At 46.9% G+C, this 281,584-nt stretch overlaps 10 protein-coding genes across 14 annotated transcripts; 6 read left to right on the top strand and 4 right to left on the bottom strand.

Annotated features, from left to right (window-relative positions):
- Positions 1-30,106: 30,106 nt before the first annotated feature.
- Positions 30,107-37,239, bottom strand: KIAA2013 (KIAA2013 ortholog). The gene is made up of 2 exons (XM_070956190.1): positions 36,101-37,239; positions 30,107-31,803 (listed from the first exon to the last, which is right to left on the bottom strand). Exons 1-2 carry the CDS (start codon positions 37,065-37,067, stop codon positions 30,944-30,946), a joined length of 1,827 nt encoding a protein of 608 aa, XP_070812291.1. The 5' UTR covers positions 37,068-37,239; the 3' UTR covers positions 30,107-30,943.
- Positions 37,240-41,723: 4,484 nt separating this feature from the next.
- Positions 41,724-72,653, top strand: PLOD1 (procollagen-lysine,2-oxoglutarate 5-dioxygenase 1). Its single transcript, XM_070955979.1, has 19 exons — positions 41,724-41,799; positions 43,190-43,281; positions 44,754-44,887; positions 47,771-47,934; positions 49,890-50,002; positions 53,030-53,093; positions 53,772-53,869; positions 54,819-54,920; positions 56,725-56,856; positions 58,056-58,177; positions 58,266-58,370; positions 60,492-60,617; positions 61,002-61,143; positions 64,298-64,411; positions 65,383-65,448; positions 66,395-66,499; positions 67,821-67,967; positions 68,628-68,753; positions 70,826-72,653. The coding sequence occupies exons 1-19, from the start codon at positions 41,724-41,726 to the stop codon at positions 70,979-70,981; spliced, it is 2,184 nt and encodes a 727-aa protein (XP_070812080.1). The 3' UTR covers positions 70,982-72,653.
- Positions 72,654-74,106: 1,453 nt separating this feature from the next.
- Positions 74,107-102,367, top strand: MFN2 (mitofusin 2). Of its 2 annotated transcripts, none has more exons than XM_070956291.1 (19): positions 74,107-74,158; positions 76,222-76,302; positions 77,175-77,353; positions 79,875-80,010; positions 80,999-81,161; positions 81,831-81,955; positions 84,204-84,312; positions 86,941-87,048; positions 87,188-87,326; positions 87,701-87,768; positions 88,585-88,706; positions 89,803-89,929; positions 90,275-90,379; positions 93,481-93,583; positions 95,007-95,227; positions 96,084-96,239; positions 96,982-97,178; positions 98,179-98,313; positions 100,497-102,367. In XM_070956291.1, the coding sequence occupies exons 3-19, from the start codon at positions 77,179-77,181 to the stop codon at positions 100,564-100,566; spliced, it is 2,259 nt and encodes a 752-aa protein (XP_070812392.1). In that variant the 5' UTR covers positions 74,107-74,158; positions 76,222-76,302; positions 77,175-77,178; the 3' UTR covers positions 100,567-102,367. The 2 variants fall into 2 exon arrangements, with proteins under 2 accessions (XP_070812392.1, XP_070812391.1); XM_070956290.1 differs by having other exon boundaries at positions 87,188-87,341.
- Positions 102,368-105,288: 2,921 nt separating this feature from the next.
- On the top strand, positions 105,289-118,280 carry MIIP (migration and invasion inhibitory protein). Of its 3 annotated transcripts, none has more exons than XM_070956133.1 (10): positions 105,289-105,350; positions 105,944-106,147; positions 107,340-107,735; positions 108,343-108,448; positions 109,998-110,109; positions 110,855-110,919; positions 112,243-112,372; positions 113,611-113,707; positions 115,613-115,711; positions 118,132-118,280. In XM_070956133.1, the coding sequence occupies exons 2-10, from the start codon at positions 106,004-106,006 to the stop codon at positions 118,270-118,272; spliced, it is 1,290 nt and encodes a 429-aa protein (XP_070812234.1). In that variant the 5' UTR covers positions 105,289-105,350; positions 105,944-106,003; the 3' UTR covers positions 118,273-118,280. The 3 variants fall into 3 exon arrangements, with proteins under 3 accessions (XP_070812234.1, XP_070812235.1, XP_070812236.1); XM_070956134.1 differs by having other exon boundaries at positions 117,889-118,208; XM_070956135.1 differs by lacking the exon at positions 105,289-105,350 and having other exon boundaries at positions 105,832-106,147.
- A 5,052-nt stretch (positions 118,281-123,332) lies between these two features.
- Positions 123,333-124,139, top strand: RNF186 (ring finger protein 186). The gene has a single exon (XM_070956302.1). It carries the CDS (start codon positions 123,333-123,335, stop codon positions 124,137-124,139), a length of 807 nt encoding a protein of 268 aa, XP_070812403.1.
- A 4,368-nt stretch (positions 124,140-128,507) lies between these two features.
- Positions 128,508-156,949, top strand: TMCO4 (transmembrane and coiled-coil domains 4). Its single transcript, XM_070956144.1, is given in 16 exon segments — positions 128,508-128,967; positions 129,528-129,613; positions 130,348-130,532; positions 132,549-132,723; positions 134,217-134,244; positions 135,520-135,652; positions 138,125-138,222; positions 138,689-138,832; positions 139,226-139,345; positions 141,520-141,684; positions 143,454-143,590; positions 145,433-145,517; positions 149,339-149,456; positions 150,123-150,240; positions 154,043-154,345; positions 154,347-156,949. Coding segments are annotated over 14 exon segments (1,836 nt in total). The 5' UTR covers positions 128,508-128,967; positions 129,528-129,613; positions 130,348-130,359; the 3' UTR covers positions 154,386-156,949.
- A 3,020-nt stretch (positions 156,950-159,969) lies between these two features.
- On the bottom strand, positions 159,970-173,523 carry HTR6 (5-hydroxytryptamine receptor 6). Its single transcript, XM_070956217.1, has 3 exons — positions 172,804-173,523; positions 163,090-163,248; positions 159,970-160,377 (listed from the first exon to the last, which is right to left on the bottom strand). Exons 1-3 carry the CDS (start codon positions 173,521-173,523, stop codon positions 159,970-159,972), a joined length of 1,287 nt encoding a protein of 428 aa, XP_070812318.1.
- A 6,608-nt stretch (positions 173,524-180,131) lies between these two features.
- NBL1 (NBL1, DAN family BMP antagonist) lies at positions 180,132-182,774 on the bottom strand. Its single transcript, XM_070956145.1, has 3 exons — positions 182,593-182,774; positions 181,008-181,119; positions 180,132-180,302 (listed from the first exon to the last, which is right to left on the bottom strand). The coding sequence occupies exons 1-3, from the start codon at positions 182,757-182,759 to the stop codon at positions 180,132-180,134; spliced, it is 450 nt and encodes a 149-aa protein (XP_070812246.1). The 5' UTR covers positions 182,760-182,774.
- Positions 182,775-199,929: 17,155 nt separating this feature from the next.
- On the bottom strand, positions 199,930-215,561 carry MICOS10 (mitochondrial contact site and cristae organizing system subunit 10). The gene is made up of 4 exons (XM_070956103.1): positions 215,456-215,561; positions 204,482-204,529; positions 201,674-201,783; positions 199,930-200,181 (listed from the first exon to the last, which is right to left on the bottom strand). Exons 1-4 carry the CDS (start codon positions 215,520-215,522, stop codon positions 200,173-200,175), a joined length of 234 nt encoding a protein of 77 aa, XP_070812204.1. The 5' UTR covers positions 215,523-215,561; the 3' UTR covers positions 199,930-200,172.
- Positions 215,562-223,465: 7,904 nt separating this feature from the next.
- On the top strand, positions 223,466-281,164 carry CAPZB (capping actin protein of muscle Z-line subunit beta). 2 transcript variants are annotated; one of them, XM_070956015.1, is made up of 10 exons: positions 223,466-223,629; positions 245,041-245,130; positions 259,398-259,519; positions 262,259-262,372; positions 271,338-271,479; positions 272,605-272,721; positions 274,216-274,281; positions 277,566-277,642; positions 278,772-278,884; positions 280,087-280,175. In XM_070956015.1, the coding sequence occupies exons 1-9, from the start codon at positions 223,627-223,629 to the stop codon at positions 278,872-278,874; spliced, it is 834 nt and encodes a 277-aa protein (XP_070812116.1). In that variant the 5' UTR covers positions 223,466-223,626; the 3' UTR covers positions 278,875-278,884; positions 280,087-280,175. The 2 variants fall into 2 exon arrangements, with proteins under 2 accessions (XP_070812116.1, XP_070812117.1); XM_070956016.1 differs by lacking the exon at positions 278,772-278,884 and having other exon boundaries at positions 280,087-281,164.
- Positions 281,165-281,584: the final 420 nt, after the last annotated feature.

Below are 281,584 nucleotides of genomic sequence, written 5' to 3'. Positions count from 1 at the left end.
TCGAGCAGGGAGCAGAAGAACACGGAGGCCAGACATCATCAAAACTACACCAGCCAGAGCATAGAACAACTCAGGAGCCTTGGTAGTACAGTGGTTTAATGCACCCTGTTATTAACACAGCTGCCTGCAATTTCTGCAGGTTCGAATCTTACCAGGCTCAAGGTTGACTCAGCCTTCCATCCTTTCTAAGGTAGGTGAAATGAGGACCCAGTTTGTGGGGGCAATAAGCTGATTTTGTATAAATATACAAAAAGTATGAAGGCTATTGCTTAACGCATTGTAAGCCGCCCTGAGTCTCCGGAGAAGGGCGGCATATAAATCAAATTAAAAAAAAAATTGCTTGGAGTTCCTTGCTAAACGCCTGTTTATCCTGGTTAAAAACATGTTAATGGCATCTTAGAACAAGGTCCCCTAGGAGAAGGGCGTAAAATGGGAATTAAAACTGCAGGATGGAGCCCTCAAATGTGCCACCTAACCCAGGATCCAAATCGAGGCACAAAATCCAACTATGGGAAGGCGAGCAGAGGTGGGAGGATTCGTTAGCTTTACCCGTTTGATCCACTTCTTCCTCTGGGATCAGTTGTCTGATCCTCTTTAAAGCCGGTTTTAATTTGAAGGCACAGCCGCAGATTTCCCCATCTCTCCTATTTTTTGTGGGATCTGAAATGCGGAGAAGGCCGGGCCTAGGAGAAGCTTCGGCCTGTGTGTAAGATAGTCCACAAACCGCCAAATTAGGAGAGCAGTCTCGGTTGGCAGATTCCCATCCTTATTTTGCAACCTCCCGCCGGCTATGCCTGGCCCAGGTTCAGGCGGACGTGCTGGGGCTCACACGAAGGCTGGACGGACGGACTCCTCAGCCAGGCCTTCCCCACAGAAGCCCCACCACGGGATCTGTCCCTGTGGCGGCATCACCTGACACGAAGATGGGACGAGACATTTCGGCTCTTCCCATGTTTGGCCCTCGTAAGGCTTGGAGACTTCTGCAGATTCCTGGGTTGTGGCTGATCTCAGGCGTCGAGTGCAATCCTCTAGCGCAGAGCCTTTGCAAGGGAGCTGAGCTGGCCACCGTCTACATTGTTCTGACTGTCATGATTTTCAACTTGGTTGGCCTAAAGGTGCTTTTTTTTCTAAGACGCAACCGAGTTTTCTTTGCTTTTCGTTGAAGACGTTTCGCGTCTCATCCCAGCAGCTTCTTCAGCTCTGACTGGATGGTGGGGAACGGAAGGAGTTATACCGTATTTTTCGGAGTACAAGATGCACCTTTTCCCCTCCTAAAAGTGGGTGAAAATTTAGGTGCATCTTATAGACCGAATATGGGCGTTTTTTGGCTTCCGGAACCCTCCGTGCGTTGCATTTCCGCCCTTCCCGGCACTCAGAAGCACTCTGCAGTGCTCCGCATGGTCCATTTTTGCCGAAAATGGGCCTGTTTTTGGGCTCCCAAGGCCTCCGTGCATCACATTTTCACCCTCCCTGGCCCCCAGAACAGTGGTGGGTTCCTCCTGGTTTGGCCCGGTTCTCCCGAGCCGGTAGCAGTGACAATATGATGTCACTGAACTGGTTCTGCCCCCAACGCCCACCCACCCCCCCGGGCCCACCCACCCACCCCCCGCGTTATTCTTGCCTTTTATTTGGCCCCACCCCCAATCTATTGCTGCCTCCTGAGTCCCAGCTGATGACTAGAGGGAAAAAAAACTGTTTAAACTCTTGCCTCGGGGCTTCAAAGGGCCGCCCTACAGCTGATCAGTGTTAAAAGAAAACAAATGAGTAGACCAGTGCCTGCAAAAATACATGAGTAGATCAGTGCCTGCAAAAATAAATGGGTAGACCAGTGCCTGCAAAAATACATGAGTAGATCAGTGTCTGCAAAAATACATGGGTAGATCAGTGCCTGCAAAAATACACGGGTAGATCAGTGCCTGCAAAAATACATGAGTAGATCAGTGCCTGCAAAAATACATGAGTAGACCAGTGGCTGCAAAAATACATGAGTAGATCAGTGCCTGCAAAAAATAAAATGTGTAGATCGGTACAGCTCTGCAAGCAGTTAAAAGCCTGGTAGACCAGTACCTCTGCTAAATCCTAAATAATTGTCACATGACCATCAAGCCACATCCACAAAATAAGCCACGCTCACAGAACCGGTAGTAAAAAATTTTTAGAACCCACCCCTGCCCCAGAAGCACTCTGCAGGCCAAAAATGGGCCTGGGGGCCTGGGAAGGAAAAAACGCAATGCGCTGAGGTGCAAATGGGCTGTACGGAGCACTGCAGAGTGCTTCTGGAGGGCGAAAATGCGACGTGCCAAGGCCAAAGACTATTTTTTTCTTGTTTCTCCTCCTGTAAATTTAGCTGCGTCTTACAGTCCCAAAAATACAGTACATTTATACATCCTTCCATCCCCCACCTTCATCCAGTCAGAGCTGAAGAAGCTTCTGGGATGAGAGGCGAAACGTCTTCAAAGAAAAAAAAAAAAAAGAAAGAAAGCCCAGTTGCCTCTTGGGGGGAAAAAAGCACCTTTGGGACAACCATGACCTGGAGGATGGAGAATCTCCCTAGATATTCAATTTTGTCGTCTTTTAAGATGTGTGGACGGCGACTCCTGGAATTCCCCAGCCAGTTAAAAACCATAAAGAAAGACAAAAGAAGGGAGCGGGGATGGCAGAGTTAGCTTTAGAAATAGAAATGAAGTGGAATGAAATTAGAATAGAGTAGAGTAGAGTAGAGTAGAGTAGAGTAGAGTAGAGTAGAGTAGAGTAGAGTAGAGTAGAGTAGAGTAGAACTAGGAACTAGGAACTAGGAACTAGGAACTAGGAACTAGGAACTAGGAATTAGGAATAGAATAGAATTAAGAATTGGGAATAAGAATTAGGAATGGAATAGAATAGAATAGAATAGAATAGAATAGAATAGAATAGAATAGAATAGAATAGAATAAGGAATTAGGAATAAGAATTAGGAATAGAATAAAATTAAGAATTAAGAATTAGGAACAAGAATTAGGAATGGAATGGAAGAGAAGAGGAGAGGAGAGAATAAGGAATTAGGAATATGAATTAGGAATAGAATAGAATTAAGAATTAGGAATAAGAATTTGGAATGGAATGGAATGGAATGGAATGGAAAGGAAAATATGAAGTACAATAGAATAAGAATAGAACAGAACAGAACAGAACAGAATAGAATAGAATAGAATAGAATAGAATAGAATAGAATAGAATAGAATAGAATAAGGAATTAGGAATAAGAATTAGGAATAGAATAGAATTAAGAATTAAGAATTAGGAACAAGAATTAGGAATGGAATGGAATGGAATGGAATGGAATAGAATAGAATAGAATAGAATAGAATAGAATAGAATAGAATAGAATAGAATAGAATAGAATGAAAAATAGAGTAGATTAGAGTAGAACAGAATAGACTAGAATAAGTACAGAATTAAAGCAGAATTAGAATAGAATAGGATAGAACACAATGAATAGAACAGAACAACAGATTAGACTCGTTTAGATTCGAGCAGAACAGAACAGAACAGAATAGAAATAAAATCCTAGGGCTGGAAGGGATCCTGGAGATCTTCTAGTCCAGCCCTCTGCCCAAGGCAGGAGAAACCAGGGAAAGTTTTTCGGTGTAATTTTGTGCTTGGAGGCACAAAAAAAAAAAAAACTTTGGCTTGCAATCCTCGCGGTTCCTCCCAACCTGGAGCCCTTCAGATTTCACCAAACCGCTGGGCCCGTCATCCCCAATTCCCAAATAAAGTTTTGCTTGCAAACGTCTCCCTGCCCAGCTCGGATGCAGCCTTCAAAACAAATCCAAGCAGAGGTTTAAAATAATCCTGGCGAGGCTGTGACAGCTGGGCCTTGGCTGACCCCTGGTGGTCGTCCCGTCTAAGCGCAGGCTGCCTTCTGATGGTGAGAGAGAGCCTAAAAATTTGGGGTGTCGTGGCAAAATTCCCCAGGCGTCCCCACTTCGTCTTCCTTCATCCACCCCGGCAGCGAAGGCTTCTCACAACCTGAATGGAATCGCGAGGGGTCGGCTGGGTGAAGCAGGAAGATCTTGAGCCTCTCTAGGGACCCCAGGGAGTCTTGCTCCCGTCTAGCGGGTGACCCCGGCTGCACCCCAGCTTGGATAGCAGGAGGATAAGGATAAGGATAATTTTATTTCTATACCGCCCCTCTCCCGAAGGACTCGGGGCGGTGTACAGCCAGGTAAAAACACAATACGAATATCACAATTGAAATTTAAAAATTATTAATGGTATTACATTTAAGGCCAATTAACTAAAAAAACCCCAACATTTAAGAATTCCAAATTTAAAACTCAATTTATGAAGCTAGCCCTGCCTGTCGGAAGAGCAGGGTCTTAAGAGCACAGCGGAAAACTCGGAGGTCAGAGATCTTACGTATGTCCGGGGGCACTTCATTCCAAAGGGCAGGGGCTCCCACAGAGAAGGCTCTCCCCCTGGGTGTCACCAGCCGACATAATTTGGCCGACGGCCAGAGGATGCAGCATTGGAGAAGCGATGATGAGTTTCTGGCTGCCCGGACTCCTCTGGGTACCGGCGCTGAGCTGTTGGGATGGAAGAGAAAAATGAACTATGCCTTAAGAATTTCAAACCATTTCCACCTTTCTCTCTTCTCCCGGGCCAAAGAAGAAGAAAAAATGGGGTGGAGTAAGCCCCTCATTTCTTGGGGGGGGGGGCGCGGATGGGGGGGATAGTTTATTTATTTATTTATTTATTTATTTATTTATTTATTTATTTATTTATTTATTTAAATTACTATACCGCCCTTCCCCTTTCGGACTCAGGGCGGTGAACAGCCAAAAATAAAACATTTGTACACAAAAGTTAAAATAGTTTTAAAATAATTAAATAAAGTTTGGCCCATAATTTAAAACATTTCAATTAAAATCAGTATCAATTTTAAAAACCGATATAAAATCAAGCCAGCCCGGCTAACTGAAAGAAATAGGTTTTAAGGGCCCGATGAAAAATCCGGAGGTCTGGGATCACTCGTATCTCTGGGGGTAGATTGTTCCAGAGGGTAGGCGGCCCTCTCTGTGAGAGCGAACAAATTTTATTATTTAAATTTTTATACCGTCCTTCTCCCGAGGGACTCAGGGCAGTGCACAGCCAACAATAAAACACACATATACATAAAATTTAAAAACAATTTAAAACATATTAAATACTTTGGCCCCAATATTATCAAAAAACTAAAACAACCATTAAAATTCATGTTTAGGCCAGCCCAGCTTGTTGGAACAATAACATCTTGAAGGCACGGCGAAAGGCGCGTAGGTCAGGGACCAGCCGTATCTCCAGGGGCAATTCATTCCAGAAGGCAAGTGCCCCCACAGAGAAAGCTCTCCCCCTGGGGGTCGCCAGTCGACATTGTTTGACCGAAGGCAACCTGAGGAGTCCCTCTCTGTGGGAGCGTACTGGCCAGTGGGAGGCTATCGGTACCAGAAGGCGATTCGTAAGTACCCAGGTCCTAAGCCATGGAGCGCTTTAGAGATGGTAACCAACACCTTGAATCGCACCCGGAAGACCACCAGGAGCCAGTGCAGCTCGCGCAGGAGAGGTGTTACATGGGTGCGCCGTGTTGCTCCCATAATCACCCGCGCGGCCGCATTCTGGACCAGTTGGAGCCTCCGAATGCTCTTCAAGGGGAGCCCCATATAGAGAGCATTACAGTAGTCCAGACGGGAAGTGACGAGGGCATGAGTGACCGTGCACAAGGAGTCCTGATCCAGAAAGGGACGCAACTGGTGAATCAGGCGAACCTGATAAAAAGCCCCCCTGGCCACAGCCGTCACATGATCTTCTAGAGACAGCCGTGCATCCAGGAGGACACCCAAGTTGCGAGCCCTCTCTGAGGGGGCCAAGATCTCACCCCCAATAGTCAGTGATGGCACCAGCTGGCTATATCGGGACGCCGGAAACCACAGCCACTCAGTCTTGGAGGGTTTGAGTCTGAGCCTGTTTCTCCCCATCCAGATCCGCACAGTCTCCAGGCACCGGGACATCACTTCAAGGGCATCATTGGGGTGATAGTTAGCCTGACTAGGTGGCTCAGTGGCTAAGACACTGAGCTTGTCGATCAGAACGGTCAGCAGTTCGAATCCCTAGAATAGGTCTCATTCGTGAGCAGGGGGTTGGACTAAATGACCTCCAAGATCCCCTCCAACTCTGTTACTCTTATAGATATTTCTGCAAAACCTGGACCGGCAATTTGGGACAGTGGGGTTAGAAGAGTCCTGGCTTCGTCGGGGTCAGGCTGGATGATCTCGAAGGTCCCATCCCTTTCCTTTTTGAGTTTTTTTTTCCAGCGGCCTACCTCCCGCCCGGAAGCCGAGCTCTGTCCTGCCTTCTTTCTTTGAGACATCCCCGGGTTCCAGTGGCAAACGAGGCTGTCATTTTGGACGCTGTAGTTCTTATTTCCCAGCAACCAGTAAGTTTTCATTTTCCCTTTGCCCTCCAAAGGGAAGGAGAGAAAGAGAGAGAGAGAGAGAGAAAGAGAGGTATTCAGCCAAACACACAGCAGAAAATTAAATGGGTTTAGTTTTGAAACACCCTGGGACGAAGCAGCGTTTAAAAATGTAAAAACTGAGAAGCCACGGGTTAGGAGATTTCGAGGGAACGAACAAAAATGCTACTCTGGTTTTTTTTGTTTTTTTTTTCCGAAGATGAGATATTTTATTCTTATATGCTGAGTTGTTTTAAGGATTAGGACTCCATTTCAGCTACAAACTGTTCCCCTGCTTTCCTTTTTCAATATGTTAAAAGGATTAACTTTCATTTCATTTTAAGCTGCCCAAAATGGTGGAAAGTCAGGCCCTGTGGTGGGATTCAGCCAGTTCGCACCTATTCGGGAGAACCGGTTGTTAAAAGAAATCTTATTTTGGTTTTTTCCCACTTTACAGGGCTAATCCTGTAAGGAAGGCAGGAAGGAAACATTCTGGTGGTGTTTCTAGCCTAATCTTTATTGCCCTGCTTACAGAAACTGCCTCTCGGGTTAACCCTTATCACATTGTAACAGCTAAGGCGCTTCGCCCATAGACGTGAGTGATGTTGAATTGGCCATGCCCACACAGTCACATGACCATTGAGCCACACCTAACCTAATGCCCTGGTCATTAGGACGGAGAACCGGTTGTTAAATTATTTGAATCCCACCACTGGTTAGGCCGCATGTAAGTTATTGTTATTAATTTGGAAGTGGTATTGGTATTGGGCAGGAAGGCCCAAAGGTGTTTTTTTCAAAAGGCAACTGGCCTTGTGTTGTTGTTTTTCTTGAAAATGTTTCGCTTCTTATCTAAGAAGCTGAAGATGTTTAAGTCTATTCTATTCTATTCTTCATTCCTCTATTCTATTCTATTCTGTTCTATTCTATTCTATTCTATTCTATTCTATTCCATTCTATTCCATTCCATTCCATTCCATTCCATTCCATTCCGTATTTTTTATTCTATTCTATTCGATTCGATTCCATTCCATTCCATTCTGTATTTTCTATTCTATTCTATTCTATTCTATTCTATTCCATTCCATTCCATTCCATTCCATTCCATTCCATTCCATTCCGTATTTTTTATTCTATTCGATTCGATTCGATTCGATTCCATTCCATTCTGTATTTTCTATTCTATTCTATTCTATTCTATTCTATTCTATTCTATTCTATTCTATTCTATTCTATTCTATTCCATTCCATTCTGCATTTTCTATTCTATTCTATTCTATTCTATTCTATTCTATTCTATTCTATTCTATTCTATTCTATTCTATTCCATTCCATTCCATTCTATATTTTCTATTCTATTCTATTCTATTCTATTCTATTCTATTCTATTCCATTCCATTCCATTCCATTCCATTCCATTCCGTATTTTCTATTCTATTCTATTCTATCCTATTGTATTGTATTCTTACGTGGTCGTACGTCGAGGAGTGCCTGCAGCCACCAAATCTCCTGTTTTGTTTCAGCCAGCAGAGAATCTAAATTGAGTTTAGGGGCCACACAACACATCTCGCTAAACTAAGCAGGACCCAAGCAATTTTAGGAGAGGCGACGGGTCAATCATTTCCTTCTTGGCTTTGAGCGGTTGGTTCTTTCTATAAATAACAGAAGAGCAGAGGGCCGGCTCGGTAGGGAACCGGTAGGGAAAATTATTTAATTTCACCACTGGTCCTAAGTCACTTTTTTTGACTGCCATTGAAACTTTCAACAGTCAGTAAACGAACTGTTGTTGTAAGCTGAGGACTAGCTGTAAGCTGTTTGGGGCAGGGAAGTTTCCTCTTGCTGTGCTTCTTCCCGTGAGCTGCTCAGAACAGAAAAGTTGTGGCCTGTGGGCCGCCGGCCCCTCCAGCAGCCGAATCAGAGGAGGAGGAGGAGGCATGGGAGTCAGGGTCAGCAACCTGAGAGCTCCGAGGGGGAAGAGGGAATGGAGCCGTCAGAGAGAGAGAGAGAGAGACAGAGGCGGAGCCTGGGTCGTCCGTCAGCCCTCAGATGGAGAGTCAACAGTCCCCAGGTCTGGAGGTGGCTGATGAGGAAGAGGAGGAACAGCTGGGTCCAGTGCCTGACGCACGGATGCGCAGAAGGCAGAGGAGAGGAGAGCAGTGGAAATCAATGGCCCGGTCCTTGGGAAGGAAGAACCACCGCTGCTAGCGAAGCCCCACCCTAGCTCTGGGGATAAAAGGCAGGGGGCGGAGATGAATAGATATGGCAAACAACTATTCATCTCCCTGCTGGACAGACTTGTTAGCCTGTGGTGAGAGAAAATATTTTTTTCTTAACGGAACCCCAAATAATAATAACCAAAATACAAACCTTCACCTCAATTTCTCCTCTGGGCTCAATTTCGTAGGTATCATCTTCAAGGAGAGCCTGGTAGGTGGCTGAGCTGATGTGTATTTTCTGGGCTGAGGAAGGATGATCAAAAATACTTTTTTGAAAAAATCTGCCTTTCTGCCTCCACGTCAACACAGAAGAATGCAAGCAGTTGCACGTAATCGGGGGTGAAATGCTCCCGGTTCGGCCGAATCGGTAGCGATGGTGGCCGGTGGTTCAGAGAACCGGTAGCGATGGCGGCGCGAGGCTCCGCCCACCCACTTGGTCGTCATTACGTCTTGGTTTTAATCAGGAAGTAACCTGTTTTTTACCGTCTGCTCACACGCAACATGTGCATTTCCGAACCGGTTGGGAAGGTAAGTAGATTTCACCCCTGCCCGTAATCCACTATAAATTTAAACCCCAAGTCTGAGACTTACATTAAAAAAAAAATCCACCAGGAATTTTGTCCATCAGTTGTTGTCTCTTCCTTTAAAATAAGTTAAACTTCTAGTCCTCGTGATTCTGAATACAGGTAGTCCTCGACTTACGACCACAATCTGCCCCCAACATTTCCGTTGCCAATGGAGACATTTGTCAAGTGAATTTTGCCCCATGTTGCAACCTTCCTTGCCACAGTCATTAAGTGAACCAGTGAATCAGTTAAGTCAGTAGACGGTTTTTAAGTGAATCCGCCTTCCCCATTGGTTTTGCTTGTCAGAAGGTCACAAAAGGGGATCACGTGACCTTGGGACAAAGCAGCCATCGTAAGTATGAATCGGTTGCCAAGCATCTGAATTTTGTTCAAGCGAGCATGAGGATGCTGTAACGGTCGTAAGTGTGTAAAACGACCACTTTGTTCAATGCCGTTGTCATTTCAAATGGTCACTAAATGAACTGTTGTAAGTCAAGGACCACCTATAAAGAGAAATCTAGCAGCTGCTGAGTTAGATCTCTGATTCCAGGTAGCCCAGCTCTATTGACGCTAAATAAGACAGATTTATAGGTTTGACTGAAGGTACCTTCAAGGTATAATCCAGGGGTGAAATGCTCCTGGTTCGGACCGGATCGCCCGATCCGGTAGCGATGGAGGCGGGTGGTTCGGAGAACCGGTAGCAAAAATCCCTGCTCCCCCCCCATGGCCAGCTGAGCTGCACAATCATCAGAGGCTTTTTTTCTTTTAAATGCCTCTGACGATCCAAGCTGAGTTGCCTGATCGGCAGAGGGTTTTTTAAAAACTCAGCTTGGATCGTCAGAGGCATTTAAAAGAAAAAAACCCTATTTTTCTTTTAAATGCCTCTGACGATCCCAGCTGAGTTTTTTAAAAAGCCTCTGCAGATCAGGCAACTTAGCTGGGATCGTCAGAGCCTTTTGAAAGCATTTTTTTACAACCTCTTCCCGAAGAGGTTGTAGAAAAAATGGTTTTAGAAGTAAAAAAAAAAAAAATGGCCACACCCATCCAGTCACATTACCCCCCCCAAGCCACGCCCACAGAACCGGTAGTAACAAATTTTAAATTTCACCACTGGTATAATCTACTCAATATTGAATTAGAGAAATGGCAAAACTTATGGGAAAGAAACTATAAATTAACAATGGCAACGAAAAGAAAAAAAAAGAAAACTTATATAAAACTTTTATATAAAGAAAACTTATATAAAATTTATTTATTTTATTTTTATTTATTTATTAGATTTTTATACCGCCCCCTCTCCCGAAGGACTCGGGGCGGTGAACAGCCAAAGTTAAAAACATACAATATAAACAATTAAAATACGTTTAAAACAGAATTAAATCTAAAATGGCTCCCCAATTTAAAACGCCTTACCCATACCCCTATAAATAAGACGAATTTAAAATTTAAAAATTTAAAATTTCCACATTTAAAAAGGGGGAAGATTTAGGCCAGGCCAGCTTGATAAAATAGAAAAGTCTTAAGCGCGCGGCGGAAGGTGCGCAGATCCGGGATCCTACGTATCTCCGGGGGGAGCTCGTTCCAAATCGTAGGTGCCCCCACAGAGAAGGCTCTCCCCCTAGGGGCCGACAGCCGACATTGTTTGGCCGACGGCACCCGGAGGAGCCCCTCTCTATGGGAGCGTACTGGCCGGTGGGAGGCTATTGGTGGTAGCAGGCGGTCCCGTAAATAACCAGGTCCTAAGCCATGGAGCGCTTTAAAGGTGATAACCAGAACCTTGAAGCGCACTCGGAAGACCACCGGGAGCCAGTGCAGCTCGCGCAGGAGAGGTGTCACATGGGAACTCCATGTCGCTCCCATCACCACCCGCACGGCCGCACTCTGCGCCAGTTGGAGCCTCCGAGTGCACCTCAAGGGAGCCCCATGTAGAGAGTGTTGCAGTAGTCCAGACGAGAAGTAACAAGGGCATGAGTGACTGTGTGTAGGGAGTCCCGATCTAGATAGGGACGCAACTGGCGGATCAGGCGAACCTGATGAAAAATCCTCCCGGACACGGCCGTCACATGCTCTTCTAACGACAGCCGTGAATCCAGGAGGACACCCAAGTTGCGAGCCCCATCCGTGGGGGCCAATGATTCGCCCCCAATAGTCAGCGATGGCAGTAGCTGACTATATCGGGACGTCGGAAACCACAGCCACTCGGTCTTGGATGGGTTGAGCCTGAGCCTGTTCCTCCCCATCCAGATCCGTACGGCCTCCAGGCACTGGGACATCACTTCAAGGGCATCGTTGGGGTGGTCCGGGGTGGAGATGTACAGCTGGGTGTCATCCGCGTACTGATGGTACTTCACCCCAAAACCACGGATGATCTCGCCCAGCGGCTTTACATAAATGTTGAACAAAAGGGGCGAGAGGACCGATCCCTGCGGCACCCCACATATGAGGGGCCTCAGGGTCGACCTCTGCCCCCCTGTCAACACAGACTGCGACCGGTCGGAGAGAAAGGAGGAGAACCACCTTAATACGGTGCCTCCCACCCCCAACTCTTCCAACCGGTGCAGCATGATACCATGGTCGATGGTATCAAAAGCCGCTGAGAGGTCTAACAGGACCAGGACAGAGGAGCAGCCCCTGTCCCGAGCCCTCCAGAGATCATCGACCAACGCGACCAATGCCGTTTCCGTGCTGTATCCAGGCCTGAAACCCGACTGGAACGGATCCAGATACGACGCTTCATCCAGGTACTGGGGAAGCTGTCCCGCAACCACACTCTCAACAACCTTCGCCACAAAACGAAGGTTGGAGACTGGACGATAATTAGCCAATATTGCTGGGTCCAGGGAAGGCTTCTTGAGGAGGGGCCTCACCACTGCCTCCTTAAGGGCGGCGGGGAAGACACCCTCACCCAATGAAGCATTTATAATCCCCTGGAGCCAGCCTCGCGTCACCTCCCGGGAAGCCAGCACTAACCAGGAGGGACACGGGTCCAACAAACATGTGGTCGCGTTCAATCTACCCAGAATCCTGTCCACGTCATCTGGGGTCACAGGATCAAACTCATCCCAGATAACAGTCTCAAGACCTGCCTCCGTCACTCTCGCTGGATCTACCCAGTCAGAGTCCAGACCTTCCCGAATCTGAGTGATTTTGTCATACAGATACTGAACAAAGTCCTCGGCTCTTCCCTCCAAGGGGTCCTCCCGCGCTTCCTGGTGGAGCAGGGAGCGGGTCACCCTAAACAGGGCGGCCGGGCGATTATCTGATGACGCAATAAGAGCAGCAAAATGCGTACATTTTGCTGCTTTTATCGCCACTAGGTAAGTCCTAATATGGGATCTAACTAGTGTCCGGTCCGATTCAGAAAGACTAGCTCTCCAACTACTCTCTAGGCGTCTTTTCTGGCGCTTCATCTCCCTCAGCTCCTCGGTAAACCAAGGAGCCAGGCGAGATCCGCGCCGGGTCAGAGGCCGCAAAGGCACGACTCGATCCAGGGCCCCAGTGGCCGCCCTATCCCAGGCGGCCACTAGGTCTCCAGTTGAGGCGTTAGCCAGAACCTCAGGAATTGGCCCAAGCTCCGTCTGGAACCTATCGGGTTCCATCAGGCGCCTGGGGCGGTACCATCTTATCGGTTCCGCCTCCCTGCAGCGGGGTGCCGCGGTACGAAGGTCAAGGCGAAGGAGAGAGTGATCCGACCATGACAAGGGCTCGATGACTACATCCCCTATCTCAAGATCACTCAACCACTGTCCAGAGACAAAAAGCAAGTCCAGTGTGTTTCCCCCAGTGTGCGTAGGGCCATGAATTAGTTGGGTCAGATCCATGGCCGTCATGGAAGCCATGAACTCCCGAGCCACCTCAGACGTCTCACCCACGGACGGCAGGTTGAAATCCCCCATGACCATAAGTCTGGGGGTATCAACCGCCACCGCAGCAATAACGTTGAGTAGCTCAGGCAGGGTTGCTGCCACGCGGCAGGGAGCCAGGTACGTGATCAGCAAGCCCATCTGAACCCCATGGCCCCACTTCACAAGGAGGGACTCACAACCAGCTGTCTGAGGTACAGTGGTCTCCCTGGGCCTAAGGCCTTCTCTAATAATAACCGCTACTCCCCTGCCCCTCCCTTGTGACCTCGGCTGACCTAAAATGTTTTTTAGACTTCACTTACCACCTGCTAGGTTAGCTAAAATGTTTAACAATATGTCTAGCAAATGTTGGAAATGGAATAAAAAAAAAACGGGCACATATACCCATATGTGGTGGACCTGCGTTAAAAGCAACAACAAAAAATTTTGGCAAAAATACATAAGTGGCTAGAAAAGACAGTAAGGAAAATATGTAGATTTCAAACCTGAACTTTTTCTATTAGGTATATAGCACCAGAAAAAAATTGATAAACAAAATATATATATTTAATATTGCATGTATTAACAGCAGCGAGGATTGTATTTGCACAATATTGGAAAAATTAAGAAATACCACGAGACGACGAGATCATTAGGAAGATTAGGAAGAAATGGACAGACTCGCATTGAAGATTATTTATTTATTTATTTATTTTATTTTATTGAATTTGTATACCGCCCTACTCCCGAAGGACTCAAGGCGGTGAACAGCCATAGAATAAAACATATATATACATATATATGTGTATATATATATATACATATACATATATAAACTAAAACGAATTAAATAATTTGGCTGAACAAATTTAAAACCCCAATAATTTAAAACCAAATTTAAAATTTCCATTTAAAAAGGGGAAAGACTTAGGTCAGGATTAAACAGAAAGAAGAGTCAGAATATTATCAAACATGGAATTTATTCTACCAGTGGTTGGAAAAAAAGGGTGGAGAATAAGAATGTAATCTGTACTGCTAAGCAAATAAAATAACCCAGGCGACACGATGTGTATTAAGCACTAACAAAATGTAAACAATAGAAAATCAATAAAACTCACGTAGACTGCTTGACTCCATGCGAGAGGCTGTGTTCACCGTGTCACCAAAGAGACAGTACCGGGGCATTTTATGCCCGACAATGCCAGCCACGCAGGGCCCTGCAGGAAAAGTGGAAAAGAGACAGGTTGAGAGACCCACACACAGCCGATGGACCCCACCCCGAGGTGTAAAACAGCGGTTGGCTCACCTGTGTGAATCCCGGCCCGTAACTGCAGCTTGCTAGTTGGCAGGTGGGGAATCGCAACCTGTCGGACCGCAGCTACCAGATCCAGGGCCATCTTGGCGATCTCGTGAGCGTGCCTGGTGCCGTTCCTCTCGGGCAGACCGCTCACGACCATGTAGGCGTCCCCGATGGTTTCCACCTTGTGGCCCCAAGGAAAATCGGGACCCATCATGGTTGATTCGCTATGCTCGCAACCAGACAACAGTAACGGGAAAGGGGGAGTGGGGCCCCCTTTGGGAGGGAAATTTGGAATGCCAGTTGGTCAACACAGACCCAACATCCCAAGGTCACCGGCTGTCCGAGGCAGACAGTGTCAAGCCTGAAGTTGGCCGAACTGTGGCTATTTTCTTTTGTAGTTTTTCTCTAGAGAAGTTCCCCTGCTCACAGCTGACACAGCCTGGAGCAAAGGGGAGCGGCATAGAGAAAGCTAGGGTGTGGTAGCCGAAACAAAATTCTTTCCCCTGAGAATCAAGGACATTGGTGCAGGTGTTCGAAAGGTGGAGACTGAGATCACCAAGCAACTGGGCTACATGCTGATTGGACTATGTGACGGGTGACTCTGGGGGGGAAATGACAAAGTTTTACTTTTAATTGGGTGTAAAACCGGCGGGAATCTAAGAGCCGGTTTTTCACCAAGAAAATGCCAATTTGATATGGTCCAATAAAATGTTCTTTGAGGAATACGGCTACCTCGGAGTTCTTATTGACTGGGACGTATTACTTGGAACCCAGGGGTGGGTTCTACTTACTTTTACTACCGGATCGCATCGTGCCAACGTGCGCATGCTTGTTTCGCTCGCACGCACGCTCTTCTGCGCATGCGCAGATCACTTATTATGACATCTGGGCCAGTGGGCGGAGCCTCCCGCTGGTTTTACTACCGGTTTTTGCAAACCGGTCCGAACCAGGGGCAACCCACCACAGTTTGAACCTTGACAGACAGACTGTTCCCAAAACAAAGCGAGTGCAAATGAACTGGTGGACATTGGACAATAGGAGATCCATGGGGAGAAAGGGAACATTTCCCTATGTATGCTGTTTGCGCGCGAAATTGTTAGAACTGGCTTTTCTACTTCTCTACCAGCACAGATTTTCCAGTAAAGTTATCATCTTTGGTAAGAAATAATATCTTTTGCTGTCTAACCAGTCGGACGGTTGACAGTACCCCTCGGGACGAAGTCCCTTCGGATTCAGGAAGGGTGAACAGCCTATTCCCCATAAACCTTCCCATGACCCGAGAAAAATGGGGCCAATTCTGACAACCTTGGGGATGGGTCTTCCAAACATAAATTACCGTATTTTTCGGAGTATAAAATGCACCCTTTTCCCCAAAAAAAGAGGGTGAAAATCTGGGTGCGTCTTATACTCCAAATGTAGCCCCGCCTGGCCTCACAAACGGAGATTTCAGAGGCTGAAAGAAGCCTCTGAAAGAAGCTTCAGAGAAAAAGCCTCTGAAAGGCTTTTATCTAAAATAATATGGCAAGTAACAAAAGAAGAATCGGTAAAGGTTCTAACCAAACTATGCTAACAAATCTGGAGAATGACACAATAACCAACAGATCGGAAGAGGTTAATCTACATACCAATGCCAAAGAAAGGAGATTGAACAGAGTACAGGTAGTCCTTCAGAATAAAAGGCTCTGAAAGAAGCTTGAGAAAAAAAAGCCTCCAAACAGAGCTTTAGAAAAAAAAGCCTTTTTTTCTGAAGCTGTTTCGGAGGCTTTCAGAGACAGAAAAAAAAGTTTTTTCTGAAACAGAGTTTCAGAAGTTTCAGAGGCAGAAAAAAAAGCAAGGCACAGAGCTCACAACCAAGGAAACTGTTGCTAAAATTCACCTCCGAGAACAGCTGATTGGAGGTATTCCGGGAAGCCGATCTATCCACCAATCAGCTCTATCCTTATTTTCTTCCCCAAAAACAAAGGTGCGTCTTATACTCCAAAAAATACGGTAGTTTTATTGATCCCGCCTCTTACGTTATCATCTTCAGTTACGGATTTCTAAATTTCGTTTTGGAAAGAATAGTTTCTTCCCGGTTAAGGAAGTTGGAAGTGCAGAGGGGAGATTTTCGTAACACAAATCCTCTTTTTAAGGATTTAATTGCAAGTGGTTCTCGATTTACAACATTTCAGTAAGTGGACTGTCCGTATTGGCACTGAAAAAAGTGACTTATGACTGTTTTTTCACATGACCGTTGCGCCCTCCCCAGGGTCACAGGATCAAAATTTGGATGCTTGGCAACTGACCCACACTTATGACGGTTGCAGTGTCCCGAAATCATGTGATCCCCTTTTGTGACTTCTGACAAACAGAGTCAATGAGGAAGCCAGATTCACCATGTCACCAACTTAATGACTGCAGTGATTCATTTAACGACTGTGCCAAGAGAGGCCGTAAAGTGGGGCAAAACTCACTTAACAACTGTCTCGCTTAGCAATGGAAATATGGGGCTCCATTGTGGTCGTAAGACAAGGACTATCTTGATATGATTTTGTTTTTTTCTTTTACGGGGACCATGGTTCTTGGGACCAGAATGAGCTGCCCTGCCAACGGGGAGCAAAACCTGTGCCCATTTCCTTGCTGTCCCCCAGGCAGAAGAAGTTGGGCTGACCTTGTAGACGTCGTACGAGTCGATCCTGGTGTCGAAACACACGTAGAGATTGTTGAGCATTTCCACCACCTGCAGCGGGGTGCACGAAGCAGAGATGGTGGTGAAACCCACAATGTCCGAAAAGAAGATGGTCACCTGGGAGGAGGAAGAGGAGGAGGAGGCAGAAGCCATGATGATGCAGTGGTTAGAATGCAGCATTGCAGGCTAACTCTGCCCACTGCCAGCAGTTCGATCCTGACTGGCGCAAAGTTGACTCAGCCTTCCATCCTTCCGAGGTCGGTAATATGAAGACCCAGATTGTTGGGGGGCAAGAAGCTGACTCTGTAAACCGCTTAGAGAGGGCTGTGAAGCACTGTGAAGCGGTATATAAGTCTAAGTGCTATTGCTTCCTTCCTTCCTTCCTGCCTTCCTTCCCAATAGTTAGAATGTGGTATTGCAGGCTAACTCTGCCCACAGCCAGGAGTTCAATCCTGACCGGCTCAAGGTTGACTCAGCCTTCCGTCCTTCCGAGGTGGGTATAATGAGGACCCAGATTGTTGGGGGGGGGGGGGGGCAAGAGGCTGACTCTGTAAACCGCTTAGAGGAGGCTGTGAAGCACAATGAAGCGGTATATAAGAGCCTTGGTGGCGCAGCAGACTAAAGCACTGTTAAGTAACATCAGCTGCCTGCAATTACTGCAAGTTCAAATCTCACCAGGCTCAAGGTTGACTCAGCCTTCCATCCTTTCGAGGTAGGTAACATGAGGACCCGGTTTGTGGGGGCAATAAGCTGACTTTGTATAAAAAAGAACACTGCTTGTGGGGGGGGGGGCGAAAGCCCTACTAAGCAGTATATACAAAAGTATGAAGGCTATTGCTTAACGCATTGTAAGCCGCCCTGAGTCTCCGGAAAAGGGCGGCATATAAATCGAACCAATAAATAAGAGCCTGTAGTACAGTGGACTAAAGCACTGCCATTAACATCTGCTGCTTGCAATTACTGCAAGTTCGAATCTCACCAGGCTCAAGGTTGACTCAGCCTTCCATCCTTTCAAAGGTAGGTAAAATGAGGACCCGGTTTGTGGGGGCAATAAGCTGACTTTGTATAAATATACAAAAGTATGAAGGCTATTGCTTAACGCATTGTAAGCCGCCCTGAGTCTCCGGAGAAGGGTGGCATATAAATTAAAGCAAAAAAATAAATAAATTAAAGCAAACAAATAAATAAATTAAAGCAAATAAATAAATAAATAAATAAATAAATAAATAAATAAATAAATAAATAAATGTTTGAGAGCTATTGCTATCTTCCTTCCTTCCTTCCTTCCTTCCTTCCTTCCTTCCTTCCTTCCTTCCTTCCTTCCCAATAGTTAGAATCCAGTATTGCAGGCTAACTCTGCCCACAGCCAGGAGTTCGATCCTGACCGGCTCAAGGTTGACTCAGCCTTCCATCCTTCCCAAGAGGTGGGTAAAATGAGGATCCAGATTGTTGGGGGGCAAGAGGCTGACTGTGTAAATATGCTTAAAGAGGGCTGTAAAGCACTTTGAAGCGGTATATAAGTCTAAGGGCTATTATTGCCATTGCTATTTTTTAGCCCCGCCAAACAGGAGTGCCTATTTAACAGAATAATAGAGCTGGGAGGGGCCTTAGAGGTCTTCTAGTCCAACCCCCTGCTCAAGCAACGAGACCCTAAAACATTTCAGACAAACGGCTGTCCAATCTCTTCTTAAAAACCTCCAGTGATGAAGGTTTCTGTTCCACTGGTTAATTGTTCTCACTGTCAGGGAATTTCTCCTTATTTCTAGGTTGCTTCTCTCCTTGATCAGTTTCCACCCGTTGCTTCTTGTCCTGCCTTCAGGTGCTTTGGAGAATAGCTTGACTCCCTCTTCTTTGGGGCAGCCCCTGAGAGATTGGAAGACTGCTATCATGTCTCCCGTAGTCCTTCTTTTCATTAAACTAGACATACCCAGTTCCTGCAGCCGTTCTTCATATGTTTTAGCCTCCAGTCCCCTAATCCTCTTTCTTGCTCTTCTCTGCACTCTTTCTAGAGTCTCCACATCCTTTTTACATCGTGGTGACCAAAACTGGATGCAGGATTCCACGTGTGGCCTTACCAAGGCCTTAAAAAGTGGCATTAACACTTCACGTGATCTTGATTCTATCCTTCTGTTTATGCAGCCTAGAACTGTGTTGGCTTTTTTGGCAGCTGCTGCACCCGGCTGGCTCAAATCACAGAAACCTTAATTTTTTTCTCATGCCTCTGCTTCTGCTCTGAGACCCTAGCCGGATTTTGCCCGTAGCTTGATGTTCTGTTTTTAATTTCCCCATTATTTCCAGATGGTTTCTGATACCGTATACCTCCTCTGGCTGTACATATACCGTAATTGGGCAATTAGGGTAATGATGAAAGAGCACTCAAGGAAATACAGATTTATGAGACTGGGGGGGGATTAATTAAGGGGGGGAATGTCCCTCTCAATGTGTGAGGGGAACAGCTTCCTTCCTTCCTTCCTTCCTCCCCCACTCCCTCCCTCTCATTCACCCACCCACCCATCTTTCTTACTTACTTCCTCCCTCTCATTCACCCACCTTCCTTCCTTCCTTCCTTCCTTCCTTCCTTCCTTCCTTCCTCTCATTCACCACCTTCCTTCCTTCCTTCCTCTCATTCACCCACCTTCCTTCCTTCTTTCCTTCCTTCCTCTCATTCACCCACCTTCCTTCCTTCCTTCCTTTCTTCCTTCCTCTCATTCACCCACCCACCCACCCATCTTCGTTCCTTCCTCCCTCCCTCCCTCTCATTCACCCACCCACCCATCTTCCTTCCTTCCTTCCTCCCTCTCATTCACCCACCTTCCTTCCTTCCTTCCGTCCTTCTTTCCTTCCTTCCTTCCTTCCTCCCTCCCTCTCATTCCCCTTCCTTCCTTCCTCTCATTCACCCACCCACCCACTCATCTTCATTCCTCCCTCCCTCCCTCTCATTCACCCACCCACCCATCTTCCTTCCTTCCTTCCTCCCTCTCATTCACCCACCTTCCTTCCTTCCTTCCTTCCTTCCTTCCTTCCTCCCTCTCATTCCCCTTCCTTCCTTCCTTCCTTCCTTCCTTCCTCTCATTCACCCACCCACCCACCCATCTTCCTTCCTTCCTTCCTCCCTCTCATTCACCTTCCTTCCTTCCTTCCTTCCTTCCTTCCTTCCTTCCTTCCTTCCTTCCTTCCTTCCTCCCTTCCCAATAGTTAGAATCCAGTATTGCAGGCTAACTCTTCCCACAGCCAAGAGTTCGATCCTGACCGGAGGATACCATATACCTCCTCTGGCTGTACATACCATAATTGACCAATTAGGGTAATGATGAAAGAGCACTCAAGGAAATGCAGACTTATTAGACTGGGGGGGATTAATTAAGGGGGGGAATGTCCCTCTCGATGTCTGAGGACCAACAACCAAATGCAAAAAAAAAAATCAAAGTGAGCAACAAAGAGTCAATAATTATGTCACAATTTGAATGTTCTTTGATTACGGGCCAATCGGATATGAAGAGCATCATTATTTTGTATGCTTTCCTAGGCAGAATTGGGGATGGAGGGGGCAAGCGGGGTTGAGGTATAACCCCCAGACCCACATCAGGGAAATATTAGTGGGGTTTTAGTTGGGCCTCACCGATCGTGCTTTTTTGTACCTCAGAATTGTGCAGCGATCAATCGGGAACCTTAAAGTCGTCTGATCCCTTCAGACAACTGTTATCTTACCTGGTCATAATTTTCTGCCTCTACATGCTTGTGTTTCCGTAGTTGTTTGACCACGGATTTGGGCAACATTTGATGCAGGAGGTCTTCAACCAGGTGCCTCTCCTCTTTCAGATCCTCAGTTCGTTCCTTGAGGGTCCTGGCGTAATTCTGGATCCATTCGGTCATCTCTTTGAAGGAAAAAAGGACGGCCGGGTAAATAAGCCCGGCGATCACCAAGAGGCTGATTTTGAGGCTAACCAGGGAGACGATATCTTTAGACTTCTTCTGAAGCTGCTCCCGCCTTTTCTGAAGCAAACATCTCTGGAGGACGTCAAGTTCGTCCATCCAAGGAGGGGGGCAACGACCGAAATCCCCAAGAAGGAGCGACCGTGTGGAGTCCTTCATGATGGGTGGCCAGGATGGAGAAGTTAGGATGCTCAGCCCAACATTCTTGGGTGTTTTCTGAGGTAAAAACAGAAGAAGTAAGAAGAGCAGACAGCCGGTGCCACAAAGCTTGGACTTCTTCAGGGTAGTGGGACATTTCTGGAGCTCGCAACACGGCCCGTTTGGTTCTCAGGAGAAGTCTGAGAAAGACCACATCTAACCAGTCTGGATTTGACCTCATCTTTGGGTCATCTCCCTCCTCAAGTGTCTGAAGGATCTCCAAGATTCCTGCAATCCTTTTGAGCTGCAGGAAAGCCATCCCAGCTGCCTCGGTACCATTTATCCTCTCCCTGATCGAGGCGACGTAAGTTGGACAGCTGAAACGATCGTTGTCCTTGCACCAGGATTCTTTGCAGAGAGCAACCAAGCTTTCCAGCGTGTCTCCCGGCCAAGAGATGTTCTCCACCGCCATGTCTCTTCCTCCTCCTCCTCCTCTTCCTCCTCCTTGCCAATGCGCTTCTTGGACAACAAGGAGATTGAACACTGAGAGCGCCAGGAAACTCCGGCACGAAGAGAGATTGCTGGCGGCCTTCTCAACATGCCTCCAGGACTCCAGAAGTTGGCTTAGATCCAGAGCAGTGTGTCCCAGCAAGGCGAATAAGGAGATGGAGCAGAGAGCCAAGACCCGTCTCACCGTCTTGCTGGTGTGGCAGTCCGACGGAGGGGAAGAACATCTGGAAGGAAGGCGGAAACCCGTTAAGTACCAGTAAGTAAGCTTCCCATCTTCTTCCTCCTGCGGTTAGCCTGGATCCTCCTCCTAATATTTTGACAGGGCTGCAGAATGAGGGTAGCAAAAGTGAATTGATCTGTTTCTTTCAGCCGTGTTTGATGCTCCATGCGAAGGCGGGTTAACGCTTGACATACTAATATATACCACGCACCCATATGAGTTATACGCAGGAAATTCTCCAATTGTGGGCATTTAAAGGAAAAAAAATACACGCCTAGGGTCATACTCATTCTTTTCTCGTAGTTCTTTTCTCTATTTTTTCCTACAATGCTCAAAAATTAGTCTTAGACTCATAAGCATATTCTGATTTACATATGGCTCATGAGGGCACCTTCCCTTCCTCTGGAGAATTATAGATAGCTTTAAATCATATGAAATTGGCGTTATTTTATTTTGTAAACTATGGTAAGAAGAGCCAGGAAATAGCTATTCTCTATCTCTATCTCTATCTCTATCTCTATCTCTATCTCTATCTCTATCTGTCTATCTGTCCATCCATCCATCCATCCATCTATCTATATCTATCTATCATCTCTCTCTCTCTCTCTATCCATCCACCCACCCATCCATCCATCATCTATCTATATCTATCATATCTATCTATCTATCTATCTATCTATCTATCTATCTATCTATCTATTATCTATCATCTCTCTCTATCCATCCATTATCTATCTATCCATCTATCTATCTATCTATTATCTATCATCTCTCTCTATACATCCATTATCTATCTATCTATCTATCTATCTATCTATCTCTATCTATCTATCTATCTATCTATCTATCTATCTATCTATCATATCTATATCCATCCATCCATCCATCTATATCATCTCTCTCTCTTTCTATCCATCCATCATCTATCTATCTATCTATCTATCTATCTATCTATCTATCTATCATTTATCTATCATCTCTCTCTCTCTCTCTCTTTATTTATCTATTTATCATCAATAGATAGATAGATAGATAGATAGATAGATAGATAGATAGATAGATAGATAGATAATTCTGAATTAGCAGCACTTCAGTTTGGCACTTGCCCCACGATGGAGGTTAGAAAACAGCTTGAATTTGGTAGCTTGAAAGAAAGATAGAAGCCAGGTTCCCGAAAGGTGGTGAAAACAAGATGGATTAGGGAAAGTAGCAGAGTAGCTAGGGGAAAAAATGCATTGAATGGTGAATTTAATGGCTGCAAAACCTCCAAACTTTTTTTAAAAAAATGTAGACAATTCTTTTTATATCGTTTGGGTTTCAGACCATCCCAAAATGCAGTTCTTACCAACAGCTTAAAAAAAATTATTATGAATGGTTAGAGGAGAGGTATAAAGGGCAAGGAAAGATTAAATGAGGAAGATACAGGAGTTGAAATGTAGCAACAAACAAATGGAAGTGGAAGTGACACTGAATGCACGATTGAAATTGAGTAAATGGTTGTTCTTGTATATATAAATCAATATTAGAATCCTATGTATAAACAGTAAATTGAAGTTAAGGGAGAAAAATGGAGATATAAGAAATGATTACCGATGTGAAAATGTTGCAAAGAAGAAAATTGTAAAAAAAAAATTTTTTTTTCGTTTTTAAAAAAACCTGTTTAATAAAAATTATTTTTTTAAAAAAAATTGTAATATTGTAATCGCTAGTTGCGATATCTTTATACGCTTCCCTTCTTAAAATCCCATCTGCTTCGTCAGAATCCATCGTTAATTTTTGCTGCCTTTTTTTTTTCCTTCTTCTTCCAGTTGATGGACAAATGACTTCTTCCATTAGGCTTGTTTGTTTGAATCTTTTTCCCAATTAAAGACCCCCATCCGAAGAGGGAAGCCCACCGCCTCTTAAGCAGACAGCAACATAAAAGCCATTTAAACCGAAGATGCTTTCTCGACCTTCAACTAGAGCAAAATTCCAGCCCGTCCCCCAAATCGTGATTTATTTATTTATTTATTTATTTATTATGATTAAAAATGCTTCGTTGGAGGCTACTCAAATGGGTGGAAATCTTATATAAGAAAATAAACTTTGCTTTAGGATTCTGCAAGCCGTTTTCCCCTTAAAAGCGTCGGACGAACTTTCTTCGGTTGAAAATGTAAAAGCAGCTTGGTTGCCAGCTTCTCCATCTTAAAAATAAAACAAAACACTCACCTGCAAGAAGAGAACCTGTTCCGGGAGCGAAGCGAATTTGGACTCCTGTTTTTGCTTTCCTTTTTGCCCGGGCCTAGTTTCGACTTGCAGGAAGACGAGGGAGTAAGGTAACGCAGGCTTTCTGTCCCTGACATGGTCTAGGGGTCTCCAACGGCCCAGACTTTGGGGCAAGGCGATGGGTTTGGGGCCCTTTGATCCGAGCTTCCGCTGGGAAGAGAGCAGCACGGTAAAAATTGGCACATCTGTTTGAACGGTTCTCTGCCTATTCGGGGAGCTGTTCTATCTCTCTCTCTCTCTCTCTCTCTCTCTCTTTTGGAATTACGTAGCGAAGAAACATGGATGCTCTCCCACTACAGGGCATTGGAAGTGGGAAGGAAATATAGATACAGATTAACCAGAGTTGGAAGGGATCTTAGAGGTCATCTAGTCCAACCTCCCCACCCCATCCAAGCAAGAGATCCTACATCGTTTCTGACAGATGGCAGTCCAATCTCTTCTTGAAAGCTTCCGGTGATGAAGCTCCCACCATTTCTGAAGGCAACTTCTGTTCCATTGGTCTATTGTTCTCGCTGTCAGAAAATTTCTCCTTATTTTTAGGTTTATTTATTTATTTATTATATTTCTATACCGCCTTTCTCCCATAGGACTCAAGGCGGTGTACAGTCAAGAAAAATATAGATACACAAACATCATAAAATTGCTAATTATTGAATCTCTTTAATAAAGGTTGAATCTCTCAGTTTCTAATCTTTTCTTGAAAGCTTCCAGGGATGAAGCTCCCACAACTTCTGAAGGCAACTTCCGTTCCATGGGTTGATTGCCCTCACTGTCAGAAAATTTCTCCTTATTTCTAGGTTGAAATTTTCCTTGATCAGTTTCCATCCATTGTTCCTTGTCTGGCCTTCATGGAAAATAGCTTGACCCCCTTCCTCCTCTCTGGGGCAGCCCCTCAAATATTGGAAGACTGCTATCATGTCTCCCCTGGTCCTTCTCTTCACTAAACCAGCCATGCCCAGTTCCTGCAACCGTTCGTCGTATGTTTTAGCCTCCAGTCCCCTCATCATCCTGGTTGCTCTTCTCTGCACTCTTTCTAGAGTCTCAGCATCTTTTTTATAGTGTGGTGACCAAAACTGGATGCAGTACTCTAGATGTAGTCTTACTAAGGCTTTATAGGGTGGTATTAGTACCTCTCTTGATCTTGATTGTATCCCTCGGTTAATGCAATTTAGGATTGCATTGGCTTTTTTCTCTGCCACCACACACTGGTTGTCCACTAAGACTCCAAGATCCCTCTCACAGTTACTGCTATTAAGCCTGGTTTCATCCAATCTATATGTGTAATTTTGGTTTTTTTTCTTGCCTAAGTGTAAGACTTTACTTTTCTCTACGTTGAATTTAATTTTTTTTAATTTTTTTTTTTAATTTTATTTATATGCCGCCCTTCTCCGGACTCAGGGTGGTTTACAATGCATTAAGCAATAGCCTTCATACTTTTGTATATTTATACAAAGTCAACTTATTGCCCCCACAAACTGGGTCCTCAGTTTACCTACCTTAGAAAAGATGGAAGGCTGAGTCAACCTTGAGCCTGGCGAGATTCGATCTTTAATTGCAGACAGCTGGTGTTCAATTACAGAGCTCTGTCTGTTGAGCTATCCAGGCTCCCTATTTTGTTAGATAGGGCCCAGTGTTCGAATCTAGGTAGCCCTATAACTGTTTAGTGAGTGTTCAAAAATACAACGGCACTGAAAAAGTGACTTATGATCATTTTTCACACCAACGTTGTGAAATGGTGTAGGGTCTCCTGTTTGGATAGGTGGGGTTGGACTAGATGACCTAGAAGGTCCCTTCCCACTCTGTTATGGTTAATCCCCTAACAAAATTCAGATGCTTGGCAACTGACTCGCATTTGCGACGGTTGCAAGGTCCTCTGGGGGTCACGCAACCTCCTGACAAGCGAAGTCAACCGTGGAAAGCCGGATTCACTTAGCAACCATCTCACTAATTTAATAACTTGCAACCGATTCACTTAACAACTGTGGCAAGAAAGGTCGTAAAAATGGGGTTAAAACCAGTGGTGAAATCCTAATTTTTTTTACTGCTGGCTCTGTGGGCGTGGCTTGGTAGGCATGGCAAGGGAAGGATAGTGCAAAATCTCCATTCCCACCCCACTCCAGGGGAATGATACTGCAAAATCCCCATTCCCTCCCCACTTCTGGGGGAAGGATACTGCGAAATCTCCATTCCCACTCCACTCCAGGGGAAGGATACTGCAAAATCCCCATTCCCTCCCCACTTCTGGGGGAAGGATACTGCAAAATCTCCATTCCCATCCCACTCCAGGGGAAGGATACTGCAAAATCCCCATTCCCTCCCCACTTCTGGGGGAAGGATACTGCAAAATCTCCATTCCCACCCCACTCCGGGGAAGGCTACTGCAAAATCCCCATTCCCTCCCCACTCCTGGGTGAAGGATATTGCAAAATCTCCATTCCCACTCCACTCTGGGGCCAGCCAGAGGTGGTATTTGCCGATTCTCTGAACTGCTCAAAACCTCTGCTACCAGTTCGTCAGAATCTGTCAGAACCTGTTGGATTTCACCCCTGGTTAAAACCCACTTAACAAATGTTTCCCTTAGCAAAGTTTTTTTGTTTTGTTTTGTTTTGTTGTTTGGGCTGAGTTTTGGGTTCAATTGTGCTCGCAAATAGAGGACTCCCTGTCCGTTAAAAAGGGTAAGCGGGTAAGTCTGTCTTGAGATAGTGAAAGGGGAGGTTAGCTGGACCGCTTTTTTTATTTTTTTCACGAGAGAGCAATCTTGTTCCGAAAATATTACATCTTTTCTCTAGGAAGATTTACCTGCAAGGACAGAGCACCTGAAGTCCCCAGGGACCTGTTTTTTTTTTTTACAGGTAAAAGATTTCGCTGTGTGAATTTCTCTCCCTCTTTTTCCTTTTTCGCCACACATCCTTTCCTGTCGATAGCATTTCTTAGGAAATGATTTTACCTAACTTGTTGGATTGGCAATATATAAACCATAGGTATAGCTTTAAAACTACTATATTGCTGTATTGCATCATACTGTGTCCTGATTGGTTAGCTCTGTAGCCAATGTCCTTAAAAGGGAGCTAGAAACCTGGTTTGTTTCTCTTTGCTTCTTTTTGCTGATATCTTTGCTGGTTTTGCTCTCTGATATCTCTGTTTGCTACTGTTTGCAAATACAGAAGAACTGTTTATCGTGTATGACGACGACTGGTAAGAAGACTTTGTTATTGGATTACCCCTGGACTATTGTTTAACCATCTACTGCTTTATATATGAATGACCTGGACTGTTTATTGGACTGGGCCTTATTACTATTTCCTGAAAGTAAAACACAACTCAGTGTATCTGTGTGTTGGCTGTGTTATTTTCCTAACTACTCTCAATCGCTTTTCATGAGCACACCCTTGCTACTCAAGGGTTGCTCTGCGAATTCCTCAACATCGGGTCGAAGCTCGGGATAAAAAGGTGAAGGGAATTAGGAGACATCAAACAGGCTCTCTGCCCCCCCCCCAGTGAATGCAGTTCAAGATCCTTTCTCGTTTTACAGAAAAAAATCGGTTCCAGAGCAAAAGCGGGACTTAAAAAAAGAACAAAAGCCAGCGAGAGACATCGAGATTTGAAAGATTTTTATTTCTTACAAAACAAAACAAAACAAAAAAAACCCAAAACCCACCACCTTTGGTATCTTAAAATAATCACAATTGTTTTCAAATCACCAGAAAAAAAAAAATAATCTGTTAAGTCTCTCTAGAATTTAAAACAAACAAACAAACAAACAAAAAAAAAAATCAGGTCACTGCAACAAACCTGGTGAAAGACTAAATCAACCCCAATAAAAATCGTGAAAGGTGTCGTATTTTGTACGCTGCCTTCCAAGGGAAAAGACTGAGAACTCCTGTTGATCAGTGTTAAAAGATGAAAAGTCAAAATGATTAAAGCTACAGGTACATTCTACGTTTGGCTCCCCTTCGGCCTGAAAAGCTGGAACAAAATGGGACGCCTCTCAAACCCACCACCAACAATAAGTTAAGAAACCAGAGCAACGCTCAAATTTAGGGGTTTCGGGAGGAGGGGAGGGGGAGAGAAATCCCCGCCGTCACCACTTTTTCAACCCGAGTTAAGCAAGAACATTCAAAGCCAAGGTGCCTCCTTATCACTTCCCATCGACGTTAAAAAAATCCTTAATGCACGGGGTTTTTTTTTTTTCAAGTATTTTTTTTTCCCCAACGAAGAACAAAATCGGTAATGAAAGCCAACGGAATTAAGAAGCGGTGGGGGGGGGGGGTCTTTGGGGTCGGGGGGGATGTAGAGCAGGGGTCTCCCACCTTGGCAACTTTCAGACTTGTGGACTTCAACTCCCAGAATTCCTCGGCCAGCTTTGCTTGTGCACAAGTCTGAAAGTTGCCAAGGTGAGAGACCCCCTGATGTAGAGACAAAGCTAGGACACTCAGGGGCCACCGCAAATGTGCAGAGACACACACACACAAAAATGGGGCTTTTCCCCCTCTCTAGGGAAGGCTCGTCTTAGATAGAAAGACCCGAGATTGGAGGCGAGAGTCATTTTATTTGCTCAAAACAGCAACTGATTCTGGAGTGTTTTTCTTGACCGGTCTTCGTCTTCCTTTTGCTTTTTGCTAGGCCGTCTTTGAAAAAGGCACCTGCAAACGCCCCCAAACAAACACACACACACACACACACCCATTCCGCAGGCAGGGATCTCTTGAATTGCTTTAACGATGAGAGCAAATTGCTCTCCAATTCCACAGAAAGTTTAGGAATACAAAGGGGGGGGGAGGAATGAGTATCTTTAAGAGTTATCTGTGGTGCTTATTTCTAATAATTCCCTGACATTGGCAATGTTTTCTGAGGTTTTCGCAGGTGTTTGTATGTAGGTCTTTGGTTATTCGGGTTTTCTCCCGCGTAAAATTGGAGGTGTCTTGGCAACGTTTCGACAAAGTCTCATTCGTCATCTTCAGGCTGGTGTTCTCGGCTTCGTGCTTCTAGGAGCAATGTGAGCAACTAGGAGCTTCTTCGTGCTTCTAGGAGCAACATTGCTCCTAGAAGCACGAAGCCAAAAACACCAGCCTGAAGATGACGAATGAGACTTCGTCGAAACGTTGCCAAGACACCTCCAATTTTACACGGGAGAAAACCCGAATAACCAGACACACACACACACACACACACACACACACATATGTAAAGTGATTTTCTATCCAGGCACCTGGTCTACCCCAGCATGTGGGAGGGAGCATACTGCATCCCTTTTGCCTTTCAGCTCCAATCCAGGAGCCTGCAAGATTTATATATATATATTCTGAATAACTGAATAGGCAGCAGCCAAATTTAAGGGAGGGGAAAAGCCAAAAGGAACCAGGGAAAAAAAAACGGATTCCAGTAAATATGCACGCATTATATAGACCAGGGGGTCTCTTTCCCACAAAATGTCCACGCTGCTCTCATTTGCCAAAGTTTTAGCGTAAAGCAGCTCCGACGGACTCCCTGCCCTGTTTTTAAAACTTTTTTTTTTTTTCAGGTCAGAGGGGAGGCCGTTCCCCCACCTGTGACCAAAGGCCCAGAATTCTGTCCCTGCGTCCATTCCAGTTGGGCTGGGTAATCTTTGCGCTTCCCCCATCTCTGCTCTTCAGCTGAATAGCTAAGCCTAGATATACTGGAGGGAGAGAGGGAGGGAGGGAGGGGGAGAGAGAGGGAGCGGGAAAGAGAGGAAGGAGGGGGACAGAGAGGGAGGCAGAGGGAGGGAGGGAAGAGAGAGGGAGGGGGATAGAGGGAGGGGAAGAGAGAGAGGGAGGGAGAGAGGGAGGGGGAGAGGGGGAGCAAGAGAGGGAGGGGAAGCGAGAGGGAGGGAGGGGGAGAAAGAGGGAGGGGGAGGGAGGGGAGAGAGAGGGAAGGGGAGGGAGGGGGAAAGAGAGGAGGAAGAGGGAGAGAGAGGGAGGGAGAGGGAGGGAAGAGAGAGGGAGGGAGGTAGAGAGAGAGGGAGGGGAAGAGAGGAGGGGGAGAAAGAGAGAGGGAGGGGGAAAGAGGAAGAAGGGGAGAGAGAGGGAGGGAGAGGGAGGGAAGAGAGGGAGGTAGAGAAAGAGAGGGCGGGGAAGAGAGAGGGAGGGAGAGAAAGAGGGAGGGAGGGAGAGGGAGGGAGGGAAGAGAGAGGGAGGGGAGGGAGGGGGAAAGAGAGGAGGAAGGGGGAGAGAGAGGGAGGGAGAGGGAGGGAAGAGAGAGGGAGAGAGAGGGAGATAGATGCCAGCTAAGGTTTGATTTTTACTCCGCATAAAACTGCATTTTGGGGTACAACCGATCGCTCGTGACAAGCTTCCCAACTCCCCCTCCCAGGAGCATTCTCCCACCTCCTCCTTCATCCTGGTTCATTTCGGGGGTACTCGTCCAAGTGAGGGAACACACTGCTTAACCCTTGGGGTGCGCCAGCCCCGGCACCCCCTAAACCAGGCTTTCCCATCAACCCTTTTGGGGAGCAAGCACCCCGACAGACCCGAGATGACTACAATTTACAGAACCCCGAATCATTTGGGAGAAGAACCTTTATTTTTAAACCCACCTTTTCGTCAGCCTCTACCCCGTACCCCACAACACTCCCTCCCTCGAGAGCTCAATCTTCCATAAAGGCAAACATGTTAGGTAGAGACGGGGGCCCACAGGTGTGCAAACACACACACACACATACACACAATGCAGAAAGGCTGCCTTCTTCCGAAGATGCTCTCGGCTCCTACAGGTCTCCCCGGTGTCCAGGGCTGATGTCAGGGAGAAGAAGCCGAGCCCCCGACTCCTCCATCCCAGGAAGCCAGGGCCCTGCTTCCGACGTCCCTAGACCTTGCTCCGGAAGAGAGGTTTGGCCCCGGGCCCGCAGTACTCGTTGTAAATGAGCTTGAAGAGGAAGAGATGGAAGAGGGTGATGAGAGAGGCCACGCTGAACCAGAAGAGGAAGGGGAGGCCCGGGTACCGCTTGGCCATGTGCTCTTCATGAGCCAAGATGGCCTTGAGGTGAAGGGTGTGGCGTAGGTCCTGCAGGTGCACCAGATCGGTGGAGATGTACAGCAGAGGCGTGATGGGCTGGGTCACCATGACGGGGAAAGTGTGGCCGTGCACCTGGGAGGTCAGCTCCACGGGGTCGTTGGAGCAGCCGCCCTCGCAGGCGTACAGCTTCACCGGCTTGTCCTGGAACTTGACGGAGACATGCAGGAAGGGCTTGCCGTCGGCGTCCAGCAACACCGCGAGGTTGATCAGGTCCTTGTTGTAATGGATCCCCCGCAAGGCGTAGCTGTTCTGAAGGACTTCCGGGTCGGATTGGAACTGCAGGTGGTTTTCGGTGAACTGCAGCCCGCCGAAGCTGAGCACCATCCCTTGCATGAGGCCGTGGGCCCCGGCGGCCACCAACCCTTTGCAACCGCGTTTCTGCAACGTCAGCTTCCACAGGTTAGAGAGCTGCAAGACTTGCAGGACGGTGGACAGTTGCCCGGGCCACAGGTTCTCGGCGTGCATGGTGGCGTGGCCGCTGAAGCAGTGGTCGGCATAGTTCAGAGTGGCTTCCATTTTCTCCTTCTCTTCGGGGCTGTGGTGGGGGTCCAGGAGGGGAGCCGGGGTGGTGGACAGGACGAAGTAGAGCGTCAGGTTGACGGTGTCGCTGGAGGGGGTGTGAGCGTCGGTGATCTTGCGCATTTCCACACCTGAAAGGAATAATAAACGGATAAATGGAATAAACGGCCTTGGATAATAAGATAATAAAAAGGTAAAGGTTCCCCTCGCGCATGTGTGCTAGTCGTTCCCGACTCTAGAGGGCAGTGCTCATCTCCGTTTCAAAGCCGAAGAGCCAGCGCTGTCCGAAGACGTCTCCGTGGTCATGTGGGCGGCATGACTCAATGCCAAAGGCGCACAGAACGCCGTTCCCTTCCCACCAAAGGTGGTCCCTATTTTTCTACTTGAATTTTTTACGTGCTTTCGAACTGCTAGGTTGGCAGAAGCTGGGACAAGTCACGGGAGCTCACCCCGTTACGCGGCACTAGGGATTCGAACCGCCGAACTGCCGACCTTTCGATGGAAAGCTCAGCGTCTTAACCACTGAGCCACTGCGTCCCATCAATAAGATAATAAGTCTTGGATAATAATAAAAGCCCACCATTAAATTCTCATGTACAGTTACATAGCAAGGGAGTTCCTCTACCTTCTCCCTACTTCTCCGAGAAGTGAGAAACCTTCACATGACCTGTACCAGTTAGGTCCTCGACTTATGACAATTTGTTTAGCGACCGTTCAAAGTTAACAACGGCACTGAAAAGAAGCGAAATATGACCATTTCCCAGATTTAAGTACACTGAGAGCATATGTACCAAAGACAAATTCCTTGTGTGTCCAATCACACTTGGCCAATAAAGAATTCTATTCTATTCTACTTCATATTTTCTATTCTATTCTATTCTATTCTATTCTATTCTATTCTATTCTATTCTATTCTATTCTATTCTATTCTATTCTATTCACGATTGCAGCATCCCCATGGTCACCTGGTCAAACCGAAGTTGCTTGGGAATGGGCTCATATTTATGACAGTTGCAACGTCCCGTGTGTGTGTGTGTGTGTGTCACATTTTGCGACCTTTGGACAAGTGAAGTCAACGGGGAAAGCCGGATTCACTTAACCCACCCTGTTGCTCACTTAATAACCGCAGCAATTCACTTAGCAGCTACGGCAAAAAAGGGTGTAAAACAGGGCCAAACTCAAACTTAACAACTGTCTCACCGAGCAAGAGAAATGTTAGCTCAGTTGTAACTTGTAAGTCGAAGGCTAGCTGTATACGCCACGCTTGCTCAGGCCTTTAACACCGTCATATTTTTCCATGAGTAATTCCGATTATAAGAAATTATAATCTCCCTATAAAGAAAAAATATATATATAATGTTTTATAGGTGGCATCTCCCACCTGCCAGATTGGCAAAGATGTTCCCAAATACCTCCCCGCTATGTTGGAAATGTAAACACCAAAAAGGAACTTATTCTCACATGTGGTGGTCCTGCCATAAGGCAAAACAATTTTGGCAAATAATTAAAACGCAAATAGAAGAAATTATTAATCAACAAATAGAAATGAGGCCAGAAACTTTCCTACTGGGAATAAATTACCCGGTCATATGAAAAAGAAATAAGATACTTAATCATTCACATAAGGACAGCAGCACGAATAGTTTTCGCCCAAAACTGGAAAAACAATGACATACCATCAGAAGACAAGGTGATTAGAAAAATTATGGAGTGTGCGGAAATGGATAAACTCACAAAGGAGATACAAGAAAAAGATGAAACAGAATATTACTTAGTCTGGGAGAAATGGTATAAATGGTTGGAGGAGAAAGGGGGAAAAAAAGGGGGGGGAACAAAAGAAAACTAAACAATGGTTAAATTAGGTGGAGGAATATGGAAACAAATGGGAAGATATACAAATTGTGGAAAGGAAATTAGGTACCTGTTTATGTTAAATGTAAATAAAATATTTAGATTAATAGAATATATTATAATGGTATATATATGATATACTAGAAATGCATGTATAAAAGATATATTAAGATAAGAAAGAGAAAATGTATAAATATGGATTACTGATGTGAAAATGTTGAAAAGAAGATGTATAGAAAGAAAAAAAATTATAATCTATGGGGATTTATTCTATGGGGATAATAGAGGCAGTAGATATGAACCAGGAGCATTTTAACTAATGCCTAAGCTGTTGGGATTTTTGGGCAAGGGATGAAGTGAATCTGTTTGGAGAATAATATATATACGCAATTTCTACATTCTGGCCCTGGAGACGCAGGCTTTTGAATTGATCTTTCCTTCCTAAACAAGGGCTATTTCTCCAATCTGTGCCAATTTCCCAGGAACACAAGTAGAAGATACCGTAGCCCAACGGAACATACTACCACCTGTGGTGGACATGTCCAGCTGCAAAGAAGTTCTGGGCTAAAATTAAAGAATGGCTAGAGAAAATAACAGAACCACCTATGAGCGGAAAACCAGGGACATTCTTATTAGGGATATTTACGGAAAAATACACCAAGGAAATAAACCAGGACCAGGTTGTGGGGGCAATAAGCTGACTTTGTATAAATATACAAAAGGATGAAGGCTATTGCTGAGCACATTGTAAGCCGCCCTGAGTCTCCGGAGAAGGGCGGCATATAAATCAAATTAAAAAAAAAAAATTGATCTTACACATCATAACAGCTGCCCGTATAGTATACGCACAAAATTGGAAAAAAGAAAATATACCAACAGAAGAAGAGTTGATAAAAAAAATCTTAGAGTGCGCCGAGATGGATAAATTAACAAACAAGTTTAAAGAAAAAGAGGATATGGAATGTTATATAATCTGGCACAAATGGTATAAGTGGCTGGAGAATAGGAATAGGAATAACAGAGAAGAAAAATAGGGGTGAAATGTAAAAAAGGAAAGAATGAATAATACGTCAATGTATAGAAAATATAAAGTTAATAGGGGTCTTAATAAATACACTGTAACTGAAAGTAAAGGGGATAAGAAGAAACTGGAATAATATAAAGGGAAAAGGGAGAAAATGTAAATATTAGAAGATCATCATGAAATAGCTGTTAAGAGAGTGTGTGTGTATATATATATATATATATATATATATATATATATATATATATATATATGTTGTATGTCTTGTAATGTCATTTTATGTTATAATAATAAAGAAAGAAAGAAAGAAAGAAAGAAGAAGAAGAAGAGGAAGAGGAAGAGGAAGAAGAAGAAGAAGAAGAAGAAGAAGAAGAAGAAGAAGAAGAAGAAGAAGAAGAAGAAGAAGAAGAAGAAGAAGAAGATGATGATACCGTAGCCCAGATACTACTATTTTGGGGGGGAGAAAATGTCATGATTTCTATCCTCAGAAACAAAAAATCTCCATCGCTCCAACTGCTGCTAAGGCAGGCAGAACTTGCTGATTTTTGCAGACTTCCTACATATTGCCTCTACCAAGAAACCATCTCATAGGGAGAGGTGTCATGGAGGTGTCATGGATTTATTTTCCAAAGCACCAGAAGGCAAGGCAAGAAACAGTGGAGGGAAACTAATCCAGAAGAGAAGCAACCTGGAATTAAAGCAGAAATGTCATGACAGTGAGGACAATTAACCAGTGGAACAGCTTGCCACCAGAAGTTGTGGGTGCTCCATCACTGGTTTTTTTTTTTTAAAGAAGAAACTAGACAGTCACTCGACTGATCTGGTATAGAGTCTCTCTCTTGAGCAAGGGGTTGGATTAGACCTCCAAGATCCCTTCCAGCTATAGTCTGATTAAGTCCTAAAAGGGCTTTTTTTTTTTTCCCAAAAGGCAACTGGACTTTTTATCTTTTCTTTTTTTTTTTTTTCCTTGAAAATGTTTTGCTTCTCACCCAAGAAGCTTCTTCGGTTCTTCTTCAGAACCGAAGAAGCTTCTTAGGTGAGAAGTGAAATGTTTTCAAGAAAAAAACCCAAGAAAGTCCAATTGCCTTTTGCAAAATAAATTTTTTTAAAAAGGGGGGCCCTTTGGGACAACCGTCTCTTGCTTGAGCTCCATTCTCCAGCTCTATTCTAATTTGAATTAAGAAATCTTGAGTCAATTACAGGTTTTGTGGTGCATTTCAGGCCCCCCTCTATAGCCCCAAGCAAGCTTGTAGGCCCACCGGAGGGTGGGGAGTGTCTCCAACTTTGGCAACTTGTGGACTTCGGAGCTGGCTGAAGAATACTAGGAGTTGAAGTCCACAAGTCTTAAAAGCTGCCAAGGTTGGAGACCCCTATGCCAGAGGACACCTGTCTAGCTTTGAAACGTCCATTTTTGTAGCACCTGGTTGGTACCAAGCACCAAAAGGCACATTTCTCAGAATGCCACACTCAACGGCACCGTCCATGTCCGAAGCTGGCATCGCCCTACGGCCGGTCGCTCGCAGACTCCAAGCCGGTGTGGTGTGTCCCCGCACCTGAGATGAAGAGTTCGTCCCACGCCCGCCGGTGTTCCTGGACCAGCTCCTCGGTCCGCAAGGGCAGCACCTCCATCATCTCCCTCTTGGCCGCTTCCCGCAGCCGCCCGAAGGTCTCGTCCAGCTGGGCGGCCTCGATGGGCTCCGAGCTCAGCACCACCGACACCAACGTCTCCTCAAAGCGCGACTTGGGTGCCACCTGCACCCGGCTGACCAGCTTCTTAGCCGCCACCACGACCAACACCAGCTTCTCTCCGGCAGGTTGCAACGCCCGGCCCGATGACAGGAAGAACTGACGGTCGCCCGCTTTCTCTAAACTGGTGGCGAAAGAACGGCCGGAGAAAGAAGAAGAAGAGGACGACGACGACGATGAAGCCGGACCGGTCACTTCTAATGCCACCAGACGGTCGGTGGGGTTGTCCACCGACAGGCGTTGCAAGTAGAGGTGGGGGCGTCCACGGTGGGCCAGCAACTCCTCTCGGACGGTCACGCATGACCCGGCGGAAATCCCGGACTGGATGCAACGGACTTTCCGCCAGGTTCCTTCCTTGGGCAGCAAAGCGGACGCCACCGCCTCGCTCTCGGCCCCGGCCGGACCCCGCAGCTGGGCCAAGGGTCCGTAGTCGGTGGGCCAAGCCGGGCCCCCCTTGGGGGCCACCCAAAGGCGGTTGGCCTGGGCATCCAGTAGCAGGTGCCCGTTGCCCACCAGCCCCGGGGGACCCTGGCCAGGGCCTTCCCCCAGCAGCCGGGCTTCTCCTTTCCTCCAAGCCCGGGTTTCGGCCTGCAGGCAAAGCCCCGCAGCTCCTCCCGAGGCTCCCCCGGGCCTCAGGCGGAGCAGGAGACCAGGCCAGGCGCCTCCCAAGTACCAGGAGGCGGCCAGCAGGAAAGCCAGCAAGGCCAGCAGGCGCCGCGCCCAGCTGCTGGACAGCAGCCCCGGCAGGCCCTTCAGCCGCTGCTGCAGCCACATCGGGGCGGCCGCGCTAGCTCATGGCGGCGGCGGCGGCGGCGGCTACGCGAGTCCCCGGCTTCGTTGCGGCCTAGTTTGCCCGGCCTTCCGCTTCTCCTTCCGCCGCTTCGGCTTCTTCTTCTCTCCCCCCCCCGTCTGGGGCGGTCCCGGGCGGAGCGTTGGCGGCGGCGGCTCCTCCTTCTCCTGCTGCTGCTTCTGCTGCTCTTCTTGCCGGCTCGGAGCGTCCCGAGGCCGAGGGGCTCCCCTGGCGGCGGGCAAGGCGGCCTCTGAGCATCCGCAGAGCGCCCCCGCTGGGGAGAGAAGGCTCTGGGCATAGGCAAGAGAGCGCGCCTTCTCTTCAGGGCTTTCGTCTGAGGCACACGGGGTCTCTGAGCCTGTGCAGAGTGCTCTTTATTGGCTCACAGGGTTCCTGAGCTTGTGCAGAGTGCTCTTTATTGGCAGCAGCAGATCTCTGAGCCTGTGCAGAGTGCTCTTTATTGGCTCACAGGGTTCCTGAGCCTGTGCAGAGTGCTCTTTATCGGCAGCAGGAGATCTCTGAGCCCCTGCAGAGAGCTGCTCTTAAGGGCTTTTGTCTAGGTACACAGGGTCTCTGAGATTCTACAGAGTGCTTTTTATTGGCAGCAGGAGATTTCTGAGCCTGTGCAGAGTGCTTCTCTTAAGGGCTTTCGTCTTAGGCACACGGGGTCTCTGAGCCTGTGCAGAGGGCTCTGTATTGGCTCATAAGGTTCCTGAGCCTGTGCAGAGTGCTCTTTATAGGCAGTAGGAGATCTCTGAGCTTCTGCAGAGAGCTGCTCTTCAGGGCTTTTTTTTTTTTTTAATTTGATTTATATGCCGCCCTTCTCCGGAGACTCAGGGCGGCTTACAGTGCGTTAAGCAATAGCCTTCATACTTTTTGTATATTTATACAAAGTCAGCTTATTGCCCCCACAAACTGGGTCCTCATTTTACCTACCTTAGAAAGGATGGAAGGCTGAGTCAACCTTGAGCCTGGCAAGATTCGAACCTGCAGTAATTGCAGGCAGCTGGTCTTAATAACCAGTTTAATAACAGGGTGCCTTAAACCACTGTATTACCAAGGCTCTCACTGTACTACCAAGGCTCTTTTGTCTAGGTACACAGGGTCTCTGAGATTCTACAGAGTGCTTTTTATTGGCAGCAGGAGATTTCTGAGCCTGTGCAGAGTGCTTCTCTTAAGGGCTTTCGTCTTAGGCACACGGGGTCTCTGAGCCTGTGCAGAGTGCTCTTTATTGGCTCACAGGGTTCCTGAGCCTGTGCAGAGTGCTCTTTATCGGCAGCAGGAGATCTCTGAGCCCCTGCAGAGAGCTGCTCTTAAGGGCTTTTGTCTAGGTTCACAGGGTCTCTGAGGTTCTACAGAGTGCTCTTTATAGGCAGTAAGAGATCTCTGAGCCTGTGCAGAGAGCTGCTCTTAAGGGCTTTTGTCTAGGCACACAGGGTCTCTGAGATTCTACAGAGTGCTTTTTTTATTGGTAGCAAAAGATCTCTGAGCCTCTGCAGGGCGCTCCTCTTCTCCCAAGGCTTTCCTTGAAGGCACAGGGTCTCTGAGCTTATGTAGAGAGCTCTTTATCATCAGCAGGAGATCTCTGAGCCTCTGCAGAGAGTTGCTCATAAGGGCTTTCGTCTTAGGCACATGGGGTCTCTGAGCCTGTGCAGAGTGCTCTGTATTGGCTCACAGGGTTCCTGAGCCTGTGCAGAGGGCTCTTTATTGGCAGCAGGAGATTTCTGAGCCTGGGCAATGTGCTTCTCTAAAAGGGCTTTCATCTAGGCACACAGGGTCTCTGAGCCTGTACAGAGTGCTCTTTATTGCCAGTGGGAGATCTCTGAGTCTCTGCAGAGTGCTCCCCTTCTCCCAAGGCTTTCCTTGAAGGCTCGCAGGGTTCCTGCGCCTGTACTGAGTGCTCTTTATCATCAGCAGGAGATTTCTGACCCTCTGCAGAGAGCTGCTTTTAAGAGCTTTCGTCCTAGGCATACAGGGTCTCTGAGTTTGTGCAGAGTGCTCTTTATTGCCAGCGGGAGATCTCTGAGCCTCTGCAGAGAACTGCTCTTAAGGGCTTTCGTCTAGGCACACAGGGTCTCTGAGCCTGTACAGAGTGCTCTTTATTGGCAGCAGAAGATCTTTGAGCCTCTGCAGAGAACTGCTCTTAAGGGCTTTCATCTAGGCACACAGGGTCTCTGAGCCTGTGCAAAGTGCTCTTTACTGGCAGCAGCAGATCTCCGAGCCTCTGCAGAGCACTTCATTCTAGGCACTGGGTCTCTTGAGATTCTACAGAGTGCTTTTTTATTGGCAGCAAAAGATCTCTTGAGCCTCTGCAGGGTGCTCCTCTTCTCCCAAGGCTTTCCTGGAAGGCACAGAGCCTCTGAGCCTCTACAGAGGGCTCTGTATTGGCAGCGGGAGATCTCTTGAGCCTCTGCAACCCACCCACCCCCATTTTAAAAGGCAGGGGAGGAAAAAAACCCCTCCTGATTTCAGCTCTTACCCTGACATGATCTAAACCTCCCTGCTTTCCCAACGCTCTTCTTTGGGACTCCAGTTTCCATCAGCCCCGGCCCGGTGGGCAAAAAGCCTGGGAATTAGGATCCGAACCTCTAGTCTAGGGGGAAAAGAAAGTGCAGGAAGTTGGTGGTGGATTTGGGCTTTGAGGGCTCTTTGGAAAGGATAAAGTGGTGAGTCCCACCTGCAGTTGTGGTAACCTGTGCTGATTTTGTTCCTCTTTTTTTTTTCTCTGCCTTCCTCTCTGCAGAATAGAACAGAATAGAATAGAATAGAATAGAATAGGGAATAGAATAGAATAGAATAGAATAGAATAGAATAGAATAGAATAGAATAGAATAGAATAGAATAAGAAGAATAGGGAACAGAATAGAATAAGAATAGGGAACAGAATAGAATAAGAATAGAATAGAATAGAATAGAATAGAATAGAATAGAATAGAATAGAATAGAATAGAAAGAATAGGGAACAGAATAAAATAAGAATAGGGAACAGAATAGAATAAGAATAGGGAATAGAATAGAAGAAGAATAGAATAGAAGAAGAAGAATAGGGAACAGAAGAGAATAAGAAGAGAAGAGAATAAGAAGAATAGGGAACAGAATAGAATAAGAATAGAATAGAATAGAATAGGAAGACTAGGGAATAGAATAGAATAGAAAAAGAATAGAATAGAATAGAATAGAATAGAATAGAATAGAATAGAATAGAATAGGGAACAGAATAGAATAAGAATAGAATAGAATAGAATAGAATAGAATAGAATAGAATAGAATAGAATAGAATAGAATAGAATAGGAAGAATAGGGAACAGAATAGAATAAGAATAGAATAGAATAAGAAGAATAGGGAACAGAATAGAATAAGAATAGGGAATAGAATAGAATAGGAAGAATAGGGAATAGAATAGAATAGAATAGAAAAAGAATGGGAATAGAATAGAATAAGAAGAATAGGGAACAGAATAGAATAAGAATAGAATAGAATAGGGAACAGAATAGAATAAGAATAGAATAGAATAAGAAGAATAGGGAACAGAATAGAATAAGAATAGGGAATAGAATAGAATAGAATAAGAATAGAATAGAATAAGAAGAATAGGGAACAGAATAGAATAAGAAGAGAAGAGAAGAAGAGAATAGAAGAGAATAAGAAGAATAGGGAACAGAATAGAATAAGAATAGAATAGAATAGGAAGAATAGGGAACAGAATAGAATAAAAATAGAATAGAATAAGAATAGGGAACAGAATAAAATAAGAAGAATAGGGAACAGAATAGAATAAGAATAGGGAATAGAATAGAATAAGAATAGAATAGAATAGAATAAGAAGAATAGGGAATAGTATAAGAATAGAAGAGAAGAAAAGAGAAGAGAATAAGAAGAATAGGGAACAGAAGAGAAGAAGAAGAGAAGAGAATAAGAAGAATAGGGAACAGAATAGAATAAGAATAGAATAGAATAGAATAGAATAGAATAGAATAGAATAGAATAGGGAATAGAATAGAATAGAAAAAGAATAGAATAGAATAGAATAAGAAGAATAGGGAACAGAATAGAATAAGAATAGAATAGAATAGAATAGAATAGAATAGAATAGAGGAATGAAGAATAGAATAGAATAGAATAGAATAGAATAGAATAGAATAGAATAGTGGAATGAAGAATAGAATAGAATAGAATAGAAAGTACAGAATATAATAGTGGAATGAAGAATAGAATAGAATAATATAGAATAGAATAGAAAGTACAGAATAGAATAGAATAAGAAGAATAGGGAACAGAATAGAATAGAATGGAATAGAATAGAATTGAATTGAATTGAATTGAATTGAATTGAATTCTTTATTGGCCAAGTGTGATTGGACACACAAGGAATTTGTCTTTGGTGCATACGCTCTCAGTGTACAGTTTGAGCTTCCTGAGTTGGCTGAGAGAGGAGCAGAGGGAAGAGGAGGAGGAGGCCTGCTTCCCTCCCTTCCTCCCCAAACTTGGGGGGGGGAGGCGTGTTCATTGCGTGGCACATCAAACCGCCCCCCCCACCGGCTGGCAAGGAGGGGCTTCCTTCCCAAGCAAAGCCTCCAAGCCTTTCTCCCAACAGCTGGCTTCACAAAGTGGGATCCCCTCCTCGAAGTCTACCCACACCATGTCCCCATCATCCCTCCTGCTCCTTTTACTTTTCCTAACGTCCCTGGAGGGTGAGAGCCACACAGCAGAGGACGGTAAGCTAAGGAATGTGTGTGTGTGTGTGTGTGTGTGAGCTGTTGTGTTTGTGCACAACCAAGTTTCTTGCAGTGCGCTCTCGGCAGCCATCCCCATCACTGGTTGGTGGTTTTGAAAAGTTTGGGGACAACTGGCTTGGAAGTTTTTCTTTCTCCAAAATCCTCCGAGGGAGCTTTTTTTTCCCTTGGGAAGGAGAAAGGATGAGAATCAGGATGCCTTACTGGTCCAATTTCACTTGGGCTGGTTTGTGATCGTCATAATTGGCTCGCTCGGCACATCCCAATCTTGTGTGTTTTTTTTTTTAAAATCTCCCTTTCTGCTTTTTTCCCCCCCTTCTTTTTCTCTCAAAAAAATAGTTCTTTTAAAAAACTATCCTAAGTTGTGCGTTCTTGCTCGGTTTGGCAAGTCTTTCTTAAATCTCTAGTAGCAAGAAATCAGGAGGAGCCTCTTTTCAGGCAAACAGATTTTATTCAAAAGTGTCAACCTTTTCCTGAGGTCCAGATGAATTTTTCCGGTCCAATCTGTCTCGCTCGATTGCGGTGGATCATGGCAAATCAAATAGCCTCGATCCTTTCATCGTTTACGTGGTGGGGGGGAATCTTCTGCAAGCAGCACGATATAAATCAGGATCTAATCCCTTCCCTTCTCTGGATATAAATCAGGATATAAACTTTCTCTTTCTCAAACAGGGTTAGGAATTGCCCTTCTGGCATGCTTTTGATGTGAGGTTTGCAAGAAGTTTCCCAGCAGTGTGTGTATTTCACACAGGCCTGAAGGCATCCGAGCAAGCTCTTGTGAATGAAGGCTTGCCCTCCCATATTTCCGAAAAGTTTTCGGCATGCTGTTTTCCCCTGCCATGCCAGCAAAAACCCGAGAGGGATTATAATAAATTACATTTCAGCTGCTTTGCTTATTTGCTTATCAATCCCAGGCCGGTTTTGTGACATGTGAACATGCTGGGAGAGAAGGATTCAGGCGAAATTCGGGCACCCATTTCCGACTCATTTAAACTCACGTCCCACACGTACGTGGGTGTTGGAAAAATGTCAATATTTAGGGAGTGGGGGAGCGGGGAAATATTGTTTGAAGGCTGAGCTATTTGTTCATTAAAAAAAGAGGTGAGATTTATTTTTTCCCCAGACTGTCTCTTTCCCAGTTCACAAATAACAGATTTTTTTCCCCCACCCTTGAAATGGGAAAAGTTTACGAAATAAATATGGGAATCTTTCCATTCGCAGCCTGGGTTTTAGAACTAAGTTGCGTCTCTTGAGAATGCATTTATATAAAAAAAAAAAGTTGCAGTGATTGGGGAATGTGGGAATTTGTAGCAATTGAGGATAATTGGGGGGGATGTATGTCTGATTCTTTTTTTTTTTTTCATCCATCCAGATAATTTATTGGTCTTCGCTGTGGCCACCAAGGAGACGGAAGGCTTCAAACGTTTCAGAAGTTCAGCCCAGGTTTTTAACTATAATCTCAAGGTAGTGCAAATGACTAATTGGAATAAAGATCCCAGGTTGTTTCGAGACAAAATCCAATTCTTAATTCAGAACTCCCTGCATTTCCTCGAATTTTAAAACCCACCCTTTCGAAAAGCATGGGGCAAAAAGCAGGCAGCATATATTGCATAATTTCTTAATGTCGGTCCATGAGTTTGTCATAATGTTAGTTGTTTCGACAGCTCTTAGCTGCTAATTATTTTTCTTTCTTTATTGTACCTCAAAGCACAAACTTATTAAGTGGGTTAATATAATATTTGGGAATCTTATAGTTGAGACTGTAAATGTCTGTGTAAAAAAAAACCCCTCCCAGCACAGTGAAAGTCATTTGCTAAACAAGATGTTAGTTGTAAGGTTACACTTGGAATCCTGCATCCAGTTTTGGTCGCCGCGATGTAAAAAAGATGTGGAGACTCTAGAAAGAGCGCAGAGTTGAGCAACAAAGAGGATTAGGGGACTGGAGGCTAAAACATATGAAGAACGGTTGCAGGAACTGGGCATGGCTAGTTTAATGAAAACAAGGATTAGGGGAGACATGATAGCAGTCTTCCGATATCTCAGGGGCTGCCCCAAAGAAGAGGGAGCCAAGCTATTCTCCAAAGCACCTGAGTGCAGGACAAGAAGCAATGGGTGGAAATTAATCAAGGAGAGAAGCAACTTGGAACTAAGGAGAAATTTCCTGACAGGGAGAACAATCAATCAGTGGAACAGAACTTCAGAAACTGTGAATGCTCCAACACTGGAAGTTTTTAAAAAGAGGTTGGATAACCATTTGTCTGAAGTGGTGTAGGGTTTCCTGCCTAAGCAGGGGGTTGGACTAGAAGACCTCCAAGGTCCCTTCCAACTCTGTTATTCTATTCTATTCTATTCTATTCTATTCTATTCTATTCTATTCTATTCTATTCTATTCTATTCTATTCCGTATTTTCCATTCCATATTTTCTATTCTGTTCTGTTCTATTCTTCATTCCACTATTCTATTCTATTCTATTCTATTCTATTCTATTCTATTCTATTCTATTCTATTCTATTCTATTCCATTCCATTCCGTATTTTCTATTCCATTCCATTCCATTTATTCTATTCTATTTTTTTTTTAAATTTGATTTATAATAGCCTTCATCCTTTTGTATATTCATACAAAGTCAGCTTATTGCCCCCACAAACCTTAGAAAGGATGGAAGGCTGAGTCAACCTTGAGCCTGGCGAGATTCGAACCTGAAGTAATTGCAGGCAGCTGGTTTTAATAACGGGGTGCTTTAGACCACTGTACTACCAAGGCTCTATTCTATTCTATTCTATTCTATTCTATTCTATTCTATTCTATTCTATTCTATTCTATTCTATTCTATTCTATTCTATTCTATTCTATAGTTGTTCCCTTCAGTTCAGTTTAGAGGGAACAAAGTGGTTTGAAACTTTGTCAAAGTCAAAATTGCCTTTGATCCGTCCAGGTTCTGGGACTTGGCGAAGAATGGCATGACCGAGAGGACCAGGGAACAGCAGGGGGACAGAAGATCCGTCTTTTGAAATCGGCTTTGGAAGCGTATGCAGATAAAGAAGATTTGGTGGTTCTTTTCACCGAGAGGTAATTCCCGGCTAAGCAGAACAAACATGAGCTGGGAGATTCCTATCTGTATTTAGAGGAGCTGAATACAGATAGTCCTTTACTTACGACCACAACTGAGCCCAAAATATCTGTTTGTGAAGTGAGACATTTGCTAAGTGTGTTTTGTCCTTTTTAAACGACCTTTTCTGCCGCCGTTGTTAAGTGAATCATGGCGGTTGATAAGTCAGTAGCATAGCTGTTAAGTGAAGCTGGCTTCCCCGTTGATTTTGCTTGTTAGAAGGTCACAAAAGGGGATTGCATGACCTTGGGACGTAGTTGTTAAGGATATTCTTGGCTCATAACTGATGTTATGGGTTATTGAGCAGAGTACCCCTTGAGTATGCACATGAAAACAGCTGAGAGTGTTTATGAATAATCACAGTTAACATACTGAAACACTGAGTTGTGGTAGTCTTTTACTTTTAGGAAAAAGTAAAGCAAAATCCAAAAACAATCCAAGTCACAGAAAAGGTGATAGTTAAAATATCAATTCAGGGATATTCCAAGTACAAAGTCTTCTTACCAGTTGTTGTCATTACACGATAAAACAGTTCTTCTTGAGTTTCAAACAGGAACAAGTTCAGTATTAAAACATTCAATAAATAGTAGAAAACTACAAGTAGCAATTTTCAAACAGTGATCATGCAGAGAGACCAAGTAGAGAGTAACAGCAAATAAGCAGATAAAATGGTGTAGTGTTCTCTAGCCATGATTCAGGCTTCCCCTTAAGTACATTGGCTGCAGAGTTTAGCAAATCAGGATACAGGATGATGCAATACAGTCTTAAAGCAATATAATATCTTTTTGACAAACATGTATTGATAGTTTATATATTGGCTGACCCAACTGGTTAGACGAATAGCCATTTTCTAACAGCAGCGATGGTCATAAATATGAACCAGGGGACAAGCGTCATGATAGCAGTGTTCCAGTATCTCAGGGGCTTCCACAAAGAAGAGGGAGTCAAGCTATTCTCCAAAGCACCTGAGGGCAGGACAAGAAGCTATGGGTGGAAACTAATCAAGGAGAGAAGCAACTTAGAACTAAGGAGAAAATTCCTGAAAGTTAGAACAATTAATCAGTGAAACAATTTGCCTTTAGAAGTTGTGAATGCTCCAACACTGGAAGTTTTTAAGAAGAGATTGAATAACCATTTGTCGGGTTTCCTGCCTAAGCAGGGGGTTGGACTAGAAGACCTCTAAGGTCCCTTCCAACTCTGTAATTTTATTCTGTTCTGTCTGAATTTTGATCACACGATCATGAGGATGGCTACAGAGGCCGTCAGTGTGAAAAACGGTCATAAGTCACTTTTCTCAGTGCTGTCGTAACTTTGGACAGTCACTAAACGAATGGTTGTTAAGTCGAGGAAAACCTGTATTTTGGTTACTGCTTAACTATGATTTTTTTGTGTTAACTTCGTTTCACACTGCGGACAATTGTCCCAATGACGTGTTTGAAACAAGTTCATTTCAATGATGGTAATGATGGCAGCTCAACCGCAGAATCTCCATCTTGGAGAGAGGGGAAAAAAATGGAATGCAAAAGGATAACGATCTTAAAATTGAGAGGTTTCATTTGCTATTTCTTGATTATTCCCCTGTTTCTTTCTTTGCGGGGTAAATTTCCCTTCAGATCAGGGGTAAAATGCTACTGGTTCGGGCCGGTTAGCCCGAACCGGTAGTAAAAAAATGTAAAAAAAATTGTTCCAACGATCACAGTTGTGCCACGCGATTGTCCGAGACTTTTTTTTTTACTTTTTTTAAGCAATTTTTTTTACTACCGGTAGTAAAAATAATGCTTTAAAAAGTTTTTTAAAAAAAGTTCTGACGATCGTGCGTCGCTCAGCTGATCGTCGGAACTTTTTTAAAAAACTTTTTTAAAGCATTTTTTTACTACCGGTTCAGGCGAATAGGTAGTAAAAAAATGCTTTAAAAAAGTAAAAAAAAAAAGTCTCGGATAATCGCGTGGCACAGCTGAAATCGTCGGAACCATTTTCTTTTTTTACTTTTTAAAAGCAATTTTTTTACTAACCTATTCGCCCGAACCGGTAGTAAAAAATGCTTTAGAAAAGTTTTTTAAAAGGTTCCCAAGATCGTGCACCACAGCTGATTTCCCCCCTCCCGCCCCCGCTGTTCTACTTACCTTCCCAAGCCTGCTTTTGGCCTGTACTGCGCATGCGCACCAGGGGTGAAATGCTCTCGGTTTGGACCGGATCACCCGATCCGGTAGCGATGGCGGCAGGTGGTTCGGAGAACCGGTAGCAAAAATCCCTGCCCCCACCCCCCATGCCCAGCTGAGCCGCACAATTATCAGAGGCTTTTTTTTTTACTTTTAAAAGCATTTTTTCTACAACCTCTTCGGCCGAAAAAATGCTTTTAAAAGTAAAAAAAAAAAAAGCTTCTGATGATCGCGGGGTTCAGCTTGGATCGTCAGAGGCATTTAAAAGAAAAAAAAAACCCTTTTTTTCTTTTAAATGCCTCTGACGATCCCAGCTGAGTTTTTTAAAAAGCCTCTGCCGATCAGGCAACTCAGCTGGGATCGTCAGAGCCTTTTGAAAGCATTTTTTTACAACCTCTTCACCGAAGAGGTGGTAGAAAAAATGCTTTTAAAAGTAAAAAAAAAAAATTGGCCACATCCACTCAGTCACATTACCACCTCCCACCAAGCCACGCCCAGAGAACTGGTAGTAAGACATTTTAGATTTCACGACTGATGCGCACGCAGTGCATGTTTGGTGCAAATTGTGCATGTGTGCACACAGCACGGGCTTGGCGTGCAGCACGCATGCGCGGCCATCAAACTGGTAGCAAACCGGTTCAGATTTCACCACTGCTTCGGATGTCTCTTCTTCTCCTCTTGCAGCTATGACGTCATCTTTGCTTCAGGGCCCGCAGAAGTCCTGAAGAAGTTCAAGCAGGCCAAGTCCAAAGTTGTCTTTTCATCGGAGACGCTCATCTATCCGGACCGGAGGTTGGAAGCCAAGTACCCGGTGGTCCAAGAAGGGAAACGATTCCTGGGATCCGGAGGTAAGGAAAAAGGGGAAGGCAGAAGCTCTCGGGAGGAACTGTTGTGGCCCGTCAGCAGCCTGTGCAGCTAGTAGCTGATTCCGACAGCAAGGAGGCTGGTATGGTGCTGCGCCAGCAGCCTGTGCAGCTGGCACTCGAGTCGGACAGTGAGGAGGCTAGAGAAGATGTGGTGCCAGAGGCGGAGATTCAGCCAGGGCCTTCAGAACCTTCAGAAGCTCCTTTAAGTGAAGAGGACGAAGAGGAGGAGCCTCTTTTCAATGCACGGGTGCGCAGAGCTGCCAAAATGCAGGAGTGGCTCCTCAGGAGGAGGTCTCCTCAAGAGTAAGGCTTGGGGCTAATTGGCCACTCCCTTAGCCTATTTAAGGAGGAATACCACTTGCAGCAAGCTGTAGGGAACAACTTTAGTTCATTCTCCTTCATGTCTGGATTCTCTGCAAAATTGCTTCTGGGCTTTCTGCCAACTCTAGTAAGACTGTGATTACCTTATCTTAGAATTCTGGTAGGTTGTTAAGACAGTTTATTAACAGCCTTTGGTTGATAAAGACTGAGTTATTTGAGTAAAATAAGCTTTGTATAGAGTTTGTGTGTGCTGCGTTCTTTGGGGTCCGTAGCTGGGGCAGAACAGGAACTCTTGAGCGAGCGGGAAGGAAAGGGGAGCCGGCAGGAAGTTTTACCTTCAAAAATACACATTTTTCTTTGGTGTCAGCACCGATCAGTGGGCTAAATTGCCCATTTCAGCTCAAGAAAGAGAGAAACTGGGAACATTTGCAGCCATCGACGTTACAACGTGGCTGGAAAGAAGTGACTTAGGACCGTTTTTCCACACTTAATGACCGTTGCAGCACGTGATCAAAATTCAGATGCTTATCAATTGTTCATATTTATGACGGTCGCAGCATCCCTTTTGGCAACCTTCTGACCAATAGGGAAGCAGATTGTTCTGACCAGCTCCCCAAACACGAGAAACCCTCTGAAGTTGAAGCAATGATTCCTTTATAAGGAGCGTCAGCAGCTCCGGCAAAAAGTTTCTCTCTCACCGTAGGCTAATAAGTCTGTCCGGCAGGGAGTTGAATAGTTGTCTGCCATATCTATTCATCTCCGCCCCCTGCCTTTTATCCCCAGAGCTAGGGAGGGGCTTTGTTAGCAGCGGTGGCTCCTCCGTCCCAAGGACCGGCCCATAGATTTCCACTGTTCTCCTCTCCTCTGCCATCTGTGCGTCAGGCACTGGACCCAGCTGTTCCTCCTCCTCATCAGCCACCTCCAGACCTGGGGCTGTTGACTCTCCATCTGAGGGCTGACGGACGGCCCAGGCTCTGCCTCTGTCTCTCTCTCTCTCTCTGCCACCTCCATTCCCTCTTCCCCCTCGGAGCTCTCTGGTTGCCTTGATGCTGACCCTGACTCCCATCCCTCCTCCTCCTCCTCCTCTGATCCGGCGGCTGACAGGCCACAACAGCCAGATTCACTTAACAACCATGTTTCTAATTTAACAACTGCCGTGGTTCATTTAACAACTGTCTCACATAGCAATGGAAATGTTGGATGCAATTGTGGTCGTAAGTCAAGGACTGCCTGATGTCAGCACTTCAAGCTGCATTTACTCTAGTGCTGACATAAGAAGGAGATGCGGAGGCGTCTGGAAAGGGACGTTTGACTTTTCACCTACTTATTTTCCCTGGAGATAATATCCCCTAGGAGATGGGATGGGAGGGGGGAAATTCCTTTGAGCTGGAGCAGTAGATTAGGGGTAGAGTGACTTGGAAGATGGCCAATGAGTGCAGAGGAGTGGGGAAAGGAAAGGGAGGGTTTTGGGTCAGGAAGTCAGTGTTGGCTACGATGGAGGCGTACTTAGAATGTCGTGCTTAATAAATGGGAGTTTTTCTTCAAAGACTTTGTTTGAAATGCAATTTATTTGAGACGACCTCGAAACTTGACACCTGCATTCTCTCTTCTTGTAGGATTCATAGGTTATGCTCCGTATCTCAGCCAGCTTGTGGCCGACTGGCAAGGCCTGGACAGTGAGAGCGACCAGCTGTTTTATACCAACGTGTTCCTGGACCCTGAAAAGCGGGTGAGCCCTAAAAGCAGAGCGTCTTGGTGGGTGACCAAGAAATGCAGCAGATATGCAGAATCTGGCAGGCCCAGATGGTATAAATCCGTTCGGGGACCTCATTTTGACCTTGCATAGTTTCCCCCTAATCAATTGAATCAACTGAGGACATGACAGGTCTCTATGCGTGTAAACAATTTAACCAGTGGAACAGCTGGCCTCCAGAAGTTGTGGGGCTCCATCCCTGGAGGTTTTTAAGAAGAAAACCTCCAGGGTCTAGGAATAGCCACTGGAATGGTCTAGGGCAGGGGTTCCCAACCTGTAAGCCACAGCCCACTACTGGGTCACGGGCTAATTGCCACTGGGTCGCCTGAGTGGCCAGCCAATGAACAGCCCCACTCACGCGAGCCTCGTCCCGGGTGCCCTCAGCCCCACTCGCGCAAGCATCGGCATGAACATCGCAGGTACACATGCGCACATGCGCTTGCCCCTCCCACAAAACCCTCCCCTCTTTTCCCCCTCCCCCTGCTCCGAGCCGCCAACCCAGAAAGGCTGGGTCTGGGGTCTGCAACCTTAAACACTCAAAGAGCCATTTGAACCCCTTTCCCACAGAAAAGAAAACACCGGGAGCCACAAAACCCTTCCTGTGCCTAACTATTTCCTGAGAAGCCACAGAATTAGCATATGTAGTTGAATTAAAGGTTCTGTTTTCTTCTGAAACTTTACCCATGGTTGGCTTACGGGGGGGGCGGGGGGGGGTTTGAAAAGCTCAATAAATCGCGTACAGGCGGGTGTCGCACATTGGCGGTTGTGACGCACATTTTGAGCAACAGGGAGCCGCAGCAGAGGGGTGAAAGTGCCACATGCGGCTCCAGAGCCCCAGGTTGCTGACCCCTGCTCCAAGCCTTAAAGGCTTCTTCATCAGTAATCCCGCTACCTTCCCATACTCTCTAATCAAGCATAATAATTTCAGGCCCGAGTCCAGTGGTTGATCCAAGATAAATACAAGATCGTCTGCATAAGCCTGAACTTTAACTTCCTCCTGCCTAATCTTCATTCCTCTTATTTCCGTGTTTCCTCTCACTTCTCTAAGCAGGGGCTCTAAAGTTAATACAAATAGCAATGTGGAAAGGGGACATCCCTGTCTTGTACCTCTACGAATTTGAATTCTCTCCGTCTCCTCTCCATCTATGAGAACTCTTGCAGTCTGCTCCCGGTAGATGGCTCGAATTGCCCGAATAAAATTCCCACCAAACTCCATATATTCCAATTGAGAAATCATAAATTCCCAACTGATTCTGTCAAACGCCTTTTGGGCGTCAACAAAAATTAAAGCTAATTGTTTATCTGGGCGATTTTTGAAAAATTCTAGTGTATTCATGAGGGCCTCCTCAGGGTGCCGTCGGCCAGACAATGCCGGCTGGCGACCCCCAGGAGGAGAGCCTTCTCTGTGGTGGCACCTACCCTATGGAACAATCTACCCCCAGAGATACGAGTGATCTCCGACCTCCGGACTTTTCGTCGGGCCCTAAAAACTTATTTTTTTCAGTTAGCCGGTCTGTCTTGATTTTAGGGTTAGTTTTAAAATTTTAATATTGATTTTAAATTGATAGTTTTAAATTATGGGCCAAATTTATAAATTATTTTAACTTTATTTTTAACTGTAATGTTAATGTATAGATGTTTTTATTTTGGCTGTTCACCGCCCTGAGTCCGAAAGGAGAAGGGCGGTATAGAAATTTGAATAATAAATAAATAAATAAATAAATAAATAAATAAATAAATAAATAAATAAATAAATAAATTCTAAGATTATCTCGTAGATATCTATTAGGAAGGAAGCTGTTTTGGTCTGAATGAATGAATTGGTTAAGGAAGCAGCTAAGCCTGGCTGCAAGAACCCCCGCAAATATCTTATAATCGGAATTTAGTAATGATATTGGTCTATAGACCTATAGAGCCTTAAAGGCTTGAGACGGCTGGACTAGAAGACCTCTAAGGTCCCTTCCAATTCTTTTATTCTGTTAAAGTGGTTGACCGATGCAGCCATTTTCTTCAGGACAGGAGGAGTTTAGCAATGGAATCACTTTCCCCCAAAAGGGACTCAGCTTTCCTGCAGTAAAAATCTTCAGGCAGAGAACAGATTCCAATTTGGTGATTCTATACATCTAAACCACGGGTCGGCAACCCGTGGCTCTGGAGCCGCATGTGGCTCTTTCATCCCTCTGCTGTGGCTCCCTGTTGCTGATTGGCTCCACAATTGATAGGGCTTTCGGTTAGGACAGGTAGCGGAAAAAGAATGCCGAGCTAGGAGGCGACTCTATGGTGGGGGAACCGGACTTCCAGCCGGCTCCAGAATTGGACAGGGAGCTTCTGGTTAGGCCCCCCCACATCCCGTTTTGGGCCTGGAAAGCCGCCTTCACCAACCTGGAAGCCAAAATGGGGCAAGGGGGCACAGTGCGAGGCCCCCCACATCCCATTTTGGGCCTGGAAAGCTTCCTGCACCAACCTGGAAGCCAAAACGGGACAAGGGGGCACTGTGTGAGGCCCCCCACATCCCGTTTTGGGCCTGGAAAGCTTTCTGCACCAACCTGGAAGCCAAAACGGGGCAAGGGGGCGCTGTGTGAGGCCCCTCACATCCCGTTTTGGTCCTGGAAAGCCTTCTGCACCAACCTGGGGCACGGGGGGGGGAGCCCATGTGCGGGGGACCCACGCGCATGCACAGAGAATGCACATACATGCACGGGGCGCTCGCATTGCATTTTGGGGGTTCAGGCACACACGTGCATTCGCGTGCTTTGGGCACTTGGCGCCAAAAAGGTGAACCATCACTGCTGTAGAGCAACGCGGCCATCTTACATTTACCCACAGGTAGGCTGCTGCCGTCCTATATCGCCGGTTTTTTTGAAGCCGCGCGCGTGCTCCCATTTTTGGTGCTGCGCGAACCAGTTGTTACAACCAGCAGCGACCCACCCCTGCATTTACCTCTTCCAGCCCTTATCACGCTTGCTGTTTTTTTTTCCCCCCCTTCTACTTCTTCCTCTGCAGAAGGCCATCAACATCACTTTGGATCATAGGTGCCGGATCTTCCAAAACCTTAACGGCGCTCTAGGTGAGAATCCGTGCAAAGGAAATTCTAGAGTGCAGTATTGCACTCTAACCACTGCGCCACCGTGGCTCATAAGGTTATATCTCGGATTGGATTGGGGGTTTTTCTAAAGTCAGGGCTACTTTGAAAAGCTGAATGGCATCCATCCTACTTAGCCAGCTAGCCAAAGAAGACTCCTGGCCTGCGATTTCACCAAGACCATACTTTACTAGAGCAGTAAATGGTCAGAGACAAAAGGAAGCGGAATCCGGCGAATCGGCGCAAAAAAACTTTACGCTTAAGTATTCTTTTTCCCCCTGGCCGCCCTCCTTACTATTGGCCAGCGTCCAATTAGCAATGCTGATTTGTTTTGGGAAGGGAGATTGATCGTGCCTTCTCCATCTCTGCATTATATTCACGGCCGTGAGCTCTCCTTTCTTGCCCAGCACAGTGTCGATCCCAGACCGTCCCCCCTTTCATCTTCCCGCATTCCTATTCTTCCTCCCTCCCCCTTAGGTGCCAGTGTCAGGCTGGCAGCTGGTGAAGCGAAGCAAGCTGAATGGCAGACATGATAAGCTGGTCTGTCTACTTTATTAATGACCCCCCAAGCCATTATCTCCCCTGGCATATATGTGAAAGAACCTTTTGTTGTTGTTCTTGTTTTGTTTCATTCTTTTTCTCTCTGCTTTTTTGCTTCCGAAGACGAGGTGGCTCTCAAATTCGAAAACGGCCAGGTGAGAGTGCGGAATCTGGCCTTTGATACCCTCCCTGTTGTGATTCATGGAAACGGACCCACCAAGGTATGCCAAATCCCGACTTCCTTTCTATTCTGTTCTGTTCTGTTCTGTTCTGTTCTGTTCTGTTCTGTTCTATTCTACTCCATTCCGCATTTTCTATTCTATTCTATTCTATTCTATTCTATTCTATTCTATTCTATTCTATTCTATTCTATTCTATTCTATTCTATCCTATTCTATTCTATTCTATTCTATTCTACTCTATTCTGCATTTTCTATTCTATTCTATTCTATTCTATTCTGCATTTTCTATTCTATTCTATTCTATTCTATTCTATTCTATTCTATTCTATTCTATTCTACTGTATTCTACTGTATTCTGCATTTTCTATTCTATTCTATTCTATTCTATTCTATTCTATTCTATTCTATTCTACTCTATTCCGCATATTCTATTCTATTCTATTCTATTCTATTCTATTCTATTCTATTCTATTCTACTGTATTCTGCATTTTCTATTCTATTCTATTCTATTCTATTCTATTCTATTCTATTCTATTCTATTCTATTCTATTCTAACATTCCATTCCATTGCATTGCATTCCGTATTTTCTTTTCTTTTCTTTTTTTCTTTTTTTTTTAATTTTGATTTATATGCCGCCCTTCTCCGGAGACTCAGGGCGGCTTACAATGCGTTAAGCAATAGCCTTCATACTTTTGTATATTTATACAAAGTCAGCTTATTGCCCCCACAAACTGGGTCCTCATTTAACCTACCTTAGAAAGGATGGAAGGCTGAGTCAACCTTGAGCCTGGTAAGGTTCAAACCTGCAGTAATTGCAGGCAGCTGGTCTTGATAAGAGGGTGCTTTAGACCACTGTACTACCAAGGCTCTTTTCTTTTCTGTTCTGTTCTGTTCTGTTCTATTCTGTTCTGTTCTGGTGGAATCGGATTGATGAAGGAAGTTTTCTCTTTCAGCATTTTGAGCACAGCCTCTTTCTCTCCCCAAAGCTGCAGCTAAATTACCTGGGGAACTACATCCCTCAGTCCTGGACCTTCGAGACGGGCTGCACCGTTTGCAAAGAAGGCCTGAAGAATCTCAGTGGCTTGAAGGTAAGAGTTCGCGCTACGCTGGGCAGGATTGGGGAAGGTTTAAAAAAAAAAAAACCCAACTCTGCCCTTTGCATGGTTTCGTTGCTTTTTCTTGGCACTGTGCAAAGAATCCTGAACTTCTCAAAGATAGGAAATTGCTATTAGAAATTCTGAATCATTTGTAGGTTTGAAAATCCCAACATTTCCCTATGTGGAAATTGGAAGGAAGATGCATTTAAATTAGTTTTACATTTGCCAGATGGCCAAGGCTGAATTTCTGTGGTGGTTTAGCAAGAAAATTTGACCGTGTGGGTTTTTTGCATTGCCTAGGATGAGATGATGCAGTCAGGAAGTGGGAATTTCCAGGCAGGCAGGCTGGATTTAAATATATATATATATATAACCCCTCTTACAAATTGATTGCCCTTTAAAAAAAAAATTAAAAAGAGCCGTAGTGGCGCAATGGTTACAAGTATTGCAGGCTAACTCTGCCCACTGCCAGAAGTTCAGTCCTGATCGGCTGCATGTTGACTCAGCCTTCCATCCTTCTGAGGTGGGTAAAATGAGGACCCAGATTGTTGGGGGGCAAGAGGCTGACTCTGTAAACCGCTTAGAGAGGGCTGTAAAAGCACTGTGAAGCGGTATACAAGTCTTAAGTGCTATTGCTGTAAGAGCCATGGTGGTGCAGTGGTTACTGTAGAATGCGGTATTGCAGGCTGACTCTGCCCACTGCCAGGAGTTCGATCCTGACTGGCTCAAAGTGGACTCAGACTTCCATCCTTCTGAAGTCGGTAAAATGAGGACCCAGATTGTTGGGGGCAATAGGCTGACTCTGTCAACCGCTTAGAGAAGGCTGTGAAGTACTGTGAAGTACAATTGCTATAAAGCAGGGGTGTTAAACTCAAGGGGTGCTTAGATCTGACCCACAGGGCTGGCCTGGAAATAGAAAGGACTGGCACCCAAAACAGGGTGTAGCCTCCAGCACTCTGCCTGCCAAAACAGGGCATGGGGGATGGGGGCGCGTGTCTCGTATCTCCCCACCCCCGAGAGAACAGTTCAGAGAACTACAATGCTGATCCTGCCCTTGAAGAAATCCAGTTTGACACCTCTGCTATAAAATTGTTGTGGCCTGCTGGCGACCAGCAGAGCTGGCAGCAGAGTCGGACAGTGAGGAGGTTGGAGAGGAACATGGGCGAGTCCTGGGGGCTGGGGAAAGCTCGGACGAGGGCTCTACATCAGAGGCAGAGAGGGAGCTAGACAGCAGTGAGGCAGAGGAACAGCTGGAGCCCGTTCCCAGCATGCGCATGCACAGAGCTGCCAGAAGACAAGAACAACTCAGAAAGCAGGGTCGACTCAGGAGTAAAGCCACACCTTGGAGATGATTGGCCCCTCCCATAGGAAACAAAAGAGGAGCGAACGAGGAGGGGGCTTTTGCAGGAAACAATTCGTTCGGTCGGTCGTTTCAAGAGTGGAAAGTTCTATTCGTGACTCTAAGAGACTCTGTGCCAAGTTTGGCCTTGTACTGCGTTTGGAAACTAGTTACGTGGCAGCTTGCCAAGCGAGATAAGGTCTGTGTTGATAAATATTCCTCCGAAAGACTGTTTGGACAGGCCTTGCTGACTGTGAATGAAAGGAATTCACAGTCGTGTAAATAAAAGAGGTTTTGCCGGGACCAATTCCTGCTTCCTGCTTTTTAAGGGAGCCTCGGTCAGAACAAAAGTGGCTCTCTTCAACTCACCAAATTGAATCAAATCCAGAGGACAGCTTTGTGAACTTTTGAGCCTGATCATCTTTTTCCCACCCTCCTCACTCTGCCCCCTTGCAGGAAGACTCACTTCCTCTGACCGTGATTGGCGTCTTTATTGAGCAGCCCACCCCTTTCCTGGACCAGTTCTTCAAAAGGCTCCAGCTTCTCCGCTATCCGAAAAAGAAAATCCACCTGTTCATCCACAATCACGTGAGTAGAGAGAGTTATCTGGCTGAGAAGGCGCCCTCCTCCCATTCCCCACTCAGCCCCTCCTCTCGATTCATACCGTATTATTCGGAATAAGACGTACCTAAATTTAGAAGAGGAAAATAACAAAAGAAAGTTTTTGGCCTACCTTTTTACGGGTCTTTTGTCGGGCCTTTTCCAGTCTTTTTTTCGGCCTGTTTCCAGGGCTTTTTTTTTGGCCCATTTTTGAGGCTTTATTTGGACCGTTTTAGGGGCTTTTTTTTTGGCCTGTTTTTGAGGGTTTTACAAAAAAACGGGCCAAAGAAAGCCCCAAAATGCGTCCAAAAAGCCTCTAAAACAGGCCCAAAAAAGCCTCCAAAACAGGCCCAAAAAAGCTCCAGAAACGGGCCCAAAAAGCCTCAAAACAGGCCGGAAAAAGCCCCAAAAATGCACCCAAAAGCCTCTAAAACGGGCCCAAGAAGCCTCAAAAAACAGGCCAAAAAAAAGCTCCAGAAACGGGCCCAAAAAGCCTCAAAACAGGCCGAAAAAAGCCAAAAAACGGGCCCCAAAAGCCTGCAAAACTGGCCAAAGATAGCCCCAAAAATGGGCCCAAAAAGCCTCCAAAATGGGCCAAAAAAAGCTCCAGGAACGGGCCCAAAAAGCCTAAAAACAGGCCAAAAAAACCCCCCCAAAATGCGCCCAAAAAGCCTCTAAAATGGGCCCCAAAAGCCTCAAAAAACAGACCAAAAAAAAGCTCCAGAAACGGGCCCAAAAAGCCTCAAAACAGGCCGAAAAAAGCCAAAAAACGGGCCCCAAAAGCCTCCAAAACGGGCCAAAGAAAGCCCCAAAAATGGGCCAAAAAGCCTCTAAAATAGGCCAAAAAAAGCCTTGAAAATGGACCCAAAAAGCAAAAAAAAAAAAAAAACAGGCTGAAAAAAACCTCAAAAACGGGCTGAAAAAGCCCCCAAAACGGGCCAAAAATAGCCTAGGAAATGGGCCAAAAAAAAAAAAGGCCTGAAAAAGCCCCCCAAAAAAGCCCGAAAACAGGGTGTGCAGAGGCCAAAAAAATGGCTGACGGGTAGGCGGGGCTTCGGCAATATTCGGTCTATAAGACACACAGACATTTTCGCCTCCTTTTGGGAGAGAAAAAAGGGTGTCTTGTAGTCCGAAAACTACAGTAACTCACAAGGACAACTGGTGAATGTGCTTCTCGTCACGTGCAGGAGGAACATCACCTGTCCCAGGTGAGCTCCTTTGTGGACAAGCACGGCCAGGAATATCGCTCCCTGAAAGTGATGGGGCCGGAGGATAACCTGGAGAACGCCGATGCTCGCAACCTGAGCATGTAAGATAAGCGGAAAGGTTTCCCCAAACACAGTCCTTGTCGCCTTCAGTGGCCAAGGGCCTGACTCGTTTGCTTCCTGCCCTTCTAGGAATCTGTGCAAGCAGAACCCTGCGTGCGAATATTACTTCAGCCTGGATGCCGAGGTGGTGCTCAGGAACCCAGAGACCCTGCAGATCCTCATGGAGCAGAATAAGTGAGTTGGAGGTGGCCTCCCTGGGATTGACAGGGTGAAGGGAAGACCCAGCCGTTTCAAGTCTATGGAGATTCTCAGTCATCCAGGTCATCGGTTGTCTCAAAGGTGCTTTTTTTTTTTTTTTTTTTTTTTTAAGGAGGCAACTTGGTTTTTCTTTGAAGACGTTTTGCTTCTCATCCGAGAAGCTTCTTCAGCTCTGCTTGGACGGTGGGGAAGGGAAGGATTTCTACTCCTTGCAGACAAGCTGGTCATTTGGGGAAACAAAACAACCACTTCACAAACGCATGGCTCAACATAGCAGAACAAACCCATCAGGACAAGATTCAGCAGCCCATCAGTGCATTTAAAAGACAAAGGCCACTCTTTTGAAGACAGTCAAGTCCACGTTTTGGACAGAGAGGACCACTGGTTTGAAAGAACGGTGAAGGAGGCCGTCTATGTCAAAATTGAACATTCCTCTCTCAACAGAGGGGGAGGGATACGACACCACCTATCTCCAGTCTACAACACAGTCCTTTCAGCAGTTCTGAGAAGGCTCCACACCCATTTGCATCACTCAGGTGATTCTGAGGACACAGACAAACCTCCAAGTGGCCTCAACGACCCTCAACAAGGATGCAAACGACCAGCTGTCTGCGAGGAGTATCAACCCTTCCTTTCCCCACCATCCAATCAGAGCTGAAGAAGCTTCTTGGAGGAGAAGCGAAACGTCTTCAAAAGAAAAACCAGAAAGTCCAGTTTGCCTCCCGAAAAAGCACCTTCGGGACCCCAGCCGTTCCTTTCTCCAGATCACCCAGGGATCTGCTAGCTCAAAACAGATCCTATTGTCTGCACCTGCCGTGAAAGTTTAATTAATCTGGGATTTGAAGGCTGAATCCCTAAGGGCCTGCAAATATGTTTTGCATCTCTGTACAGGTAGTCCTCAGCTTACAACAGTTCGTTTAACTGTTCGAAGCAGCAGAAGTTTTGCGCTCAATTGTGGTTGTAAGTCGAGGACTACTTGTAGAGAGAGTAAGAATTACCTTGGCTCTCTGGGGTATTTTTAAAAGATGGAGTGGACAAATAGCCTCACTCATTCCTACGACTATATAATCAAAAAAAGAACAGGCCTTCTTCTTATTCTTGGAAGTGTTTTTACTTTCTTCTCTCTCTCTCATTCATTCACTCACTCACTCTCTTTCTTTCTCTCTCTTCCTCCCTCCCACTCCCTCTCTTTCGCTCTCTCTGTCCCTCTGTGTCATTCTCTTTCTCCCCCCCTTCCTCTCTTTCTTTCTTTCTCACTTTCTCCCTGTCTCTCTTTCACTTTTTCTCTTTCTCTCTCTCCCTCCCTCTCTTTCTCTCTCCCTTTCTTTCTTTCTCTCTATTTTTCGGGGTCCCTGTGTCCCTCTCTTTCTCTCCCTCTTCCTCTTCCTTTCTCTCTTTCTCTGATTCTCTCTTTCATTCTCTTTTTCTTTCTTTCTCTCTCTCTCCCCCTCCCTCTCCCTCTCTTTCTCTCTCCCTTTCTTTCTTTCTATTTCTCTCTGTGTGTCCCTGTGTCCCTCTCTTTCTCTCCCTCTTCTTCTTTTTTTCTTTCTCTCTCTTTCTCTGTTTCTCTCTTTCACTCTCCCTTTCTTTCTTTCTCTCCCCCTCTCTCTTTCTCTCTCCCTTTCTTTCATTCTCTCTGTGTGTCCCTGTGTCCCTCTTTCTCTCCCCCTTCCTCTTTCTTTCTTTCTCTCTCTCCGTCTCTTTCTTTCACTTTTTTCTTTCTCTCTCTCTCCTCTTTCCTCTCCCTTTTTTTTCTCCCTTTCTTTCTCTCTAATTCTCTCTGTGTGTCCCCGTGTCCCTCTTTCTCTCCCCCTTCCTCTCTTTCTTTCTTTCTTTCTCTCACTCTTTCTCTCTCTCTCCTTCCCTCTCCCTCTCTCCCTTTCTTTCTCTCTATGTGTCTCTCTATGTCTCTCTCTTTCTCTCCCCTTTCCTTCCTTCCTTTTTCTCTCTTTCTCTCCCCCTTCCTCTTTCTTTCTTTCTCTCTCTTTCTCTCTCTCTCTCCCCCTCCCTCTCCCTCTCTTTCTCTCCCCTTTCCTTCCTTTTTCTCTCTCTCTTTCTCCCTCTCTCTTTTTCTCTCTCTCTCTCTCTCCATGCCAGGTTTGTGATTGCCCCTCTCGTGAGCCGCATCGGGAAGCTGTGGTCGAACTTCTGGGGGGCCTTGAGTCCCGACGGCTATTATGCCCGCTCAGAGGATTACAGGGACATTGTCCAGAGGCGGAGGATGTGAGTAGAGTGGCGGACTCGGGCGAAAGACTTCCAGAATTCCCCTTGAAACTGTTTTCTCCGGAAGTTTAAGGGCTGTGAATCTCATGGCTGAAAACAGTCGAGGTGGTTTCAGAAGCTGCTTTCTTTGCATTCGGTTCCAATATGCTTTGACTCGGATACTGAAGTATCATCATCTTAATACGACGCTAAGCCTTGCTCATTAAGTTACATTTTTGTGCAGAGTTTTACTCGGGCCCTGTTGAAAGTAAGCCTCTGTGACAAAAAAGGAAAAAAAATAGTTTCTTTTTCAGTTTGCTTCATCCTTTTATTATCCGTCCCGGTTCTTTTTAGGCCTGATTGACTCTCTCTCTTTCATTGTCTCTTTCTCTCTTTTTATCTCAGTGGCCTCTGGAATGTCCCGTACATTTCTAGTGTCTACCTGATCAAGGGCAGCGTCCTGAGGTCGCAACTCGCCCAGCTGGATCTTTTCCGCAGCGGAAAACAAGACGCCGATATGGCTCTGTGCCATAACATTCGTGAGCAGGTTGGTGCGGGAAAGCAAGAAGCTCTAAAAATTCTAATAGAATTTTTTATTGGCCAAGCGTGATTGGACACAAAGGAATTTGTCTTTGGTGCATATGCTCTCAGTGTACATAAAAAGACAAGATACGTTCATCAAGAATCATAAGGTACAACACTTAATGATAGTCATAGGGAACAAATAAGCAATCAACTCATACTAGGAAACAATCAGATAGATAGGTAGGTAGGTAGGTAGGTAGGTAGGTAGGTAGGTAGGTAGGTAGATAGATAGATAGATAGATAGATAGATAGATAGATAGATAGATAGATAGAATTCTTTTTGGCCAAGTGTGATTGGACACACAAGGAATTTGTCTTTGGTGCATACTCTCTCAGTGTATATAAAAAGAAAAGACACATTCGGCAAGGATCATAAGGTACAACACTTAATGATAGTCATAGAGTACAAATAAGCAATCAAATCTTACTAGGAAACAGTCAATATAAATTGTAAGGATACAAGCAACAAGTTACAGTCATGCAGTCAGAAGTGGGAGGAGATGGGTGGTGGGAATGATGAGAAAATTAATAGTAGTGCAGATTTAGTGAATAGTTTGACAGTGTTGAAGGAATTATTTGTTTAGCAGAGTGATGGCGTTTCGGAAAAAACTGTCCTTGTGTCTAGTTGTTCTGATGTGCAGTGCTCTATAGCGTTGTTTTGAGGGTAGGAGTTGAAACAGTTGATGTCCAGGATGTGAGGAGTCTGTCGATATTTTCCCAGCCCTCTTTTTGACTCGTGCAGTACACAGGTCCTCCATGGAAGGCAGGTTGGTAGCCATTGTTTTTTCTGCAGTTCTAATTCTCCTCTGAAGTCTCTGTCTGTCTTGTTGGGTTGCAGAGCCAAACTAGACAGTTATGGAGGTGCAAATGACAGACTCAATAATTCCTCTGTAGAACTGGATTAGCAGCTCCTTTGTTGTTTGAGCTTCCTGAGTTGGCTGAGAGAGGAGCAGAGGGAAGAGGAGGAGGAGGCCTGCCTCCCTCCCTTCCTCCCCAAACTTGGGAACTGGGCATGGCTGGCCTAGTGAAGAGAAGGACCAGGGGAGACAGGATAGCAGTCTTCCAATATTTGAGGGGCTGCCACAGAGAGGAGGAAGGGGGTCAAGCTATTTTCCAAAGCACCTGAAGGCCAGACAAGGAATAATGGATGGAAACTGATCAAGGAGAGATTCAACCTGGAAATGAGGAGGAATTTTCTGACAGTGGGAACGATCAACCCATGGAACAGAAGTTGCCTTCGGAAGTTGTGGGAGCTTCATCCGTGGAGGCTTTCAAGAAGAGAGTGGACTGCCATCGGTCAGAAATGATGTAGGGCAGGGGTCTGCAACCTTAAAATACTCAAAGAGCCATTTGGACCCCTTTCCCACAGAAAAGAAAACACCGGGAGCCACAAAAGCTGTGTGGGCGTGGCCAACTCAATGTCACTCACTTCCACCAGTCACATGACACTCCCCCCCAGCCACTCCTACCCAGCCGGTCATTAGGATAGAGAACCAGTTGTTAAAAAACACCGGGAACCACAAAATCCTTTTGACGTATCTCTCTCTCCCCTCCCTCCCTCTCTCTCCCCCTCTCTCTGTATCTCTCTATGTCTCTTTCTCTCCCCCCCTCTCTGTATCTCTCTGTCTCTGCCCTGGTCACTTCTCCATCCCCCACTGTCGCCCTTTCCTTCTCAGGCCAGGCGAGGGGTGACTGGGAGGGGAGGGCGAGGGGTGGGGCCAGCCAGTGGTGGGATCACCTGACAGGGAGCCACAGCAGAGGGCCCAAAGAGCCACATGTGGCTCCAGAGCCACAGGTTGCTGACACCCGGTGTAGGGTCTCCTCCTTAGGCAGTGGGGGGGGAGGGGGCTGGACTAGAAGACCTCCAAGTCCCTTTCAATTAACAATCTGTTTAATAATAGTTGTGGAGGGGGGAGGTTACCACCTTTTGGTTGTAAGGCTAGTTATTTATTTTATTTTATTTTATTTATTTGATTTGTATACCGCCCTACTCCCGAAGGATTCAGGGCGGTGAACAGCCAACAATAAAATACATAAATACACAAAATTTAAAAACCCGATAAAATCAAATTAAACTTTTTGGCCCAGACAAATTAAAATACCCCAATAATTTAAAAACAGATTAAAATTTACATATTTAAAAAGTTATGGGGTGGATCGGGTGAAATGTAAAGTTTGTTACTACCGGTTCTGTGGGCGTGGCTTCGTGGGAGGGGGTGTAATGTGACTGGGTGGGCGTGGTCAACTTTTTTTAAAAAAAAAACTTTTAAAAGCATTTTTTCTAATGCTTTGAAAAGCCTCTCTGCCGATCAGGCAACTCAACTGGGATCGTCAGAAAGGCTTTTTAAAAAAATGCTTCGAAAAGCCTCTGACGATCCCAGCTGAGCCGCACAATCCTCAGAGACTTTTTTTAATTTTTATTTTTAAAAGCATTTTTTCGTCGGAAGAGGTTGTCAAAGTACAAACCTTTTAAAAGTAAAAAATAAAAGCCTCTGATGATCGGGCGGCTCAGCTGGGCATGGTGGGTGGGTGGCAGGGGTGGGTTCTAATTTTTTTTACTACCGGTTCTGTGGGCGTGGCTTATTTTGTGGGTGTGGCTTGGAGGTCATGTGACTAGGTGGGCGTGGCTAGCTGGTCAGAGTCATTTCTGGAAGGTCCTTGCACTTACGACCAGTCCTCGCACTTACGACCCAACTCATTTGTTTGCTTTTAACACTGATCAGCTGTAGGGCGGCCCTTTGAAGCCCCGCGGCAAGAGTTTAAACAGTTTTTTTCCCTCTAGCCATCAGCTGGGACTTAGGAGGCAGCAATAGATTGGGGGTGGGGCCAAATAAAAGGTAAGAATAACGTGGGGGGGTGGGGGGGGCGGGGAGGGGAGAACCGGTTCTGTGACGTCATATCGTCACCGCTACCGGCTCGGCCGAATCGGACCGAACCAGGAGGAACCCACCACTGGTGGGTGGGGGCCGCAGGGATTTTTGCTACCGGTTCTCCGAACCACCCGCCGCCATTGCTACCGGATCAGGCGATCTGGTCCGGACCAGGAGCATTTCACCCCTGGGGTGGATCCATGCAATAGAAGGGGTTTATTTGTTTGTTTGTTTGTTTTCCTGCAGGGGGTGTTCATGTTTTTGACAAACCAGCAGCCGTTTGGGCACATCCTATCCTTGGAGAATTATCAGACGAGCCACCTGCATAACGATCTCTGGCAAATCTTCAGCAACCCGGAGGTGAGCAGGCTTCCTTTCTTTCTCTGGAACCTGAGAATGAGACAGGTGTGGGGTGAAGTAGAGGCCAGTTTGAAAGGATTTTTTAAAAAAAAAAACGGAGTGGGGAGAGGTTTGTGCTTCTTAGGGGGAGAGAATTTGAGAACAAGGGCTCACGCAGAAAGAGGGGGCAGAAGGTTGAAAGGCCAGGAATTATAGACATGAGGCGACGCTGTCTCTCAAAGCAGGTATTGTGGCCTCTCCAGTGGCCGAATCAGGAGGAAGAGATGTGGGAGTCTGGGTCAAGGCAACCTGAGAGCTCCGAGGGGGAAGAGGGAATGGAGCTGTCAGAGAGAGAGACACAGGGGGAGCCTGGGCCGTCCGTCAGCCCTCAGATGGAGAGTCAACAGCCTCCAGGTCTGGAGGCGGCTGATGAGGAGGAGGAGGAACAGCTGGGTCCAGTGCCTGTCACGTGGATGCGCAGAAGGCAGAGGAGAGGAGAGCAGTGGAAATCTGTGGGCCGGCCCTCGGGACGGAAGAGCCACCGCTGCTAATGAAGCCCCCACCCTATCTCTGGGGATAAAAGGCAGGGGGCGGAGATGAATAGATGTGGCAGGCAACTATTCATCTTCCAGATGGACAGACTTGTTAGCCTGCGGTGAGAGAGAAACTTTTTGCCGGGGCTGCCGGCGCTCCTAATAAAGGAATCATTGAGGGTTGGTCGTGTTTGGGGAGCTGGGTCAGCACAGCAGGTTTTGGTAAGAAGGAGTCGGAAGGAATTGGAGCAAAGAACAGCTGGGAAAGATAAGAACGAGCAGCTTTCTTAAGGACAAATTGTGCGTTTATGACTTCCGGTTTTGAACCCAGCTCCCAAAGTCTCAAAAGAGGGTGGATTTGCGAGAGAGGCGATACTCCTAAGAGTCTTTTGGGGGGGGAAACCAATAAATCAAGCATCCTGCCCATTTTTTAATTTTTTTTTTCTCTCTCTCCCACAGGACTGGAATGAGAAATACATTCACCCAAACTACACAGACGCCTTAAAAGGGAAATTGGTAGAAACGGTAAATCATTTTTCTCTGTTGCCGTAGAATTTGGGTGTGTGGGAGGTCGGCAGAAAGGAGAAGAGAGGAGGGCCCAAATCCCCCTTCACTTTCCTGAAAAATTGGCTGTTTTATTCATTTAAGCTTTTACTTTGTACCATTTAATCAGGTACTGATTGCTTTGTAATCTACATGTAGTCCTCAACTTACAACAGCTATTAATTCCTTTTGCAACCTTCTGATAAGCAAAATCAGTGGGGAAGCCCAAATCGTTTAACAACCGTGTCACTAACTTAAAGCGATTCACTTAACAACGGTGGCAAAGAAAGGCCGTAATATGGGGCAACACCCGCTTAGCGGCAAAAATTTTGGGGCTCAGTTGTGGTTGTAAGTCGAGGACTAGCTGTACTTGAATTGGATGTTTTAATGGTTTTTTTTCATTGTTTTAAAATCTTTTCAGAATTTTAATTGTAATGTTATGTTTTAGATTCTGAGTTGCCCATAATTGTTTACTGGGATGGCAGCTATATATATATATAAAATTAGAATAAAATAAAATGTGAAGTGAAATAAAATATGGTGGAGTAAAATAAAATAAAATAAGGTGGAGTAAAATAAAATAAATTAAATTAAAAATAAAATTAATAAAATGAAATGAAAAGTGAAGTAAAATAAAATACAATGAAAGGTGAAATGAAATAAATTAAATTAAAAATAAAAATGAAATGAAAAGTGAAGTAAAATTAAAATAGAATGAAAAGTGAAATGAAATCAAATAAACTAAAAATAAAAATGAAATAAAATGAAAAGTGAAGTAAAATAAAATACAGTGAAAAGTGAAATGAAAAGTAAAATAAATTAAAAATAAAATTAATAAAATAAAACAAAAACATAGAAATTGCTGCAGAGTGATGCAAAGTATCCTAGACAGCTCTGGACTTTTACCCCTTGTCCTTTCTTTGGCCAGCCCTGCCCAGATGTCTATTGGTTCCCCCTCTTCACCGACACAGCTTGCGACGAGCTGGTTGAAGAGATGGAGCACTTTGGCCAATGGTCCAAGGGAGACAACAAGGTAAGGCGACCCTCACAGGTGTGGCTCATCTTAGGAGGGTCTGTTATGGCCCGCCAGCAGAGCTGGCAGCAGATCTGGACAGTGAGGAGGCTGGGGAGGAACATGGGCCAGTCCTGGAGTCTGGGGAAGGCTCTGATGAGGGCTCTGCGTTGGCGGCAGAGAGGGGGCCAGGGCCGTCTGCCAGTTATCAGCTGCCTTCAGAGTCAGACATCAGTGAGGCAGAGGAACAGCTGGAGCCTGTTCCTGATCTGTCCCCGTCTCCACACACACACAAACACAGCCAGCCGAGGGTTAAGAAAGCACTTGGCACGCACACAGGTCGTTATCTCAAACTTGGCAACAATATAAGCACCGTCTGCCAAGAGCTTTACTTCAACAGATAACATAAAATTACATACGCATTGTAAATAGTCCAGCAAAACAATATCCCTTCGGCAGCTTCAGGCGTTGTTCAAGTGACTAGCCAAAGTTCGTTTTTGTTCGTCACAGAGTTTTACCAGCCACCACCCTCTCTTATATAGTCTCTGGGGTGTGGTCCAGTGACTCAGTTCTAATCCCTAGCACGCCTCCTTAACTGCTGCAACCGTTTATCACGCCTTCGTTGGCGTGCATCCAGGAACGACGGCTCTCCTTCCTCGCTCTCATCAGAGACACCTGGCTCCTGGCTAATCTCCTCTCCCTTGGCCAGCACCTGAGACAATGCCAGAGGGGAGGGGCCTGGAGAGGGAGGCCTGGCTGACTCCTCTCCCTCATGTTTGGAGCCTTCTTCCTCCGATGAGATAGGCTCAGAGGGCGGGGCCACAACAGTTCCCAGTGTGCGCATGCACAGAGTTGCCAGATGAAGGGAACAGCTAAAGAACAACGATCGACTTGGGAGTAAGGCCACAGGTGGACGATGAAGGGCCCCTCCCAGAGGGAATAAAAGAGGAGCAAAAGGGGAGTGGAGTTTGCAGGAGACAATTAGTTCATTCCTGCATTCTTGCCAATGAAAGATATCGGCCTGGCCACTCTCCAAGCCTTATAAAGGTCGGTAATTGTGAACTATCTTGGAAGACTGTGAGAGAGGAAAGACTTGGCTGGAGAGGAATTCACTGTCAATTAAATAAAGGGTTTTATCGGGGCGAGGAATCTGCTTCGTGGTTTGGGAATGCCTAGGTCAGAACAGGGTCTGGATCCGTCCTTTCCAACGGATGTCGCTTCCTTAGCTGAGTCGCCTGCTGAGGAAAGTTTGCCAGGCAAAGCGGCTTTAAAAATGAACTGAGCTGTTGAGGGTTTTTTTTTAGAGTGGCTACCGGCTAATTTTACTCACCGTTTTTAAAAGGATCAGAGGATTTTGGGGGGCTACGAGAACGTCCCGACCATTGACATCCACATGAACCAGGTCAACTTCGAGCGAGAGTGGTACAGATTTCTCCTGGATTACATCGCACCCATCACGGAGAAGTTCTACCCCGGTTATTATACCCAGGTGCGTTCAATTTATACGTGCTGGGATTGGAAAGTCACGGGACAATTCGAACTGGTGGCTCTGGGATCCCGAAAGGAAGCTCTTCGAGGGGCCTTATGGGGCAGGCCGAGAGAAAGAAGAAAATACGAGGCCACGCGCACCCCCAAAAAAGCAGCAATCACTCCTGGATACCGTATTTTTCGGAGTATAAGACATACTTTTTTCCCCCATAAAAGAGGGTGAAAATTTGGGTGCGTCTTATACACCAAATGTAGCTCCACCCACCTGGAAAATGGGGCGCGCGGAGGCGGCAATAGGCTACAGCATTCCTTGCAGCTTGAAACAGCTGATCTTCGGAAGGCCGATCCAATCAACAATCAGCTGCTTGTGATAATCAGGCTGTGCTGAAGCTGAAATTGAAACAGGCTGTTTGCTGCAAGGAGGCAAATTGCTGGGAGGCAGAGGCAGATTTTTTTTTTTCTTGTTTTCCTCCCCAAAAAAGGCAGGTGTGTCTTATAGTCCAGAGCGTCTTATACTCCGAAAAATACAGTAAACCCTTGTAAGCATTTCTCTTTCTTTAGCTCCTTTGCGACTGATGATGGGTTGCTAAAGATTTCACAGGTCATGGTTTGGTCCAACCCTTTCTTTTTCTTTTCTTTTTTTTGTTTTTCTTGTTTACAGACCCAGTTTGAGCTTGCCTTTGTTGTCCGGTACAAGCCGGACGAGCAGCCGTCCCTGATGCCGCATCATGACGCTTCCACGTTCACCATCAACATCGCCTTGAATCGCGTGGGGATCGATTATGAAGTGAGTGTAAGGCCTTTTGGGCCGCCTTGAAGAGAGAACAAAATGGCTGAGTCCATGTAGGAGGGAGATGGCGAAATAACAGTTTTTGTTTTTTTTTAATCTCTGTGCTCAGTGGGCAAGGCCAGAACTGTGAAAGGGTGTGGAGTGGGGAAATATTAGCAAGGAATATTTGATTTTGGCTAAGTATTAGAAGGCACTAAGGAAGAATGGAATGGAATGGAATGGAATGGAATGGAATGGAATGGAATGGAATGGAATGGAATGGAATGGAATAGAATAATAGAATAGAATAGAATAGAATAGAATAGAACAGAACAGAACAGAACAGAACAGAACAGAACAGAACAGAACAGAACAGAATAGAATAGAATAGAATAGAATATTGGAATGAAGAATGGAATGGAATAGAATAGAACAGGGAATAGAATGGAATGGAATGGAATGGAATGGAATGGAATGGAATGGAATGGAATGGAATGGAGAGGAGAGGAGAGGAGAGGAGAGGAGAGGAGAGGAGAGGAGAGGAGAGGGGACCTTAGAGGTCTTCTAGTCCAACCCCGTCTAGGCAAGAAACCCTACACCACTTCAGGCAAATGGTTGTCCAATCTCTTCTTAAAAACTTCCAGTGTTGGAGCATTCACAGCTTCTGGAGGCAAGTTGTTCCACTGATTAATTGTTCTCACTGTCAGGAAATTTCTCCTTTGTTCTAGGTTGCTTCTCTCCTTGATTAGATTGCACCCATTGCTTCTTGTCCTGCCCCTCAGGTGCTTTGGAGAATAGCTTAGCTCCCTCTTCTTTGGGGCAGCCCCTGAGATATCGGAACGCTGCTATCATATCACTCCTAGTCCTCCTTTTCATTAAACTAGACATCCCCAGTTCCTGCAACCGTTCTTTATATATTTTAGCTTCCAGTCCCCTAAGCCAAAGCTTATTAAATCAAAGCTGGACAGGGAGGGAGGAGGGAGATGAGAAAGGGAGGAAGAAGGAAGAGAGGAAGGAAGGAAGAAGAGAAAAAGAAGAACAGTTTTATCACAGAGAGTGCCAGGAAGAAGGTGAGAAAGGAGGAAGGGAGGAAGGAAGGAAGGAAGGAAGGAAGGAAGGAAGGAAGGAAGGAAGGAAAGAAGGAAGGAGAGAAAAAGAAGAAAAGTTTGTCACAGAAGGTGCCAGGAGGGAGGGATGGAGGAGACGAGAAAGGGAGAAGGAAGGGAGAGAGGAAGGAAGGAAGAAAAAAGAGAAAGAGAAGAAGTTTATTACAGAGAGTGCCAGGACAGAGGTGAGAAAGGGGGAAGGAAGGAAGGAAGGAGAGAAAGAAAATAAAGGTTTATCACAGAGGGTGCCAGGAGGGAGGGAGGAGATGAGAAAGTGAAAAGGAAGGGAGAGAGGAAGGAAGAATAAAAAGAGAAGAAAAATTTATTACAGAGGGTGCCGGGAGGGAGGGAGGGAGGGAAGGAAGGAGAGAAAGAGAAGAAAAGTTTGTCACAGAAGGTGCCAGGAGGGAGGGAGGAAGGAGATGAAAAAGGGAGAAGGAAGGGAGAGAGGAAGGAAGGAAGAAAAAAGAGAAAGAGAAGAAGTTTATTACAGAGAGTGCCAGGACAGAGGTGAGAAAGGGGGAAGGAAGGAAGGAAGGAGAGAAAGAGAAGAAAAGTTTGTCACAGAAGGTGCCAGGAGGAAGGGAGGAAGGAGATGAGAAAGGGAGAAGGAAGGGAGAGAGGAAGGAAGGAGGAAAAAAGAGAATGAGAAGAAAAGTTTATCACAGAAGGTGCCGGGAGGGAGGGAGGGAGGGAAGGAAGGAAGGAAGGAAGGAAGGAAGGAAGGAAGGAAGGAAGGAAGGAAGGAAGGAAAGAGAGAAAGAGTAGTTTATAATAGAAGATGCCACTGCAGAATTTCAGCATGGAAGCTGGAAGTTGTTTCAACCGAGGCTTGGTTGAAACAACTGCCAAGTGCCTTTTGCAATTTGGCAACTCGATCCCCTGGCAGGCAGGCAGGCAGCGGCCGTCAAACAGACCTCAAGGTGACGGCAACCTTGGCTGGGAGGCTCAAAATAGCCCCATCGTCTTTTCTTCCCCCTGCAGGGCGGGGGCTGCCGCTTCATCCGTTACAACTGCTCCATCCAAGCCCCCCGGAAGGGGTGGACCCTCCTGCACCCTGGCCGCCTGACGCATTACCACGAGGGCCTCCCTACCACCAAAGGGACTCGCTACATTGCCGTCTCCTTCCTCGATCCCTAAAGCTGCCCCACCAGGAAGAAAAACCTGGGGGTGGGGGTGGAATTTTTTTTTTTTTTGCCAACCCATTTCAGCCCCCTCCCCCATTGGCTGCACATTCCCCCAAGGAAGAAGTGGGAGGGGGAGACTTCCAGAACAGATGATTTGATTGGACACCGCTTGATTGCAAGAGAGATTGCCTAAATCAGTGATGGCTAATCTTTTTGCCATCGCGTGCCAGGAAGGAGGGGGGCGGGGGAGGTTCGCGCATGCACGTGCCCACACCCATAATTTTATGCACCCCGCCCTGCACATGCGCCCAACCTCCCCTCCCCCCTTGCTCCTGGCCCATTTTTCTTTGTCACCTGGCTCCAGATCCTCTCTATGCATCTGGGGAGGGCGAAAATAGCCTTCCCCACCTACCCCCAGGCCCTCCGGAGGCAGAAGACAGCATGTTTCCCTACTTCTGGTGGTCCCAAAAGGCCTGAAAATCAGGTGGCCGGCACGCACATGTGCACCAGAGCTGAGCTGGCATGCCCACTGATATGGCTATGCGTGCCACCTGTGGCACGCGTGCCATAGGTTCGCCATCACGGGCCTAGATTTAGTAGGATCCCTCGAGGATCCCTCTGGTTCCACGGGATTCTGTCCAACCCCAGCCAGCCAGAGCCGTCTGACCCCCTGCTTTCCACGAGGTAAGAGCGCCCACCTTCTTTCTCCCTGCCTCCTCGTGGGAAGAAGTCCTCCGTTTCCACATTTTTCCTGCCAATGGAGGTAGCCAAGGCATGTCAGAATCACACAGAATTTCCTGTTCTGAGGGAGTAGAGCCTCTTAAAACCATCACTGGAATTTTTACATGGCACACGGGGTTGGTTGCTACAAAAGACTTGGAAATAGGATCCCTGTTCTGACCCAGCTCCTCAAACACGACAAACCCTCTGAAATGAACTCAAAAGATTCCTTTAATTAGGAGCGCCGGCAAAAAGGTTCTCTCTCACCGCAGGCTAACAAGTCTGTTAGGCCGGCAGATGAATATTTGTCTGCCAGATCTATTCATCTCCGGCCCCTGCCTTTTATCCCCAGAGCTAGGGTGGGGGCTTCGCTAGCAGCGGTGGCTCTTCCTTCCCAAGGACCGGCCCATAGATTTCCAATGCTCTCCTCTCCTTTGCCTTCTGAGCATCCACGCATCAGGCACTGGACCCAGCTGTTCCTCCTCTTCCTCATCAGCCACCTCCAGATCTGGGGGCTGTTGACTCTCCATCAGAGGGCTGTTGGATGGTCCAGGCTCCACCTCTCTCTCTCTCTCTCTGCCAGCTCCAGTCCCTCTTCCCCTTTGGAGCTCTCAGGTTGCCTTGAGGCTGACCCTAACTTCCACACCTCCTCCTCCTCCTCTGATTCGGCCTACGGCGGCCAACAGGCCATAACACTCCCTCAGGAGGACAATGAAGAAAATTCATCGCATCCCTTGTTCATCGGGATGCCGGGCAAGAGGAGAAAAGCAAAGAAAAATGGTTGGAAATTTTTTCAGGAATGCCAAAGGCGCCTCAGGTCCCAATGCCAGAGTAGACAGCTTTCTACCTGTGTATTTATTTAAAAGTCCAAAAAAAACCCAAAAACCTTTTCTTCAGGTGCCCACTTCTTCTGCCCAAGTTGTACAGATTTTGCCAGGAGATTATTATTTTTTTTTACATTAAACGTTGACATTAAAAAGAGTTTTATTTTAAAAAGGCAAACGCCTGCCTGGTTTTTTTTTCCTCAGCCTGAAGTGTGGTAGAAGGTCATTAAGCGATGACCGTAAGAAATATTTCTGAAATTGTGCCTTCGAAGAATCATCCTGGCCCCACGATAAAACGGGGTCTTGCTGAAAAGCCAAAGCTGGACTACCGATGCTGTGATTTCACTTCTCATCCAAGAAGTTTCTTCAGCTCTGACTGGATGGCGGGGAATGGAAGGATTTATATCCCTTTATTTTATTTATTTTTTATTTATTTATATTTATATTCAGGACTGGCTAGGTGGCTCAGTGGTTAAGATGCTGAGCTTGTCGATCAGAAAAGTTGGCGGTTCGACTCCCTAGTATAGGTCTACGTGAGCAGGGGTTCGACTAGATGACCTTCAAGGCCCCTTCCAATTATTTGTTACTGTACTGTACCAATTGTCCTTGCAGGCAGCTGGTCATTGGCATCCTTTCAGACAGCTGTTGAGGCCACCTGGAGGTTTTATCTGTGCCTAAAAGGATGCCCAGCTGTCTGCAAGGAGTATCAATCCTTCCCCACCACCCAGTCAGAGCTGAAGAAGCTCCTTGGATGAGAAGCGAAATGTCTTCAAAAGAAAAAACCTTCAGAAAGTCCAATTGGAAAAAGCGCCTTTGGGACTTAATTTAGGACTGTACCAACTTGGATACCACCAGGAAATATTCTGTGCAGAGGAGAAGTTTTTTGGTTTTTTTTTAAACGAATGCAGTAGCTGTCCTTAAAATGTTCGCTTTAATCAAAATTAAGAAGAAGGCAGCTTCCATAAGAGTTGGACTCCTCTCCCCCATTATCCCCAGCAAACTGAATGGAAGAAATTGGGAGCCCTAAATGGAGATTGGGGGGGGGGGATGCTGAGTTATTAGAAAAGAGCCTTGGTAGCGCAGCAGACTAAAGTGCTGTTAACTAGCACCAGCTGCCTGCAAAATTACTGCAAGTTCGAATCTCACCAGGCTCAAGGTTGACTCAGCCTTCCATCCTTCCGAGGTAGGTAAAATGAGGACCAGGATTATGGGGGCAAAATCCCTACTAAGCAAGTATATACAAAAGTATGAAGGCTATTGCTTAACGCATTGTAAGCCGCCCTGAGTCTCTGGAGAAGGGCGGCATATAAATTGAACTAATAAATATAAATTGAACGAATAAACTCAGTACTCCAGAGCATGTGCAGAGTAGAGTTCCATCCCCTGCAAAACCCCAGCCAAGAAGAAGGAACCACACGGCCCTTCAAACAGGTCTCCAGCCCCCTTTCCCTATTCTTTGCCTTCATCCCCAAATTATAAAGAAAAAGGGAGGGAAAAAATGGAATATAAACAGCTGTAGGACTTCAATTCCCAGGAGGTAGCGGGGCGCGGCCGTCGCGGCCGGCGTGACGTCACCTCCCGTCGCTCCCTCTGACGTTTCCCGGAGGCGCTTCAGGCGGAGCGGCTGAGGCAGAAGGCAGGTGAAGGTGAGGCGCGAGGGGCTGGGACGCGTGTCGGCGGGTGTAGACGTTACACGCGGGTTCTGGGGGGGTTTAATTCGGCCCTCCTCCGGGAATTAGAGAGCGGGGGTTGTCGCGGAGAAGGCTGGGCTTCGTTTAAGGGCTCCCCACCCACCACAGCGCTTTTGGCTCCTTTCGGCCCGAGGGAGACGAGACCGGGAGGTGGGGGTGGGCGTCACGTGTGCAAGGAAGACACGTGTCTGAGTCGGGTGAGAAGGGGGGGTTGCTTTTGGGGGGGTGTTTTGTGGGCCCCTCGTGACAGGAAGGAGGATGGGCTGGTGGGGGGCAGTGCATGATGGACTTCCACACACACTCCTGGGCAGTGCATGATGGAGCTCTAGCACTCTCCTGGGCAGTGCATGATGGACCTACACACCCTCCGCTGGGCAGTGCATGATGGAACTCTAGCACTCTCCTGGGCAGTGCATGATGGACCTCCAGCATTCCTCTGGGCAGTGCATAGTGGACCTCCAGCATTCCTCTGGGCAGTGCATGATGGACCTCCAGCATTCCTCTGGGCAGTGCATGATGGAGCTCTAGCACTCTCCTGGGCAGTGCATGGTGGACCTCCACACACTCCTGGGCAGTGCATGATGGACCTACACACCCTCCGCTGGGCAGTGCATGATGGACCTCCAGCATTCCTCTGGGCAGTGCATAGTGGACCTCCAGCATTCCTCTGGGCAGTGCATGATGGACCTCCAGCATTCCTCTGGGCAGTGCATGATGGAGCTCTAGCACTCTCCTGGGCAGTGCATGGTGGACCTCCACACACTCCTGGGCAGTGCATGGTGGACCTCCAGCATTCCTCTGGGCAGTGCATGATGGAGCTCTAGCACTCTCCTGGGCAGTGCATGATGGACCTACACACACTCCGCTGGGCAATGCATGATGGAGCTCTAGCACTCTCCTGGGCAGTGCATGATGGACCTCCACACACTCCTGGGCAATGAATGATGGACCTACACACCCTCCGCTGGGCAGTGCATGATGGAGCTCTAGCACTCTCCTGGGCAGTGCATGATGGACCTCCAGCATTCCTCTGGGCAGTGCATAGTGGACCTCCAGCATTCCTCTGGGCAGTGCATGGTGGACCTCCAGCATTCCTCTGGGCAGTGCATGATGGAGCTCTTGCACTCTCCTGGGCAGTGCATGGTGGACCTCCACACACTCCTGGGCAGTGCATGGTGGACCTCCAGCATTCCTCTGGGCAGTGCATGATGGAGCTCTAGCACTCTCCTGGGCAGTGCATGATGGACCTCCAGCATTCCTCCAGGCAGTGCATGATGGACCTACACAAACTCCGCTGGGCAGTGCATGATGGAGCTCCAGCATTCTCCTGGGCAGTGCATGATGGAGCTCCACATACACACTCCTAGGCAGTGCATGATGGACCTCCAGCATTCCCCTGAACAGTGTATGATGGACTTCCACAAACATTCCTGGGCAGTGCATGATGGACCTCCAGCATTCCCCTGGGCAGCTATGATGGACCTACACACACTCTGCTGGGCAGTGCATGATGGAGCTCTAGCACTCTCCTGGGTAGTGCATGATGGACCTCCAGCATTCCCCAGGCAGTGTATGATGGACTTCCACACACACAATCCTGGGCAGTGCATGATGGACCTCCACATCCCTGGGCAGTTCATGAGGGACTCCCAACACTCCCCAGGCAGTGCATGATGGACTTCCACTCATCCCCCAGCAGTGCTTGAGGGACCCCCAACCCCCCCCCCCCCCAGGCAGTGCATGATGGAGCATTTCAAGATTGGTAGGAAAGCCTCTCCTAAACCGAGCCATCCAGGTTGATTCAACGGTGGAAAAATCTTGTCAGAGGTGAAAATGTCTCTTAGTGGGTAACCCACCAATAAGCTTCTCTTTATACGTGCCTTGTAGTTAATAAAATATACATTCCGTGAAGAAGAAACCTAAAAAAGGGTTTTTATATTAGGGTGATCGATGGCCATTTGCTTGTTCGATTCCACCCCCTGCATTTTCTAATCTTTTGTCTATTTGCCTTTCCTTAGGCCTCGGCTTGTTCTTTCCGGTTCAGGAAAGAAGATGGTAACCATGCTTAGCTTATGAAAACTCCTGCTTGCATCTTAATAGTAAGTGCATTCGAGAGGCATTTCAGAATTGGAACTGGTTTGACGCTGCTTTGGGTGCTGCTAACTCTGACTCCAATCCGCAACAGGGTAATTTTGGTGAGAAAGGCCTAGAGCAGTGATGGCAAACCTTTTCGGCGTCGAGTGCCCAAACTGGAACGTCCGTGCATGCACATGCATGTCCACGCATGCGCCGGAGCATTAGAAATGCGAAGACCAGCAGCTGGCCGGCGTGCACATGCCTGGTTTTTGGTTGTTTTCAGGCTGTTTTCTGAAAAACGATCCAAAAACGCCCAAAAATCAGCCAAAAAACCCACATGCGCATACCAGCCAACTGGTCTCCGCATTTCTGGTGCATGGCCTGTTATTTAGCCACTTTTCAGGCCAAAAAAGCGCACCCGAGAAGACAATGCGCGCTGGAAACCAGACGAGCAGCTGGCGACGGTGCGTGTACCCACAGAGAGGGTTCTGTGTGTCACCTCTGGCACGCGTGCTATAGGTTCGCCGTCGCGGGCCTAGAGCTTTCAGAGCAATTAAAAATAAATATCAGCCTCCTCCTAATGTTCTCCCAGAAATCCAGCCTTTTTGCTCCTTCCGTTTGGGAAATCTCTTGAGTTCATAATATAGAGCTATTCCGTGACCTCTTTAAGAGAGTTAGGAGATTTGGCATTTGCGTGGGATTTAAGCACGTTGTAGAAAATAGGGTGATTACTTTAGCATGCTGTGAGAACAAGACGTTCACAGTAGGGAGGATGGGGGGGGGGGAATATGGCTGCTTGTTTACCTGGAGCATTTAACTAGAACAGTGGTGAGTTGTAAACTGAGCCCTTTTCCTCTTTCCTGCTTATAATCCATGCATTTTTTCCCCCTCCTAGCACAATGTCCCTGCTGTTCCTTCGCTCTAAGTCCATCATCACTAGCAAAAAGGACAAGAGACACATGGCGGACGTCAGTGCCTCCCCCCTTAAGCATTTTGTCACTGCCAAGAAAAAAATAAATGGCATCTTTGAACAGTTGGCAGCTTACATCCAGGAGAGCTCCGTGTTTCTGGAGGGTGAGTTGGCCTTACGTTTCACATAGCTTGCTGACTTGTGCACACGAGTGAGTGAGTGAATGCCTGCAGCTCAAGGAGATGAGAAGCATCAGCGTCTCGGAATAGAATAGAATAGAATAGAATAGAATAGAATAGAATAGAATAGAATAGAATAGAATAGAATAGAATAGAATAGAATAGAATATTATTTATTTATTTTTTGGTTCGATTTATATGCTGCCCTTCTCCAGAGACTCAGGGCGGCTTACAATGCGTTAAGCAATAGCTTTCATACTTTTGTATATACCTGCTTAGTAGGGCTTTTGGCCCCCTCTAAGCGGTGTTCTTTTTAATACAAAGTCAGCTTATTGCCCCCACAATCCAGGTCCTCATTTTACCTACCTCGGAAGGATGGAAAGCTGAGTCAACCTTGAGCCTGGTGAGATTTGAACTCACAGTAATTGCAGGCAGCTGGCAGCTAAGTGCTACTTAACAGCACTTTAGGCTGCTGCACCACCAATTCAATTCAATTCAATTCTTTATTGGCCAAGTGTGATTGGACACACAAGGAATTTGTCTTTGGTGCATATGCTCTCAGTGTACATAAAAGAAAAGACATTCGTCAAGAATCATAAGGTACAACACTTAATGATAGTCATAGGGAACAAATAAGCAATCAACTCATACTAGGAAACAGATAGATAGATAGATAGATAGATAGATAGATAGATAGATAGATAGATAGATAGATAGATAGATAGAATTCTTTATTGGCCAAGTGTGATTGGACATAACAAGGAATTTGTCTTTGGTGCATATGCTCTCAGTGTACATAAAAAGAAAAGACACATTCGTCAAGAATCATAAGGTACAACACTTAATGATAGTCATAGGGAACAAATAAGCAATCAAATCATATTAGGAAACAGGAATTTTTTAAAAGGAATTATTTTGCTAGTTGAGGTTAGGATTTGAATCTGGGGCCTTCTGCACTTCTAATTTCTTTGTTTCTGACTTTTGGTTCAGTTCTTTTGTGTTGGGTTTTTCTTAAACTATCCTTGTCTTGATGGCGCTTGTTGGTTAGCTTTAATTCTGCTGTTTTTAAAATTGGCTGCCATTTCTAGGGTTTATTTCCTTGTTTACATAATTCTGCCTGCTGAGTGCCGCGTCCTTGGTGCTCTCTGAGCTTGCTTCTTTTCTTGGAGATGTTTCATTAGCATAACTAGGTAACATCATCAGTGCTAGCGCTAGGACTGATGATGTTACCTACCGTATTTTTCGGACTATAGACGCTCCGGACTATAAGATGAGGAAAACAAGAAAAAGAAATCTGCCTCTGCCTCCCAGCAATTTTGCCTCCTTGCAGCAAACAGCCTGCTTTACTTTCATTTTCGTTTTCAGCATAGCTTGATTAGCACAAGAAAAAAAAAAATCCGCTCCCAGCAATTTACCTCCTTGCAGCAAGCAGCAGAGGCCCACGTAGCAATAGGCAATGCCAATTCCTGTAGCCTGAAACAGCTGAGAGTTGGGGACAATCAACTTGTGCTAATTAGGTTGTGCTGAAGCTGAAATGGGTTGTTTCTTCTTGCTGCTTGCTGCTTGCTGCAAGGAGGTAAATTGCTGGGAGGCAGAGGCCCTTTTAGATGGGAAAAAGGTGTGTCCTATATTCCAAAAAATATGGTAGTTATGCTAATGAAACATCTGCAAGAAAACAAGCTCACAGAGCACCAAGGACCCCTCATTTCAACCCTGAGCTTACAAATATTCTCCTTTATTGATAGCAAATACAAGTCCCTACCCCAAGGGGTTTATAATCTCCAATTGGGCTGTCAGGGAACAAACAACAGAAGGAAAGAGTTCAATCTCTTTCCTACCAAGAGCCTTGGTAGTACAGTGGTCTAAGGCACCCTGTTATTAAGACCAGCTGCCTGCAATTACTGCAGGTTCGAATCTCGCCAAGGCTCAAGTTTGACTCAGCCTTCCATCCTTTCTAAGGTAGGTAAATTGAGGACCCAGTTGGGGGGGTCAATAAGCTGACTTTGTATAAATATACAAAAGTATGAAGGCTATTGCTTAGCGCATTGTAAGCTGCCCTGAGTCTCCGGAGAAGGGCGGAATATAAATCAAATTTTTTTAAAAAAAATCTGTTATCCCTATTGCTCAAGTTCTGCCTTTCTTTCCTAAATTCAGTCTCAGTCGCCTGCCTCCAGTCTTCCCATCCTCCATATTCCTGTGCTGAGTGTCAGGCCAGTGAGCGTGAGCCAGTTATATTTTGGTCAGGGTTTTCCGCATGGTTTCAATGTGGCCACTTTAACCAACCAAGGCAATGCAGAGGGATGCTGGGACTTGTAGTTCCGAAGCAGGAAGAGAGAGTTTGCCCGTTCTTGTTTTAGCTTGGCATCTTATTTTTTTTTTCCTGGGGAAAAGCCTCGCGAAAGTCCTTTCCCTGTATTTCTTCTGTAAGAGGAGCTGTCTGGAAGCGGAGATCGCAGCGTTCAGACCACTCGCCTCCCACGTGACATATGCCGTTTTTTTTTTCCAGAAACACACAAAAATGGTGAGCTTGACCCCGTCACCACGGAAGAGCAGGTGTCAGAGGTCAAGGGCTACCTGTCCAAGGTCAGCGGGATCAGCGAGGTGCTGGCAAGGCGGCACATGAAGGTGGCTTTCTTTGGGCGGTGAGTCAGTTTGCTGGTATTAGAAAGCTTTGCTTGAATCGGAGGCTCTCCAAGTGGGCTGGACTACATTGCCCATCATTCTGCAAATGTCCATCCTGCAAAGCTTGCTGGAATGATTCCAGCTTAAGTTGTCCATAAGTTGTTTCAACTGCAGCAGTGGGCGTGTTTTGGTTCCCCGGAGTTCAGAACTCTGCGCAGTCCCAAAGCGACCCTGCAAGGCATGTAGATATCGGCTACCTTGCAGGGTTGTTGTGAGCAGGGATGGGATTCCAAAATTTTAGCAACCGGTTCCCTGCCCGGTTGCTGGGTGGGCGTGACCATGGTGGGCGTGGCCTACTCAGCCTGCTGCACCATGGCGGGGGAGGGCGTTTTCACCCACCCCAGGCTCTGGAGGCTTTCCTCAAGCCTGCAGGAGGACGAAAATGGCCTCCCTCACACTCCAGAAGCCCTCCAAAGGCCAGAAAGGGGCCCGTTTCCAGACTTCCGGAACTTTCCGGAGGCCCATTTTTCGCCCTCCCCAGGCTGAGGAGGCTTTCCTTGAGCCTCTGGGAGGGCAAAAACAGCCTCCCCTGTTCTCCGGAGGCTGGAAATAGGCCCGTTTCCAGGCTTCCGGAACTTCTGAGAGGTCCGTTTTTCGCCCTCCCCAGGCTCCGAAGGCTTTCCTTGAGCCTCCAGGAAGGCAAAAAGAGCCTTCCCTGTGCTTCGGAGGCTGGAAATGGGCCTGTTTCCAGACTTCCGGAACTTCCGAGAGGCCCGTTTTTTTGCCCTCCCAGAGCCTCCTTGCGGGCCCTGCACTTACCTGGCATCTAAAATGGGCCCCGTGGAGACTCCTTGGAGGTGGGCAGGGCGAGGCCAGCCAGTCCTTGCAACTACCGTTTCAGCGAACCAGATGTAAAATGAGCATCTTCGCTCGAACTGGCTGAATCCCACCCCTGGTTGCGAGGATAAAATGGGAGGAAGTGGCTGTCTGTGTTTTTGCGATTTTTAGGACGAGTAATGGGAAAAGTACTGTGATTAACGCCATGCTCTGGGATAAAGTCCTTCCCTCTGGGATCGGCCACACCACCAACTGCTTCCTGAGAGTGGAGGGGACGGACGGACAGGATGCCTTCCTGCTCACCGAGGGGTCCGAGGAGAAGAAGAGCGTCAAGGTACAACGTGGGAACGACGCCAAAATTGAGGATCGGAGAAACTGATGGAAGGGAATTAATATTCCGTGAACCCGTAAAGTTCTCCTGGAGGATGCTGGTCGACATAATCAGGACTCCCCAATCTTGGCAACTTTAAGACTCGTGAACTTCAACTCCCAGAATTCCCCAGGCATCCTGAGGAATTCTGGGAGTTGAAGTCCACAAGTCTTCCCCCCCCGCCCCCCAGTTTTATTTTTTTATTTTTTACAAACACATCAAATCAATGCGTGAACAGTGTGGCACTAATACAAATAAACTAGTAGAATTAATCATAGTTATTACATTCAATCAACTTAGATATTTCTAATAATGATACATATATTAAGTTGCCGTCTGTCATTATTCAATTATTCCATGTTTTCTCCTGTTATTACTTTTATTATATAGAAGTGTGTACACTAATATTCCCCCCTTCTCTTATTTCTATCACAAGTCCATAAGTCTTAAAGTTGCCACGGTTGGGGAGTCCTGGAATAGATGGTGGCCCCATTATTTCAAAACTAGTTTTTTTTTTTTTTTTAATCCAGCCATCACCTACTTTCTCCAGTGGAGTATTATTAAATTCTTTCATTTTTGAAACATCTTCGTAATTATTTTCTCGGGCCATCTTCCTTTCTTTTCCTACATCAGACAGTCAACCAGCTGGCTCACGCCCTCCACCAGGATGAATTGCTGACAGCCGGAGGTCTGGTCAGCGTCATGTGGCCGAATTCCAAGTGCCCTTTGCTCAAGGATGATCTTGTTTTGATGGACAGGTGAGTGGCTGTTTCCCCCCCCCTTCCCCCCAAATAAAAACGGTCCCTCTCTTACACCCAGCCAGGAAAATGGCATGCTCTTATAAGCTTTTTTTAAATTGTAGCTGTTGTGCCTTTATCACGTGAATAAATAATAATTATTATTATTGTCGTACGTGTATACACAATATACCCATACAACGAAATTCACTTACCACCCAAAGACCAGGTCCAACACACATAACAATCCCCAAATACGCTCCCACCCACCACAAATTCCCCACCCCTAAACCACCCAAACATCCACACAACAGACCAAGTCATGCTGTCCAACAGCTCACTTGATGGTGGCCCTTTAGTTCATCGCTGAGTGCAATTATAGCTCTGGGATAAAAACTATTCAGAAGACGTGTGGTCCGAGTTTTAATGGTTCTGTATCTTCTGCCAGAAGGCAACAGTCCAAAAAGATTGTAAGCAGGATGGGAAGAGTCTCTGAGAACGTTATACAATTTTCTCAAACAGCGAGATTCGAAGATTTCATCCAGGGCTGGTAGCTGGAGCCCGATGATATTCTGGGCAGTTTTAATGATTCTCTATAGAGCATTTTTTGTCCGCTACAGAGCTGCTCCCATACCATGCAAGAATGCCGTATGTCAGGACACTCTCAATGGTGCTGCGATAGTAGGACAGAAGGAGATGCTGAGATAGATTGATCTTCCTGAGCATTCTCAAGAAGTACAGCCTGTGAGGCAAATGTGAGGCAGGTGGACTTTTACCGAAGTCGATTAAAAAAACGAGTGGGGGAATTTATTTTTATTAATCCAGCATAACCCTTCTGGTCCTATCTTTTAGAACTGGAAAGCAAAGTTTAAATTTGAGAAACAGACAGGTTGGGGGAGATGTTGGAAGAGAGACCATCAATTTAGTGCGTAAATTATGTCCGTTCTTACAGGGAGTCCTTATGACCACAATTGAGGCCACAATTTATGTTCTTAAGTGAGACATTTGTTCAGTGAGTTTTGCTCCATTTTACGACCTTTCATGCTCCAGTTGTTAAGTGAATCTGCAGTTGTCAAGTTAGGTCGTTAAATTAATCTGGCTTCCCCCTTAACTTTGCTTAAACATTTGTATTTTTAGAATTATAGAACTTGTCAAACGTAAATACGATGAATATTATTTTATCGGTATTAAAATGTGATTAGAAGGGGGATACTTTTTAAACATAACAGTGGCATAACTAAAAATTAGAAAGGGGATAAATAACGGAAGATTATTATTATTATTATTATTATTATTATTATTATTATTATTATTTATTCAATTTATATACCGCCCTTCTCCTATTGGATTCAGGGCGGTGCACAGCCAAGGATAAAAAACATACCAATACAAAATTTAAAATCAATTAAAAGAATTATACAGCTTTCGCCCACAATTTAAAACAATCCAATTAAAACCCAATTTACACGTAAAAAGCTAAAAAGAGCTAAAAAAAGATTATAATTTAATATAATTAAAAATTATAATTTAATATAAATCTGTGTATTACTATTAGAATTATATGTTTTTTAAACACAACAAATACGATTATTAATATTTTATTACTAGTAAAAGGAGTGACATTCAGAATTTGTAGATTGGTATAATTTATTTATTTATTTCATGTATTTATATGCCTCCCTTCTCCAGAAGGACTCAGGGCGGCGAACACAAGTTAAAAACATGTACAACAAAATCCCATTTTAAACCAAATTAACTAATAAATAATAAATTTATTATTTATATATATTATATATATATTATATATAATAATAATAACATTGAAATATCGAATAATCAAAGAATGAAAGATTATAATTCAACAAAATATGTGCACTCTTACTAAAATTTTATGAGATTGTCAACTGTATTAAATATGAAGAATATTGTTAAAAAAGAAAGAAAAGAAAACGCAAAAGGGGTATCAGGTGACTCTGGGACACTGCAACCGTCATAAGTATGAGTCAATTGCCAAGTATCCAAATTTTGGTCATGTAACCGCTGGGATGCTGGGATGGTCGTGTGAAAAATAGTCCTTAAATCCCTTTTCTCAGTGCGGTTGTAACTGTCACTAAATGAACCGTTGTAAGTCGAGGACTGCCTCTTATTTTAAAACTAAGATCAACGTTTTTAAAGCTCCTACAAGACGGGGGAGGTGTGTTGGAAGAGAGAACACCATTCCAGCGTGTAAATTATGACGTCATTTCTGCATTTCTTGTTAATTGTTTAGCCCCGGAATCGACGTCACCACCGAGCTGGATAGCTGGATTGATAAATTCTGCTTGGATGCCGATGTCTTTGTGTTGGTGGCCAACTCTGAGTCGACGCTGATGCAGACGGTAAAAACGTCGATCTCTTTCCTTCCCTGCCTTTGTTTTTAGCTAAACTTTTGCGAGAATCACACAAGTTCCAGGATAGCAATAGCCCTTAGGACTTATATACCGCTTCACAGTGCTTTTACAGCCCTCTCTAAGCGGTTTACAGAGTCAGCCTCTTGCCCCCAACAATCTGGGTCCTCATTTTATCCACCTCGGAAGGGTGGAAGGCTGAGTCTACCTTGAGCCTGGTGAGATTTGAACTGCCAATCTTCTGGCAGTCAGCAGAAGTAGCCTGCAGTACTGCATTCTAACCACTGCGCCACCTCAGCTCTAAGGATGCTTAGAGCAGGAGTCGCCAAACTTTTGGACCTCAGGGACCACTAAATTCATAATTTTAAATCCCACGGACCACTAATATGATCTGCCTAATAACCGGGTGGTTGGGCATGGCTAGGTGGTCATGTGACTGGGTAGGTGTGGCCAACCCAATGTCACTCACGTCAAGGAGTGCCTTGCCAGCCTCTACTCGCCCCTCCCCTCCCAGCCCCTCCTTGCCTGCCCGCCCGGGCTCCTTAGGGCCCCAACAGGAAGCAGTTGTTGAAGCTAAGCAGAGAAAGAGTTGGCAAAACAGCTGGCTCAGTTCAAATTGGATCTGACCGAGGAGGAGGCTCAGCAGAAGCACCTCACTGAGGACTAGGAGCATAGGCTTTCCAAGCAGAGGGAAGACCTGCGGGAGTGCAAGGCCAGGTACTGGCACCTGGAGGCTCAGTGGGCTGAGATGGTCAGCCAGTTTCAGGCCATGATGCAGTCCCACTGGAACGAGGCCCTCCGGCTCTTCGCCATCAGCGGTGCTTCCCTCCAGCCTTCGCCCAAAGCCCCACCCCAGGAGGCTGTAGCAGACCCCAAGTCGGAATTTCTGCGCCCCCTCTGACCCACACAAAAAGACCCCAAAGGGGGAGACTCTCTGCAGCAACACAAACGTTCATTGTATGTATCTGGCCCAGGGACCATAGTTTGAAGACCCCTGATTTAGTGCAATATAAAAAATGCAAATAATTTTTCTGCGGATCACCAAAATTGTCTCAGGGATCACCAGTTGGTGACCACTGACTTAGAGGATGCTCTGGGGGTTAGTATCAAGGCTCCTGAAAGACACAAAAAGTTGGACTTTGCACGTTGGTGAATTAAAAGAAACGTGGTGGATTTGCTGATTTTTCTATCTTTCACATCCCTCCTCCTCAAAAGCTTAAGTTTGCAACTCCTGTTTTTAAAAATTAATGGCAGGCACAGTTAGATCTCCATTGACCCCCACACTCCTCCACCTGGAGAAACCTGGGCGGGGCTGGGGAGTGGCTCAGAAGGGGTAGAAATGTTGAGTTTTTGAATAGATGTTTCCTTTGAATAGGTGACTCCTTTTTTTTTTTAGCCAGCAGTGTGCAGCGGCAGCCAAAAAGGCTAATACAATCCTTGGTTGTATAAACAGAGGCATAGAATCAAAATCACGCGAAGTATTAGTACCTCTTTATAAATCCTAAGTAAAGCCATACCTGGAATACTGCATCCAATTTTGGTCACCATATTATAGAAAAAAGATGTTGAGACTTTGTCAAAAGTGCAGAGAAGAGCAGCTAAGATGATTAAAAGCCTGGAGACAAAAACACGAACATTTGCAGGAATTGGGAATGGCTTGTCTATGGAGAAGAAGAACTAGGAGAGACATGATAGCAGTATTCCAGTATTTGAGGGGCTGCCACAAAGAAGAGGAGGGGGTCAATTTATTTTCCAAAGCAGGCAAGACAAAAGACAATGGATGTGAATTAATCAAGGAGAGAAGCAACCTAGAATTAAGGAGAAACTTCCTTAGAGTGAGAACAATTAACCAGTGGAACAGCTTGCCTCCAGAAATTGTAGGTGCTTTATCACTGGAGGTTTTTAAGAAGAGACTGGATAGTCACTTCTCTGAAATGGTATAGGACCGTGATGGCAAACCTATGGCACGCGTACCACAGGTGGCACACGGAGCCATATCTGTGGGCATGCGAGTATTGCCCTAGCTCAGCTCCGGCGTGCATGTGTGCGCCGGGCAGCTAATTTTCAGGCCTCCAGGGAGTGGTGGGGAAGGCTGTTTTCGCCCTCCCCAGGCTCCTAGAAAGTCTCTGGAGCCTAGAAAGCTTCTGGAGCCTGGGGAGGGCAAAAGACGGGCCTTCCTGGCCCACTGGAAGTCGGGAAATGGGCCGTTTCTGGCTCCGGAGGGCCTCTGGAGGGGTGGGGAAGGCCATTTTCGCCCTCCCCAGGCTCCTAGAAAGGCTCTGGAGCCTGGGGAGAACGAAAAATGGGCCTACCAGGCCCATTGTGCCAACACATGCCAAAAGCGGGGGGGGGGGCGTGCGCGCATGTGTGTAGGGAATTGAATTATGGGTGTGGGCACGCGCGCGACCCCTGCTTTTGGCACGCGACGGCTAAAGGTTAAACAATCACTGGTATAGGATCTCCTGCTTGAGCAGAGGGCTGGACTAGAAGACCTTCAAATTCCCTTCCACCCCTTATTCCGATTCTGATTTTTTTCAAGCTTAATTTTACGATCCTCCTGTTTACAGAAGGCGTTTTTTTGTTGTTGTTGTTGTCGTCGTCCCTTTTCTGCCCATCCAGGAGAAGCAGTTCTTCCACAAAGTCAACGCTCGCCTCTCTCGGCCCAACATCTTCATTTTGAATAACCGCTGGGACGCTTCGGCATCCGAACCGGAATACATGGAGGAGGTGAGGCTTCCTTTGGTGTGTTGCAGCTCAAAAGGGGATAGAGCAGCCTGGAAGGAAGATTGGCCTTTCTCTTTTTTTAATCTAACCCCCTTTTTTTGTTGTTGTTGTTTTTTTTGCTCTCTCCTCTCCTCTCCTGCAGGTTCGCCGACAGCACATGGAACGCTGCACCAGCTTCCTGGTGGACGAGCTGGGTGTGGTGGATCGTGCCCAGGCTGGCGACCGCATCTTTTTTGTCTCTGCGAAAGAGGTCCTGAATGCCCGCATCCAGAAGGCTCAGGGTATGCCCGAAGGAGGTGAGAGACCCTCTTAAACCAGTGTTTTTCAATGTTGGGAACTTTTAAGACGTGTGGACTTCAGCTCCCAGGATTCCCCCAGCCAGCGCAGCTGCGCTGGCTGGGGGAATCCTGGGAGTTGAAGTCCACACGTCTTAAAAGTTCCCAACATTGAAAAACACTGCTCTAAGCTCTCCCTGTTTCTAAATCCGCAACCCCCTTTCCTCCTTTAAAAATTACGCTCCTGTCTCGTTCCAGTTTGGCCATGAGGACTAGAAACTTGGAAAAGAAAAGGGAAAAAAAAGCACGGGCCTATATTTTGCTGTTCAAATCTGATGGTGCTTGGGTTTTGTTTGTTTGTTTTTTTTCTTTCTCTGTAGGCGGGGCGCTGGCCGAGGGTTTCCAAGTGAGGATGTTTGAATTCCAGAATTTCGAGCGAAGGTTTGAGGCAAGTGCATTTTTTTTTAGTCGTCGAATGTTTGTGAATTTCGCTGCTCACTGCGGAGCACGGTGGCCAATTCTTAACACATTTTCTTTAATTTACCCACGACGTTTAACCATCGGGATGGGGTTAAATTTATATTACGTGGCTAGGTGTCCCTATAGATCTAATTCTTTTAATAGATAAGGCCTGCATATTTTAGCAAGCAGTGGATTTTTTTTTGTAATTAATAATAGCCATAGATAGATAGATAGATAGATAGATAGATAGATAGATAGATAGATAGATAGATAGATATAGCTAGATAAATAGATAGATAGATAGATAGATAGATAGATAGATAGATAGATAGATAGATAGATAAATAGATAAATAGATAAATAGATAAATAGATAAATAAATAAATCAAACAGCAGACAGTGTGAACAATACTATCCTGAGCATCTTACGGTTGTCCTTCCATCAATATACACCTCTTTTCTATAAACCCTTGTTTTTGAACTACAAAAACCATCAATCTGGTTCCAGGACCCAGAAGCAAATAATACTATTAAGCAGATCATCCTGCGTTGTTCCAATATTGTGAAATAGATTCCAAATGCAGAACCCTAAAGATCTCGGTTTGCCTATTTTGAGTGCGATTTAAGTCGCTAGTCCTCAAGGACACTCTGCATCCCGAGTGGAATTTTCGGGGTCTGGATTGGAAACTTTATATAAATTAGCCCGAGGGGATGGATTCACGGCCTCCTTCGCTGCCTAAGTGGGGGGGGGGGAGGATGCCGGATTTTGTCGGGAGGGAGCTGAGGTTTGTCTTCCTTGCAGGAGTGCATCTCGCAGTCCGCGGTCAAGACCAAGTTTGAGCAGCACACGGTCAGAGCCAAGCAGATTGCGGAGGAGGTCCGGCACATCATGGATTCCGTGCATGTGGCCGCGCAGGAACAGAGGTGCCTCGTTTGGGCTTTCCTAAGAGAATTTGTGAAAATTGAAATCGAAGAGCAGAGCAAGGAGGCCTTTGCAGGATTTCAGCTAGTTTAGAAACCGGGTGCTTTTCTTTCCTCTTTCCTTTTTTTCTCCCTCCCTCCCTCCCTCCCTCCCTGCCCATTCCTTCCTTCCCTCCCTATTCCTTCCTTCCTTCTCTCCCTCCCACCCTCCCTATTCTTTCCTCCCTCCTTCTCCTTCCTTCCCTCCCTCTCTTCATCCCTCCCTCCCTATTTCTTCGTTCTTCCCTCTCACCCTCCCTATTCTTTCTTCTCCTTCCTTCCTTCCCTCTCTTCCTCCCTCCCTATTTCTTCCTTCTTCCCTCCCACCCTCCCTATTCCTTCCTCCCTCCTTCTCCTTCCTTCCCTCCCTCCCTCCCTATTTCTTCCCTCCCTCCATGCCTATTCCTTCCTCCCACCCTCCGTATTCCTTCCCTCCCTATTCCTTCCTTCTCTCCCTCCCTATTCCTTCCCTCTCTTCCTCCCTCCCTCCCTCTTTATTTCTTCCCTCTCTTCCTATTCCTTCCTGCCTTCTTCCCTCCCACCCTCCCTATTCCTTCCTCCCTCCTTCTCCTCCTTCCTTCCTTCCTTCCCTCTCTTCCACCCTCCCTCCCTATTCCTTCCTTCTTCCCTCCCACCCTCCCTGCTCCTCCTTCCTTCCTTCCTTCCTTTCCTCCCTTCCTCCCACCCTCCGTATTCCTTCCTCCCTATTCCCTCCCTTCCTATTCCTCCCTCCCTCCCATTCTCCTCCCTTCCTTCCCTCAATCCCTATTCCTTCCTTCCCTCCCTTCCTCCCACCCTCCCTATTCCCTCCCTTCCTATTCTTTCCTCCCTCCCATTCTCCTTCCTTCCTTCCCTCCCACCCTTCCTATTCCTTCCCTTCTTCCCACCCTTTCTCCCTCCCTCCCTATTGCTTCCCTTCCTCTCACCCTCCCTCTTCCTTCCCTCCCTCCCTCCCATTCTTCCTTCCTTCCTTCCTTCCTTCCTTCCTTCCTTCCTTCCTTCCTTCCTTCCCTCACTCCCTATTCCTTCCCTCCCTCCCTTCCTTCCTTGTGTCTTGCAGGGTTTACTGCCTGGAGAAGTGGGACGACCGCCAAGAGCGCCTGGGATTCATCGAGAAACAGCTGGACCTGCTCAGTCAGAGCTACAAGTTGAAAATCAAGGAGATCACAGAAGAGGTTGAGCGCCAGGTGAGGCCCTCCCCCCCCCCCTGAATTCAAAGCCTGGTTTTATGCTGCCGGATCCCTTGGAGCAAAGACGATCCCAGCAGGAATCCCCCCACCAAGCGTGCCTTTCTGACAAAAAAAGAAAATGAAAAGCTGGATTCAAGAGCGTCTTCATCATTGCCGTTCTCTCCCACGCTCAGCACCCTGGCTTGAGATTCATTGAGATGAATATTTTTTCAGACTTGGTTTTCCTCCGGTTTATCGGCCGGTTTGCATTGCAGAAGGGTGTCGGTGGGTGGGTGGGTTTGCTTTCCTGGAAAGAAAAGGAAACACAGCCCGGTTCACACCCCTTGTCATTTTTCCTTCCAGGTCTCAAACGCGATGGCAGAAGAGATCAGGAAGCTCTCGGTGTTAGTGGATGAGTTTCAGCTGGATTTCCATCCTTCCCCCGTGGTCCTGAAGGTTTATAAGAACGTAAGCCCACTGTTCTGTCCCCGTCTCACACACTCACTCAAACAGCCAGCCGAGGGTTAAATAAACTTCTTCCAAACAATACTGATAAGGAACTTGGCAGAAACTCCGTAACTGCCTGCCAAGCACTTCTTTACTCCGATAACAAAACATAAACAAAATACACACAGTTTGTAATAGTCCCAGAGTAATAAAATCCACAGCGTCCAAAGGTACAAAGTGACTCGCCAGAAGATTTAGCTTTGTCCGTCACAGAGTCCAAATGGCCACCACACTCCCTTTTATAGCCTGTGGGGTGTGGTCCAGTGACTCAGCTTAATCTCTGGCACGCCTCCTTTTCTGCTGCGCACACTTCGCCACTGCGTCGGCGCTGGCGTGGGTCCAACCATAATGTTTCTTCGTCATTATCTGACGGCTCGGAAACACCTGGCTCCTGGCCAATCTCTTCCCCTTCGGGAGACACCTGAGGCATTGCCAGAGAGGAGAGGGTCCTGGAGAGGGAGGCCTGGCCATCTCCTCTCCTTCATGTTCGGAGCCTTCTTCCTCCGATAAGATGGGCTCGGAGGATGGAGCCACAACACTCACTTATAACGCAGACTGGATCCTTCCCTGGGAAGTATTGGGTGCCCGATTGCCCCCCTTGATGCAAAATCCACATTCAGAAGTTTAATCCTTTGCCTGTAACGAAACCTTTTGCCATCTCTTCCTCTTAACCCCAAGCCCATCAAGCTGGGTAACCCAGTAACCTCGATGACTTTCAAGAGGCATCAATAAAGGGGAATGGATATCTGTAGCTCAGAGATGACATATGAGGGGTCCTTGGTGCTCTCTGAGCTGGGTGATTTTCTCACAGACGTTTCATGACCCTAACTAGGTAACATCATCAGTGCTAGGAAGTTTGGGATCTGCAGGGAGGAAGAGGAGGAAAACTATAGGGCCCTGATGGCAAACCTATGGCAGGCGTGCCACAGGTGGCATGCAGAGCCATATCGATAGGCACGCGAGCTCAGCTCCGCTGATTTTTGGGCCTTCTGGGCCCAACGGAAGTCGGGAAACACACTGTTTCCAGTCTCCGGAGGTCCTCCAGGGGCGATGGGGAAGGCCCGTTTTTCACTCTCCCCAGGCTCCAGAGCCTTTCCAGGAGCCTGGGGAGGGCGAAAACAGAAGTTGGGAAATGGTCTGTTTCCAGCCTCCGGAGGGCCTCCAGCGGGGTGGGGAAGGCCATTTTCACCCTCCCCAGGCTCCTAGAAAGGCTCTGGAGCCTGGGGAGAGCAAAACACTTCCGGTCCCACCGGAAGTCGGCAAACTGTCTGTTTTTGGCTTCCGGGGAGGTGGGGAAGGCTGTTTTCACCCTCCCCAGTCTCCTAGAAAGGCTCTGGAGCCTGGGGAGAGCAAAAAATGGGCCCACCATGCCATCTCGTGCCAAAAGCGGGGGGAGCACCGGGGGGTCATGCACGCATGCGCAGGGGGCATAGAATTATGGGTGTGGGCACGCGGGCGGGCGGCCCCCCCCATACTCCCCCCGCTTTTGGCACATGATGGCAAAAAGCTTAGCCACCCCTGTCCTAGGTGCTCTCTGAGCTTGGCGGTTTTCTTGCAGGCATTTCATTACCAAGCTAGGTAACATTATCAGCGCTAGAAAGGGAAAGGAGTTTCCTTCTGGTACTCCCTTCTAGCACTGAGGATGTTACCCATTTTGGGTAATGACACGCCTGCAAGAAAACAATCAAGCTGAGTGTCAGCCCTGCCCAGGCTTGGCCTTCTAGCAAAAGAAAGGCTCCCAACTCCATTGGAATTCTTTTACTAAAAGCCAAATGATTACAGGAAGGCAAGGCCGGAACTGAAGTTTTTGCCCGTGAAAGCTCCTTTCCCTTTCTCCTCCTTCCCCCTAGTTACCTCTCCCTGTCCAGTTACATTGAAATAAATTGTTTTGGCAACTGTCCCTGTCTCGGTGGGTTGAGTGATGTTTTGAGCAGTGGTGAAATTTGTTATTACCGGTTCTGTGGGCGTGGCTTGGCGGTGGTGGGATAATATGACTGGGTGGGTGTGGCCAACTTTTTTTTTAACTTTTAAAACCATTTTTTTCTACAACCTCTTCGGCTGAAGAGGTTGTAAAAAAAATGCTTTTAAAAGCCTCTGATGATCCCAGCTGACTTGCCTGATCTGCAGAAGCTTTTTTTTTTTAAAGCCTCTGATGATCCCAGCTGAGCCGCGCGATCATCAGAGGCTTTTTTTTCAACTTTTAAAAGCATTTCTTCTGCCAAAGAGGTGGTAGAAAGAGCCTTGGTGGCGCAGCAGACTAAAGCGCTGTTAAGTAGCACCAGCTGCCTGCAATTACTGCAAGTTCAAATCTCACCAGGCTCAAGGTTGACTCAGCCTTCCATCCTTCCGAGGTAGGTAAAATGAGGACCTGGTTTGTGGGGGGCAATAAGCTGACTTTGTATAAAAAAGAACACCGCTTTGGGGGGGCCGAAAGCCCTACTAAGCAGGTATGTACAAAAGTATGAAGGCTATTGCTTAACGCATTGTAAGCTGCCCTGAGTCTCCGGAGAAGGGCGGCATATAAATCGAACCAATAATAATAATAATAATAATAATAATAATAATAATAATAATAATAATAATAATAATAGAAAAAATGCTTTTAAAAATTAAAAAAAAAAGCCTCTGATGATTATCAGAGGTATATACAAAAGTATGAAAGCTATTGCTTAACGCATTGTAAGCCGCCCTGAGTCTCCGGAGAAGGGCAACATATAAATCAAACCAATAATAATAATAATAATAATAATAATAATAATAATAATAATAATAATAATAATAGAAAAAATGCTTTAAAATTTTTTTTTAAAAAGCCTCTGATGATTGCGTGGCTCAGCTGGGCAATGTTGTGGGGGGGGGGCAGGGATTTTTGTTACCGGTTCTCCGAACCACCCGAACTGGGAGCAATTCACCCCTGGTTTTGAGTCTCCGTTCCCAGATTCCCCCCCCCTCTTCTCCCCCAACCTTGACACTCAGAGAGCACCGAAGGACTTTTAAGAAAAGTGGACTTCAACACCCAGAATTCCCTCGGTTTTTTTTTTTTTTTTCCCTCCCTTTCCTAGGAGTTGCATCGGCACATCGAGGAAGGCCTGGGCCGAAACATGTCCGATCGCTGCTCCGGTTCCATCGCCGCCTCTTTGCAGATCATACAGCAAGATATGATTGGTGAGCATCCCTTGGGAGGATGGGAAGGAGAGCCCGGAGGTCTTCTGGTCCAGCAGTCACCAACTGAGAAAATTTTGGTGGCCAGCACAAAAGTTATTTTCATTTTTTTATATTGTGCTAAATCGGGGGTCCTCAATCTACGGCCCTTGGGACAGATACGTGCAATGAACGTTTGTGTTGCTGCAAAGAGTCTCCCCCTTTGGGGTCTTTTTGTGCGGGTCAGAAGGGGGAAGAAATTCCGACTCTGGGTCTGCTTCAGCCTCCTGGTGTGGGGCTTTGGGCGAAAGCTGGAGGGAAGCGCCGCTGGTGGCAAAGAGCCGGAGGGCCTCATTCCAGTGGGACTGGAACCGGCTGACCATCTCAGTCCACTGAGCCTCCGGGCACCGGTACCTGGCCTTGCACTCCCGCAGGTCTTCCCTCTGCTTCCTATGCTCCTAGTCCTCAGTGAGGTGCTTCTGCTGAGCCGCCTCCTCGGTCAGATCCAATTTGAACTTTTTTCAGATTTTTTCTCACGGTGGCTGCTTAGCTCCAACAACTGCTTCCTGTTTATTATTTATTTATTTATTTATTCATCAGATTTCTATACCGCCCTTCTCCTTTCGGACTCAGGGCGGTGAACAGCCAAATATAAAACATTCGTATAACAAAAGTTAAAATAGATTTAAAATAATGAAATAAAATTTGGCCCATAATTTAAAACATTTCAATTAAAATCAATATCAAATTTTAAAAGCAACCATAAAATCAGGACAGCCCGGCTAACTGTTGGGGCCCTAAGGAGCCCAGGCGGGCAGGCAAGGAGTGGCTGGGAGGGGAGGGGCGAGTAGAGGCCATCGAGGTGTCCCTCAACATGAATGACATTGAGTTGGCCACGCCCACCCAGTCACATGACCACCTAGCCACACCCAACCACCCAGTCATTAGACAGATCGTATTAGTAGTCCACGGGATTTAAAAGAGCCTTGGTAATACAGTGGTCTAAGGCACCCTGTTATTAAGCTGGTTATTAAGACCAGCTGCCTGCAATTACTGCAAGTTCAAATCTCGCCAAGGCTCAAGGTTGACTCAGCCTTCCATCCTTTCTAAGGTAGGTAAATTGAGGACCCAGTTTGTGGGGGCAATAAGCTGACTTTGTATAAATATACAAAAGGATGAAGGCTATTGCTGAGCACATTGTAAGCCGCCCTGAGTCTCCGGAGAAGGGCGGCATATAAATCAAAATTAAAAAAAAATAAATTAAAAATTATGAATTTAGTGGTCCCTGAGATCCGAAAGGTTGGTGACCCCTGGACTAGTCCCACCCCCAGGCCCAGGACTTAGCTTTTGGGTTTCCTCCCCAAGTTGTGCTGCGACGCAGGGCATGGATCATCCTAACACCCCCACCACCCCTCCCTCTTCTCCCTCCCCGCTCTTGCCTTTTCAGATGGGCTGAAGCCCCTCCTCCCCGTTTCCCTGAGGGGGCAGATCGAGCTGCTAGTCCCAAGGCAGTGCTTCACCCTCAGCTACGACCTGAACTGCGACAAGCTCTGCGCCGACTTCCAGGAAGACGTCCAGTTCCATTTCTCCCTCGGCTGGACCATGTTGGTGAACCGGTTTCTGGGGCCCAAAAATACACGTCGGGCCTTGATGGGCTACAGCGACCAGGTGAGATTGAGGTTTGATAATGCGAGGTAGATTTCCCCCTGCGCGTGGAGGCTCGGCTTCGCCCGAGGCCTTCAATACATCCTGTGAAAACCCACCGAGGGAGTGTTCTGACCTAGGCTTCCCCAGCAGCACGAAGCCGAGTCCTCGTCCCGATAAACCTCTTTTATTTCATTGAGAGTGAATTTCTCTCCAGCCAAGTCTTTCCTCTCCCGCCGTCTTTCAAGATAGTTCACAATTACCGACCTTTATCAGGCTTGGAGAGCGGCCAGGCCGATATCTTTCATTGGCAAGAATGCAGGAATGAACTAATTGTCATTTCCTCTCCTTTCGCTCCTCTTTGATTCCCTGTGGGAGGGGCCATTCACTGTCCACCTGTGGCTTTACTCCTGAGTCGCCCCTTGTTCTTTAGCTGTTCCCTTCGTCTGGCAACTCTGGGCATGCGCACACTGGGAACAGGCTCCAGCTGTTCCTCTGCCTCACTGATGTCCGACTCCGAAGGCAGCTGATAACTGTCGGACGGCCCTGGCCCCCTCTCTGCCTCTGACGCAGAGCCCTCATCAGAGCCTCCCCCAGACTCCAGGACTGGCCCATGTTCCTCCCCAATCTCCTCACTGTCCGAATCTGCTGCCAGCTCTGCTGGCTGCTGGTGGGCCACAACAGGGGGACCAAGCTGTGTCATCTTTGTTATCCTTCCAAACTCACCTTTGCTGGCATGGAGTTTTACTCCCCCGGTGTCCTTTCCCCTGGGCTCAGTTGCTTCAATCTGCAGAATGGGCACCGGAGGCTGGAATTCCCCCAGAGGCAGTCATCCTGTCTTTTCTTTCCTGCCCCTAACTGTCCAATTTTTGCCCACCAGGTCCAGCGTCCGTTGCCCCTGACCCCGGCGAACCCAAGCCTGCCCCCCCTGCCACAGGGGTCCTTGACTCAGGAGGAGCTGATGGTCTCCATGGTAACAGGCCTAGCCTCCCTCACGTCCAGGACTTCAATGGGCATCCTTGTGATCGGTGGAGTGGTAGGTTTTTGGGGAGTGTTGGTGTGGGGTGATGGAGGCCAGCTTCCTGATTTCTCTCCAGCCCTTCCAGGCAGACGTGGAAGCATAATTCAGCCACTCCAAAGTTAGCGGACCCTGCTAGCTAAGGCCGATGGGTGCTGTAGTCCGTAGCTCCCTCTAGTTCTGTGTTTTTTCATCTTTCCTGCTTTTTCCGAGGTGCTCTTTTAATTATTATTATTAAAAGGGTTGGCACTAGGTGGGAGGGGGAGGGAAAATAGTTAGCTGGGGGTTTTGTAGTCAAAACGAAAAGTGTTCCTGTGGGAACCAAGGTCATTTCAACTGGGAGCTGGCATGGATAGGGAAATAGCTTAATAAATTGTACTCTTGGAAAGTGAAAATGCCCTAGGAGTCTTTATTTGCTGAATAAACTGCGAAGGACGGTTGACAGAATAGAAGAGGTTGGGAAAGGACCTTGAATGTCTTCTAGTAATGCCTGTCCAATCTCTTCTTAAAAACCTCCAGTGTTGGAGCACCCAAAAACTTTCACGGAAACGGGGCCTGCAGAGAGTTTGGGAGGCCTGCAGAGTGCTCCTGGGGACCGGGGAGGGCAAAAAAAATTTTTTTTATCTTGTTTTCCTCTTCGAAATCTTGGTGCATCTTATACTCCGGTGCGTCTTATAGTCCGAAAAATACGGTATTCCGTTAAAAACTGCCGTTCTTTCCGAGGCCAAGCCCGTTTTCCGTCTGCATCCCAAACCCCCAGGTCTGGAAGGCGGTGGGCTGGAGGCTGATTGCCCTTTCCCTGGGCCTCTACGGACTCCTCTACGTCTACGAGCGCCTCACCTGGACCACCAAGGCGAAGGAGAGAGCCTTCAAGCGCCAATTCGTGGACTACGCCGGGGAGAAACTTCAGCTGATCGTCAGCTACACCGGCTCCAACTGCAGCCACCAAGTGCAGCAGTGAGTTAAGCCCTTCCTCCCTCCCTCCCTCCCTCCTGCTTCGTCCAGCTCCTGCCAATGCAGCCTGAGTCCCAGGCTGGTGGTTTTTGCAGAATACAGGCAGTCCTCGAACTACGACTGTTCGTTTAGTGACCAAAGCACTGAAAAAAGCGACTTACGACCATTTCTCACATGGCCGTCGCAGCATCAAAATTCAGATGATTTAGCAGCCAGTTGATATTTATCAAGAGCCGAGGTGGCGCAGTGGTTAGAGTGCAGCACTGCAGGCTACTTCAGCTGACTGCTAGCTGCAGTTCGGCAGTTCAAATCTCACCGGCTCCAGACTGACTCAGCCTTCCTGTCAGCGCTGAAAGAGATCACAGTTTGGAAACCTGTCACTTCCATCCTTCCGAGGTGGGTAAAATGAGGACCCAGATTGTTGGGGGCAAGAGGCTGACTCTGTCAACCGCCTAGAGAAGGCTGTAAAGCACTGTGAAGCAGCATATAAATCTTAAGTGCTATTGCTATTGCTATGACAGTTGCAGGTCAAATGATCATCTTTTGTGACTTACTCACAAAAGGCAGTGGGGAAGGCAGATTCATTTAACAGCTGTGTTACGATTTGTCTGAATATTAGACAAATAAATATTTTGTCTGGAATGGTTCTTGCCTAATCCACTTTTGCAACCACCTGACAAGCCAAATCAGTGGAAATTCCAGATTCACTTTAACCACCGTGCCACTAACTTCACAAACTGCAATGATTCACTTAACAACTGTGGCAAGAAAAGTCGGAAAATGGGGGCAAACGCACTTAACAAATGTTTCGCTTGGCGATATAAATTTTGGGCTCAATCATGGTCGTAACTCGAGGACTACCTGTATTAGATTTATGGGGGGGGGGGGTGGATGGAAGGCTTTTCTTGCATTGAGGTATATGTCTTGTTCCCTCTCACCTTTTTTTGACTATCCTTTTTTCTTTTTCCTTTTTCTTTTTCACTTTAAAAACATCTCGGCGAAGGGAACTGGCGGGAACCTTTGCTCAGCTGTGCCAGCAGGTGGATGTGACGAGAGAAGATCTGGAGAAAGAAATTGCAGGCCTGAATCAAAAGATTGAGATTTTGGATACTTTACAGAGTAAAGCCAAGTTGCTTAGGTGAGGAGATGCCATTTTCATGCTCGTCCACAGCTGAATGGGGTGGCACAGGGGTGTTAAACTCAGTTTCATTGAGGGCCGCATCAGGGTTGTGTTTGACTGTGGAGGCTAGGGGTGGTGGCAAGGGGCGTGGCCAAGTGCTAATGCTGGACTTCCCTGAGACCGACCTTCACTCTCATTATATCCTTCCTTCCTTCCTTCCTTCCTTCCTTCCTTCCTTCCTTCCTTCCTTCCTTCCTTCCTTCCTTCCTTCTTTCCCTTCTTTTTCCTTCCCTCTTCGTTTTCTTTTCTTCTTCCTTCCCCTCTTATTTTTCCTTCTTTGCTCTCTTCCCTTCTTTCCTTCTTTCTCATTATCTTCCCTCTTTCCCTTTCTCCTTTCCTGTCCCTTCTTGCATGCTCAAATGCAAAACGGGAAACATTTGTTTTGATAGTTCTCTGCCAGAGAAAACGGAGCCTGGGGGGGGGCTATGCACCACCACCCCCGGCCACATTTTCGACCTGGATAGCCTTCTGCAGCCCTCCGCCAGCGAAAACGGAGCCTGGGGGGCCCATGCATTCCCCCCCGCCACATTTTTGACCTGGATAGCCTTCTGCAGCCCTCCGCCAGCGAAAACGGAGCTGGGGGGGCACACATGCCCCCCCCACGCGAACTCCGTTTTCACTAGCAGAGGCACCGTAGGCCAAACTCAAGGCACCCTTGAGTTTGACACCTCTGGCATGGCGGATATTAACTTTACATAAAATTGACGCATCGTCTTGCACTCTGCCTGTAAATAAGATCCATTCCTTTCCAACACATTTTTGATGATCTGGGCAAGAATAGAAAAATGTATTCATCTTTTTTTTGTTGTCGTTGTTATGTTAGGGCGTTCCCATTCATTCACAAATTTATTCTTGCAATTACATCTGCATTAAAACCCTGCAGACATTCTTTGCGAGGGAACGTCATCTTTCAGCCGCTTCCTTTTTCAAACCTACGTTGAGATGATTTAAATCTAGAATCCCATTTAAAAACCTTCGTAAATCAAGGAGGACAATACTCGAGCCATCCCTTGATAACATATTTTCAAGCCTAATCAAATGGACAGATAATTATGTCCATAGCTGTGAATGTGCCTGTTTTGAAAAGCTTTTTTTAAAAAAACTTTTTCCCACGGTAACCAAAATACAAATGCTTTATATGGTCTAGGGCTGTGATGACGAACCTATGGCACGCGTGCCACAGGTGGCACGCGTAGCCATATTGGTAGGCACACGAGCTCAGCTCCAGCGCACATGCGCACACCGGCTAACTGATTTTCGGGCCCTTTGGGCCCACCAGAAGTAGGGAAACAGGCTGTTTCCTACCTCCGGAGAGCCTCAGAGGGTAGTGGTAGGGAAGGCCCGTTTTTTGCTCTCCTCAGCCTCAAGAGTCTTCCTAGGAGTCTGGGGAGGGCAAAAATTGCTCCCCACCCCCCGGGAAGCCCTCCACAGGCTGAAAACAGCCCGTTCCCCTCCACTCCTGGCACGCGATGACAAAAAGGTTAGCCATCACTGGTCTAGGGTCTCCTGCTTGAGCAGAGGGCTGGACTAGAAGACCTTCAAGGTCCCTTCCAGCTGTACTCTATTCTGCGGTATTCTACATTTTTAAAAAAGTCCTTGGCGTTTTATTAATTTTAGAAATGACTCGGTGTCAGCACTCCAAACTACATTCGTTCCAGTGCTGACATAAGGAGGAGAAGAGGGAGGCAGCTGGCAAGAGGCCGTTTGATTTTTCACCTACTTATTTTCCCTGAAGATAATATCCCCTAGGAGATGGGATGGGAGGGGGGACATTCCTGGGAGCTGAAGTAGTAGATATGGGGAGAGTGATTTGGAAGATGGCCAATGAGACACAGAGAATTGGGGAACGGAAAGGGAAGATTTGGGGTCAGGAAGTCAGTGTTGGCTACGATGTAGTCGGGGACAGATTGTCGTGCTTAATAAATGAAAGATTTCATCAAAGACTATTTGTTTGGAAATGCAATTTATTTGAGACGACACCGAAACCTGACACTCGGTTTGGTCCGCTCAGGTTTTGAGGCTCAGTTTAAAGCAAAACTGGCTTTTAAAAAATGGATTTAACCTAGCAGTTAAAAGGCTGTAAGTTATCTTATTTTATTTTATTTTAATACGGATCTCTCTTCGGTTCTCTCCCTCTGCAGGAATAAAGCAGGATGGCTGGACAGCGAGCTGAACATGTTCACACATCAGTATTTGCAGCAGAGCAGATAAGCCTCCGAAATGGGAGTCCACGGGGAGGCTGCCTGTTTCTCCCCCCCTCCTTCCCAGTTACAGAACTGGGAAAATAATTCCAGATGATGGGAACTTTTGGGAGGGGGGAAGTGGAAAGTCTCGTTCCTCTTTGCGCCCGTCCCTTCCGTGCACACAGTTACTTTGAAACCCCTTTTCCTTTCTCCGCACGTGGGCCCTTCTATCCTCGTAGCCAGCCCTTGCAGTCTTAGCAGTTTTTGGCTTAGTAAGAAGAACGTTGACAATCCCGATGATTAGGGCCGGGGATATCCCTCGTCCTGCATCTAATCCCCTTTACTCCTTGATGAAATAGCAAACTTAATTTGCATTTTTTTAGTGGGTGTGGAATGAAATTAAGCCCGCGATGCCTGCTTGCCACAAATGAATGACTCCCGAAGGGAATCCTGTCATAATTTATAGGACAAAATTGGGTGCATCCCAGACCAATTCCGAGGTTGGCTGAGCTTGGCGTCTGAATTTTGGAGAGCAAGGAACAAGTCCGGTTGGGTTTCTTCAACCTTGAAGTCCCATCTTCTCCTTTTACGCGCTTGTGACATTAGCGAGTGGGCTAAATCTTCGGTCTTTCTGTCCTGATCCTCAGATTTCTACGATGATCTTATTACGATCACCGTGTCTTTCCCTGCGGCTTTTGCCCTAAAAACAGCGCCTCCTAAAGGGGCCAGTCCTTATGAAGTTAACCGAGTTAACTTCAAACATTTAATGAATTTATTAGAGGGTATGTGCAAGTGGGCTGAGAGTGACGCAAGAAGTTATAGACGGATGAAATGTAAGAAAAGATTCGGAGGGAAAATTTAGCCAATTGCATTTTGTGTCTCCTTCAAGCGAGGGTAGATAGAATTAATCAGCTGTAATGGATTTTGACCCCTTTGATTGTTTCTCTATTTTTTTTCCTTGCTCTTCCTTTGTTTATGAACCTTTTCACGACTTCTGCAATTGTCTCTTCTACCTTTAAATTAATTTTTTTTTAAGGACGTTGCTCCCGTTTCAATCCAGCCCCATCCCTTTCAAAATTCAGTTTCCAAAATACGCCTAAATTGGCATATATGTATATATTTCCTCCTGGGTCAATTGAGGCCCACTTAGGAGGCGTCAGTTTGGGGAGGGGGCACGCACTGGGGGTAGCTTGTGCCAGTCTAATCTGTGCAGAGGTCACAATTGGGATTATTCCAGGGGGCTTTTTTGGACCGAAAGACACTCCAGTACCATAGTTTTCAACCTTGGCACCTTGAAGATATGTGGACTTCAACTCCCAGAATTCCTCAGTCAGCTGGCTAGAGAATTCTGGGAGTTGAAGTCCAGACATCGTCAAGCTTTCTCTTCAGGCCTCCTCTATGTGATTTTGAAGTGTCTTCCCATTGAGGGTCTGGGGTCCATTTCTCCTTCCTTTTCCTCACCGTTGGGGGACTTAATTCTCTTTCCAGCTAGCTCAGCCAAATTTTTCAGAATCTGACAATTTGGGCTTCGGCCACCGATCGGTTGTAAGCCTGGGTCCCTAAAAACACTGAAGGTTAACAAGATTTCCCCCAAAATGCACTTTACCTTTCGTTTTTTAATGCTGCTAGTGTTAATTTTAATTTCTAGCCGGGCCTTCAAAATCCTCCTGATGGTATTTTCTCTGTTTTGTTTTATTTTTGGGGGGGCTGTAAGGATTTGAGAATAATGATGCTATTATTAACTATTTTGACCTGATACTGTTTCTAGCTGCATCAGTGCTGTTAATAACCAAAAAAACCAGAATTAAAATGGAACACATGGACGGAAACTTCTTCTGTCTTTTGTTTTCTTGGATTAAAAAAAAAAATGCTTTTCTTTGGTAAATCTCTGCTGTGCAAATGTTTCTTTTCACCTCCGGGAAGGTTTCTTTTGTGTCTGGATCAGAGGTGGGTTTCAGCAGGTTCTGATCAGTTCTGGAGAACCGGTAGCGGAAATTTTGAGTCGTTCGGAGAACCGGTAGTAAAAATTCTGACTGGTCCCTCCCCCATCTATTCTCTGCCTCCCGAGTCCCAGCTGATCGGGAAGAAATGGGGATTTTACAATATCCTTCCCCGGAGTGGGGTGGGAATGGAGATTTTACAGTATCCTTCCCCTGCCACGCCCACCAAGCCATGCCACACCCACCAAGCCACACCCACAGAACCGGTAATAAAAATTTTTGAAACCTACCACTGGTCTGGATCATTGTGCATAGGATGGCCGCAACTGGGGAGAGAGGGAGGCAAGGGGAAAGACACTTTCTGCTGTCAGCACTTCAATCTGCATTTACTCTAGTGCTGACAAAAGAAGGAGAAGCGGAGGCGTCTGGAAAGGGACGTTTGACTTTTCACCTACTTATTTTCCCTGGAGATAATATCCCCTAGGAGATGGGATGGGAGGGGGGAAATTCCTTTGAGCTGGAGCAGTAGATTAGGGGTAGAGTGACTTGGAAGATGGCCAATGAGTGCAGAGGAGTGGGGAAAGGAAAGGGAGGGTTTTGGGTCAGGAAGTCAGTGTTGGCTTCGATGAGTCAGAGGTAAAATGTCGTGCTTAATAAATGAGAATTTTTCTTCAAAGACTTCTTTGAAATGCAATTTATTTGAGACGACCTCGAAACTTGACATCTACCTTTTATTCTGCTCTCAAGTGAGCTGGCAAGGCTTGGGCACAGCGCCTCTACAGTAGTGACCAAAATTGTGGAAACCTTTTGGAGAAAAGTGTATTTTCTAAAACTAGCTAATATCACCATTTTATTTTATTATTTTGGAGTACCATAAAATTATATCAAGGGAAAGATAATTTAATCAAGAATGTAATGCCTGGTGGCACAGCAGACTAGAGCACTGTTATTAACATCAGCTGTCTGCAATTACTGCCAGTTCAAATCTCACCAGGCTCAAGGTCGACTCAGCCTTCCATCCTTTCTAAGGTAGGTAAAATGAGGACCCGGTTTGTGGGGGCAATAAGGTGACTTTGTATAAATATACAAAAGGATGCTTAGCGCATTGTAAGCCGCCCTGAGTCTCTGGAGAAGGGCGGCATATAAATCTAATTAAAAAAAAACTTTTATGAAGGATTTGCTGTTAGAATAGCAGTTGCAGTATAAAGAAGAAAAGTCAAAACACGTAGAAAAAAACGAGATATACAAAAATGATCACCACGTCGGTTAGTACTTAGTTGGGTAACCTTTAGCATGAATGACGGCCTTACAACGTCTTCCCAAGAAGTGAACCAAGTCTTTTAGCTCTGCAGCTGTTATCATGTGAAACCAAGATCGAATGATGGCTTCTATTAACTGGGTTTTATTGCTGGGTCGCTTCTGACTAACCAGTTTCTTTAGTCGGCTCCCTAGATTTTCACTTGGGTGAAGGTCTGGGCTATTCCCAAACCATTCCAGGAGTGGAATAGAATTATCTTGAAATTCCCCCCAAAAAGGGATGTTATTAGCCATCAAACCTCAAAAATACATTTTCCCCCCAAAAGGTTTCCACAATTTTGGCCACTACTGTAAGCATGTACAGACAGTTGTTAATTTTCCAGAGCTATTTCAGAGCTATTTGATCTTTATTAGCATGTCTTTTTCTGGATTTTATATTGTTTTTGGGGTTGTTTTTAATCTCAGTAACCCTGTCTCAGTTTTGTGAAAATAATGACATCTCTGGCCATGTGCAGAGAGCCCTACATTTTAGTGAGGGATATTTTTGTGTGTGTGTATTATTTTTCTTGATTTTCACACTGCCAACAGTCTGGAGTTTCTCTAAGGCAGGGGGTCTTCAAACTTGGCCACTTTAAGACCTATGGACTTCAACTCCCAGAATTCTCCAGCCAGGCTGGAGAATTCTGGGAGTTGAAGTCCACACGTCTTAAAGCGGCCAAGTTTGAAGACTTCTGCTCTAAGGCTTGTAAAACAGCAGGTTCCCCCCACTCACCCCTAAAACTCTTGAGTCACACCGCTCCTGAACACGGTCGGCAGTTCAGTGGTTCGAATCCCTAGTAGTAGGTCTCCTGTGTGAGCAAGGGGGTTGGGCTAGATGACCTCCAGGAGTCCCTTCCAACTCTGTTCCAATTTATTTTTCTTTTATTTTTTTCAAAAAAACACAGTAAACTTTCCAGCTTCTTACTGAAAATGTGAGTTCCGGGGGGGGAGGGGTTTAATTATTCATTTTTAAATAAATAAAACAAATAGGCTGAGACTGATTTCTGGGCTTTATTATTTACTACTAATTAATTATTTGGATTAAATTATGATTTTATTGTACTTGTTTCTTAACTTGTGTTCGCCGCCCTGAGTCCTTCGGGAGAATGGCGGCATATAAATACATGTGATAGATAGATAGATAGATAGATAGATAGATAGATAGATAGATAGATAGATAGATAGATAGATAGATAGATAGATATTCATTCATTTGATTTAAATCGACTACTTGACTTCATTTAAATCCATTGGGTTTGCATTCCACCTTTATCATCTCGCTGGCTGCGGATGATAGGGACTGTAATCCAGTCGGGGAGAGGGGGAGGGGGGTGTCACCGGGCCACAAAGATCCGTAATAATAATAATAATAATAAAAAGCGGACTATGCCTTTAAAAAAAAAAAAATCACCACCCAAAAGTAGAAATAAGGCGAGGTCCCTTTAAGAGCAAAAACCGCCCGGCTTCCGGGTGACGCTGGTTGCCTGGTGACGAAAGCGGAGCGTGGCCAATCAGGAGGCGTTCGGAAGCTTTGGCCTTTGCTACATTGTAAAGCAACGGACGCGGGAGTGAATGAGTGCGTAAAACAGCGTCCTTTTGTTTGGGGGGGGCAGTCAGAAGAGGGGGGGGCTGAGGAGCCAGGGCAGCCTTCCCTTCCCCAGGCTGTGGCCGATGGGAGTTGTAGTGCATCTCCTCCTCTTAGAAGGACGTTGAAATAGGGGAAGGGGAGGTGTTGCTTTCCCCTCTATGGGGTGGTGGGCTTAGTTAGATCTGCAGGCTTAATTTTGGGGCAGGTAGTGGGAGGGGAGGAAGCCCCTTTGATCACTTTTGGGGGATGGAGGCTGATCTTTGGTGGCTGATCCAATAAAACCTATCAGAGATCAAATCAAATCAACCAGGAATTAAAGCCCCCTCCCTTCCTCTTCCTTCCCCCCCCAAAAATAAATTCTTGCATGGGAGTCAATAAGATCTGAGACTTTTAGTCTGGCCTGTGGGGGAGGGTGATGAGAAAAGACTACCTCTGGGCGTGTGCAGAGTTCCCCACCGCCTCTCTAGAGCCCAGGGCAGGCTTGCCAGGCAGAAGAAGTCATCTCGGCCTCAAAAGATCAAAGCAAAAAAAAAGATCAAAGCAAAAAGATCAAAAATATTCAGATATTTACTACTCCCCAGCTCTCGAAAGGGAGACGTTACTTCAGCTCCGGCAGCACAGATTTTGGAAGCCCCCCCGAGATGGATCTTCAACAGCTCCGCCATTTAAACCAAGACCTCCTGCAAAGGTTGAAAGCCAACCAAGAAGAGTTCAGGAAACGCCTTCCCTTCGTGCTGGCTTCTTCCTCGGGGAACCCTGAGCGCAAACGGATGCTCAGTTCCAGGGTAAGTGGATATGCAAGATGGACACATCTACATCTGAAGGTCCAGATTTGATCCAGAGGTAGATAAGGGACAGGTAGTCCTCGACTTACGACTCAATATTGAGCCCAACATTTCTGTTGTTCAGTGAGACATTGGTTAAGCGAATTTTGAAACCCCATTTGACAACCTCTCTCGCCGCCGTCGTTAAGTGAATTTGGTTTCCCCATTGACTTAGCTTGTGAGAAGATTAGGATAGAATAGAATTCTTTATTGGCCAAGTGGGATTGGACACACAAGGAATTTGCCTTTGGTGCCTACGCTCTCAGTGTACATAAAAGAAAATATACGTTCGTCAAGAATCATAAGGTACAACACTTAATGATAGTCATAGGGTACAAATAAGCAATCAACTCATATTAGGAAACAATCAGATAGATAGATAGATAGATAGATAGATAGATAGATAGATAGATAGATAGATAGATAGAATTCTTTATTGGCCAAGTGTGATTGGACGCACAATGAATTTGCCTTTGGTTCATACGCTTTTTTCTCATAAAAGAAAAGATACATTCGTCAAGAATCATAAGGTACAACACTTAATGATAGTCATAGGGTACAAATAAGCAATCAACTCATATTAGGAAACAATCAGATAGATAGATAGATAGATAGATAGATAGATAGATGATAGATAGATAGATAGATAGATAGATAGATAGATAGATATAGATAGATATAGATAGATAGACAGACAGACCGAGAAGAGATGATAGATAGATAGATAGATAGATAGATAGATAGATAGATAGATAGATAGAATTCTTTATTGGCCAAGTGTGATTGGATGCACAATGAATTTGCCTTTGGTGCCTATGCTCTCAGTGTACATAATCATAAAGTACAACACTTAATGATAGTCATAGGGTACAAATAAACAATCAACTCATATTAGGAAACAGTCAATATAAATCTTAAGGATACCAGCCACAAGGTTACACAAGGAATTTGTCTTGGTGCAAAGCTAGTATGTTATAAAATAAAAAATCTTGAAAAAAAAAGAACAAGAAAAGAAACGATGCAAACTTTAATATGGCCTGGGCCACCGTAGTCATTTCGAAGTTGACAGTCCCTGATTGAGTCTCCAGATTGCATGCTAATTTTGCTGCGTGATCCGCAGGGTAGCATAACCTATCGCTGTCTTCCCTTCCAGATCCAATCACCACCGTTTCATCCGGATGTGGAGGAGGCCATCTTGAACGTTTCAGAGACAAGGAATTCCCACCTGGGTCTTGACTCTCTGCCGAGTGAGAGATGGAAAGGGGGATGCTCCCCTAACTGGGGGCCGCCCTGTTCCCCCTGCATGGTCGTTGTGCCATTGGGCGAGGCTGAAAACAGAAACTTGGAAACAGCCAAGGAGGATGCCCCCCAAAAGCCACCTCCTGCGCCTTCCTTCCCCGAGGCGAAGGAGAGAACGGGGGGCCGAGAGGAACTGACCCAAAGCCCAGCGGAAGAAGAGAGGAGGCAGGGGACATCGGCTCGGATGCCGCAGACCCCCAAGTCCATTCTGCTTACACCGGGGGGCAAGCATGGCAGGACAAGGAAGAAGGTGCGTGCTGGAAAAAGTTGGCAGGTTTGAAACATAAACTGAGTGTCAGGTTTCGAGGTCGTCTCAAATAAATTGCATTTCAAACAAAGTCTTTGATGAAAAACTCCCATTTATTAAGCACCACATTCACTCACTTCCTGACCCAAAACCCTCCCTTTCCTTTCCCCACTCCTCTGCACTCATTGGCCATCTTCCAAGTCACTCTACCCCTAATCTACTGCTCCAGCTCAAAGGAATTTCCCCCCTCCCATCCCATCTCCTAGGGGATATTATCTCCAGGGAAAATAAGTAGGTGAAAAGTCAAACGTCCCTTTCCAGACGCCTCCGCTTCTCCTTCTTATGTCAGCACTAGAGTAAATGCAGCTTGAAGTGCTGACATTGAGTCTGCTTGGCGGGGCAGACGCGATCTCTGGCACCTGCAAAACAGCTGGAAAGCTGGCAGGGTGGTGATACAGATTTAAGACTGGGAGACTAGTGGTTTGAGCAACGAGGACTAGAATCTCATCGCACTTTTAAAAGGAGGCGACGCTCCGCCGGTTTTCAATGCAACATCGGGCATTTCATGGGCATGACTTGGTCATTGGCACTGTTATCTCTCTTTTTCCAGAAGAAGGAAGCCGGGCACGTGACCTTCGTCTCCGACACGGAGGAGCATTTGATCCAGGCGGACAGCATGTCAGCGCAGCCTTTCCTGGGCTACGACTGGATCGCAGGTGGGAAGAAGTCGTCGTTTCTGGGGCTGCTTCCCACAACGTCTCTGCACGCAGAGCCTCTGTGGTCTGATGCAGTCTATCTGCACACCGGGGGGGGGGGGATGGAGGAGCTTTTGCAAATCCCATTGAATGGAAGCCTCCCTTCTATTGGTGTAGCTCTCTCTCTCTCTCTCTCTCTCTCTCTTTTTTTTTTTTTTAAAGTAAAAAAACCCAGCTGCATTTATATTCTTTGGCGTGCCCCAGAGGGCAGCTGTGGCTCTCTCTTCCAGAGTTGTTTTTTTTTTTTTAAATTATTTATTTATTTATTTTTATATGCCGCCCTTCTCCGGAGACTCAGGGCGGCTTACAAGGCGTTAAGCAATAGCCTTCGTACTTTTGTATATTTTATACAAAGTCAGCTTATGGCCCTCACAAACTGGGTCCTCATTTTACCTACCTTAGAAAGGATGGAAGGCTGAGTCAACCTTGAGCCTGGTGAGAATTGAACTCGCAGTAATTGCAGGCAGCTGGATGTTAAATGCTGCCTTAGTAGGAGGCATTAGCCTCCTACGCCACTCAGGCTCCTGCACATGCGCGCATGACCCTCTGCGCTCCTCCCACCCTCGCTCATGTGCGTGTGAACCAGTGGTGGGTTCCTCCCGGTTCGGCCTGGTTTTCCCGAGCCAGTAGCGGTGACGATATGAGGTCACCGAACCGGTTCTGCCCCTTCCCTGGGCCCACCCCCAGCCCCCACGTTATTCTTACCTTTTATTTGGCCTCACCCCCAATATATTGCTGCCTCCTGAGTCCCAGCTGATGGCTAGAGGGAAAAAAACTGTTTAAACTCTGGCCTCGGGGCTTCAAAGAGCCGCCCTACAGCTGATCAGTGTTAAAAGAAAACAAATGAGTAGACCGGTGCCTGCAAAACTACATGGGTAGATCAGTGCCTGCAAAAATACATGAGTAGATCAGTGCCTGCAAAAATACATGAGTAGATCAGTGCCTGCAAAAATACATGAGTAGACCAGTGCCTGCAAAAATGCATGAGTAGATGCTAAATCCTAAATAATTGTCACATGACCATCAAGCCACGTCTACAAAATAAGCCGTGCCCACAGAACTGGTAGTAAAAAATTTTAGAACCCACCTCTGGTGTGAACTGCCTGCTCCTCCCGCCCCCGCCCCGTGCTCCCCCCCGCACAAGTGCACGCGCCTCCCCCTCCCCCCCCGTGTCCCATTTTGGGCCTAGCAGGCCACCCTGCAGCCTCCTGGGACCAAAAACGGGCATGCAAATGTGATCCCCACCCCCCCACGCATGCATGGGAGAGTCCCAAAAATCAGCTGGCCGGCGGGAGGCACGCACACATGCGCAGTGGAGCTGGACTGGGTTTGCGTGCCCGCAGACCCGCGTGCCATAGCTTCGCCATCACGGACGTAGATCCTCCCTGCACAGAAATAGGTTACCTGTGTATTCTGAGGGCTTGAAAACGAACTTCCGATCCTGCCGTTTTGCTCGTGCGGTGGGTTTCCCCTGCTCTCTTGGGACTGGAGCTTTCCTTCCTTCTGTTAGGGCTGCTGGAGACGGATACCTCCCTGTCTGAAAAACCCGAGGAATATTTTGCTGAGCTCCAGAAGTTTCGTCAGGTGAACAAAGAGGCTTGCATCCGCGACCACGGCTTCGAGTACGACCCGGCTGGAGGGGGGGGGGGGAGGTTGGAAAAAGGGGGTGGCCGTGGGAGCGTGCCTTGAGATCTCCTCAAACCCAAAAAGTGCCATTTTTGAAGCAGAGATTCACACAACATGCTTCAATCGGATAGTTCAAACCAGGGGTGAAATGCTACCGGTTCGGACCGGTTCACCCGAACCGGTAGTAAAAAATGCTTTTAAAAAGTTTTTTTAAAAAAAACCCGATCGCTGATTTTCACAGCTGATCGTCGGAACCGATGATCGCGGGCACAGCTGATTGTCACAACTGATCGTCGGAATGTTTTTTTTTAACTTTTTAGTTAAAAAATGCTTTAAAAAAAAAGTGGGGGGAAAAAAGTTGGCCGTGCCCACCCAATCACATGACCAAGCTACGCCCACCCTACAGAACCGGTAGGGAAAATTTTTTGAATTTCACCACTGGTTAAAACCCGCCAGCCGCTCATTTCGCATGAAAAATTAAGCTTTGCAAGGGGTAAAACTCCGGGTTGTTATTTTAAAGCTGACTTTGCTGTGGGATCCCACAAAATGACCTTTTTGTTTCATCACGGTTCTGGCAGGGCTAACTCGGCCTCCAAACCAAAGAGCGGGAAAAGATGTTAGAGATCCTCTAGCCCAACCCGCTGGCAATACGCAACGTTTCCCTGCGTCAGTTAATTGAATGACTCTGCCCAATTCCCTTCTCAGGCTGTAAATTCGGGATTTTTGCCTTCTTTTAAACAGGTTGGAAGATGTGAATACTTCGGCCCTGGATCAGGAGATGGAAACAGAGGCGGATTCCCACCAATGTATGTTCCGAAGTTTCTGTAGCCAGCGCATTTTGATGTGTGTGTGTATGTGTGTGGAAATTCAGCAGGAATTTTGTGAGAGGGAATAACAGCCCTGGCAGGATTTAAACCAGGGTGTGTGTGTGGGGGGGGGGTGTCTTCAAATTTGGCAACTTTAAGACTTTTTGTTTGACGTGGAAAGATTTTGTGCTTGAGGTGGAAAAAAACGAAACGTTGATTTGGGGTTTTACTGATTAGATTGAGTTGCTGTTATAGAAATGGCTAGTTTATACTATTTTGGAAAAGTAAAAAGTAGAGGTGTGATTTTAATGTTTTATTACTGCAACAGAGAGAGTTGGAAGTCAACGCTTTTTACTTTTTCTCTTCTTCCTCCCTTCCTCCCTTTTCTTCCTCCCCCCTTGTGTCCCATTAACGTTTCCCCAAAAATAAGACCCTGTCTTATATTTTTTGAACCCCGAAATAAGTGCTTGGCTCTTATTATTTTGGGGTGCATGGAACAATACGGGGCTCCTATTGCCATCTTACCTGATTTCAACTAAGAGCCTTGGTGGCGCAGCAGACTAAAGCGCTGTTAAATAACACCAGCTGCCTGCAATTACTGCAAGTTCAAATCTCACCAGGCTCAAGGTTGACTCAGCCTTCCATCCTTTCGAGGTAGGTAAAATGAGGACCCGGTTTGTGGGGGCAATAGGCTGACTTTGTATAAAAAAGAACACTGCTTGTGGAGGGGTGGCGAAAGCCCTACTAAGCAGTATATACAAAAGTATGAAGGCTATTGCTTAACGCATTGTAAGCCGCCCTGAGTCTCCGGAAAAGGGCGGCATATAAATCCAATCAATCAATCAATCAATTAATTAATTAATTTCCAGATCTGTATTTTCAGGGAGGGCTCATTTTGGGGGATGGGGGGCTTATTTTAGCGCATGCACTCAAAAGCCTGATTGGGCTTATTATCAGGGGATGTCTTATTTTCGAGGAAACAGGGTATTTGTTTTCATATTTTTGTATTTTATTCTATAATCTAATAAAAAACATTTTTTTAAAAAAAAAAAGAGACTTGTGGACTTCAACTCCCAGAATTCCTCAGTCAGCGAATTCTATGGCTGGCTGAGGAATTCTGGGAGTTGAACTCCACAAGTCCTATTGGGTTGCCAAGTTGGGAGCCCCCCCTGGTTTAGAGGCATGGTGAAGGGCCCCCCCATCCCATGAAGAGTTTCAAGCCATTCATTTCCGAACGTCACTTTGCCTCATGAGGGCTAGAAACCTGGCACCGGTTTCTATGGAAAGAGCCCTGTCGTAATTTTTCCTGTTAATTCCTTGCAGGTGTCTTCTGCTATCGGTTGAATAAACGCCTTTTTACCGTGCCAACGGATCCAGAATCGGCCTGCCCCGTTTGCAAAACCCCTCGAGCTGAAAAACCTCCTGAGACCCTGGTGGAACCAGCTTTCGTTAGGTGAGTTTTTGCTCCGTTCATCACTCTTTGGAGGCAGATCAGTTTCACTCCCGATTTTTATTATTATTATTATTATTATTATTATTATTATTATTATTATTATTATTAGAATTTCTATACCGCCCTTCTCCTTTCGGACTCAGGGCGGTGAACAGCCAAAATAAAAGCATTTATACATAAAGTACGATTAAAAATAGATTTAAAATAATTAAATTTGGCCCATAGTTTAAAATTTATCAATTTAAAATCCATATCAAAATTTAAAACCAACCATAAAATCATAAAATCAAGAGAGACCGGCTAACTGAAAGAAATGAGTTTTTAGGGCCCGACGAAAAGTCCGGAGGTCGGAGATCACTCGTATCTCTGGGGGTAGATTGTTCCAAAGGGTAGGTGCCACCACAGAGAAGGCTCTCCTCCTGGGGGTCGCCAGCCGGCATTGTCTAGCCGACGGCACCCTGAGGAGGCCCTCTCTGTGGGAGCGAACTGGCCGGTGGGAGGCTATTGGTGGCAGAAGGCGGTCCCGTAAGTACCGCCTTTTAGGGCGTGTTCCCCAATAACCACAGTCGGAACTTTTTCAACGCCGAGCGATGCAGCTGTGAAGTGAGTCACAGTCGGTGTCACATTTTTTGCGTGGCAAGAGCCACGGTGGCACCGTGGTTAGAGTGCGGTATTACAGGCTACTTCTGCTGACTGCCAGCAATTTGGCAGTTCGAATCTCACCAGGCTCAAGGTTGACTCAGCCTTCCGTCCTTCCCAGGTGGGTAAAATGAGGACCCAGATTGTTTGGGGGCAAGAGGCTGACTCTGTAAACCTCTTAGAGAGGGTCTGTAAAGTGGTATATAAGTCTAAGTGCTATTTCTATATAAGAGCATTGGTAGTTCAGCGGTTAGAAGGCAGTATTTCAGGCTGACTGCCACTGCCAGCAGTTCGATCCTGACCGGCTCAAAGTGGACTCAGCCTTCCATCCTTCCGAGGTCAGTAAAATGTGGACCCAGATTATTTGGGGGCAAGAGGCTGACTCTTTAAACTGCTTAGAGAGGGCTGTAAAAACACTGTGAAGCGATATATAAGCCTAAGTGTTATTGCTATTTTCCTTCCTTCCCTCCTTCCTTCCCTCCCTCCCTCCCAATGGTTAGAATGGGTGGTTTTAACCAGTTTCTTAATAAACGGGGTTTTTTTAGATACCTTACCTGCTCCTTTTAGATGTTCTGATGTCGCAGGGGTCTATTTTGCAGAGTCAGCTTCCCGAGATCTACCTTCCTCCCCACGTATAAACACAAAATCCACCGACGGAAAAGCTACGAAATGGAGGACAATTTGGCCCTGCCCTCGGTGAGTTTCATGTGAAGGAACAGAAAGGGAAAGACCGAATTGTGCTTGGGGAGAGAGAAATTGAAACGGATTCAACAGTAGCATCTCTTGGACTGCTAGAATTCAGGGATGGCATTAAAGGATGGATGGATGGATAGATGATGGATGGATGGGTGGGTGGGTCGGTGGATGGATGGATGGATAGAGATAGATAGATAGATAGATAGATAGATAGATAGATAGATAGATAGATAGATAGATGATAGATGATAGAGAGATGGATGGATGGATGATAGATGATAGATGATAGAGAGATGGATGGATAGATAGATGGATGAATGGATAGAGATGGATGGATGGATGGATGGATGGATGGATGGATGGATGATAGAGAGATGGGTGGATGGATAGGTGTATTTTATAATCCGAAAAATACGGTATCTGTTTATCCATCCATCCATCTCTCTATCTATCTATCCATCCCTCTATCTATCTATCTATCCATTCATCCATCTCTCTATCATCTATCCATCCATCCACCCAGATTTTCACCCTCTTTTTGGTGGGAAAAAGGTGCGTTTTAGAATCCGAAAAATACGGTATCTGTTTATCCATTTATCCATCCATCTGTCTCTCTATCATCTATCCATCCCTCTTTTTCCCCCAAAAAAAGAGGGTGAAAATCTGGGTGCGTCTTATACTCCGAATGTAGCCCCGCCCAGCTTCTCAAAGGGAGGTTTCAGAAGCTGAAAAAAGCATCAGAAACGAAGCTTCAGAAAAGAATTCAGATTAGATAGATAGATAGATGATATAGATGATAGATAGATAGATAGATAGATAGATAGATAGATAGATAGATAGATAGATAGATCGATGATATAGATGATAGATAGATAGATGATATAGATGATAGATAGATAGATAGATAGATAGATAGATAGATAGATAGATAGATAGATAATAGATAGATAGATAGATAGATAGATAGATAATAGATAGATAGATAGATGGATAGATGGATAGATGGATAGATGGATAGATGGATAGATGGATAGGTGGATAGATGGATAGACACATAGACATAAAAACAGTATTTACACAGTGGAAGGCAGATGGCTTTGTATTTCCAAAAGAAAAGATGAGACAGAAAAGAACCCAGTATCTAAATTCTCGGTGTGTATATGACACTGCTTCCGTTTCAAAAGTAAATTAATGGGGGGGGAGAAATACCTTTGACTTAAGTAAATACTAAGGCCACTTCGTACTTTGGATTCGGTTGCAAAAGCTCTAAGACTGCTATATGCAATCCTGGAAAAAGGACTCAGTAACTTTGAAAGTTTCAAAGCACTGGGTTGTTGTTTTTTTTCCCCCTTCAGTGGAATTTGAGTCCTTGTAAATTTACAGGGCTTGTAAAGACAGCCTGCCTAGTACGTGGCTTTAAAAAATGGGGAACTCTGCCGTAAGGTTAATAATGAGGGACATCAGGCTGGGTGGCTTTTTTTTTTTTTTTAAAAGGGGGGGATATATAAGAGAGAGAAAACTACCAGTGGCTATAAGTCTGTTGGGGCCTGAGCATCGGAACGGGGCCTACAAAACTCAGCCAGAACTCTAAGCCTGTGTGACTATTTTGAGACAACCCAGGAGCAAAATACAGTAAACAAGAGGTTTGTCTTTCAAATAGTGGTTTATCTACAAGGAACATATACATACACGTACTAGGCAAAGTCAGGCAATCAATCGTCAACTACAGCATGGAAGCACATACGGAGAGAGCAATGCCCTCACAAGGCCTTTCTTATATATACAGCCGCTTAAAGTCGTATCAGCCCCAAAACCTTGCTGACTCATTCCCTGCCTTATATCATCGTAGCAGTTGGTCAGCTCTTAAAAGTATTTCCCGGACACTTTCTGTCTTTGTTCCCACAGCACTGCCTTGCTGGTTGGGAGAACCCCGTCCGAGTTTCCACCCCCGTCGTCAGCAGCCTGGATCTACATTCATCCCTGGATTCTCGGTATCCACATCAGGTAGAACTGACTGTCGGGAACATACACACTTCGGTTCTCAAACACTTTTTTTTTTTTAAATTTGATTTATATGCCGCCCTTCTCCGGAGACTCAGGGCGGCTTACAATGCGTTAAGCAATAGCCTTCATACTTTTGTATATTTATACAAAGTCAGTTTATTGCCCCCACAATCTGGGTCCTCATTTTACCTACCTTAGAAAGGATGGAAGGCTGAGTCAACCTTGAACCTGGTAAGATTTGAACTTGCAGTAATTGCAGGCAGCTGATGTTAATAACAGTGCTTTAGTCTGCTGCGCCACCAGGGCTCTCTACGTAATCCTCAATTTACAACCCACAGCTGAGCCCAAATGTTCTGTGGCTATGCGAGACCATTGTTAAGTGAGATTTGTCCCATTTTATGACCTTCCTTGCCACAATTTCACCAAGTAAATCTCTGCGGTTGTTAAGGAAGTAACGCAGTTGTGAAGTGAATCTGGCTTCCCCATTAATTTTGCTGGCCAGGAAGTTGCAAAAGGGGGGAAATCATATGATCCCAGGATGCTAAAACAGTCATAAATATGAGCCAAGCGTCTGACTTTTAATCATGTGACCCTGGGGATGCGGCAACGGTCATAAGTGTGCTAAACAGTCATAAATCAGTCATAAATAATAAAATTTAAATTTAAATAATAAATAAGTTGTTTTTTTCAGTGCCGTTGTCACTTCAGATGGCCAATAAGGGTACAGTTGTAAGCTGAGGACAACCTGTATTAGCCAAACTGCTATTGTGGTTGTATTGCGGATCTGTGTGTGGCAGGAAAAAGTAGGGATTATGGCATTAAAACAAAGCTTAAATCCTTGGCACCTTGCCCCTGCGAGACTAGCACAAATGTACCCTAATTTGGACCAGAATTGTTGGAAATGTAAACAGGCCCGAGGAACTTTCTATCACGTATGGTGGTTATGTCCCAAAATCAAGGTATACTGGGGGAAAATCAGAACTTGGATATTACAGATTACAGGAGAAGAAATAGAATTAGACCAGATATTTTTTTTATTAGGAATATATAAACAAAATATCAGAAAAGAAATGACATATTTGATACATCATATAATTACGGCGGCCAGAATAGCAATTGCACAAGTTTGGAAGACCGATCATTTGCTAACCGACCAGCAGATAATACAAAAAATATATGCAGGTGCGGAATCAGATCAACTAACACTGAAATTAAAGGATAAGGAAAGCTCAAAAGTATTTTAAGGTATGGGACAAGTGGTACGATTGGATTAAGCGAAAAGAAAGTGGATAAGGATATACGTAGTAAAGCATAAAGACAATTTTGATGAGTATTAAATTTTACTTTTCTCTAATAGTGAATTTTAAACTAAGAACTGATAATTGAGAGTGTATTTCCATGCTTATTTCATATAAATACCAACAATGACTTCACCGTCAGGAGAATGAATATGGGACTAGGTTATGAAATATATAATGTGTAGAGGAGAAGAATATATATAGATAGGTAAAAGAATAGAAATGAAATGTCAAATATATGATATGATCTATGTATATGAATATCTTATTATGGTTTTAATCGTTTTTATAATTGTTTGATAATTTAATAAAGTTTGTTTTAAAATCAAAAAAAAAGAAAAAAAAGCTTAAATCCAGCCTTTCTCTGGGCCTGTTTTGTGGCCTGTTAAATGAACTGAAGTCGTTTTTGTAATTAAGGCATTTCACAGCTAGCGAGAACTGCAGTTAGATTAGGTTAGATTTACAGAGTTGGAAGGGACCTTTTAGGTCATCTAGTCCAACCCCCCCGTGCAAGCAGGAGACCCTACACCAGTCATGGCTAACCTTTTTGCTGTCGCGTGCCAAAAGCGGGGATCATGTGGGGGGGGTCGCGCACGTGTGTGCCCATACCCATAATTCAATGCGCCCCACTCCCCACGCATGCATGCGTGACCCCCCCCCCCAATTTATGGCAGGGTGGGCCCGGTAGGCCCATTTTTCGCCTTCCCCAGGCTCCAGAGGCATTCTTGGAGCCTGGGGAGGGCAAAAACAGCCTTCCCTTCCCCCCCCTCCCGCGGGAGGCCCTCTGGAGGCCGGAAACAGCCCATTTCCCGACTTCAGGTGGGCCCGGAAGGCCCAAAAATTAGCTGGCTGAGTAAGTCAATGCTCACGTGTCCACAGATATGGCTTGTGTGCCACCCCTACACCATTTCTGACCGATGGCAGTCCAGTCTCTTCTTGAAAGCCTCCAGGGATGAAGCTCCCACAACTTCCGAAGGCAACGTCTGTTCCATGGGTTGATCGTTCTCCCCGTCAGAAAATTTCTCCTTATTTCCAGGTTGAAGTTGGTTGGCAGGGTATTTTCAAACCAAATTATACCATCGTGCCTTTTAATCTGGGATCTCTCTAAATCTTGCTTTTCAGAATGCCGGCTCTAGGGTGGCAGGTGGGACGAGGACGGACAAACTGCTTGACCGTTCTCGGGTGGTGGAATTCGAACTCGGCAGCGCCCCTTGGAAGCAGATGCACCGAAAGCCGCCACGCCACAAAGCCATTTCCCATTAAAACCACATCCAATATATACTGGTGGTACCGCCTCTTTTTGCTGGGAAGGGGGAACATCAAAGCCATAGGATGTTTTGTGTGAGCGTACCCCAGGCACTGGTACGCTTTGTAAATTGTTTAAAGAAAAGCAGGGTGAGTCGTTTATTTGTATTTTTTTTTTAATCTACCTAAAAGGTAGATTTTTAAAATTGTCTTTTAGACCATATGGCTTATGAAAACACCCAGCCACAAACACCTTTTTTGGGAGGTGGAAAACAACGATTTAAAAAAAGACCACACACCTGTTAAATGGAGGGGAAGGTTGACGTGTGCTGTATGCCTTTTTTTTTTTTTTTTAGAAAATTAAAGTATTTTTTAAAAATATTTTTTTAAAAAAAGAATAAATATTATTTTGAAAACTGTATCTTGAGAAGCGGCAAGCATCTGCCATGTTCTGACCTAGGCTCCCGTAAAAAGCAGGAAGCAGAGTTTTGGTCCCGACGAAACCTCTTTTATTTACACGGCTGTGACTTAACTTTCATTCACATCAGCAAGGCCTGTCCGAACAGTTTTTCAAAGGAATATTTATCAACACAGACCTTATCTCGCTTGGCAAGCTGCCACGTAACTTGTTTCCAAGCGCAGTACAAGGCAAAACTTGGCACAGAGTCTCTCAGAGTCATGGAACGAATGAATTGTTTCCTGCAAAAGCCCCCTCCCGTTTGCTCCTCTTTTGCTTCCTATGGGAGGGGTCAATCATCTCCAAGGTGTGGCTTTACTCCCAAGTCGACCCTGCTTTCTGAATTGTTCTTATCTTCTGGCAGCTCTGCATATGCACACACTGGGAACGGGCTCCAGCTGTTCCTCTGCCTCTGATGCAGAGCCCTCGTCTGAGCTTTCCCCAGCCCCCAGGACTGGCCCAAGTTCCTCCCCAACCTCCTCACTGTCTGACTCTGCTGCCAGCTCTACTGGCCGCTAGCGGGCCACAACAGGTACATCAGTGCAGAGAACCGGATCATAAAGTGTATTAAAAAATCAGGGAGAAAACTAGTACAGATATTTAGTATTTAACCTCTGAGATAACCGATTGGTGGAGTCGGCGCCCACCCCTGAAACCCTCAAAATGCAGATAAAACAGGTTTTGACATCCAGCCAAGGAAAGAATGTTCCAAAGATATTCCGGCTGTTTGCCGTTGTTGGATTGGCTCCTTCCTTGTTGCCACGGTGATGCGTAACGCAGCATCCGTTCCTCTGCGGTCCAGAATCGGACAAGTCTTCGTGAGATCAAAATGAAGATGCTGGTTTTGTTCGGTTCATTGCTATGGCGTCTCCGATACGTCAGCGGCGCTAGCCTCCCACTAGCTGTTGGTAAAGGATTACAGTGATTATAGCTTCCGTTCTAATTTATTCATTTCTGCCTTTTGGAAGTCCAGTGTTTTGCAACCCATTTTCCAGAAGAGAGAGAATGTGGTGGTACTTTTGCCCATTGGCAGCCCATCTGCAGGCGAGCTTTTCTTTCTGTTAGTTCCCAGACGCTGTAATGCTGATTTCCCACGTGAATAATAGAGTTGAAAGGGACTTTGGAGATCTTCCAGTCCAACCCCCGCTTAGGCAGGAACCACTTTATAATGTCTTGATAAGGCCACAATTGAAATACTGCATCCAGTTTTGGTCGCCACGATGTAAAAAAGATGTTGAGACTCTAGAAAGAGTGCAGAGAAGAGCAAGAAAGAGGATTAGGGGACTGGAGGCTAAAAACATACGAAGAACGGTTGCAGGAACTGGGTATGTCTAGTTTGATGAAAAGAAGGACCAAGGGAGACAGGATAGCAGGGTTCCAATATCTCAGGGGCTGCCCCAAAGAAGAGGGAGTCAAGCTATTCTCCAAAGCACCTGAAGGCAGGATAAGAAGCAATGGGTGGAAACTAATCAAGGAGAGAAGCAACTTAGAACTAAGGAGAAATTTCCTGACAGTTAGAACAATTCATCCGTGGAACAACTTGCCTCCAGAAGCTGTGAATGCTCCAACACTGGAAGTTTTTAAGAAGAGGTTGGCTAACCATTAGTCTGAAGTGGTGGAGGGTTTCCTGCCTAGGCAGGGGGTTGGACTAGAAGACCTCCAAGGTCCCTTCCAGCTTTGTTATTCTACTCTATTCTATTCTGAAGACCCTGTTGTTCCGCCAGGCAGGGCTGTCAATATAATAATTTTAAATTGGGGTATTTTAATTTTTGGGGTTTTAAATCGGCCAAATCTATTTAATTATTTTAATTTTTAATTATTGTTGTGTCTTGTGTTTTTAAATTGGCTGTACACCGCCCTGAGTCCTTCGGGAGAAGGGCGGTATAGAAATAAAATTATTATTATTATTATTATTATTATTATTATTATTATTATTATTATTATTATTATTATTATTATTATGCTATGCTATGCTATGCTATGCTATGCTATGCTATGCTATGCTATTCCTATACCATTTCAGACAAATGGTTGTCCAATCTCTTCTTAAAAACTTCCAGTGCTGGGAGCACCCACAACTTCTGGAGGAAAGTTGTTCCACTGATTAATTGTTCTAATTGTCAGGAAATTTCTCCTTAGTTTTAGGTTGTTTCTCTCCTTGCTTAGTTTCCACCCATTGCTTCTTGTCCTGCCCTGAGGTGCTTTGGAGAATAGCTTGACTCCCTCTTCTTTGGGGCAGCCCCTCAAATACTGAAACTGCTATCATATCACCCATAATCCTTCTTTTCATTAAACTAGACACACCCAGTTCCAGCAACCGTTCTTCATATGAAGAAAGAGGAAAGAGGAAAAAAATGTTAAGTCTATTCAGTTCATCTTTAGCACCTACCTGTATGCAGGTAGAGTGCCCCTGAAATAGAAGGAAGAGCAGACCTCCCCACTTTCAAGGCCACATTTGGTGGAACACTCTTATTTCCTTGACGGGCTGCATTTGCAAGTACTTAATTAATTCTCCTTGAATTAATCCATGTTTGATGGACGATCCAAGATTCATAAACTTGAAACAGCTTGTAATGAAAACAAGCAGCGCGCTCATCAAGCCAGAAAATTAAATTTAGCCTCTGCTTAATGTGCGCCCGAGGCTCATTCCTTGAATGTCTGATGTTCTCAAAATGCCTTTACTTTAAATAAAGAATTGCATTTACTTGAGAGGCACATCCTGTTTATCGTTAAAACGCTACTTAAGGCAGCCCTTCCCCTCCCTTTTTTCATATACGGTATAAGCTTCCCCTCATTTTACTCTCACAACAGAGTAAACTCTAACCTTTGAGGTAGATCTTTCTGGCTCTTCGGCGTGGCCCCTGGATCTGCCATCTTGTTTTTGAACAAGTTCCCCCATTTCTCAGTAACCGGCGGTTGGTAGACTCCCAGTCCTCCGCAACATTTTCTCTCGCTGCTTTGCAGGCAACGCCAACATCCACTGGAACAACTGGCAGCCCTGGGTGTGTATGTGCGAGCTTCACAAGCAGGCCCGCATACGGCACTTTGTAGTCTGGGGTGCCAACGTCTCCCTCGACCTGAAGACCTCGGAGTTTTGGCAGGAGAAACCTTGCTCCTTCGAGGACTGCCGTGTTTGCGCGTCGGAAGACTGTCCGGACATGGTGGCTCGATCCGGCTTCCTCACTCAGTTTCAGAGCCTCTCTTCCCCCAGGCCCCATGAAGTCAAGATCCCTCTTCTGCCCCATCTGGATTTCCCATCCTACGACAGCCTTCCCGTCATGGACGACAAAGACGGGGAGTAGGATGTCTTCGGAGGGCGCGAAGCAAGACTTGACTTCCATCGCCCAGCATCCCGTTTCCCACTGCTTGCTTTCCTCCATGGGGGCTGGACTGTAACACCCATGATCCTTTGCCAATTGCTTGCAGGGCAGGCATGGCCATGACAGACACAGACACCCTTCACACACACCAAAAAATGAGAACGTGTTTATTCTGTAAGCTGGGTAGCAATAAAGTTTCTTGCAGTTGAAACACTCCTGGTTATGGTTAATTCCTAACCTTTCCTTTTTGCCTTTATCCTCAGCTTCTGGGTCAGCCCTAAAATACCCAGGATAAAAACTAGGCCCGTGATGGTGAACCTCTGGCACGCGTGCCACAGGTGGCATGCAGAGCCATATCGGTGAGCACGCGAGTATTGCCCTAGCTCATTTCCGGCATGCCAGCCAGCTGATTTTTGGGCCTTCTGGGCCCACTGGAAGTTGGGAAACAGGCTGTTTCCGGCCTCCGGAGGGCCTCTGGGGGGGTGGGGAAGGCCGTTTTCGCCCTCCCCAGGCTCCTAGAAAGGCTCTGGAGCCTGGGGAGGCAAAAAACCCGGGCCCACCAGGCCATCGTGTGCCAAAAGCGGAGGGAGTGCGGGGGGGTGCGCAGGAGAGCAGGGCATATTGAATTATGGGGGTGGGCACATACATGGGTGAACCCTCCCCCACTCCCCCCACTTTTGGCACGCGATGGCAAAAAGATTAGCCATCACTGAACTAGGAAACCATTTTCTTTCTTTGGGTTTACTCAAACACGTCCTCCAAGGAATAAACTTTGGAACAACCCCGGCTGATGAATTCACATCTGCTCCTAAAAAGGCTCGTTTTTTTGAGCAAAAGTGCAGCATTTAACCTCCACCTCCTTGGCTCAAACCTGAAGCGGCTGTTTTGAGAGTTTTTGTTTGCCAATTGCAAAGAAATGTTTGCTTTTCCCCGTGGAATTGCCTAGCGCTGTTACATTATCGGGCACGGTAAAAAAAAAAAGATCCTGCGGTCATTGGAGTTACTGATTAAATTTAATCTCCATTTGGTTTTAACGAAAACAAACACATCCACTCGCCCCACGTGAGCAAGAGTTTTCGTTTGGCTTTTATTTTTTTATTTTTTTCCTTAAGGGGTGGGACTTTCTGGAAGAGTTTAAACAAAGCAATTACTCTGTTGCTAGGACAAAGCACTTTTATAAAAGCAGCTGTCAAATCCACAGATGTGCAGTTTGAGGCAGGCTGCTCGTCCGGATTGCTGAGACAGCGCCGCGTTTCTCCCTCTGCCGAATTCTGCAAAAAAATAAATAAAATAAATTCCCCATGGATGATTTGCAACTTGTGAAGGAAGCCGGCAAAGTGATGGACCGATTGGAGATTTCTGAAGAGACGTCCGGAACGGATGATAGTCCAAGAATCAAGAGCTGCTCCATTCAAGAGGAAAGGCCCTGCAATAATTTTGTGGATCTAGAACTCAGAAATCCAGAAAAGGAGACCTCGGCATCTTTGCGTCCCGTTGCTGTGACGGTGTCAGCACCGGTGCCTCTCCAGCAGTGCCCGTTCAGAGTCTCTGCCAGTGATATGACCTGCCTCATCTGTTTCCACCAATTCAGCCTCGCCCGGCTGCCCAAAGTCCTGGCGTGCCAGCATGCCTTCTGCGCCCCGTGCCTGAAGATGATCTTGCGGCAAGAAGATCGCACCTGGATCGTCAGCTGTCCCCTCTGCCGAAAAGCCACGGTGGTATTCGGGGGTCTCATCTGCAGCCTCCGCAACTTACAGCATGTCACGGAGCTGTTGGGCCCCCCAGATCCAGATGCAGAGATGGCTGGCATTCCGGGCGCTGTCGGGGTGCGGCACAGCCAGGAGCCTCCTTGTCCCGAAATGCAATCTCAGGACTCGGACGAGATCAACCAGGCTGCCATCAAGAGATTGATTCTGCTGCTTCTGCTCGTTTCTCTACTGATTGTCTTCATCCTCCCATTCACCAATACCGGACTGCTGACATGGTGCCTTTGCTTCGTGGTGGTTTTAGGCGGCATAATCTGCGCTGTGCTTTGCTGGGACCCCAGTTGGAGCCGCCCAAGTTTTTCACTGCCCCTCTGGACAAAGAAGGTCAATCAAGTGGCCTGAGAAATGACCCTTCTAGGAAGGGTCACGAGCCTCTCGGTGCTCGAGCACACAAGACCAAAGGGGCGGTTGAACGAGTGTCGAGGCTGGGTGGGTTCAGATGTGGCATACGCTCCTGGAAATCTTGGCAGAGAATCCATAGCTGTTTTGTAGCATCTGGCTTCACGTCACTTTGGTCCGAAAATCGCAAACACAATCCTGATGCTTCCTTAAATAATAGGGTTTTTTTTTTATTTTGGAGGGTATCTGAATAAATTTATTTGTCTGAATGAATACATCCGGTTTTATTCCACCACAACAAACCAAAGGTGGCTTCCGGCTTTTTTTTAAAAAAAAGAAAAGAGTCAAAGATTAATGAGTAACATCTAGATGGAAACTCCATCGTGAGATGCAGTCTACCTCCAAATAACTAGCTTAACACCTGGGACAACATGTGGTGACCCATGTCTTCCTTAAAGGTGGTCCTTTTTAAGGAGATAAAAATGTGAGTTTAGTTTATTGAGGGGTTTAATGGTAATCTTGGTTTTCATTTTAGCCATTTTTGAGGTTTCCTTCAAAGGCTGCATAACCATAAGCTTTTAAAACAGAAAGCTTCCCTTTAATTTCATTGTTAAAACACATAATTATGCTGCTTTAAAATATTTTTTTAAAAAATCAGTACACAAACATAGTTGGTAAACTGGGAATTTAAATCTATTTATGTCAGGGACTTAAATTTCTTCTGGAAACATTTGAAGGGAGATATAGATGGATTTCTTATATATATATATAGTTTGTAGGGAATTGTTTTGTGAAATCAAGATTCACGTTAGTAAGTGGGAACAAGCATAACGAAGCAGCATATTGAAGCACATTGTTGAAACGTTTTATGTTTATGCTGTGAAGATTCATATAAAGAGAATTTTGCCTTGATGGCTTTTTCGCTTTATTCCGCCTGCGCAAGCTAAAGGCTAGAAAATTCGCATTCGCGTGACATTAAAGCTGCATTTACAGCTTAAGCGCGGTTCCAGTTGGTGAAATTTTCCCATGCAAAGGAAAAAACTTTCCTTTGCAATACATTGCAATTATTTTTTTTTATAAAGAAAGACGCAGGTCCGCAAAAGATTGACAACTTGGGTCTTTAGAATAGATTTCTTTTTATTATTGGCCAAGTGTGATTGGACACACAAGGAATTTGTCTTGGTGCATAAGCTCTCAGTGTACAGAAAAGAAAAGATACATTCATCAAGAATCATAAGGTACAACACTTAATGATAGTCATAGGGTACAAATAAGCAATCAGGAAACAATATCAATATAAATCGTAAGGATACAAGCAACAAAGTTACAATCATACAGTCATAAGTGGAAGGAGATGGGTGATGGGAACGATGAGAAGATTAATAGTAGTGCAGACTTAGTAAATAACTTAGTTTGGTTTCCTTTATTGTCATTGCACATGGTACAACAAAAATTAAATGTGGTCTTCAGTGTACATTATAACTATAAAAATAAAAACACATACATACATCCTTTACATTCTATATAATTGAAATTGAAAACCCGATATTGCACTATACTGTAGAATTCAATATTTTTATTTTATTTATTAATTTGTCGGGTATGTATTAAATAATATATATAAGCATAAAATGAATACAATTAAAGGGAACATTAGGACAGGGACGGTAGGCACGCTGGTGCGCTTATGCACGCCCCTTACAGACCTCTTAGGAATGGGGTGAGGTCAACCGTAGACAGTCTTTAGGTTAAAGTTTTGGGGGTTTTGGGATGAGACCACAGAGTCTGGTAGTGCATTCCAGGCATTAACAACTCTGTTGCTGAAGTCATCTTTTCTGCAATCAAGTTTGGAGCGGTTCACTTTAAGTTTGCATCTATTATTATTATTATTATTATCATCATCATCATCTTTATTCATTAAATATGGAACTCAGTCAACTGAACATTCAAAAATGCATCACAAAGACCATTGACTGGTGCTAATGGTTGATACGGGTTACTGCCAGCGTCCTAGGTATCAACCAAGTACCTTCTTAAGATGTACCCACTTCCGAGTAGCACAGTTCCGCTGGTGTGATTGCAGGAAGCTGCAATTTGCTGATGTATCTTATAAAATTCTTGGACATGGTACCAAGTGCCCCAATGACAATGGGTATCACTGTTAAATGTTTCATCTATAATCACGTAGTTTTGATGGTTAGGTCGTGATATTTCATGATTTTTTTCCCCAGTTCTTTTTCTTTGACTCTGGCATCTCCTGGTACCGCGATGTCAATAAATTGTAATTTTTGGTTTTTGACAACTGTGATATCATCATCATCATCATCATCATTATATTATTATTATTATTATTATTATTATTATTATTATTATTATTATTATTATTAGTTAATCTTTAGTGAGATTCACAGCCTTTGAGGCCGGTTAATAGCTCAGCAGCTCGAGTCCTAACCAAGGACCTAGGAACTGTTAAGGTATCGTCGGAGGATGTAAGCTGTTCCGAGTTTTTTGTAGAGTCAAAATGTTCAAGTCCGGCAAATTTAGAATTTCTAAATAGCGGGGTAGCCCTTTGGGTATTGCTCCAAGGGCTCCAATTACAATCAGGACAACACCCGATTTCTTTTTCCACAATCGCTCAACTTCAATTTGCAAATCTCGGTACTTTGTGATGATGATGATGATGATGATTACCATAATAATATGGTTATTGCCCTGGGATAGAAGCCTATTTTTCCAGCCTATTTGTCCTTGTTCAAAAGTTAAGGAAGTTTTTTTTTTATGTAGTTTTTGATGGCTTAGTCCTTGTTCATATTATCCAGCAATCGCAGCCTGATTGCTAAGTCAGCTATTCATTTCCTTGACATGAAAAATTTCAGTTGCCAAAACAGCAAATCCGTTGGGTTTTTTTTTTTTCTCCCCCAAGTCATCTGCTTAAGCCAAAAACTTAAAAATCTGCAGAGTTTTGCTTGCAAAGGAGAGCATCCCAAAATGCATCAGAAGCAGCTCTCCACCGAGGACTTACATCCATTGCAATTCATACCCATTGCAATTCGGATTTTAAGGCCCTCCCATTTTAAAAGCCGCTGATTAAATGCAAACAACGCCACTTCCCTCTTCCTGTTTTAAAAGCCGCTTGCGAAAGTTGCGTGGCCCTCCCCCTTCCAGGCGCGTCTTACGCAGTCACCTGTGCGTAACTCCTTCCGGGAATCGCTCTTTGGCGTAGGGTGGGCCTAGGAGGCCTTTGGAAGCCTCGGACTCGAGTGAGCGGCCAAGCCCGCTTGAAGCCACCGGGAGGCTGGGGAGGCTCCGCCGCCCGATGCGACCTTTCTCCAAGGCTCCAGGACGGGTTAAGTGGGTCTCGGGAGTGGGGTGGGGCGTGGTTTTATTTTAAAATAAAAGAAATATAAGGGGAGGGGGCTTTGGGGCCCTCGAAGTGGGGAGGGGTTTCCTTCCCTGGTTATAAAAATAGCCCAGAGGGTAGAAATAACCTGGGAGTGAAACAAGGGGAGCAGGGGAAGCCCCCCCTCGTTTTAGAAGGGGGGGTTTCAATCCCCCTCCCCAATTTGGGGTGCCAAAGGGGGTCTCTAGCCTGGGGAGGGGGGAGACCATCTTCCAGAACCCCCCCCTTCCCTTAAAGTTGCTCAAGGAGACCCTCCATCACTTGGGCTGGGGCTTGGAGGGTGGAGAAGCCCCTTTAATTCTAGGGTAAACCATTTGGGGGTCTCCCCTGGCCTTGGGGAGGGGGCTTCCCCAGAGTTTGCCCCAGTAAAGGGGATACTCCCCCCAGCCCCAGATATTGGGGAGGGGTGTAAGACTTGCACCCCAGGCAGTGATGTCTCTACAGAAAATCTATGGCCCCCAGGGTGAGTTTGGGGGCCTCCCGGGACCCCTAAATGATGCATCCCCCAATAAATTGCTTAAAATAATAAATTTAATAAATAAAATTGCTTAAAATAATAAATTTTGAATCATTAAAATCGCCCAGATCGGCATGAACAATAATCACAAATGTCCAAAATAGTGTGGCGGGATGGGGGTGGGGAATAGAGTAGAGTAGAGTAGAGTAAAGTAGAGTAGAGTAGAGTAGAGTAAAATAAACAAACAAACAAACAAATAATTTTATTTCTATACCGCCCTTCTCCCGAAGGACTCAGGGCGATGTACAAAACAAACATCAATTTAAAATAATTTAAAATTATTAAATAATTTGGCTCAATTTAAAACCCCAGAAATTTAAAACACTAAAACTAAATTTAAAAATTTAGAGTAGAGTAGAGTAGAGTAGAATTTTTTATTAGCCAAGTGTGATTGGACACACAAGGAATTTGTCTTGGTGCGTATGCTCTCAGTGTACATAAAATAAAAGATACCTTCATCAAGAATCACGTGGCTATTCTGAGCACCTGAGGTTTAAAATCCCAAATCAGAAAGACCTTGACGGAGGTGGGGAAGGGTATTTGCAAAGGCTGCTGGTAACCATCCAGTCCGAGCCATAGATCAGGATGTAGCCGTTCTCTAGAGTTACTAGTCCTCAAGATCAAACAAGTTCAGAAATGCGATTGGCAGAAATTGTTTCTGATCCCAAGGTTGTGTAATACTTCCAAGACTGAAATGGAGTGGGGGAGGGAAAAAGAATGCTGAGTTTTTGGGCGTTAAGTAAGAAGGTCGTTAGTCTTGTGTCCAGAACCAGGAAAGTGGATAACACAAAAGGCGTTGACAAGAAACACAATTTTGAATAGCAAATCTTGCCTAGGGACTCCAAACACCAGCATTCCCATCGACGGAAAGGTGTGGTCCTGCAAAGCCAGGAGGAAGTGAGAAATGAAACCAGGTGGGATGTTAATCGGTTTGACCGGTCTTGCATTTTGACACAATGTGCAAAAAAAAAAAAAAAAAAAATCACCTCCGGGCGTCCAGGTCTTAAGCAAGTTGGAAAAGTCAAAAGTATGAGCGTGTCACGAGTTGATTTGAAATTCCATTGCTTGCAAGAAATGAAAGGAACAACTGCATGCTTGGGGAGTGGGGGCAGGGGAGGGGTAGGACTTCCCCTGTGCGGAAAGTTGTTTTCAAAACAAAACAATCCGCTGATGATAAGGAGGAACTGCTTTCTCATGACCAGGAGTTTTTCCCCTGGGATCCCACTGGATCTGTTAAAGCAGATTTTATGATCCCTTTGCGTGAGGACGCCAAACGGAAGTTGGAAACATTTCTGACTTCCTGGATTGAGGTCACACACGAAAGAGAAGTTAGATTGAAGGTGGGGGCTAAGCGAAGTGAAACAGATCCTGGTCCTGAAAGCTTAGCTGTCCCGCAGAAGAATTGGTGACACAAAGTTCATTCTCTGGTCGAGTAATTGGAATTTTACTGTTTTATTATTATATCTCTTAATAGCTGCTTCGAGGGTTATTATCTACACCGGCTGGTTAGCAACGCCTCTGATCTGGAAAGTGCTTTCCCCGTAAAGCAGATTATGACCTGTAAATAATTCCAACATAAAGGGCAAAAGTTTCCGTCGTGTGATGAATTGGCATTGTGAAAAGGGAAGGAATTCCCTTGGCTGGTTCCCTTGTCACCTTTCTCCTTTGCTAAGAGGGGAAGGTAGAGTAGGCTGGGCTGGGTGTGCTCTTTCGTGGACAGTTGTGCCTGGGAGACCTTTGTGAGGATCTCCTGTTGGTTACCTGGATTTGGAACAAGCTGGCTTTGATGTTGGCTGCGTTCGCCCCAAAGGTTTAAAACAGCTCAATGAAAAACTCACTAAATTCATTTTAATGGTTCTTGTTTGCTTTTAATAATCTGCTTCCTCCATTTGTCCATCGCTGTCTGAGGGAAGCTAGAAAACGGGTTAATTCAGTCAGCGAACAGAAACAAAATCAAGTGAGGTCTGGGGACTGCCGTGAGAAGGCAATAGAGCCTTCAGGTACAGAGGCAGTCTATCCTGGGATTTCTGCAGCGGCGAAGAGGGCAATGTTCCTTGCTTTGCCTCTTTCAGTGTCGTTTTTCTAGAAGTCCCTTGACTTGCCCTGGAAAGTTGGAATCCAAATCGCTTGCAGGAGAGCTCAGGAAGCCTCCCTAGAAAGAAGCAGTCTATCTCTAGGAAGCAGGCATGCTTTTACAGCCCGCATCCTGACCCACCTGTTGAATAAAGGATGTTGAGAGACGCAGAGATTCTTCTTGCGTTCTTATTTTGGTGTTTTTGTGGTCCTTTTGGCAGGAATAGACGGACATGTCTGCTGATCCCCGGCCAGGCGGGAGGCCCTGGAGAAGCCGGCCGAAGGAGGAAGAAGACACGGGACCAAGGACAGGTCCTGGCGCACAGTTGGGTGACCCGGGGAAATATGCCTACGCAGCTCTCTGCGCCGTTTCCTTGGCCTCGTTGTTTCCGGACCAGGAGGAAAGGTGTGAGCAGGCCTCCTTGATGCTTTTCCTCCCAGCTCTTGAAAAAGCACCACAAGAGAAAATTCAAGGGATCAAAATGCTCGGATTATTGAGGCAAAAGGAGAGGGCCTGGTTTGCATAGAAAAAGAGAGATTCATGCCTACTGCATTTTTCGGAGTATAAGATGCACCTTAGTTTTTGGCGAGGAAAATAGGAAAAAAAAAATTCTGCCTACCAGGTATTCATCTGGCTAACGTCTTTAGCCTGGTCAGCTTCAGCACATTAGTTCGCTCGCTGGTTTTGAGGTTGGGGCTAAAAAAATAGCTTCTAAAGCACAGCTGATCGTCGGAGGGAGCAGCAATTAGAAAAGCAGGCAAAGCACGGAAGATCGCTTCGCTCGCGTTAGGGCTGAAAAACAGCTTCTAAAGCACAGCTGATCGTCGGAGGGAGCAGCAATTAGAAAAGCAGGCAAAGCACGGAAGATCACTTCACTCGCGTTGTGGCTGAAAAACAGCTTCTAAAGCACAGCTGACCGTGGGAGCAGCAATTAGAAAAGCAGGCAAAGCACGGAAGATCACTTCGCTCGCATTGAGGCTGAAAAACAGCTTCTAAAGCACAGCTGATTGTCAGAGGGAGATCCAGTGAATAAAGCAGGCAAAGTGTGGAAGGGGTCAGAGAAGGCAGCAGCTGTTCCAGGTAGCCATTTTGGGCACCGCGCATTGCGTTTTCAGCCTCCAAATGTGTCGTGTTTTGGGGCGGCGATTAGCGGCATGCTTTGGCGATCTCCGCAGCCTTGAAGGGCTGTCAAACGGAGCATTTGGAGGCTGAAAACGTGAAGCGTGGAGCCCAAAAACTCAAGCTGTTGTCGGCGGCAATCTCTGCAGCCAGGAAGAGGATACACAGAGGCCGGCGGATGGGGGCCGGCATTGGGTGGGGTGACATTTGGAGTATAAGACGCACCCAAATTTTCAGCCTCTTAGGAAGGAAAAAAGTGTGTCTTATACTCCCCAAAATACGGTAGGTCAGGTTGGCCTCTACCAAAGCTGAAAAGGCCAGAGCTGGCTTAGCATTTTTCAGAAGAGGGAAGGCGATTGGCAGACGGTTTAAGGGTAAACAATGTTAGGACGTCATTGTTTACGGAAACAATGGCTCCCTTCACGCCTGCAGGGAAGATTTTATAGGTGCGTTAAAGCAGAATAAGGATAGGTGGATAGGCTGGCTCATAATTTATACACCTGTACAGGTAATCATCAACTGTACAACCGCAATTGAAGTCAACATTTTCTGTTGCTAGGCTAAACAGTTGCTAAACGAGTTTTGCAGTATTCCCCAAAGCAACGCTACCCCTCCCAGATTGATGAGCATATGCAGTAGTGGCCAAAATTGTGGAAACCTTTTGGGAAAAGTGTATTTTTGAGGTTTGATGGCTAATAACGCCCCCCTTTTTTTTTTTTTTTTGGGAGTTTCAAGATAATCCTATTCCACTGCTGGAATGGCCTGGGAATAGCCCAGACCTTCACCCAATTGAAAATCTAGGGAGCTGACTAAAGAAACTTGTTAGTCAGAAGCGACCCAGCAATAAAACCCAGTTAATAGAAGCCATCATTCAGTCTTGGTTTCATTATAACAGCTGCAGAACTAAAAGATTTGGTTCACTCCATGGGAAAACGTTGTAAGATCGTCTTTCATGCTAAAGATTACCCAACTAAGTATTAACTGACCTGGTGATCATTTTTGTATATCGTTTTTTCTACCTGTTTCACTTTTCTTCCTTACACCGTAATTGCTATTCTAATAGCAAATCCTTCATAAAAGTTACTGCATTACATTCTTAATTAAATTATCTTTCCATGGATATATAATTTTATGCCACTACTCCAAAAAAAGAAACTGGTGTTATTAGCTAGTTTTAGAAAAATAACACTTTTCCCCAAAAGGTTTCCACAATTTTGGCCGCTACTGTAGATGCGAGCGTGAGCGTGGCCGGGTGCGCAAATGCCACGCCGTGACTCGTTTCTCTCGGTCTTCGTTCCGCAGTGCCTACAGGACGGGAGTGGTGGAGAACCTGGTCAGGTGGCTGGAGTTGTCGGACACCGTGATGCCATCCATGTTGGCCTTTGCCGGAGGTCTGGGGGCTGAAGGGACCGAGACCTTCGCTCGGATCCTTCTGAGCGAGCCGCTTCTGAAGGATGAGCCCGGCGCCATTATGCTGGTGAGTCTTCGCCTTTCGGCCCCAATCCGGGAGCCATCGCAGGCAGCCGCTTTCCCGACAAGACGATTTCGTGTTAAATTTATATTTACTGACCAAGAAATAAAGGGAGACTAGTATAGTACATCCTTCTCTTCGTTTTGCTCCCCAGAAATACAGTCCCTCTGAGAACGGAGGTGCCACGAACAAACCTCCGAGAGGTGGGGGTTCACTTACCTTCCCTACCGGTTCGCAAATGTGAGCGCAGGCGCCACCGTCCACGCGTGCTCGGTCTTCCGCGCTTGCCCTTTGCTTGCGTGCGCGCCAGTGGTGAAATCTAAAATTTGTTACTACCGGTTCTGTGGGCGTGGTTTGGGGGGGGGCGGTTAATGTGACTGGGTAGGCGTGGCCAATTTTTTTTTTTAAACCATTTTTTTCGGCGAAGAGGTTGTAAAAAAATGCTTTCAAAAGGCTCTGACGATCCCAGCTGAGTTGCCTGATCGGCAGAGGCTTTTTTTCTTTTAAATGAGAAAAATTGAAATGAGAAAAATTAGGCCTGGCCTAACTTTCTCCCTCTTTTTAAACAATTTTAATATTTTAATATTTTTTAATATCTTTTAATCTTCAAAGTTTAAATCTGTTTTAAATTGATTGGGGTTTTAATCTGTCTGGGCCAAACTATTTAATTCGATTTTATTTCTGTTTTTTAAATTTTGTATGTATGTATTTTATCGTTGGCTGTTCACCGCCCTGAGTCCTTTGGGAGTAGGGCGGTATACAAATCAGATAAAAGTAAAAGTAAAGTAAATGCCTCTGACGATCAAGCAACTCAGCTTGGATCGTCAGAGGCTTTTAAAAGAAAAAAAGCCGCTGCTGATCAGGCAACTCAGCTGGGATCCTCAGAGGCTTTTAAAAGCATTTTTTCTACAACCTCTGAAGAGGTTGTAGAAAAAATGCTTTTAAAAGCCTTTGAGGATCCCAGCTCAGCCGCACGATCATCAGAGGCTTTTTTTTTTTACTTTTCAAAGCATTTTTTCAGCCAAAGAGGTTGTAGAAAAAATGCTTTTAAAAATTAAAAAAAAAGCCTCTGATGATTGTGCGGCTCAGCTGGGTATGTGGGGGGACAGGGATTTTTGCTACCGGTTCTCCGAACAACCCTCCTCCATCACTACCGGATCGGGCGATCCGGTCCAAACCGGGAGCATTTCACCCCTGGTGCACGCCTTCCGCGCACGCACACGGCCTCCAAAATGTGGCTATATAGGGCGACACTACGTCTGGGCAAGTGGGTGGGGCCTACCCGCCCGGACGTAATGCCGTCCTATTAATCCCCAAACCTGACGATTCAGTGTTGGCTGAATCCCACCACTGAAACCTCTTCTCTTTATCAAGAGGGGAAAATGGCTGCCTTCTCGCCCATCGACCCAAATTTCAGACTTTCTGGGGAAATGCCCTTGTTTCTTGTTTTTTTAAAAAATCCTCACCATTTCTCCCACGTCTTTCTGTTTCTGTTTTAGGACCTCGTCTCCTTTTCTCTTAAGGACGGTAAGTGACGTTGAAGGCCCGTTTTTTTTTCCTTTCTTCCTCCAGTTATTTTGATTAGCATCGAACCAGGGAGACAAAGCAAAAGAGCTCATGTAGGATAAATTTGGGGTGGGGGGGGGAAGGAAACCCGACAATCAGCGAGCGATTTTAGGAAGTTTTCTCCTTCCTCTGCCACAAGTCAGTGAGGACTAGCTGCTTCTTTTTTTTTTTTTAAAAAAAAGTTTTACTGATTTTTTTTTATTGTTTGCGTTTTGTTAGCACTTAAGAAACATCGTGTCGCCTGGGTTATTTTATTTGCTTAGCAGTACAGATTACGTTCTTATTCTCCACCCTTTTTTTCCAACCACTGGTAGAATAAGTTCCATGTTTGATAATATTCTGACTCTTCTTTCTGTTTACTTTTCAATGTAAGTCTGTCCCTTTCTGCGCAATCTGGTATCTTCCTAATGATCTCTTCGTCTCATGCTGTTTCTTCATTTTTCCAATATTGTGCAAATATAATCTTCGCTGCTGTTAATACGCACAATATTACATCTATACTTTTATTTATCGATTTTTTTCTGGTGTTATACCTAATAGAAAAACCTCTATTAGGAGTCTGTAGGAGCCTCTCTAGGAGTCTCTGGAGGCTGGGGACAGGAAAAAACGTCACTTCCTGTCCCACCGGGAGTGGGGAAATGGGCCCTTTGAGCCTCCGTAGGGCCTCCAAGGGAGTGGGAAAGGCTGTTTTCGCCCTTCCCAGATACACAGAGAGGATCTGGAGCCAGGTAAGAAAGAAAAACGGGCCTTCCCCACCCCCCACCCCCAGGCCCTCCAGAGGCAGGAAACAGCCTGTTTCCCTACTTCTGGTGGGCCCAGAAGGCCCGAAAATCAGCTGGCCGGCGCGCGCATGCACCCCAGAGCTGAGCTGGCGTGCCCACTAATATGGCTCCGCGTGCCACCTGTGGCACGCGTGCCATAGGTTCGCCATCACGGTTCTAGGTTGTCCAAGGCCACAATTTCAAGCCTGGTTGGCATAAGGGATTCTGTTGTGAGCAGAGGAGTGGAGGACTCTTCTCGTGAAATACCTCTGGGCTCGCTCAATTGTATTAATGTCCGATATACAATGCGGGTTCCAGGCAGACGAGCTGTATTCGAGAATTGGTCTAGCCAAGGTTTTGTATGCCCTAGTTTGCAATACAATATTACCGGAGAAGACGCTTTGCAAGATTAGTATTTTTGCCCTTTTTTTTTTTTTTTGCTTAAATGTTCCCTCTTCTTGCCCTGTTTGTCTAGGCTACTACGATGCTCGCATGCGGGTGCTTCTGTCCCACATGGCCGGGTTGTTGGAGATCCCCTTGGCAGAACTGGAAGACGCAGAGGACTATCTCCTTGAATGTCTGAAGGAGGAAAAAGAGGCGGAATCAGAGTATGTTTCACCTTGGCTTTTTGGGGCCGCCACAAAAATAATCTATACCATCCAGCTAGGGGAGGGGAAAAAGAAAACATGGCTGTGTTTTAAATATTTGGTTTCTGCAGATATTCTAATCAGGGCAGATAAAAAGAGCTGCTGCTTTTTAAAAAGGGACTCGGATCTCAAGGGCGAAAGGTGGCATTCTCCTCTGGATCCCTTTTCTTCCCTTTCTCCCGGGTTTCAAAGCTGGTTTTTCCCCAAGGAAACGGAAAAGAAATGTAGCTGTTTCCAGTTGGAACTCTTTTTTTTTTTTCCAACCAAGAGCTAAGGGAAATAAGCCAAATGCAGTCAAAGGCATCTTCCGCCTGGCCATGCGTTACAAGAAAACGATTAAAACAGCTCCCTGTGTTAATCCTTTCCTTGCCTGTTTTATTTGAAAGCTGTCTGCAACCAAAGAATAGAATAGAATAGAATGGAATGGAATGGAATGGAATGGAATGGAATGGAATGGAATGGAATGGAATGGAATGGAATAGAATAGAATAGAATAGAATAGAATAGAATAGAATAGAATAGAATAGAATAGAATAGGAATAGGAATAGGAATAGGAATAGGAATAGGAATAGGATAGAAAATATGGAATGGAATGAAGAGAATAGAATAGAATAGAAAATATGGAATGAATAGAACAGAATAGAATAGAAAATATGGAATGAAAAGAACAGAACAGAACAGAACAGAACAGAACAGAACAGAACAGAATAGAATAGAATAGAATAGAATAGAATAGAATAGAATAGAAAATATGGAATGGAATGAAGAAAATTAGAGTAGAGTAGAGTAGAGTAGAATAGAAAATATGGAATGGAATGAATAGATTAGAACTAGGAAATAGGAATAGAATAGAGTAGAGTAGAATAGAATAGAATAGAATAGAATAGAATAGAATAGAATAGAATAGAATAGAATAGAATAGAATAGAATAGAGTTGGACGGGACTTTGGAAGTCTTCTAGTCCAACCCCCTGCTTAGGCAGGAAACCCTACACCACTTCAGACAAATGATTATCCAACATCATCTTAAAAACTTCCAGTGTTGGAGCATTCACAACTTCTGGAGGCAAGTTGTTCCACGGATTAATTGTCCCCACTGTCAGGAAATTTCTCCTTAGTTCTAGGTTGCTTCTCTCCTTGATTAGTTTGCATCCATTGCTTCTTGTTCTGCCTTCAGGTGCTTTGGAGAATAGCTTGACCCCCTCTTCTTTGTTGCAGCCCCTGAGATATTGGAACGCTGCTATCCTGCCTCCCCTAGTCCCTAGAAGAGAGGAAGAAAGGATTTAAAAAAAAAAAAGTGGGGAATTGTCTCTGGCTTTTGTAGTCCTTTGAGCCCGTCCAGCTTTTGTCTTATTGAAATTTGTAGGACTTCTTTTTTAAAAAAAAAATGCTAGGTGTGAACTAAAGCAATCCACTTTATCACACTGTTTCTGAAACGCAGCTCTCCTGAACTGCCTGCTTGCTGTATTTTCATATTTGCTGTTTTTGTCCTACAAGCTACTTAGGAAATAGGAGCTATCTGAGAGGTAAGTTGCTTTGTGTGTCGGATTTCATTTCTGATGTGTCCATTTTCACTTTTGTGAACAAAAGTGTAACCTCTTTGGTGCCATGTGAGGTAGAGGGAGGCAGTTAATTTTGTCGGGGTCCTCAGTACTCTCTGAGCTTGCTTGATTTCTTGCAGGCGTTTCATTACCAAACTAGGTAACTTCATCAGTGTTAGAAGGGAGTGGAGTATGCAGAGAGGAGGAGGAGGAGGAGGAGGAGGAGGACTATGGAGTCCTCGGTGCTCTCTGATCTTGCTTGTTTTCTGGCAGATGTTTCATTACCATACTAGGTAATGTCATCAGTGCTAGGAGGGAGTGCAGAGAGGAGGCTGTTAATAAACTTTCTTAACACCCTACAAGAAACCAAAGATAAAGTAATCCACAATCTTACTAAGGTTGGCAGAAAGCCCAGAAGCAATTTGCAGAGAATCCAGACGCGAAGGAGAATGAACTAAAGTTGTTCCCTGCAAATTGCTTCAGTCGGCGTTCCTCCTTAAATAGGCTAAGGGAGTGGCCAATTAGCCCCAATCCTTACTCTTGAGGACATCTCCTCCTGAGGAGCCACTCCTGCCTTTTGGCCGCTCTGCGCGCCTGTGCATCGAGAAGAGGCTCCTCCTCTTCGTCCTCTTCACTTAAAGGAGCTTCTGGAGGTTCTGAAGGCCCTGGCTGAATCCCCGCCTCTGGCACCACATCTTCTCCAGCCTCCTCATGGTCTGACTCGAGCGCCAGCTGCACAGGCTGCTGGAGCTGCACCACACCAGCCTCCTCACTGTCAGAATCAGCTACAATCCCCACAGGCCGCTGACGGGCCACAACAGTTAGTTATGGTCTGTTTGCTGATAGGAAAGAAAGTCATTTTTTTTTCTTTCTTCTTCCTCTCGTCCCCAAGATCGGACGAAGGCAAGCGGAAGAAGAAGGAGAGGAGGAAGAGGCTGAAGCGGTACCTGCTGATTGGCCTAGCGACTGTAGGCGGTGGGACGGTCATCGGTAAGCAAATTCTTCGGACTCTCCTTCCCCAAACGGCAGATTCTGGCCGCATCTGTTCCCCAGCAATCAGGATGAGGAGATTTGGACTGGTAGCCCTCGACTTAATGACCATAATGGAGCCCCAAATTTCTGTCGCTAAGCGAGACAGTTATTAAGGGGAGTCTGGCCCCATTTTACGACCTTTCCTGCCCCGCTTGTTAAGCGAATCGCTGTGGTTCTTAAATTAGTAACATGGTTGTTAAGTGAATTTGGCTTCTCATTGACCTTGCTTGTCAGGAGGTTGCAAAAGGGGATCACATAACCCCAGGACTCTGCAACCATCATAAGTACATGCCAGTTGTTGAGAGTCTGAATTTGGATCACGTGACCAGGGGGATGCTGCAATGGTCGTATGTGTGAGAAATGGTCCAAATCTGGTTTGTTTTGCCCGTTTTGGGAACTGAAAATCCTGTTGTTTTCTGTTTAGGCCTGACCGGGGGATTGGCAGCTCCCTTGGTGGCTACTGGAGCAGCGGCCATCATTGGGACCGCTGGGGCCACGGCCTTGGGGTCGGCAGCCGGAGTGGCCATTATCGGTTCTCTCTTCGGAGCCGCTGGAGCAGGACTCGTGGGTAAGGCTCACGGGATGAGGAGGAAAAAAACCTCCAGTGTTACGGTGCAGAAGTCTCTCTGGCTCCTTTGATTTTCGGGATAAGAGCCACAGTGGCGCAGTGGTTAGAGTGCAGTATTGCGGGCTATTTCTGCTGACTGCCGGCTGACTGCAATTTAGTAGTTCGAATCTCACCAGGCTCAAGGTTGACTCAGCCTTCCATCCTTCCGAGGTGGGTAAAATGAGGACCCAGATTGTTGGGGGCGATAGGTTTACTCTGTAAACCACTTAGAGAGGGCTGTGAAGCACTGTGAAGCGGTATATAAGTCTAAGGGCTATTGCTATTGCTATAAGATAACAGGCAGATAAAAGAAAATTATTAACTTTATATTTGTGGGCCCTCTTGCTCCGTTAGGGTACAAGATGAAAAAGCGTGTGGGGGCTATCGAAGAATTTGAATTCCTTCCCTTAACCGAAGTGAAGCAACTCCATATCACCATTGCCATCACCGGCTGGCTTTCTCCGGGGAAATACGGTAAGGGCTTCCCATCCGCAGCCCAAAATACGGTGGGTACCAAAACATGCCCAATTTTTTTTTTTTAATTATCTCGTTGTCCTGTTCCTATGTTGGTGAATATGGGGCAGTTTTACGTTCAGAAAAGTTTTCCCTTTCTAAACATTCCTAAATATTCTGAGCTCCTCGCTCACCAAGGAGGCCTTGCCTTGATAGCAAATTTGATTCCCCCCCCCCTTTTGCTGCGGGTCCATTTTCCTCACTTGACCTCAGCCGCTGCTCTCTAACACACCTGTCTATAAAACAATTCGCCTTTGTTTTGTTTTACAAGCATTCCTGTTTAACTTTCGCACCGTTTTGTTTTCCTGATCTGAGGTCAATGCCTCCCGAGGTATAGGAAATTTTCTCTTGGGTGAGATGCAAGGGTGTGAATGCCCTCAGTGTCTGGCAGCGGAGAGAATTATTTTAAAGACAGGTGTCGTGGCCTGTCAGATGCCAACCCTCCAGCAGCCGAATCAGAGGAGGAGGAGGAGTGGGAGTCAGGGTCGGCATCTAGGCAACCTGAGAGCTCCGAGGGGGAAGAGGGAATGAAGCTGTCAGAGAGAGAGAGAGAGAAAGAGGCGGAGCCTGGGCTGTCCATCAGCCCTCAGATGGAAAGTCAATAGCCCCCAGGTCTGGAGGCAGCTGATGGGGAAGAGGAGGAACAGCTGGGTCCAGTGCCTGACGTGCCAATGTGCAGAAGGCAGAGGAGAGGAGAACAGTGGAAATCTATGGGCCGGTCCTTGGGACGGAAGAGCCAATACTGCTAACGAAGCCCCACCTTAGTTCGGGGGATAAAAGGCAGGGGCCGGAGATGAATAGATGTGGCAGACAACTATTCATCTTCTGGCCAGACAGACTTGTTAGCCTGAGGTGAGAGAGAAACTTTTTGCCGAGGCTGCCGGCCCTCCTAATAAAGGAATCTTTTGAGTTCACTTCAGAGGGTTTGTCGTGTTTGGGGAGCTGGGTCAAAACAATAGGAAAGGAGGATAGCTTTCATTCCCTTGGCCCCAGGGTTAACCGCAGCGTCTCCTGAAAAATTGTCTTTCTCTCTGATGGGAAGTAGAGATATTTAAACCTTTTAGTGAACACTTGGCTGTTCCAGAGATACAGGTAAGTCCTCGACTTACAACTGTTTATTTAGTGACCGAATTTACAACGAAAAAAAGGGACTTGGGACCGTTTCTCACACTTACGACCGTTGCAGCATCCCCCGTGGTCATGGATCAACGTTCAGACCCTCGGCATATTTATGACGGTTCATATTTATGACGGTTGCAGGGTGATCCCCTTTTGCGACCTTCTCATGAGCAAAGTCCAAGGGGAACCAATTTAACAACTGCAGAGATTCACTTAACAACAGCGGCAAGGAAGGTCGTAAAAGGGGGGAAAACTCACTGAACAAATGTCTTGCTTGGCCACAGAAATTTTGAGCTTGGTTCTGTTTGTAAGTCGAGGAACTGGATCCTTCTCCTGGATTATAACTCCTGCGTCAAGGATGATTCGCTCGTTCACGTAGTTGCTTCTTCACTCCCAGCTTGACAACACTCAGGGAGGGAGGGGGTGGCTGGAATGTTTGGCTGGGAGGAGGAATGGACTGCCCAGACCCCATCTGAGACCCTGCTGCCAACCTCCAAGGCCACACCGCGCAGGTGTTCGAACGATGCAGTCCGTTCTCATAACAAGGAGCGTATGTAATTGGATGACGCAATGAACTCAGAGGGATGGCCAAAGGGGAAAATCAAGTTTAACTAGGTGTACTTTCGCGCGGGTAAACTCCAGAGCTGGTTTTGCTTCTTCTGTGCCAAGTTAGTGTATTTAATAAAGTTATACTTTTGGGAAGAAAAATAACCAAAGTATAACAGGACAGCTGACATCCTGTGGCAAGAATTTGTTCCCTCTCTCTCTCCCCCTCTCTCCCCCTCCTCCATCTCTCTCTCTCTCACACACACACACACACACAGACACACACACACATGTCTTTCTGCTTATGTTAAGAATGCTCCTTTTGACTCCTTTTGAGGGCTCAGGATGGCCCACTCAAGGCACCGCACTGCCCTTAAGAGGACCAGGAGCCACACCTGAGGCTCAGTGGTGAGAGGCCCTCTTTGCACGCTGTCCTCACACCTTTGTCTCCGTCCTTTGTCCCTCGGCAGGCAGTTTCACGGCTCCCTGGAGCAGCCTCTTACAGTCCAAGGAGCAATACTGCTTAGCCTGGGAGTCTAAGTACCTGCTGGAGCTGGGCAGCACCTTGGATGCCTTGTGGAATGGGTTGGTCAACATGGCCGCTCAGGAAGCCCTGAAGTACACCGTCTTGGCGGGTGAGTGAGTGAGGGGCTGAGGGGCCCTTGTTTCGGGATGGAGAAACAACGTGGTTCTTTCTAGCTGAGCTCAGCTTGGGGGGACTTGGCTGAAATGGTATAGGTTCTCCTGCCCGAGCAGGGGGTTGGACTAGAAGACCTCCAAAGTCCTTTTCCGACTCTGTTATTCTATGTTCTACGACTTCACCAACCTATTCAGGTAGTTTTCTTGGCAACTCCAAAAAAACAGAATAGAATAACTGTCAGGGTTCCCAGTAACACCCCCAACAAATGAAAATTCCGAGGCTTGAGTTTCCTCAAAGTTCCATTTTATTAGAGATGTCATATTGGCACATCTGGAGAAACCCGAATCTGAAAGATTCCAGGGTTTCCCCACCCAAAGGAAAGTTCAGGTCCCTTCCCCTACACCCACATGTCCATCACATGGTCCAATCAAAGCACTGTCCCAACTGGAGATGCCTCCCAGTTCCAGCCTTCCAGGTGCAGGGCAAGATGTCCTTGACTCTCTGAGAAAGGAATGTTATTTTGGCTATGTATTTCCCCAGCTCCATATAATCCCCCCTCCCAGTTTCCCACAGTAGTAAATGTGGCAGGCCTGAAGAGCCAACGAAAAGGATGGCTTCCAGGTCTGACAATAACACAGTCGGATGGGACCTTGGAGGTCTTCTAGTCCAACCCCCTGCTCACGCAGGAAACCCTACACCACTTCAGAGAAATGGTTATCCAACATCTTCTTAAAAACTTCCAGTGTTGGAGCATTCACAACTTCTGGAGGCAAGTTGTTCCACTGATTCATTATTCCCACTGTCAGGAAATTTCTCCTTAGTTCTAGGTTGCTTCTCTCCTTGATTAGTTTCCACCCTTTGCTTCTTGTCCTGCTTTGGAGAATATCTTGACTCCCTCCCTAGAAGGACTAGGGATTATCATGTAATCCCTAGTCCTTCTTTTTGTTGTGGCTCCGTTACCTGAGCCTGTGTCATCGGCAGGAGAGGACTCCGAGAGTGAAGGAGAGGAGTTGGCAAGGCCTCCCTCTCCAGGACCCTCCTCTCTGGCAATGCCTTCAGTGTCTGCCGAAGGGCAAGAGATAGGGCCGGAGCCAAGCACGTCCACGCAGCCACAGGTGGACAGTGATGAGGGAAATGACTCTTGGCTGGATCCTCAGCAGCATCACTGAGATAAGCGCGCGCAACAGAAGAAAAGGCATGCCAGAGATTAAGCTGAGTCACTGGATCACACCCCACAGGGTATAAAAGGGGGTGAGATGGCCATTCAGACTCTGTGACGAACAAAACTAACTACTATCGAGTCACATTGCATCTTTGGAAACAACATTATCGGCCTTGGATTTATTTTACGAACTGGACAATTCTTGACTGTGTGTATTTTGTTTGTGAGTAAAGTTTTTGGCAAGCAGCTACTGGGTTGCTGCCAAGCTTCTTATCGGAAGAATTGGTTGTCTGCCAGTTTATTTAACCCCCGGCTGTCTGTTTGTGTGCGTGTGTGAGACGGGGACAGAACACTTTTCATTAAACTAGAGACATAGAAGGACCATCTCTTCCATCTCCTGTCGGAGGATGAATCTGGTTCTACCTTTATGTTTTTGTTGCTAAGAGGGCACACTGGCTCTCCCCCCACCCCTCCAAGTGAATTTAAGCCCTTGGGGATGACGGCAGCTGAAATCCCGCAGCTCCACAAGGCTACGTCGGATCCCCCAGGCGTTTTTCTGATTTTTTTTTTTCACCCATCCCGTTTGCTCTGCCTCCTCCCAGGGATCGTGACAGCCCTCACCTGGCCTGCTTCTCTGCTGGCGGTAGCTGGTGTGATCGACAACCCCTGGGGCGTGTGTCTCCATCGCTCCACGGAGGTCGGAAAACACTTGGCGCAGATACTTCTCAGCCGGCAGCAGGTAGGCTGAAGAAAGTCTGCCCCCCACCTCCCAAGAGGTGGTATTCAGCCGGTTCGGACGGTAGCAAGAGATCGGAAGGCACGCGAGCAAGCAAAGTGCATGCACGGAAGATGTGTGTGGGAAGCGCGCGCGGGGAGAACCAATAGCAATGAAATGTGAAACCTACCGCTGCCCCACCCCCACTCCAACCTTGGTGTAAACCTTATAAGCTGGGGAATTCTGGGAGTTGAAGTCCACCCAACTTAAAAGTGGCCGAGGTCTGCTTGACAAGGTTTCTTTAAAAGGCATATCATCCGCATTAATCTCTTTTATCGTTATTTCAGGAAAGGCAGCCGTAACACAGAGTCTGCCTTCCTGTTTGTAGAAATCCACACTTGGGGCAGAAAAGTTTCCAAAGCCAGAGAATTCCCAGTCAGGAGGTGTTGAGACTGAGACTCCCCCACCTGCCGTATCATTCCCCCCTACCCCCCCCCACCCCCCCGCCCCGCTCACTGTTACCGTGGGTGGAAAAAAAAAACAAACACAATTAAGAAAAGGGCTGCCTCATTTCGGATGAAAGCCCGAAAGCAAATAAGCCACTTCTCGGCCTCCAGTTCTTGCTTTTATCTAGCAGCCAACTTAACCGCAGGGTAACTCTTGGGGTGGCCGTCTCGTGTTCTCACCATCCGCATCCTAGGGAACCTCGGCTTGCAATCTCCCAAAATGAGGACTAGAGACATGATAGTTCAGGGGTGTCAAACTCGATTTCATTGAGGGCCGTATCAGGGTTGTGGTTGAACTTCGGGGGGGGGGGATTGGGGGCGATGGCCAGGGTGGCCAGCTTGACATCACTCGTGTTGGGGGCACTTCCCTCCGACCCCTCCCTCCCTCTCATTATAATCTCCTTCGTTTCTTCCCTTCCCTTCCCTTCCCTTCCCTTCCCTTCTCTTCTCTTCTCTTCTCTGCTTTTTCCTTCTCTCTTCATTCTCCGTTCTGCGTCCTTCCCTTCTTCCCTTCTTTTCTCTGCCTTGCCCTCTTCCCCTCTTCCCTTCTTTTTCTTTTCTTTGTCTTTCCCCTCTCCCTTTCTCCTTTCCTGTCCCTCCTTGGATGTTCAAATACAAAAGGGGAAACATTTCTCCTTTCGTTTCGTTTTTAGTTTGTTTTGCTAGCCCTCTGCCAGCGAAAAGAGCCTGGCAGTGGTGGAAATTCAATTTTTTTTAACTACTGGTTTTGTGGGTGTGGTTTGGTGGGCGTAGCGTGGCGTGGCTTGGTGGGCGCGGCAGGGGAAGGATACTGCAAAATCTCAATTCCCACCCCACTTCAGGGGAAAGGATATTGCAAAATCCCCATTCCCACCCCACTCCTGGGGAAAGGATATTGCAAAATCCCCATTTCCTCCCAATCAGCTGGGACTTGGGAGGCAGAGAATAGAGGGGGGCAGGGCCAGCCAGATATATTTGCCGGTTCTCCGAACTACTCAAAATTTCCACTACTGGTTCGTCAGAACCTGCTGAATACCACCTCTGCCAGGGCGGGGGCACATACACCCCCGGGCCCCATTTTTAGGCCTGAGAGCCTCCTGCAGCCCTCTGCCAGAGAAAATGGAGCCCAGAGTGCTGCACAGCTCTCCCAAGCTCCATTTTCACTGGCAAAGGCACCGGGGACCGGTCCTTTGCTGTTTCCAGGGGCTGCTCTGCGGGCCAGATCTAAGCACTGCGCAGGCTGGATTTGGCCCGCGGGCCTTGAGTTTGATACCCCTGTGATAGCTGTTTGTTTGCTTATTCGTGTCAGATACCTGTTTTTAAAAACAAAACAAAACAAGAGATTTCTTCTCATTTTTCTTCTGTCCCCCTCCTCTCGTAGGGCAAGCGGCCGGTGACCCTGGTTGGGTTCAGTCTTGGTGCTAGAGTGATCTACTTCTGCCTGCAGGAGATGGCCAAGGAGAAAGGTAGGACAGCTCCCCTCCCGTCTTCTGTTTTGGGGTTCCTGCTCTGAAACTGACCCCCTACAGCCTCTCGGTGTGGACGACCAAATCGATTTCAGCTTGCTGAAGTTCCCAGATCTCCCCAGGAACCCTTTTGATCATCCTACGAATTTCCTCTCCTGTGTGACGACCTGGAGCACGGCACAGAGATAACACAAACAGCTGGCAGTTCAAACCGCCCCTTTTATTGCTCCGAATTTCCCCAAACGCTCCCACGTTTCTGGCCGGTCCCAGAGCAAAGTGATGACAAACCCTCCCACGCACCTCAAGCAGCCTCTGGCTGCAAATAGTCCAGCCCAACGCTGTGTACATCACCGCTGCACAGTAATAAATCCAGCAGTGCAAATCAAGGAGTTCAGGAAGCAAAAGAGCCAGGTAATTAGTCCAGAAAGACAGAAAGAATGCAAGGACTCTTGGGAAATTCAAACGTCAGCACTCAACATTTCAGGAGTGTTTGTTCCCGACAAATGCCCCTCCCCACAGTGTCTTCTTAAGTCTCATTCCCCAGGTGTGCCTTGTGAAGATGAGCGGGGCACACTTCTCCCGAGTAGCTTGTTCAGTTTGTGCTGTTCTCGCCTTCTCTCCACTCTCCCTGCTCTCGGATCAGGAGGGGGTGGTCCTTGCTCCTCGCCTGAGTTCTGTCTCTCATGTTCATCTTGCTGTCTTCCTCCCTGTCTATAATCTGTCCTAATCCTGAAAGTTCCCCATTTTCCTCCGAAGCCAACAAAGCTGCCTCCTCAATCTCTGTCAGCTCCAGTTCCAACTCGTCTTCCCTCCTCCAGATTCAGGCTCCGACGCCGGGCATGACCTCCAGCCTGTTCTCTTTTCCTTAAAATATCCCCCATTCTTGATCCACCATCTGTCATCCTTATAAGCTGAGATCCGGGTATTAACGATGCCTCCTTCTCCCCACACACCCCACACCCTTCTTCATGGCTGGCAAAAAAAGGGAAGGAATGAAGTCCTTAGAATTGCTTTAGCGATGCCGTGGGGATGTCAGAGGTGGTTCAGCCTTCTGGCTTCTTGCAAACACAACAATTTCCATCTTCCTTGCCTAACTAAAAATTTGTCACCGTTGCGATGACTGTCCTCATTTTTCTCCTACTGAGGGAGGGAACTTTGTAGGTCAAATCTTCAGGAGGCAGTTTTCCCCCAGCAGATTTCAGAGAGAGAGAGAGAGACAGTATTTGGCTTTCTAACCCTGGATTGTTGCCTTGGTAGCCAGTTCTCTTCTCTCTATCAGAGAAGAAGGGAGGGGGGGGATATCTTTCCTATCCCGACACTTACCGTCATGGTTCCAGAGTAATTTATTTATTTATTTATTTATTTATTATATTTCTATACCGCCTTTGTCCCGTAGGACTCAAGGTGGTGTACAGTCAAGAAAAATATAGATACACAAACATCATAAAATTGCTAATTAAAATTATTATTATAACATAGTTTGGCCCAATTAAATAGAACCTAAAATTAGATAACATTTTAAAAACATTCACATGTTCATATGTTTAGCCCCGCCTGTTGGGACATCAGGGTCTTGAGGGCACGGCGGAAAGCACGGAGATCAGGGATATTTCGTATCTCAGGGGGGAGTTCATTCCAAAGGGTTGGAGCCCTCACAGAGAAGGCCGTCCCCCTGGGAGTCGCCAGTCGGCATAATTTGACTGACGGTACCCTGAGTAGTCCCTCCCTGTGAGAACGAACTGGTCGGTGGGAGGCTATTGGTGGCAAAAGACAGTCTCGTAGATACCCAGGCCCTAAGCCATGGGGCGCTTTAAAGGTTATGACTAACACTTTGAATCGCACCTGGAAGACCACCGGGAGCCAGTGCAGCTCGTGTAGGAGAGGTGTTACATGGGCGCAACGAGCTGCGCCCATAATCACCCGCGCGGCTACATTCTGGACCAGTTGGAGCCTCCGGGGGCTCTTCAAGGGGAGCCCCATGTAGAGAGCATTACAGTAGTCCATATGGGAGGCGACTAGGGCATGAGTGACCGTGCACAAGGTGTCCCGATCCAGAAAGGGACGCAACTGGCGGATCAGGCGAACCTGATAAAAGGCACCCCTGGCCACGGCCGTCAAATGATCTTCTAAAGATAACCGTGAATCCAGGAGGACACCCAAGCTGCGGGCCCTCTCTGTGGGGAGCAAGATCTCATCCCCAATTGTCAGTGATGGGACCAGCTGACTATACCGGGACGCCGGAAGCCACAGCCACTCGGTCTTGGAGGGGTTGAGTCTGAACTTGTTTCTCCCCATCCAGATCCGCACGGATCTAATTAATTAATTAATTCGCAGCGTTTAGTGATTCCAGGATAAAGCAGTGCAGTGGCCTAGAGGTGGGAGCTCTCGCCTCACGATCAGGAGGGCTGTGAGTTCCGATCCTAGGTAGAGGCAGATATTCCTTTCTCTGGCCACAGTGAGAATATATCTGCCGAACAAAACTCCGTATTGGCAACAGGAAGAGCATCCGGCCAGTAAAACACACACTGCTCGCTCCATTCAGTTGCCCAGACTCCACCTCCGCAAGGGAAGATGGGGTCATTAAAAGGAGATGATGACGATGATGTGTAAGTGATTCCAGGATCATTGCGACGCGTGGCCTACAAATTCGGAGTTGAACCTCTTGGGTTCTGTTTCAATGGCCCGTCAAAGACAGAAATTTCCTCCTGCGGGAAGGAAGCTGAGCACAAGAGCAAATGAAAAATAGTAACAAAACAGCCACTGGAAATAAATGTGCGAAAAACAGCGGAAAAGTCAGTTGTTTTAAGTTTCCGCACAGCCGGGATTAGCGTTCTGTCTTAATGGCATCTGGCAAGCTTATTTTATTTGATTCTTTGGGACTTTCTTTTTAGTTTCGTCTTTTTAGTTTCGTTCTGCCGGGTAGCTGTGGTATAGGTCGTCCTCAACTTACAACAGTCCATTTAGTGACCGTTCTAGGTGACAACGGCATTGAAAAAAAAATGACTTAGGACTGTTTTTCACGCTTACGACCGTCACTTTGGCCACCGGTTCCGATTTATGACCGTTGATGTGTCCCGATGTTCTGCGACCTTCTGATGCGCAAAGTCGACGGGGAAGTCAGATTCATTTAACGACTGGGGCACTAACTTTGAACTGCCGCAGTGATTCACTTAACATCTGCAGCAGGAACGGTTGTAAAACGGGGCGAAATTCACTCCACCGGTGTCTGGGGATCAAGAACAGAAATGTTGGGGCTCCATTGTGGCCGTAAATCGAGGACGTGAAAAGAAAGCAGCCGATTCCATTTAACATGGCTGATCCCATCTCGGCTCAAGGAATCCATCTGGATTGTCTTTCCAAGCAAGGACAATAGAAAGAGGGAGAAAGGGCTGTCCCAGCTGTCTAGTGGTTTCGATCTCAGGCTTTCCTCCGAAAGGACACGACTGGATCCAGGGGTGGGATTGAAAAATTTCAGCAACCGGTCCATTGCCCAGTTGCTGGAGGGGGCGTGGCCATGGGGGCGTGGCCTACTTGGCCTCCTGCAGCATGGTGGAGGGGGGACATTTTCACCCTCCCCAGGCTCTGGAGGCTTTCCTGGAGCCTCCAGGAGGGCGAAAATGGCCTCCCCAGGCACCGGAGGCTGGAATTGGGCCCATTTCCTGGGTGGGGTCAGCCAGTCCTTGGAACAACCGGTTCGGTGAACCAGATTAAAATTGAACCGGCTGAATCCCACTCTTGGCTGGTTCCCTGCAGGGGATCTGAAGCTCGGCGGGTTCCTTTGGAGATGCCACGGGGCTGATCTCGGGTGGGTCTCTTTTCAGACTGCGCAGGGATCATTGAAGACGTGGTGCTGCTGGGGGCCCCCGTAGAAGGCGATCCCAAATCCTGGAAACTGATCACCAAAGTCATTTCAGGCAGGATCATCAATGGCTTCTGCAGGTATTGTTGGTCCCCGAGAGTGGTGCATACACACAAACGCACTCCCCCCCTTTTTTTTTTTTATTTTCGTTTTCTTTCCTCTCAGAGGAAACTTTCTAATTTCCTTGGAAAATTGCTTTTCAAATTTTTTTTTTATTATTTTTATTTTTAATTTGATTTATATGCCGCCCTTCTCCGGAGACTCAGGGCGGCTTACAATGCGTTAAGCAATAGCCTTCATTCTTTTGTATATTTTTACAAAGTCAGCTTATTGCCCCCACAAACTGGGTCCTCAATTTACCCACCTTAGAAAGGATGGAAGGCTGAGTCGACCTCGAGCCTGGGGAGATTCGAACTCGCAGTAATTGTAGGCAGCTGGATGTTAAATGCTGCCTTAGGAGGCATTAGCCTCCTACGCCACTCAGGCTCCTTAATTTTGACCCTCCTCCTGTGACTCTCTCCCAGGAGGTAGCCACAGGCCTTAAGCTGAGGTTTTGAAAAAGAGATCCCTTTGCTAGGATTTAATCTTGGGAAGATTACATTTGTTCCCCCCACCCCATCCTTCCCCTGCAGCGCCCATCAAGCCACGCCCACCAAGCCACACCCACAGAACCGGTAGTAAAAAAAAATTGGATTTCACCACTGCTCCAGACTTAACACCTCCTTCTCTCATTCTTCCTCCCCCAGGGGCGACTGGCTGTTGAGATATGTCTACCGCACCGCGTCCATTCAGCTGAGCGTCGCGGGGCTTCGGCCTGTCTGCCTCGAAGACCGCCGGATGGTGAACGTGGATCTGTCTTCCGTTGTAAGTCGGCGGGAAGCGATGACGGAGATCTGGCAAGGTTCAGGGATCGACAAAGGGGCAATCGGTGGTTTGAGGGGTGGTTGAAGAGATGCAAGGATTTATTTATTTTTTTAGGTGGTGTGAATGCAGCCACGATGCCGTGTTTCTCGGCCTTAGCGGCTTTTAAGATGCGTGGACTTCAACTCCCAGAATTCCCCAACGAGACTTAAAATTCTGGGAGTTGGAAGTCCTCACATCTTTACAGCAGTGAGAAAATATTTCTCACGGCCAAGTAACATTTCTTTTCTCCTGTGTCAGTTCATCCAGAATAGGATTCCCAGAAGCTAACAGTCTATGCCAGGAGTCAGCAACCTGCGGCTCTGGAGCCGCATGTGGCTCTTTCACCCCTCTGCTGTGGCTCTGTCACTCAAAATACGCGTCACAACAGCCGATCTGCGACACCCGCCGGCACGTGAATTATTGAGCTTTTCAAACCCCAGTTAGGCCAACCATGGATAAATCCACGAAAAGAAAAGTTTCAGAAGAAAACGGAATGTTTAATTCAATTACATATGCTAGCTCAAGAAATAGTCAGGCCTGGGAAGGGTTTTGTGGCTTCCGGTGTTTTCTTTTCTGTGGGAAACGGGTTCAGATGGCTCTTTGAGTATTTCTTTCTTTCTTTCTTTCTTTCTTTTTTCTTTCTTTCTTTCTTTCTTTCTTTCTTTCTTTCTTTCTTTCTTTCTTTCTTTCTTTCTTTCTTTCTTCCTTCCTTCCTTCCTTCCTTCCTTCCTTCCTTCCTTCCTTCCTTCCTTTATTTATTATTTTATTTTATTCAATTTGTATACCGCCCTTCTCCTAGTGGACTCAGGGCGGTGCACAGCCGGAACTAAAACACATACCAATACAAAATTTAAAATTATTAAAAGAATTACATAACTTTGGCCCAAATTTAAAACAATTCAAATTAAAACCCATTGACAATTTAAAAGCTAAAAAACTAAAAAAGACTAAAGAAGGGGGGGGGTTTCACGCCAGCCCTGCTTGATGGAAAAGAAAAGTTTTCAGGGCACGGCGAAAGACCCGGAGATCCGATATCCTTCGTATCTCCGGGGGCAGATCGTTCCAGAGGGCAGGAGCTGCCACAGAGAAGGCCCTCCCCCTGGGGGTCGCCAGCCGACATTGCCTGGCTGACGGCACCCTGAGGAGTCCCTCTCTGTGGGAGCGTACTGGTCAGTGGGAGGCTATCGGCGGCAGAAGGCGGTCCCGCAAATACTCAGGTCCTATGCCATGGAGCGCTTTAAAGGTGGTAACCAACACCCGGAAGATCACTGGAAGCCAATGCAGCTCACGCAGGAGAGGTGTCACATGGGAGCGCCCCCTCACTCCCATAATCCCCTGCGCGGCCGCATTCTGCACCAGTTGGAGCCTCCGGGTGCTCCTCAAGGGGAGCCCCATGTAGAGAGCATTGCAGTAGTCCAGGCAGGAAGTGACGAGTGCCTGAGTGACTGTGCGTAAGGAGTCCTGATCCAGAAAGGGACGCAACTGGCGAATCAGGCGAACCTGATAAAAAGCCCCCCTGGCTTTTTAAGGTTGGTCTATGCAGATTCTCAAGTCATCCAAGTCCTGATTGTCCCAACAGTGCTTTTTTTTTCAAGAGGCAATTGGACTTTCTGGGTTTTTCTTTTGAAGACGTTTCGCTTCTCGTCCAAGAAGCTTCTTCAGCTCTGACTGGATGGGGGGAAAGGAAGGATTGATACCCCTTGCAGACAGCTGGTCATTTGCATCCTTTTAGAGAGAGTAGTTGAGGCCACTTGGAGGTTTATCTCTGTTCTCAGGGTCACCGGAGTGGTGCAAATGGGTGTGGTGCCTTGTACAACGTGGTCCCCAACCTTTTGGACCACAGAGACCACCAAGTTCATCATTTTAAATTCTGCGGACCACTAATACGAATCCAGCGCGCCGCTTGCTGAAGTGCCTGGACTCCCAGTGACAGGATGGGGTCCTTCAGGCACTCTCCCTACTCTCTCTCTCTCCCCCCCCCTCACTTTTTCTCTCTCATTCTCTCTCTCTCTCCCACTCATTCTCTCTCTGATTCCCTCTCTGATTCCCTCTCTGTCTCTTTTTCTCTCTCTCTCTCTCTCATTCTGTCTCTTTCTTTCTGTCTCTTTCTTTCTTTCTCTCTCTCATTCTCTTTCATTCTGTCTCTTTCTCTCTTGGGATTCCCAGAAGCTGTTTTAAGATTGTTCTCTTTCTCTCTTTGAGAAGCTCACAAGAATTGGAAACGTCTTTCTAAACATTGACTGCATCGCAAGATCGAGCGCCCAAACAGGGGCCTTGGCAGGAGAAACAACGGGGGGGTGGGGAGGTAGGGAGTCTTGCATTGCACATTTTGCGACTTGTTGGCCTCTAGGGGTGCCTCTTGTTCCCCAAACAGAGCCCAGGGCCAAATGACGTCTTTATGCCCCCCCCCATATTAATTCGGAGGATTCTTTTTCTGCTCCTAAACCTTGATTGATTTCAAAGCCATCTGCTTTTCTTGCCACCCTTCGAGCTCCATTGGCTGGCATCGGAAGATCGGAGGCACGGGGGGGGGGGGACTTTCGACAGTTTTTTTTTTTTAATTAACGCTCCAGTCTTGCTAAAAATTAAAAGAAAACAGCAGGAGAATGGTCTGTAGCAGCAGATTGTCTGGTAAAGCCAAGGATCAGGAAACCGGCTAAGCCCAAAACCTTCTGGCATTTCAGGATAAGTATCAGCATCTCCAGATGCCAAGGGGCTTCCGATTCAACCAAAGACGTTTTAAATACAGGAGCTAAGTGGAGCCTCCATAAATAGGGGCAGCGCATCCCTGTATTCCGCAGGCAAACAGAAGAACTTTTTTAAAGAGAGAAACTGCCCGTCGTCCACATTCGGAGCCATCCCACCCGGGATGCGTGACAAATGCCTTTCGGCAGAGCTGTGTGTATGGTTCAGTTAATTTTAAATACAGTTGTGGGGAAAAAAAAGAATCGACCAATTCGGATCCAGTGTAGCCTGAAATCTGTGGATGAAGGTTAACCTAATTCAATCGATTGGTATCCGAAGGATTGATTAAAGAGAATAAATTTAGATTGCCCTACCTGGCGGTGGAGATTAATAACTTTGTGAGTTGAGCTTTTGGGGAGATGCTGCTCCCCGTCGATTATGAGGTCACCAGACGTCTGGCTGTGCTGGGGTCCCTTCCACAGGGAGAATGTCTGTGTCGTGGCCTCTTGGCCGGCCGCCCCTTCAGCAGCCAAATTAGAGGAGGAGGAGGTGGCGTGGGAGTCAGGATCAGCATCAAGGCAACCTGAGAGCTCCGAGGGGGAAGAGGGAATGGAGCTGGCAGAGAGAGAGAGATAGAGATAGAAGTGGAGCCTGGGACATCCGTCAGCCCTCCGATGGAGAGTCTACAGCCCCCAGGTCTGGAGGTGGCTGATGAGGAAGAGGAGGAACAGCTGGGTCCAGTGCCTGATGCATGGATGCACAGAAGGCAGAGGAGAGGAGAGCAGTGGAAATCTATGGGCCGGTCCTTGGGACGGAAGAGCCACCACTACTAGTGAAGCCCCACTCTAGCTCTGGAGATAAAAGGCAGCGGGTGGAGATGAATAGATATGGCAGACAACTAATCATCTACCGGCCATAACTGTTAGCCTACGGTGAGAGAGAAACGTTTTCCCGGTGTTGCCGGCGCTCCTCATAAAGGAATCATTGATTTAACTTCAGAGGGTTTTGGGGAGCTGGGTCAGAACAGTTTTCTTTGTATTGAGGAGGGTCTGACCTTCGGCTTTGGCTCCCCTTGCAGGTGAATGGCCACCTGGACTACATGAAGCAGATGGACACCATCCTGAAGGCCGTGGGGCTCAAAACGAGGCAGGGCCTGCAAGAACAAGGGGGCCTCCTGGGAGGGCCTTCTCCCCCCAGCGAGGAGGAGAAGCAAGGGATGCCTCCGGACGGCGCAGCCTCTGAGGGGCCCAGTAGGCTGGGCAAACCTGACACGGATGGACCCGAGGATGGGGAAGGCCTCAACGGTGATGAAGACTCCTGGTGCTGGGAGCCGGTCTCCGCTCCTGGACAGGAATGTGCGGTTGCTCCAGCAAGGGGATCTAAAAAGGGATCAGCCTCCTGAAATTCTCACCTCCTCTTGATATTCCCAAAATCTTCTCTGCGGACCTTGGGGTGCCCGGACACCCCGAGGAGATGCATTTTGCACGGATGTTCTGAGCTAGGCTTCCCAAGAGCATGAAGCAGACTCCTTCTCCCGACATTATTATTATTAATAATTTTTATTAAGTGACTGTGAATTCCTCTCATTCACATCCAGCAAAGTCTTTCAAGGGTGAATTTACAGTCACAGACCTTATCTGGCTTGGAGAGCTGCCAGGCCGATATCATCAAAACTTGGCAAGGAGTTTCGGAGAGTCACGAACCAATTAAGCGAACTAATTGTCTCCTGCAAACTCCCCTCCCCTTTCGCTCCTCTTTTATTCCCTCTGGGAGGGGCTATTCACTGTCCACCTGCGGCTTTACTCCTGAGTCGCCCCTTGTTCCTTAGCTGTTCCCTTCGTCTGGCAACTCTGCACATGCGCACACTGGGAACAGGCTCCAGTTGTTCGTCTACCTCACTGATGTCTGCCTCCAAAGGCAGCTGATAACTGTCAGACGGCGCTGGCCCCCTCTCTGCCTCCGATGCAGAGCCCTCATCCGAGCCTTTCCCAGACTCCAGGACTTGCCCATATTCCTCCCCAACGTCCTCATTGTCCGAATCCGCTGCCAGCTCCGCTGGCCGCTGGCGGGTCACAACACTAGGGCCGTTTAGAAGAACTGTGTCTTTTTTCTCTTGTGCTTGGTCCCACGACCCTGGAAACCTCCAAAAAAACTGACACAAGTCAGCAACTCCCTCTGCACTCTTTTTCTCCGAGGCCTGGTATCCTTCCCCTGAACATGGAGGCTCTGTTTCTTGATTGCCTGCCCCGTCTCTGGCTTGCGTCAGAAGCAGGCGCTCCGAAACCTCAGCTCGGCGAGTCCCTGACTACAGCTCCCATTCTCCACTGGCAGCAGGGGCGGCTTTGTGGTCCAATCGTGTCCGGGGGAAGTGAACCTTGGAAGGGCTAATCCCCCCTGTCCCCCCATCCCCCAGAGCTCGTGCTTTTTTTCTTCTCCCGCTTTTTTTTTTTTTTAAAAAAGATTAGCAAGTTAAGATCATGTTAAGAAGAGCTGTTTCGATCTCCCCCCTGAGCTAGATGGCGAGAAAGGAAGGATCTCTCTGGATTTAGGAATCCTTGTTTCGATCTCCCCCCTGAGCCAGACGGTGAGGAAGGAAGGATCTCTCTGGATTTAGGAGTCCTTGGATCCTGCGCCGGCCACCCTCCCAAGCCCTGGGGAGCAGAGCAGAGCAAATCAAGTTTACGACCTTCGATGCCACGGCCACGTTAAGTGAATCACTGCAGTTCTTAAGCGAGTCACATGGTTGTTAAGTGAATCTGGCTTCCCCGTGGACTTGCCTCGTAAAAGGGGATCGGGTGGCGTGCACACATACACCCCGGGGACAGTGCAACCGTCATAAATGCAAGTCATTTGTCAAAAGTGTTTGATCATGTGGCCACAGATGAATGCTGCAGTGGTTATAAGCGTGAATTTTTTTATTTATTTATTTATATGCTGCCCTTCTCCGGAGACTCAGGGCGGCTTACAATGCGTTAAGCAATAGCCTTCATACTTTTGTATATTTATACAAAGTCAGCTTATTGCCCCCACAACTGGGTCCTCAATTTATCTACCTTAGAAAGGATGGAAGGCTGAGTCAACCTTGAGCCTGGCGAGATTCGAACCTGCAGTAATTGCAGGCAGCTGGTCTTAATAACAGGGTGCTTTCGACCACTGTACTACCAAGGCTCTATGGCCATAAGTCACTTTTTTTGTGTTGCTGTAACTTCGAACAGTCACTAAACAAACTCTTAGACAAGAAAACCCAAAAATAGACATACAGACTGGGTGAAAGCAGACTTAATAGCAGTAACTGTGAAAGGGATCTTGGAGTCTTAGTGGACAACCAGCTAAATATGAGCCAGCAGCAAAAAAAAAAGCCAATGCAATCCTAAATTGCATCAACAGAGGGATACAATCAAGATCAAGAGAGGTACTAATACTACCCTATAAAGCCTTAGTAAGACCACACCTAGAATCCTGCTTCCAGTTTTGGTCACCACACTATAAAAAAGATGTTGAGACTCTAGAAAAAGTGCAGAGAAGAGCAACTGAGATGATGAGGGGACTGGAGGCTCAAACATACAATGAACAGTTGCAGGAACTGGGCATGGCTGGTCTAGTGAAGAGAAGGACCAGGGGAGACAAGATAGCAGTCTTCCAATATTTGAGGGGCTGCCCCAGAGAGGAGGAAGGGGGTCAAGCTATTTTCCAAGGCACCCGAAAGCCACACAAGGAACAATGGATGGAAACTGAACAAGGAGAATTTCAACCTGGAAATAAGGAGGAAATTCCTGACAGTGAGAGCAATCAACCCATGGAAGAGAAGTTGCCTTCGGAAGTTGTGGGAGCTTCATCTCTGGGAGCTTTCAAGAAGAGACTGGACTGCCATCTGTCAGAAATGGTGTAGGGTCTCCTGCTTAGGCAGGGGTCTGGACTAGATGACCTATAAAATGACCTTTCCAACTCTGTTAATCTGTATTTGAACGGCCTGCTAATATATCACACATTTGAAAGGTCTGTTGTTATAAGACGACATGTAAGTCATAATAATGACTCACTTTGGATCTCTTCAGGGACACGGTGGCTCAGTGGCTAAGACACTGAGCTTGTCGATCGAAAGGTCGGCAGTTCAGCGGTTCGAATCCCGAGTGCCACCTAATGGGGTGAGCTCCCGTGACTTGTCCCAGCTTCTGCCAACCTAGCAGTTTGAAAGCACGTAAAAAAAAAATGCAGGTAGTAAAATAGGGACCACCTTTGGTGGGAAGGGAACAGCGTTCCGTGCGCCTTTGGCGTTGAGTCATGCCGGCCACCTGACCACGGAGACGTCTTCGGACAGCGTTGGCTCTTCGGCTTTGAAACGGAGATGAGCACCGCCCCCTAGAGTCGGGAACGACTAACACATATATGCAAGGGGAACCTTTACCTTTTACCTTTTTGGATCTCTTCACCAGTTGCCATGTCTGTTACTGACCACAAGAGGGCAGATGCCCTGGCCTTCACCAGCCACCCTCTCTTTGTGGAGACAATGTTAATTTGCAATTTTTATCTTATCATATTATTTCATTTCTAAGTGTTTAGCTGTTCTGAGTCCTCATCCAAGCAGAGGAAAAAAATTAAGAATAAGCGGCCCGGGAAAGGCTGTCTATCTCTCTGCGGAGGAGGAGAGACTCCGCTGGCCTTTGCTGTCAGGTTAAGTTTTAATTTGTACTTTCCATGTCCTCTTCCCTTTTTTAAAAAAAAACACATTTTATTAGGTCCCTTGGGTGCTGCTCAGAGCAGAGAGGGCCCTGGTGGTGGCAACGGGAGCAATAATCATAACGCAAATGGGGCATTTTTCTTGCAATTCAGTTGCTCTGTGCAGCATTGGTGGCACCGGCTATTTTCTGCAACCAGGGAGACCAAGAGAGACGGAGCAGACAGCAGGCGGGCATAAAAAGGGACAAATTTCTTTTAATTTGACATTTTCAATTCGTACGAAAGACTTACCGAAAGGCAATCAGGCTAAAAGGAGACTGAGGGAGACCCCGCTTCGCCCTGATCGTTTTCCAGCTATGTCCATGTGAGCAAACACACTTGGGGAGGGGGCATGTTAAGGACACAAACTTTGCTTAACTTTACTTGGGGTTCAGTAGTGAACAGGAGTTAAATTTCCATGAAATTTCCATTTCATTTTAAATGGCTTATAATGGCAGCGACTAGTCTAGTGAAGAGAAGGACCAGGGGAGACATGATAACAGTCTTCCAATATTTGAGGGGCTGCCACAGAGAGGAAGGGGTCAATCTACTATTTCCAAAGCACCTGAAGGCCAGACAAGGAACAATGGATGGAAACTGAACAAGGAGAGATTCAATCTGGAAATAAGGAGGAATTTTCTGACAGAACAATCAACCGATGGAACAGAAGTTGCCTTCAGAAGTTGTAGGAGCTTCATCCCTGGAAGCTTTCAAGACGAGACTGGACTGCCATCTGTCAGAAATGGTGTAGGGTGTTCCTGCTTGGGTGGGAAGGGGGTTGGACTAGATGACCTCCAAGGTCCCTTCCCACTCTCTTAATCTGTGTCTGACCACTTAGCAATAGCACCAATAGATTCCTTCCAGCGCTGTAGCTCAGAGAGGCAGGCAGGCTGGGCATAATGAGTTACCGTAGCTTGTAAAAAAATAATGCAGAAAGCTGGCCAAGAGCTGTGAAGGGCGAGGAAGGTAGGGGGATGGACCGATGGTCCTTTTGTGTTAGAAACGGCACGTTTCCCAGGCCCAGCCAAAAAAGGGATGTAATAAAACACTCAGATCTGGCGAGGGGAAATATTGCACATCGTTGGGATTTCAGCTGTATTATTATTATTATTTTTTTAAAAAAGCCAGGATTAAGCAGCGCACAGGTGGCACAATCATGGATTATCCTGGCTTGCTTGTTGCTAACCCTGGTTTTTTTGGGGGGAAAACGAGGAAAAGCTTTCCTGTGTCCAAGGTGGAAAACAGGGTTCTGGTTTTGGGGGAAACGGCAGAGGGGAAGGCTGGGGCAGCGAGCAGCTGGTCTGCAGGTGGGAGAAGGGATGGGAAGGTTGCATTGGGGTGTAACTCCAGGAGGTTTAAAAACACAGCCAGGACAGGCCTCCGCTGTGCTTCCCTCTTAATGTTCTGACCTAGGTTTCCCAAAAGCACGAAAGCCGACTCCTCGTCCCGATAAAACCCCATTTATTTAGTTTAAAGGGAATTCCTCTCCAGCAAAGTCCCGGCCAACCGTCTTGCAAGAGATTTCACAATTTACAGATCTTGATCAGGCTTGGAGAGCTGCCAGGCCGATTTCTTTCCGACGTCACTCTGTAGCAGGCAATACTTAGCAAGAAAGAAGTCAGGAACAGATCTTCACTCTAATGAATTGAATGAATTGTCTCCTGCAAACTCCACTCCCCTTTCGCTCCTCTTTTATTCCCTCTGGGAAGGGCCATTCACTGTCCACCTGTGGCTTTACTCCTGAGTCGACCCTTGTTCCTTAGCTGTTCCCTTCTCCTGGCAGCTCTGTGCATGCGGACACTGAGAACAGGCTCCAGCTGTTCCTCTGCCTCACTGATGTCCGATTCCAAAGGCAGCTGACAACTGTCAGACGGCCCTGGCTCCCTCTCTGCCTCCGACGCAGAGCCCTCATCAGAGCCTTCCCCAGACTCCAGGACTGGCCCATGTTCCTCCCCAACCTCCTCACTGTCCGAATCTACCACCAGCTCCGCTGGCGGGCCACAACACTTAAACACGCAAGCACATGCACACATATGTTTAGTTGGCCGTGTTCTACAACCGCGTACAAACGGGGGTGAGGGGGAATCATGCTAGAAGCCATCCAAGATGCGAGGCTGGCGGGCAGAGGAAAAAAAAAGAATAAGATCTGAGGATGGAGAAGATGAATCCGGGTGAAAGGAAGGACATTTGTGGGTCTGGAGGTGGATGCTTGACCGGTGGAGTTGTCTCCTGCATCCCCAGCACAGGTTAGAAACAACCGGTCAATCTGGAGCCGAGTCGGGGCAGCGGTCAGTCCGAAGGCGTGTTCAGATAGATGAAGTTCAACTTCGGCTCCGGCCGCTCAGCATCGGAAAGATGAAGGGAGTTGGCCCGGGTGGGCGGAAGGAAGCTGAGCGTCTGGCTGCTGTGGTCATTGCCGTGGACGATGGAATCGGCCGAGTCTGTTTCCCCTGGCAGAGTCAGGGCGTTCCCGAGGGAAACCCCCGGCCGGGGGCCGCTGTTGGAATTCCTGAGGGAGAGCGAGACCCGGCTGGGCCTGCGTTCCCACGCGCGGGGACAACAGGGCAGGTACTTGGCCATGGCCCTCTTGAAGTCCCGCATGAAGAGCGGGTAGATGATGGGGTTCATGGTGCTGTTGCAGTAGCCCAGCCAGGTCAGGAGGTCGAAAAAATCCTCCGAAATGCAGTTGCAGACCGCCTGGAGGAAGCGAGAAGAAGAAAGGCCCATTTAAGAGGAAGCGAAAAAGAGAAGAAAGACGGAACAAGAGGGGCTGCCGAAGCTGGCGTTTTTGCAAAATGCAGGTAGTCCTCGACGTACGACCACAACCGAGGGCACAATTTATGCTGCTAAGCGAGACAGTCGTTAAGTGAGCTTTGCTCCATTTTAGGACCTTCCTTGCCTCAGTTGTTAGCAATAGCACTTCGGTTTACATACCGCTTCACGGGACTCTGTAAACTAAGCGGTTGACAGAGTCAGCCTCTTGCCCCCCAAACAATCTGGCTCCTCGTTTTACCCACCTCGGAAGGACGGAAGGCTGAGCCGACCTTGAGCCGGTCAGGATCGAACTGCTGGCAGTCGGCAGAATTAGCCTGCAATACCGCATTCTCGCCACTGTGGCCCCACGGCTCTTAATAGAATAGCACTGAGATTTACCGTTTTTCCCTGAAAATAAGACCCTGTCTTAAATTTTTTTTGAACCGGGAAATAAGCGTTTGGCCTTATTTTTGGGGAGGGCTTATTTTCAGGGGTGGCTTATTTTAGGGGATGAGCTCCAAAGCCCAATTGGACTTATTATCGGGGGAGGTCCTTCAGAAGGATGGAAGGCTGAGTCCACCGTGGCTTTTGGCCCGCAACGGCAAAAAGGTTACCGGTGGGCCCAGCAGGCCCATTTTTCGCCCTCCCCAGGCTCCAGAAGCTTTCTTGGAGCCTGGGGAGGGCAAAAACAGCCTCCCCCACTTCCCGGAGGCCCTCCAGAGGCTGGAAATGGCCCATTTCCCGACTTCTGGTAGGCCCGGAAAGCCCGAAAATCAGCTGGCCGGCATGCGCATGTGGGATGGAGCTGAGCTAAGGCAACGCTCGCGTGCCCACAGATATGGCTCCGTGTGCCACCTGTGGGACGCGTGCCACAGGTTTGCCATCACGGTATTAGAGGTTGGGACAGATGAGGACAATTGCCTTCCCGAACTGCTTTTTCTAACAAGGCGTTGCTTCTAGAGTATTAAAACAAAAAACAACTCATCCTTTTGTGCACTTTTAGTTGATGCAAAAGGTGGGGGGAGGAAGCTTTAAAAATAAAAATAACGTGATTTTTGGGATGAGAGTAAAAAGGAATCAAAATAGCCAGAGCCACCTGAGGATTTAAACTCGAATTTCCCGGATCACAAGAAGATGCCAAGAAGTGGTTGTCCCAGAGGGCCTTTTTTCAGGAGGGAACTGGACTTCCTTGTTTTTTTTCTTTGAAGACGTTGCGCTTCTCGTCCAAGAAGCTTCTTCTGGAAATCCATTCCAGAAAAGAAGAAAAATTGCAGACTCCAGGAACCAGGAGCACCAACTCAGGTGACTCTGAGGACACAGGTAATCCTCCAGGTGATCGTAAACAACCCGCTTAAAAGGATGCCAATGGCCAGCTGTCTGCAAGGAGTATCAATCCTTCCGTTCCTCACCATCCAAGTCAGAGCTGAAGAAGCTTCTTGGATGAGAAGCGAAACGTCTTCAAAAAGAAAAAAACAGAAAGTCCAGTTGCCTCTTGGAAAAAAAAGCACCTTTGGAACACCTGGATGGCTACAGACAAGAAGTGGGAGATAATTGGAGCTGAGAGGATTCCCAATTTCCCTGCCAGCCACCCCCACCCCAAGATCCAGAGGTGAAATCCAGCAGGTTCTAACAGGTTCTGGAGAACCGGTAGCGGAAATTTTGAGCAGTTCAGAGAACCGACAAATACCACCTCTGGCTGGCCCCAGAGTGGGGTGGGAATGGAGATTTTGCAATATCCTTCACCCCAGGAGTGGGGAGGGAATGGGGATTTTGCAACATCCTTTCCCCAGGAGTAGGGAGGGAATGGGGATTTTGTGACATCCTTCCCCCTGGATTGGGGAGGGAATGGGGATTTTGCAATATCCTTCACCCCAGGAGTGGGGAGGGAATGGGGATTTTGCAATATCCTTCACCCCAGGAGTGGGGAGGGAATGGGGATTTTGCAGTATCCTTTCCCCAGGAGTGGGGAGGGAATGGGGATTTTGCAATATCCTTCACCCCAGGAGTGGGGAGGGAATGGGGATTTTGCAATATCCTTCCCCCAGGAGTGGGGAGGGAATGGGGATTTTGCAATATCCTTTCCCCTGGATTGGGGAGGGAATGGGGATTTTGCAATATCCTTCACCCCATGAGTGGGGAGGGAATGGGGATTTTGCAGTATCCTTCCCCCAGGAGTGGGGAGAGAATGGGGATTTTGCAACATCCTTCCCCCAGGAGTGGGGAGGGAATGGGGATTTTGCAATATCCTTCCCCCAGGATTGGGGAGGGAATGGGGATTTTGCAGTATCCTTCCCCCAGGAGTGGGAAGGGAATGGGGATTTTGCAATATCCTTCCCCCAAGATTGGGGAGGGAATGGGGATTTTGCAACATCCTTCCCCCAGGATTGGGGAGGGAATGGGGATTTTGCAGTATCCTTCCCCCAGGAGTGGGGAGGGAATGGGGATTTTGCAGTATCCTTTCCCCAGGAGTGGGGAGGGAATGGGGATTTTGCAGTATCCTTCCCCTGCCACGCCCAAGCCATACCCACCAAGCCACGGCCACAGATCCAGTAATAAAAGAATTTGAATTTAATCACTGCCAGGCTCCCTATCCTCTCTCTACCCCCTTGCAACCTTCTCTTGGCGGGGGGGAGAATTTACCTGCAGAGTGCTTACCTGAGCCATGTTGCAGACAAAGAAAGGCAGCCACGCCACAAAGAACATGCCCAGGAGGATGCCAAGGGTCAGGCTGGCCTTGAGCGCCCGTCGGCTGTGCTTGTTGGCAATCTTACGATGGTGACTCACCCCGCTTCCTTGGCCCTGATCTCGGGGAACCTGTGAAGAACCCCAAAAAGCAGAAGGAAGTCAAGATATTCGTTCTGACCTAGGGCTTCCTGAGAAAGCATAAATGACAATCTTAGTCCCCAAAAAAACTCTTTCATTGAGACGGCTGTGAATTAGGGTCATTCACAGCCCGTAACGATTCACAAACAGTCTGTGCAGATTCCGACAGACGTCCCGTTCGAGTGGACACAGTCTTTCAGGGTAATATTGATAAGCAGGCCACCTTTATCTCCCTTGAAACACTTGCCAATTAGTTTTGCAAGACCCAACGCGAAGAGCTAAATTGATTAATGGCATATAAAGGCAGAGATCTCTGTAATGGTAGTTTAATACTCTGACGATGTCAGCAGATGGCTGACGAAAGCTTAGTAAAATAAAATTTTAATTCTTTTAAAATTTTAAAATCTTAAGTTCCGGAGTTCGCAGTATGTCTGCTTCTTTTTTTACTAATATACCTGGAACTTGTATTTTTAGAATAGTTTGTAATAGATAGGTAGATAGATAGATGATAGATAGATAGATAGATAGATAGATAGATAGATAATAGATAGATAGATAGATGATAGATAGATGATAGATAGATAGATAGATAGATAGATAGATAGATAGATAGATAATAGATAGATAGATAGATAGATAGATAGATAGATAGATAGATAGATATGATAGATAGATGATAGATAGATAGATAGATAGATAGATAGATAGATGATAGATAGATGATAGATAGATGGATGGATAGATAGATGATAGATGGATAGATAGATAGATAGATGATAGATAGATGATAGATAGATATAGATAGATGGATAGATAGAGATAGAAGATAGATAGATAGATGATAGATAGATAGATGGATACATAGAGATACATACTGTACATACATATCTATATCTACCTACCTACATACCTCTCATCTATCTATCTATCTATCTATCTATCTATCTATCTAATATCTAATCTATCATCTGTCTATATTTCCATCTATCTAGAATAGAATAAAATAGAATAGAATTCTTTATTGGCCAAGCGTGATTGGACACACAAGGAATTTGTCTTGATGCATACGCTCTCAGTGTACATAAGGAGAATAAATACATTCATCAAGAATAAAAAGATACAACACTTGGTGATAGTCAAGGTTACTAGTAAGCTATCAAATTGTACTAGGAAACAAATAAAAACAATATAATTGAAAGATACAAGTAACGTGTCCCCCCCCCTTTTTTTTTTTTTGGCCTGGGAGTGGGTGGGGCCCGAGGATCCACTCCTCTGCCAATGGAACACAAGAGGGATTTTTTCCTTTCTTTTCTTCTTGAATTTCTTTTCTTTTTAATGTTGGCAAAATAATGCCCAGGCTTGTAGTGTTTCTGCCAACACATTTTCAGTCCCACCAACATATCTCCACCCCCACCCCTCCAGCAACTTAAAATTGTGATCTTTCCACCTTGCCGTTGATGAAATAAACTCAGCTTCGTTGAAGATAGCTCACCCCAAATCATTGTGATTTAGAATAGAATAATAAGAGTTGGAAGGGACCTTGGAGGTCTTCTAGTCCAACCCCCTGCCTAGGCAGGAAACCCTACAATACTTCAGACAAATGGTTATCCAACCTCTTCTTAAAAACTTCCAGTGTTGGAGCATTCACAACTTCTGCAGGCAAGTCGTTCCACTGATTAATTGTTCTAACTATCAGGAAATTTCTCCTTAGTTCTAAGTTGCTTCTCTCCTTGATTAGTTTCCATCCGTTGCTTCTTCTCCTGTCTTCGGGTGCTTTGGAGAATAGCTTGACTCCCTCTTCTTTGGGGCAGCCCCTGAAATATTGGAACCTTGCTATCATGTCTCCCCTAGTCCTTCTTTTCATCAAACTAGACATACCCAGTTTCTGCAACCGTTCTTCATATGTTTTAGCCTCCAGTCCCCTAATCCTCTTTGTTGCTCTTCTCTGCACTATTTCTAGAGTCTCCACATCTTTTTTACATCGTGGCGTCCAAAACTGGATGCAGGATTCCAAGTGTGGCCTTACCAAGGCCTTATAAAGTGGTATTAACACTTCAGATGATCTTGATTCTATCCCTCTGCTTATGCAGCCTAGAATTGTGTTATGATTTTTTCCAAGTTCATGTGTTAAAAATAGACAAGCAGCAGATTGGTATAAAAAAACTGCATGTATCAGACTTCAATTTATCACCCTCCAAAAAAGAAATAATTTAGAGAATTATTTGCCTCAATACCCTAACTGATAACTTGGAAAATTGGAGTCAGTTTCTCTGTTTTTCTCCAAAAAAAAGGGGGTGAGGGGGAAATTCCAAGCCAAAAACCAGCAAATGCTTATTTGCATCGACTAAGAACGAGGGGAAGTAAGATTTCTTAAAAACCCCTGTCTTAGCATTTAAATGCAATTACAATTATGCTCCTTTTTCTCCTTCTGCGGGCTATGGAGTCAATTAGAGGCAATTATTGCCAAGTTAAATTACTTGGCGCTTATGATTTTTCACTACCACCTCAAATTAGAAATAATGAAGCTGTAGTTCTGATTCTAAAAAAAAAAAAAATTTTAATTTCTATAATTCGAAGAAGAGAAGGCATTGCTCTTGACATGCATTTGAATCAGGAATTGCCAAGAACGGAATTTAAACGTTGGAGGGTTTGAACTATTTCTACCTTTAGTTGAATTTGCATAAAATGTTGATTAACTTATTATTAGTTAGAGAGCAATAGGCCACCATGTTAATAATGACTGTGCTTATTCTGTTTTTTTTTTTAAACAACTCTTCTAATAGATGTTGCCCTATGATGGATCTTGCGATAGTTATTTGGAAATTGACCAGAATTTGCAGTTAAATATATCTCAAAGAATTCCAGTACTTTTCTAGTTTTCCCTCTACATCCTGGCTTACATATGGCACTGAACCAGAGATGGGTTTCAGCCGGTTCTGACAGGTTCTGGAGAACTGGTAGCGGAAATTTTGAGTAGTTCGGAGAACCGGTAGTAAAAATTCTGACTGGCCTCGCCCCCATCTATTCTCTGCCTCCCGAGTCCCAGCTGATCGGGAGGAAATGGAGATTTTGCAGTATCCTTCCCCTGGATTGGGGAGGGAATGGAGATTTTACAGTATCCTTCCCCTGGAGTGGGGAGGGAATGGAGATTTTACAGTATCCTTCCCCTGGAGTGGGGAGGGAATGGGGATTTTACAGTATCCTATCCCTGGAGTGGGGAGAGAATGGGGATTTTGCAGTATCCTTCTCCTGGAGTGGGGAGGGAATGGAGATTTTGCAGTATCCTTCCCCTGGAGTGGGGTGGGAATGGAGATTTTACAGTATCCATCCCCTGCCACGCCCGCAGAACCGGTAGTAAAAAATTTTGAAACCCACCACTTCACTGAACCATAGTTTAATCCTCATTCCATAAACCCTAGTTAGCTAAGCTCACATGTGCTATAAACTCCGGTTTATAAACCACCATGCTGAATTCCAAATGCTAAACTAATGACATTAAGGCTTGATGGAGTTAAGACAATTTAACTTGTCCGATCTAGGTTCATTAGAGCTTATTTTTGTATAAACAATGAAGTCTAAATCTTCTGGGTTAAATAGGCAGATTTTTAATTTATTTCTTTAAGCACTGGATAGTGGTTGAAAAGTTCCTGTTATTTTAAATGTACATCTTTGGTTGGGTATGAAAAATGAACAAGCTTGTGTGACCTAAAGATTTGGACATCAGACCTGGAAATAAAAAAGGGTTTAAAACTACTGAAATAACAGAAGAACCTGCTGGAAAATGTTGTCATGGGAAGAGAATATCAAAAGAAACTGCAGAGAAATGGTAAGTTATAATTTATTATAACTTGGAAGTATTTATACCTTTTCATCTTAGATGCTCTCAAAGACAATATAGTTAGACTATGTCCGTGATGGTGAACCTATGGCACGCGTGGCAGAAGTGTCATATGTACCGGAAGGAAGTGTCACACATGCCGGAAGGAAGTGTCACACATACCGGAAGGAAGTGTCACACGTGCCGGAACGAAGTAGCAGGCATGCCGGAAGGAAGTGGCAGGCGTGCCGGAAGGAAGTGTCACACGTACCGGAAGGAAGTGGCAGGCGTGCCGGAAGGAAGTTTCACGTGCTGGAAGGAAGTGGCAGGCATGCCGGAAGGAAGTGGCAGGCATGCCAGAAGGAAGTGCCAGGTGTGCCGGAAGGAAGTGTCACACGTACCGGAAGGAAGTGGCAGGCATGCCGGAAGGAAGTGTCACATGTGCCGGAAGGAAGTGGCAGGCGTGCCGGAAGAAAGTGGCAGGCGTGCCGGAAGGAAGTGGCACACGTGCCGGAAGGAAGTGGCAGGGATGCCGGAACGAAGTAGCAGGCATGCCGGAAGGAAGTGGCAGGCGTGCTGGAAGGAAGTGGCAGGCGTGCTGGAAGGAAGTGGCAGGTGTGCCGGCAGGAAGTGGCAGGTGTGCTGGAAGGAAGTGGCAGGCGTGCCGGAAGTGTCACGCAGAGCCATTTTTCCAGGAACACCAGCTGTCGCACATTGCTCTTCCGGGGTCCGGCACGCACATCCGCACCGGCCAGCTGCTCTTTGCGCGCATGGGAGTGCCGGAAACCGGAGGAACATCTCCCTGGCATGCATTCGCGCCCCGGGAAGCTGAGTTTCCGGTATGTGCACGCTGACCAGCTAGTCTTCACATGCACATGCGCACCAAAAACTGGAAGCTCAGCTTCCTGGCACGCATGTGAACGCCAGGGACTGCTTTTTCCTTTTCTGGTGCTCCCGCGTGCGCACGCATGCTCTGCCGTTTGGGCTGAAAACGTTCGCCAACACTGAACTACATGTCAGTGTTATGCCACAGGCCCCGAATGAAGTTAGCTTCTGCACCCATGAGGACTAAAAACTTAGTCCGCTGTTTTGTTTTCAGACCTTAATAATTTAGAAGGGAGATTTTTTTGGGCAAGCCGGATTCCTTTTCCGGAATGATGCTGCCCGCAGTCCTGGTGTTTTTTTTTTTCCTTCTTAACAAGCTGCTTGGTGACTAAACGATATTAGTTAATTACGTTTCATTTGCTGGGAACATTTGTCTTTCTTGGCCCAAGCCCCCACCTCCCTCGCAGGGGGAGCTCCAGAGTCTTCCCATGCCAAGAGAAAAATAAGATTATGTTATTCATCCAAGCCAGCTCCGGTGTCCCACTCCTTCTCAAGGCATAAAATCCTGCTGGCGTATTTAATTTCCCACCAGCTTAAGTGCCTATTGAACTCTGCAAAAAAAAAAAAAGATTTAATTAGATTTTTTTTTCCTTCCAGAAGGAGGGCAAAGACTCGGTTGAGCTGCCCCAACAGGGTCTCCGAGGGCAAAAGGGCTGACCTGGCACCTTTCTAAGCCTGGTCTCTGGAGTTGTTCTCTTCCCCCAGGGTTAGAAGATGTCTGCCCACCACCAATCCTGAGACATTTCCTGGGGAGGTCCATGAGAGGGGGGCACTGTGGCTTTGTGCTGGTTGGCAGGGAGGGGAAGGAGGGGGCCCAGGGCTGGCCTTCAAAAATTTTAGCAAGGGGATCTCTGCCCAGTTGCTGGGTGGGCGTAGCCATGGTGGGCGTGGCCTAGTCAGCCTCCTGCACCATGGCAGGGTGTGTGTGTGTGTTTTTGCCCTCCCCAGGCTCCGGAGGCTTTCCTTGAGCCTCCGGAAGGGTGAAAATGGCCTCTCTAGGCTCCGGCCTATTTCCGGCCTTACCGAACTTCCGGTAGTCCCATTTTTCGCCCTCCCGAAGCCTCCCCGTACGGCCTGCACTTACCTGCAGGCCGCGTGGGGATTCCTGGGAGGGGAGGGGTGGGCGGAGCCAGCCAGGAGTGGGATTTGGGGGGGGTGTTCCTCCAAACTGCATAGAATTTTAGCTAGAGGTTCTCCCGAACCCCTGCGAACTCCCAGCAGCTCATTCCTGATGGGGGCCTGTAGCCAGGCGTGCTTGGAAAGCCCCACAAGGATAGGCTAAAATTCAACTTTCCTTCGTGTAAATTGGATTCTTGGGAATGGCCGAATCCTTGAGAACGTGGCAAGCAGGTCCCGGCCTCGATTTTGGTATCTTCTGTAGCTGGGTTGCAGCCGTGAACATTCGTTCGAGAATCTGGGAACTGCCTTAATGCCCCTTTCTGGACTGGGCCAACGGCCCCATGGTCTACGGAACTCCATTTCATCCATCGATTTGCAGTTAACGGACACTTTTCCTTGGTGGGTTTGCCCAAGGGGTGAAATGTAAAATTTGTTACTACCGGTTCTGTGGGCTTGGCTAGGGGGGGTAATGTGACTGGGTAGGAGTGGCCGACTTTTTAAAAAAAAAAATCAAAGCATTTTTTCTAATGCTTTGAAAAGCCTCTGCCGATCAGGCAACTCAGCTGGGATCGTCAGAGGCTTTTCAAAGCATTTTTTTTAACCACCTCTTTGCAGAAAAAAAATGCTTTGAAAAGCCTCTGACGATCCCAGATGAGCCGCGCGATCATCAGAGGCTTTTTTTTTAACTTTTAAAAGCATTTTTTTCCATCGGAAGAGGTTGTAGAAAAAATGCTTTTAAAAGTAAAAAAAAAAAAAAAAGCCTCTGATTTATTTATTTATTTATTTATTGGTTCGATTTATATGCCGCCCTTCTCCGGAGACTCTGATGATCGTGCGGCTCAGCTGGGCACAGGGATGGGGATGGGGGGGGGGGGCGCAGGAATTTTTGGTACCGGTTCTCCAAACCATCCGCCGCCATCGCTACTGGATCGGGCGATCCGGTCCGAACCGGGAGCATTTCACCCCTGGTTTGCCCCCACCAAGATGCAAAGCAGTTTCCCTCTCTTGCACCGTCTCCCTATCCCCTACCTTATGACGGGCCGGTAGACTGGCCTTGAAGGAGAGGCTCTACATCCAAACTAGGATCCAAATTTAGTTCTGATGTAGCTTTAATTCCTTGGCTGCCTCCGGGAAGCAATTAAGAGTCACTCTGTGCTTCCTCCTAAGCCGAGCAGTTGCTCCCTGCCTACTCACACATGGTACAGTGTGGTGGGTGGATTAACTGGGGAAGGGGGGAAAGGAAAACAGGGCTGGCACTGATATTTTTTTTCCTCCCTTCTTCCAAGGAACAGTTCATCTCCACCTCTGCTGGTGTTATTTTGAGAATTGCAGATATGTTTGCGGAGTACAAGAGAGTGAAAGAGGGGGGGGGGGACCGGACAAAGAGCCCAGGCCTTTCAAACCAGCCCCTTCCCCAAACTCCTGAATTAGAAAAACTGCAAAGATCTGGAGCCAGGTCTGAGCCCTTCTGATAGCCGAGGAGGGGGGGAAAAAAATGCAGGTTTTTTTTTTTCAAGGCTTTAGCAGCTCCGTAATGATCAGATGAAATGGAACTTCTCTGGACAGGAGCAGGCTACCTTAAGGGCCAGCATTTTGGAAATCTCAATTCCATTTTGGGAGGGAGGGAGGCATGAGCCACATGCAAGCGGTACTCTCGGCGGCTGAGCTTGTCGTCTTCAGCTAAGGAAATATAAATCCAGAAAGAGTGAGTTTAGAAACTGGACTTTATTCCAGATATCAATGGACAAGTGTCACTCAATCTCATCTCTTTCAGTTAGCTGGTCTCTCTTGATTTTATGATTTTATGGTTGGTTTTAAATTTTGATATGGATTTTAAATTGATAAATTTTAAACTATGGGCCAAATTTAATTATTTTAAATCTATTTTTAATCGTACTTTATGTATAAATGTTTTTATTTTGGCTGTTCACCGCCCTGAGTCCGAAAGGAGAAGGGCGGTATAGAAATTCGAATAATAAATAAATAAATAAATAAATAAATAAATAAATAAATAAATAAATAAATAAATAAATCTCGATCTGCTACTGAATCGGAGGCCAAATTTTCCCACATCATAGTGCTGCCCTCTTGAGATTTGCCACCCAGAGATTTGCGCTTCTCTCTAAAAAAGGGTATAAAACCGCTTTATGCCTTTCCAAGCTCATTCACGAGAATGCGGTGAAGTTATAGTCGATATCTTATCTGCAGACTGGGTGTTTTTCCAGAGGAGGCATCTGATTTTTTTTTTTAGCAATTAGCGTCCATGCCTTGCCTTCTCCCTAACCTTTCCACCAAACCCTCCATCCCCTCCCAAAATAGATGCAACCTCTTTCTTCAGCACACCTGAGATGCTTTATTTGCGGAGGGACCACAGCTGGCAGCCCCCAACGCACCCAGGTTCTCACTTGGGGAGAAGCCGATCACTCTGCGTCTTTAGCATCAGAGGCTGGGCTGCCCCTGTCTTTAGATGGAGGTTTTTAGATTAGATTAACCGAGTCAGAAGGGAGCTTCGAGGTCATCTAGTCCAACCCCCCGCCGCCCTAGCAGGAGACCCTACACCATTTCTGACAGATGGCAGTCCAGTCTCTTCTTGAAAGCTTCCAGTGATGAAGCTCCCACAACTTCCAAAGGCAATTTCTGTTCCATCAATTGATTGTTCTCACTATCAAGAAAATTTCTCTTTATTTCCAGGCTGAATCTCTCCTTGGTCAGTTTCCATCCATTATTATTCCTTGTCTGGCCTTCAGATGCTTTGGAAAACAGCTTGACCCCCTTCCTCCTCTCTGGGGCAGCCCCTCAAATATTGGAAGATGCTATCCTGTCTCCCCTGGTCCTTCTCTTCACTAGACTAGCCATGCCCAGTTCCTGCAACTGTTCATCGTATGTTTTAGCCTCCAGTCCCCTCATCATCTTGGTTGCTCTTCTCTGCACTTTAGTCTCAACATGAAGCAGGGACTCGCACAGGGGGTCTCCCACTCTCTGCTGCATCACATCGCATCGCACTAATAGCAGGGCTCAATTAGGAGGGGAAATTCATCCCCAGAACGCAGACTCACACAGAGAGTCCAGCGGCTTTCTACGGATGCAGTAGAAAGTGGATACCCAAACTGTTGGACTTGGCAAGAAAGCACCGGTTTCCAAATTAATACAACCCCCCCACACACACTCCCTTAAGAAAAGTTTCACTTGCAACCTTTGTTAAAGTTGCACAAAAATTTCATTTTTCATTTCCCCCTTTTTCTTTTTTTTGCCCCGTTCTCCTTCAATTCGATGCACGAGCAACTGCTTTGCGGCTGCCTATTTTTCTTAAAACGAGGAGAAAACCTCCGTGAAATGCTCGTTTCGTCGGACTTGGCCATCTGGCAGTTCTGTTGGTTACACTACATGCCCCTTGAGCAAGCTTGCTCTTCTAAATCCCAAATACACCATTCGAGAAATTTGAAAGCTGGTGGAAAGCGGGGCAGAAAAACAGAAGCCTCTGTTTAGGGGGGACAGATAACGGGCCCGGAGTTAATCTTAATTTTCCGCGGCCTCTGACGGATGCAGTGCTAACGGTCTCCGTGCCTAGTTAAGTGGGAGGAAGATTTGGGAAATATCACTGTCTCTCTGAGCATGCACAGAGTTAATTCATCCCTCTGGAGCAATCACATGGTGGGTCAATGGTCATTCACCAACCCGTTTGCCCTCCCGGGAATAACACTGTTCCGGACTGCTGTTTTGTTTACCTGTTGAGTTTGTTCACCGACGGGCTTGTTGTTGGTGAGAGACGCCACCTGGAGAGCCTGTTTCCGGGCAGCCAGCAGGATCCGGCAGTAGGTGAACAAGATGGCCACCGAGGGGAGGAAAAAGGTCAGGCCGGACGCGATGAGGGCGTAAGGCAAGCTGACCAGCAGACGACACTGCTCCTCTTCCAGCTGCAGGGTGGCGTTGAGCGGGTGACGGTCGAACTCCAACTTGTGCCAGCCCATTTTGATGGGCAGGAAAGACACCAAGGCGGCCAGCGTCCAGGTGGCCAGAATGAGCCAGAAGGCCCGGCCGGAGGTCATCCGCAGCTTGTACTTGAGCGGGGAGATGATCAACAGGTAACGGTCCAGGCTGATGACGCACAGGTTGAGAATGGAAGCGCTGGTGCACATGACGTCGAAGGAGAACCAGATGGAGCAGAAGGCACCGTCCAGCACCCAGCGCCCGTAGAGCTGGTTCAGCATGGCCGGGGGCATGACCACCAGGCCCACCATCAGGTCGGAGAGGAAGAGGGACACCAGGAAGAAGTTGGAAGTGTTGCGCAGGAAACGCTGGCTGAAGATGAGGAGGATGAGGGCGAAGTTGCCCACCATAGTCAGGAAAATGACGAAGCAGAGGAAAGCAGCCGTCCAGGCATTGCCACGCAGCCGAGGCTCCTGCCCGATCAGGCTGGCGTTGTGGTTGCCCGGCTGCCCGTCCATGGGGAGGAGTGGCACCCTTGGCATAGGGAAGACCGGATGCCAGGCTAAGTAGTCTCTCTCTTTCTCTCTCTCTCTCTCACTCTTCTTTGATAGGAATCTGGGCATCCCCCTGCTCTCCAGTTTTTGGGGTATCGCCACCAGCTGCCCTGACCCTCGTCCTGGGTGGCTGGCAGCCCTTCCCCATCTCCTACCTGTAGAGCGTCAGATTCTCTTTAGAGGAGATTAAAAAAAAAAACGAGGATGAAAAGCAAAGCAGCCGCTTCCAGCCTCCTCTGTCTGCCCTGCTTGCTTGGCCAGGCTGGCGGTTGGCGTCGCGGGTGCCTCTCCTCCTTTCCGCTCTGGAGGGGTACTGAGACCTCCCCGGAGACGCAGAGCAAGGATCTTTTTCAGCACGGGGCTCGGTTGGTGGCAGAAGAGCCAAGCAGCTGGTTTGTTAACTGGAGAAGGGAGGAGAGTCAATCTGGACCTTTCGGCTGACTGCCGCTTGCTCGGGAACAGTTTGGGAGGGCGGGTGGGTGGGTGAGTGGAGGGTGGGAATGCTTCGGAGGAGTCGAATCGGGGCCATGGGCTCTGCCCGCTTGGGAATGCCAGCTGGGGAACGGTGGTAAAGGAATCTGGGGAGCGAGGAGCGTGCCAGGCAAATAACAGGAATCGAAAAATTAAAAATAGGAAATAAGGGGGGGAATTGGCCAGTTTTTTTCCTGCTGGCAGTCCAGTGGGCATCTATGCCTACTTGGTAGATTCTTGGGACGCTAACATCTCCTTGGCCACCTCAAGTGGATAGTTGTATGTTTTCTAAAGAAAAGAAGGATTGGGGGGGGGGTGACATGACCGCGGTCTTCCAGTATTTGAGGGGCTGCCACAAAGAGGAGGGGGGGGTCAAATTATTCTCCAAAGCACCCGAAGACAGGACAAGAAACAAGGGATGGAAACTGATCAAAGAGAGAAGCGACCTGGAATTGAGGAGAAACTTCCTAACAGAGAGGACCATTAACCAGCGGAACAGCTTGCCACCGGAAATCGTGAAGGCTCCATCGCTGGAGGTTTTTAAGAGGAGACTGGACAGTCGCTTGTCTGAGATTGTATAGGTTCTCCTGCTTGAGCAGAGGGCTGGACTAGAAGACCTCCAAGGTCCCTTCCAGATTCTGTTCTGTTCTGTTCTGTTCTGTTCTATTCTATTCCATTCTATTCTATTCTGATTTCTTATTCTATTCTATTATTCTCTTTTCTTCTGCTATTTTCTATTCTATTCTATTCTATTCTATTCTATTCTATTCTATTCTATTCTATTCTATTCTATTCTATTCTATTCTATTCTATTCTGATTTCTTATTCTATTCTATTATTCCCCTCGCTCCCCATTTGGTACTTTGTCTGTGATTCCTCCTCCTCTTCCTCCTCTTCCTCACCAGCCTCCTGCACTCTCTGTCCAACTACAGATAGTCCTCTAATTACAACCATTGATTTAGTGACCGTTGGAAGTTACAACGGCACTGAAAAAAAGTGACGTATGGCCCTTTTCACACGACCATTGGAGCGCCCCCCCTCCCTCCCACGGTCACGGGATCAGAATTCAGATGCTTGGTAACTGTCTCATAGTTATGACGGTCTTTGTGTCACGCGATCCCGTTTTGCGACCTTCTGACAGGAAAAGTCCGGCGGGGGGGGGGGGAGCCGGATTCACCTCATCACAACGATGGGGGGGAGGGGCGGCAGAAAGTTCGTAAAACGGGGCAAAACTCCACATTCTTGACAAGCGTCTCGCTCCGCGACAGAAGCGTTGGGCTCAGCGGCGGCAGTGGTAATGCTGAGGGCTGCCTGTACAGACTCAAACCCAGCCCTTCGGCTGTCAGCTGTTTGGCATCAGCCGGAGAAGCCCTGGATGGAGGCCGAGTCAATGCTAACCTACCCCTGTTTTTTTTTGGAGGCAATTCGTGGCCAAGCATTGCTCGTTTAACCAGGTGTTCAACCAGCAGGGTCTCTAACCTACTGAGATTGTTTGTTTTTTTTTCCCCTGCCCACACAAATGTCTCAAAAATAGTCTTTTTTTTTTTTCCCCCTCCGTGAAGCCAGGAACCAATTATCTCAACGGTTTTGAATGGATTTCTGCACCTTTGCAATTGGCTGGCCCGTTCAAAGGGCAGGTAGGTGGGCCTTTTGACTCTTGTATCATTTTGGTTCCTGCTATGAGTTGGTGGGTGGGATGGAAATGCATGTCGCACACTGCAATTTCCCCCCTTTTTCCATATTCTGGGAGAGTTGGAGCTTTTATTTTTTTTAAAACTGTGGTTTTTATTTTAAACTGCGCTCAGCCCATTTTAATCCACGGGGGTCTGTGCGAACGGCGTCCCAGCACTGGCCATTTTCGGTTAGTGTGAAATATAGTGAATTTGGGGGGGAAACTGAGACTTCGGTGGTTAGGTGGGATTGCTCTGTTGCAACATCCACATTTTAGAGTTCTGATCAGTAGTGGGATTCAAAAAATTTTTACTACCAGTTCTGTGGGCTTGGTGGGCGTGGCATGGCAGGTGTGCCTTGGTGGGCGTGGCAGAGGAAGGATACTGTAAAATCTCCATTCCCTCCCCACTCCAGGGGAAGGATACTGCAAAATCTCCATTCCCTCCCCACTCCAGGGGAAGGATACTGCAAAATCTCCATTCCCTCCCCACTCCAGGGGAAGGATACTGTAAAATCTCCATTCCCTCCACACTCCAGGGGAAGGATACTGCAAAATCTCCATTCCCTCCCCACTCTATGGGAAGGATACTGCAAAATCTCCATTCCCATCCCACTCCAGGGGAAGGATACTGCAAAATCTCCATTCCCAACCCACTCTATGGGAAGGATACTGCAAAATCTCCATTCCCTCCCCATTCCAGGGGAAGGATACTGCAAAATCTCTATTCCCTCCCCACTCTATGGGAAGGATACTGCAAAATCTCCATTCCCATCCCACTCCAGGGGAAGGATACTGCAAAATCTGCATTCCCAACCCACTCCAGGGGAAGGATACTGTAAAATCCCCATTCCCTCCCCACTCCAGGGGAAGGATACTGCAAAATCTCCATTCCCTCCCCATTCCAGGGGAAGGATACTGCAAAATCTCTATTCCCTCCCCACTCTATGGGAAGGATACTGCAAAATCTCCATTCCCATCCCACTCCAGGGGAAGGATACTGCAAAATCTCCATTCCCATCCCACTCCAGGGGAAGGATACTGCAAAATCTCCATTCCCAACCCACTCTATGGGAAGGATACTGCAAAATCTCCATTCCCTCCCCATTCCAGGGGAAGGATACTGCAAAATCTCTATTCCCTCCCCACTCTATGGGAAGGATACTGCAAAATCTCCATTCCCATCCCACTCCAGGGGAAGGATACTGCAAAATCTGCATTCCCAACCCACTCCAGGGGAAGGATACTGTAAAATCCCCATTCCCTCCCCATTCCAGGGGAAGGTTACTGCAAAATCTCCATTTCCTCCCAATCAGCTGGGACTCGGGAAGCAGAGAATAGATCAGCCAGAGGTGGTATTTACCGCTTCTCCGAACTACTCAAAATTTCCGCTACCGGTTCTCCAGAACTGTCAGAACCTGCTGAATACCACCTCTGGTTCCTGATGCTTTTTTTTTTTTTTTTTTTTAAACGTTTTTGTCTGGTTTTCCCCCCTACTGTCCCCTCTTTAGCAAAACTGGCTGTGCTTTTTGAAAAGCTTTTGAATTGCGAAGATTTGCATCCCCCGGGCGGGAGTCCCTAAATAAATTTAAAAAAAAAAGTGGAGGACTAGTAAAAGTTCACACTCTAATTTATTTAAGGTGATGGTGGCAGTGGAAATAGCTACATAGGTTCTTTAAAAATATATATATACAGTGGGTGTGCATGAATGAATGTGCATTAAACCCGCCTCGGAGGCCTTCCCTGGTTCAAGAGCAAGAAAGGGGGCTCTTGTTTGTGCAAGGCTCCGTGTGAGCTCCGTGGTCAAGATCGAAGCCGAAAACGTCGAGAGAGAAAGGACAACCTTTTTGGGACGCCACACAGAGCCCCAGATTTGTTCGGAAGGAATGCCCAACGGACTGCTTCAAGAAGAAGGTTTTAATTCTTCCATCCTGGTTTGGCTCATTTGGTTCCAAACGGCCAAGAGCGATCGTTCGAAATCCCCCCTTCCTTCCTCCTTGTTTTCCAAAAGTCTCAGATGTTCTCCACGCTTTTTGTCGGCTTGTTAAAGTGCTACTTGGAAGTAAAGTCTGAACCGGAACCACAAGAGATAGAGGGTAAATACAGGGGACGGGCGCAATGGCGGGATTCAGCCGGTTCGAGCGAATCGGTAGTGAAATTACTGGCTGGCCCTGCCCCTTCTCCCCCCCTTCCAGGAGTTCCCATGTGCCCCATTTTGGCTCCCAGATAAATGCAGGGAGGCCTCCTAGGCCCAAAATGGAGCGTGCGGGGGGGCAGTGCACCCCCCCACAGCCCGTTTTCACTCCCAGGAGCCTAGGGAGGCCTACTAGGCCCAAAACGGGGCATGAGGGGGGAGTGCACCCCCCACAGCCCGTTTTCACTCCCAGGAGCCTAGGGAGGCCTACTAGGCCCAAAACGGGGCGTGAGGGGGGAGTGCACCCCCCACAGCCCGTTTTCACTCCCAGGAGCCTAGGGAGGCCTACTAGGCCCAAAACGGGGCGTGAGGGGGGAGTGCACCCCCCACAGCCCGTTTTCGCTCCCAGGAGCCTAGGGAGGCCTACTAGGCCCAAAACGGGGTGTGAGGGGGGGTACTAGGCCCAAAACGGGGCGTGAGGGGGGCAGTGCGTCCCCCACAGCCTGTTATCGCTCCCAGAGGACTGCAGGGAGTCCTACTAGGCCCAAAACGGGGCGTGGGGGGGCAATGCACCCCCCACAGCCCGTTTTCGCTCCCAGGAGCATAGGGAGGCCTACTAGGCCCAAAATGGGGCGTGAGGGGGGGCAGTGCGCCTCCCACAGCCTGTTATCACTCCCAGGAGACTGCAGGGAGGCCTACTAGGCCCAAAATGGGGCGTGGGGGGGGGCAGTGCACCCCCCCACAGCCCATTTTTGCTCCCAGGAGCCTAGGGAGGCCTACTAGGCCCAAAACGGGGCTTGAGGGGGGGTACTAGGCCCAAAACGGGGCGTGAGGGGGGCAGTGCGACCCCCACAGCCCGTTTTCGCTCCCAGGAGACTGCAGGGAGGCCTACTAGGCCCAAAATGAGGTATGGCGGGACAGTACGTTCCCCCCATGGCCCTTTTTTGCTCCCAGGGGGATGCAGAAGGCCGAGTGCTGCCTGTCCCAACCCCTGGCCACGCCCGCCATGGCCAACCCAGCCAGTCATTAGGGCAGAGAACCAGTTTTTAAATTGTTCGAATCCCACCACTGGATGGGCAGGAATTCAACCTGCTATGGGACCGAGAATTTTGGCTTCTAAAACATGGCTGGATTTAGTGGATCCAAGCAATAACCAACCCCAACGGTTCCCACCAAGAAAAAGAGCTTGGGTGCCCCTTACCCCACAGCCCTGTCCCCCTAAAAGCTTGTAGTAGTGTGTGAAAATGTGGGGGCACTTCTCCCAACGGTGTCCCCTTCAGCATCAGATCCAGGAGGATCAAAAGCCCAGCTGCAAAGGAAAGAAATTCCCCCTTTTCCCCCAAAAACGCAACCAGATTCATGGCAGAGAGATATGGCCGTTTTCAAGAGATCGCGCTCCAGGGGTGGGGGGTGGGGGGGGGATGCGAGGAGAACCGCTTGAAGACGCTTTCTCGAGTAGCTTCCGTGTGCGTTGTAGGGATCGTGTCCTGCACACCGGCGACGCAAGTCGCGACTCAACCTCGTCTTGAGTGAGAAAAAAAAGAGGGGAGAAATGATCTGGGCACCACGAGCTCAAGGCCAAAAGCATGGGTTAGATAGATGACTTGCTTAGTGTCCTCCAGAAATTCTGGACTACAACTCCCATCCCAGAGCCTTTCCTGGCTGGTGCGATGGAAACCAAAATCGAAGACCTCCGAGGACCCCAAACCTGTTCTGATAAACGTTCATAATACTGCTGAACAAGGTTTCTTCTCAGTATATATATATATATCTTTATATATACGGGAAAAGTCCCTTCCCATGTTCCTAGGTGGCACACGGCAAGAAAATCCACGTTTCTTCTGCTCAGTTTTGAGCAAGGATCTCAGAGCAAAGGGAAGGAAGATGCATTCCATTCCTGTCGGCAACCTCCCCAAACTTTCACCATCCCCAAATCTGGAACGGGCAGAATCTCCACCAGGGAATTAAAAAGAGTTCTCTTCGGAAAGCTGGCGATGGTGACTCCATCTTGGCAGGAGTCCGTTCTCCAACCGGCCTCTTCTCTTCTTCATCCTTCCGATTCCAAAATCCAGACGCCGTCCGTCTGTCCGTCCATCCATCCGTCCATCCGCGTACCCCCCCCCCCCCACTAGCCCAGCTTCCTGTCCTCTCCCTTGGATTCTGCGCCTCGTTTTCCCTTTTCTTCCACATCGGAACAGGATGGAGGTTTGAGAGAGGAAAGAGAAAGAGAGAGAGAGAGAGAGAGAGAGAAAGAAGCGGAGAGAGAAAATGGAGGAGGTGGGAGCTTCTGGTGGAAGTTCAGTCGTTTTTAGGGTGTTCATGGGGATTGGTGCCTTCAGGGACCTGGATGAAGGAGTCTTCTCTGAGGTACTCGCTCGGCGGGCCCAGATCGCACGCCTGGCAGCTGCACTGCAAGATTTTTTCCACCAATTTTTCCACCCGGGAGTCATTGGGACAATCCAACGATACCTGGGAAAGAGAGGAGCAGATAGGAGGCAGGATGAGGAGACGCACAGCAGCCTCAAGGATCCCCGTCGTTGGGAATGGGCTCGCAAAAGGAAGGAGCCCCCCCCTTTGTTTCCTAGGAGGTGCCGCAAACCTGACTTTATAAGCACTGGATTCTCCTCAGCAAAATTCGGATTCATTTTTTTTTTTTTTGCTTCTCCTTGATCTACCCTAGCCGGGATTTTCCTATGCCCCTTAGCGCACGCCCCGACCACTCACCCTCTGTGCATCCGTAAAGGGAAGGACTGTGGATTGCAAACGGGCATGGTGCCCACGCAACCTTCGTGCAATCCACACCCTTAGAAAGGAAACGACTAGCATCTGTGCTAGTCGTTCCCGACTCTAGGGGGCGGTGCGCATCTCCGTTTCGAAGCCGCTATCCGAAGACGTCTCCATGGTCATGTGGCCAGCATGACTCAATGCCAAAGGCACACGGAACGCTGTTACCTTCCCACCAAAGGTGGTCCCTATTTTTCTACTTGCATTTTTTTTAACGTACTTTCCAACTGCTAGGTTGGCAGAAGCTGGGACAAGTCACGGGAGCTCACCCCCGTTATGCAGCGCTCGGGATTCGAACCGCTGAACTGCCGACCTTTCGATCGACAAGCTCAACGTCTTAGCCACTGAGCCACCGCGTCCCTTATCCCAGGGTCAAACGCAGAAACTCACAATTTGCCACTGGATGCTGGAGGGCATGCAAGAATCGCAATGCACCAGGGACTCCGTCGACTGCGGCAAAGTGTTGGGGACGCTGTAGCTGAAGCACTGGCCCATGCAGGCTCTGGGAGAGGAGGAAGAAGGAATTAGGAAATATACATTTTGGTGGAACTTGGTGTCCCAGGGTCTGCCTGATGCCCACCCAGGGGGTGGGGGCATTTGGAGGGGAAGCTTTGGCACGGCACAGAAGGAAGAGCTCCAACTCTTCTACTTTTTCAAAGATTCCAGGCACCATCAGACCAGGGGTGAAATGTAAAATTTGTTACTACCGGTTCTGTGGGCGTGGCTTGGTGGTGGGGTAATGTGACTGGGTGGGCATGGCTAACTTTTTTTTTTTTAACTTTTCAAAGCATTTTTTTCTAATGCTTTGAAAAGCCTCTGACGATCCCAGCTGAGCCGTGCGATCATCAGAGGCTTTTTTTTTTTTTTACTTTTAAAAGCACTTTTTTCTTCGGAAGAGGTTGTAGAAAAAATGCTTTTAAAAGTAAAACAAAAAAGCCTCTGATGATCGTGCGGCTCAGCTGGGCATGGTGGGGGGGGGCACAGGGATTTTTGCTACCACCCGCCGCCATCGTTACTGGATTGGGCGATCCGGTCCGAACCGGGAGCATTTCACCCCTGCACCAGACCCCCAGCACCAGTGGGCTAATGTGGGTGTCCTTCCCAAGGAAAGCCCACGGCAACAGGAATTGCCATCCAAATTTAAATAGAATCCACTGCCCCAGATGTCGTCATAGGCGATCAGAAGCTCAGCGCACGTGTGATCACGTTGCAAACCGGTAGTAAAGATAAGTATAATCCACCCCTGACACATATATATTATACAGCACACACACACAGATAGTGGAAAAAGGAAACTTGAGTGTTTACAAGGTCGATACGGTATGGAACAAAACTGTGACCGAATCTGGATGTTCTGCTTCGGGTACCACGAAAGTGCCCCCCCTTCCCGGAAGGCAGCAAGGAAAACAGGCAGTGAAGGGGATGTTGTAGCATCCCAGGCAATCCTGCGGGGACCCTGCTTAAGCATCGCTTATGTGCCAAATCCTGGATAGGAAGGAGCGAACTCCCAATGATCTTTTCTGCCGTCCTCACCACTCTCTGCACTGCCTTCCTGTCCGAAGCAGCGAAGTTTCCAAAATCAGACTAATACAATACGACAGTATGCTCTCAATCATCCCTCTACAGCAGGGGTGTCAAACTTGTGTCATCACGGCGGTGTCGCGTGACATATTGGGACTCTTCCTCACTTTGCTAAACTTGCCATGGGCGTGGCCAGTGCGTGACGCATCCGGCCTGCGGGCCACATGCTCGATAGCCCTGCTCTATAGAAAGTGGTGAGGACTGGAAGGAGGAAGCTGTATTTTTTTTTTCAGATGATGCAGAAAACGCATGTGGCGCTGTGCCCGCTTCGTTGTTGTCTCGCTGTTGCTAAAAACCGACAATTGTGAGTCCCTAACAATGCAAAAGAAGCAACGTCTGACCGCCAGGCCTTAAAAGAGACGGCGGAATCATTTGGCTGAGTTAGGACCATTACCTGTTTTGGATGGATTTTGAATTGCATCCATTGTGTCCGATAATCTGGGTGATGTTCTTGGCCTCACACCAGGCGTTCTTGTCCGGAAATAGAGCGAGTTTGTTAATATGAGACGGGGCGGCTAAGCTCAGGCAGGGGAAGAACGCGCTCAGCAGAAGTCTTAGCATCGTGGCTTGCACCAGCGGAAACCTAGAAGTGGGTTCAAACACACTTTTTAATTGGTTGGAAAAGAACATTTTTTTTCACCCCCCCTCTGTCTCGCTCTCCGCCAGTTCCTGTCTCAAAATTTGCAGGCTATACACATAAGACTTAACGACCACAATTGAGCCCAACATTTCTGTTGCTAAGCGAGACGTTTCTTAAGTGAGCTGTGCCCCATTTTAAGACCTTTCTTGCCACAGTCCTTAAGCGAATCACTGCATTTCTTAAGTTAGAGCAAACTTAAGGTCGTTAAGCTTGCTCACATTTGCGAACTGGTAGCAAAGGTAAGTGAATATTACCTTTGCACCTAACCCCTGGGACCGGGTGAAATGCTCCTGGTTCGGACCGGATCACCTGATCTGGTAGCGATGGAGGTGGGTGGTTCGGAGAACCGGTAGCAAAAATCCCTGCCCCTCTCCCCATGCCCAGCTGAGCTGCACAATCATCAGAGGCTTTTTTTTTTACTTTTAAAAGCATTTTTTCTACAACCTCTTCGGCCAAAAAAATGCTTTTAAAAGTAAAAAAAAAAAAACCTCTGATGATCGCGCGGCTCAGCTGGGATCATCAGAGGCTTTTAAAAGAAAAAAAAAGCCTCTGCTGATCAGGCAACTCAGCTGGGATCGTCAGAGGCATTTAAAAGAAAAAAACCCTTTTTTTTTCTTTTAAAAGCCTCTGACGATCCCAGCTGAGTTGCCTGATCGTCAGAGGCATTTAAAAGAAAAAAAGCCTCTGACGATCAGGCAACTCAGCTGGGATCGTCAGAGCCTTTTGAAAGCATTTTTTTACAACCTCTTCATCGAAGAAGTTGTAGAAAATATGGTTTTAAAAGTAAAAAAAAAAAAATTGGCCATGCCCACCCAGTCACATTAACACCCCCCCCCCAAAGCCATGCCCACCGAACCAGTAGTAACAAATTTTAGATTTCACCACTGCCTGGGACGCTGCGACCATCATAAATATGATGGTCGCAAATAAATACTGGGTCTGGTGGCTCAGCAGACTGATAGCACTGTGATTAACACCAGCTGTCTGCAATTACTGTAAGTTCGAATCTCACCAGGCTCAAGGTTGACTCAGCCTTCCATCCTTTCTAAGGTGGGTAAATTGAGGACCCAGTTTGTGGGGGCAATAAGCTGACTTTGTATAAAATATACAAAAGTATGAAGGCTATTGCTTAACGCACTGTAAGCTGCCCTGAGTCTCCAGAGAAGGGCGGCATGTAAATCAAATTAAAAAAAAATATATGATTCAGTTGCCAAGCATCCAAATTTTGATCCCATGCCCACGCGAATGTTGTAACTTTGAATGATCACTCAAGGAACTGTTGTAAGGTTGTGAGGACCCGGATTGTGGGGGAAATAAGCTGATTTTGTATAAAAAAGAACACCGCTTAGGGCAGGGCCGAAAGCCCTACTAAGCCGGTATATACTAAAAGTATGAAGGCTATTGCTTAATGCATTGTAAGCCGCCCTGAGTCTCCGGAGAAGGGCGGCATATAAATCAAACCAACCAACCAATCAATCAATCAATAAATAAATAAATCGAGGACTACCTGTATAAAAAAAAACCCCACCAAACCTAAAGACTATTCTATTTCTTTTTTTAAATCCTTCCAAGAGGTTAAAGAGAGATTCTTCAGCCTCTTGTCGAGAACTGGAATTGTTAAAAAAAAAAAGAAGATTGCAGTCCCTAATGAGTTTGCATTTCTGCATCTGAAGGCATTCTGCATACATCAAACACTTTATTATCTAGCAGCTTATCTAGGAATAAAGAAGCACCTCCTGAAGTAGTGTAAACAAAATAGATGCAATACAAAGAAAATTGCATTTAAAAAAAAATAAAACAATAGACTAATTAGTTGGTGTTTTTTTTTAAATGGAAGGGTGTTATGTAGCTTTTTTTGCAGGCAGGTGGAATTTTATAAGGAAACCACAACAAATCGTTCCAAGAAAGGGTTTAGAAGAGCAGAAGTGTGATTGAAAGAGAATTTTACACTATAATTCAAAATTCTTATACATAGCTAAGCGGGGGAAAAAGACTGCAATGTAGCATATGGCCAGCAGGGGTCACTGCTAGGAAAGGCAAATTGATAAATCTAGTTTTATGGATTTTTTGCAAAGTTTGCTTTTAAAAAAAAATAAAGATAAAACAAAAGTTAAAACTACAAATTCTGTGTTGTCTTCCTGGAAATATCCATGTTGTTTTCTCGGCAAAAATATTTTGTAAGGTTTGACTTCCCAAACTACATTGTCGAGATTTCCTGGTGGTGACTTGTCCAAGGAAAAAAACATCGGCCATGCCCTTCCTTTAGCAACTTGTTCTGGGTCTGTGAACATTTTTCCACTGTGATCTAAATGTTTCATTTCCAAAACTGGGAAGTTGGTAAGCGACACAGGGCTGCCCTAACCATTAGAGAGAAATTGGGTTTCTAAACCAAAGATGTCATCTGCGTTTTATCCTTAGGTGGGGTAAAATATTTCCAAACCTTTTCACCACCCCCTGCTATTATTTGACATTATTTCCAATGGTCTGGTCATGACAAGACTCTAAAAAGTTTTGAAAAAAAGACTTAAGCAAGATTGTTTGAGTGTCGTTATTTGTTTGGGACAATTGCCCACAGAATGGGGGTTGCTGATTTAAGGCAATTGAATGGTATAAATATTTTCATATTTTCCTCTAATAGGGTTGTCATTCATGGATGTGGAGCCAAAAAGGATCCAGAACCAGACTAAACCGAGCAAATGATGTTCATCCGGAGAAGGAATTCCGAATTATTTCAGATAACCTAGGTGAGTTAGGCAATTTATAATGCAGCCTGTGAAAACTTGATGCATTTTAATAAAAGGAAAGGCTCTAGCAAACTCTTTCCAGGGTGAAGCTGTAAAATTGAGCTGATCCGTATTGGACTGATCTAGTGAGAAAAAAAAATTTTTGGTTTGAATGGTGGAGCACAAAGAAATGGGCAAAGATTTGGGGTAGAAATAGAGATTTGCACGAAGCATCCCTGGAGGAAGACTGGATAAATGCTTTTAAGAAAAAACATGGGGATGATGAATGTCTCTGTGAGGTGACCAGGAACTGAGCTTATCTCAAGGTAGGCTCTAATTTAATTTATATAAAGAGAAAGAAAATTCCCCTAGTAGCAAAAATCCTGGGGAAACAAAGGCAGTCTGTCTCATTGGCTTGCAAATGAGTGTGATTTCAGGAAATCAAACAAGAAATCAAACAAGAACAATTTGCCTCCAGAAGTTGTGAATTCTCCAACACTGGAAATTTTTAAGAAGATGTTGGATAACCATTTGTCTGAAGTGGTGTAGGGTTTCCTGCCTGGGCAGGGGGTTGGACTAGAAGACCTCCAAGGTACCTTCCAATTCTTTATTCTGTTCTGTTCTGTTCTGTTCTGTTCTGTTCTGTTCTGTTCTGTTCTGTTCTATTCTATTCTATTCTATTCTATTCTATTCTATTCTACTTTACTCTATTCTACTCTTCATTCCACTATTCTATTCTATTCTATTCTATTCTCTTCTATTCTTCATTCCTCTGTTCTGTTCTGTTCTGTTCTGTTCTGTTCTGTTCTTCATTCCTCTATTCTATTCTATTCTATTCTATTCTATTCTATTCTATTCTATTCTATTCTATTCTATTCTATTCTTATTCCTTGTTCTATTCTGTTCTATTCATTCCATTCCATATTTTCTATTCTATTCTATTCTATTCTATTCTATTCTATTCTATTCTATTCTATTCTATTCTATTCTATTCTATTCTATTCTTTCTATTCTTCTTCAATCCATTCCATTCCATATTTTCTATTCTATTCTATTCTAAGATGGCTTAACAGAAGATGATAAACAGGTAGACAGACCGACTCGTGCATGTATATGTCTAAAGTCTTCCTTTGGATAATAACTCGCCTCTAATACGCAATAATAATTGCGTGCCGCAATTACGGTGGAATAAATACCATCGACCTGGAGTCCATCCCCCTGCGGTGAACCCATTCAGCATATTTACATCTTTTTAATTTATTGCTCAGTCCTTCCCGATCCTTTGGAAAAGACGTAACTCTACTTTGGGAGTTGAGCAAGGTCGGCTCCTCCTCGAGGGTGAGAGGACGAGGGCGGCCTGCCAAGCAAAAACCAAAATTAGGGCAAAGATGAAAGGTGCCAACAGGGAAGGCAAAGCAGTGGCAGAAAATTTCGTAGCATAATCCAGAGTGACTGGAATCGTTCTATAGAAGCGTTTTGCTTCGCTTTTGGAAGAAAGGGGGGAAAAAAATGCGCAGCCATGCCGGATTTGTTAACTCGGTGGGAAATAAGAAGGATTCACGCACCAACGCACATCGTTTGTTGGTGACTTTGCACCAATCTTCTTAGGTGTGCAAATCTAGAGAAGAACCGAGCCCTTTCTCTTTCTTTCTCTAGGTAAGACAGACTGGAGAAAAAAAAAAAAACCTTCATCTTTGCAGAGATGCTGTTAGCATCCAGAGTTCAAATCGCTTTCTGTCTCGCAATTTGAAGGTGCAATTATCTCGTTTTGGGCATTGGGCTGAGGATGATGGTCTTGGATGCCATCAGAAAGACACAGGATTTTTTTTTTAAAACAGGCCGTCCTATTTTGCCCTTTCCCGATCCTTTGCTTTTTTTAAAAAAATAAACATTTTAGTGAATAGCCCAGCCGAGGGGGGAGAAAAATGCTAAAGTTCTAGTTTCCGAACAAAAGGATTCTTTTTTTTTCTTTTATTAGAAAAAGGAGACAAAAAGACAGCAGGTGGGACCCAGTTAAACTGTTGAAAAAAGAACGGTGCAGCTTTTATTTCAAGAAAACCAAGCTAAAGTGACATCCAAAGAAGAATTGGGAACAGTTATAAATTTAAAAGCCAGGTCACCTTTGTCCCCTTAGCGGACAAATAAAACTACAGACAAATCTTCCGTCTTTGCAACAAATGAACTTCCAAAACATAAATTCTATTGATCCCCCAAATTAATGATTTTTTTCCCCACAGAGACATTGCAGGACCAACTGCATTATTACAATAATGTAGATTATTATTATTACAAAAAAATAAAATAAAATTATGCAGGTAAATAAGACAGGTAGCAGTAAGGGCAGATATTCCACTCCTTCGGTGGTAGGTGATGAGGAGGGAGCATTTATTTATGTATTTTCAGTATTTACCGTGTTTCCCCAAAAATAAGATCCTGTTTTATATTTATTTGAATCTCGAAATAAGCGCTTGGCCTTATTTTCGGGGAGGTCTTATTATTTTGGGGCTCGTGGAGCAAGACGGGGCCCCTCTTGCTGTCTTACTTGATTTCCAGCTCTGTGTTTAAATATTTTTGGGGAGGGCTTATTTTCGGGAGGGGGGGAAGGCTTATTTTAACGCATGTGTTCAAAAGCCCGATTGGGCTTATTATCAGGGGATGTTTTATTTTCGGGGAAACAGGGTATTTATTTATTTATTTCTAGCATGTATGATCTGCCTTAAAGGACTCTGTGTGGCATGCAACATCTCATCACGCCAAGAACACAAAAAAAAAAAAAAAAAATCAGAATTAAATCCTAATTGTGCTTTAAAAAGCCACCAAAAAGCAAAGATATAACCCTTCTCCCATCCTAAAAGGGATGGCAGCCACTATTAGCCAGGTGAATCCAAAACCACCTGGGAATAAAAAACAGTTTTACCGCCTGAAAGAGCGTGCCTGAAAAGATTTATAAACTGCTGACATGAGATGTTAGATCTGTTGGTCTGTTGACCAGGACCACAATGATGCTCAGAGATCCGGAGGCAAACTTAGAAAAAAAAAGAGTGTTTTGCTCGCTTCTAACTTGATTTGCACCTCCAGGAAACTTTAAGAGACTCAAAAACCACCATTGTGCGAGGGTAACCTCTTGCCATCGTGGCTATTTCTGGAGAAAGTGGTCTCTTTCCTCCCAAACCAGGATCACAAGAGGAGTAGCAATCATGGTTAGCCTCAGAAGGAAAGGGAAACCCACAAGTCGCCTTTGGAGAAACCAAGGCAGGGGGGAAATGTAAAATTTGTTACTACCGGTTCTGTGGGTATGGCTTGGTGGTGGTGGGGTAATGCGACTGGGTGGGTGTGGCCAACTTAAAAAAAAAAAACTTTTCAAAGCATTTTTTCTAATGCTTTGAAAAGCCTCTGCAGATCAGGCAACTCAGCTGGGATCGTCAGAGGCTTTTCAAAGCATTTTTTTTAACCACCTCTTCAGCCAAGAGGTTGCCGAAAAAAAATGCTTTGGAAACCTCTGACGATCCCAGCCGAGCCGTGCGATCATCAGAGGCTTTTTTTTTTTACTTTTAAAAGCATTTTTTCCTCGGAAGAGATTGTAGAAAAAATGCTTTTAAAAGTAAAAAAAAAAAGCCTCTGATGATCGTGTGGCTCAGCTGGTCATGGTGGGGAGGGGGGGCAGGGATTTTTGCTACCGGTTCTCCGAACCACCCGCCTCCATCGCTACCGGATCGGGCGATCCGGTCCGAACCAGGAGCATTTCACCCCTGGACCAAGGGGTGTGGAAGGAACCAAGCTAACCAGGTTTTTAGCCGCCCAGTTTTCCCATTCTAGATCCTGGGAGTGGAGCAGGGAACATCGGATGTTCCCAACCAGCTTTCCTCTCCAAGTCCTAACTTGGCCTAATCTGGTTTGGCTTCTCAGAGGGAGACAAGACGGGGCAGGTTTTCAGATTGAAAAACCCAAATCATTAAAGAGCGAAAGCAAGAGTTCCGCTTTAGTCGAAAAGCAAAAGGTATCGGAGCTTTTAATCATCCAGAAAAAAAGGGGGTGGTTAAAAGAAATCAGGAATTGTAATTGTAAATGAGGATGTAGTAATGTGTGTGTGTGGAGAGGGAGACATTTTAGAAGCCCCCTCCCCTCCCGCCAAGTATTAAGAATCTGCTTAAAAGCTTCGCTTTTAAAGAATTTCTGCTTTCCCTTCTGAATGTCTACTACTTTAAATTAATTTTAAATCTTGATTTAAAAGGTTTTGTTGTCCCCTTTTAAGAGGCAGGATACAGAAGGAGGAAAAAACAAAGTAGAACCTTCCTATCCAGGAGTAGTCTACCTCCCGCAAACAATTCAGCACCCAATGCTGGAAGAGCAAAGTATAAAAGTATAATACGTTGTGTTATTAGGTTGGTTTCAAACCACGGAATGATTTTAAATTGGAGGGGGGGGTTCCCCCGTCCTGTATTTTTATTTTATTTTTTTAAACCGACTTCATGGATAGCTTCGTTCACTTGTTTGGTCCAACTTGTCTTTTTCTCAATTTTAAGGGGGGGGGGGGAGAAACTGTGACTGAGCATTATTTGATCCGATTCTCTTTAAGTGGATAATAATAATAACAGCCGCTGCGCAAAATGGCCCGGGAGATGTTATAATATTAAGGGTGTCTAATCTCTAATAAAGCGAATTGGACGGTCCAACTAATTAGAATCACTGTAAAACAAATACGGAGTTTAATTTCACCCCTTAAGGCAGCCCAAATAAATGTCATTTTTAACAGAGGTAATAATAGGTTTTTTTTTTTTTTAAAAAAAAAGTCCCTTTGGGTAACCGCAAAATTGTTTTGTTTTTTTTAAATGCATGCAAGGTTTTAACTTCATTTTTTTTTTTTTAAACAGTAAGAAGACAAGTTTGTCTCCTGGTTGTTGAAAGGCAATGTTTTTTCCCTCTGGTATTCAAAGTCAGGCCCAAATTAATACATTTCAGATCCTTCTTTTTCATTCTGAAGCAGCGGTAAGGGGGAGAGAGAGAGAGAGAGAGAGAGAGAGAGGATTGGAAGATGTTCCTAAAAACATTTCCAGCCTGGGATTTTTCACGGATTTTTTTTGTTGTTGAGCAGAGAAAGGATCCGAGGAAAGACAGATGGAAATATTTTAATGGCTGCAAAAAAAAAAACCCCAGTTCCCTCCAGCACGTTTCTCATCTGCAACTGATTTATTTGCGAAGGTTTCTCCTCTTTCAAGCCATCCATCACAGGGGAGGATGAGAGGGAAGAAAGTGTATGGATGGAGGGGAGCATTTTAAAAATATCTGGTCTTGATGAGTGGCGAAGAGACTGCAGGTTTGCTCCCCCCTTTCACCCAACCCCTTGGAAAGTGGATGGGGGTGGGTGTGAAGGAGAATTATTATTACCTTATGGACTAGCATCTTTGAGCTTTTGCTGTCTGGCGCAGGGGGAAATAATTTTGAAATCGCTAGCGACCCACTCACCCCTTCCAACATAAATCTTTTGGAATTGCTGGTACAATTTATAGCTAAAAGGAGGGGAAAAAAGTACATTATTTCTTTGGCATGGATGCATCTCCGGTCCGCCCAGGTGTCTCCATCTGTGACTGCTCTTTGCCCGCCTTTCTAGGCGGATCTCTGAAGATAACTTTGTTCCCATGATTGACACCCCAAATAAGCACACCCATCTTCCAGCAGAAAAAAAACAAGGTGTGCAAATGTTTACGGCAAAGAAGTCGCGAATCAAACTTCACCTTTTTTTCCCCCCCCCAGAGACAAAACCGATCGTGATCACTATTGTTGCAGGATTCCCTCCGAAACACAAAAATGAATTTTTGAAATGCAGAGAAGGTGCTGACTGGCCGCATCTCCCTTTGGCCGTGCAATGTGGAATTTCACATTTGTTTCCTTTTAAAGTTTGGAAGCGCGTAAGCCGAAGGATATGAACCGCATCAGGCTTGTGTTCGTGGACCTGTGTATATTACCAAGCAGGCGGCTGAGTCCACAAAACAGGTTGAAGCATTTACTGCAGACCCCAAATAGTGGCCAAATAGAATAGAATAGAATAGAATTCTTTATTGGCCAAGTGTGATTAGACACACAAGGAATTTGTCTTTGGTGCAGAAGCTCTCGGTGTACATAAAAGAAAAGATACGTTCGTCAAGAATCATAAGGTACAACACTTAATGATAGGCATAGGGTACAAATAAGCAGTGACATCTTCCACTTAAGGATTCAAGGGGGGGAAAAAAAGAGAGAGAAAAACATCTTTTCAGATTATCAGGAAAGGAAAAAAATCAGACCTTTCCCCCCCGACGTACCCTATGATAAGTCAAATTTAGCGCAAAGTGTGGCCCTAGACTTCAGCCAGTGAAACCCCGCAGAACAGTTTGTAAACCTGGAAAAGGCGGATGGAAAACGATTTTTAAAATCGACTCACCTTCTGGAACAAGAGTTTGATCCCGTAGGCAGCAGCCAAAGATTAAAACAGGGTTATTATTCAACCAAGTCCACAGGAGCGGCAGAAAAAATCCAGGTTGAAATCCGTGTCTAATAAAACCTCTGACAAGTTATGTCTGCCAGAGCATCCCAGGATAAGGAAAACCCCGGAAAAAAAAAAAGGGTAGAGAGGAAGAAGGGAGACAATTAAGCATCTGAACCTCAAGAAAAAACTTATAATTTTCCGTGTTCAAATTTGCAGAGAGATCCAGAGACTTCCAGTCGATTGCAAGTTATTTCTCCGGGACCAACTGAAATCCAGCAGCAGGAGAGAAAAAAAAAAGTTGAAATAATTGTCCCAAAGATCCAGAAACGGACACGAAAAATCACAAAACTCCTGCAGACTGGAGCAGCGGAGGTGGAAGGGGAAAAGTTAGGTTCTTAGAGCGAAACAGAGGCATAGCCCTTCCTGCCCAGGGAAAATCCGTTCAGAATCTGCGGCTTCCCCGAAGTTTCCGCAACATCTTAAGGCAGAGTTTAAATCGGTTAGCCCATCCCTCAAGAGGAGGATGCAAGGACTGGCTTATAAATCAGCCTCATTTCTCCTCCTCCTCCTCCTCCTCCTCTGTATTTCAGCTCTTCTGGCTCCTGTCAGTTCAGGAGGAGGAGAGAAAAAAAGAGAATTTTTAGAAGCATTTTGAATAGAGCAAGAAAGAGGATTAGGGGACTGGAGGCTAAAACATATATGAAGAACGGTTGCAGGAACTGGGTATGTCTACTTTAATGAAGAGGAGGACTAGGGGAGACATGATAGCAGTCTTCCAATATCGCAGGGGCTGCCCCAAAGAAGAGGGAGTCAAGCTATTCTCCAAAGCCCCTGAAGGCAGGACAAGAAGAAATGGATGAAAACTAATCAAGGAGAGAAGCAACTTAGAAGTAAGGAGAAATTTCCTGACAGTTAGAACAATTAATCCGTGGAACAACTTGCCTCCAGAAGTTGTGAATGCTCCAACACTGGAAGTTTTTAAGAAGATGTTGGATAACCATTTGTCTGAAGTGGTGGAGGGTTTCCTGCCTAAGCAGGGGGTTGGACTAGAAGACCTCCAAGGTCCCTTCCAACTTTGTTATTCTATTCTGTTCTGTTCTGTTCTGTTCCATTCCATATTTTCTATTCTATTCTATTCTATTCTATTCTATTCTATTCTATTCTATTCTATTCTATTCTATTCTATTCTATATTCTGAGAGAGGCAAGAATGAGCAAGTTTGGGAGAAGAGAGGAGGAAAAAAATAATGAAAAGTCTCCTTTGCTGGATTTTGCACCCTCAAATACTTCGCAACTTGTGGCTGGAGTGGGGAGGGGGTGTCAGCCTTATGGAGAACTCCAGGTTTAGATGCAATTGTCTTTCTTTCTTTCTTTCTTTCTTTCTTTCTTTCTTTCTTTCTTTCTTTCTTTCTCTCTCTCTCTCTCTCTTTCTCTCTCTCTCTCTCTTTCTTTCTTTCCTTCCTTCCTTTTCTTTTCCTTCCTTCCTTCCTTCCTTCCTTCCTTCCTTCCTTCCTTCCTTCCTTCCTTTCCTTCTTCTTTCTTTCTTTCTTTCTTTCTTTCTTTCTTTCTTTCTTTCTTTCTTTCTTTCTTTCTTTCTTTCTTTCTTTCTTCTTTCTTTTTCTTTCTTTCTTTCTTTCTTTTTGGCTTTGGATCCTGGATGTGGTTGTTGCAGGGATGCTTAGCTGGGCTCTGCCTTGGTGGTGTTCCCCCTTGGATGAAAAGATTCAGCTCTGGAAACCTGGAGAGGCTGGTGCTGCCCACAGCGCCAGAGGTATCAACGGGATCTGTTGGGCACACCGGTTCGAAATTTCGTTTCAAGGATGCGTGGGGGCGGTTTGCCCCTTCTAGGAAATCGCCTCTCCTCCTTCAGCGAAACCTCCAAAGATCGAAGCAGTCTATCAGACTGCACCCGTGGTTGAGGGAATGGCACGGCACGCTTCCTTCCCGGTGCCCTGCTCCTGGGGAGATACCCGGGGGGGTGCCAGGGGGAATCGACCGAAGGCAGAGCGGGTTGGGCATTGGGAGTGGGCACCGTGTAGGTGGGAAAACCTGTTTTAGCTCAGTCGGCGGATGCCACGGGCTTGGCAGCTTCGCTTCTCGGCTCTGGTTGAGCGCCAAAGAGGGAACATGTCGAGACAAGGCCAGAGACCCGCGTGGGAGGAAACGTCTCGGGCATCCATCTGTGCTTCGAACCCACACCTGGGTTCTTGGGAAAGGAGTGAGGGGGGCCCCCTCCTCCCCTGCCACCCGGATTGCATCCTGCTCCCTGCGCCCTGGGGCATTCTTCTCCAAGCAGCCGTGCCAGTTTCTGCCACCACCACCACCCTCCTCCGTAATGAAGACGAGATTGCACAAAGGGAGCCTGGCTGGCATGTGTGAACTCTGGCAGGGGTTGCGGAGAACATCTGGGATGGTTCTTTGGAATGCAGCTGGACGGCAGGGGGCAGATCTGGCTTCCTGAGGCCCCGAATCTAAAAAACCTCAGCTGCTTCCTCTTTTTTTTTTTCGGATATCAGCTTTCGTCCCTTTTTTTTCACTTTTTTTTTTTTTTAATTTTGAAAAGAAGGTTAAGGAAAAAAAAAAGAAGAGAATTTGTGGAGTTTTTTTTTTTTTTCTTTTCACAAGCTGGCACAGAAGGAGCCAAAGAGAGCAGAATAACCGAGCGGGAAGGGACCTTAGAGGTGTTCTAGTCCAACCCCCTGCTCAGAACCAGAAGCACCTTATACCATTTTGGACAAATGGTTGTCCAGGCTCCTCCTTAAAAACCTCCAGGGATGAAGCAACCCACAACTGAAAGACGTGGCTCTTTCATCCAATGGACTGACCCGTCTAAAATTGATAATTTTAATCAATTTTTAAACTGGATTTTAACTTACATTTAAATTTAAATCGTTGAATTTTATTCTTTGTAAGCCGCCCTGAGTCCTTCGGGAGAAGGGTGGCATATAAATTGCATAAATTGCATAAATTGCATAAATTGCATAAATAAATAAATAAATAAACTTCTGGTGGCAAGCTGTTCCACTGGTTAATTGTCCTCACTGTTAGGAAGTTTCTCCTTAATTCCAGGTTGCTTCTCTCCTTGGTTAGTTTCCATCCATTGTTTCTTGTCTTGCCTTCAGGTGCTTTGGAGAATAAGTTGACCCCCCCCTCTTCTTTGTGGCAGCCCCTCAAATACTGGAATACTGCTATCATGTCCCCCCACATCCTTCTTCGAAAGTCATGGCCCTAGAGAAAATGCGTCACAGAGAAGCGGGGGTCAAGCTATTTTCCAAAACACCTGAAGGCCGGACAAGGAATAATGGATGGAAACTGAACAAGGAGAGATTCTTTTTTTTTTTAATTGAAATTTATTATAATACAATACAGTACAATCAATCAGACCGTGTTATTTTTCTACACAGGTTAGATTGAGTCTTCTTTTACTTTTCATTGTAATATAACGTCATTTACATATGCATCTTAAGATTTATGTTAACTTTTATCTATTCTTTATTCTGTTATCAATCCACCTGTACCAGTCATCCCACACCGTATAATATTCTGAGTCTTTTTTCTCATTTAATTCTAACGTTAATTTGTTCATTTCGGCACATTCTAGAACCTTCTGAATAATATGTTCCTCTGGTGGTGTGTCCTTTCCTTTCCAATATTGGGCGTAAATCTATTCTTGCTGCAATGAGAATATGTATGATTAGATATCTTCCCCCCCCCCCCCCGATATTTCGTCTTTAGTATTCCCAAGAGAAATGTTTCAGGTATCAATTCGATTTTTTCATTGGTTGATTCTTGTAGCCAATTTTGAATTTTTCTCCAATGCCTCATCGCTTCGGGACAGGACCACCACATGTGAAAGAAGGTACCTTGGTGACAGTAGAGATTCAACCTGGAAATAAGGAGGAATTTTTTGACAGTGAGAACAATCAATCGATGGAACAGAAGCTGCCTTCGGAAGTTGTGGGAGCTTCATCCCTGGAGGCTTTCAAGAAGAGACTGGACTGCCATCGGTCAGAAATGGCGTAGGGTCTTCTGCTTGGGTGGGAGGAGGAGGTTTGGCAAGAAGTAAGGGATTGTAAGGCAAGAAGGAGGACCTCTACAAGTAGAAATAAATAAAACCCAAGTGGGAATTGAGCCTGCCAATCCAGGAGTAGTCTACCTGAGTCACAAAAAAGAGGAGAGAGATTTTGCACCGATGGTCTACCGGGGTGTGGGTGGGTGAGTGGGGGGGCTTTCCTTCTGCACAGCTACAGGGCTGGTTTTCTAGAGCTCTTAAAACAGGCAGAATAACTCAAACCAGCGAGATTTAAGCAAGAAAGCCAAATCGCAAACTGGCAGTGAAGCACGGCACTCACAGCAGAACTGTGAGTAAATGATGTTTGATCTGACTCCCGTTTACGAGCACCCCACCACACGGGGGTGGGGAAGGGAGGATGGTTACTCCGTCGACATGTGGCCGATGCTTTTTTTTCCCCCCAGCTTGAATCTGGGGAGAAGCCTCTGGCCTTGAGGCATTTAGGACGGGGGTAAAGAAGCCAGCTGGGGGTACCCAGAGGGCAGAAGAGGTGCCCACCATGTCACTGCCCGTTGCCTGCCATCAGCTGCCCACTCTGGCGGCAGCCCAAAAAGCCAATGCAATCCTAAATTGCATTAACAGAGGGATACAATCAAGATCGAGGGAGATACTAATACCACCCTATAAAGCCTTAGTAAGACCACACCTAGAATCCTGCATCCAGTTTTGGTCACCACACTATAAAAAAGATGTTGAGACTCTAGAAAAAGTGCAGAGAAGAGCAACCAAGAGGATTAGGGGACTGGAGGCTAAAACATACAATGAACAGTTGCAGGAACTGGGCATGGCTGGTCTAGTGAAGAGAAGGACCAGGGGAGACAAGACAAGGGCAGTCTTCCAATATTTGAGGGGCTGCCACAGAGAGGAGGAAGGGGGTCAAGCTATTTTCCAAGGCACCTGAAGGCCGGACAAGGAATAATGGATGGAAACTGATCAAGGAGAGATTCAACCTAGAAATAAGGAGAAATTTTCTGACAGCGAGAGCAATCGACCCATGGAAGTTGCCTTCAAAAATGGTCTCCAAGTCTCCAGTGATGAAGCTCCCACAACTTCTGGTGGCAAGCTGTTCCACTGGTTAATGGTCCTCACTGTTTCTCCTTAATTCCAGGTTGCTTCTCTCCTTGATTCACTTCCACCCATGGGTTCTTGTAGTCAGATGAAGAGAGTCGGAAGGGACCTTGGAGGTCATCTAGTCCAACCCACCACCCAAGCAGGAGACCATACACCATTTCTGACAAATGGCAGTCCAGTCTCTTCTTGAAAGCCTCCAGGGATGAAGCTCCATAACTTCCGAAGGCAACCTCTGTTCCGTGGGTTGATTGCTCTCCCTGTCAGGAAATTCCTCCTTATTTCCAGTTTGAATCTCTCCTTGTTCAGTCTCCATCCATTATTCCTTGTCTGGCCTTCGGATGCTTTGGAAAATAGCTTGACCCCCTTCCTCCTCTGGGGCAGCCCCTCAAATATAGGAAGTCTGCTATCATGTGTTCCCTGGTCCTTCTCTTCCCTAGACCAGCCATGCCCAGTTCCTGCAACCGTTCATCGTATATTTTAGCCTCCAGTCCCCTCATCATCTCAGTTGCTCTTCTCTGCACTTTTTCCAGAGTCTCAACATCTTTTTTATAGTGTGGTGACCAAAACTGGATGCAGAATTCTAGGTGTGGTCTTACTAAGGCTTTATAGGGTGGTATTAGTACCTCTCTTGATCTTGATTGTATCCCTCTGTTAATGCAATTTAGGACTGCAGAGCCTGCCACCTGTCACTCATCCATCCAGAACTAACCGGAGACCCAGAGATTAAAAAGGCAGAAATCGGGAGAAAATGCAGTTTGGCCGGAGCGTGCAAACGAAATCAAGGGAGCCTGGGGCTCGGCAGGTCCCCCTTTTATCGTTAAGCAAAAACACGCATCCCAGCACCCCGTTTGGGGGCTTCGGTCTTAAAAGGAGACGGAGGGATGGCAGCCTGCTTTAAAGGAAGAAGAAAGCGGGAAAGAGAAAGAGCGAACGAGAAACCGGTGATCATTTCCAGATGAGCAAGTAGGGACTCAAGTTTTTAACATTCCTTCGGGCACTCGAGCCGAGAGGGGCTGTTTTTTTTCTCCTCTCTCCCTCCTTCCGTGCCTAGAACGGCCTGTTTCGACATCCAGCCGGGCCCTGCCTGCATGCCAAGAGGGAAACAAAGGCCCGGTCAGGTTCCCGTCCCTTTTTATTTGGACGTAGTGTCTCCGCCATGGGTGTCCAGCAATGAAGGCATCCGTGCGCTCCCCCGCACCCCGGCCAGCTCTTCCTGGAAGGGTGCCTGCTCCTAGGACACTGGCAGGGTAGCCCAGAAAACGAAGGATAATAAAGAGCCTTGGTGGCGCAGCAGACTAAAGTGCTGTTAAGTAGCACCAGCTGCCTGCAATTACTGCGAGTTCAAATCTCACCAGGCTCAAGGTTGACTCAGCCTTCCATCCTTTCTAAGGTCGGTAAAATGAGGACCCGGATTGTGGGGGCAATAAGCTGACTTTGTATAAAAAAGAACACCGCTTTGGGGGTGCCCTACTAAGCAGGTATATACAAAAGTATGAAGGATATTGCTTAACGCGTTGTAAGCCGCCCCGAGTCTCCAGAGAGGGGCGGCATATAAATTGAACCAATAATAATAATAATAATAATAATTCAGACATGCCACCTGAACGTCCTCGAAGGGGTGCTGTGTTGAGAATTCTGGGTGGCTTAAGCTAGTCATCCAAAACTCCCTCTGGATAACACCCAACGCTGAGGGACAGAATACCCTGTTTTTCCTGAAAATAAGACTTCCCCTGATAATAAGCCCAATGGGGCTTTTGAGCGCATGCGCTAAAATAAGCCTCTCCCCCCGAAAATAAGCCCTCCCCAAAAATATTTAAATGCAGAGCAGGAAATCGGGTAAGACGGCAAGAGGATCCCCGTCTTGCTCCAAAATAATAAGACCTCCCCCGAAAATAAGGCCAAGTGCTTATTTCGGGGTTCCAAAAAATAAAATAAAATAAGACAGGGTCTTATTTTCAGGGAAACCCGGTACATTCCTTCACGACTTCCGGTCAACGGGTGTTATAAAAAAACCCGAAACAAATAACCGGAATAAAACTGCCAACGGCAGCTAAGAGCTCAGAAATGGATTCTTTTCAATCTGCAGAGCATTCCTCTACAGGAGCAGTCTAGCTTAAAAGCAAGGGCTCTGGTGGTGGACTTTCCCAGAGGCACCGACCGGGACATTGGCCACTGTGAAGGGGGAAGATGCTTGGCCGGATTACGATTGATTACGGTTGTTTTTTTATTCTCTCTTTAACTCTGGGCGGATTTAAATCAGGAGCTGCTCAACTCTTTTCCCCTTTGAAAAGAAAAATCTCTCTATTTTTGGATCAGATCTTGGATGGCAAAACCACCCCGGCTCTCTCTTGCACCACGAGACCAGCCTGGTACTGCCTTCGACGGGCGCCTGGCGAGAGGGTTCAAGGGCCAGATGGGGCCCCATGCCCTGCCCGCTCTTGGGTGAACTTTAACCTTGAAAGAGGCGCCGTTTCTGACCCCAGGAGGCTCCGGCTGGAGAGAATAAAGAATAAAGAAGGGAGTGGGATCTCTAGGGAAGGAATGCTTTTTCCAAGAGAAAGACAAACTCAAAACTTGGACGGAGGGAGAGGGACGGAGGACGGCTGTCCCGCCGGGCCGGGGAGAGGCTTTCAAAGGAGATCGCGAGCAGGTGGTTGCAGCTGTGAGTTCAAACGGGAATGCCTTCCCACACACTTGGTTTGACACACAAAAGGGTGGGCGGAGGGGCTCCTGTGCACACATACACAACACACAATGACGAAGGACGCTTTGCCAGTTTTATTGCCTTTCCCAAAACGGCACCTTTCCCTGTGGTTCCCCCGAAGAAGATACAAAATCAAGGTTTGCTTGGAGGCCTGATGGTGGTGGTGGTGGTGGGTGGCGGCTGCCCCCTCCCCAAAGGGGCAGCCGGCAAGTCCATGGGTCTCCAGGGTGCCCATCTCCCCCACGCACAGAGAGGAAGGCGAGGTGTCTCCGCTGCTCTGCCGCAGAAAAGTTCAGGACCCATCACTGCTCCTGTGGAGGAAACGCAACCCATGTTACACCTGCGAAGACACCCCCCCCTAAAACAGCGTTGCTTTGTGATGTGGTAGAGGGTCTCCAGAGGGGGTTTCCCTCGAGCCAAGATCAGGGGTGGGCTTCAAAAATTTTAGCAAGGGGTCCTCTGCCTGGTTGCTCGGTGGCGTGGCCTAGTCAGCCTCCTGCACCACGGGAGGGGGGGCGTTTCTGCCCTCCCCAGGTTCTAGAGGTTTTGCTCGAACCTCTGAGGGTGGAAACGGCCTCCCCAGGCTCCAGAGGCCCCAAACTTCCGGTAGGCCTGTTTTTTGGCCTCCCCAGGCTCCGGAGGCCCTCTGGAGGCCCCGAACATCCGGTAGGCCTGTTTTTTGGCCTCCCCAGGCTCTGAAGACCCTCTGGAGGCCCCGAACTTCCGGTAGGCCTGTTTTTCGGCCTCCCCAGGCTCCGGAGGCCCCAAACTTCCAGTAGGCCTGTTTTTCGCCCTCCGGAAGGGTGAAAACAGCCTCTCTAGGCTCTGGAAGGTCCATTTCTGGCCTTACCAAACTTAAAGTAGTCCCATTTTTCACCCTCTGCGAACCTCCATGTGCGCTCTGCACTTACCTGCATCCAAAACGGGCCGTATGGGGACTCCTGGGAGGGGAGGGCCAGCCAGGAGTGGGATTTGGGGGTTCTCCGAACTGGACAGAATCTTAACTAGAGGTTCTCCCAAACCCCTGCGAACCCCCAATAGCCCAGCCCTGGTCAAGACCCATTCCTGCCTCTTGGGGGGGAAAAAAACAGGGTGAGGCCAACTGAGAGCAGAGCCGATCAGTTCCTGGGCCCAGCGCCTTGTTTACAAAGCCTCACACCCCTCCCTCCCCAAATCCCAGGCAGGGGGCGAACGCTCTCCCCCCCACCCCCTTCCCATCTTCCCTACTCAGCTGCCCCACAGATGTCTCGGGATGCCAGAAGGGAAAGCACACAGCAGGGAAAGGTCCCTCCAGGGGGCAGGGAGAGAAGAATTAATTAGGGGCAGACAGGCAAGGAACAATGAAGCCGAGGTGGCGAGAGAGAGAGGGAAGGATTGGGAGGGAAGGGCCCCCCCCACCGAAGCCGTTTCTAAGTTTCCAGACTGCAGACCTCCCACTTCCACTCCCGAGTTTGCATCTTTTATCTCCAAATCCCGCTCAGCAGACAATAGAAAACAGCCGCTTTTTTCTCGTGACGACAAATTCAGAGGAATACATGGAACAGAGGGGGGGGGTGCTGTTATCCCTGGGGGTGGAGGGGCTTCGTTGGATTTATTCGGGGCCCCCAGCTTCACTCCCGTTTTCTCCTCTCCCGTTGCAGGTAAACTCGGGTGACGGAGTTTATAAAGGCGTCGGGAGACACGCAGGGATTCCCCAGGTGGGCATCGCCGGAGGACTGCATTAAAAAGGGTCCGGCGAGCGGCCTCCGTTTCCAAGGATTCGCCGAGAGGCCTCTTGAGCCAGGTGGCCGTCCTCTGACTCACCTTGATGAATCTCCCGTGGAGAAGGTAAGGAGCCTGGAAGTCGTGTTGGCAGTTTGAATACGCCATGCCTAGTCCCATCCCCGAGCCGAAAGCCAGCGGCCAGGTCTTTCCTGCAAGGAAAAGGAAACCGTAGGGAACACGGGACGCCCAAAAGGCTGTTTCGCCCCGCGGGCCACAGTGAAAAGTCCTAGAAGGGCAAAGGGGATGACAGAAAGAGAGAGAGGGAGACAGACATATACAGATGGAGGGAGGGAGAGAGAGAGAGTGAGGGAGAGAGAGGAGAGAGGAAGAGAAGGAGGAGAGAGACAGATACAGAGACAGGGAGTGAGGGAGAGAGGAGAGAGATACAGAGAGAGGAGCGAGGGAGAGAAAGAGGAGAGAGAGAGATACAGAGAGGGAGGGAGGGAGAGAGAGAGGAGAGAGACATATAGAGAGAAGGAGGGAGGGGGAGGGAGAGAGAGAGAGAGAAGTAGGGAGAGAGAGGAGCGAGGGAGAGAAAGAAGAGAGAGACATACAGAGAGGGAGGGAGGGAGAGAGATACAGAGAGGGAGGGAGGGAGGGAGAGAGGAGAGAGGGAGAGAAAGGAGACATATACAGAGAGAGGGAGAGAGAGAGCGAGGGAGAGGAGAGAGGGAGAGAAAGAGGAGAGAGACATACAGAGAGAGGGAGGGAGGGAGGGAGATACAGAGGGAGGGAGGGAGAGAGGAGAGAAAGGAGAGAGACATATACAGAGAGAGGGAGGGAGAGAGGGAGGGGGAGAGAAGGGTGAGACATAGAGATACAATGAGAGAGAGAGAGGGAAAGAGGGAGAGAGAGAGAGGGAAAGAGGGAGAGGGAGAGAGAGGGAGGGGGAAGGAGGGAGAGAGAGAGAGAGAGAGACCAGCAAGGCAAAATCAGGAAGTCTTAATTGGAGGTGCCTTGAGGTGCCTCACTCTCTTGGCCTTGACACACAGTGTGAGAAGTGTTAATGCCAATTTATAAGGTCTTGGTAAGAGCACACCTGGAATACTGCATCCAGTTTTGGTCACCGCATTACAAAAAAAGATGTTGAGACTCTGGAAAAAGTGCAGAGAAGAGCAACTAAGACGATTAAGGGCCTGGAGACTAAAACACATGAAAAACTGTTGCAAGAATTGGGTACGTTTAGTCTAGAGAAAAGAAGGACTAGGGGTGACATGAGAGCAGCCTTCCGGTATTTGAGGGGGCTGCCACAAAGAGGAGGTGGGGGGTCAACTCATTCTCCAAAGCACCTGAAGGCAGGACAAGAAACAATGGGCAGAAGCTAATCAAGGAGAGAAGCAACCTGGAATTAAACTTCCTAACAGTGAGGACCATTAACCAGTGGAACAGCTTGCCACCAGAAGTGGTGGGTGCCTCATCCCTGGAGGCTTTTAAGAAGAGACTGGACAGACACTTATCTGAAATGGTACACAGTCTCCTGCGTCAGCAAGGGGTTGGACTAGAAGACCTCCAAGGTCCCTTCGAACTCTTGGTTATTCTGTTACCTCTTTCACCATATTTTGCTCATTTTTTAATATTAGCCTTCCCCGTTTGAGATTCAGGGCTTGTTTTTTTTTAAAAAAAAACAACATCGAAATTGTGTTAGCTGCCCCGGGTATGTGCTAGGGTAAAAGGCCAGGTGTTTATCCAAGCCTTTGCCAGTCTCCTAACCGCTTGGCAATAACCGTGTGCCGCTAACCAGTGAAGCCGAAGCATTTCCTTGCACTTTTTTCACATTAAACCATCCAAGGCACACCAAGCGCCTGGAGCGAGATACGCGCCCAGTTTCTCTTCTCCACAAAAACCGCCTCTACTTTCTCACCAGATTCCCTCCGCACCGGAGGCGACGCCAATCTTGCAAGCCTAAACAAAGGGTTGAGGGTGAAGCCGGGGAGATGTAAGCCCAGCCTGAACATGGCTGATCGTCAGCCTCGAAATGGCGGTGAGGATCTCTGGGTGGATCCCTGAAAAGAAAGAAGGGCGCCGAGGGTGCCCGTATCTCCAAGGGGGGGCAAAGTGCTGACCGGGGGTGCTATTCAGCAGGTTCTGACGAACCGGTAGCGGAAATTTTGAGCAGTTCGGAGAACCGGCAAATACCACCTCTGGTTGGCCCCAGGAGTGGGGTGGGAATGGGGATTTTGCAATATCCTTCCCCCCAGGAGTGGGGTGGGAATGGGGATTTTGCAATATCCTTCCCCCAGGAGTGGGGTGGGAATGGGGATTTTGCAATATCCTTCCCCTAGAGTGGGGAGGGAATGGGGATTTTAAAGTATCCTTCCCCTGGAGTGGGGTGGGAATCGGAATTTTGCAATATCCTTCCCCTGGAGTGGGGAGGGAATGGGGATTTTAAAGTATCCTTCCCCTGGAGTGGGGAGGGAATGGGGATTTTGCAGTATCCGTTCCCTGGAGTGGGGTGAGAATGGAGATTTTGCAATATCCTTCCCCTGGAGTGGGATGGGAATGGAGATTTTGCAATATGCTTCCCCTGGAGTGAGGTGGGAATGGAGATTTTGCAATATCCTTCCCCTGGAGTGGGATGGGAATGGGGATTTTGCAATATCCTTCCCCTGGAGTGGGGAGGGAATGGGGAATTTGCAGTATCCTTCCCTTGCCACGCCCACCAAGCCACACCACACCCACCAAGCCCCGCCCACAGAACCGGTAGTAAAAAAAATTTGAATTCCACCACTGGTGCCTACCCTCGCCCAGCCTTACGTGCTGGTCCAAGGGCCGGGAAGAAAAGCAGATGAAATGCGGAAGGAAAAAAAAAGCAGGAGGAAGAGGCTGGAGAACCCGACCCTCACTCACTTTTGAAGAAGATGACGGAGAAGACCACGCCTAGGCCAAATCCAGCACCTGAAAGGAAGCAGAAGGAAGAGTTAAAGGCAGCCTTGCTGGCTTCCCACCAGCCTTAATCGGTGTGTGTGTGGTGTGTGTGTGTGTGTGTGTGTGTCTCAAGGCAGTGGGCCAGACATCAAAGGAAGGTCCTTTGTGCCCCCTTCCCCAACCTTCACGCAAGACCTCCCCCCTCCCCAAGATGCCTTCGCACACCGACAGGATGTGAATCAGTTACGGGAGGGATGCCAGCAAGCCTCAAAAAGTTTCAACGCTCCACCCAGGAAGGTGTTCCCTGTTCAAGGATGTCCAACTGCTCCCTCTTCCCCCTTCTGGGACAGGGACAGTGGCTGGAGGCAGAGAGCCCCCCCCCGAGCTCCCCAAAAATCTGGTGATGCAAAATCCCCCCCTCCCCCGTTTTAGATTTCCTTTGGGCTTATTTTCCTGGCAACGTTACGAAGTTGAAAGGCTGGCCTGAAACAGCCGCGGGGCGGTTTGAGCGAGTGCTGACCCTACGCTCCCCCCCAGAGGAGGAGAAAAGGGAGGCCTGAAGCTGCAGAGAGCGGCGTGGCTCTCTGCCTACGCTCAGGGGCTCTCCGGGGCTTTCCCTGCGCCCGATCGGAGCAGCGCAAATGCGTATCGGCTGACGGAGGAGATAGTGTTGACGTGTGAACAGGCACCTGGGCGGCCTGTTTGCGACCGTTCGAGATGGCGACGAAACAATCAAAAGTCTTCCACAGCTCTCGGGTTGCTTCCAGATGGGTTGGATTGCAAGGTCCCCTGGGGCCTGGTTGGGAAGGATGGGAGTTGTGGTCGTAAACATCTGGCTGGCGAAAAGGAGGAGGTCAGAAACAAGAGAAAAAGCCGATGGTCGGAGGAGCTGGCGCTCGGCAGACGTGAGCACCAGCGGTGGATTTATTTATTTATTTATTTATTTATTAATCAAATTTCTATACCGCCCTACTCCCGGAGGACTCAGGGCGGTGAACAGCCAAGATAAAATACAGATAATACAAATATTAAAAGTCCCTTAAAATTATTAAATATTTTGGCCGAAACACAGATTAAAACACCCAATTTATAAAATCAAATGAGTTAAAAATTTAAAAGAGGAGAATTAGGCCAGGTTGCTCCCAGTTCGGGTGAATCTGTAGCGGCAGAGGTGGGAGGTTCTGCTCACCCGCCCAGACGTCATCAAAAACGCCTTGGTTTCAAACCGAGAAACAGCTCGCGAGCTGCCCGGAATGGTTTAAGACGGGTGGGCCTATGATAAATATTCCTTTCTTTTTCGTTCAGCCGCGACTGATTTAAAAAAAAGGAAGCGGGTTTTATAAAGGCATCTCCTCCAAACCCCAGAGGGTCAGAGCTTGGAAATCCCAGCGAGGGCATCTGAAAAGAAGCCCAGTGCTGGGAAGGCTGGGCTACGGAGTCCTTTCTGTAACACAACCTTTGGGTGATCTTTCAGATTTCTAATAAATTTTGAACAAGCGGGTGAGAAGGAAATAGGGGGGCGATTTTGCCGCGTTTGGGTTTGATGGGAGGGAAAAGAAGATGGAAAAAAAATATTTCGGACGACGTGGAGGATAAATGGAAAATAGGACAGGAACCCCCACGACGTGTCCAGCGGTGGGTTTCACACTATGTTACTACCCGTTTGCATGCGCACGTGTCTCCCACGCATGCACCTGGCCTCGAAAACATGCCTAAATAGGATGGCATAGGGGTGGGCAGGTGGGCGGGCTCACCCGCGATTCTGCTATCAGTTCAGGCGAACCGGTCTGAACCGGCTGAAAAAATCACCTCTGGACATGTCACACCTGTTATGTTTACCTCTGTCCCTGTTCCTAGTTTAGTTTTGACCTGTGATTCTCCTATCTTAACTTCCTTGGAATTTAACTTCCTATCTCCTCTTCCTTGGAGAAGAGAAAAAAAACAACAACAGAGCAAGCGAGTCAGCAACGGCAAAAAAATAAATAAAAAAATAAATTCCTTGATCTTGGCTGGGGAAGGGATCTGGTGACTGGGAAGCCTTCCTGATCTCCCCCAGGCAGCCGATGGGATTCGGTGCTGAAGCCAAGGTGTTATTAGCTAGTTTTAGAAAATACACTTTTCCAAATTTTGGCCACGACTGTAGCTGAAATGATGATCAGTGTTTTTTTTTTTAGGGCAGAAAAAGCCCACTTAAAACCTCGCAGGAAATCTTACGTTCACGTCTCTGTACCTTCTCTCTCTCCGTATCTATACCAAACTGACAAAAGGCACTGAAAAGAGTGACCGATGACAGTTTTTCACACTTACGACGGTAGTCCTCGACTTACAACTATAACGGAGCCCAACCTACCCGTGGCTGAGCCAAACATTTATGAAGCGACATCTGCTCCGTTTTATGACCGTTCCTTGCCACAGGCGTGAAGCACCGTGCTCGTTAAATCAGTCACACGGTGGGGAAGAGAATCCGGCTTCCCCACTGACTTTGCTTATAAGTGGGTCGCAAAAGGGGATCGCGGGAGACCGTCGGAACACCGAGACCGTCATAAATATGAGTCAGGCGCCAAGTGTCCGAAATTTTGATCATGTGACCACGGGGAGGCTGCAATGGTTGTTAAGTGTGAAAAGAATGGTCCCAACTCCAAGTCACTTTTTACAGTGCCGTTGTAACTTCAAACGGTCACTAAATGAACTGTGGTACGTCCAGGACTACCTGTACATGGTTTAATCTTGAATAAATGAAATAATGAAATGAAATGAAATGAAATGAAATGAAATGAAATGAATAGAATAGGATAGGATAACAGAGTTGGAAGAGATCTTGGAGGTCTTCTATCCAACCTACTCTGACTAGGTGGCTCAGTGGCTAAGACGCTGAGCTTGTCGATCAGAAAGGTCGGCAGTTCGAATCCCTAGTACAGGTCTCCTGTGTGAGCAAGGGAGTTGGGCTAGATGACCTCCGAGGTCCCTTCCAACTCTGTTAAACCCTCTGCTGAAGGAGGAGACTCCATCCCCTTTCAGATAAGGGACTGTCCAGTCTCTTCTTAAAAACCTCCAGGGATGGAGCGCCCACGATTTCTGGTGGCAAGCTGTTCCACTGGTGAATTGTTCCGTTCGGAAGTTTCTCCTAAGTTCTAGGCTGCTTCTCTCTTCGATCAGTTCCCAACCATTGCTTCTCGTCCTGCCTTCAGGGGCTTTGGGAGAATAATTTGACCCCCTGCCTCTTTGTGGCAGCTCCTCAAATACTGGACTCCTGTTACGTCGTCCCTATTTCTTCTTCTCTTCAGACTAGCCAACTCTTAGTCCTGTCTGTAATGCTAATGGCGAACTGAGTGCGCTTTATTGGGAAAGGATTTCTCCACGGATTCCCGATCAATGAGCAAAAGCTTGCGGTTAAAACAGCCGTCTGGGAAGCTTTCCGACGCCCGGTTTAAGAACTCAGAAGTTCCTGTCTTTCCCTGGATTACTCCAGGCCCAGCTGCGAGCACCGAAGGGCGACACCTTCGTCTTGAATGCAAATTAAATTGAATCATGCGTGTTTCTGTAAGGCGTTGACAGCCTTGAGAAGGAGGAGGAGGAGGAGTGGCCCCTGGCCAAGAAAGGTGAGATCAAACTGGCAACCGTCAAAAGGGGACGTTGCCCAATCCCGGGTTGACATTCACACAGGCAGGACTGTGCAGGTGGATTGCAAGACAGCAGAAATCGAGGGGCGTTGGGTTCTTTGGCCTCCTTCTCCCCGTCGTTGGAAACGAGGCTGGGGGGGGGCCTTTAATGCCCTTGTAGCGGAGACATCACCCTGCCAACAAAAGTGCGTATAGTCAAGGCGATGGTTTTCCCAGTTGCAATGGATGGCCGTGAAAGTTGGGACCGTAAGGAAGGCTGAGCGCCAAAGAATGGAGGCCTTTGAACTCTGGTGCTGGAGAAGACTCCTGCGAGTCCCTTGGACTGCAAGGCCATCCAACCGGTCGGTCCTAGAGGAGATCAACCCTGACTGCTCTTTAGAAGGCCAGATCCTGAAGAGGAAACTCAAATCCTTTGGCCATCTGATGAGAAGGAAGGACTCCCTGGAGAAGAGCCGAATGCTGGGAACGATGGAGGGCAAAAGAAGAAAGGGACAGCAGAGAACGAGGTGGCTGGATGGAGTCACCGAAGCAGTCGGCGTGAGCTTCAATGGACTCTAGAGAATGTTGTCCATGGGGTTGCGATGGGTCCGACACGACTTCGCAACTAACAATAACAAAAACCCCAATATCACAAGGACTCTACGCCAGGATAAAGCTCTTCTTTGGAGCTTGGGGGGTGGGGGTGGGGGCACAGAAAAGAGACCCACGCGACTGAACAGGGGAAAAAACACGGCTCTTGTGAAACTTTAAAAGGATAACTTTTTTCCACTTCCGGCCCGAATATCTCGATTCCAACAATCAACTCAGTATTTGTTTTGTGGAGTCAGCAAATGGCGGCGCCCAATATTCCCAAGACTTTCTGGGAAAGCTAAGGAGGGCTTAAGAAATTACCTGTCAAATAGGGCGACGCTGGTTTATGCTGAGCTCTGCAACTGCACCCCTGGCACCGCGCGGGCATGTATTAATTCCGGGTGCAGCTGAAATCAGCATATCGGCTCCCGCTTGCGCTCCGGGGCAAAAAAAAAAAAAAAAACCTTTTGTGCTTTAAACACGATGATGCCAGGTCAAATCAAGCGGGCGCTGAGAAATTCCTGCCGGGCACCTTGGGCGGGGAAAAAAAGGCAAAGGGCGCTGGTTACGCAATGGGGAAATCTGCGCTTCAAAACAAGCCCCGGGATTTCAGCAGCCCGGTTTAGACGAGGACACGCTAAGGATCGGCAGGTTACGCCAGGTTAAACGATGGGGTTCCCTCGCCAAGAATTGCCTATTGAGACCAATTATTCATGTCTCCCGTAGGCTTACTGGATCGCGCAGGAGATAATTTCTCCCTGTCTGCTTAAGGCAAGAGTCTTCTGACTCATGAGAAGTTGCTTGGGGGAGCAGGGGGGGGGCACAAGTGGCATCCAGGGGTATTGCTCTCCCTTGGCATCTACCAACTCCTTGTTCAATCTCACTTCCTGGAGTTATTTAAAAAAAACAAAACAAAACCGTCTTCACGGAAACCAAGCGCCTGGCAAGCTTATCCCTGTTGGCGTTTGATGTGCCCACCTGTCTGGGGGAAAGGTCAAAGGTCAGGAAGAAGGCTTAGGCGAGCCTTGGCACCTGAGGGGGGGGCGAGAAAGGCAGTGGCAGAGGATGGCGAGTAGCATTTTGAGAATCTGGAGCTTGCCCATTAATAGAAGGGCTGCAAACGGACCTCCAGCGTGTTTTCAAATGGTAACATCTGCCTAGTTGTCTCTCCCCCCCGCCCCCAAAATCAGGGAACCCCGTTTCCTCAGCTCCCCGCTCGCCTACGTCGAGCTTGTTCTCACCCAGCTTGCCTGCCTTCTCCACCTGTTCACTTAATGTCTAAATTATTACCTGCACAGGAGAGAGCAGACAAATTGTAATTACCCTGCATCAATCAGATATTAAGTTATTTGCAATTCAAAGCAGCCGTCGTGTCTCTCCCCCCGCCCCCTGCACATTGCAGATAAACAAGTTTTATAATACGAAACTTGAAACTGTGGGAAATAGGTGTTGGCTCGCAGATAGACGTTTTGCAGTCCGTGCCAACTCGAGACGCCGGTGTGTGTGTGTTTGTTTGTTTGTGTGTGTGTGTGCGTGCGTGCCGGGAGCATCTTAGGCAATTTCCTTCCAATGAATTTTGTGCCCAACCCATCTCCTGGTTCGTGGCCAGTGAGGGGTAAGGGTGTGTGTGTGTGTGTGTGTGAGATGCATAGGGAGTCAAAAAGAGGCACTCGTTGGGCTGGGTGGGCATCTCTGGGGCACAAGGTTTCGTGAACATTTCAGGCAGGAACATAACTGCTTGGAGGTTTGCGGTAGAGGTCCTGGAAGGAAGGGAAATTTTCAGGTTGGGATTTAAACTTTATAAAAGGAGAATGCAGGTTAAGAAACCAAGAGAAGAGAGGTGGATGTGGGGTCAGGAATAAGATTTTGCCTGTTAAATTTTCAGAGCAGCTCATCATTTGGAGAGGGGGGGGCAAGCGTCAATATTTCAGCCCTTCGTAGTTCCTTTCTTCATTTTCCTCTAGGTCCCGCTTAAAATTTTTCCGTGTGGCTTTCAAAAGTTCCCACTAAGAAAGTAGTTAAGCTAAATAGCAATGGAACTGAGACTTATATACCGCTTCACGGTGCTTTTATAGCCCTCTCTAAGCGGTTTACAGAGCCAGCAAATGCCCCCCCGCCCCCCCCAACAATCTAGATCCTCATTTGACCCGATCTCGGAAGGACGGAAGCCTGAGTCAACCTTGAGCCGGTCAGGATCAAGCTGCCAGCAGTGGGCAAGAGCCAGCCTGCAATGCTGCGTTCTAACCACTGCGCCAGCACAGCTCTTTAAATGCCGGGCACTCAAGGTTATTCCCCTGAGCATCGCGGCTCCTTTAGTTACTCGAGCCAGCCCACTGCCAACACGTGGGAGAGAGTCGCCACACGTGTTATCAGGTTTGCCACGTTCAATTTTGCCTCTGCTAGGAGGACTCATCTGGGTGGGTTTTAAGGGTGACGCAACTGTGGTCCTATAGATATGTCTGTACATCTTCAGCCTCAGCCTTAATCCTTGGCCCTGCTTGGTTCAGGCTGAAGTGTTAAACTGTTAACACGGTAAACGGTTTCAATTCCTACCCTCAAAACGACGCTATAGGGCACTGCACACCAGAACAACTAGACACAAGGACAGTTGTTGTCCCAAACTCCATCACTCTGCTCAACAAATCATTCCCTCAACACTGTCAAACTATTTACTACGTCTGCACTACTATTAATCTTCTCATCGTTCCCATCACCCATCTCCTCCCACTTACGACTGCATGACTGTAACCTTGTTGCTGGTATCCTTACGATTTATATTGACTATTTCCTAATATGATTTGATTGCTTATTTCTGCCCAGGGTGGATTTGATTTAAATCACAATTTAAATCATGATTTAAATCACTAGTAAAAAGGCTTGATTTAAATCAACTCGATTTAAATCATAATTTTTAAAGAGCAACTGTCATCTCTGCTACTCCTTTGACCCACTGTTGACTCACCGATAGTCCCAGGGTTGCAGAATATACAGCCTCATGCTACATAACTAAGCTCCATTTCATGCTGAATAAACTAAATTATTTATGTATCTTAAATAGAAAACTATCTTACGATAGATTTTTACCCCAAAAGTTTATTAAAATAAATTCGATAAAAATCAAAAAAATCCGATTTAAATTAAAAAAAAATCCGATTTAAATAAAAAAAAATCTGATTTTTTTGATTTTTTTAAAAAAATCATTGATTTTTATCCACCCTGTTTCTACCCTATGACTATCATTAAGTGTTCCACCTTATAATTCTTGATGAATGTATCTTTTCTTTTATGTACACTGAGAGCATCTGCACCAAAGACAAATTCCTTGTGTGTCCAATCACACTTGGCCAATAAAGAATTCTATTCTATTCTATTCTATTCTATTCTATTCTATTCTATTCTATTCTATTCTATTCTATTCTATTCTATTCTTTCATTCCACTATTCTATTCTATTCTGTACTTTCTATTCTATTCTATATTATTCTATTCTATTCTTCATTCCACTATTATATTCTGTACTTTCTATTCTATTCTATTCTATTCTTCATTCCACTATTCTATTCTATTCTATTCTATTCTATTCTATTCTATTCTATTCTATTCTATTCTTCTATTCTATTCTATATTCCTCTATTCTATTCTATTCTATTCTATTCTATTCTATTCTATTCTATTCTATTCTATTCTATTCTTCATTCCTCTATTCTATTCTATTCTATTCTATTCTATTCTATTCTATTCTATTCATAATAAAGTAGAATTAGCTCAATTAGCTCAAGTGATCTGGAGCTTCAACATTTCTAGAGAGCTCCAGAATGTTTTTTAAGTGGAGCGTGAAACAGGAGATACGCACCGTCTCTGGAGCACTTCAGGTTTTTACATGCAATTAAAAGACATTTGGCAGAAAGGTATCATTAAAATAAATGGGCCGTTCCCTATTAGACAATTCTGCCTTCTACAGGGAAGTCCTTGATTTACCTTTTGTTTAGTGGCCGTTCAAAGTTACAACGACACTTGAAAAAAAGTGACAGGATCGTTTTCCGCACTTACGACCACTGCAGCATCCCCCCCCCTATCGTCACCTGATCAAAATTTAGACGCTTGGCAACTGACTCCTATTTATGACGGTCGCAGAGTCCCAGGGTTTCACCTTTTTTTTTTTTTGCGACCTTATGACAAGCATAATCAACAGGGAAGCCAGATTCACTTAATGACCACATGACCCCCCTTATATAACTGCAGAGAGTCACTTAACTGCTGTGGCAAGAAAAGGTCATAAAATGGGCAAAACCCACAACTGTCTCGCTTAGCAACAGAAATTTGGGCCTCGACTGCGGTCGTAAGTCGAGGACCACCTGTAACTGTTGGGGCAACCAAACTGCCAGCAGAGGAAAATACTAAACCCTTTAAACACTGTGATAGATTTCATGCTTTTTCTATGGCAAGCATATTCATATGTCAACAAGCCCTAATAATCTAAACACTGGCCTTGGACCTGTCTGTCTGTCTGTCTGTCTCTGAGCGCAACTCACCCTCACAGGGTTGTTGTTATGGGAACATAGGAGGAAGGAATATTAGATATGTTTGCTTTCATGGGTTAGTGATAAAAAGGCATGATGATGATGATATCAATAATATCATATCACACACTGATTATCTACAAGGTCATGATAATTAATTATTAATAATTATATTAATAATTATTGATGATAATGATGATGATGATCTCTTTTATTCCTGAAACATGAAACTCAGTCAACTGAACATTTAAAAATGCATCACAAATACCACTGACTGATGCTAATGGTTGATACAGGTTGCTGCCAGCATCCTAGGTATCAACCAAGTACCTTCTTAAGATGTACAATGTTCCAAGTAGCGCAGTTTTTTGCAGTTCCGCAGTTTCGGTTTTCGACAACTGTGATATCTGGCGTGTTGTGTTCCAATAATAATAATATCTTAAACAGGTACTTGGTTGATACCTAGGACGCTGGCAGCAACCCGTATCAACCATTAGCACCAGTCAGTGGTATTTGTGATGCATTTTTTAATGTTCAGTTGACTGAGTTTCATGTTTAATGAATAAAGTAAATATTATTATTATTAATAACATCATCTCTTAATAATAATATCACCATCTAATAATAATGATGATGGTGATGATGGTGATGTCAAAAACCAAAACGTACAATTTATTGACATCGCGGTACCAGGAGATGCCAGAGTCAAAGAAAAAGAACTGGAAAAAATCATGAAATATCGCGACCTGGCCATCGAAACTACACGGCTGTGGAAGAAACATGTAACTGTGATACCCATTGTCATTGGGGCACTTGGTACCCTGTCCAAGAATTTTATAATATACAGCAAAAAATTGCAGCTTCCTGCAATAACACCAGCGGAACTGCAAAAAACTGCGCTACTTGGAACATCGTACATCTTAAGAAGGTACTTGGTTGATCCCTAGGACGCTGGCAGCAACCTGTATCAACCATTAGCACCAGTCAATGGTATTTGTGATGCATTTTTAAATGTTCAGAGTTCCATGTTTAATGGATAATAATAATTATTAATAATATAATTATTAAGAAGGTACTTGGTTGATCCCTAAGACGCTGGTGGCAACCCGTATCAACCATTAGCAACAGTCAATGGTATTTGTGATGCATTTTTAAATGTTCAGAGTTCCATGTTTAATGGATAATAATAATTATTAATAATATAATTATTAAGAAGGTACTTGGTTGATACCTAGGGCGCTGGCGGCAACCCGTATCAACCATTAGCACCAGTCAATGGTTTTTGTGATGCATTTTTAAATGTTCAGTTGACTGAGTTTCATGTTTCAGGAATAAAAGAGATCATCATCATCATCAATAATTATTAATAATATAATTATTAAGAAGCTACTTGGTTGATACCTAGGATGCTGGCAGCAACCCGTATCAACCATTAGCACCAGTCAATGGTATTTGTGATGCATTTTTGAATGTTCAGTTGACTGAGTTCAGTTGACATGAATGTTTAATGGATAAAGTAAATAATAATAATAATGATAATAATAATAATGATATTAATAATAATTAATAATTAATTATATAATAATAATATAATATAATCATCATCATCATCTCTTCAGAAGATACCCGAATTTGAAAGGCAGACTGCTGCTATTTTTTGTGCTCACACACATTTTTAAAAATATTGCATATCAGTAAGTCTATTTTTAGCGAAGGGGGAGGGGGGAGAGGCTAAAAGGGCTTTTTCGGGGTGGGGGTGGGGGAAGGTGTGCCACGAAGTGCAAGTGAACCCTGCTCTGTCTGGATGCAGTCCCAAAGGGAGGAAAGGGGCAGAAAGCTTTGCAAGGGCTCAGTCTGGGGATCCCCCCCACCCCACCTCTCCCAGAAGGAGAGGCTGAACAGCACCCCCCCCCATTTCCCAGGTGAGAAGCCCATCCTGGGCAGCCTCTGGGGGGGCTTGCAAAATGGCTTTTGCCAAGTGGGGCGCAGCCGTATCCTCCCCCCCCCATTCCCATTCCAGGGCTTTTGCAAAGGGGCTTGCAGCTTTTTTTATTATTATTATTTAAAATGCATTTTTTAAAAGCATGCAATGCAAGCCAAGGGGAGGGGGGGGCTTGGCTGAGGCTGCCCCATTGCAAAACCAGGGAGAAAAGGGGTCAGCCCCGGTTCCTCTCAAAGCCCAGGCCTCCCCCCCCACCCGCTGCCCCTTCCTCGCGAAACGCAGCCCCCCTCAACCTGCCCCCTCACCCAGCTTGACGGCGGAGTCAGCCAGACAACGGTCCCATTTCCTCCCTAGATCACCCTCCGACGCCATCTTGGCCGCTACCCGCCTCCGCTGTCAGTCAAACCTCCTCCCACCTTCCCGGGCGGGACTTCTCGCGAGAGCTGCCTTTGCTCCGTCGCAAACCCAGCCGCTCTCGCGAGAGCTTTAAAAGAGGAGGGGGAGGGATATATATATATATATATATATATATATTTAAAGAGGCTGCTTTTTTTGGTTTTATTTTTCTCCGCCTGTTGCCAAGGGCAACCAAGGGTAACCCTGGCAACCTGGTGCCGATTTTGACCTTGGGCAAAGTAGGCCCGAAAAGCCAGCAGGACCGGCCTAATACGGGGAAATCCATTGGCATCCCCCTCTTTGCCAGGGGTGCAAGCCGTCCTTGACCTTTTGATTTGCTATTTTATTGATTATATTTATATTATATCATTTATATTATTTATATTCATATTCTATATTTTCCTGATTTTAGTGGCGACATTATGATATGTGAGAAAGATATGGGAATAAGTTCCGCCCGGATTGGTTTCCTGCCTTTTGGGTCAGTGTTTTAACTGGGTGGACTTCAACTCCCAGAATTCCCTTAGCCAGTATTAATTCTGGGAATTGAAATCTATAGGCCCTGGCTGGGGGAATTCTGGGAGTTGAAGTCCACCCAGCTTAATGTGGCTGAGGTTGGGACACATGCTCTGCCTGTTGAACACCCATCTTCCCAGTGGTGAAATCCAATTTTTTTTTACTACTGGTTTTGTGGGCGTGGCTTGGTGGGCGTGGCTTGGCTTGGTGGGTGTGGCTTGGTGGGCGTGGCAGGGGAAGGATACTGCAAAATTTCCATTCCCACTGCATTCCAGGGGAAGGATACTGCAAAATCCCCATTCCTTCCCCACACCAGGGTAAGGATGCTGCAAAATCCCCATTCCCTCTGCACTCCAGGGGAAGGATACTGCAAAATCCCCATTCCCTCCCCACTCCTGGGGAAGGATATTTGCAAAATCTCCATTCCCACCCCACTCTGGGGCCAGCCAGATGTGGTATTTGCCGGTTCTCCGAACTACTCAAAATTTCCGCTACCGGTTCTCCCGAACCTGTCAGAACCTGCTGGATTTCACCCCTGCATCTTCCCCATCTTCAGTGAAATGAAACCATGGGGTTTCCAAATCACCATTGGCTGAGTTTGAAAATTGTGATTTTAGAACAAATAAGGATAGTGATAGGGGGGGAAAAAACCCCAAATTTAGATTCTGCATCCCAGGAAGATGATGTGAATGAATTCTTTCTCAGCAAGGAAAAAAAAAAACATTGAAGCATAGTTCGAGGACGGGAATGAAAGTAACTTGAGTAAGTACAAAGTGCCCACATTGTCCAATAACTCGGAAAAGATGTTTCACCACTCTCGGATCTAATTACTGCCAGCTTTCAGCTTTTAGGAGAAAGCATGTTTGAAGGTTAATTTACTTTAAAAAAAAAAAAAAAGCACCAATGTGGGTAAGACCACACACTGATGTTTGAGAGCAAGTAATGTTAATAAAACTGTTAACTTTCCCCCCCCCCCCTCACCCCTTCCTTCTGTGTTATCGCCAGGCTCATCGGGAGAATTTACACTTATAAACATGGAAAAATTCTCCTTGCTAGGAAAGAGAATACACACAGATTTCTACAGATCAGGTTGCTCGCCGTGAAAGGAAAAAAAAAACCCAGCCAGAATTGAATTTTTTCTTTCTGATTATTTGAAAGAATAATGTGGAAGCCTGATCATGTCAGTTTAACAATGAGAAATGGATACTGTGTTTCCCCAAAAATAGGACCCTGCCTTATATTTTTTTGAACCCCAAAATAAGCGCTTGGCCTTATTTTCAGGGAGGTCTTATTATTTTGGGGCACGTAGAGTAAGATGGGGCTCCTCTTGCCGTCTTACCTGATTTCCTGCTCTGAGTTTAAATATTTTCGGGGAGGACTTATTTTCGGGGGGGAAGGCTTATTTTAGCACATGCGCTCGAAAGCTCAATTGGGCTTATTATCAGGGGATGTCTTATTTTCAGGGAAACGGGTATTATCCTGAATTTACCTTGACTTTAATAGTGGGGGGGAGGTAAAATTCCCAGCATATCAATTTTTATTTCAGATAAAATTTTCCATCAGAGGGTTTCCAAGGTCTGCATTTTCTCTCTCGCGTGCTCAATCTCTCCCCTTTTTTTGCTTTCATAAAAAGGAATTTTTCTCTGTCTTTTTCATCCAGGAGTTGGAAATATTTCCCATTAAGAAACCCTGATTGCATTTCCTACCCACCCCTTGGGATTAAGTTAATGGAGGAAGAAAAGCCATACAAAGGTTAGAAGGTTTTGTGCATCTGTGTGTGTGTTGATATGGATATGCCAGCAGTTTAAAACTCGTCCAGTGTAATTGTAGATATTATGGGATGCCCTGCATTACACAGGTTTTACAAGCACTTTTCATAACGTGAGACTGAATTACATAAAAGATTCTGACTGGCTTAAAATGGATTTAAAGAAGGTCGAGAGAAATTCAACACGGACTAGCCAGAAAGAGCTGTCGGAAGAAATGCCCATCTGGATTCAGTTCCAAAGTGGGGAAGAAAGACACTAGAAACATGGAGACTGCTTGGAAAGATGGATTTATTTATTTATTTATTTATTTATTTATTTTATATATATATATATAAAATATATATATGCCGCCCTTTTCCGGAGACTCAGGGCGGCTTACAATGCATTAAGCAATAGCCTTCATACTTTTGTATATACCTGCTTAGTAGGGCTTTCGCCCCAACCCCCCAAGCGGTGTTCTTTTTATACAAAGTCAGCTTACTGCCCCCACAAACCGGGTCCTCATTTTATCTACCTCGAAAGGATGGAAGGCTGAGTCAACCTTGAGCCTGGTGAGATTTGAACTTGCAGTAATTGCAGGCAGCTGGTGTTACTTAACAGTGCTTTAGTCTGCTGCGCCACCAAGGCTCTTTTAATGGTGACAGGATCACATGCCTTGAAGAACTTGGGTGAAGAAAAAAAGGGCAGAGATGCTGAGAGTGCCTGAGTTTTATACCCTCTCAGGGCTTTTGAATTTGAGCTTGTATTCTGATTGGTTGTCAGACGCCCATGGGGCCATGCAGGGGTAACTTTGTAAGTTGTCTGTGTCCCACGCTTGGTTGACTCTTGCTGGGTGATGATGTAACGAAAGGGCTTTGGGCAATTCCTGCTATGGCTCTGCCTGAAGGAGGTAAATCTTTGTTGGCCCAAACCTTAATGGCCTGAGTTTCTGCCTCCCTTTTAGGGGAAATATTCTGCCCTTTTAATATTTCCTAAAATATTTCCTTTTCCTAGGAGAGGGGTGGGTGCTAACTTCCTACAGAGCAAAAGGGAATTTTCATAGTCAGATAATAATCTTGCCTTTCTTCCTTCCCTGTGAACCCTAAGCTGCCGGATAGAGCAAAATCTGTTGGATTTGCAGCTACGTATTCAGCCTGGGGCTCCCCTATTTCAGTCCAACCGCATGGAGCTTTTTCACCAGTTGAAATGTACCCTTTTAAATAAGAAATGCACCATGTTATTCACAGCGTTGCAATTTAAAGCTGATAGAATAAAGTTAGCTACTTTGGCCAAAACCCCAAGTATCTTTTCTGTCATTGCTTTACCTCCCCCCTTCTTCCTCCTTTGATTTCATTTATACAAACTTGTCACGAAGGAACATAAAACTCAAATGCCTCTGTAGGAAATTAGCACCCACCCCTCTCCTAGGAAAAGGAGATATTTTAGAAAATATTAAAAGGGCAGAATATTTCCCCTAAAAGGGAGGCAGAAACTCACCCCCCCCTTTGACAATGGGCCAGTCTAGAATAGAATAAAATAGAATTTTTATTGGCCAAGTGCGATTGGACACACAAGGAATTTGTCTTTGGTGCGTACGCTCTCAGTGTACATAAAATAAAAGATACGTTCATCGAGAATCATAAGGTACAACACTTAATGATTGTCATAGAGTACAAATAAGCAATCAGGAAACAATATCAATATAAATCGTAAGGATACCAGTCTATTCTACATAACAAAGATCTACCTCTTTCAGACAGAACCGTAATAGGAATCCCAAAGCCCTTTCCTTACATCATCACCCAGCAAGAGTCAACCAAGCTTGGGATTCAGGACAGCCTACAGAGTTGCCCCTGCATGGCCCCAAGGGAGTCTGACAACCAATCAGAATACAAGCTCAAATTTAAAAGCCCAGAGAGGGCATAAAACTGGGGCACTCTCAGCATCTCTTCCCTTTTTTCCTCCTAGGACCTCAAACCATGTGATCCTGTCCACCGTTAAAAACCATCTTTCCAAGCAGTCTCCATGTTTCCAGTGTCTTTCTTCCCCACTTTGGAACTGATATCCCTGGGAAATGTCTTAGAAACCTTATTCCATTCTATTTTTTCTTTCGTTCGCTTCACTGGTTGAACCGTTGAGAGATTTTTTGGGGGGTAAATCAAGAAAGACTTGATGCACATCTGTCAGGCTTTGAAAATCCTAAAAAGAACCCCAAAACTTCCCTGTCCCTCTGTTAAATGCTTTTCGCTGTTATTAAAGGAAAGGAAGCAATCCTAAACAAAAAATCAATTTTTTACTTAGCTAAACCTTAGGGAAAGGGCACATTGTCACTGACAATGTGATCCCAAATGCCCCTGATTAAAAACATATGGATGCGGCTTTATGAAGGCGTTCAGCTGTCAAACTAACCTTTTTGTTTTGTTTTCTTTTAAGACGCTCACAAAGTAAATCGTGCTTGCTCTTTTTCTGTCTATACATATTTTTGGCCGCGTTCAGTGCACATAATTGAAAGTTTCTTTTAAGATCTGTTTTTTTTTTAATTCTTTGGGGGTTTTTTTAAGCTCATCTAACAGGTGAGGATGTCCCACGATGCTTAAAACAATTCATTGAAAAGCAAGGTGGGAACGTTAACCTGCCAAATTCTTAGGAGCATAATTTGAACATCAACGCAGCTCGGTTTAGTCATGGTCAAATGCAATTTTAATTCAGAAACATGTGCATTTAAAAAAAACAACAACTCATCCCTTTAGTACTCCTTTCTTAACTCATTATCCCCCACAAATCTGTAGTTCAAGGCAAGTCCTGTTACCCGTGGAGAGACAAGTGATGGCTGGGTTGATTGACTATGTAAAAAAAGGATCAAACAGCTGCTTTTCGGTTGGGCCTTTTTTCTTCTCCTTTACCCCAAATATTTGCATTAAGCTCACCGGCCAAAAAATGTTTGTACTCTCCGCCTGAGGGAAGTAGTTTGAAATGAGGACCAGCTGCTTGTCCGCAACTGTTTATAGGAAGGCTCTGTTTGAAATGATTACATTTGCTGGGTTTGAGCGGAGGGCGGACTCAAAAGCTTTGCCTAAGGAGGATTCGAAGCATATGCTTGCAAACACGTTCAGATGGCTTATGTAGGCAGCCTCTTCTGCACATGGCAACAATCCGTGTTTTCTTTAGCCGAGAATTGCTGGATAAGCATCATTTGGTTGGGTTCACACGTCACACTATAAAGCACCCCTTGGGAGAATGCAAGGAATGAATGAACCCATAAACTTCCTTCCATTCCCCCCTATTCCTAATTGCCCTACAAGGAAAGTTCCTGGAGATTTGTGGCATCTGATAATACACAGTGTATTTTTTTTTTTATTCATAATGGTTTATGTCACTTGAAAGACACTTGGTGAAGCTTATAGAATTCTTTATTGGCCAAGCGTGATTGGACACACAAGGAATTTGTCTTTGGTGCATACGCTCTCAGTGTACATAAAAAGACAAGATACATTCGTCAAGAATCATAAGGTACAACACTTAATGAGAATCATAGGGAACAAATAAGCAATCAAATCATATTAGGAAACAGTCAATATAAATTTTAAGGATACAAGCAACAAGGTTACAGTCTTACAGTCATAAGTGGGAGAGATGGGTGATGGGAACGATGAGAAGATGAATAGTAGTGCAGACTTAGTAAATAGTTTGACAGTGGTGAGGGAATTATTTGTTGAGCAGAGTAATGGCGTCTGGGGAAAAACCTGTCCTTGTGTCTAGTTGTTCTGATGTGCAGTGCTCTATAGCATCGTTTTGAGGGTAGGAGTTGAAACAGTTGATGTCCAGGATGTGAGGGGTCTGTCGATATTTTCCCAGCCCTCTTTTTGACTCGTGCAGTATACAGGTCCTCCATGGAAGGCAGGTTGGTAGCCATTGCTTTTTTCTGCAGTTCTAATTATCCTCTGAAGTCTGTGTCTGTCTCGTTGCGTTGCAGAACAGTTATTTATGATGACAGTTATTTATCCTAAAAGGCAGGATATTATTCAAATAAAATTTCCAGTTGAGGAGCCCAAACTAGGTTTATTCTATTCTATTCCCTATTCTACTCTATTCTATTCTATTCTATTAATTATTCTATTCTATTCTATTTTATTCTATTCTAATTATTCTATTCTATTCTATACTATTCTATTCTATTCTATTCTATTAATTATTCTATTCTATTCTATTTTATTCTATTCTAATTATTCTATTCTATTTATTCTATTCTAATTATTCTATTCTATTCTAATTATTCTATTCTATTCTAATTATTCTATTCTATGCTATTCTATTTTACTTCATATTTCCTATTCTATTCTATTTCATATTTTCTATTCTATTCTATTTCATATTTTCTATTCTATTCTATTCTATTCTTCTAATTATTCTATTCTAATTATTCTATTCTATTCTGTTCTAATTATTCTATTCTATTCTAATTATTCTATTCTATTCTACTTCATATTTTCTATTCTATTCTACTTCATATTTTCTATTCTATTCTATTCTATTCTATTCTATTCTATTCTATTCTATTCTATCCTATCCTATCCTATCCTATCCTATCCTATCCTATCCTATCCTATGCCGTGCCGTGCCGTGCCGTGCCGTGCCATGCCATTCTATTCTATTCTATTCTACTTCATATTTTCTATCCTATCCTATCCTATTCGTCGCAAAAAGTGAATTTGGGGTACTGGGGATCACCCTGAATTCCCTGCTCTCCTGTGCATTTGATGGAAAAGAGGAAAACGGTTCCCTCAGGAATTTGCAACTGGTTTCCCCTTCCATTTTCCTTGTGCGTGTGTAGAGTTTTGTTGTGTTGTCTTAGGGCAGAGTGTTTCCGTCTGGCAGAAGAGATGAGGCCAGCAGAGCATGTGAAGGGGGGGGTCCCCTACCCCATCTCGAGTGCAGGTTATGCTTTGTTTGGCGTGGTCGCCCCAAAAGGGGCCTTCATTTGGGGGGCATGCCCTTCACTCTTGCAGCAGGCTTCTTGGCCCATTTGAAGGCGTGTGTGGACTTCAACTCCCAGAATTCCCCAGCCAGCCTGGCTGGCTGGGGAATTCTGGGAGTCGAAGTCCACACACGCCTTCAAGTGGGAGAAAGCGCTCTACAGGTTTTTTTGGGGGGGGGGGGCAGGGAGAAACCCATTTTCTGTTTTTTTGCAGCTGATGGGTAGCCAAGAAGCGTAAGGCTGGCGCATGGGAACTGTAGTCCCGCTTCTGGAAGAGGGAGAGCGGCGGGATGGTTCCACTTAGAATTCCCAATTCATAACTTTTCTTCTCACGCTCCCCCGTCTTCCGTACGTAGATGGTCTCTCCCGTCCTCCGGCGCGCGCGCCCACACACACACACACAACCCCAACCCCCCCCTCTGCACGCCGATGGTCTTTCCCACCGCCGTCCTCCCCCGAGCGCGCAGGCGCGGCTTGGCCTCCCGCTCCATACTTGGCGATGCCCGGCGAGCGGCCTTCTGATTGGCTCGGGGGTGGCTCGAAAAAAGGGGAGGTGGGGAGGAAAAGGAACAATGGGCGGGGCGCCTCTCCCCGCGCGCGTCCCTCCCCTCTAGTGCGCGCGCGCGCGCGCTGGCTGACCCGGATGTGCAACTGCTAGGCAACGGCGGAAGTGGCGGAATAAAAAAAAAAAAAAAAAAGGGAGGAGGCGGCGGAGGTGGAGGAGGGCGGCCTGCGGCCTGGCTCAGAGCTCGGACGGAGGGGACCCGGAGTCGCTGCCGTCGCCGTCGGCGCCGTTTCCGCTCCTGGTGCTGAGGAGGGCTCGGCCCTACAGGGAGGCATCATGGTGAGGGGGAAGCCGCGAGGCTGTCAGGGCCTCGGAGAGGGGGGGGGGGCTGCGTGTGTGAGGGGGGGAGCGTGAGGGGAAAGGGAACGCCTCCGCCAGTAGGGGGCGCTTCCTCGCTTAAGGGGCGTCTGGGGGAGGGGGAAAGGAGGGAGGGGTCCCCATCGAAAGTGCACTGGGGACTACAAGCCCCATCCTCCCCAGCCAGGTTGGGGGGAGTGAGTCTTGCATGTGGGGGGGGGAAGGGAGGGGGCTGCCCTAAATGCCCCCCCCCATCTGTGGTGTCTATGTAATGGTGGAGGGATGGAATTGGGGGGGGAGGGTCTTCATAGCCCAGCTGGGTCTTATGGGAGAGTCCCTGACAGTTTGGGGTTCCAGGGGAGAAGAGGGAGGGGGGCTGTGGGGCCGGTCTGGGCCGGGGTTGGGGGTGGGGGAAGGAAGAGGAAGGGCTTGAGGGGAGGGCAGAACGGCGGCGACGACGACCAGGAAGGGAGCAGCAAGCACTCTCCTTTGCCATGCGGAGGGCTTCAGTCGAAGCTCCCGCCTTTCTTTGCTGTTGGGCCCACTCTCTCTCTGGCTGGGCTGGCAGGCTTGACAGTCCCCGAGAGCCTCCCTCCCTCCCTCTCTCTCTCTCTCTCTCTCTTGCCCTTAGTGGGGGGGGGAAGGGAGAATTTAGGATTATGAAAACCCCTCCCTTCCTGATATGTCCTTCCCTTCCTTCCCTCTTCCTTCTTCCTTTCCTTCCTTCCTCCCCCTCTCCTTCCCTCTTCTTCCTTCCTTCCCCTCTCCTTCCCTCCTTCCTTCCTTCCTTCCCTCTTCTTCCTTTCCTTCCTTCCTTCCTTTCTCCTTCCCTCCTTCCTTCCTCTCCCCTCCTTCCTTCCTTCCTTCCCTCTTCTTCCTCCCTTCCTCTCCCCTCTCCTTCCCTCCTTCCTTCCTTCCCTCTTCTTCCTTTCCTTCCTTCCTCTCCCCTCTCCTTCCCTCCTTCCTTCCTTCCCCTCTTCTTCCTTCCTTCCTTCTCCTCTCCTTCCCTCCTTCCTTCCCTCTCCTTCCCTCCTTCCTTCCTTCCCTCTTCTTCCTTTCCTTCCTTCCTCTCTCCTTCCCTCCTTCCTTCCTTCCCACTTCTTCCTTTCCTTCCTTTCCCCTCCCCTTCCCTCTTCTTCCTTCCTTCCCTCTTCTTCCTTCCTTCCTTCCCTCTTCTTCCTTCCTTCCCTCTTCTTCCTTCCTTCCTTCCTCCCCCCCTCTCCTTCCCTCTTTCCTTTCTTCCATCTTCTTCCTTCCTTCCCTTTCTCCTTCCTTCCCTCCCTTCCTTCCTTCCTTCCTTCCTTCCTTCCTTCCTTCCTTCCTTCTCCCCCCCACCCCAAGAGCTAATATGTTAAATTGGAGCTATCTTAAGCAGAGGAGCTGTGCTTGGCAGGATGTTAAGGTTTATTTCTGACACGCAGTTGAGGAAGACCTGTAATTATAGCCGGCTGGCCTGAGAGAATAAGTTACAGAGAGATGAGGGTCTTGGTACACAAGAGACATTACTGTGATGCTCCCCCCCCCACGCACCTCAGGGGCTTGACATAATCAGCAATTGTGAGGTAATTTCATTTGCAGAGGCTGATAGTGATGGGGAGCAGAGGAAAGATGGGCGAATCGACTGACGATGAAAGTAGGGGAGCAACAGACATGGAATTGTGGGCCGGAGAGAAAAAAAATGCCTACGTTTCTTTCCTTCATTATATTTTGAGTGGTGGAGAAAAGGAGTTATATTCTGGCTGGGTGGAGTAAAGAAAGAACGAGGATCGAGAGATGAAAGCAAGGCCCGCCCAGATTTCCAAAATAACAATTGCTTATCTTTCTCTGCTGCTCCAAATGTAAGTCTAGAGTGTAAGTTTTTCAGGAATTATAACAATGGGTAAAATTAGAGATACATACATGGCAGATCTGGAGGAAATCAAGAGGCTGAGTTTGAGAGATCACCCCTCCCTCCCCATTAATGTTGGAGCTTAGGTGTGATGGTGGTGGTGGAGAAGAAAGGGGAGGGGTATCAAAAATGTCTGGGCAGAGAGAACGAGGTAGTTGTGCTGTGAAGATGATACATTTTTTTCTCTTATTCCTTTTTTTTTTCTCCAGAAGAGAAATAATAGCCTATACAGGGAATAAACCCCTCAGTTTCTCAAGAAAAAAAGGCTTTGGGGAGACTAAACGGGATGCTTGTATTCTGCTGTTGAGTCGGCTTCTGTGGTACCAGTGGCTGGAGTGCCAAAGGGCAGGATGTATTCGTCTTTGTCTGCTTGAGTTGGGGCATCGCTGTGAAGTGCAGCCGATGAGAGACAGCCTATAATGGGGATACAATATGCAGTGTGAGAAGATGAGGTCTGGATATTGCTGGGAAGGGGAAGGAGGTCTCTCATCACAGGGGTAATTGTGAAAAGGGGTCTCTTGTGGAAGCGAAGAAACAATTAATTGAGCAGGCTTTTAAGGTAGATATTTCTCTAGTGGGCATAGGGTTGGACTTGATGGCTCTGAGATTCTATTGTGAAGTAAGATTCTGCATCTTAAACGGCTCTCCTGTTGGGAGAAGGTAGGTTCTTCATGTCAGCAGCCTTAACGACTTTAGCAGTTGGAAATTGGTGTGGGGAAGGCATTGGCCTGATTTCGAGTGTGTTGGTTTGTTCAAGAAAGTATCCTTTTGCAGTTTGCGGGACACAGAGTGTGGAGGCACAAGATGAGTCATTGAATCATATAGGTGGAGTTGTCACTCTGGCCTGTGTACTCACAGAAGCACCCGACGCCTTTCAGCTGACGTGGTGCATCTTTCAAAGGGGATTTGGGCCTGCTGCAACAGGTAACCCAACGGGTTCCCAAAACATAAACCCACCTTGTTGATCAGTACGGAACCGTATCAGCTTGCCACCCAACCTTATGAGTCAGTCCGATGCAGATCTCTCCAGCTCGCATGCCCAGAATGAAATGCTGCTTGCCTGGGGCAGTTCCCTTAATTAATGGCCGCTACAACAGGAAGTGCTCCAATTTAAAAAAAAAAAACACCCGTTTCCACTGACAGTTAAAGCTTGAACAGCCTTGTGCTGAATGGAATTGTTCTTCCAGTTAACTTGATTTTTCTGGGAGGGGTGCGTAAGTCACAAATCCTCAGAGTGAGGACATGGCATGCATGTTCCAGAACCAATCGGAAATGTGTTTTGACGCTTGTAGAATTTGCAAGCCTTGGGTACCCGTATCGCAACGATGCGCTTCTTTGGTTTCACAGACTTACCCACAAGTTCTCTCTACACTGGCTTGTAGGTAGGTCGCTGCTAAGTGTAGCAGGAGCACGCCGTTGTGTTAGGACGGTAGCAATTACCGCACAACCCTTTTTAACGCTACCAGTGAACAAAAGATTTGATAAAAGAATCTGAAAGCATATTAACGGAAAAACCACAGAACGTCTGTTGCGGCAGCCTGAATCGAAACAAACCTAGCTGTCTAGGATTACAAGTTTGTTTTTGGTCAAACCATCAGATCCCTTCAAACCCATGGCTTACTTTTCCAAGTGTTTCTTGAAGTTACGTGATGACTTCCACCCAGAAGCCTAGAAGCACCCTTCGTGCCTCCTGGGCCAAGCTGTTCTTCATTAGAGGCCTTACCCATCTTAATTTCCTTTCCGTGCCCTCTGGTCAGGCTTTTGTTTGCTTGTTCGTTCCTTAGTGGCTGGCACTCTGAGAACCGCTGACTTCAGATGGCCCGTTTAATTTCTGTTTTGCTTGCGAAGGAGGGATTGCTTAACCACTATGCCAATTAAGCGTGCCTCAAATGGAGCAGGGTTTCTTTCCTTCTGAGTGGTTGAGAAGATGGTTATTTCTCCTTCCCGGAGGCGTAATAGGGTGGCACAGAGGCTCTTTCCTTGTTTTGTGCATTAGGCTGTATAATGCTGGTGGGAAAATTAGCCTAGCTTCCCCCACAAAAACAACACAAAGCACGTTAAGGTTCAGGCATGACCCACTGCCTGGTGTGCATTTTCAGTCGCAGTAACATAGCCACTCTTGCTGAGCACAAAACATAACCATAAGGTATAGGGCTGCTCTATTTTTAGAGCACTTGTGGTACTGTACTTGCTCCTTTTGGAAGAGGAGGTGAAGTGCCACTTCTCTTCCAACAAGCTGACTTAGCAATTGTGGGGCAGAGCCAGCAGCAGAAGTGGGGCGTGGTTTCCAAGGGACAGGCCTTGAACGGCGGCAAAAGGAGTGGGGTGAGGGGGGGATATTTTGTGCTGACAGCCCTTGCTTAAGCCCCGGTCTCCTTCCTGTTTCCCTTGCCCACGAGGGTTTGGGTTTTAAAAGGCCTGTTTTTTCCTCGCTCGGCCAAGTTTCTGCATTAAAAAAAGGGTTTAAGGAATTAAAAAGCCAGGGGAAGAAAAATGCTCTTTGCGTGCGCACTCTGCGGGTAGAACAGCGGGCACCCGAAGAGGCATTCAGAAAGACCTTCCTACTGAAGAGGTGTTAAGCCTACTTGATCCGAAATGTTTTGACGACCAGGAAGCAACTGCAAGCATAACCAGTTTCTGCGGGGTTGAGGGCAAACTTGGGTTTTTAAAAATAAAAAGTTTTTATTTTTTTTTTATTTTTTTTTTAAATTTGATTTATATGCCGCCCTTCTCCGGAGACTCAGGGCGGCTTACAATGCGCTAAGCAATAGCCTTCATTCTTTTGTATATTTTATACAAAGTCAGCTTATTGCCCCCACAAACTGGGTCCTCATTTCACCTACCTTAGAAAGGATGGAAGGCTGAGTCAACCTTGAGCCTTGGAGAGATTCGAACCAGCAGAAATTGCAGGCAGCTGTGTTAATGACAGGGTGCACTAAACCACTGTACTATCAAGGCTCTTTTGAGGCGCAGGTTCTAAAAGGGGCACCTGTTGGAGGGCAAGAGGGCCCAGGAGATTTAAAAAATGAAATGGCTGCTTTTCAGTATTTACATGGCTTGACTTTGTACCTCGTGTATATAACCCAGTGGTGAAATCGTCCGTGGGTTGCCACCAGTTCATTACCCAGGCATGTGCAGTGTACACCAGAAGTGCACATATGTGCAGTGTGTTCCAGATGCACGCTATGCACACACATGTGCAGTGCACACCAAATGATGCTATATGCACCCATGCGCAGTGTGCACCAAGGGCCTGGTGGCTCAGCAGACTGATAGCATTGTGATTAACACCAGCTGTCTGCAATTACTGTAAGTTCGAATCTCACCAGGCTCAAGGTTGACTCAGCCTTCCAGCCTTTCTAAGGTAGGTAAATTGAGGACCCAGTTGTGGGGGCAATAAGCTGACTTTGTATAAATATACAAAAGGATGAAGGCTATTGCTTAGCACATTGTAAGCCACCCTGAGTCTCCGGGGAAGGGCGGCATATAAATCAAATTTAAAAAAAAAATGCACACTGCACGTGTGCATGCACATTGCACACCAAACGCATGCAGCGCACATGCACTTCGCACGGAAAAAGGAGCCATTTGAAGGTAAGTAGAACGAGGGGGAACAGCTGTGCCGCACAATTTAGATTCGCTAGAAAGGATTTCCTGCTTTCTAGCGAATATAAATTGCGCGGCACAGCTGATCGTCAGTAATACCAGTTGGTAGGTTTTGTTTACTACCGGTTCGCTCGAACTGGTGCAAACCGGTAGGATTTCATCAGTGATACAACCCCCCCCCATCCGAATCGTCCGCTCCATTATCAAAGCTCCCCAAATTTTTGTCCCTACCCCATTCAGGCTACAGAAAGGAAGCCACCCACTCAGGTCAATCTTATGGTAGATGGGCTCACATGGATGCAGGCGTCAATTTCTGTCGATTTAGGGGAAGCTGTTGCTGGTACCCCAGCCTGAACGGATGGAGAATGCTTTATGATGTTAATGGGCTTGGCTCAGTTATCTTGGTGTTCTGTTGAGTGGTACCTGAAGTAGAGCATCAGTAAAATCCCTGAGCTCTGAACCCTTAAAGCATCCACACGGTTAGAAATGCTGGTTCGTCCACGACTCCTTGTTTGGTGTGTAATCACCGTTGAACTCTGCGGTTGTTTCTTTGCTAGCAGTTTTAAACTGCCATTACCGTGTTTCCCCGAAAATAAGACCGGGTCTTATATCAAGTTTTGCTCCAAAAGACACATTAGGGCTTATTTTCTGGTTAGGTCTTATTTTGGGGGAAATACGGTACTAAATGCACCCATCTGACTGACAATCTTAACGGGGCTTATTTTGGGGGCTAGGGCTTATATTATGAGCATCCTGAAAAATGATGCTAAGACTTATTTTCTGGTTGGGTCTTATTTTCAGGGGAAACAGGGTATAAAAAAACCCACCAAGGTCGACCGGAGAGCACCCCGAGGCCTGTCTTGCAGCCCTCCCTCCCCATAACTTACAGGGAGGGGCGGCTAACCCAACAAATTATGTCCCTGAACTATAAAAAAGCTGAGATAAATCAGAAGGCTTCTCTGATGTCGGAAAAGATGGTTAACCTTTAGCCACAAGAACAATTCATAAAGAGCCCCCAAGTTCAATTTTCCCTCCAAGAAACTGAATCTGAGGTCTAAATTCACCCTTCAAAGGCCTGTGTTTATTGCTCCTCTGTGGCCTTTGTACTTAGAGGTGGTCTCTCCTGGTTCCTCCTTAAGGGGGGGGGGCTTTCACGAAGATTTTGAGGGTGCTAATTAAGCTAGAGGTTGCAGCCAGTGTAAAGCAGCAGTCCAGTTAGCCCTCCCCTGCTGGTAGCCATTAAAAGGTTGACACCCTGATAGCCACTTGAAAATTAAGCACGCATTTCAATCCTACTAAAAATAGGCAGGGGAATGGCTTCTCTGCTTTCCTTCACTTGTTTTCCGTACTTTTTTTTCCCTCCCTCCCTCCCTTTGCAAGGGCTCCTCTGCTAAACTTCCTCATTCTCTGGTTTGGAAGCCGCCACTTCCTTGAGGACTCTAGGGTGGGGCATTGCAACCGAGTCCTGAATCATCCCCGTGGCTCCCTTGCACCTCCTTGCCCATGGCGGGAAACTCCAGGACCTGGAGATGACCATACCTGCAAAAATCTGGGCTTTTAAAAGCTGGGGAGCCTGGGTTTTTTCTCGTAAGGAGCAGCAGGCAGAATAGGGACACGAGATGGCCAGCTTTTCCCGCTCGCTTGTTTTGCTGTGACGTCAGAGGCTCCAAGACCAAACAGAATTGGAGAAAGAGGTGCCTCTGAGCCTATACAGAGACCTGATGCAGGATACCCCTCAGAAGGGATTGCAGGATAAGAAGCCGAGGACAGTCCTTACTGGACTGCCCGCCTGCACTTCCTCCTTCCAGTATAGAAACTGCTCAGGCCAGCAGAAAAGCTGTAAATAAATCTTCCCTGATAATGTTCCAGAGTATCTGTTGTCCTGTCCTCCTGCTTCACCCCCACCCCCCCTTTCTTTTTTGGACGAGGGGGTTATGGAGTTGAAACCGATCTCTCCTTATCTGCTTTTTTTCCCCCTGGTTTATTTTTTGCCCCAGCGCCTAGCAGAAATAGCCTTCGGAGGACTGTGTGGTTTTGTAGTTCTGCTTTTGCGGGACCTCTGGAGCAAGAAATAATAATTTCAGGCCTCAATAGGAGGGGAAAGCAAGAGACCGGTTTAGCCGTAGGAGAAATTCAGGCTCCAGCAGCATGTTTTCCCCAAAATAAGACCGGGTTTTATATTAATTTTTGCTCCAAAAGATGCATTATGGCTTATTTTCCAGTTTGGTCTTATTTTGGGGGGGGAGGAAATACAGTACTAAACGCCGCTGTCTGCTGACGATCTTAACTGGGACTTATTTTTGGGGTAGGGCTTATATTACGAGCATCTTGAAAAATCACGCTAGGGCTTATTTTCGGTTGGGTCCTATTTTGGGAGAAATACAGTACTAAACGCCTCTGTTTGCTGACGATCTTAACTGGGGCTTATTTTTGGGTAGGGCTTATATTATGAGCATCCTGAAAAATCATGCTAGGGCTTATTTTCCAGTTGGGTCCTATTTTGGGGAAACAGGGTAATAAAGTTAGGTGGAACCAGAATCTCGATCTCAGTATAACTCCAGAATGCTAGCTGACTGGGAGAGAGACTGCAAATACAGGTGGTTCTTGAATGACCACAGCTCATTTAGTGACTGTTCAAAGTTATGACGGCACTGAAAATAGTGACTTGGGACCGTTTTTTCACAGTTCCGGCCTTTGCCGCATCCCTAGGGTCACGTGATTAAAATTCAGGCGCTGGGCAACTGGTTCGTATTTACGACCGTCGCAGTGTCCGGGGGGGGGTTGCATGATCCCCTTTTGTGACTTTCCAACAAGCAAAGTCCATGGGGGAAGCCGGATTCACTTAACAACCGGGTTACTAATTTAATGACCGAGGTGATTCGCTTAACGACGGTGGCAAGAAAAGTCGTAAAGCGGGGCATGTCTCCCTTAACCAATGTCTCACTTAACAACAGAAATGTTGGGTTCAATTGTGGTCATATGGTGAGGACCAACCTGTAATAAACTTGTCCCAAAGGTGCATTTTCACTGGATTTTCTTGTTTTTTGTTTTTTCTTTCAAGATGTTTCGCTTCTCATCCCTATTTCGCTTCTTCATATATATCAGGGGTCCTCAAACTTTTTAAACGGGGCCAATTCATGGTCCCTCAGGCTGTTGGGGGGGCTGGACCGGCTGGGTGGGTGTGGCTAGGTGGGCATGTGACTGCGGTGGGCGTGGCCAATTGAGCAGTCCATTAAACAATACACACAAATTAAACTTTTAATTTGTTATGCTCCTGGGGGCGGAAAGCAGGTTAGTGAAGGGATGTGGCTGCCTTGGGGTGTTTGTGTGAGAGAGGGACTTCTGTTTGTGTGTGTGTGTGTGTGTGTGTGTGTGTCTGTCTTTCCCTCCCTCCCTCTCTCTCTCTGGAGGCCGGGGAGGCCTGTTTGTGTCCCATTTTTGGCCTCCTTGGCCTCCAGACTGTTGGTTGGCGGGTAGGTGGGGCAATGTGGGCGGGGCAGCCTCGTGGTCCCCACACGGGCCAGATTAATGGCCTCGGCGGGCCGTAGTTTGAGGACCCCTGATATATATCAATCCTTCTATTCCCCGCCATCCAGTCACAGCTGAAGAAGCTTCTTGGCTGCGAAGCGAAATGTCTTCAAAGAAAAAAACCAGAAAGTCCAGTTGCCTCCTGAAATAAAATAAAATAAAAAAAAGCATGTTTGGGACCCGGATGACTGAGCAATTGACATTTTCACCGAAAACCTCCCTGGGAGAAATTGCCTCCAAACCCCGGAAGAATTTCTCCCTTCGCTGCCTGCAGAAGCTGCTCCGCATCTCCCTGCTCTCCTTCGCCACAGGAACCTGCGCAAAAAAGCCACTGGGAGTCGTTTTTACTGAGATAGGCAGCTGTAGAAATCCAATATATAAATAAAAAAAAATACTTCGCTTTTAAAGCCGAGACGGCACCTTCGCTTGTAATGTTTAATAACAAGCTTCACAACAAGCGTCACACAAGACTCCACTGTTTGCAACCCTCTTTAGAATAGAATAGAATAGAATAATAGAATAGAATAGAATAGAATAGAATAGAATAGAATAGAATAGAATAGAATAGAATAGAAAATATGGAATGAATAGAACAGAACAGAACAGAACAGAATAGAATAGAATAGAATAGAATAGAATTCTTTATTGGCCAAGTGTGATTGGACACACAAGGAATTTGTCTTTGGTGCATACGCTCTCTCTACATAAAAAGACAAGATACATTCGTCAAGAATCAAAAGGTACCACACTTAATGATAGTCATAGGGTACAAATAAGCAATCAACTCATATTAAGAAATAGATAGATAGATTAGATAGATTGATAGATAGATAGATAGATAGATAGATAGATAGATAGATAGAATTCTTTATTGGCCAAGTGTGATTGGACACACAAGGAATTTGTCTTTGGTGCATAAGCTCTCAGTGTACATAAAAAGACAAGATAACATTTGTCAAGAATCAAAAGGTGCAACACTTAATGATAGTCATAGGGTACAAATAAGCAATCAACTATAAACCGTAAGAATACAAACAACAAGGTTACAGTCATACAGTCATAAGCGGGAGGAGTTGGGTGGTGGGAACGATGAGAAAACTAATAGAATAGTAGTGCAGACTTAGTGAATAGTTTGACAGTGTTGAGGGAATTATTTGTTTAGCAGAGTGATGGCGTTCGGGGGAAAAACTATCCTTGTGTCTAGTTGTTCTGGTGTGCAGTGCTCTGTAGCGTCATTTTGAGGGTAGGAGTTGAAACAGTTTATGTCCAGGATGTGAGGGGTCTGTAGATATTTTCCCAGCCCTCTTTTTGACTCGTGCAGTAGACAGTCCTCCATGGAAGGCAGGTTGGTAGCCGTTGTTTTTTCTGCAGTTCTAATGATCCTCTGAAGTCTCTGTCTGTCTTGTTGGGTTGCAGAGCCAAACCAGACAGTTATGGAGGTGCAGATGACAGACTCCATAATTCCTCTGTAGAACTGGATCAGCAGCTCCTTGGGCAGTTGGAGCTTCCCGAGTTGGCGCAGAAAGAACATTCTCTGTTGTGCTTTTCTGATGACGTTTTTGATGTTAGATGTCCATTTTAAGTCTTGAGATACGATAGAATCTAGAAAATTTGAGCGATCAGGGTGGGGAAAAATTTGGCCCTAAACCTGCCGGGCAATTTCCTACAAGGAAATGTCATTTGAGGAACAGTTTGCCTTCCTCCTGCGCAAACACCCCCCCATGAATGAGGAAAGAGAGGCCCAAGCGGCCGCTTTGGCAATAAATATTTTCCTTGTGTGTTGTGTTAGGTGTCCTCAGAAGCACGAGGCTTTCACAACAAGCCCAGAAAAGATTGTGTTTTGTTGAGGTTGTTGCAGGGAGGAGAATGTCTTCCTGGGCACTTCCTCAGGTGCAGCTTTGCAAGGTGGTACCGATGCTCCTAAATTGAAGAAGAAAAAAAAAAGGGCGCGAAGCTCTTGAGATTTGATCGGCTCACGAGCATTCATCCTTTTTTTTTTTAACGTTAACACTTTTTCTTTTCTTGTCTTCCAAATTGAATTCTCTGGGCAGCCTTTAAGGTTACTGCCATACTGACAGCTCTAGTCTTAGCCTTCCTTTAAGTCTCCAAACTTGGCAACTTTAAGACTTGTGGACTTCAACTCCCAGAATTCCTCAGCTTTGCTGGTTGAGGAATTCTGGGAGTTGAAGTCCACAAGTCTTAAAAGTTGCTAAATTTGGAGACCCCTGACTTAAGTGATCCAGCTTTCTGCCCGGCAACATCAGCTCGTAGAGCAGCCAGCCAGAATAATTTCTGAAAATAAAGAAAAGACGCAATTTCTGTAGAGTTGGCACTTCTCATTTTGAAGTCTCTATTTTTTTTTACGCCTGTCCTGCAGCCTGTATTGCTTTCCTTCCTTCCTTCCTTCCTTCCTTCCTTCCTTCCGTTCGTTCTCAGTTTTCGGTCTTTAACATTTTGCAAAAAAGATAAATTCTATTTATTCTGAACACAGTAAGGGGGCTTTCTGGTTTATGTTAGCCCAGTCATCTTTCTTTTTTGGAGGCAAAAAACAAAAAACCAAAATGACTAAAGGACCATTTTAAAAGTTTTTTTGTGGCTAAGGTGCTTTTCGTTGCCTTTTCTCTCCGCGGAGTTCCTGGGCGCTTGCTCTACTAGTGTGAAGGACGCAGCTGCTGAGTCAAAAGGCTGCATATTTTGTTCAGACTGTTCTCCTGCGGGGAAGATACCTCTGGCTGAGAAATAAACCGAGCTAAAATGGGAACTTTTTAAGAGGAGAGGTTAAAGGGAATGTTTCCGTTTAAGCTAATTTACGGCCTCTGGGCCGGCTCTGCTGATACCTCAAGGATGTTTCTTGCTCTGTGAGAGTTTATTTCTAGGCCATCCATCTATGTGGTCTTGGCAGTCAGATGTGGGCCTGTTTTGGGCACGCTCTCAAAATGGCTGAGCGGGCGGGAGGGGGTTACTGAAGGGAAAAGCGTGGGTTTTTTCATCCACCCCTCTATTTCTCCGAGGTGCTGGCTGCCCTTTGGAGGAAAGCAATAGAATAGAATAAGAGTTATTATAATAGAAGAATAATAGTTATTAACACAATAAAGGAGTTGGAAGGGACCTTGGAGGTCTTCTAGTCCAACCCCTGCTTATATCCCGGATGTCGAACCTATGGCACACGTGCCAGAGGTGACACCCAGCGCCGTCTCTGATGGCACGCGAGCCATTGCCCCAGTTCCGCTCTGCTGCTCCTCCCGCCGGCCAGCTGGTCTTTGGGTCTCTGCTGTGCGTGCAGGGGGGGGGGGGCGTGTGGATACAGGGGGTGGGTGGGATGTGTGCGAGGGGGGCACGTACACTTTGCAGAGGGCGGGGCACATGCGCAGGGGCCGTGCGCGCATTGCAATTTGGGGGTTTGGGTGTGGGCGCACGCATTCGGCACGCACGCTTTGCGCCCCCGGTCCAGAAGAGGTTAGCCATCACGGCCCTATCCCATTTCGGACAAGTGGCTGTCCCGTCTCTTCTTAAAAACCTCCAGTGATGAAACACCCACAACTTCCGGTGGCAAGCTGTTCCACTGGTTACCTGTCCTCGCTGTTAGGAAGTTTCTCCTCAATTCCAGGTTGCTTCTCTCTTTGTTTAGTTTCCATCCGTTGTTTCTTGTTCTTTGGAAAATAGCTTGACTTCCAACTCTTGTCAATCTGTAATCTGTAAACATTCGCAACTTCTGGGGGCAAGTCGTTCCACTGATGAATTGTCCTCACTGTCAGGAAATTTCTCCTTAGTTTTAGGTTGTTTATCTCCTTGCTTAGTTTCCACCCGTTGCTTCTTGTCCTGCCCTCAGGGGCTTTGGAGAATAGTTTGACTCCCTCTTCTTTGGGGCAGCCCCTCAAATACTGAAACACTGCTATCATATCACCCGTAATCCTTCTTTTTGTTAGACTAGATACACCAAAACTCTGTTATTAACACAATAGGAAGGAGCTGGAAGGGACCTTAGAGGTCTTCTAGTCCAACCCCCTGCCTAGGCAGGAAACCCTACACCACTTCAGACAAATTGTTATCCAGTCTCTTCTTAAAAACTTCCAGTGTTGGAGCATTCACAACTTCTGGAGGCAAGTCCTTCCACTGATTAATTGTTCTCACTGCCAGGAAGTTTCTCCTTAGTTCCAAGTTGCTTCTCTCCTTGATGAGTTTCCACCCATTGCTTCTTCTCCTGCCTTCAGGTGCTTTGGAGAATAGCTTGACTCCCTCTTCTTTGGGGCAGCCCCTGAGATATTGGAAGACTGCTATCATGTCTCCCCTAGTCCTCCTTTTCATTAAGCTAGACATCCCCAGTTCCTGCAACCGTTCTTCATATGTCCCCTCTCATATAAACACCTTTCTGTTTTCTGACCCTGCCTGTAGGAGATCCACCCCCACCTTCCCCGATCCTCCTCAACGGATCCCCTTCACCCTTCGGGGCCTGCTTTTTCACGTTCATCCCCTCGAACCCTCTTCCGATCTGCCCCTTGTTGTAAAAATCCCCGCAAAACTAGAAAGTTCAGAGGCTTCCGTGAACAGCTTAATGGGCTCTTAACAAGAAAGATCTACTTTGGTTATTTTGATGGGGTGTTTCCATTCTCCAGGCGGCATAGTAGGTGACCTCCCTTTGAAGGAATCCACGGGGCAGATCGGTGTCCGTGGGAGGCCCCCGAAAAGAAGTGGGTCCCGTCGTGAGAGGGGCTGGCGGCCGGCTGCGCTGCTATGCCGAAACAAAGGATGGTGCAGAGAGGTCCTTGCCGAACACCAAAAACATCTTTGCAGGAGATGCTTTAATAAATTAAAGATGCTTTATCTTGGCTAATGTTCACAGTTAAAACTCCACACTTCAGATCTCTCCGTCCCCGGAGCGACTGGAATGGCAACAAAAGATTTATTTTGAACTTTGCTTGCCGCTCCTGGAGCAAAGATGGGCTGGGTGGAAGTTTGCCAGACGCAAATCAGTCCCAAATTAGGATCAGAAGCCCCCACTGCGCGTCGGTCTGCAAAGAGCCACTGCTCTTGTTTCCCCCCCCCCCCGTTTCCACAAATGGTCCAGATTTTCCTTGCCTCCGTACCGTCTTTTAGAACAAGTTAAGTTGGTTTTTGACAGATGAAACTCCCGACTCACGAAACTGCACTTTAAAGAAAGTAAAAAAAAGTTAAGAATTGGTAAGCGATTCAGGCTCGGAGATAAAACAGCTTATGAGCGGGAAAGATTGTCTAATTTTTGTCTAATTCTTAAAAATCATTTTCTCTTGTCTTAACACGACCGCCGTAACTAGTAGGACTCAGTCTTAATATCTCGTCGCGAATGTTAGTCGTTTTAAATTGCATTTCCAATTCAAATGTTATCAGAGAGACGCTTACAATTCCTCTCTGTTTTTTTTTTTTTCCTTATGGTCCTTTCATTTCCCTCCCCCTCCCCCAAAAGGGATCCTGAAATCTCCCACCTTTTTATCCAAACTTTTTGCTTGGAGAAAATGTGAGTATATTTAAAAAGAAATTGCGAGCAAAACCAAAATATAAAATATAAAAGAGCCTGTAGTACAGTGGACTAAAGCACTGTTATTAACATCTGCTGCTTGCAATTACTGCAAGTTCGAATCTCACCAGGCTCAAGGTTGACTCAGCCTTCCATCCTTTCTAAGGTAGGTGAAATGAGGACCCAGTTTGTGGGGGCAATAAGCTGACTTTGTATAAAATATACAAAAGTATGAAGGCTATTGCTTAACGCATTGTAAGTCGCCCTGAGTCTCTGGAGAAGGGCGGCATATAAATTAAAGCAAAAAAAAAAAAAAAAATAGCTTTAACATTGCTCATTTCTTCTCTTTTGCCTCTTTGGCAGCCAGTTACTCCCTCCCATTGTCATTCCTATACTACTCGGTGCCAAGGAACCAGAAATACGAATTTCTGACATTTCTTTTTAAAAGCATCTCGGTCTGGGCTTGGCTCTGAGGCAGGGAAGAAAGAATATTCGCCAGCTTGGGGCCATTTGATGCAAGAACGCTTTCGTGTTTTTTGCCTGGTTCTTAAAAGATCTATTGACAGTGTCAAAATTTCCCTGATTGCTCTTGACGGTTCCTGGAATCCAGCCCAGGGTGACAGCACGTAAATCTTGGAAAAGATGGGTAATAATTCCAGTTTAAGGCCAGTTCCTGAGTTGTAGCAAAATGCTGAAGGAAGCAGCTGGTGAGTCGATCCTTTCCCTTCTTCCAACCCGCTAAAACCTTTCCAGCTGTCCCTGCTGGGGCGGTTCGTTCCCACGATCCCCGTGTTGGAACACCTGACATCACAACTGGTAGATCCAGCACAGGGGTGAAATGTAAAATTTGTTACTACCGGTTCTGTGGGCGTGGCTTGGTGTGTGTGTGGGTAATGTGACTGGGTGGGCGTGGCCAACTTTAAAAAAAAAAAACTTTTCAAAGCATTTTTTCTAATGCTTTGAAAAGCCTCTGCCGGTCAGGCAACTCAGCTGGGATCGTCAGAGAGGCATTTTTTTAGAAATGCTTTGAAAAGCCTCTCTGACAATCAGGCAACTCAGCTGGGATCGTCAGAGACTTTTCGAAGCTTTTTTTTTAACCACCTCTTCGGCCAAGAGGTTGCAGAAAAAAAATGCTTTGAAAAGCCTCCGACGATCCCAGCTGAGCCGCGCGATCATCAGAGGCTGTTTTTTTTTTTTTTTACTTTTAAAAGCATTTTTTCGTCGGAAGAAGTTGTAGAAAAAATGCTTTTAAAAGTTAAAAAAAAACAGCCTCTGATGATCGTGCAGCTCAACTGGGCATGGTGGGTGGGTGGGGGCAGGGATTTTTGCTACCGGTTCTCCGAACCACCCGCCGCCATCGTTACCGGATCAGGTGATCCGGTCCGAACCGGGAGCATTTCACCCGTGATCCAGCATGTAGAAAGCGAAGCGGGACACAACGGCCCTCTCTGGCCTTTGCTACCAGAGCTGCATCTCTGTGGGGCAACGTAAAACAGTATTTTACAGGCAGTCCTCAGCTTAACGACTGTAATTTCAAGGCCCCAGATTTCTGCTGTTAAACGGGACAGTTGTTGTCTAAGTGAGTTTTCTCCCACGTTGCGACTTTCCCCGCCGCGTTTGTGTGAGTGAATTGCTGCAGTTGTGAAATGAGTCACACGGTGGCGAAGCGAATCCGGATTCCCCATCGGCTTTGCTTGGTGGACGGTCGCAAAAAGGGGATCGCGTGACACCCCCCCTCCCCCCCCAAGGACATAAATATGAGCCGGTTCTCAAGTGTTCCGTATGTAAATCGCGTGCAATGGTCAACCGTGTGAAAAACAGTCACAAGTCACTTTTTTCCGGTGCCGTTGTAACTTTGTCATTAAGTGAACCGTTGTAAGTCGAGGACTGCCTGTACCTGGGGGAAACTGGAAGACAAAGGGATGAGAGAGAGAGGAAGTAGAGGGATGGTCAGGACATGGTGGGTTCCAGGATCCCCCAATTCAAGTCCCTCTCATAGAAGGATCCTTGGTGCTCTCCGAGCTTGATTAATGTTACCTAGCTACCTGAGCACTGATGAGAGCAATAGCAGTAGCATTTAGACTTATATACTGCTTCACAGTGCTTCACAGCCTCTCTAAGCAGTTTACAGAGTCAGCCTCTTGCCCCCAACAATCTGGGTCCTCATTTTACCCACCTCGGAAGGATGGAAGGCTGAATCAACCTGCAGTCGTTCAGAATCGAACTCCAGGCTGTGGGCAGAGTTAGCCTGCAATATCGTATTCTAACCAGAGGGAGGGAGGGAGGGAGGAAGGAAAGGAAAGGAAAGGAAAGGAAAGGAAAGGAAAGGAAAGGAAAGGAAAGGAAAGGAAAGGAAAGGAAAGGAGGAATGGAATAATGGAATGGAATGGAATGGAAGAATGGAATGGAATGGAGGACTGAGACTTATATACCGCTTAACAGTGCTTTACAGCCCTCTCTAAGCGGTTTACAAAGTCAGCCTCTTGCCCCCAACAATCTGGGTCCTCGTTTTACCCACCTCGGAAGGACGGAAGGCTGAGTCCACCTTGAGCCGGTCAGGATCGAACTGCTGGCATTCGGCAGAGTTAGCCTGCAACGCTGCATTCTAACCAATGTGTCACCACGGCTCTTTAATAGCAATAGCATTTAGACTTATGTACCGCTTCACAGGGCTTCACAGCCCTCTCTATAAACGGTTTACAGAGTCAGCATATATTGCCCCCAACAATCTAGGTTTTACCCACCTCGGAAGGATGGAAGACTTAAGTCCACCTTGAGCCGGTCAGGATCGAACTGCTGGCAGTGGGCAGAATTAACCTGCAATACTGCATTCTAACCACTGCGCCCCATAGTTTGGGTCATGTAACGTGTGCAACCGAGACCCTCATTTCAACCCTGAGTGACAGATAATATTCTCCTTTTTTGGCACCCACACAGATGATGGGAGTTCAGAGGGAGGGGGGGCATATTTCTTGACGTCTACGCTGGCAAGCTCTGATTGGCACTTGTGCCTCGAGCCACGGCTTTGAACTGGGGTTGCTTGCCTGAATAGGATGCAGAAGGAGAAATGAACAGAAAACAAACAGCCTGCTTTACTTTCAGTTTCGTTTTCAGCATAGCTTGATTAGCACAAGGGGAAAAAAAAAAATCTGCTCCAGCAATTTACCTCTTGGCAGCAAGCAGCAGAGCCCTGCCCAAAATGGCTGAGAAGCAAATCAGCTGAGAGTTGGGAGTCCCATCCTATCAACTTGTGCTAATGAGGCTGTGCTGAAGCTGAAAGGAGCTGTTTTTTCTTGCTGTTTACTTGCAAGGAGGTAACTACTGGGAGGCAGAGGCCAAAGGGTGAGGGCCAGAGGGTGGGCGCGGCTACATTCGGTGTGTAAGACACACCTAAATTTTCACCCCCCCTTTTAGGGGGGAAAAAGGTGCGTCTTATACTCCGAAAAATAAGGTAATCAGGAATGTAATGCAATCACTTTTATGAAGGATTTGCTATTAGAATAGCAGTTACAGTAGAAAGAAGAAAAGTGAAACACGTAGAAAAAACGAGATATACAAAAATGATCCCCACGTCAGTTAATCCTTCGTTGGGTAACCTTTAGCACGAATGATGGCCTTAACAACGTCTTCCCATGGAGCGAACCAAGTCTTTGAGTTCTGCAGCTGTTCTCATGTGAAACCAAGATGGAATGATGGCTTCTATTAACTGGGTTTTATTGCTGGGTCGCTTCTGACTAACCAGTTTCTTTAGTTGGCTCCGTAGATTTTCAATTGGGTGAAGGTCTGGGTTATTCCCGGGCCAAATCCAGCAGTGGAATAGGATTATCTTGAAACTAAAAAAAAAAAAAAATGGTGTTATTAGCCATCAAACCTCAAAAATACACTTTTCCCAAAAGGTTTCCACTATTTTGGCCACTACTGTAGGGTTTCCTGCTTCAGCTAAGCAGACTTCCAAGGCCTCTTCAGCTCTATTCTGACCAGGGTGGATAAAAATCAATGATTTTTTTTAAAAAAATTAAAAAAAAATTGGATTTTTTTGATTTAAATCGGATTTTTTTTTTTTATTTGATTTATATGCCGCCCTTCTCCGGAGACTCAGGGCGGCTTACAAGGCGTTAAGCAATAGCCTTCATCCTTTTGTATATTTATACAAAGTCAGCTTATTGCCCCCACAACTGGGTCCTCATTTTACCTACCTTAGAAAGGATGGAAGGCTGAGTCAACCTTGAGCCTGGTGAGATTTGAACTTGCAGTAATTGCAGGCAGCTGGTCTTAATAACAGCTTAATAACAGGGTGCCTTAGACCACTGTACTACCAAGGCTCTTTAAATCTTTTGATTTAAATCAGATTTTTTTGATTTTTATTGAATTTATTTTAATAAAAAACGTTTGGGGTAAAAATCTATCGTTAAGATAGTTTTCTATTTAAGATACATAAATAATTTAGTTTATTCAGCATGATATGGAGCTTAGTTATGTAGCAGGAGGCTGTATATTCTGCAACACTGGGACTATCGGTGAGTCAACAGCGGGTCAAAGGAGTAGCAGAGATGACAGTTGCTCTTTAAAAATTATGATTTAAATCGAGTTGATTTAAATCAAGCCTTTTTACTAGTGATTTAAATCACCAGTTTAGGGGGGACGGGGGACGGGGAGTATAAACTACGGGGACCCTCTGTCTCTGCCATGGAGGTATTCGGTGGTCTGTCTGGGGAGCTCTACTTGGTGCCCTGCAGAGACTGGGTAACCTCTGAAGAATGTCTGCCGAAGAGTTGGCTCCAGACGTGGTGGATGTCTGCCATTTTTGGCTGCTGTGAAACAGGAAATATGGAAAGCATTTGCTAATGAGGGACGGTGCCTTGAGAGTGGATGGTGCTTTACAGTAACAGTACTGCAGGCAGCCAGTTCCGTTATTTTTGCATCTTATCAGCTGAGCTGTTCTGACAGGGTGGCTTTGATTTAAATCCAGCCGCTTTAAATCAACTCGATGTAAATCATATTTTTTTTTTTAAAGAGCAGCTGCCATCTCTGTCCTGCAGGAAACTCCTCCTCTAACCCGCTGTTGACTCACCGACAGTCCCAATGTTGCAGAATATACAGCTTCGTGCGACATAACTAAGCTCCATTTCATGCTGCATGAGCTAAATTATTAATGCATCTTAAATAGAAAGCTATATTTGGATAGATTTTTTGTTTTTACTCCAAAAGCATTTTATTAAAATAAATTGGATGAATTTTTTTTTTTTTAAAAAATCCGATTTAAATTATTTTAAAAATCTGATTTTTTTGATTTAAAAAAAAAAACATTGATTTTTATCCACCTTGTGTTCTGGACACCGAAGGGGAGGGGAAATTCCAGCCCCGTCTGGGAGGAGGAGGAGGAGCATTGTGAAGTCAAACACAAGTTGTCTTCTTTCTCGATAGGCAATTTGGTCTCTTTTTGTCATATTATTTTATCTGCCCTTTCTGGCTTTGCCTTGGAGTCGGGTGGTGGAGGGAGAACGAAAGTACAGATATGAACCCCAATTCCCAAAGCAGTGCCCACCACTTCCTCCTCCATCTTTGTTGGGGCAATAGGAAGGTTTGATTGCTGGGTAGGGATGGGTGGTGGGGTTTAAGACAGTTGATGCTGAATTGTAAGGTTGTTTGCGGGGTGTCTTCTGGGAACAGCCGTCCCCTGATCCATCATGTGCATTGGTTGAGTTTCCACTTGGCAGAGAGCTTGATTACCGTTGACCTCATCCCAGGACTGATGGACTTTGTCATCCGTGTGCCCAAAGGATGGCACCACATATTGCCAGAGTCCTGGCTTCGCAAACTCAAGGCCCCCCGTTTCTACCCCAACATCTGTCCGATGTCTAGAGTGGTTTAGAGGTGGAGTTCTCGCCTCACAATCAGGAGACTATGAGTTCAATCCTAAATAGAGGCAAATACTTCTTTCTCTGGGCACAATGAATATATATATATATATATATATAATTTTTTATTGTGAAATTATTATAATACAATTCCAACATTTCCGGTTCCATGGTGTTAATACATATATACATATTATTTACTTGTTATTTACATATTCTTACATCTAGTTGGTACTACAGGTAGTACTGCTCATTTCTGTATAACCATTATAAATTAATTATTGAATTAAACTTTAAACTCTCTCAAGCTTCACTTTTCTTTTCTCTAACCACTCATACCACATATCCCACACGCTATAATAATCCGTATCCTCTCTATCATTGATTTCTAGTGTTAGTTTGTTCATTTCAGCGCACTCCAATATTTTCCTGATTATGTGTTCTTCAGGTGGTAACTTTTTTTCTTTCCAATACTGGGCGAAGGAGATTCTTGCAGCTGTTACTATGTGTGTAATTAAGTACCTTTTCTTTTTTGCATATTCTGTTTTCAGAATTCCCAGGAGAAACATTTTTGGTTCTGAATCAATAGTGTCTCCTGTTATTTCTGAGATCCATTTCCGTATCATCCTCCAGAATTTTTTCACTTGGGCACAGGTCCACCAACAGTGATAGTAGGTGCCTTGTTGATGGCCACATTTCCAGCAATTCGAACTCATATTGGGATAAATGTTTACGATCCTGGCTGGTGCTAAATGCCACCTGCACAATGAAAATACATCTGCTGAACAAAACTCCGCGTTGGCGACAGGAAGGGCATCCGGGCAGTAAAACACTCTGCTAGCTCCATTCAGTTGCCCAAATTCCACCCCGCAAGGGATTATGGGGTTGTTAAAAGAAGATGATGATCTGTCTGATTATGAGATCATGCCCATCCCACTGGTTGGCCAGTCTTCATGTTGAATTTATGTTTGCTAAATTTGTCGTACGTCACTTTCTTCTTTTTTTTTTTCTTCTTTTCCCAGAGTGAACAGCAGCTGGACTGTGCCTTGGATTTGATGAGGCGTCTTCCTCCCCAGCAAATAGAGAAAAACCTCAGCGACCTGATTGATTTGGTGAGTAGGCGGGCATCGCGCGCACATTAGTCCCTTTCATGTTCTGCAGAAGCTGCTGGAGATCTGATAGATCCAAAAGAATCCCCTGCCTCTTTAAAAACTCCTGTCTTGCTGGAGAGCGGCTTGTCTCGCCCTGCTTGGGTTGGAGAGCGAGGTTGTTTGGGGAGGGGGTGTCTTGGCTCTGTTGGTTTGTTTATATTTCTGTGATGACCCAGGGCACGGCACAGAGGCAACACAGGTAGCTGGCAGTTCAAACCCCCCCCCCTTTATTGCTTCAAATTTCCCCAAACGCTCCCACGTTTCTGGCAAGTACCAGAGCAAAGTGATGACACACACCCACACCTCTCTCAAGTAGCTTCTGGCTGCAAATAGTCCAGCCCAATGCTGTGAGCACCATGGTTGCAAAGCAAGAAATCCAGCAGGACAAGTTGAGGAGTTCAGGAATCAAAAGAGCAAGGCAAGGAATCCAGAAAGAATGCAAGGAATCCAGGAAAGTTCAAACGTCGGGACTTGACGCTCCAGGAATTTCAGCGTTTTGTTCCCCGACAAATGCCCCTCCCCACAGCGTCTCCTTAAATCTCAGTCCCCAGGTGTGCCTTGTGAAGAGGGGCGGGGCACTCTCCTCCCGAGAAGCCGGGTCAGTCTGCGTTGTTCTTGCCTTCTCTCCACTCTCCGTGCTTGCGGATCAGGAGGGGCTGGTTCCTGGCTCATCGCCTGAGCTCTGTCTCATATTCACTGCTTTAGCCTCTCGGTCATCCTGTTCCCCACTTCCTCCCTACCTACAAGCCATCCCAATCCTGAAAGGCCCCGGGCTGACTGGGCCTGCTCCTCCCCATTTTCCTCCCAAGCCAACGAAGCTGCCCCCTTGAGCCAGAAATGGAGCTGAGGGAGATCATCTTCCTCTGCAGATTCAGGCTCCGACCGGGGGGGGGGGGGGGGCATGACAATCTCATCCTCCTGGGGTTTCTTGTTCCCCAGGAGAATTCAAAACCCAGTGTGGACCCCCATTTGAGTGAGCCACCTTTGAGGTGAGAGCCCGAAGATGCACTTGCAAGGGCACTCTCAAATCCCACCTTTTCTTATTTCTTTCTGCTTAACTAAGGAAGAAGAGCCAAGGCGTGTATTTATTTATTTATTTATTATTTATTTATTAATTTAATTTGTATACCGCCCTTCTCCCAAAAGGAACTCAGGGCGGTGAACAGCCAAAATTAAAATACATACAATACAAAAGTTAAGATAATTAAAAAAGATTAAATCCATCGGCCTCCCAATTTAAAACCCCAAGTCTATAAAATTTAAAAAATCCCATTTAAAAACCCTTTAGACTAGGCCGGCTTGCTGGAATAAATAAGTCTTCAGGGCCTTACGGGAGGTCCGGGATCAGTTGTATCCCTGGGGGTAGCTCATTCCACAGGGCGGGTGCCCCCACAGAGAAGGCTCTCCCCCGGGGGCCGCCAGCCGACATTGCTTGACCGACGGCACCCTGAGGAGGCCCTCTCTGTGAGCGCGTATTGGCCAGTGGGAGGTTATCGGTAGCAGCAGGAGGTCTCGCAGATACCCTGGCCCTAAGCCATGGAGCGCTTTAAAGATGAGAACCAACACCTTAAAGCGCACCCGGAAGACCACCGGGAGCCAGTGCAGCTCGCGCAGGAGAGGTGTTACATGAGAGTGCCACGTCGCTCCCATAATCACCCGCGCGGCCATGTAGAATTCATTGCTCTGAGTTTCCGGCTGGTTTTGGTTTTTTGTAATGTCAGTTTTACCCGTCTGAGCGACGCCACCGCCAGGCCGGCCTCACATCTCTCCGCTCTCCCCAGTTTCAGGAAGGCCACTGAAGGTCGTCCAGCGAAAGAAATGCTCCCCCAATCAACTCCTTTAGCCGGGACCCCAAAGGCCAAGCTTTATGTTTGCCGCTTAGTGCTGGTCTCCGTGGTCCCCGGAGCAGCCGTTGATGGCCTTGCCAGATGCGATTTGCGCTGACCGAGGAGAAGGCCTAACTTGAACATGAAACGCAAGGGCGCGTCCAGGCAGGCAGGCAGGCAGGCAGGCGGGGTCCTTTCTGGGTCAGCGCCCTTTCCCCAAATCCCCTGGTGGATGACCTTCCTCGCCCATTAGCCCAGCTGTCTTCCGCGCCTTCTTTCACGGGCTGCTAAGTTTGCAATTAGAGTTCATTAGCGCTCCTGTCAGTCAAGGGGTCTCTCTGAAGCCTTGCCTGAAAATAGGAGCGTGCGTGCCGGTTTACCCAGTCCAAGAGGAACACTTAATGATTGCTCAACGGGCAGCTTGGCCTCTTGGGGCAGCGGAGGAATTTAGAAAGCGGGCTGCGCGCTGCGGGACCTTTAGAGGAGAGGAACGGAGGCCGCGCTCCCTGCGAGTGGAAAGCATCTGAAACGCCAGGCCTGCTCTGAAGCAACGTTTTGTCCTGGCTGTGCAGATTCGTACCCTGTGTGTGACTGAGGCACGCACGCAGAATTTATTGTTGTTATATCTCTGTGTGTGTGTAAAGGACAGCGTTGTAATTTGCCTGGTGGTTTGCGTAAATAAGGGGAAAAGGAAGCTGAGAACTGGGCGCGGAAGCGTTGAGGACCTTGGGTTGGTGCGCGGGCCACCCATTTTCCTCCCTCTGCAGCTCAGGAACCCAAGCAGATGGCTGTGGATCTTACAGATAGGCAGAATAACAAGAGTTGGAAGGGACCTTGTAGGTCATCTAGTCCAACCCCCCGCCCAAGCAGGAGACTACACCATTTCTGACAGATGGCAGTCCAGTCTCTTCTTGAAAGCTTCCAGGGATGAAGCTCCCACAACTTCCGAAGGCAACTTCTGTTCCATGGGTTGATTGATTGTTCTCACTGTCAGAAAATTTCTCCTTATTTCCAGCTTCAATCTCTCCTTGCTCAGTTTCCATCCATTATTCCTTGTCTGGCCTTCGGGTGCTTTGGAGAATAGCTTGACCCCCTTCCTCTCTGTGGCAGCCCCTCAAATATTAGAAGATGCTATCATGTCTCCCCTGATCTTTCTCTTCACTAGACTAGCCATGCCCAGTTCCTGCAACCGTTCATTGTATGTTTTAGCCTCCAGTCCCCTCATCATCCTGGTTGCTCTTCTCTTCACTTTTTCTAGAGTCTCAACATCTTTTTTTTTTTTATTGAAAAGTTTTACAGAAAAAAAAAGAATTTTCTTCCCCCCATGTTCCCCCCTCCCCTTCCCTCCCCTCATCCCACCCTCCCCTCCAGACTTCCCAGAGCAAAATACAAGGTGTTTCATTTAACAATCATAAGCTAAATTAACCTACTTATCCTCAAACTACTAACTCCCCCCCCCAAACCTTAACTCCACTATAGATAACATAATACTTCTAATACTTAACATTCATTCATAAGCTATTTGATATTTTCTTGTCTGATACTTATATTGAATATAATCAATCCATCTTCTCCATTCCGATACGTATCTTTCTTGTGTCTCGACATCTTTTTTTATAGTGTGATGACCAAAACTGGATGCAGTACTCTAGGTGTGGTCTTACTAAGGCTTTATATAGTGGTATTAGTACCTCTCTTGATCTTGTAGGTCATCTTGTTTGAGTCACCGCTCCACCACTTTGTCCCAAGAAACGGCCTTGGAGATGGGCCCGGTTGCACCTCTCTAAAATCCAGCGTTTTACACCCCTAACCCTAACCCTGGATGCTCCTCTTCTAGGCTTCAGCACCTCAATGGGAAGAGATGGCCGGCCAGCCGGCTGGCAGATTTTTTTTTTTTTTTTAAAGGCCTGGCATCCTTTTTCTGAATGACCTTCTGAACCGGGCAGTTGCCGTGTCTCAAATGCTGGAGCAACCACGGGGTCTCCGAATTTGGGGTCCTTGGCTGAAACGAGGGCTTTGGCCAAAATTAACTTCACCTCCCTCAACGCAAGCCAGTTTTCCACCGTGGCTGTAAAAGGAAAAGTCTCAAATTACCACCAAGCCATTAACCTTAGGTCCTCTTAGTATAAATCCATCCAGACAGGCTGAGTTATGCATTGGAACAGAAGCCACTTTATTAAAAAAAATAAAATAAAAAGATAAAATAAAATAAAATAATGGAGCTGGACCGCTTCCCTGAGACTGTTCCACCAGATCTTTTTGGATCTGCACAAGACGGATCAGCCTCTAAATCTCTCTCTCTCTCTCTCTCTCCCAGCTGGCCAAACGAAGCACATATTTTTACAGTCGGTTGCAACCAGCGAGCAGGAAAGAATGCGGGCAGCTCCCCCTTTGCATTTATGGCAGAAAGGTGAACCGCGGGTTAAACGCCGAACCGATGTTGCACAGCCTCAGAATAATTCTGTGCGGAAAAAACGGGCTTTAGAGGCGCCGTTTTCCAGACAAATCCTTTCGTTTTCTGTCGGTTCTGTTCAGTCCAAAGCGAGGACCGAGCATTCGGAACGGACGTTGGGAGGCTGGGCGCGCGTGGGAGGCCGTCGCGGAACACATCTACTCTTGCTTCTTAGGTCAACGGAGCATTGAAAAATCAGTTTTCCGCAGATCCCATAAAGCGTCTGATTTTTTTCATCCCGTGGCACATAATTCTGCAATTCTCATCTTGGGAGAGAATTTTTCTTCTTCTTCTTTTTCTAAAGGGGTCCTTCCAGGGGTGAAACGCAAATTTTTTTCCTACCGGTTCTGTAGGTGTGGCTTGGGGGGGCGTCATGTGACTAGGAGGGCGTGGCCAATTTTTTTTTAAAAAGTATTTTTTACTACCTATTTGCCTGAACCGGTAGCATTTCACCCCTGGGTCCTTCAGAAAATTGCCTTTCAGCCTCTTCAAAGCTCTCAAATGCAAAAGGTGGTTTGTTCTACTTGGAAGGTCTGAAGAGCAACGGAAGGCCCACCAAGCTCAGTAGCTCTTCTGCAAGTTCTTGTCGACCCAAATTCCATTTTCTGGGCTTGGGTGTTCTGTGGTTTTTCTCTCCAGCCTCCGTGATGGGGCCCGGCGGGGACTAACATTGCCCATATTGACCTGAATGGAAAGCCGGATCCCAGAAGCATCTCCCCCCTTCCCTTCCCCCCCTCCCCTTGGGGGAGGGGAAGCCCTGAAAAGTGGACAAGTTCCCACGGCCGGCTGTCATTCCCCCCCCCCCAAAGACCTGGTTTGACACACTCATCCCTGTCTTGATCCATGAATATTAAACTCCACCCGATTGGCCTTTAGAGCAGGAAGCGAAGGCTCGGCCAGCTGCTTAGGAAAGGTATTGGGTTTCCAACTCTACACAGGTGGCCGCTTGTCTTGCTGGCTAGAAAGATGGCTCGGGTTTTTTAATTAAAACTCTACCCCCATACCTGGTTCGTTAACTCCAGCTAGGCCGGGGGGGGGGGGGACAAAGAGACTCTTGTGAGGCATCGCAAGCTTGGGTTTTTCCCCCCCCCACCCCTCCCAATTTGGCTTCCTTTTTGCCTATGCCTGATCTCCCTTGCCCCTTCAGGCATAGCCCTTCTTTTGTAGACCCTTCCCAAAATAGTGGTCTCATTCATCCTCAGAAAGCCCGGGCCTTTACGGGAAGGTGGTCTCAAGTTTTGAGGTGGTGTGGGCCTTCCTGAGCTTGTAGGGTTCATGAGATCGATCTGTTCTGACCTAGGCTTCCCAAGAGCATGAAGCATGACTCCTTGTCCTGACAAAAAAAAAAACCCTTTTTATTAAGTGACTATGAATTCCTCTCATTCACATCCAGCAAAAGTCTTTCAAGGGAGAATTTCCAGTCACTGACCTTACCTGGCTTGGAGAGCTGCCAGGCCGATATCTTCAAAACTTGGCAAGGATTCTCGGAGAGTCACGAATCAATTAAGCAAACTAATTGTCTCCTGTAAACTCTCCTCCCCTTTCGCTCCTCTTTTATTCCCTCTGGGAGGGGCACTTCATTGTCCACCTGTGGCTTTACTCCTGAGTCGCCCTTTGTTCTTTAGCTGTTCCCTTCGTCTGACAACGTTGGGCATGCACACACAGGGAACAGGCTCTATCTGTTCTTCTGCCTCACCGATGTCTGACTCCGAAGGCAGCTGATAACTGTCAGTCAGCCCTGGCCCCCTCTCTGCCTCTGACGCAGAGCCCTCATCACAGCCTTCCCCAGACTCCAGGACTGGCCCATCTTCCTCCCCAACCTCCTCACTGTCCGAATCTGCTGCCAGATCCGCTGGCCACTGGTGGGCCAAAACACGATCCATCAGGCAGTACAACCACCACTGGATGTCTTTGTAGATGGACTCTCTCTGGCCCTTTTAGTACCACTTCAGTAAGCATAATATTGATGGGAATACCTCAGACTAACAAGCGTGTGTAACTGTAATAAGCAGTTTGTCCTCAAGCAACTGTCTTATTATGCAGATTCTCAGTCATTTAGGTCATGGTTGTCCCAAAGGTGCTTTTTTTCCCAAGAGGCAACTGGACTTCCTTGATTTTTCCTTGAAAACGTTTTGCTTCTCATCCGAGAAGGTTCTTCAGCGCTGACTGGACAACTGGGCCCAATCTAACAAGATGAAATTCAGTGTAGAGAAAAGTAAAGTCTTACACTTGGGTAAGAAAAACAAAAAGTACACATATAGACTGGGTGAAAGCAGGCTTAATAGCAATGACTGTGAAAGGGATCTTGGAGTCTTAGTGGACAATCAGCTAAATATGAGCCAGCAGCAAAAAAAAAAAAGCCAATGCAATCCTAAATTGCATTAACTGAGGGATACAATCAAGATCAAGGGAGGTACTAATACCACCCTATAAAGCCCTAGTAAGACCACACCTAGAATTCTGCATCCAGTTTTGGTCACCACACTATAAAAAAGATGTTGAGACTCTAGAAAAAGTGCAGAGAAGAGCAACCAAGAGGATTAGGGGACTGGAGGCTAAAACATACGATGAACGGTTGCAGGAACTGGGCATGGCTAGTCTAGTGAAGAGAAGGACCAGGGGAGACAGGATAGCAGTCTTCCAATATTTGAGGGGCTGCCACAGAGAGGAGGGGGTCAAGCTGTTTTCCATGAAGGCCAGACAAGGAATAATGGATGGAAAGTGATCAAGGAGAGATTCAACCTGGAAATAAGGAGGAATTTTCTGATAGTGGAACAGAAGTTTATTTATTTATTTGTTTATTTGTTTATTTGTTTATTTGTTTGTTTCAATTTCTATACCGCCCTTCTCCAAATAGGACTCAAGGCGGTGAACAGCCAAAGTAAAAAACAGGACATACAAAATTTAAAAACAGTTTAAAATAATTAGATATTTTGGCCGTAAATTAAAACAACCCAATTTAAAATCAATTTAAAATTTAACTCAAGCCAGCCCAGCTAGTTGAAATAAATAGGTTTTCAGGGCCTGACGAAAAATCCGGAGGTCTGTTATTGTACGTATCTCTGGGGGGAGGTTGTTCCAGAGGGTGGGCGCCGCCACAGAGAAGGCTCTCCCCCTGGGGGTCGCCAGCCGACATTGTCTGGCGGACGGCACCCTGAGGAGGCCCACTCTGTGCGAGCGTACTTGCCTTGGGAAGTTGTGGGAGCTTCATCACTGGAAGCTTTCAAGAAGAGACTGGGCTGTCATCTGTCAGGAATGGTGTAGAGTCTCCTGCTTGGGCGGGGGGTTGGACTAGATGACCTACAAGGTCCTTTCCAACTCTGTTAATCTGTCTAAGATTTATACTCCTTGCAGACAGCTGGTCATTGGCATTTTTTAATGAGCAGATAGACCTCCAGGTGGCTTCAACAACTCTCTAAAAAGAATGCCAATGACCAGCTGTCTGCAAGGAGTATAAATCCTTCTCTTTCCCACCAGTCAGAGTTGAAGAAGCTTCTTGGATGAGAAGCGAAATGTCTTCAAAGAAAAACAGTGAAGTGCAGTTGCCTCTTGGGAAAAAAGCACTTTTGGGACTTCAAGAACGAAACGAACCTGGAGAAAGAGTATGTCAATGAAGACTCAACGAAGACTACCTTTTAAAGACATCTACTTGACTTTTATAAGGGATAAGATGGAGACGCCATATGAAGCGTTCCTTGCTTCGTTTAGGTGATGCTTTTGACCATGTATCTTAGTTGTTCGGACATGCCAGGATTGTGTCCTCAAACTGTTGACTTCTCTCCAAATTTTAGACAGAACTTTTTCCCATCAGCACTTACCAGATCTTTTATATTATTCTTATTATTCTTGATGATGATGATGATAAGGAACTGGTAGATCAGTGGCTAAGACACTGAGCTTGTCAATCGAAAGGTTGGCAATTCAGCTGTTCGAATCCCTAGTGCCGCGTAACGGGGTGAGCTCCCATTCCTTGTCCCAGCTTTTACCAACCTAGCAGTTCAAAAGTACCTAAAAAAATGCAAGGAGAAAAAATAGGGACCACCTTTTGTGGGAAGGTAACAGCGTTCTGTGCGCCTTTGGCGTTGAGTCATGCCGGCCACATGACCACGGAGACGTCTTGGGACAGCGCTGGCTCTTCGGCTTTGAAACGGAGATGAGCACTGCCCCCTAGAGTCGGGAACGACTAGCACATATGGGTGAGGGGAACCTTTACCTTTACCTTTTTATTATTCCGGGTATACTGTGTATACATGTCACTCATGCCCTCGTCACGTCCCGTCTGGACTACTGCAACGCTCTCTACATGGGGCTCCCCTTGAAGAGCACTCGGAGGCTCCAGCTGGTCCAGAATGCGGCCGCGCGGGTGGTTATGGGTGCGACTCGGCGTACCCATGTAACACCCCTCCTGCGTGAGCTGCACTGGCTTCCGTTGGTCTTCCGAGTGCGATTCAAGGTGTTGGTTACCACCTTTAAAGCGCTCCATGGCTTAGGACCGGAGTATATACGAGACCGCCTTCCGCCAGCAACAATCTCCCACCAGCCAATACGCTCCCACAGAGAGGGGCTCCTCAGGGTGCCATCGCCCAAACAATGCCGACTGGCGACACCCAGGGGGAGAGCCTTCTCTGTGGGGGCACCAGCCCTTTGGAATGAGCTGCCCCTAGAGCTTTGTCTTAGCCCCGACCTGCGCACTTTTTGCCGCGCCCTTAAGACTCTCCTGTTTCAGCAAGCTGGACTGGTCTAATATGATATGAATTTTAAAAGGGTGTATGTGTGTTTTTAATTTGATGGCCAAATTTTATATATCTGATTTTAATTGGTTTTAAATTTTATAAATTCATGTGTTTTACTATGGCTGTACACCGCCCTGAGTCCCTTGGGAGAAGGGCGGTATAGAAATTTCATAAAACTAAACATGTACAATGACAATAAAGTTATTATTATTCTTAAAGGAAGGCCCAGGTATTGGATTTGGGAGGTTTTTTTTTTTTTTTTGCATCTGAAATTAGTGTTTAATTAACCCACCTCTTTTGCAAGCATCTGTGAGCCTGTGTGTGTGTGAGAGAGAGGGGTTAGCTGAATAACGCAGTACATTTTAGAGTTAGTAACTCAAAGCTTACCTATAAATGACTTGCCTTTTGCTCTTTCAGCTGTGCATATGTTATTTCAGCAATATCATCTTTTTTTTTAAAAAAAAAGGTACAGGTAATTTTTTCCCCCCTCTTAACTGCTCGCGACGGTTGGCACGTTGCCCAGAAAACTCATTAAACTCCACCCTTGAGCATGAGCTAGTGGAAAAAAATGAAGCTGCCATTCACGGTCAGCTTATTCTCTTAGCAGTTCTTAGGTTTCCATGATAAATATTTACCATTTTTGAAAGGTTCTTACCCCGTCGTCCCCTTCCAGGAATTGCTTTACAGCAAGTTTGGCAAGAAGCAGACGCTGTACGACACATCTGCAGACATGGCTACGGTTGAGCTGTGTAAGACCACACGAGTGGGCGCCCCCCTCCCGCTAACGGGACAGGAGTTGAGTGTTTACCCTTTGTCTGTGTACACAATCCTGCGCCATCCCAAAGGTGCTTTTTTTTCCCAAAAGGCGACTAGACTTTCTTGGCGGTTTTTTTTTTTTCTCTTCGAAAATGTTTCACTTCTCACGCGAGAAGCTTCCCCGGTTCCCCAAAAACCAAGAAAGTCCATTTTGTCAAGAGTTTGCAGCAGCAATCACATTCAGAAAGCACATACAGGTAACTGATTCAGCAGGATTCATTCACTTCTCTTTATATTGGTAAAGGTAACTAGCACATATGTGCTAGTCGTTCCCGACTCTAGGGGGCGGTTCTCCTCTCCGTTTCAAAGCCGAAGAGCCAGCGCTGTCAGAAGACATCTCCGTGGTCATGTGGCCAGCGTGACTCAGCGCCAAAGGCTCACGGAACGCTGTTCCCTTCCCACCAAGGGTGGTCCCTATTTTTTCTACTTGCATTTTTTTTTTTTTTTACCTGCTTTCGAACTGCTAGGTTGGCAGAAACTGGGACAAGTCACGGGAGCTCACCCCCGTTATGCGGCATTCGGGATTCGAACCGCCGAACTGCCGACCTTTCGATCGAGAAGCTCTGCGTCTTAGCCATTGAGCCACCGCGTCCCTCTCTCTTTATATACATAACACATAAGTAAATATACAATACCAAAAGCTGATTCTTCCAACATGGTAGTAGTTACAAGCAAAACACAGGCATTGGAGAGAACAGTTTCAGTTTCAATTCTCAGCATAGCATTCAGAGCTGAGCACAGCTAAGCCACGCCCAGGCTCCTTACTGTCTCAGCTCCCATTGGCTGACCTTGTTACCATGTCTTTGCCAGCCATGAATCCATTGAGACAAAGCGACTTTGGGACCCGGATGATTGAGAATCTCCAGAGACCGCAACTCTGTGTGTGGTTGTGCAGAAGAGAAGGTGCAGCAATGCGTTCCAATAACCGCACATCATCCTGTCGAGACTTAAACCCTTAGTCTTCCCTCCAGATGTTGAGAAAGGCCACTGAATGGGGCCACCGGATTGCCGTGGGAGGACCTTTTCTTTGTGTTGGTCTCTTTGTGACTTGGCAGAAAAAAATTCCATTTCCTTATTTGGGGACCTCTGTTGCTTGTGGCTTATGCGCTCGTGCTGATTGAGGATGCCTGACATTTTTTGGACTGAGTGAGGGTTGTTTTTTAGGGGGGGGGGGGTTGTTGTTTTTAAGGTAGCATTTTACACGAGATGACAGACAGAAGGGAAATTTAATCCTGAATGAAGCTGGTTTATCAGATATCTGAATGAATAGAATAGGAATAGGAATAGGCGAGAAGAGAAGAGAATAGGGAAGAGAAGAGAAGAGAAATATGGAATGGAGAATAGAATAGAATAGAATAGAATAGAATAGAATAGAATAGAATAGAATAGAATAGGGGAATAGAATAGGAAATAGAAGAGAATAGGGAAGAGAAGAGAATAGGGAAGAAAATAGAATAGAATAGAATAGAATAGAATAGAAATATGGAATGGAATGGAGAATAGAATAGAATAGGAAATAGAATAGAATAGAGAAGAGAAGAGAATAGGGAAAAGAATAGAATAGAAATATGGAATGGAATGGAATGGAATGGAGAATAGAATAGAATAGAATAGAATAGAATAGAATAGAATAGAATAGAATAGAATAGAATAGAATAGAAATATGGAATGGAATGGAGAATAGAATAGAATAGAATAGAATAGGAAATAGAATAGAATAGAATAGAATAGAAATATGGAATGGAATGGAGAATAGAATAGAATAGAATAGAATAGAATAGAATAGAATAGAATAGAATAGAATAGAATAGAAATATGGAATGGAATATAGAATAGAATAGAATAGAGAATAGAATAGAGTAGAATAGGGAATAGAATAGAATAGAATAGAATAGAATAGAATAGAATAGAATAGAATAGAATAGAAATATGGAATGGAATATAGAATAGAATAGAATAGAGAATAGAATAGAGTAGAATAGAGAATAGAATAGAGTAGAATAGGGAATAGAATAGAATAGAATAGAATAGAATAGAATAGAATAGAATAGAATAGAATAGAATAGAATAGAAAATATGGAATGGAATGAATAGATTAGAACTAGAAATAGAGAATAGGAATAGGAAAGAATAGACTAGACTAGACTAGAATGGAATGGAATAGAATAGAATAGAATAGAATGGAATAGAATAGAATAGAATAGAATAGAATAGAATAGAATAGAATAGAATAGAATAGAATAGAGCTGGAAGGGACCTTGGAGGTCTTCTGGACCAACCCCCTGCACAAGCAGGAGACTCTATCCCGTTTCAGGCTGTCTAGTCTTTTCTTTAAAACCTCCAGTGTTGGAGCACCCACGATTTCTGGAGGCAACTTCTGTTCCACTGGCTAATTGTCCTCCCTGTTGGGAAGTTTCTCCTTAATTCCAGGTTGCTTCTCTCCTTGATTAGCTTCCTTCCATTGTTCCTCGTCCTGCCCTCTGGTGCTCTGGAGATTAATTTGACCCCCCCCCCTCTTCTTTGTGGCAGCCCCTCAAATACTGGAATGCTGCCCTCATGTCACCCCTAATTCTTATTTTTGTTAGACTACTAGCCAGACCCAAAACCTGCCGCCGTTCTTCTTATGGTTTCGTCTCCAAGCCTTTGATCATCTTTAGTTGATCATCTTAATTGAAGGAAGGGGGATGACAGTGAAAAGGCTGAATGGTCTATTCTCCCCTTGGTGGGAAAGTTTTATGAACGTGTGTATGAACTAAAAGGCGGGGGGGGGAGGGATAAAAAACGGCATTGCTCGGCCTGTCTTTTATGGAAAAATGGTGCCATTTGCTAATCTCTCCTCTGCCCCCATTAAAAGAAAACACATTTTTATCTGCCTTTTGTCATCCCCTCAAAAGCGGGAGATCAAAGCCAAACCCGAAACCCGGTTTAGATAAGAGCAGTCCAGAAGGGTAGCCCTAACCTCATCAAAAGGATGGTGGTTTTTTTTTTTTTTTTAACCAAACCAGACTCTTTTTCTCCCACAAGTGTGTGGGAGGCTGACACCATAAAGACGAACAGCTTGTCTTTCAAACATCACAATGGGAGGGGAGTGGGATTTCTGAGGAAGGCCTGAATGGAGAAAAGGGGGGGGGGCTCTGCCAATGGTGGGATCCTGCCGGTGATTGCGCGCTTCATGTGCGCACATGGATGAATAGAATAGAATAGAATAGAACAGAACAGAACAGAACAGAACAGAACAGAACATACGGAATAGGATAGGAGAGAAGAGAAGAGAAAATACGGGATAGGATAGAATAGAATGGAATAGGAATAGAATAGGATAGAATAGAATAGAATAGAATAGAAATATGGAATGGAATATAGAATAGAATAGAATAGAATAGAATAGAATAAGAAAATACGGAATAGGAGAGGAGAGGAGAGGAGAGGAGAGAGAAAATACAGGATAGGATAGAATGGAATGGAATGGAATGGAATGGAATAGAATAGAATAGTAGAATAGGATAGGATAGGATAGGATAGGATAGGATAGGATAGGATAGGATAGAATAGAAAAGGATAGAAAAGGATAGAAAAGGATAGGATAGGATAGGATAGGATAGGATAGAATTGAATTGAATTGAATTGAATTGAATTGAATTGAATTGAATTTTTTATTAGCCAAGTGTGATTGGGGAGTAATGCGCGCGAATCAGCTGAGAAGATATAGGTCAGTAAAGCGCAGGGGCGGGAGGGCGAGCCCACCTGATCATCGGAGCGAACCGGTTCTCTTCCAGACCATCGTCGGAAATACCAATTCGCCCGAACCGGTAGAATCCCGCCCCTGGGCTCTGCAGATCTTCTGCATTGCTTTAGCTCAGGGGTGTCAAACTCAATTTCATTGAGGGCCGCATCACGGTTGTGTTTGAGGGTGGGCGTGGCCAGCTCGACCTCACTCATGTCGGGTGAGGGGGCACCTGTGGTGGCCCTAGCGCTCTGCCAGCGAAAATGGCCTCCTGAACTCCGTTTTCAGCTGTAACAGCTTCCTGCAACTCTCTGCCAGCGAAAATGGAGCTCGGGGGAGCCGTGTGCGTCCCTTTGGCCCCTATTTTCAGTCACAACGGCCTCCTGCAGCCCTCTGCCAGCAGAAATGGGGCCCAGGGGCCCCCCGCGCACAGCCCTCCCAAGTTCCGTTTTCAGTGGCAGAGGCACCGGGGGCCGGTCCTTCGCTGTTTCCAAGGCGGGCCAGATCTAAGCCTTGAGTTCGATAGCCCTGCTTTAGCTGGATGGGCCGAAGGTGGTGGAGCTAAAACCCAGCTCACAAGTGATGCGTAAGGAAGCCCAGAGCCCTGGCTGTGTTTGCCCTGACTGCTGGTTCCTGTCTCCTTCCCTCCTCTTCCTCCTCCTCCTCCTCTTCCTCAGGTTCCCAGCCTTTGTGAAGACCTCCTGTCCTCTGTGGACCAGCCTCTGAAGATCGCTCGAGACAAAGTGGTAGGCAAGGACTACCTTCTGTGCGATTACAACCGGGATGGCGATTCTTACAGGTGAGGAATGTTCAAGCTTCCTTTCTCTCCACAGGATCCGACTAACATCCTCTTCTGGCTTGGGGGCAAATACAGTAGTGGCCCAAATTGTGGAAACTTTTTGGGAAAAGTGTATTTTTGAGGTTTGGTGGCTAATAACACCATTTTTTGGGGGGTGAGTTTCAAGATAATCCTATCCTCCTGCTGAAACGGCCTGGGAATAGCCCAGATTCCAGACTCTGGGCTATTGCAGAGTTGCCAGACGAAGGGAACAGCTAAGAAACAAGGGGCGACTAAGGAGTAAAGCCACAGGTGGACAACGAATGGCCCCTCCCAGAGGGAACGAAAGAGGAGCGAAAGGGGAGGGGAGTTTGCAGGAGACAATTCATTCACTTAATTGGTTCGTGACTCTCCTTGCCAAGTTTTGAAGATATCGGCCTGGCAGCTCTCCAAGCCAGATAAGGTCTGTGACTGTCAATTCTCCCTTGAAAGACTTTTGCTGGATGTGAATGAGAGGAATTCACAGTAACTTAATAAAAAGGGAGTTTTTGTCGGGACAAGGAGTCTGCTTCGTGCTCTTGGGAAGCCTAGGTCAGTGATGTTGTGACTTCGAACGGTCAGAAACAAATGCTTGTTAAGTTTGGGACCCCCTGGTCCGTATTCTCTTTACCCAAAGGCCAGCGAGCTCACATCCAATAAGTTGGTAAACTCTGATCTGCACCCTTTGCCAGACCGGCCCTGCTCCCCTCCTCACCCTCTATTGTGGGAAACACATCTGGGGAATGTCAAGCAGCGGCAGCCTCCGGAGGACGAAAGCCAGCCCCATGGATATAAAAATCCTCCGTGCGCTCCCTTGCTTTTAACCGCCTTCTTGGAACTCTTCTTTTGTGCGTGTGTGTGTGTGTGTATGTGTCTTCCAAGAGGCTGCTTGACAAGACTTGACTGCGAGAGAAACCGAGGAGAGGCCAAGGACCACCTCCAGGTCCTCGCATCCCTTGTTCGTGCGAGTGTGTGTGTTTGTGTGTGTGGAGTGCATGTGTGTGCTCCCATCTGCCTTTTCTCAGAACGCCTCCCTGAAATGTGTCTTCAGCACTTGCTTGCTATAAAAGCACTTTTTTTTGGAGGGGGGGGGTAACACAGTGGGTTTCTGGTGGATAAAGTTACCTCTCATCCTTTCTATGAGGAGTGAGTTAGGACGTGTGTGTGTGAGAGAGAGAGAGGGAGAGGGAGAGAGAGAGAGACAGACTGGTCTTGTCTTCCTTCCTTCCTTCCTTCCTTCCTTCCTCTCTCTTTCTGTCTGTCTTCCTTCCTTCCTTCCTTCCTTCCTTCCTTCCTTCCTCTTTCTGTCTTTCTGTCTGTCTTCCTTCCTCTTTCTGTCTTTCTTCCTTTCTTTCTTCCTTCTTTCCTTCCTTTTTTCTCTCTCCCTCTCTCTCTCCTTTCTTTATTTCTACCTTCCTTCCTTCCTTTCTCTCTCTCTCTCTCCCTCTCCTTCCTTCCTTCCTTTCTCTCTCTCCCTCTCTATCTCTTTCTTTCTTTCTTTCTTTCTTTCTTTCTTTCTTTCTTTCTTTCTTTCTTTCTTTCTTTCTTTCTTTCTTTCTTTCTTTCTTTCTTTCTTTCTTTCTTTCTTTCTTTCTTTCAGAACACACACAACCTTTTGCTACCTGCACCTCTCTACCTTGTTTTTGTTTTTTTACATAAACTTTATTATTATTATTTTTTAAAAACAAACAAACAAACAAACATTTAAAACATCAATCAGCCCTCCCCTGTGACATCTCGGTGTTAAATTCTTCCGTTCATTTTATTCTTCCTGTACCAGCAGTTTCTTCTGTCTCAGTCATCTTCAAACCACTGTACGAATTGATTTACTATGGTCCTATTCTTACTGTCAGGTTTTTTTATACACATTTATACAATTAATCATTTATATCTCTTTTGCAACCAACAGTAAAAATAATTCCATGTTTTAAAATATTCCGATTCTTCCCTATTTTTAATCAAACCTCTCTACCTTGTTAAAGGAGGTGGGGTAGCTGTGGACATAAGCCCCTTGTCAGTGCTCCCCTGTGTCCAGTTACAAATGGGCATTCGTAACTAATAAATAAAGTAATAAATGCTTCAATAAGGAAAAGCAAATTATTTGGCACAAATTTTCAAATTCCTTTGAAAATAACAGATTTTAACATCGTCTCCGTCGTCAAAATGCACCCAATAACAGCCGAAACCGTTAAAAAGCCCAAGCGTACGCAGCTAATTAAAAGCTCCATAATCTATGGAGCTGGAAGCTTGGTTAAAATAAATAAATAAAAAAAATCTAGGAACAACAGAGCCACTGAGGCTAAGACGAAATGTGGAGGGTGCCCTCACTGCTGACAGATCATGGGGAAGAGGATTTCGTGGGGGGGATCTTTCCTGTTTGCCCTTCCCTGTCCCGTCTCCGAATTTAATGGAAGACGCGCCAGAGGAGAGATTGCCCGCAAAATTCTGGGGTGGGAGCCCCATTTTCTTTGCTGCAGGCCTCCCTTCCTCCTCTCTTCTCGTCGGCTGGGTTGCTTTAATGCTTTTCTTCCCAGCCTCCCTCCCCTCTCCTCTTGCACACGCAGGCCGGACCCTAGACCCCCTGCCCCAAGTAATCTGCGCCGTGTCTGTTCTCCATGCCAATCCTGCAGCATCGGGTGGGGGGGGGGGACGGACGGGACTCTTTTGACGTGAGATGAAAATCATAGGGATTTTTTTTCCCACCCCTTCCTCCTTCCACAGGTCACCCTGGAGCAACAAATACGACCCCCCCTTGGAAGATGGCGCCATGCCTTCGGCTCGCCTGCGGAAGCTCGAGGTGGAGGCCAACAACGCCTTTGACCAGTACAGAGACTTGTACGTTGACTCCTTCTCTGGTGGGAGGGTGGGTTGGGGTGGCTGGTTAAAGGTGAGGGGCGATCCCCCTGTTCATTCTCTGAAACTTTTAGGGAGCGAGATATCCCCCCACCCCCCAAGAAAGAGGCCTCCCCTTCGTTATACGGCTGCTTATTTTCGCACTTCACTGGGCTAAGAGTTCTGTAGGGAACTCAAGCCTTTCCCGAGGCGGCCATTCCAGTCCTTCCCCCCTCTCCTCCCCTCCCCACTCAGGGCATTGCAGACGAACCCGAGCCAAAACTTAAACCAGTCTTAAGTTACAGGAAAGAACCTGCTGCCGCAGGTATGGAATGTCTCGGGAGGAATATAAGCCGCCTTCTCCACCAGCTGCGATGGATGGAAGGCCATTTCCTATTCATCAAGGTTTAATCTCCCCCTTTGGCAAGCCCGCTTTTGAGGGAGGGGCTTTCTTTAAATGTGAATTAGAGGGAAGATTGACCCGGGGGGGGGGCGGGGATGGGGGGGCAGGGCTTGAAGCTGTTTGCTTCCTTGACTGGGAGGGGGGGATGAATATTAGCTGGTGGTTTGTGCCTGTATCAGGGTAGGGTCCCGTCCCCCCCCACCCTTTAAAGCACGGGGTTATCCTCAACCTACGACTAAAATTGAGCCCCAGCAGTGGTGAGATTCAAATAATTTAACAACCGGTTCTCTGCCCTAATGAGTGGGCGTGGCCATGGTGGGCGTGGCCATGGGGTGTGACAGGCAGCACTCGGCCTCCTGCACCCCTCTGGGAGCAAAAATGGGCTGTGGGGGGGGCGCACACACCCCGGCGCCCTGTTTTGGGCCTAATAGGCCTCCCTGCACTTACCTGGGAGCCAAAACGGCGAACCGGCTGAATCCCACCACTGAGCCCAATGTTAAGCGAGATATTTGTTCGGCGAGCTTTGCCCCATTTTAAGACCTCTCTTGCCACAGGTGTTAAGTGAATCACTGCAGTTGTGAAATCTTAACAACAGGGTCGTTAAGGGAATCCGACCTCCCCCGTTAACTCTGCTTGTCAGAAGGGGAATCGCACGGCACGGCAAACCGTCATAAAGTACCATACATGCCGGTGGCCGAGCTTCCAGATTTTGCCTCACAGGATCGTGGGGATCTGCCGCGGTCGTTAAATGTGAAAAATGGTCATAAGTCACCTTTTTCCCCACTGTTATGCGTCGTAACTTTGAAGGGTCACTAAGCAAGCTATTGTGAGTCCAGGAGCGTCTGTAGTGAATTGAGCTTCTCAATGGGAGACAATGTGTAGCTGGTCACCAGCTGCATGGAACTACAACTCCCAGGAGCCCTTTGCTGTTGTCTTTGGGTTGCTGACTCTTGGGGCTCTCGTTGCTAATCCTTTACTTTTCTCTCTCTCTCTCTTTGGCCCCTTGAAGCTCTCCCAGTATTTTAGAGGATGAAATAAAAGACATTTTTTTTTAAAAAATATTCTCTTCTGTTTAAATTCTATTTACAGGGGGTGACATTTCACCCCCTTCCCCGAATCTACAGGAGCCAGCATTGTTGGGAATTTTTAATCATCCTCGATCTGATCGGTTCAGTTGTGAAAAACGAGATTAGTTCATGGCAAAACTGCAGTCAACTTACCTTTAAAAAAAAAATTGCGATGTGAAGAGTGAAGTGATAAATGTGAACAGTTCATTGCGCAGTTTTTGGGCACTCGTCCTGGAACATGAGGGCCGGCCGTTGCCAAAAAGGGAACTGGAGCAGAAATAAAAAACCGAGTTGCAGCATCGTTGAAACAACGACGCCGTCTTTCTGGAGGCAGCTGTGTTAAATAGGAAAGGCGCAACAGCCATTCGCACAAAACCGCGTATCCATGTTTTGATCGTGGATTTGGCCAAGGCCCGGAGACTTTAAGAACTACTTCTTGTTGTTGTTAGTTGCGAAGTCGTCTCCAACTCATCGCAACCCCATGGACAACATTCCTCCAGGCCTTCCTGTCCTCTGGAGTCCATTTAAGCTCACGCCGACTGCTTCGGTGACTCCATCCAGCCACCTCCTTCTCTGCCGTCCCCTTCTTCTTTTGTCCTCAATCGTTCCCAGCATTAGGCTCTTCTCCAGTGAGCCCTTCCTTCTCATTAGGTGGCCAAAGTATTTGAGTTTCCTCTTCAGGATCTGGCCTTCTCAAGAGCAGTCAGGGTTGATCTCCTCTAGGACTGACCGGTTGGATCGCCTTGCAGTCCAAGGGACTCGCGGGAGTCTTCTCCAGCACCAGAGTTCAAAGGCCTCCATTTTTTGGCGCTTTTAGGGTAACCCCCATGTTCCCATAGATTACTTGGGTTCAGCCAGGCAAAGATTTCTGGCCCCTCTTTGTCGAATCCAGGAGAGGTTGCAATTTGGCCATCTTTTTTTTTTTAATTTGATTTATATGCTGCCTTTCTCCGGAGACTCAGGGCGGCTTACAATGTGCTCAGCAATAGCCTTCATCCTTTTGTATATTTATACAAAGTCAGCTTATTGCCCCCACAAACTGGGTCCTCAATTTACCTACCTTAGAAAGGATGGAAGGCTGAGTCAACCTTGAGCCTTGGCGAGATTCGAACCTGCAGTAATTGCAGGCAGCTGGTCTTAATAATCAGCTTAATAACAGGGTGCCTTAGACCACTGTACTACCAAGGCTCTTGGGGTGAAGACGTGTTCACGGGGAGCAGCCGTGTGCGTCTGGAGGAGCTTGGACTGGGGAGCTTCTCCAGGTCCCGTCCTGCCTTAGATTTTGTGTTGAGGGGGTCCGCGAAAGCGGTGGTCCAGTTGCAGAATGTAATTATTCCTGATTGTTTGAAGAAATGGGAAAGACCACAGATTAATCATCCTTGGGCTTGGAGAGCATGACTATAAACTATCTAGCCTTGTTTCCCCGTCCCCGTCCCTGTTTTTTATTAGTTCCTCGTTTTATCGTACTCGCAGTACAATAAAGATTTAAGACCACCCCTCTGGTCTTAAATCAGCTTTTGTTCATTCAGGACAACCACAACATCAACGAAAAATCAGCAAAGCTTGCGAGCATCTCTTAGTTCATCAAAATGTACTTTTGGGGCTGAGTTGGGTAGGCCGAGCATCTCCTAGCCTGGCTTGATTGGGAAAGGTGGACACCAGGGGTGAAATCTACTTACCTTCCCTACTGGTTCGGAAGCGCACGAAGCAGAAGGGTTTGCGCATGCGCAGAGGATAAAAAACAAGTAACGACGACCGGGCGGGTGGGCACAGCCGCGCGCTGCCGTTGCTACCAGTTCTCCGAACCACCCGCCGCCATTGCTACCGGTTCGGGTGAACTGGTTCAAGCCAGTAGCATTTCCACCCCTGGTGGACACCTATTCTAGAAGGTCCTTTGGAGACCCCTGCTTGGGTTGTCCCAAATGGCTCTAATGCTGGGCAAGGGCGTTGGTCACGGACCAGGCAGTCTTCTCAACCGTTGGTGGGTGGGTGGGTGGGTGAGGGAGGCAGAGATGGTTGGTTGGTTTTTGGTTGCTCCAGTTCTCCAGTAGACACTTGGTCAACTCTTACACTCTGGCAGGGGCTGCTGGGGATTGTAACTCCCCAAGGAAGGGAGGGAGGGATGCGGTGGATCAGTGGCTAAGACGCTGAGTTTGTCGATCGAAAGGTTCGCAGTTCAGCGGTTCGAATCCCGAGTGCCACGTAAGGGGGGGTGAGCTCATGTGGCTTGGCTCAGCTTCTGCCAACCTAGCAGTTCGAAAGCACATAAAAAATTGAAAGTAGAAAAACAGGGACCACCTTTGGTGGGAAGGGAACAGAGTTCTGTGCGCCTTTGGCGTTGAGTCACGCCGGCCACATGACCACGGAGACGTCTTCGGAGAGCGCTGGCTCTTCGGCTTTGAAACGGAGATGAGCAGCGCCCCCTAGAGTCGGGAACGGCTAGCACATGTGCAAGGGGAACCTTTACCTTTACCTTTAAGGAAGGGAGGAGGGCATGGGTTCCCTCTCTGATGCTTTAGCACGGACATCAAACCTTTCGGTTGGGTCTGAATTGACCAGCTGGGCCTGAATTGGTATGGTCAGCCTGGGATGCCTAGCCGAGCCTATACACTGGCTTCATTGCCCTTGGTCCAAGCCTCGTAAACCTTGGGACAATCCTTCCCCCCACCCCCTTTTGTCAGACCCAAGAACACACCATGGGGTTTGTAGTCCCAGCTCCCCATACAAAACTGCCGGGGGGGTGGGCAGGTCTTTGAACCCTAAGGAAGCTCAGGTTGACCTTGTTTTCGCCCCCCCCCTCCCACCCCAGTCTCCCTTGGAAGCTTCTGGGACCTGTTTCCCAAGACATTTCAAGGCCTGGAACTTGGGGGGCAGGGACGTCCAGCCTTTTAAGACCTGTGGAGTTGCCCGGCTGGGGAATTCTGGGAGCTGAAGTCCACAAGTCTAAAAAGTCGCCAAGGTTGGATGCCCCTGCTGCAGGAGTTAATGGAGGGTGAGGCTGCGGTCATTCTTCTTCTTCTTCTTCTTCTTCTTCTTCTTCTTCTTCTTCTTCTTCTTCTTCTTCTTCTTCTTCTTCTTCTTCTTCTTCTTCTTCTTCTTCTTCTCCTTCTCCTCCTCCTTCTTCTTCTTCTTCCTCCTCTTCTTCCTCTTTCTCTTCCTTCTTCCTTCTTCTTTCTCCTCCTCCTCCTCCTCCTCCTCCTCCTCCTCCTCCTCCTCCTCCTCCTTCTTCTTCTTCCTCCTCTTCTTCCTCTTCCTCTTCCTTCTTCCTTCCTTCTTCTTTCTCTTCCCCCTCCTCCTCCTCCTTCTCCTCCCAAATCTCCCAAAGCAGACCCACCCACTGAGGTCATTCTCCCCTGATCCCCGTGTTCATCCTGTGGCCCCAAGCCTTGACCCGACCAGTCCCCGGCTACAAGGAGACCCCTTCAGAGCCCCTTGCCCAGTTTCCTGCCTCGGAACTGCTTGGCTTGCCGCCGTCGGGAAGATTCCATGCGAGGGTGGGGGGGGGGGGGAGAGAGGTGGGCAAAGGACCCTCACCTCCCACCCACCCCCAACCTTGTGGCATCTGAATCCGCCCTTTGTTCTCTCGGGGTCGGCGTCCTCCCCAGCTGCCGGCCAGATGTGCAGTCTGGAAGCTTTTTACCTGGCACGGAAGGCCGTGCAAAGATCTCACCGGATTGGTATGTTTGCCTAGGGGCGGGCTTGCACCTGTAGTCAGGCTGGGAAGCATTTGTCAAGGGCCTGGCCAGGACCGTGGGCACTGTTTGTGGGTGGGTGGGGGGGAGGTGTTGGTTGGCTTTAAGCTGCTGCAGGGAAGACATTGAAGGAAAAAAAGGGTCTCTCACCCCCTTCGCCATCAAAAGCCTCTTCTGTTTGGGCCAGATCAGTTCCTCCCCCTTTGCCCAGTTCTCTCTCTCTCCGCTCCCCTCCCCAAAACACACCTTGCGCAGAGCCCGAAACGGTCAGCCTTCGGCGGGAGTGTGTGTATGTGGGGAGGAGAAACCCCATCACTCGCGCTGCGTGTGGCTAAGAACCGCGGGATAGCAGCGGGGGTGTTTTTCCTGGCCGCCTGCATCCCCCCCCCCACCCCGCCCCGGGTGCGTGAGGCCAGAGCCGGCGTCAGCCACAGGCCAGGTGGAAACAGCATGTTCGTCTTTAAAATAATATTAATCCTAGATTGGAGTCGCTCGGGGTACAAAAGGCCGGCCGAGTGTTTCCATGTGTGCGGTTGCTTGTTCTGGCGCGGGCTTTTCCCGGGCGGCGCTCTCTGCGGTCTCGCACAACCTTTTAGCACATCCGTAAAATATACCCACAAAAAGCCTTTATGTCAAAAAAAAAAAAAAAAAACAACCTTGGGAAGTGTGTAAAAATCAGAATTCCTCCCCACTCGGCTCATTTCTGGTCATTCGGGGTTAAGGGGACAGAAGTTGGGGGACAGGGACGGGGACAACAATGATGTAGAGCTCCCGTGATACTTATCCCCGCCTTTTCCGTCTGATTAACAATTCATCTCTTGGCCCTGCTGGTGAAATTATAATTGGAGGGAAGAAGTACGGGCAGTTCCTCGACATACAACGGTCCACTTGGTGACGGTTCAAACTTACAACGGCACTGAAAGAAGGGACTTGGGACCGTTGTTTCACATTTCTGACCGTCGAAGCGTTCTCCCAGGGTCGCACGTTTTACATTCAGATGCTTGACAGCTGACTGTCAATTTGCAACGGCCGCAGTGCTTCCCCTCCCGAGTCACGTGATCCCCTCTTGTGACCTCCCGGCAAACAAAGTCCACGGGGGGAGCCCGATTCACTTAACGACTGTGTGACTGACTTACTGACCGCAGCGATTCGCTTCGCCACTGTGAAGCAAAAGGAGGTTGCAAAACGGTGGCAAAAGCTTGTGTGACAAATCTCTCACTTCACGTCAGAAATGTTGGGCTCGATTGTGGTCATTAAGCCGAGGACTAGCTGTATTAGCAGTCAGATGTCTGTGGGTTTTTTTTTTTCTCCTGAATTAGGCACAGACAACTCGGTTGCTTTGGAGTGCAGAAGGCAACGCCCAACTCCCTCTTCCCATGGGGAGGTCCAAGGTCTTATCAGACGTGTTCCGGCTGGAGGGTCCGGTGTACTCGGAGAAGCCCCTTTCCGGTCCCAGAAAATCAAGATATCAGGGGTTAGGGTTAGACCCGTGATGGTGAACCTGGGGCACAGCTGGCACTCGTAGCCATATCAGTGGGCACGCCAGCTCAACTCCGGCGCGCATGCGTGCGCTGACCAGCTGATTTTCGGGTCTTCTGGACCCACCAGAAGTAGGGAAACAGGTTGTTTCCTGCCTCCGGAGGACCTCGGGGGTGGTGGTGGGGAAGGCCCATGTTTCTCTCTCACCCGGCTCCAGAGCCTTTCTAGTAATCTGGGGAGGACGGAAACAGCCTTCCACACAGTGCCTGGAAGTCCTCCGGAGGCCCATTTGCCAACTTCTGGTAGGACTGGAAAGCCCGTTTTTGCTGTCCCCAGCCTCCAGAGCCTCTCTAGGAGTCTGGGGAGGGTGAAAACAGCCTCCCCCTCCCCTCCGGAGGTCGAAAACGGCCCGTTTGCCATCTTTTGGTAGGACAACTGGCCATTTCTGGCCTCTGGAGGGCCTCTTGGGGGTGGGGAGGCAGTTTTCGCCCTCCCCAGACTCCTAGAGAGGCTCTGAAGCCAGGTGAGAGGGAAAAACGGGCCTACCGGGCCATCGCGTGCCAGGAGAGGGTGTGTGTGTGTCGCATAGAATTATGGGGGTGGGCACGTGCGCGTGACCCCTCCCCTTCCCCCCCACTCCTGGCATGCAATGGCAAAAAGGTTAGCCATCACTGTGTTAGACTGACCGTCCCTCAAAGCAGGTTAAAGAACCATCCCCATCTCTGCAGGCTCGGTTGCAACTCCCCGATTTCAACCTGCTCTTGAGTAGAGCAATAGCAATAACAGCCCTTAGACTTATAGACCGCTTCACAGGGCTTCACGGCCCTCTCTAAGCGGTTTACAAATGTGAACCTCTTGACCTCACCAATCTGGGTCCACATTTTACCCACCTCGGAAGGACGGAAGCCTGAGTCAACCTTGAGCCCGTCAGGATCGAACTGCCAGCAGTGGGCAAGAGCCAGCCTGCAATGCTGCGTTCTAACCACTGCGCCAGCACAGCTCTTTAAATGCCGGGCACTCAAGGTTATTCCCCTGAGCATCGCGGCTCCTTTAGTTACTCGAGCCAGCCCACTGCCAACACGTGGAAGAGAGAGTCGCCACACCTGTTAATTTTGCCTCTGCTAGGAGGACTCATCTGGGTGGGTGAACCTTGAGCCGGTCAGGATCGAACTGCTGGCAGTTGGGCAGAGTTTAGTGGCTGTTCATCGGACTCGGCGGGGTTTCACCCAGGTTGGAGTTGCAACCCTGTGTTGGCGCCAGTGGTGGGTTTCAAAAATTTTCGCTACAGGTTCAGTGGGTGTGGCTAGGTGGGGGTTGCATGTGACTGAGTGGGCGTGACCAACAATGGCACTCACGCCCATACCCACCCAGTCCCATGACCCCCCTCTCTTGCCACGCCCACAGGAAAAGGTAGGAAACTTTTTGGAATTTCCACCTATGTACACCCCGCCCTCCCTTTGCCAGTTGACCCCATTTCCCCTCCTTTAGCAGCCCTGGCCTTAGCCCCGCTTCCTCCCCCCTCCCCCACCTCTTTGTTTCGGCTGCTTACCTTCCATGGCGGTTAGTCCAGAGTCCAGAAGGCAAGCTGGCTGGAGTTTTCGGCAGATCCCAGCCAGCCATCGCTGCTGGAAAGCGGCTGGCAAAGAGGTGGTGGCTGGCCGCAGGCCGCCAAAAAGTACCGGAGGTCATGAAAAAAGCTTCTGTCGTTGCCGCCATGTTCTTCGCACATGTGCATCCCATTGGACTTCCAAGGCAATGGGATGCGTGTGCGCGAAAAACATGGTGGCGTTGAACACGGCAGGCGGGGAGACAGAGAGGTGACTGGGGGACCGGTTCAGCGACCTTGGCCAAATTTCCGCCAACGGTTCGTGCGAACCGGCTGAATACCGTCTCCGGTTGGCGCAGAGAAATTGCCGTTTTCTTCTCCTGCGGAGACTCGAGGGTGGTGTATTTGGCGCTTTCTGTTCTTCCCCGGGGCAAATTTCTATTCTAAACCAAAACCCAAAAATCAGGTCGAATTAAAATTGGAAGGCAGACCTTCCTTAAAGGGAGGTGGCATATAGCAGGTGGTAGATCTCGAAGGAGAAGATCCAGGAGGGCTAGAAACTTGTTTGCAAGTAAGGGGAACGGAGAGGTTTTGGTTTGGGAGAGCCCAAAACGTGTCGCCCAGTATGGCGCTCTTGGGCTCCTGCGCTCTGTCACCCCCACACGGTCCCTGCCTGACCTTCCCGCTTCCTGGAATTGCCTCCTTCCGTTCTCTCCCCCCCCCCTCTGCCCAGGCAGGTGGAAGTGGTGGGGTCAATCTCTGCCTTTTGTTTTGGCTGCAGGTATTTCGAAGGGGGTGTTTCCTCCGTGTACCTCTGGGATCTGGATCATGGCTTTGCCGGGGTGATTCTAATCAAGAAAGCGGGCGACGGATCCAAGAAGATCAAAGGGTGCTGGGACTCCATCCACGTGGTAGAAGTCCAGGTAGAGCCCGGCCTCTCCCTCTCCCTCCCTCCCTCCTTCACTCTCTCTCCCTCCCCCTCCCTCTCTCTCTCCCTCTTTCTTTCTCTCCCTCTCCTCTCCCCTCCATTCCTCTCCTTCCCTCCCTCCCTCTCCCTCCCCCTTTCTTTCTCTCCCTCTGTCTCTCTCCCTCTCTCTTCCATTCCTCTCCTTCCCTCTCCCTCCCCCTTCCCTCTCCCCCTCTCTCCTTTTCCCTCTCCCCCTCTCTCCTCCTCTCCCTCTTTCTTCCTCTCCCTCTCCCTTCCATTCCTCTCCCTCCCCCTCCTTCTCCATCCTCCTCCTGTCCCTTTCTCTTTCTTTTTCTCCCTCTCTCCTCCATTCCTCTCCCTCCCCCTCTCCTTCTCCCCTCTCCCTCTCCCTCCCCCTCTCTCCTTCTCCCTCCTCCTTTCCCTCTTTCTCTCCTTCCTTCCCTCCTTCTCTCTCCCTCCCTCCCCCTTTCTCTCCCTCCCTCTTTCTCTCTCCCTCCCTCCCTCCTCTCTCCTTCCCCCTTTCCCTCTCCCTCCCCCTCTCTCCTTCTCCCTCCTCCTCTCCCTCTTTCTTTCTCTCCATTCCTCTCTCTCCCTACCTCCCCCTTTCTCTCCCTCTCTTTCTCTCTTTCCCTCCCTCCTCTCTCTCCCTCTCCCTCTCTCTCTCTCTCTGGGATGGGGGGGAAAGACAGATGATCCCTGCGCAGAGTATGAGAAGAGAGGCAAACCTAGTTAGATTCCAGGCAGACCCACAAGCAACAGGCGCTCAGCCAAACCATAGGATATTATGGTAGCCTGGTGGACTTAATTCCATGTCTCCCCCACCAAAAAACCCAGCACCTTCCCCCCACCCTTTCCTCTCAGTATGGGAAAAGGGCCCACATTAAGCATTGTGAAAACCTCCCTTTCTGGATGGGAGGCTGCAGAAATAGAAGGGAATCCCCGCCCCCCGTCCCCCCCACCAGTGTCTGTTTGCTCCCCAATGAGAGGGGGCAGAGGGCTGCTTCGGTCGGACAGGGGTACTTTGGTGAGCGTGGCAGAAAAATCTGGCCCCTGGAGACGTTCCGAGGGAGGAGCAGATATGTGTGCGCACTCACAAGCATTTTCTCTCCCCCCCCCCCAGGAGAAGTCCAGTGGCCGTACTGCCCACTACAAGCTGACCTCTACGGTGATGCTGTGGCTGCAGACGAATAAGACCGGCTCGGGCACCATGAACCTCGGAGGCAGCCTTACCAGACAGGTACCTGCCCCCCCCACCCCTGTACCCTGTTTTCCCGAAAATAAAACATCTCCTGATAATAAGCCCAATCGGGCTTTTGAGCGCATGTGCTAAAATAAGCTTCCACCCCACCTGAAAATAAGCCCTCCCCGAAAATATTTAAACGCAGAGCTGGAAATCAGGTAAGACGGCAAGAGGATCCCCCTCTTGCTCCATAAGACCTCCCCGAAAATAAGGCCCAGCGCTTATTTCGGGGTTTAAAAAAATATAAGACGGGGTCTTATTTTTGGGGAAACACGGTCGTTTCTGCTCAGCCTCTGCATGGAGGCGAGTAGTTTCCTCCACCACCCCCTGCCTGCCCCCCCCCCACCCCAGGTTTCGTCCTGGACCTCCCCAAGCAGCCTGTGAAGGTAATGACCAGTCCCTCCCCCAGAGAAGGAGCCGATGCCTCTCAAATTTGGGTCAAATTCCCGGGATTGGAAGATTAAAAATAAAATAAAAATAAAATGAAAACCTTCCTTTCCTCCTTCCCTCCCTCAAACAGCTGTTGCACTTCTGTAATCTTCCCCCATCTTCCCCAACCCCTTGTCAGCCGCCTCTCAACAGCGTTTTAACAATATCGTCTCTCTCACCATCTTCAATCTGCAGCGGGTCTTTCTCCACCCCCCCCCCCACCCCCATCCCCTACAACCCCTTCTGGGACTGGCGAGGGAGGGAAGGAACGGCACTGCACGCCCTTAAGTTTCTCCACCACCACCGCAGTTCAGAAGTTGGGGACACCTGCGCCCTGTTGTTGGGGGGCGCAGGGCGGGTGGGAAGGCGCCCAGGTCTTTGCTGAACATCTGGCCTTGAGCCGAGAGCACCCGGCAGGCTCTGCGGAAAGTGGAGAAAATGCCCCAAGGACGAGACAGGAGAACCTCCTGGAGGGCCCCCCAAACTCTTCCTGTCTCACCCCCCCTCCCCACACCGCCCACACCCAGTGAAACAAAGGCCCTTAATTTCCCTCCCTCCCTCTCCCCCCCCCTTTTGTGTATTTTATAAAACTAAAAAACCAACTGGGGCAGCTAATTGGAGCTGGCATCCAGCCACCAGCAGGCTATTGCTTGCCTGGAAGGCACGCTGATGAAATTACATGCCCTGTCAGGCCCTGTCCGTGCGATGCTCTCCGTCTGCTTGGGGGGTGGGGGGAGATGCAGGCTTTCAGCTCCCCCCCTCCTATTCCAAGGAGACCCCCGTGTCTCAGGAACATTCCTTGCATGACCTTTGTGGGAAGAGGGCAGCAGAGAGGGAATCTCTGCTCCATCCTGGTCTGCTGTCACTCACTATCCCCCCCCATCTCCCTGTCTCGGCCCAGAAGGCTGCTGGGCACCTCAAACTTGTCCCGTGTGTGGGTTGGAATGACTGACAGTTTTCCTACTGGTGGGGCCCAGCCTCCTTTCTGCTGACCCCTTGGCAGGTAAGGCTCTGCAGCCGGCTTCTTCCTCCTCCTCAGCTTTTTCCTTCCTTTCTTCCCAGATGGAAAAAGACGAGACGGTGAGCGATTCCTCTCCGCATATAGCCAATATTGGCCGTCTGGTTGAGGTAAGGCCCTCCTGATGGAGGGGGGGTCCTTTTTAACACCCCCTCTCCCCCCCAGACCGTGGGATCAGGAAATGGGGTGAAGGCCCCCCCTTTATTTTATTTATTTATTTTATTATTCATATTTCTATGCCACCCACTCTCCGAGGACTCTGGGCAGCTTACACCAAAGACAGTATACTAAATAGCATATTGCCCCCTAACAATCTGGGTCCTCATTTTACCCACCTCGGAAGGATGGAAGGCTGAGTCAACCTTGAGCCGGTGAGATTTGATCCGCTGATCTGCTGAACTAGCAGTCAGCTGAATTAGCTGCAGTACTGCACCCTAACCACTGCGCCACCTCGGCTCTTTATAAGAGCCTTGGCTCCTAACCTTTGACCTTCGTGTTTTGCTTGTGGGCAACTAGTAGCCGAAGAGCCCAGTCAGGTTGAAACTACGTCTTGGGTTCACGCCCCAATTCTAGGCCCTCTCGGGGGCATCTAAACAGTAATACCTTCACCCCTGCTTTTGCAGAATTCATTGCTGACTGGCTGGCCGGCCAGAGGAGGTGCCCACCTCTGGGGGGAGAGAGAGAGGGGGCACAGAGATCGTAGTGCTCCTGTTTTGACCTCCCTCTCCCTGCCACTTTACCCAAATGTATACAGAAGGAAACATGGAGGTTTGCCACTAAACATTGGAGAAGATCCATGCATAAAATACCATATTTTTCGGAGTATAAGACGCACCTTTTCCTCCCTAAAAGGGGGTGAAAATTTAGGTGCATTTTATACACCAAATGTAGCCCCGCCTACCCACTGCCCCCCCACCCTTTGGCCTCTGCCTCGCAGCCGTTACCTCCTTGCAAGCAAACAGCAAGAAAAAACAGCTCCTTTCAGCTTCAGCACAGCCTCATTAGCACAAGTTGATTGGATCGGCCTCCCGACTCTCAGCTGTTTTGCGCAGGGCTCTGCTGCTTGCTACAAAGAGGTAAATTGCTGGGAGCAATTACTAATTACAATTTACTAATCAAGCTCTGCTGAAAACAAAAATGAAAGTAAAGCAGGCTGTTTGCTGCAATGAGGCAAAATTGCACAGAGGCAGAGGGAGATTTCTTTTTCTTCTTTTCCTCATCAAAAAAGGTAGGTGCGCCTTATACTCCGAAAAATACAGTATACAGGAGACTGGGGGGCGGGAGGGGGGGAAGCAGCTTTTTCGTACCCTGGGCTTGAAACCCCTCCTTTTAATGTATCTCAAAAATCTCATTGCTTGCCCGACACTTGCCATCTCCCCCAGATGCGAAAGATGCGGTTTGGGGGTAAAGATTCCCCCTCACACATTACGTGCTAGTCGTTCCTGACTCTAGGGGGCGGTGCTCATCTCCGTTTCAAAGCCGAAGAGCCAGCGCTGTCCGATGACGTCTCCGTGGTCATGTGGCTGGCATGACACAATGCCAAAGGCACACGGAATGCTGTTCCCTTCCCACCAAAGGGGGTCCCTATTTTTCTACTTGCATTTTTTACGTGCATTCGAAATGCTAGGTTGGCAGAAGCTGGGACAAGTCACGGGGGCTCACCCCGTTACGCGGCACTCGGGATTCGAACCGCCGAACTGCCGACCTTTCGATCGACAAGCTCAGCTTCTTAGCCACCGCGCCACCGCGTCCCTATTTCAGGAGTACAAGTTCCTAAAACGTGAAGCTTTGGAAACCAAATGATAAGCAAAACTGGCAATCTTGCCCTTGCTGGGGGAGGTGGAGAGGCTGCCCACGATCGCGTCCTGGATGATAAGAAATTTGGGCAGCTGCCCTCGAAATGTACGCCAGGACAACCAGCTTGGAAACGGCCTTTGTTTTTTGCGGCTGCCTGCTGCCCCCTGGCGGCCGAGATCCCACCTGACTGTTTTTTTTTTTTTTTTAATAAATTTGATTTATATGCCGCCCTTCTCCGGAGACTCAGGGCGGCTTACAATGTGCTCAGCAATAGCCTTCATCCGTTTGTATATTTATACAAAGTCAGCTTATTGCCCCCACAAACTGGGTCCTCATTTAACCTACCTTAGAAAGGATGGAAGGCTGAGTCAACCTTGAGCCTGGTGAGATTCGAACTTACAGTAATTGCAGACAGCTGGTGTTAATCACAGTGCTATCAGTCTACTGAGCCACCAGACCGAGTATTTATTTGCAACCATCCTGGCCTGGAGGAGGACAATCTTAAAAGGGAGGATGGGAGAATAGGAATTAGATTAAAAATTCACATTAGAAAAATAGGTAAAGGGTAAAAGAGCAGTCCCGAAAAAGTAAAAATCAAAAATGAAAGTTAAAAGATGAATGAAAAATGATGGGAAAGGACTGTGCATGTAAATGTGTTTATGAGAAATAAAAATAAAAAAACTTTTTTTAAAAAATAGGAAGGATATAAGAATAGGCCACATGGAAGAGCCTTTGGAGTTGATGCTCCAGTTGGGAGTTGTCTTCAGTATGGAGGGTCCAGTTAAGCAGATGCTTTCCATGGGCCTTTCCAGAGGAGACCGGAAAGCCAGCGGGGTCTCTTTGGGGTGACTAAAGTTATGGGCAGCTTCTCTCTCCTTGGGCTGGTCTAATGTTTCTCCCTTCCTCCCGCCCTGGGGTGGACTTCAAAAAATTTAGGAAGGGGTTCTCTGCTGGGTTGCTGGGTGGGTGTGGCTGTGGCGGGCGTGGCCTAGTTGGCCTCCTGCACAACGGTGGAGGGTGGGGGGCGTTTTTGCCCTTCCCAGACTCCGGATGCTTTTCTCGAGCCTCCGGGAGGGTGAAAACGGCCTCCCCAGGCTCCGGAGGCCCTCTGAAGGCTGGAAACAGGCCTGTTTCCTGATCTTCCGGTAGGTCCATTTTTCGCCTTCCCTGAGCCTCCGTGCACGCTCTACACTTACTTGCGCCCAAAACTGGCTGCGTAGGGACTCCTGGGAGGTGCAGGGTGATTCCTGGGTGGGGCATGGTGGGCGGGGCCAGCCAGGAGTGGGATTTGGGGGGGGGGGGTGTCTCTGAATTGCAGTCAGCATTCAGTCAGCAGTCATTAGTCATTACAATGACTCAGCAGTACAATTACTCAGCATTACATCTTAGAGTTAAAGAATACATTTAAAGTAATAGAACACATATATTGCCTTGACAACTTGTTAGATTTATACCATATCCTAACACACAGAATCTTAACTAGAGGTTCTCCCGAACCCCCAGCAGCCCACCCCTGCTCCCGCCTCTCCCTAAAACCACAGGGGATGACCGTGAGTTCTCTCTCTCTCTCTCTCTCTCTCCCTCTCTTCCCTTCTAGGACATGGAGAATAAAATCAGAAGTACGCTGAATGAGATTTATTTTGGAAAGACAAAGGACATTGTCAACGGGCTGAGGTAACAATGGATGCACTGCAGTGCTGCGGTCGTATTTATATGCATATATATATATTTATTTATTTATTTATTTATTTGTCGGAAATGGTCTACGGCAAGGGGGTGTCAAACACAAGGCCCGGGGGCCTGGATCCAGCCCGCGGGGGTGCTTAGATCTGGCCCGTGGGGGCTACTGTGGAAATAGCGAAGGACCGACCTGCAGTGCCTCTGCCAGCCCCCCACTCCCTCCCCGAGCTCCATTTTTGCTGGCAGAGGGTTGCAGCAGGCCGTCGCAGCTGAAAACAGAGCTCGGGAGTCCGTTTTGGCTGGCAGAGCGCTAGGGCTCCCAATACAAGTGACATGATGGCCACGCCCACTCCGGCCTCCCAAGGACAAACTCAACCCTGATGCTGCCCTCAATGAAACTGAGTTTGAAACCGCCTGGTCTAGGGTCTCCTTCCCGGGGCAGGGGCTGGGCTTCGAAGACCTCTCAACTCTGCTATTCTGTTAAATTTGTCACCTCCTGCCCCAGAAGAAGAGCCCTGGCAGATTAGCCGACCGCCTGCCTTCTGTTACGCCTTTCCGCCTTTTTCCAATCAGTTCTGCCATTGATTTGGCTGATTCATAAGATGGGGATCGATCATCCTTATCAATCAGCCAGATTGATTGATAAGGATGGGCCTATTTTGAGGGGTTGGAAAGGCTGCCTCAAGAGCCCGCCGAAATCTTCTCTCTCCTTTTTTTTCAAAACTTGGACCCCATCGCCCACAGCAGAGGTGCCCTGCCGTGCCTGATGGTGCTGTTGCTGCTGCTGCCGGCCTTTGGCGCCCGCTTCCTCCAGTTAAACCTGCTGGAGCCAGAGGATGGGTTTGCCGGTTTGCCGGGAACCGATTTTTAAGCATTGGAAGAAAAGCTGGCTTCCTTTCCTTTCTCTCTCTCTCTCTCGTCTCTCTCTCTTTCTTTCATCTGTGAAATCTGTGGATTTCGGCACTGGGAGACTCCCAACTTCTCCCTTCCCTTCCCCCTTCTGCTCTCGACCCCCGGTCCCCTCTGCCTTCCTTCCTTCCTTCCTTCGTTTTTTTTTTCTCTCTGCCAACTTGTCTGACCCTTTTCTCTCCTTCCTCGGCTTCCCTCTTCCGTTTCCGCCCAGATCAATTGACGCTATTCCCGACAACCAAAAATATAAGCAGTTGCAGAGGGAGCTCTCCCAGGTTCTGACCCAGCGGCAGATGTACATTCAGCCAGATAACTAAACCAGCGAAGGTACACCCACCCGCATCCTGTCTCCTCCCCCCCCTCCTCCCACCAATGCTGAAACTGGCTTACAGGGCACCTTGGCACTAAAACACCACTTACCTGGACTGAGAGCATTATCCGCATGAGAGACTTCGGCCTTCACGCCAACTAACTCCTAATTCTTGCCAAATCCCGTTGTTGTTGTTGTTGTTATTTTTTTAAGGAAGGGGATGGAGGAAGCCTCCTTGATAACTTTTCAGTTTGCTCTCCTTGCCTTGCCATGTGGAGTTCCTTGTGCTTGAGAATGCGACAGCCCTGGGTCGTCTGTGTGCGCGGGTGTGGTTTTGCGAGTGATTTCACCCCTGGAACTGTTGTGGCCCAGCAGCAGGGCTGGCAGCAGATCCGGACAGTGAGGAGGTTGGGGAAGGTTCTGACGAGAGCTCTGCATCGGAGGCAGAGCGGGGGCCAGGGCCGTATGTCAGCTATCAGCTGCCTTCGGAGTCAGACATCAGTGAGGCAGAGGAACAGCTGGAGCCTGTTCCTAGTGTGCACATGCCCAGAGTTGCCAGACGAAGGGAACAGCTGAAGAACAAGGGGCGACTCAGGAGTAAAGCCACAGGTGGACGATGAAGGGCCCCTCCCAGATGAAATAAAAGAGGAGCGACAGGGGAGTGGAGTTTGCAGGAGACAATTAGTTCATTCCTGCATTCTTGCCAATGAAAGATATCTGCCTGGCCACCCTCCAAGCCTGATAAAGGTTGGTCATTGTGAACAATCTCGAAAGACGGTGGGAGAGGACAGACTTTTTGCTGGAGAGGAATTCACTGTCAATTCAATAAAAGGGATTTATCGGGACGAGGTCTCGGCTTGGTGCTGCTGGGGAAGCCTAGGTCAGAACAGGAACAACAACAAAAATCACACCCACCCACCCCTCACCCTCGACCAGGCTGCCGGGTACAGATAGTCCTCGTTTAACGACCGCTCGGAGTTACGACGGACCTTCCACAGACACTTCCACTCCCCTTCCCAATGCTACTAACAATGCGCTGGAGGTCAGCGACCGGGGATCCGGTTTTACGAATTGTGGGGGAAGCGCTACCTGACGTGTCGGAGATGCTGTTTGAAGGGGGGGAGGGGAAATTTGCCGGAAGCCGCCGCTGCCCTTGCTGCCCCCCCCCCCAAACCCCCTTTTCTCCTCCTAACCCCCTTGCCTCTTTTTCTCCCAACAGGTCTGTGCAGACGTTTGCGGACAAATCGAAGCAGGAAGCTCTGAAGAACGACCTGGTGGAGGCATTGAAGAGAAAACAGCAAAGTTAGAAACCAGCGTCTCCCCCTTTGAGGATGCTAACAAGACACACGCCATGCATTCATTAGCGCGAACCCCCCCCAGCCCCCAAATTTCTTAGGAATCTTCTCTCTCTTTCCCCCAACCCCCCCCCCTTGGCATCCTCCTCCCCTCGGCCTCCTCCCTGTTATTTTCATTTCCTGCGTACAATATTCTTCCACTCGTAAGATAAATAAAAATAAATTCTCCGTTTTTTCCCCCCATCACCACCCCAAATAAAAGTTGTATAAACCCTTTTTTGGGGGGGCGGGGCAGGGGGGGGGAAGCTCTCTCTAGCAGCTTAATTTCCACCGTCTTATTGCCACAGCCTTGCAAAAACGGTATTCTACGTTGAGAAACCTCGGAGATTTGTGTCCTTCCCTTCCCTTTTGGGACCCTCTTTTCTCCCCCCCCCAAAACCCCCTTTTTCCCATCTTCTTGGGCCTTACGTTTATCCGCATATTTCCACCGATCATGGTTTTTTTTTTTTTTTCTTTGATTCTTGGTGCGACCCTCCCCAGCTTCCCCACCGCTCTCCCCATATTTTGTTATATTGGTGTAAAAAATGTACAAGAAACGAAAAACAAAAAAAAAAAAACCTTTATTAAATAACCATGGTTTGTGAAAGAAGGAAGAAAAAGAAAACATCGTGGAAAATGTGTTTGGTGTATGTTTGGGAGAAAAGTTGTGAAAGGAGGACGGGGGTGTGTGGGATGTGGGAGAGGGGGTCTCCCTCCCTCATCCTTAAGAGATCTGCGAAAAGCTGGCAAAGAGTCAACCCCACCCCCCGGTCCTGCTTTCCATCCGAGAGGCTGCGGTGTGATGCTTTTGACTCGTTCTTGATTTCTACGGGAATGCGAAAGACTGGTTATTATTTTTTTTTTAAATATGTAATGCTTCAAATTGGAATCTACATCTCTTTTACTTGAGCCTCCATTACTTAAAACAGAAAAAAAAATAAAATCTTTAAAAAACGTAAGAAAGCCTTGGACGCCGGGCCTGTTTCTGATTCCTTCTCCTTTTCCCCAACTCTCAAAAGGACCCCCTGCCTTTTGATTGGCAGGGGTCCCGATTGGCAGATCGCAGCTTCGGGTGGGCGGGCGGGCTAGGCTCAGTGCTTCCGATGAAATGCTCTTTTTAACAGAAATGGCGTTGCGTCGTCTTGAGTGTCTTGTCTGACGGTTGGGAATAATTTGATGGTTCAGACTAAAGACGGATAACAGTTGGCAAATGTGCCCCTTTGAGTCACGAGTTCCTTGGTCCTTCATGGGCCCCCCTACCTGTTGTGGCCTGCTGGCAGCCAGCAGAGTCAGACAGTGAGGAAGTTGGGGTGGAACGTGGGCCAGTCCTGGAGCCTGGGGAAGGCTCGGACGAGGGCTCTGCGTCGGAGGCAGAGAGGGGGC

Source organism: Pituophis catenifer, unplaced genomic scaffold (assembly GCF_029215685.1).
Source record: "Pituophis catenifer annectens isolate HBS135680 unplaced genomic scaffold, rPitCat1.0.hap2 SCAF_18, whole genome shotgun sequence".
Lineage (NCBI taxonomy): Eukaryota > Metazoa > Chordata > Lepidosauria > Squamata > Colubridae > Pituophis > Pituophis catenifer.
This window is presented reverse-complemented; position numbering and strand designations above follow the sequence as displayed.

What these genes read in the sequence shown, in the direction of transcription:
- MIIP (XM_070956133.1), top strand. Translation starts at nt 106,004, where the DNA reads ATGGATCTTCAACAGCTCCGCCATTTAAACCAAGACCTCCTGCAAAGG. An exon ending in ATCCGCGACCACGGCTTCGA is followed by an intron (nt 110,110 to 110,854) that starts GTACGACCCGGC and finishes TCTTTTAAACAG; the next exon opens with GTTGGAAGATGTGAATACTT. An exon ending in GTGGAACCAGCTTTCGTTAG is followed by an intron (nt 112,373 to 113,610) that starts GTGAGTTTTTGC and finishes TCTATTTTGCAG; the next exon opens with AGTCAGCTTCCCGAGATCTA.
- NBL1 (XM_070956145.1), bottom strand. Translation starts at nt 182,759, where the DNA reads ATGCTAAGACTTCTGCTGAGCGCGTTCTTCCCCTGCCTGAGCTTAGCC. An exon ending in TCAAAATCCATCCAAAACAG is followed by an intron (nt 181,120 to 182,592) that starts GTAATGGTCCTA and finishes CTCCTCTCCCAG; the next exon opens with AGCCTGCATGGGCCAGTGCT. An exon ending in CCAGCATCCAGTGGCAAATT is followed by an intron (nt 180,303 to 181,007) that starts GTGAGTTTCTGC and finishes TCTCTTTCCCAG; the next exon opens with GTATCGTTGGATTGTCCCAA.
- CAPZB (XM_070956015.1), top strand. An exon ending in TCAGCGACCTGATTGATTTG is followed by an intron (nt 245,131 to 259,397) that starts GTGAGTAGGCGG and finishes CCTCTTCCTCAG; the next exon opens with GTTCCCAGCCTTTGTGAAGA. An exon ending in ATATTGGCCGTCTGGTTGAG is followed by an intron (nt 274,282 to 277,565) that starts GTAAGGCCCTCC and finishes CTTCCCTTCTAG; the next exon opens with GACATGGAGAATAAAATCAG.
- PLOD1 (XM_070955979.1), top strand. Translation starts at nt 41,724, where the DNA reads ATGTCCCCATCATCCCTCCTGCTCCTTTTACTTTTCCTAACGTCCCTG. An exon ending in ATGGAAACGGACCCACCAAG is followed by an intron (nt 53,870 to 54,818) that starts GTATGCCAAATC and finishes CTCTCCCCAAAG; the next exon opens with CTGCAGCTAAATTACCTGGG. An exon ending in GGTCCAAGGGAGACAACAAG is followed by an intron (nt 66,500 to 67,820) that starts GTAAGGCGACCC and finishes CGTTTTTAAAAG; the next exon opens with GATCAGAGGATTTTGGGGGG.
- HTR6 (XM_070956217.1), bottom strand. Translation starts at nt 173,523, where the DNA reads ATGGACGGGCAGCCGGGCAACCACAACGCCAGCCTGATCGGGCAGGAG. An exon ending in TCGGTGAACAAACTCAACAG is followed by an intron (nt 163,249 to 172,803) that starts GTAAACAAAACA and finishes GGTTCTTCACAG; the next exon opens with GTTCCCCGAGATCAGGGCCA. An exon ending in TTGTCTGCAACATGGCTCAG is followed by an intron (nt 160,378 to 163,089) that starts GTAAGCACTCTG and finishes CGCTTCCTCCAG; the next exon opens with GCGGTCTGCAACTGCATTTC.
- MFN2 (XM_070956290.1), top strand. Translation starts at nt 77,179, where the DNA reads ATGTCCCTGCTGTTCCTTCGCTCTAAGTCCATCATCACTAGCAAAAAG. An exon ending in GAGCTCCGTGTTTCTGGAGG is followed by an intron (nt 77,354 to 79,874) that starts GTGAGTTGGCCT and finishes TTTTTTTTCCAG; the next exon opens with AAACACACAAAAATGGTGAG. An exon ending in AACCGGAATACATGGAGGAG is followed by an intron (nt 87,049 to 87,187) that starts GTGAGGCTTCCT and finishes CCTCTCCTGCAG; the next exon opens with GTTCGCCGACAGCACATGGA.
- MICOS10 (XM_070956103.1), bottom strand. Translation starts at nt 215,522, where the DNA reads ATGGCGTCGGAGGGTGATCTAGGGAGGAAATGGGACCGTTGTCTGGCT. An exon ending in TGACTCCGCCGTCAAGCTGG is followed by an intron (nt 204,530 to 215,455) that starts GTGAGGGGGCAG and finishes GCTTCCTTTCAG; the next exon opens with GTGCTGGATTTGGCCTAGGC. An exon ending in CTCCGTCATCTTCTTCAAAA is followed by an intron (nt 201,784 to 204,481) that starts GTGAGTGAGGGT and finishes TTTTCCTTGCAG; the next exon opens with GAAAGACCTGGCCGCTGGCT.
- KIAA2013 (XM_070956190.1), bottom strand. Translation starts at nt 37,067, where the DNA reads ATGTGGCTGCAGCAGCGGCTGAAGGGCCTGCCGGGGCTGCTGTCCAGC. An exon ending in GGACGAACTCTTCATCTCAG is followed by an intron (nt 31,804 to 36,100) that starts GTGCGGGGACAC and finishes TATTCCTTTCAG; the next exon opens with GTGTGGAAATGCGCAAGATC.
- RNF186 (XM_070956302.1), top strand. Translation starts at nt 123,333, where the DNA reads ATGGATGATTTGCAACTTGTGAAGGAAGCCGGCAAAGTGATGGACCGA.